General features: G+C 34.6%; 1 protein-coding gene across 28 annotated transcripts; it reads left to right on the top strand.

The window, feature by feature from the left end:
* The first annotated feature begins 55,157 nt into the window (after window positions 1-55,157).
* Window positions 55,158-183,506, top strand: LOC147913319 (uncharacterized). Of its 28 annotated transcripts, none has more exons than XR_015548801.1 (13): window positions 55,168-55,344; window positions 80,676-80,709; window positions 92,700-92,768; window positions 95,831-95,976; window positions 96,898-97,035; window positions 99,908-100,073; window positions 101,127-101,280; window positions 102,239-106,327; window positions 116,630-116,776; window positions 120,140-120,201; window positions 123,205-123,316; window positions 182,451-182,507; window positions 182,987-183,506. XR_015548801.1 is itself a non-coding variant. In XM_087418323.1 (5 exons), exons 1-4 carry the CDS (start codon window positions 55,235-55,237, stop codon window positions 182,467-182,469), a joined length of 303 nt encoding a protein of 100 aa, XP_087274449.1. In that variant the 5' UTR covers window positions 55,164-55,234; the 3' UTR covers window positions 182,470-182,507; window positions 182,998-183,506. The 28 variants fall into 28 exon arrangements, 6 of the variants coding, with proteins under 6 accessions (XP_087274445.1, XP_087274451.1, XP_087274446.1 ...); XR_015548802.1 differs by lacking the exon at window positions 55,168-55,344 and adding an exon at window positions 55,361-55,809; XR_015548799.1 differs by lacking the exon at window positions 55,168-55,344 and adding an exon at window positions 79,292-79,437 and having other exon boundaries at window positions 95,856-95,976.
* The last annotated feature ends 104,852 nt before the right edge of the window (window positions 183,507-288,358 follow it).

Here is a 288,358-nt window from a genome sequence, read left to right as displayed (position 1 = left end):
CTGATCGTGTATTAGATCATAAACAGGCCTCAATAAAATTTCACAATTTATTACTTCAACACAATGGAATTAAACCAACAATCAATAATAAAAGTTAAAGACTGACGTCAGCAAGAAGATAGAATAAGCAAGTCTTACTGAAACTGTTCATGAAAATATTACCGATTGGATAAAATATGTAGTACAATAAAGCAAGATGTCTTGCTAATCAAGTTTGGGATATAAAGATTAAACAAACTTGAAACATTTTTTCTAGAGAAAGGTTTCCCAGAACAGGTAATAGACAAATATATATTGTTAATTTTCAAGTATGAATAATATGCAAATTTACTCAAAATTATTTGAGCCCAGAACTCTTCTTTCTAAAAATAATTATCATTCTATACATTAGTGTCCCATGGAATACAGCCTGGGCCATTTTGTTCTAGAGCTATTATTCCCAGTTGTTTTCTTTGTATTTTTGCAGTCTTGTCATAGGATCTGCACATGATTGGAAGAGAGAGAATAATAGGGAGGGTGTTTCTTAGGTGTCTCAAACCCTGCAAATCTTTTGCGTTTGGGATAGAGGGTGTGAAAATATATTTTTTAAAAATCTCATGATAAACTTATTTATCATAATTTGTTGTGGAACGTTGAGCTACGATTTAATGTAATCTTAGATACTCATAATTTGTATCTTCTACTCAGAGTAAACAGATTGACTTGATCCAAAATAAGTTTTAAATATCTCTGCTATTTAATATATTGGCATGTGTTAAAATACACAGTATTAATATTTAAGATATATATGAGACAAAAATGAATATAGAATAAACATTTTCAAAACTTGCATTTCATCATTGTAAATGAGAAGTGTAATAGGGAGGAATAATTGATACAATTCAAACACAACTGTGAACTCTTTACTGATCTCTTTGCAACAAAATAACCCTATGATCTCATTCTGAAAGTAACCATATGGAACTGACAGGTCAGCTGACTCTTAACATATTTTGAAATTTCCTGGAAGCTTAGTTAATCAGAGGCATGATTTCCAAATTACTCTTATAAGCTGACTGATCAAATCTCATGAGGTTGGAAAGATATTTTGGCAACAGTTTACTTTTAGGTAAATGAAATTGTTGTAGTATTTAAATCTCTGTACAAAATATAAAATGTTAAAATGAATTAAATCTTACCCCATCACTCAAATGTTCTAATTATTTAACTACATTTTTTGTTTGGTTTGTCTTAATACCAACATCTCTAGAAGTATACCACAATTTTCTTTCAGTGGGAAAATTCAATAGCAACTTACCAAAAAACATTGTACTGTCCACTACTCAGTTCAAATGTCACCCCCTTTATCATTCTAGTCTTGTCAGCATGGTCATTTGTTTCTTCCATTGCCCTCAGAATATGCCTGTATATCAAACTGCTATCTGTCTTTTTTTACAAGACTAAGAATTCCTCAATTAGCTTAATATCTAAAGGTATTATGTAATGCATATTTTAGAATATGTCGGAACAAATCCTATTGATTGAACAACATTAACGTTTATCTTCATAGACAATGAGCTTGCCTGAGCTGCTATGCCGTATAACACCACAGAATCTTTTAAACTTAGCTTTAGTTAGTAGACCAAAGACGAAAGGGGAGATTTTGAATACCACAAATTTCACTTCTACTTGTCATATGAGCAGGCCTGCTCCATAAAATGTAGAGAATTCCTACCCTGAAAAAGCAGTTGATTCTAGTCAGGTATGTTTTGGCTGGAATGCTCTCAAAAAATATATCCTTAAGCTATATAAATGCATATTTACTGGAAGGTGGTTAAGGCCATTGGCTCTGGAGCCAGGCTGCCTTATTACAAACTGCTCCACACACAGCAGTTTCCTCATCTGAAAAATGGGGTAATCAGTTTCTCACTCATGGGACTATTACGAGGAATGAGTATTTTCAAACACTCAGAAAAGTTCCTTCTAAAGTTTCTTCTGCCTTTCAGGGGAGAAGCAAACAGCTCCAATTCCTAGATTCCAAGAGGCACTTTCAAAATTGGGATGTGAGGGACTGGCCCCGTGACCTAGCGGTTAAGATCAGCAGGCACTGCTTCAGAGGCCCGGGTTCAGTTCTTGGGTGCGGACATACACCACCTGTCAATGGCCATGCTGTGGTGGTGACCCACATACAAAATAGAGGAAGATTGGCACAGATGCTAGCTCAGGGTGATTCTTCCTCAGCAAAAAATAAAAGAAATTGGGAAGTGAGAGAACAGGCATGGCCATTATTCTCCAGATACAGTTGCGAACTGAAGAGTAGATGTGAGGTAAAAGAAGCATTTTCCAGATGAACCTTTGAGAACCATCCACTTTCTCTTGCAAACTGAGATAGTTGGAGGCAGCATCCCTGAGGTTCTGTGGCCTTGGTGTGAGATTTTGAGGACTGTCCACACCACAGGTGCAGGTTGAGATCCTTGGAGAAAGCTCCCCTGAACTCCACTAGTGCTTTAGACCTCCAACAGTGATCTGAGCCTCTTAGTCTCTATATTAAACCCTTCATATTTGAAATACGTGACTATGTTAATTTACGTATTAACACATGAATTAATAATTTATTAAATGTTTCCCATTGCTTCGGTAGAGTGACATACAATATTTCCTGTAGTGAGATTTAGCATTCATTCATTCATGTAATTTTGAATAAATATCTGATATAATAAATACACAAATTTAGCCAGAAGAGGTGTAAGTCATATGGACTCAGAATGAAGGATGGCATCATGCTTCACTCGTAATCCCTATCCCTGAGAACATGGTGAAGTGTTTTTACTGAAACAGAACAGATATTCTCCCAACTCAACTAAGAACCTCAAGAGAGACAGGCCATGAAAAAGTTATTGAATCCTCTGCAAGTGAATGAAATATCATACCAATTGTGTACTTTCCTTCTGAAAGGGTTAGTTCATGTAATTGGAAAATAATAAAGAAAAGCAACATGCAAATATATTTTAAAAGATCAGGAAAATTACCATTATATGCAAGTGACATAATGAGTGCCTGAAAAATCCAAAAGAATCAACCAGAAACTTATTGGAATTAAGTAGATCGGAAAGGTGCTTATTATAAAATAAATAATCAGTAAGCAATTGATATCTTAAATAATTATAATGAGTTAGAAATTATAATTGAGTAAAGATCTCATTTATGTTGTGTAGTACATTTTTTGTGAGATACAGGTCTCCGACTCCAATGCAGAAGTTAAAATATATACACATATGTAAACATGATTCTATTTACTACTACCCTCTGACTAGCCAATAAAAATTTACCTGACATGATTTGGGTGAATTGGACATATTTCCTCAGGGATTTTATTATTAAACTAAAAACGTTAGAGCTCGTTCACATCACAACATTGAGAAATCAAGGGGCACTGCATTATGTTTACCAATGGTGGTGCCAGAGGCAGCGTCCTGCCCAAGCTGTTCCTATTGCAGAAGGGGATTTCAGAGCTTTCTTTGGTTCCAATCTGTTTTCCAAGGCTGGTTTTCTAGGCTTCCTGCTGACATGTGGAATACAAAACATCTTTCAGAAAAATTTCCTTTCTGTCTAGGTTAGCCAAAGTAGGTTTCTATTGAACATAAGTAAGAGCCCTAACTGATTACCAATGCACACACACACGTTAGAAGTAAATATGTGTGTGTGTATGTATAGTGTACCTTTGCATATATTCCTGCTAAAGATGCGCCTGTCAATTTCTATTCTACAGAGTTTGTTTTAACCAGAATATGCACACATATTAAATATATCTTCCTTGCAATCCTATAACAGAAGTCTCTTGCTCTTGATGAACTGTATTTTCATACCCTGCTAAATCTTTTCAAATATTTCTTTATCATATTTGCATTATTTTTATGAGTGAGATTTGACTATAGTCCTTTTTAAGTAAATTATTTTAAGAAGAAACAAACAATGATTGCATTTTTGTATTATATGAAGTCTATTTTGCAATACTTTGACATTCATACGATGTTTAAATTAGGATTTTTAGTCTATTGTTAGGGAGCAAATGTTTGAAGCATGACTGAACCTTGACAAAATTTCAAAACATATGTTTTTTTCTAAAATAATATTTTATTTATTTCTATATTATGTACTTCTTATATATTTTATGTAGTTCTTACAGTCTTTATGTAGTTCTCATTTTTTGGGGTTTGAAGACAATTTCCAGAACTAATCAATAAAGTGAAGAAGCAAGTTGCAGAAATAATATAAAGTATAATAGCATTTTTTCTGATTGATATAGCACTCACACACATTTGGAGAAACATCTTGAAAATAAACTCCAAATCTTTAGCACTAATTTTGGACAGTAAGGATGGTCACTGAGTATGTTTCAGTGTTTACCTATTGTTAATTACTGGTTTACTGTTGAAATGTGAAAATAAGTAAGTTATAATAATACATGAAAAATGGCATTATTATTGTGTGTGTTCATTGTAATTGCAATCCTAAAAATACTCAGGTTAAAACATTGGACGGTACTAAAACAAAATGCAAACATATATTGTACTAGGTTAAAAGGATTATGGAACTGATTCTTTGTCCAAAGGATTTTAACTAGTTGTATCTAAATATAAACATAATATTAGAAGACATCCTGATATGTGTTGAGCCAATTTTGGATCAAAATATTTTTACAGAGAGTAATTTAACATGATCAGTGTGTCACTGCTATTGTTAAGGAACTGTTTACTTCCTTTGAGTAAGCATGTTATTTCTCTGGGCGCATTTACAAAATATCTCTTGTAAAGAGATCTCGTATAGACATAAAATTACTCAACATGCTCATTCAAACATGTTGGATAGCAGTTAATTCAACACTTTGTAGCATTTATTTGACGCAAGTCTAAATATTATGACTTCAAATTGCAAATATTGATAATAAATGTGCAGAAAATTTTAAATGTATGTTTAAAACATATTTGACTTGATCTTATCAGTACAAGAAATATATTCAGTGACATTTAATCAGTCTTTTGTAAATTATCATATCAGTTTATCAATGACATGTACTTATATAATTCAACTCTTTATGCATGAATGCACTGCATCTCCATGTTATTTGTTCCATACTATTTAAATTCTGTCTTGAAGAGAATTTCAGCACAGTAACTTGCAAATATGTAAGCATAGCTGGAAATCATTTTGGTATCTGTAGAATGTTGACCTGTAACGATGAGTTTTTAAAGCGTTAGTGAACACTCATGCCAAACTTAAATTAGGAATATTTAATCTAAATTTGGAGACAGGGGCAAATCTTTGGACATAACTCTGAAAAATTCGTGTCTTGTCAAATTTTAAATATTTTGTTCAAAAGTAAGTTGCAATTACTTAATTTTTTTCTTGATTATGTAGTTCTCATTCCAACAATGAACTCTCAGCTAATGATGATGCAATGAACTTCTAAATGAGACTTTTCGTAGTAAATAGTTTTCAAATTCTTTTTGCCTTATCTCATTTTCCCTTATTTTTTTAAATTGTTATGTAATCTATACATGGAAAGGAAGATGAATAGTAATGATTTTCTTGCAACATCTCCTAATTTTAATTAAAATAGCCTTGAAATATTCTGAGAAACATCATTTGGCATTCAGTCTGCTCAGCATTCTGGAAGCATTTTATAGCGTGTAATACAATTTTCTTTATATTTGATGTAGAAACTCTACAAAATTTCTCTCTTCTTTCATAAGCATTCTACACTATCCAGCGATGAGGTATGTATTCTGATTTAAATCCACTAAAGGGATGTGAGATTGCTTAATAAATCGTGGAAAATCATGGCAATATTGAAGAACCCACATGGTCCTAAATTTCATCATTTTACCCTAAGTTCTCAACTAGTTTTTCCTTTCATGTGTTGATTAAAAATATCTATGCTACAGGTGCCGGTGTGGTGGCATAGTGGTTAAGTTCAGTGGCCTGGGGTTTGCGGGTTCGGATCCTAGGCGCGGACGTACGCAGTGTTTATCAAGCCATGGTATGGCGGCATCCCACATGTAAAGTGGAGGAAGATGGGCATAGATGTTAGCCCAGGGCCAATCTTCCTCAGCAAAAAGAGGAGGATTGGCAACAGATGTTAGCTCAGGGCTAATCTTCCTCACTAAAAAAAAAAAAAATGTTTAAGCTACATGGCCTGCCAACCATCACTTTGGCAGAGAAAAGCCACTTTATGAAGCAGTCTTGTGTAAATACAGCCTCGAATGTAATATTTCTTGGAAAGGCAGTGTCAAGTAATACTGACACATCCGACTGGTAAAGAAACAACAAACTCCTTTCAAATTCAGACAATTTATTACTTACGTAGACAGTGAAAGCAAGAATAGCACAGGTGTCAACTTCTAATGTCTCTTGTCCCACAGGATGACACTGAAATAAAAGGGTCTGAATGACTGAGACTAGAGTGGCGGGCCACCCTGTGCTGAGGAGCTGATTTCGTGCAGCAGCTCTGCAGTTTGAAAGGCTGCAGTTATGTACTTTAAGGAGGGGAAGGCAGACAGCCTCAGAGCTCTTCAAAACCAGACAGTGATAAGACACTGTCTCATGACAGTAGCCACGATAAACTGGGAGGTAAATGGGAAATGGCCTAGTAGCACCCCTTTCTAAAACCTCCTGTGTTCTTGCACTCCAGGACAATCACAGGGCATTCTGCCGTGACTTAAACCAACTGTCATTAAGCCTTGCCTATGTGGCCTGTATGGATATGGGCAGGGTCATCAGGGGACCATGCAGATCTGTTGCCCTACAAGACAACTAGTATTAACGGTTAAGAACACGCTATTAAGTTTTCTCTAAGTTATATATATGTGGGGACACACACACTTATTAGTGAGAACAACACCCAACATCACATTTAGAGGTAAATGATGAAAGGAAATAATAGTTAGTTAAGTGGCTCTGTGGATTCACATCTTTCTGGAAAATGAAAGAAAATAAACTACTGTTTAAACTTCTCTCAATATTAAAAAGAAGAACAATGCAAAACATCTACCTATTTTTTTTTTAACACCTAGGCTGACTAAAAACTTTGAAAAACAACAGAGAAACAGATTGAGACCTCTTAAAGCCTGACACTTCTCACTCAGAGTTACACATGGTCTGGTCCTGAGAGACTCAAAATATTTTGACCAAGAGATTTAAAAGTGGGCTAAATTATATATAAATTTACTCCGGATTAAATTTTGAGGTTAAAATAAAACCAAAGGCCACCCAATAAAATATCCTGATTCAGAGGATATAAAACCTTTGATAATTCAATGAAAATTTATCCCAGAATTCAAGTGTTAGCAGATTTCATATGTAAGTGTGTCCCTTTCTTTCCATGTGTTAGTTTTTAGTAAATTGATACATATAATGTTATTGAGAGATATTCTCCATCATTGACATCTCTTTGTTGAGTTTCTTCTTTGCTTTAATGTTCTGTTATTCTAACTCCCTCAGCTCACGGTGTGCAAGTTTTTCTATGTTTTTTCTACATTATTTTCACTATCTTGTGTATTATGCTTACGTTACCAAAAAATCTATTGTTATTTCTGCTTTAGAAAATGTGTTCAAACTTAAAGCTATTAGATAGTTTTGTGTGTGTGTGCACGTGTGTGTTTTCTCAATCAATCTCTCTCAGATCAACCTCTCCTTCCTAAATTTCTCTGTCTAATTTATTCAGATTCTGGCTGGTTATGATGACGTCTGTTCTATTTCTTGTTTGTGGTTGTTTTCAATAGAGTAAGCTGATAATTTTGGATTTCTTAGAAATAAAATTGAAAACTTTGTTCCCATTGTATTTCAACTTATTGGTAAACATATCATGAGTTTTGCTATGAGTGGAAGTTGAAATTTAGTTTTTAAAATAAACGGAACGATTTTCCAGTGAACAATATAGTCTGTAACAGTGGAGGGTGTTGTTGGGATTGAAAGTGTTTAACGGTTGGTTGATGTAAGATTGGACCCTAATAGAACATTTTTCCTTGTGTAAGGCATTTGATTAAAGTGTCGATATTTTTCTTTCCTGTCTGCTGTGTTTCTCTTAATAAAGGCAGAGAATTCCAATGGAAAGCACAATAGACAAAGAATAGAGAAACTCTATTCTATATCAGTTCTGCAACTGACTGGCTGTATTTAAATGTGCTGGCTATTTGGACAATTTACTTCTCAATATCTCTATTTGAGAATGTAAAAATGAATAAAATATATTGTAAGATGAAATACTAAAAAGCATAGAGAGTTTTGAGATGGTTGGGATGAAGAAAGAAAAATGTTTTTCTTATAATTGTGTAGCATCTATGAAAGGCTGCCCATCACCATAATATTAAATTTATAGGTGATTATTTTATCTTAAAACTATTCATAACAATCATGAAAGAGTCTTAAATGATTTATTTAATAATAAATAATATCTATTTTCTATGTCACACTATTATAACGTCATATAACAATCTTTCCAGTCTTTAAAATATTGACCGATTAATGAAATATAAGCCACAAGTTTGTAGTGTGAAACACTACAGCAAAGCTCACTTGTCTTTTAATTGTCAGCTTATACCTATCCTTTCAAAGAGTAAGGGTGAAATAAAATTCCATAATTATTTAAGGAGGTGATCACTCTGTTTCTTTTTTTTTTTCTTTTTTGATTTTAGTGAGGAAGATTGGCCCTGAGCTAAAACCTCCTGCCAGTCTTCCTTATTTTGCTTGAGGAAGAGCAGCCCTGAGCTAACATCTGTGCCCATTTTTCTCTACTTTGTATGTGGGACACTGCCACAGCATTGCCTGATGAATGGTGTAGGTCTGTGCCCGGGATCTGAACCCGTGGACCCTGGGCTGCAGAAGCAGAGAGTGCTGAACTTAACAACTGCACCATGGGGCGGGCCCTGCTGTTTATTTTTTAATAAGACAAAATGGGAGAAGGGAGATCAGTGATTACAATGATCGATTTTCATAACCAGCGACTTTTTTCATTATAGTTAGGAATATGTAACTAAAGGTAGATTCTTATATTTTAATTGTCTTTTTACAAGGAAGAAAAGTTTTCTTTTTACTTTAGAGTAAGAGAATTTTTTCTCACAGTATCAACAGTTATGCAATACCATTATATTTGGAATTATTAAACTATTCTAACATTAGTATTTTCTTGTGGTCACAGTAATATACTTAAAATGAGAGTGATGACTGTACTTAAATACAGAATTTTTATACTATCCATGGTGGAAAGCAGCAGGTATAATTATCAGATAACAACAGCCTTGGGTGCTTCAAGGCACACAGCTGCATCTGGCACAGATATTCTCTTCAGTGGGGATATTAGGTTATGATAGCTATTATACTCCAACTGTCTATTATTACTTAAGCTTATTTGTAACCCTAAAAGCTACTACTGAAAAGTCTATGCTATCACAAGCTATAATGTCATTATCTAATGACATATATTTTTTCTTGTTTAATTATATCAAAAGCTATCTAAAGTTATTTTGGAGGAGTCTGTCCCTAGCAAGTAAACTTGAATCTATATAAAATTTTAATTTTAAAATGTTGATTTCTATCATAATGATCTTAAAATCACTAAAAATCATCTAGCATAAAAATAACTAATTAAACAAAAGCAATATTTATTGTACATTATTTTATTGTAGTAAAAATACATAAATAAAAATGTATAAGTAGCAGGCATATAGCTGGATGAAATCTCGAGAATCGAATCATAGCCGTGTAACTGAAACTGATCAAGAAACAGCATATCCCCAGTGTCCTGAAAGTCCTTTTCATATCCCCTTGATGTAACGTCTCACAAAGGGTAACCATTAGCTTGGCTTCTGACATCATAATTTAGCTTTGTTTTTTGTTTTTTTTTTTAAACTTCACATAAATGGCATCATCAATATGCTCTGTTTTTGTATGGCCTCTTTTGTTGAAAATTAAGCTTGTGCAATTCATTCCTTCTATTGACTCTGGTTTTAGTTTCTTCAACGTTGCATATGATCACCTTGTATGAACATACATACTGTGTGCATCAATTCTATGACCGCGTATTGGGAAGGTTTGAGCTCTTATGAACACTGCTGATATGGATAACCTTGTACATGTTTCTTGGTGAACATCTGTGTTCATTTATTTGGGGTATACACCTGTGAGAGGAATTGCTGGAGTACAGGGCATGCATATATTTAATTACAATAGATATAGCCAAATGGTTTTCCAAAGGTGATTTTATCACCTCCCATCAGCAGTGGGTATAAGTTCTGTTGTCTCCACATAATCTCCAAAGCTAGACTATTGCTGCTCTTCTTAATTTAGCTATTCTTGTGGCAAATCTTTTCTTCATTTTTCTATTCAGCTGTTTGTCAATTTCTTTTTTATTTATAAGAGTTCCTTATATATTCTGAAGGTAATAACTTTACATATCATATATTAGGAATATCTTCCCCACTCTTTAGGTTGCCTTTTTATTCCCATAATAGTTTATTTTATAAATAGAAAATTTCAGTCCTAATACAGGATAATTTTTTATTTCCATCACAGAAGGTGTTTCCTTGTTGTTGCTGTTTTGTTCTGTTTGAGAAGTCTTTGTCTCATCCAAGTTCATGTAAAGATTGTCCTCTCTGTGTACTAAAAATGTCCAGATGTCAAATTTTCATTTTAATTAAGTTAAAATATTTTCTAACATCTGTTTTTGGTCTATTTAATAGTTAGCTATATATTATTTATTTCCCAGGCTGTTGAGGATTTGGGTATTTCCTAGTTATCTTTGTTGTTGTTATTTTTAATTTTCTAGTTTAATTCCATGTGATCAAGGTAAAAATTTGAATAGTTTCAGTCTTTTGAAATTTTTGAGGATTGCTTTATGGCCCAGCTGCATAAATTCAACTTTGCAAATATTTCATGTTCAATCAAAAAGAATCAGTTGTGGATGCACAGTTCTATATATTTATAAATTATATCAATTTGATTAGTCATATTATTGATACTTTCTATAACCTTACTGAATATTTAACTGCTTTACTAACAGCTATTGAAAATGGAACAATCAAATCTCCTACTCTATAGTGGATTTTTCTGTTTCTCCTTTTAATTCTTGCTATTTTTGTTTAGGGTATATTGAGGTTAGTTTCTGGTTGCTTACACATTTAGTATTGTGATATCTTCCTATACAATTGTCCCCATTATTGTTATGAAATATCCTTTATTTATATAATTAATTTTGCCTAAAATCTACTTTGCTAATAGTATAGTTTATATAAGCCTTCTTTTGGTTGGTATTTACATATTGCACCTTTATCAATATTTTTACTTTCAAATTTTCAATTTACTTTCAAATTTTATTATATGTGTTATGCCCTTTTGAAAGATTATGTGTTTTTCCCTATTATGACAACCTTAGAAATAAAATATTAAATGCATTGACAGAACCCATATTGATATCTTCAGGTGTGTATCTGCCAAACTACATTTTGTTTTGTAATCTATCCACCTGTTTTATTTATTTTCACTCTTTTTTTAATATTAAATACATATTATGATTATTATATCTCCCTCTATTAACCTCTTAGCAAGCACTCTAGTGTTCCATTTGCCATTTCCTCAATAATGCTGGAATCCTAGAACATATTAATCCTAGTAGAATCTATACCTTGAGTATGGTGATATCTTTTTAGACACAACACTAAAGGCATAATCCATGAAAGAAAGAATTGATAAATTGGGTTTCATCAAAATTAAACTTCTGCTATGTGAAAGAAAATGTCAAGGGAATTATAAGACAAGCCACAGACTAGGAGAAAATATTTGCCAAAGACTCATCTGATAAAGGACTGTTAAACAAAATATACAAAGAACTCTTAAGCTCAACCATAAGAAAACAAACAACCCAATTAAAAATAGGCCAAATACCTTAACAGACATCTCACCAAAGAAGATATGCAGATATCAAATAAACACATGAAAAGACATTCCACATCATATGTTATCAGGAAAATGTAAATTAAAACAACTATGATATATCGCTACTGCACAACTATTAAAATAGCCAAAATACAGAACACTGACAACTCTAAATGCTCACAAGGGTGTGGAGCAACAGGAACTCTCATTCTTTGCTGACAGAAATGAAAAATGGCACAGCTACTTTGAAAGACGGTTTGGCAGTTTCTTACAAAACTAAACATACTCTTACCATAGGATCCAGCAATCAAACTTGTTAGTATTTCTCAAAGGGAGTTGCGGGGCCGGTCCCGTGGCAGAGTGGTTAAGGTTCGGCACGCTCTGCTTCCACAGCGTGGGTTCGCGCGTTTGGACCCCAGACCCACACCACTTGTCAGCCGTGCTGTGGTGGTGACCCACATACAAAATAGAGGAAGACTGGCACCACTGTTAGCTGAGGACAAGTCTTCCTCAAGTAAAAAGAGGAAGACTGGCAACAGATGTTAGCTCAGGGTGAATCTTCCTCAGCAAAAAAAAAAGAAGTCGAAAACTTAGGTGCACACAAAAACCTGTACATACATGTTTCTTGCAGCTTTATTCATAACTGCCAAAACTTAGAAACAACCAAGATGTCCTCCAGTAAGTGAATGTGTAAATAAACTCTGAAATATCCAGACAATGAAATGTTGATCAGTGTTGAGAAGAAATTAGCTGTCAAGCTGTGAAAAGACATGGAGGAAACTTAAATGCATATTATCAAGTTCAAAAAGCCAATCTGAAAAGCCTGTATAATGTATGATTCCAACTCAAGGACATTTTGGAAAAAAACAAAACTGTGGAGACAAAAAGATCAGTATTACTTTTTGTTTAATATTTTGGTTTATAGACAAATATACCAAGGCTTTCACTTGGCTTTTCCTACAGTGAAAACCTGTAGTCCCTAGGTTATTGAGCCAATATGGAGATTCTGAAACTGGCTGTCTATTTTTAAAAATGCATTCAGTAAAGGAGAAATAACCAGAGTCTGAGGATAAGACACACTGGAAAATTGTGAGCCATGTTTGAGACAAAATTCTATTTGTTACCTGAACTCCATAAACCCCAGCTCTAATTAGTTGACAATGGATCAGCACCAATACAGAGGTCATACCTAATAATCCCTAAAATATTCTCAAATTTCCCTTCCTCCAGTGTTTGGTCATCTTGGTAACAATATGCAGAGCACATTGGACATGTGTGGAAGAAGATTTACAGATACACCTGTAGCAATGTTTCAGTTTCCTTTCTAATAGTGATCCAATCCCCTTTCACTCAAAGGGTTTCCGGCTTGAAAATTGGCTTAGGCTTAAAAACAATACGGAAGAGTCTGTGTTTTGGTTTTTGTGTGTGTGTGTGAGAAAGATTGTCCCTGAGCTAACATCTGTGCCAATCTTTTTCTATTTTGTATGTGGGTCACTGCTACAACATGGCTTGATGCGCGGTGTGTAGGCCCAGCCCAGGATCCGAACCTGCGAACCCCGGGCTGCCAAAGTGGAGCATGCAAACTTAACCACTGCACCACTGGGCCAGCCTCTGTGGTTTTTAATTATGGCAACGTTAGTCAACTTTTTGGACTATAAATCTAAATTTTTTCTAGTTGTAGTAATTAAGCAATACTTGTGTAGGTTTCCATCTGTTTCATTTCTAGGAATGCTGGGAAGAATTGTCCACTGTAGTAGATCCTTCTGGCTTCTACTTTTAACACACTTTACTTTCAAGTATTTTTAATCTTATGGATTAGAGTTGTTTTTGTTTATATATAGTCATTTATTTTAAAAATTCATGATGCATATCATTTCATGCTAACTGGATATGTTAATCTATTTATATTGATTTTAATTACTAATATATTTCTAATAATTTCTACCACCTTAATAATTTATATTGGTCATATTACTTCTTTTCCTTTTTTTTAATCCTCAATTATCGCCTTCTCATGGATCTATGTATACAACTGTCCCTTTCGCCTGGCTTGGAATTATATTTTTTATTAATATTTTTTGAAGTTAACATAAGCAATTAAAATATATACGTAATTTAACAATATAAATTTTGATTAATATAATCTCCTACCTAAAAATACAAAAAATAAGAAAACAAGATAGTTTAGATCACACTTTTTCCAAACTAAATTCCCTTAATGTATAGGGATTTAATACATAAAGATTTTTCTCATTTTTCTATAGAGTTGATATTTGTTCAGTTTGGCTCTCAAATTTACCATTTCTTTAGGAATTACTTATTTTTGCATCTCAAACTTTCCTGGGATGATTTTTCTTTTTCCTTAAGCGTCTCAGTTTATCTTAAAAAATGTCTTTATTTTGCCTTTATTCTTGAGAGATATTTTGCAGAGTACAGAATTCTGGGTTTGGAGGTATTTTATTTCTTAAGATATCATTACACTTTTAATGACATTTTGAATATGTCATTCCACTGTCTTCTGGTTTCCAGTGTTGTTATTGAGAATGTAGCCTTCAATCTAATCGTCATTTATTTCTTTTTGTTCCCTCTGGCTGCTTTTAACATATTCTATTTTCCAATGATGTTCTGAACTTTTACTACAGCAAATCTATTTTTACCTATCTATCTTTATTTATTTGTGTCTATTTATGAAAAGCATTCATATGTCTGATGTTTTATGCTTTTATAAAATGTGGAAAACTTTCTGGTATTATATTCTTGAATATTAGCTCATCTGCATTCTCTATATTCTTTTCTACAATTCTTATTAGATGTATAATCTTATACCTTTTTATTTTATTCTTGTGTCTCTTTTTTCTCCTTTACTATACATATCCTTGTTTCTCTGGCATTGGTATAATTTCTCTAGAACTATCTTGAAGTTAATTAATTTTCTCTTTGTTTTTGCTGTCTTCTCTACTTTTTTTTAAAGCAATTTCCTTAATATTTGCTATTGAAGTGCATATGACTTGATATTAAAGCTGCTTTAAAAGAAAAATTTGGAGGGCTGGTCCTGGGGCCTAGGGGTTAAGTTTGGCACACTCCGCTTCAGCAGCCTGTATTCCATTCCCAGGCACGGACCTACACCACTCGCCGGCAGCCGTGCTGTGGCAGTGACTCACATACAAAATAGAAGAGGATTGGCACAGATGTTAGCTCAGGGTGAATCTTCCTCAGCAAAAAAAAGAAGGAAAGTTTGGAGACTCTGACTGGAATATTAAATAAATAACTGAACTGTGTAAGATTTTGTGTCACTGTTGCTGGGGTCTGTTTAAAAGTATTCATTAAATATGTGTCCCCAACATGTTGTTGTTATACCCGTTGATTAACAGTAGTTCTTAAAATAATGGATCCAAACATTTGCTCTTTTTTCTGTTGTATCTTCCTGCTCTCTGTGCAGCTATTTAAATCATTGCTTACTTGCTCAACTATTTAAAAAACAACTTTTCAGAGTATAGATTTTGATGATTACTGGCTCCTTGTGATATCAATTTTATTAGGCCAATTTTTTTTAAGAGGAAGATAATAGTTTTGTGGCCTTGACAGAGAATTTCCCAAACTTATTTGTCAAATTTTTGTTTCACGCAGAATCTTGTAGGACTAATGTTCTATATTATACACATTAGGAAATCTGCTTTTTAGTAGCCTGCAAACTCATGGGTCAAGAGAGCTAATAAACAAACAAGTAAATAAACAAATATAAAGAATCTCAGGTATTTTAGGGTCATGAAGAAAAAATAAGATAAGGGGGTACAGAATGACATTTAAGGCAATTGTATTTATATATGAAAAATATCAATTAACAGGAAAAAAGGGGAATATAAGATGAATTCAAAAAGACAGCTAAGTTAATTACCACATCTTCATTGTTTAAATGTCCTTCTTGATCTCAGTACTTTAGAGTTATCAATCAATTTTCATCACCTTACAATTTTTAAATTGATCTCTTTGTATTTCTAAAATTTCCAATTCCTTTTCTAAAATGTTCATCTCTTTCATTGCTCTCTATGCCAACAGATTAATATTCCAGACTTTATATCATCCACTTATTTGTTCATTTGTACCATCAATTTTTGCTAAACAGTAAAATAGAATGGTTAAAAATACAAGCTCAGAATTCAGAGTTCATTTGTTCAAATCCTGGCTTATTAGCAGTGTGACTGTAAATAAATTAGCTCTTTTTTTTTTCTCTTTCAGTTTCCTTTTCTGTGAAAAGGGAATAATAACACTATATATCTTATGGGATGATTTTGGAAGAGGAATGACAATGGCACATAAAGCACATGGCTTTTATCTAGCACAAATTAATTCCAACTATTAATATGACTAATGGGTGCCAATTTGATGTGTCCAGCCGGCCACTGGATTTTTATCTTAAATTATTTTATTTTTATTTCAACTTGGTCAAATTGTTGACTTCTTTTTATTCATTATAGTTTCCATATACATTTACATTGCTTTATTTTTTGAAGATTCATTTTATACTCTTTTTCTGATAATTTCAAAATTGTAGGTTTCATTCTGCAGTTCTAGTTTGTTTCTTTTTTTCCACTGACTCTCCTAATTGAGCTTTGTTTTTTCCATTTGGTTGGTGTTATTTTTACTCTAGGTCCTGTTGTACTGTAAGAAGTCCTATTGTAAGTCTATTTGTGGCATTTTCTTGAGGTGTTAAAGTCTATTCTTTCACAGAGAATTTACATTTTGCTAGTTAGGTGACAGAACCAAAGGGTAAAGCTTTAAACTATTTTCCCTTTTTTTTTTTTCCCTTGCAGGGGTAGAAGGTGGGGTTGTGAGGGGTATGGGGAGGAATATTTTAGAAAAACAGAAAGTGTGAATTCAAACTCCAAATCAACATGAGCTCAGATTTGTGCTTAGATATTCTCAGAGAAGCTGTTTCTGCCCCATTCAGAACTAAAGCTGAAACCAGGGGAAATGCCACTATTTCTTTAAGTGGGATAGTCCCTCCGCACTCACTTCTGCTGAAGGTGTTATATCTCAGGTGTCCCACTTTTATAGGAAAATCTCACATTTACTTTAGCCTCTATATAACAACCCCAACAACTATTGTTAGCGCACTGCACAAAGGGCACAATCTGCTCGCCGTGAGACAAAAGCCAATTGTCAAGAGGCGAGATGGTGGCAGAGAAAGGGCATTTTATAAAGTGAAAACCTAGCAAATCAGAATATGGGGGGACTAGTGTCCTAAAGAACTATCTTAAGGGGGGCACAGACTCTTACAGCAGTTATATAACTTGGTGAGTTATAGGGGAGGGGGTCAGGAATGTTGACCCTCTGGTGTTACAGACTGGGAGTGTCACACCAGATCTTTCAGTTGTCGTTGATGATGGCTGTCAGCATAGACTCTCTGTCCAGGGGTCATCACATTCCTAAGGAACTCAAAAGAACAAAATTACTGTCTCATCACAGCTGGGAGGTCATAAGATCTACAGAGCAGGTAAATCTCCTGGAGGGTGCATATGCAGCTGGGTTAGTTAGTCAGAGGTCATTCAAAGTTACAGCGTGGTTTCTTTTATACAATATAGCTTCCCTTGTGTTGAGCTGGTATCACTACCATATGCGCTTACCTTGCCATTCACTTTTCCAAATATGTGCAGCCCCACTCACAAAGGGACACATATCTCAGTTATTGAAGCATTGCCTTGATTCTGCTTTGCGGCTTTGAACTGTTATCCAGAATGCTGTATTTCTTTTTATTTTGAACTATTTTCTTAAACCTCCCCCCTCCAGATTTTCCAGCTCCTTTTCTTTTTTCACTTATTTTTTAACAGCTGCATTGAAACATAATTCATGTACCAAAAAATTGACTCATTTAAATTGTACAGTTCCATGGTTCTGGTATATTTACAGAGCGTACATTTGTCACTACAATCTAATTTTAGAATGTTTTCATCACCCCAAAAAGAAATCCCAAGTCCATTATCAGGGACTCCCCATTCCTCCTCACGCCAGCCATAGTAAACCACTAATCAACCTTCTTTCTCTGTACATTTTTCTGTCCCGGACATTTCAATTTAATGGAATCATACAATATGTGGTATTTTGTGACTGGCTTCTTTTAATTAGCATAATTTGGGGGGAGGGTTGTCCATGATTCAATATCTCATTATTTTTATTGCTAAGCAATTTTTCATTATATGGATATACTACAGTTGATAGACATTTATGTTGTTTCATTTTTGGCTCTGATGAATAATGCTGCTAAGAACATTCTATTTTGTATCTAAAATATCGTTGCCTAACCCAAACTCACGAAAAAGAAATCCTTACCTAATTCAAGGTCAGATTTACTACTAAGTTTGCTTCTGAGTTTCCTTCTTTTTAATTTTGTTTTAATTTACTAAGTAACTACTCTGAGGGATCATTGGGCTAAGATCTCTTTCTGTTATAAACTTTTTGTCTATATACTCAGAGGAATCCGGGGAATAGTCAATTAACAAACAAAAATGTTGCAAAAATCAACAGGTTTTTCTAGAAAGAGAATTTTAACTAGTACTCCAAAGTACAAAGTATGCTTCAAGTAATCAGATTTGTACATAGAAAAAAACCCATAGCCATTAAGCACTTAGACTTTTAACAAGATTATTAGTACTTGTAGGTCCTATAATGCAAAAGTATTATATTTCAGAAAATTTGAAAAATTCTGAAATGTTTAATTGAAAAGATCCTTCATCTGACTTTTACTGTTTGATATATATGTAAATGGTGATATTAAATATCAATATTCTTCATAAGTAAGGCAAGTTTATTTTCCCATGAAAGAGGATAAAAATATAAGTTTCTGTGTTCAAGGTTTAAATAAAAATGATGGTTGGACTTGAGTAGTGTTTATCTTACTTTGTTTTACTACCCAGCCATCAAAAAACCAATGCACATTTCCAAATGTTTAGTCTCGGGAATGTCAATGCAGTTAGGGATCTGCTACCTTAAAAGAGAACAGAATCAGATTCGCCTTCTTTTTCTCTGGTTTATATCAGGGAAAGATCAAATCAGACCTAAAGTAGCTCAATTACTACATTGCACATAATCAGCGTATAGCTTAGCTACTTCCAAGATTATTTCTTGCTTAAGTATCAGGTCTACTCAAGCTTTCAATGCAGCAATAGGTTGAACTACAACACCTACTGCCTGTTGCACATAGACATAAAAACTGTAATGCTTTCTCTTCTCTAGATAAAAATTGTATTCTTAACATTTAAAGTGGAGTAACAGAAAACTAGAGCACCATCACATGTGATTTACTACAATTGATTTTCCCACTATTAATATAATACTCAACCTTTATAATTAGTGAATCTTGCAAAATGTTAGATATTAGGTAAATATATTTTGAAAAATAGAAATTATCAGTAGGACATATATTTTGGAATTCTGAGAACTAATCAAGTGTAGTGTCCACATTCACCCTTACAGCATCCAGTATTGTTCTTCTTTTTTACATCTGTCACAATGACACGGCAGATGCACAACTTACTTTAAAAGATTGTTCAGAGTAAGAAAGGTAAAGGAGGGGCCAGCCCGGTGGCACAAGTGGTTAACAGTGCGCGCTCCGCTGCAGTGGCCCGGGGTTCGCCGGTTCGGATCCCGGGCGCGCACCGACACACCACTTGTCAAGCCATGCTGTGGTAGCATCCCATATAAAGTAGAGGAAGATGGAGGAGTGGCAGATGTTAGCTCAGGGCCGATCTTCCTCACAAAAAAAAAAAAAAAGAAGAAAGAAAGGTAAAGGAAATGTATGAACAGATACTTTTGAATACCTAGACTTCTACAATATGTCTGCTTCAATGCAAGACTTTACTGGTGAATGTTAATTGAATTGACTCCAGTGTGTGTGCTGTTAACCCTAAATTATATACCACTTAAAATTCTGCTAATAAATTTTGTGAATATAGATTAATGCTAACTTTTTTGGCAATGGTGATGTTAATTGACATACATTTCCTCAAATACAATTTCCTTACTGATATGAATGTCATTTTTCAAATTTATTCTGGCAAGGAAAAATGTTTGGCAGCTCTTTAGAAGCATCTTCTCTTCTTCAAAAAGAAATTACTTATAGTTTATAAAAAGAAGTAGGAAAGGGAAAATTAATATTGAAAATGTCATTTTTAGCAGGGCAAAAGGGCACGTGGGCAGAATTCCTGAGAGAATGCTATTAGGCAAATATACATAAGTTCTACATGTCTAGTGGTCCGATGAGAATTTCCTTGTATCTTTCATATAATGTCGTGACAAGAAAAATCTTATTAAAATGTCCTATTCTATTCAAATCCATAACATCTGTCATTGAATATAACTCATCTAAGTGTGCTATAAATTTAGTAACTCAAGTTAGCTAGAGAAGCTCCCTCTACATAGAAGGAAATGTTAGAAATGAGATCCCCCAAGAGGAGATGTTTAAATTGTTTAACAAAATTATCCTATAACAAAAAATGCTAAAATAAGTTTCAAGGTGTAAATAATTTTTGCATATTACAGTAGGTGATATGTTCCTATCAGTGGAATTATTGGACCAAAGAGCATACATCTTTTTAAATATGCATACATAACACCAAGTGTACTATAAAAATGTTGTGCCAGTTTGTACTGTTATTCACACAAGGGAGATATTAAAATATTTTACAATTTCTAGAACACAGACTCTGACCAATTGGAACAGATGCTGGTACCAATTAGAACATATGGCAACACTGGTGCATTCTACCTGAATATCAACCCTGCACAAGCAGTACGTGAAAATAAGGAAATCCCCCCTCCACTGTCAAGATGGGATAATATCTAACTTTTCGGTTTGTTGCCAATCCAATCAAGGAAAAATGTTATATCATTGTTCTTTGATTTATGTGTCCTTAATTAGGAATAAGTATGGGTGTATTTTTCAATATAACTTGCTATTTACTTTTAATTCTACCATATTTGCTTCATTTGTCTATTTTCCCTTTTGTATGTTTTATATTTTTTAAATTAGTTTAAGATTTCTGGCAAACTAAGGAACTTCGACTAACGTTCTTCATATATGTTACAAATGTTCTTCATATAAATATATCTATTTTTTAGTTTTTATGGTATCTTTGCCATACCAGATTTTCAAAAATTTTTCTTTGTATTTTACTTAGTCACATTTTAGTGCATTCTTTATTGCTTCTTAGTTTTCTTTTTCACTTAAAATGTCTTTTCAACCCTATGATTAAACATCAACCCAAATATTTTTCTTAGTGCTTATGAATTAATCCATATGGAATTTAAATTGGTGTAAAGATTAAATTAGTGATCCAACGCTTTTAGAAAATATCTCACTATATGTCTCCCATTATCATTTATTGAATAATTCATCTCTTTATCACTAATTTAAAGTATATCTTTATCATTTACTAAATAATAGCTCTATTTATGGACTCATATTTTATTTCTATTCTATTTACCAAATTCCTACAGTGATAATCATGGTACTGAACAATGTCAATGCATTTACTCATTTAATCTATCCTACAATGAAAACAGAAATTATTTAATTTCTTTGCCAATACTGCTCACAACAAATATACTACATAAATTTCAAGATTTCTTTGCAGTTATTTTTGTCCTTAGAATAAATATCCCATTGAGAGTGAACAATCATAGTGCTGTGTTTTAAAGTTACCTAAATTCTTTGTATGTGTCATTATGCTATGAATTTGAAATAGAGTTAGGTTTATTTATTTTTTTCTGTTTTAAAGGTTTGTTGTAAAGTTTTACCTTCATTTTAAATTTATCTTACATTTTAAGAAACATATTTTTGAACATGGATGTCATTAACATATAGTAAGTCAAAATTATCTTCTACCCAATTTTCACCCACCCTCTTAATAAGCATTTTTATTAGTTTCTGATTTATGCTTTCTGTGTCTTGTATTTTTTTTTGCAAAAGTAAGCAAATACATTTAAATATGTTTAACTGCTTTACTGTAGTCTCCACCTTGCTGTTTTTCATCCACATCAACTGATTGTGCTGATATAGATCTTCCTTATTCCTTTTTACTGCTGCACAGAACCCCATTGTGCCAATCTGAACCAAGTGTCCCCTATGCATGGGTGTCTCAGTGTTTTCCAATGTGTTGCCATTACAAATATTGCTGCAATAAATGTGTATTTTTATTTCTTTCAAAAATTTCAAAATCGATCCTTGGAGTCACATCTAGAAATGGGCTCACTGGGTCCAAGGGTCAACGCATATGTAGCCTTGTTGGATGGCACCAAATTTTCCTCTATGAAGGTAGTCCATTTTGCATTCCCTCAAGCAGTGTGTGAGAGAACCTCATTCGTTACAACCTTGCCATCTCAGTTTGTTGTGAACTCTTAAACATTTTCATAACCCACTAGGTAAAAAATTTTATCTTAGTGTAGTTTTATTTTGCATTTTTATTATTATGTGTAAAGTTGTGTTAAAAGCCATCTGTGTGAACTGTTTATATCCTTTATCAATTTTTTACACTTTTCCTCTTGTTTCTGAAAAATTATTTTATATGTTAGGAGGTTTTGTTTTGTTTTTGACTCCTTATATATGGTGTTGCTATTGAGTCATCTGATGCTGATCAGAATTCTGTAAATTTTTAGGTGATTTGTTGTTTTTCTCTGACAGCTTTACAAATGTGTTAATGTTTTTAAATTCAACTAAAATTTGTCTGCTTGTGTGATTTTCTTTATCTCTTCTTTGGCATTTTATGAGCCTTTTAAATGGAAATTTAATCTTTCTTTAATTCTGGATAATTTATCACCAGGTATCTACAAGTACTTCCTCATCTACATTTGTGATATTTTGCCTCCAAAATTCCTACTATCTGGTAGCATTTATTTTATATTATCTTTTTCTCTATCCCCTCCAGCTGCCTTCAAAAGTGTTCCTCTCTCTCGTCTTCCAGTTTACTCATTAACTTGTCAGCAGAATTCGTTCCACCATTTTTCTCATGTCTTTTGTCCTTCACCTCAGTGATTCAATTTCCTTGTTAGTATTTCTATGTCTTCCTTATGCCGTCTTGTTCTTTTTCATATTGCTAGTATCTTTCCTTATTTTCTAGGTATATTTATCCTGCTTATTTTAAATTTTTGGTGCATGTGTTTTAATAATTCTGCGTCTGGTGGTACCCCTTATTCCAGTTTGTTTTCTGTCTTTTGAGGGGTTGTACATTTCAGGCAGGAGTCTGGTTCTAGACTCCTAGGCATGGCAGCTCTCTTTTCTAAGAATATATCGGGAAGATTTGAAGCCAGGGCGACCATTTATGTTGAGTTTAAAGATAAAGGTGTGTTTAAGAAGAAAGATGGGAAGGGATGCCCCAAACAATTCCCCAGGCACCAGACACAGTTGCTCATCTCTTCTTTTTGCAGCCATCTCATGTAGTGCGTCGGGTCCCAACTTCACCTTAAAACTCTCGAGGAGAATAGCTGTCATAGAAAAGGTAGAGGAATGCCTGCCTAGGAGCATCTCCTCAGTCCTGCCGTGTTTTCACCAACCCCGGCCCTGACTTGGGTTGCATACGCCCCTGTCTGGGGAACATCCCTGTCTGTTAGCGCCGGGGCCTGACCTGTTGCCACGCTTTCCCGCCAAACGGAGAAGAGCCAAGAGCAGAACTCTAGAAGCTTTCTCTCGCATGCCTTTTCTCCACTTCCTCATGAGCATGCTGTAGCCATCCAACCCCACACTCACCTGCAGGCGACAGGACTTTCAGTGTCAATGGGAGTTTCTTATTTTTTTTTTTTTTTGTATTGGAATTCAAATTTTTCTCTTGTTTTGTCTTTTCTTTAGGTTGATTTGGGAATAAAAACACGGTAGCTCAGGCTGGTTTATCTTTTTAAGGAAATAGAAACCCCTTCTTATATTTTGCTTCCTGACTAGTTCTCCCTATTTCTGAGAACTTCCTGAATCTTATCTTTTCTTCAAAGGCTTAAATTCCTTCTAAAACTCACCAGCTATATCTGACACCCCCCACATATGTTAGATCCTAAAATAGTGAATTATCTATGGCAGTGATGTCCAAACCTAAGGAATCACTGATACACCCAAGGAAGTTTTAAGTGCAGACCCTCAGATATTAATCCCAGACATATTCAGTCAGAATCTCTGGGGCTGTGGTTCAGAGCCTGTGTATTAAAATTCCTAGGTGTTGCTGGTGATCAGCTCCACTTGGCAACTACTTATCCTAACCATATAATTGAGCAGTTAATTTATCACTCTGGTTCATGCAAGCATATCTTTTTACTGTAAGCTAAATTATTGCCAATTTGACAGAAAGGAATACAAGACACACATACACACATAGACACATACAATCACACACAACATGGATAATATAACACTAACGTGCAGAAAAAAATAGTAACATCATGGATCAAATCTAATACAGAATTGTCTGCTTTGTTTCCTTTTTCTCAACCCTGCACATTCAGTTGTGGGTTTTGCTGATAAAGCACTACAGTCAGAATTCCACACTCTTCATTTCTTCCATTTAGTCCACGGATATTTGGCACTTACTCTATGCCAGGCATTGTTTTAGGCACTAGGATACAACAGTGAATGATGTAAAGGCGTTACTTTCATGGCACATTCTGCGTGGGAAGGGAGATAGGCAACAAACTAACAAGTTAAACTATATGAGGTAGTGGTAAGATCTCTGAGGAAAAATTAACTAGACAGTATAGGGTTGGCTATTTTAGATAGGGCTGTTAAGGGAAGATTTCATAAGGAGGGTGCAGTTTATAAGGAACCCAGAAGAAATGAGGGCTCCACTCATGCATGTAGGTGGCGAAGACCAGGAAGAATGAACGGCCCTACGACTTCTCTTGTCTGATCAAGGAATGGCAGGGAAGCCAGAGCGGCTCACAACAGTGAAAGAAGGAAAAACGTTAGAGGATGTGGTTGCAGAGCCACCTGGTAGCCAGATCAGGTAGACCACGTTATTCCCAACTCCTTTCACGTAGTGACCCACATGGAGAATGCGGCACACTAGGAGAACAGGATAGGCCTGCTTGCAGTCCAGCTGGCGCAGGATCCATCCTGATCCCAGAGAACCTGGAGGGGAGGGTCAGTATCTGAGTGTTTGTGTCACCAATTCCTGACCGCAGGTTGGGAAGCTCTGTTGTTGGTCTTTGTAGCCATGTACAGGTCCAGGAGTTTTGTTCTGATCAGATGGGAAAATACTGGATGGCTTTGTGTTAGGACTTAATTGAAAATTTCTTGGCAATGTTACCAATAATCTCATGGCACCAGAGCATGTATTTTTGGAGATTCTTTCTTCACTTCTCCACATTTCATACTACTATTGACCAAATTTGTATTTTAAAGCTTTCTTCTCCTATGGAACAATCCTCTCTTGCTCCTCTTCTCAGTGTCCATGGCTTGTGACCACTGTGTGTTATGAATTTTTTTTGCTACCCCTTTATTGTTGATGCTCCCCAGGGCTCTGTCTTTGGAGTTCTCTTCTCATACCACACTCTCCCTGAGACACTATATCCAAATATGTGAGTTCAAATACACAGATGCACTAAGGACTTGCTCATTTTTATTTCTGGTTCAGATCTCTCTCTTGAGTTTAAAAAAAAAAAGAAAATTCCGCATAGAAATTTTACTTAATAAAATAGTCACCTTATAATCATTTGGTTCAAGCTAAAATTACAATTCTTTGCAGCAAGGAAAGTGCTCCTCTCTGTGTGTTTCTATTTTTATGAATGGAACCTTTGACTAACAACTTGCCCACACCACAAACTTCTATGACTGTGCCCACTCTTGTATCCTTCACACAAATCAATGACTCTGCTGTCTTATCTACTCAATCTCGAAAGTGTTCCCCATAAATATCCTCTTTTTCTACCTCTATCATCAAGATCCTTTTTATAAAACTGTTGTGAAACCATGGATTCATATAAGAGGAACACTAAGTGTATCAAACTTCATATGTGGAAAGAGAAGGCAAGATTGAGGAGGAGGACAAAAGAGAAAGAGAGAGTGAAACATGAGACATTTCTGTCTCCATTTCACTTGGTGGTGAACAGGAAACAGCACTGGGTGTCTGTTTTTCTTTCAATCCTGGGACCCAAATGCCTCCTACTATGTAAATATTTCTTCACTGAACATCTTCCTAGGCTATGACAAGATGTATTTTGCATACAGTACAGACCCTACAGTAAACTAGCCACAATCATCTGGTACTAAGCAGAAAAATAAACAAATAAACAGAGAAAACCCCTCTCTTCACCAGCACGGAAAGACAACTGGTCTATTGTTAATTAATTTAACTAATCAATCAGTCAATGTTTAACAAGCATGTGATAGCACCAGGCATCATTTTGGGTTCTAGAAATGCAGTAACGATAAACATAGGTAAAATCCTAACTAGAAGAAGCTTTTATTTTGTATTTACAGAGATGACATTTTGGTTTCTAACATGTCATATTCTTAACTAATTTTTCTGGGAAATATTGACTATATGTTATTTATACCTTAGGTTGTAAATTTAGAAGCCAATCCTTTTGTGTAAATGCCTCCACTGTAACCTACTTATGATTCTCCCTGCCCCAGCCTCTAATTGGCTTCACTCTCTCAATCCATTAGTGCTTCAAGTAAATGTCAAAGAGCTATCTTTAACAAATCATACACTGCCTTCCTCATTTTCCCTGGGTCTCTTCATTTATTCTGAAAACAAAATTCAGACTCCTCATTGCTTGCAGGCTTGCTTTAGTTTCCAGCCCTATTTCTCGATTCTCTCTCCTTGTGCCTTTCAAGCTCTAGAATCACAGAAGTGCTCGTAGCCCCCTGACCTCACAGGGATCTTTCAGGATGCGGTATTTTCACATTCCATCTCCTTGCCGGAGATATTCGACATTGCAAGTCTTCCTGACAAAGTACTATCCGGATTTTCACTCGGATATTTTCTTCTCTTCTCTGCTGCCTACCTGGACCCCCACTCTTCCAGGAAGATGTAGAGGCTCCTTCTCTTGGGTTCCCAGACTATTTAGTACACTCCTCCAGTATAATATGCAGTTTTATATTGTAATTCTCGGCATGTTTTCCTCCTCTGTAGGCTATCAGTGTTTTCAAAACAAGACTTTATTTTTTAGACCAGTTTTAAATTCATAGCAAAATTGAACAGAAAGTACAGAGATTTCCCATGTACCCCCTACCCCCACCCATGCATAGCCTCCTCCATTATCAATATCCCCCACAGTGTGGGACATTTGTTACAATTGATAAAACTACCTTGACACATTATTATCACCCAGAGTCCTTAGGTTACATTAGGGTTCACTCCTGGTGTTGTACAGTCTATGGGTTTGGACAAATGTAGAATGATGTGTATCCACCAATATAGTATCATATAGAGTAGTTTCACTGCCCTAAAAATCCTCTGTGCTCCACCTGTTCATCCCTCCCTCTCAACTTCTGCCAACTACTAGTCTTCTCTTGTCTCTATAGTTTCGTATTAGTTTTATTTTGATGACAAATACCTATCTTTTCATTTTTTTATATTCCTGTCGTCAAGATCAATTTCTGGCATATAATAAGATATATATCTACATTGCATAAATGAATAAACATTGTAATATAAAACATATATTTATATATCCATAATATTGATATTGAGGAAAGAACACAGTTTCTCTTTTGATAAGTTAAGGAGTGCAAAATTCACATTGAACCTATGCTTGAGTTTATGTTTAATAGAACAGCTCATAAGAAAGCAGATACAAGAAAGGAAAATATTTTTAAATAAACTGTTAAGGGAGAGAAGTAGAAACAGGATCTAGAGAGAAAAAAGATAGAAGAAGAGTCAGAAGGAAAGAGAAAAAGGGAATACAGGCAGAGAGAAAATGGATTACTTTGGTCAAGGATAAAACTGAATAATTTTACATCTGAACAACCACACCACCACTACTCCCCAAAAGGAGTATGTCTTTCCCTTCTAAAAGCTTTGTGAACTGATAGATTCTCATTGTAACAGATTTATTTTAAGGGTATGGTGGATAACAAAAATGTAGAATGTACTTATTTCTTCATAAGAATATTATTTTAGTATTTTGTATTCAAATAATCTTTCTATTTCTGACATCATTTAGGAGAATTATGTATAATTCTTTCCAATATATCTGATAATTCTGATATAAACAATAATAATTGCTGTTTTGTAAGGTATTATATAGTGCAAAAAACACTTCAGTATAGCGTCTGTACATTAATCCTAATAAGGTTGTTAAAAGCACAATATTAACTCCATTTTACAGACAAAGAAATGGGCACAGAAGATGTTGACTTTCATGAGGTCACCTGGTTGATCAGCAGATGCGCCACACTACAACAGATCATCCCTTTCCTGGGTCAGTACATTTCAGTTCCATGGCATCAACTCTTGTCATAAAATCATCTCCTTCAAACATTTGAACATCTCCTTCCCACTTTGGTTTAAATAAAGTTAGCACCTATGTAAGTCACTTATTCAGAATTTCCCGACACTTGTAACCTGAGAGTGGATTCTCAGAGGAAGGCATTACGTGAATTGGTTGGGTAAAAGCTAACACTCTAAATTGAGAGTAATGTAGGATGCCACATTTAATAAATAAAATGACCACCTCCAAGAAAATTATATTTGAGTTCAAAAGATACTATCTCTGTGAGAACAACATTTAGAGCTAATGAAAATTTTCAAACTATTATGGAAAACATCACTTATTTGGGATATTTATAATTTATTTTCATATGGTTTATTTTTATTTCAAAGTACCATTTTGCTTGAAACAATTTTGTGAAGATAAGAAAGCTCTTCTGAAATAGTACTGTGAGAAACTTTTGCAGAAAGTTTAAAAAAATACAGAAATTTTAATACAGTAATCTCAATTTAAAGGTTTTACATTTTAACACATTTTAGCTCAAATGGAAACGTGGAAGTAAATACTTATAAATGGCTAACTGCACTGATGTTGTAAGGAACATTTAGGGAAATATATTTTGTATTATTTTCAGTTGTTCAGTAGCAGGATGAGGTCAGTGCACTTACAGCTGGTAATTAGAAAGAAGGTTCAAAAACATATTACGCAAATATCACTTTTTCCTTTTTAATTAAATTATACTTGCAGACACAGTAGGTATAGCTACAAAAATTAGTTAATTGTCCTATATATGCAATTTTGTTATTATCTTGGCTTTAATCTTTCATGGTAAAAAATAACTTGGTCAACAATAGTATATTTATACGTATATGAATATATTTTCTTTCCTCTTTTCCTCCCACTCTTTCTATCTCAAATAAAACATTCCCAATCAAGAGCAAAGTAGAAGTTACTACGATGAATGGCATGATTTAACCTCAAATCTCTTCTTTAGGGACAGCGTTTCCCAGAGTGTGATCCTGGGATCATTTGCTTCAAAATCATGTGGGGAATTTGTTATAATTTCAGACTTCTTGAACTTATCACAAATTTGAATCATAATCTCTGGGTTTGGAAGCCAAGTATGCATGTGTTTAGCAAAATCCTGGCTAAAACTTGACAGCCAGCACTAAAACGTATCAATTTAATATCAAGTGACTTGTCTCCAATACTATGTATCTCACCTAGAGAAGAATGCTAACTATAAAAGTAGCTAGAGGGCTGGAGAGTCAAATAGGAATAAATTGATAGTCTTTTGCTTGGCAGAGCAAGAAATGGAAGCCTGGGAATTTCTGTTTCATTTACACAACACTCATGTTAAAATTGCATAAACAAGCAATGCTTATGTGAGAAGGGCACTGTTAGGAGAATTCAGATGACTAGAAAGAGTGTGTTTAGTGAAATCAAAATAGGACTTTAGTGAAGTGGTTTACTTAACTACTCCAAGCCTGTTGCCTCATTGTTAAAATCGCAACAGGAGTGCTATCTGCTTCAAAAGCTGTTGAGAAGTGAAATGATGTGATTGGGGGGGCCTGGTACATAGTATATAGTCTCTCTCAATATAAGTGTATGTGATCTACAATACATGCATATGTGTGTGCAAGTATATTAACATTTTGTAAGTTAATTGCAGTAGGAGTCAAACAGTAGTGACCAACTTTTTCTGGGAGTAAAAGATAACAGTGTGTGTAGGTCAGTTTGTTAAAGAAAACAATCTATTTTTTTCTTTAACAAAATGTAATATTTAACAGTAAGCATTATCCTGTTATTCCCTTCATTATGTATTTACATCCATTTGTCTTAAATTTCAGATAATAAATTACTGGCACGCACAGCAATACCTGATGTGGCTATTGAACCTTTGAAACAGTAAAACTTTGAGAAAAGTTTATTTTGGTTTATTTCACTGACATTTTAAGATTTTTCATCGTTAAATGTGTTTTGTCACATTGTATCCCTTAATATGGTTTTTCTTCAAACAAGATACTTCACAATTAAATGAGGCAAAGACCATCATCAAGACACAAAGAATATCTTTCAGGCAACTTAAATTGGAAACCATGTTTTCCATTGTGTCATTGTGTTACCAAGCCAGATCTGTTTTTGCCCATTCCCTAGGAAGCCAAACACCAAGACCACGAGATTGCAGCAGAGAGAGGGTTTTAATCACAAGACAGCCAAGTGAGGAAATGGGAGAAAGAGTCTCAAATCCACTTCCCTGAAAATAGGGACTCAGGAGTATTTACAGTGTAGGGGGGCAAGGTGGTCTGAAATGTGGAGGTAGATGATGGGAGGGGAGGGGAGGGGAGGTAATTGATGACCTGCACAATCATAGTCAGACTTCATGCCTCTCCATAGGATGCACGTTCACAAAATGGCGGTGTTAGCATGACTTGAGGGTAGAGTTTTTAGCCTCTTGATGTCAAAAAGTTGTTTATCGGACATCTGCATGGGCCCAGTTGATGGGTTGGTGGTCTCAACTGGCCTGAAGTGGACAAGGGGTTCTAATTCCTGAAAAACAGCTCAAACACCATTACCATGGTGACCCAGGCACCAGCGAGATGTTATCAATAGGAACCTAGTGGGAGTCAGAAAGCATATTGCCTAAACAGCACAATTAACAATGGGCGGGTAAACAACTAAAAGCTATAATCAGTAATTTCAAAAACAAAAAAAAACTTTAGTTCCTAGCTATGCAATCATCAATGGCTAACTGTTTGCCAGTTTCAATTGTTCTCTCTTGGCAGCAAGTATAAGAGGAACTGTGTGTGAAGAAGAACCTACTCTTCTTGCCTCCTCTCTATTATTGTCTTTCTTTTCTCTCTCTGGACTGAGACAATTGACATATGCAAATACCTGCTGGAATAGTTATCTATTGCTTTTTTGCCACCTGTCAGATGTGGCCAGATTACACAATTAATATCAGGTGGTGGGAGGAACAGAGCACCTTCATGAATCCGGCATATAAAATGAGTAGTTTTACAGAAATTAAGTCTGGGATTACACAAGGAAGCTGAAAGTTGCCACTAAATGTTGGAGTTTTTCAAATCTCGTGCTTAGAGACTCTTTTATGGTCTCTTTATTCTTTTCACTTAAACCTGATAAATGGCAGACCTACATGGTCCACTACCTGTATGGAGTAGAAATCAAGAAGTTGAGTACAGCTCTCCTAATGTGCTTTTTATTGAATGTTTAATTAAACAGGTTTGCTTGGTTGGAGAGCACAGGGAGCATTTTTTGAACTTCTTAAACCAAAACTTCAGAAATCTTCAGGTATTGTTACTTTTCCCCAAAGTCCCACCTCATCTGCATGATTTTACAATTAGTGACTGTTTTTCTTCCATCATTATTTCCTTCTCATCCTGCATCAAAAAAGACTGCTAAGCAAAAAGCCACTTCAGAGCCTTCCTCCTAGAAAAAGATCATCATGAAACTGAAATTTGGAGGAAGAAAGACTACTTGTTAGCCTCAGAAAGAGGACAGGGAAAGATTTATAAACTCACCTGTTAATATTTTTTTCATTTTCTTAACATTGCCCTTATAGAATAATACCATGAACAGTGTTGTTTGCGTCTTGGTATTTTTTCTTCATTTTTATCCATACCTATATCTATGTCTATTTCTATGTCTATGCCTCTATCTATCTGTCTTCTATCCATCTTGGAGCGAGTTCTTCAGGCAATTCTGGGCTAAGTTGTTTTTCACCCGCATACACCACAGAATATCTGAATTTATTTAAAAATAAAATTTTCTGATGCTATAGGAAAGCTATCAAGGCAGCAAAGATATGCTGGACCAAGACTAGAAGAGAAAAGCAACCCGGAGAAGTTAGCCCCACTGCACTATTCTTCTTGTTGAGAAAAGTAACAGAAGCTGTGATTGAGAGCCTAAAACACTAAACAGAGCTGCCTTCTTCTAGACCGGCCCCCTTACTCCGAGTGCCCCACTTTCTAGGTCTGTAAAAACTGTTGCTCAGCCCTGAGCCATCTCCTCAGAATCCACAAACCACCCTGAGCAAAGGCGTGCCCCTAAACTAGGCTTATATCCCAGGGCATCACCATCCTTTTATTGCAGTAATTTCTGTTTTTAAGCTCTTTGACGTGGATGGCTCTTACATTTGTCCAGATTTTTTGCTTCTTTTCAGCTGGAGGGTGCATCTAGATTATTGAATTACCAATAAACAGAAGTTTCAAAAATAATCTTTTCTCTCTCAACTTCCTTGCTGAAGTTATTTCTTATAGAATCCATGATGTTTCCGTCTGGTTCATGCTAATTATCAGCAGTACTACTAATTGCATTTAAATTTACAAACTTGATAGAGTGAATTACCTTTAATTCCTTCTGCAGGTAAAAGTTCACATTTTAGTTCAATAAAACTGTAAAGATTATATCTGTCTCTCTGGCACCATCACAGGTAGAAAAATTCTTCCTGAAATGGAAGAAAATGCATCTGTCTCCAAATTCACATGCTTTTAACATTTGCACCAATGCTTTTACCAAAACACAAAGGCTAATGACTGACAGTTTGTAATAAATTGGAATTTTTAAAAGAAAGGGTGCGCAAAATTATTTTATAGAATGGGATAAATTTTTCTAGTTAGAGACGTCCTATTTTTATTTAAAAGAAAAGAAACATTTTTTAAATCTGGTACATTTATAGTATTGGACTAACCACTGAACAAAATTAAAATGTCACTATTTCTTGTGATGAGATAGAGAGCTCATTAAATATGGAACAGTGTTGATGTATTGTCATTGACAGTGTATGGTTGAATGTCTAATTTCAAAAAGGGAATTCTAGGCCAGAAACGGTTTTCTTTAGAAGCAAGTGTTATTTTATAGATATGTTTTATATATGTAAAAATAGTAGTACATGCCTATTTTATACTATTTTTATTTAATACGTCAGATTGGAATTGATGTATTGACACTTAAATGTAGTTAAATCATAAACATTGAGGGATGGCATTTGAGGGGCCCAATAAATAATTATGCTCTGTCCTGTGCTCAGGCGCAGGCTGGATTGAGAGAAGGACACAGGAGTCAGGCAGATGTAAATTAACACTTGTTTTATTGATGGCTACAGCCTAGACTTGTCCACTGACTTCATCTCACTTTGAATTTGACTGATACACTCTTCACGGTCATGGGCAGCACGAAGATAGACAACAACTGCAGCCACCGAGGAGCCTGCCCACATACACTTACAGCAGAGAGGAGCCTGCTGTCTTTAAGCACAAGATCCTCAAAAAGGAGAGGATGGGGCTTAATCAAACACGCTCAATCCTTCTCCCAAGTTCACCAACCATACATGTCACTGCCTTCACCGGAGGAGAGATTAAGAGGGTGAGGCAAGAGATCAAAACTATTGCACTAGGGGACCTCCTTATCATTATTATTTTATTATAATTATAATATATAATTAATTTTAATAAGTATATCGTCATTGTACATACGGCGACATGTAACTAGGTGAAAAGGTGCTCCCAGCCAAGAACGTTCTTCCCGTTCCAATAAATCCTGTCGCACTTAAGCCCGCACCCAACAGCTTTTGCCTAAAAAATTCAACTTAATTTTCTCTTCCAAACCGTATCAACCAATTCCTTCTTTAAACTCTTTCGATTAAGCCAAAATACCCTTGTGATTACTTCATAACGGTCACTATCCGTTCCCTCTCAAACTGCTTCCATTTGCTTTGTTCTCCTTCCCTGTTCTCTTGCTCTTTTCTTTGTCTAGATTTCGTTAGCTTACACTCCCTAAGGATATAGATTGAATCTTCCGTGTCTTTTGTTCTTCCTATTTGCGCCAAGTACAAGATTGGATATCCAATATTTTTTTAAGTTAATGTTAAATGAAGAAATCTCCTAGTTGATTTTCTGGGGCACATAAGTAATTTTTAAGAGTCTGTGGGCCTATCTCTCCACTATTATTCCTCAGAGATTATGTAATTGTTGTCTTGTAAGAATAGCCATGTAATACCTTTTTTATTATTAGTGGTGAGTCACCTGGTGTCTGAAAGAGGCGCAGATCGATTTTCAGCTTAGTTATTTTAATCAATACTGTGAACCTTATGAAAAGCTCTGCTTATTGTTACCAAGAGTAAACAAAATTCAGGGTGTTCAACAGTCTATCAGGGACAAACGAAACCAAGCCACAGTCAGAAATGACACAGAAACATGCTGTTGATAAAGAAGTGTGATTTTACGTGTGGGGGTGATTGTCTGTGTGTATATATCCAAACCAATTTTGGTAAGCTTTTGATTGTATACAAATTGTTATTAAACTCTGATATGGCTCAGCAAAAATATTTGTTGAAATTTCGGAAAAATACATTTAAAATACTTTGTGAAGAAGTTACCCTGGGAGAAAATTATAAGCAAATCAAATCATAATAATTTAATGTATTGAGCTTAGAAGAGCAATATTTGTTATAGGTGAATAGACAATTTATTATTTTTCCTAAGCTGAACTATATTTTAAGAAATGTAATTACTCTATACATAAGAATTCAGACTACTACAACATAACAACAGAGGGGAAAAAAAGAAGAAAAATGTACTTATGCTACACTATAACAAGCTTACCGAAGCTTTAAGTGAATATATATTTATAAAATTGCCTCTGACAATTCGCACAATCTGATTATGTGGCAGGATGCTCTGACAAAGGATTTGATTATATGGTGCATTGAGCTGTGGCTAGTAAATAACAACCTTCCTTGTTCATGCTTCTACTTGTTATTGTTGGGAAAGAGACAGAATATTGAGAATTAGTTTGTATCATAAACAAATCAATTACTGATGCAGGACCTAAGATGGCATGATGTTTATGTTATGCCACTAAATTTTATGAATGGATAATAAATTTTTCAAAAGTGGGTGTTAATTTTGATTAGGTCAAGTGTGCTTATGATAACTGGTCCATGTCACGGATTTCTACCATCTGTGCTGAATGATTACACAGGCTTGTAAAGTCATTTCCTAGGTAGAGGTGCAAAAATCACTAACCATGCTTTTGTGTAGCAAGAAGGGGCTAAGACTCTGTATTGAAGTCATGCATAAGAGTTAAAATAAGTGGTAAATTAAATGTTAGGGGAAGAGCTTTATTTGAGGGAGGAGAATTACAGGAAAGGGTACAATATTAAGCTGGAAAAATCATAATTAATTTTAGTGTAATTATTAAAGAATTTAATTTTCTTTAATATTGTATTTTATCTTAAGTAAATAGTTATCCACTTAGCACAAAAATAAATGCTAGGGCAAATCCCAGAGAACTCAGTTATGGGTTTTATACAATAAATAAAGTGTGTGTATAGATACATGTGTGTGTTTGTGTGTATTTCCCAACGATATAAGAAAAATAAGATTAAAAAATATATATGTATATGCTTATATATATGTTCCAAAGAATCAAAAATATTGCTGTAGCCAACAATTAATCTCATAAATACAAAGTATTCACAATGGGAAAAGTGATATTAGTAAATGTGAGTTGTGCATGTAAAATTGTTAAGACTCTATATATTATAAAACAAATTGAGTACAGTTTAAATTTATTTAGTTTCATTCAATTTATTTTTCTACTAGAAGTTTATGAAGTGTAGATGTTTTATTTACATGTGGCACAGTGTCTTACACAAAAAAGGTGTTCAATAAATATTATTTGATTTTACCCACGAAATATATAAATAAATCCATGATAAAACATAGATAAAACTGACATAGATAAAACTAATAATTTATGTACCTTTTAATAACGAAGATTAATATAGTTTCTAACTATCATTATCGTCTGGTTTTTACTGGTCTGGTTGCAGAGACAGATTGTGGTAGAACTGTTAGATGAGCCGTCTGATCCAATCTCATTCTAGTCTGTCATCTGGAACTGCAGGGAAGATGTAAACTACATTTCTTAGACCACCTTGAAGCTTCTTGATGTGCTGGTGGAATCATGGTTCCCATCTGGCAGCTGCAGCACGGTTCTGGAGCCAAGTGGTCTGGAGTACATTTCCTCATTCCCAAATTGAAGCCAAGTTATAGTGTTCCTGAGGGCAGGATTTAAGAAAGTTATTTTCTGTCCCCAGAGTGTGGATAAAATGGTGTAGTCATGTATGCAGCAGTTGATAAAATGGCTGTGTGAGTTATAGTAGCAGTAGCAGCCCTCTTGATGGGCAAGGTCTACGGTGCTGTACAGGAAGGCTTTCATCCAGGCCAAAACTAGAGCCTGCCCATAAAGCCTTCTCAACAATTTTGTAAGCACCTAAATTCCTATATTTAATCAGTTAATGCTTTAAATACCTGAAATTATTTCTATTATCTACATATAAACTTGAATTATTACACAGATTAATTTTCCTGGTAAAACCTTATATGATTTCCTTACCTTAACTTTATTATATATTATGTGACTTAAATTGAACAGGCTGGGATTTTGAAAGTTACTAAAAGTTTAAATGCTAGGGTACTTATTTTGGAGGTTTTTATTAATTAAGATAATAATGCATTTTATCTTTTAACTAATGCATATTTACTCAGTGTGGGTCACCTGATAGACACTGGAGCAGGGGCCGGGGATTTAACAGTAAATTTGAGTGTTCCCGCTCTAAAACGTCACCGTGTACTAGGGAGAAAAGATAGATGAAGACATAAATTAATATATAGTTCAACAATGCAACAGCAAAAATCATGTATGAGGTCAAAAATATGGGTTTTTTTTGACATATCAGGCAGACATTTCTACAGCATAGAGGCCTGCAGGAATTAGTCTTCAAGAGGAAGAATTCCAGCAAGGCTACTGGCTGCATGAAACACGAAGCCATTTTCCTGAAACAACAAACCATGTAGTATTGCTAGAACATAAAATACAAAGAAATGAGAGGCTGAGTAGAGAATAATCAGGCAGTTCCCATCATGAATGACATGGTGCGCTTTGATAGCTATCTCAAGATGACCAAAGGAGAAAGAGTAAACTTTGGCATGATTTAAACCAGGAAAAACATGATCATATGTTAAACTGAATAATTATTTTTCAGCCCTTGTGAGAAGGAAAGGTCAAGGATCTGAGATATCAACTAAGTAGTTGGAGAAATAGTATAGGACAGAAAAAGTGAAAGATGTTTGAAGGTAATTTCCAACTACGTGTTGACTGGTGCAGGAGCTAAAAGAAAAGAATGTGTCTAAGATGGCTATCAAGTTCTGGCTTGAGCAAATATATATGTGTTAATAAGACTGATTAAGATTAAAACCAAAATAAAGAAAATATAGGTGAAAAGTAGATTGGGATTAAAATACGGACACGATAATAAATTCAGTTTTGGATGGGGTCAGTCTGAACTAACATTCCCATGGTTATTTGCGGTATATCATTAGCTATGTGGGCTTTGAATTCACCAGAACTGGAACGTGGAGACATACATGTGTGTCATGGCTCGTCCACCCCTGGACAGTGTTTCCGACAGGCACTGCAGACGATTACCTCTATCAATTCTTCTTACCTAATTACTTCGGTTAAACAATATGCCATCTGATTGATGTTTCATTTTCTATATGTTAATACATTCCATTAGATCACAGCCAAATTTTGCTTGTTAATGATCTTTTCTCTTTTACATGTCATTTTACAAGTCTCTCACTTGGATAACTTTTTTATTGATCTTATACCTCGGAGGGGGAAACTATAGTTCCTATATGGGTCACTAGAACGTGGCTAAATAGTGCTTACTAACCAATTTTTTTGTTGTAAGCCTAAAATTCTATTTTGTAAAGGAATAGTATATTATACATCTTCCTTCTTTTCTCTGACTTCTACACTACTGGAATAAAGCCAAGCTAAAGGTGCTGGCATTATCAATATTGTTTCTCACAAAATATGTTTATAGTTATTTTCCAAAAATGATCACATTTTGGAGATATTTAAGATTAAAAAATAATAGTCAAACGATGTGTGTGTGTCTGTGTCTCCTAGGTGTCTCAAACTTTGCAAACAGTTCCATATTCTAACACATACACATATGCAAGCAAACCCACATAAGTGCACACATGTATATTTGTCAGCTTGGCATAGTTTCAACCTCAATTCAGATTTAACCATTTTGCTGAATGTTCAGTAAATGGAACTTTTAGAGAAGGCTGAGGAAAGAGAACTACGAAATTTTTCTTGTAGTAGTAGAAAATACCTTATACAGTTTAAAACATTCATAATTATTGATACAGGGAGTACCACTTCGCAAGATTTATTATATGGAAACCATTGTAGGTTGAAAGATATTTCTGTTTTATGTGGTTTTTATATCACTACAATATGAAAATTAGAAGTTACATCAAGTTTCCTCAAAAGGAAAACGGTTTAAAAAAAGTACACATTTATACTATGGAATACTACAAAGTTCTTAAAAATAAGATTATAGAAGAGTTAATAATATATGATGTGTTTATGATATGAATAACATGAGAAAATAAAAATACTATTGAAAATCAATTTTTTAATACATTAAATTTTAAATTTCTTGCTAATGAAGTTGTAGGTGATTTTATTTCTACTCCACATATTTTCAAAATAAAATAAAATAATGTTATAAAATCAAAGTGGGATTCTGAAAATTGTTCTTGGGTTCACTAACTTTTGTGCAAGTTCTCATCTCTTTCATTGTATTTTATTATAACAAAAAACAAACAAGCAAATAAATAGTATTGGCAAAATTCCCTTGTTCCACCTTTTACTTGATATGTCGAATCGAAATATATAACTAAAAAGTCTTTTAAAATGTAACACATGACTATCACTTGGCAGAATTAGAAGCATTAATGTTGGTTATAGATCACTACTATGGTTAACTATATCATATAAAGAATATACAAATTCTTCATATAAAGAATCCTGAACTAGTGGTAGATAAACTTAGTTTCAATATCACTTTGTTTATAAGAAGAGTAGCCTTGAGCTAAGAACGTCATGTTGTTGGGAAGATATCAGTTTCCATATGCATAAATTGAGGATAAAAATGTTAGTGCTTATTAATAAATAAATATAAGTGTTTCTTAGAGGGACTCTCTGAAAGTTGGGTAATACTTGATCCTATGTGTTTTGCTTTAGGAAATATTCTTCTCATTTGCAATAAAAGATAAAAGAATATTATCAAACTTTTACTATCAGCTGAAGAGGCCAACCATGTTTTCTAAGTAATTTCCTCATCAAATTAGAAAATAAAGAAAAGTAATAATTTTTTGAGATAATAGTGGAAGTATAGCTATATTTATATACTACTTATTTTATCTCCTGGTATTTTTATGCATATCTAGAAATAATGATATAAAATGAAATTATAGTTACACAAAATTGTTAGTTAAAGAAAATAATTCTCTCTTTGGAATGGGTGACCAGGGCTGCCATTCATGGTGAGGCAAGATGGGTACTATAACCAGCACTGCTCTATGCAGCCATCTTATGAACAACATACAGAGAGGGAACGGTCATAGAGAAGAACACAGACAAATTTAAAAATCACCAGATATTTTTTCCAATAAAACAAAACAAAACACATGCATTTGTTGCTTAATCATCTAAGTGTTTCACAGGAAAAACTCTGGGGTCATGCTACCTATGCATTGTTTTAACAGTCCATTTAACTTTTGACTGCTCTATGTAACTTATAAATTTAATTCTTGAAAATAGACTTTCAATATAGAACAAAAATTTTAAGGGTGTGATTTTCAGATCATCAATCTTGCTCCTGGATATACATGTGAAGTAATTCTCATGATCTACTGGCTAGTAGTCTTTCTGTTGTACCACAGTTTCTCTCTCGCAGCAGTTTTGAGATAGACAGGTAGATAGATAGATAGATAGATATAGATATCTATAGATATATCTATACATGTAAGAAGTCATGTGTATGTGTGAGTGTGTGTACCATATAAGATTTTAACCATTAACACAAAAAAACTAGGCATTTTGAAATAAAGTATATTTTGGGTATCATGTACAAAAAAATGTACAGAACACAAAAATAATATGAGGCCCAAGGCAGGTTAATTGGAGAAGGTTTAAGAATCAGTGAGAACAGTGTCCTTTTCTCAGGAGTGATCTGCTAATGAAATTGCTCTAATATGGTTTTATGTTTCCTTGGTAGGATATGTAATTACTTAATAACCAATTGAGAATACTGATATTAAGATGCTGTTAGATGAACCGAGATGAAGGAGTATGTTTCCCTCTTGCTGTGTCAGTGTATTAATTTTTTAAGCTCAGTTGTTCTTTCTGTAACTTGTTCTTGGTCTCATATTCCATTGCTTCTTACTTTAAATATATAATAGGAGTCATGTTGACGCCTATAAATGAATATCTCCGACAGTGGATAACTTGAGAAACCAAAGGAAGTCACACATATTATAATATAATTTAACATTATATCAAGTAAACCTCTGTGATTCCTTCTACTGAGTCCCATTAAAACAACAGCTTCATCACATTCCTAAACGAAAAGAAAAAATCAAATAATTCTTCAGAAACATTACTTCTAAATATTATTGGTTATATGAGAGATATAATTTACTAGTCTGGTTATTTTTTGAAATATATTATTAGTAGTAGTATTAAGGAGAAAATGAGAAATCTATATAGTGATTACACAGCAAGACAGATATACTGTACTTACATACTACATAACTACCATTCTCGCCAAGAAGAATCTTCAGCAGATATGTAAAATTTTCAGCTTGAATCTCTATTGTGTGACAATTATTCAGCAGAAATTATTTTATGAAGGGAATAATAATTATTTTAAAGGAAATATTTTATGCAAACATTCATCTTAAAATTACAAATATACAAAAATTTGCAAATAATTTTACTTACATGTTTTCTGGCTAAAATTCACAGAGGAACTAATTAAAGTATTCTAATATATTTATAAGTAACAAAATCAAAAACTAAATAATATTTAAATGTTATAGGAATAAATTATTATTGAATACAAAGTGTATTTTTAACATTTATTTTCTTTTTTAGTAAACACATCATATAATTTTCTTTATAAACAAAATGAGATTTCTTGAAGGTGTGTTCTATATGATTGAGAAACTGCTATTTTCAAATGTGATTTTGGTTTTTGTCCCAAAGCAGGAATCGGGATGCATTCAATTGAAGACTACAAAAAAAATCAAAAAAACACCGCATGACTGGTTTTCCCGTGTTGAAATATATTCCAGGTTTGTGACGCTAAGTTTTTCTATGAAAAACTTGCTTCGTCCGGGAGTATTGAGTGAATAGCAAGGAACTGGTAATACAGTCCTGCCCTTAAACAGCTTAGAGATAAGTGGAGGAAATGCAAATTTTAAAGCAAACAAGAGAACACAATAAAATATCATAACTTCTGTAACAGAATAACTCCTGAGTGTTACTCTAAACTAGAGATCTGAAACATGAATAGTTAATGCCAAAGAATAGTAACCATGTAAGGGAATTTAAAGAGTGCAGCTTGGGAAGAAGTTTGCAGGAAGAATAAAGCAGGTGGACAAAGGCCTGGAGGCATGTGAGAACGTGACAGCACAGGAAACTGCAGGTATTTTAGTATGTTACTATGTAACCAGGAGAAGGCAATACTGAGTGATGATAATGGAAAACCAAGCAGAGGTCAGATCATGAAGATATGCACCATTCTCAAGCATTTTCTCTTTTGCTGGGAGAAATTGGGTTCCACTGAAGACTTTTAAGCAAGGGAATAGGGTGTTTGGAAGTGTTTCAGTTTAAAACAGAGATCCACAAACTTTTAAAAAAGGACCAGATAGTAAAATATTTTGGCTTTGCTTGCAATACTGTTTTTGTTAAAACTACTCAATTCTAACACAGTAGCTCAAATGCAGCCATAGATAATATATAAGGATAATATGTAAGGGCATGTAATTTACAAAAATGGCCATATTGGATTTGACCTGTGGGCTGCGGTTTGCCAATTGCTAGTTTAGAAAGATCATGCTGGCCTCAATGAGGATAACGGCTGCTAGCGGGGACACAAACCAAATAAATGTGGTCTGCCATGTAGGGCTTTGGGATTTGGGAATAAAGAATTACATTCCAAAGTTATTTAGGTTGTAAAATACAAAGAACTCAGCAACAGATTGGATGTGAGGGTTAAGGGAGAGACTAAATGCGAGATGACTCCCAAACTGTTGGCATGTCAGGAGTGTAAGGACAGATAGAAGTTAAATTTGTGTGTGTTGAATCTTAGATGCTGCTTTAAGTATGTGGTTTTTAAATGTGCCTCTATCTCAGGAGAAAGTTCTAATCTGGACTTTAGCACCTAAGGGCTTCCTGAAGACATAGAAGTAAGTAAAATTACTCAGTGATGATATGTAGAATGGGAAGAGAATATGGCTTGGGAAAAATATCTTAGAAACACTCACAGTAAAGTTACAGGCCTAGAAAATTGAGTGTGCAAAGAAAATTCAGGAGAAACAGCCAAAGAAAAATGGCAGGTAAACAAAGGTACATTAAGAGTTAAAGAGAGAGATTCCAGCTTCGAGATATAGAGAGCTCAAAGGAGCATCCCTACAATTCTTGAAACAATGACAAAGCTCAACAAACTTCTAATTCACGTATTTATTCAAACTCGTTGTAGAGAAGACGTTACAGAGAAATCCACTGGCCTAAATTCTAAAGAAATGTGGGGCACATGGTGCCTGCAAGGAGAGAGGACTTGGAAACAGACACTTCTCTGAGATTGATGCAACTGGATATGGATAAAAAAAGAGTTCACCTTAAAAAATTGACAAATAAGTGAATACTGAGGGCAGACTGGCAGGACAGTGTGAAAACCCTGGGAACTGCAGAAACTGGGGGAATCTTACAGCTCTTTCTCCATGAACACCACTGGCAGAAAACCCCACTCTCAGAAAATATTGGAAAGAATGCTAAGAAGTGCCCATTGTGGAAGTTGCTGGAAAGGAGAAGAGCAGCTTGTGAGAGGAACATGACAGTTTGCCTAGATACTTCTCTTCTTTTTATACTATGGGTAAAAAGCCTAACCTGTGGGGGAAGGGCAATGAACACCGTGGTCCTAGTGCGTTGGTGAAAACAGGCAGCTGGAGGAAGAGAGCAGGGAGGAAAAACAGTCCCATTGAGCCCACAGCCACATCTGGGGAAGCAGCAGGAAAACCAAGAAGCCCAGACCCTTAAGACCTGGGAACATTATAGGTTCATGTTATTATAAGGTCATTCAGAACAAAGAGACACACAGCCCGCAATCCCTCAACAAGATAACAAAAATGAATAATAAGACAGAAGAAAATTCCTAGGAAAGGGACAGAGGAGAAGAAAGGGTGCACAAAGATATCCTCTCTGACACATAGCACAGAAACCTCAAACTCAGAATTGAGTAGACACGCTCAGGTAAATCAACTCCCATCCTAATTTCACAGTATCTCTATGAGAATTTAAAGTCTGAAGTGCAATACATGTAAAGACAGCAAAAGCACAAAACCTGCATAGATTAGCTCAAACCCCATACTGAAGGTCTAGCAGAAATAAAGGCGTGATCATTTCATGATATAAATATCACTTATCTCAGTCTCTATAATTCTTCATGACATGTCCCATTTTCATTTAAAAAATGGTGAGACATATGAAAATACAATAAGATTTTCCATCTGAATAGTCAAAAATACTCATCAGAACCAAACTCAGATATTATACACATATTGGATTTACCTGTAGGGGTTTTCACATATGTGTCAGTTAATCACATAGCTGTGATTTACATGTAAAAAGCTCTCATGGAAAAGGAGGACTACATGCAAAATCAGATGTGTAATTTTTATAAAGAGATGGAAAGTAAAATCAAATGAAAATTCTAGAAAAAGAAAACACTAACAAAGATATATAATAGAATGCCTTTTCCAGATGTAACAGTAGAGCCAACACAGCCAAGGAATGAATCAGCAGACTAGAAGATAGGTCAATGGAAATTACACCAATTGAAACATAAAGATAAAAATAATTTAAAAAATAAAACAAAATTTCCAAGGCCTTTAGGTCAACATCAAACTTCTAAATTATGTAGAATTAGAAATCAGAAGGAGAAGAAAAAGAGAAGTACAGAGGAGATACTTAAAGAAATAATGGCAGAATTTTTTGCAAAAATAAGAATGACGGATACCAAAGCAGTGAAATAAAAATCACACACAATATCAAAAAATTTTTTAAAACACTAGACGTTTATTCAAACTGCTGATAACAAAGTACAAAGACAATACCTTGAAGGTGACTTGAGAAAAAGGAAACATGACACAGACAAACAAAAATAAAAATTATAGCTGATTATCAGAAAGAGAAATTAAGAAAATAATCCCAATGACAATTGCATCAAAAAGAATAAAATATCTAGGAATAAGTTTAACCAAGGAGGTGGAAGACCTGTACACTTAAAACTACAAGACATCAATGAAAGAAATTGAGGAAGACACAAATAAGTGGAAAGAAATTTTATGCTCATGGATTGGAATAATTAATATTGTTAAAATGTCTATACTACCCAAAGCAATCTACAGATTCAATGCAATCTCTATCAAAATACCAATGGCATTTTTCACAGAACTAGAACAAATAATTCTAAAATTAGTATGGAACAACAAAAGACGTTGAATCGCCAATAGAGAGAAGAACAAAGGTGGAGGTGTCATGCTCCCTGATTTCAAACTATACCACAAAACTACTGTAAACAAAACTGTATGGTACTGGTACAAAAAAAGACACACAGATCAATGGAACAGAATAAAGAGCCCAGAAATAAACTCACGCTTATATGGTCAATTAGTCTATGACAAAGGAGGCAAGAATATACAATGGGGAAAAGACAGTCTCTTCAATAAATGGTGTTGGGAAAACTGGACAGCTACATGAAAAAGAATGAAACTGGACCACTTTCTTACATCATGTACAAAAAAAAAAAAACTCAAAATGGATTAAAGATTTAAATGTAAGACCTGAAACCATAAAACTCCTGGAAGAAAACATAGGCAGTAAGCTCTTTGAAATGGGTCTTAGCAATTTTTTTTTAGATTTGTCTCCTCAGGCAAGAACAAAAAAAGCAAAAATAAACAAATGAAACTACATCAAACTAAAAAGTTTTTGCACAGCGAAGGAAACCATCAACAAAACAAAAAAGCATCCTACTGAATGGGAGAAGATATTTGCAAATGATATATCCAAGAAGGGATTAATAGCGAAAATATATAAAGAACTCATACAACTCAATATCAAAAAAACAAATAACTTGATGAAAAAATGGACAGAGGAACTAAATAGACATTTTTCCAAAGAAGACATACGGATGTCCAACAGACACATGAAAAGACACTCAACATCACTAATTATCAGGGAAATGCAAATCAAAAATCACAATGTGATATCATCTCAACCTGTCAGAATGGTTAGTATCAAAAAGACAACAAATAACAAGTGTTGGCAAGGATGTGAAGACAAAGAAATTCCTGTACACTGTTGGTGGGAATGTAAATTGGCACAGTCACTATGGAAAACAGTATAGAGGTTTCTCAAAAAATTAAAAGTAGAATTAACATACAATCCAGCAATTCCACTTCTGAGTATTTATCCAGAGAGAATGATAACACTAATTCAAAAAGATATATGCACCCCTAGGTTCATTGCAGCATTATTTACAATAGCCAAGCTACGAAAGCAACCTATGCATCCATTGATAGAGGAGTGAATAAAGAAGATATGGTATATATACACAATGAAATATTACTTAGCCTTAAAAAAGAATGAAATCTTGCCATTTGCAACAGCATGGATGGACCTAGAGAATATTATGCTAAGTGAAATACGTTAGACAGAGAAAGACAAATACCATATGATTTCACTTATATGTGGAATCTAAAAAACCAAATGAACAAACAAAACAGAAACAAGCTCATAGATATAAAGAACAAACTAGTGATCACCAGAGGAGAGGGGACATGGGCAAAACAGGTGAAGGGGATTAAGAGGCACAAACTTCCAGTCACACAACAAATAAGTCATGGGGATTTAATGTACAGCATAGGTAATATAGTCAATAATATTCTAATAGCTTCGTATGGTGACAGATGTTGCTAGACTTATCATGGTGAAATTAACATGATATTATATGTCTACTATACTTCAAAAAGAATTAAAAAAATAATTACAGCTGACTCCTTGTAAGAAAACATGCAAGCAAAAAGACAGTGGAATGATATTTTTTAAATGCAGAAAAAAAATAGTGGACCTAAAATTCTACACTCGGAGAAAATATACATCAAATGTGAAGGTTTTCTCAAATGAAACTCGAGGAAACTCACAGCAGGCAGACCCACTTTTTCAAAAATATTAAATACATTTCTTCAGATAGAAGGAATAGGATATTAAATTGAAACTTTGACCCATAAAAAGAAACAAAAGGTTGAGGGAAATTAAAGGTAAAAGGAAATTCAGTTTTAAAACATCTTAATTGTTCTAAAATATTATGGGCTGTCTATATAAGCAATGTATTGTTAATAACGTGTGAAAGTAGATGGTGTAAAAACAATAGACCACAGGATGGGAGAGAAGAAATGGGATTGCAACCCTGCACATGAAGCAGTACAGTATTATTTTATGGAAGATTCTGATTGCTTAAAGATGTATATTGTAAAACCTAGGTAAGCCACTATTTTTTAAAGAGGATATAACTAATAAGTCAAAAGAGGAGATAAAATGGGGCCAGCCCCGTGGCGCAGGCGGTTAAGTGCGCGCGCTCCACTGCGGCGGCCCGGGGTTCGCTGGTTCGAATCCCGGGCGCGCACCGACGCACTGCTTGTCAAGCCATGCTGTGGCGGCGTCCCATATAAAGTGGAGGAAGATGGGCACAGATGTTAGCCCAGAGCCGTCTTCCTCAGCAAAAAAAGAGGAGGATTGGCGGATGTTAGCACAGGGCTGATCTCCTCACAAAAAAAAAAAAAAAGAGGAGATAAAATGAAATCAGATAATATACTGAACTAATTAAATAGAAGGCAGAGAGGAGGAAAAATGAAACAACAGATAAAATAAATAGAAGACTGCTAGTGAGTTGGTAAATGATAATCCAGTGTTAACAATTTCACACACCAGTTAAACAAGATTGTCAGATTGAATAAAATAGCAAGTCCAAATATATATTGCCTACAAGAAAATCACTTTAAATATAAAGATGACATTATCAAATCACATTTCTGACATGACTTGAATTCAGATTTTCTAAAGAATTCCTACAACAATAAGGGAACAAACAAAACAAAAAGTGACCAAGAGTGACAGCAACTGGAACTCTCCTATACTGCTGATGGGAATAAGAAATGTTAGAACAATTTTGGAAATCAGATGGGCAATTTCTTACCTGTTCGTCAATACTCGTAAAATATGACCAAGCAATTTATCTGCTATCCTTCTGCCAGGTATCAGTCCAAAAGATTAGGAAGCTTATATTTACACAAAATCTTTATGTGAGTGTTTTATTTTATGGATAATTATCAAAAATTGGAAAGAATGCGTATGTCCTTCAACTGGAAAATTATTAAATAACTATGATATACCCATAAAAGGAATATTAGTACTTAGCAACTAAAAGGAACCAACAATTGATTCTTGCAAAAATATTAGTGAACCTTAAATGTAGTTTTCTAAGCGAAAGAAGCGAGTCCCCAAAGGTTATGTATTGCGTGATTCCATTGATGGTACATTCTGGGAAGAAATTAGATCAGTGTTTGTTAAGGGTTGTGGGGTTGGGGGGTGCAATTATTTATAAAGGAGTAGCATAGGAGAATATTTGTGATGATGACACTCTTCTGTATGGAATTGTGGTGGTATACTCATGACGCTACATACTTTTCAAATCCATAAAACCATACACAACAAAAAGTGAATTTTACTTTACGTAAATGTTATGGTTACCTTCAGAGTTCAGATGGACCTCACCCAAAATTTAGTTCAGGTGTGGAGACAGGTGACTCCATGCATACATACCAAGAGGGTATGGTAAGTTTTATTACTTTACATCTTTGAGGTCTCTGTGGAGAGCAGGACAGACTTCTTGGGGAGCTTTGACAGGCCTTGAGACAGAAAGGAAAAAACTGCCTGGGTTTTTAACATGGGATGGGACTGGTGTGCGAGTTTCCTCTGTTTGAGGGCAGGCCTTTGCTTGCCTTGGATCTCCTGCTGGTGCCACAGGAGGGAGTACTCTGGCTTTCTTGTCTGCTTTCCCAGATGAGGGGCACAAGGGAAAAAAGAAAGATGCGAGTTAAAAGATGCCAGATATTTGTTTCTCTCAGGGCATCGGTTAGTATTTCTGAAATTATTTTCTTTGATTTTGAGGGATGTGTATGTAAGTAAAGATATTGTAAATGATGAGAGCTTGATTGTACTCTTTTGGAGTCACATACATCAATGTGGACTCATGTGCTAGACAGATGAGCTAGATTAGATAGACAGAGAGAGAGAGAGAAAGTAAATAGATAGATATGTGTGTGTACGTGAGTTACTACAGTACGTACATATGTGAACCGATGTTCCTGTATGTATAGACTGAGAGGAGCTAGAAGCAGTGATGGCCCAGTACCAGTGAATGGATCCAGTGCCTAGATGTTGGCTTCTAAATACATTCTCCAATAAGAGGAAGCAGGGCTCCTTGAGAACTGGTTGATTCCAGAATAAGGAAAAATATAAGATGACCCTGGATCATCTTGTGATGCAAGAAAATAGTGAAGGACTCACACTTTTTTTTATTTTTTAATTTTTTAATTTTTTGTTTATTGCAGTAACATTGGTTTATAACACTGTATAAATTTCAGGTGAACATCATTATATTTCTATTTCTGCATAGACTACATCATGTTCACCACCCAAATACTAATTACAACCCATCACCACACACATGTGCCTACTCATCCCTTTCGCCCTCCTCCCTCCCCCCTTCCCCTCTGGTAACCACCAATCCAATCTCTGTCCCTATGTGTTTGTTTATTGTTGTTGTTATCTACTACTTAATGAAGGAAATCATACGGTATTTGACTTTCTCCCTCTGATTTATTTCACTTTGCATAATACCCTCAACGTCCATCCATGTTGTCACAAATGGCTGGATTTCATCATTTCTTATGGCTGAGTAGTATTCCATTATGTATATATATAACACATCTTCTTTATCCATTCATCCCTTGACGGGCACTTAGGTTGCTTCCGAGTCTTGGCTATTGTGAATAACGCTGCAGTGAACACAGGGGTGCATGAATCTTTATGCATTGGTGTTTTCAAGTTCTTTGGATAAATACCCAGCAGTGGAATAGCTGGATCATATGGTAGTTCTATCCTTGATTTTTTGAGGAATCTCCATACTGTTTTCCGTAGTGGCTGCACCAGTTTGCACTCCCACCAGCAGTATATGAGAGTTCCCTTCTCTCCACATCCTCTCCAACACATGCTGTTTCCTGTCTTGTTAATTATAGCCATTCTGACGGGCGTGAGGTGATATCTCATTGTACTTTTGATTTGCATTTCCCTGATAGTTAATGATTTTGAACATCTTTTCATGTGCCTGTTGGCCATCTGTATATCTTCTTTGGAGAAATGTCTGTTCAGGTCTTTTGCTCATTTTTTAATTGGGTGGTTAGTTTTTTCGTTGTTGAGATGCATCAGTTCTTTGTATATTTTGGAGATGAAGCCCTTATCAGATGTATGGTTTGCAAATATCTTCTCCCAATTGTTAGGTTGTCTTTTCGTTTTGTTGATGGTTTCCTTTGCTTTGCAGAAGCTTTTTAGTTTGATGTAGTCCCATTTGTTTATTTTTTCTATTGTTTCTCTTGCCCGGTCAGACATGGTGCTTGAAAATATTTTGCTAAGACCGATGTCGAAGAGCGTACTGCCTATGTTTTCTTCTAGAAGTTTCATAGTTTCAGGTCTTACATTCAAGTCTTTAATCCATTTGGAGTTAATTTTTGTGTATGGTGTAAGGTAAGGGTCTACTTTCATTTGTTTGCATGTGGCTGTCCGGTTTTCCCAACAGCATTTATTGAAGAGACTTTCTTTTCTCCATTGTATGTTCTTGGCTCCTTTGTCAAAGATTAGCTGTCCATAAATGTGTGGGTTTATTTCTGGGCTTTCGATTCTATTCCATTGATCTGTGTGTCTGTTTTTGTGCCAGTACCATGCTGTTTTGGTTACTATAGCTTTCAAGTATATTTTGAAATCAGAGAGTGTGATACCTCCAGCTTTGTTCTTTTTTCTCAGGATTCCTTTACTTATTCGGGGTCGTTTGTTCTTCCAAATAAATTTTAGGATTCTTTGTTCTATTTCTGTGAAAAATGTTGTTGGAACTTTGATAGGGATTGCATTGAATCTATAGATGGCTTTAGGAAGTATGGACATCTTAAGTATGTTAATTCTTCCAATCCAAGAGCACGGAATATCTTTCCATTTCTTTGTGTCTTCTTCAATTTCTTTCAGAAATGTTTTATAGTTTTCGGTGTACAGATCTTTCACCTCTTTGGTTAAGTTTATTCCTAGGTATTTTATTCTTTTTGTTGCAATTGTAAATGGGATGGTATTCTTAATTTCTCTTTCTGCTACTTCGTTGTTAGTGTACAGAAATGCAACTGATTTTTGTATGTTGATTTTGTATCCTGCAACTTTACCGTATTCGTTTATTACTTCTAAAAGTTTTCTGGTGGATTTTTTGGGGTTTTATATATATAAAATCATGTCATCTGCAAATAGTGACAGTTTCACTTCTTCCTTTCCAATTTGGATCCCTTTTATTTCTTTCTCTTGCCTGATTGCTCTGGCTAGGACTTCCAGTACTAAGTTAAACAGGAGTGGTGAGAGTGGGCATCCTTGTCTGGTTCCTGTTCTTAGAGGGATAGCTTTCTGTTTTTCACCATGGAGGATGATATTAGCTGTGGGTTTCTCATATATGATCTTTACTATGTTGAGGTACTTTCCTTCTATACCCATTTTATTCAGAGTTTTTATCATAAATAGATGCTGTATCTTGTCAAATGCTTTCTCTGCATCTATTGAGATGATCATGTGATTTTTATCCTTCATTTTATTAATGTGGTGTATCACGTTCATTGATTTGTGAATGTTAAACCATCCCTGCATACCTGGAATAAATCCCACTTGATCATGGTGTATAATCTTTTTAATGTATAGTTGTATGCGATTTGCTAGTATTTTGTTGAGGATTTTTGCATCGATGTTCATCAGTGATATTGGCCTGTAATTTTCTTTTTTTTTGTGTTGTCCTTGTCTGGTGTTGGTATCAGGGTAATGTTGGCTTCATAGAATGAGTTAGGGAGCTTCCCCCCCTCCTCAATTTTTTTGAAGAGTTTGAGAAGGATCGGTATTAATTCTTCTTTGAATGTTTGGTAGAATTCACCAGGGAAGCCATCTGATCCTGGACTTTTACTTTTCGGGAGGTTTTTGATTACTGTTTCAATCTCCTTACTGGTGATTGGTCTATTCAAATTCTCTACTTCTTCTTGATCCAGTTTTGGAAGGTTGTATGATTCTAAGAATTTATCCATTTTTTCCAGATAGTCGCATTGGTTGGCATATAGCTTTTCATAGTATTCTCTTATAACCTTTGTATTTCTGAGGTGTCTCTTGTAATTTCTCCTCTTTCATTTCTGATTTTACCTATTTGTGACTTCTCCCTTTTTTTCGTGGTGAGTCCAGCTAAACGTTTGTCAATTTTGTTTATCTTTTCAAAGAACCAGCTCTTGGTTTTATTAATTTTTTCTATTGTTGTTTTGTTCTCTATTTCATTTATTTCTGCTCTGATTTTTATTATTTCCCTTCTTCTACTGATTTTGGGCTTGGTTTGTTCTTTTTTTCCAGTTCCTTTAGGTGCATTGTTAGATTGTTTATTTGAGATTTTTCTTGTTTGTTGAGATAGGTCTGTATTGCTATAAACTTCCCTCTTAGAACCGCTTTTGCTGTATCCCATAAATTCTGGCATGTCGTATTTTCATTTTCATTTGTCTCCAGGTATTTTTTGATTTCTTCTTTGATTTCTTCGTTGACCCAGTCGTTGTTCAGTAGTATTTTGTTTAATCTCCACATATTTGTGGCTTTTCTGAGTTTCTTCCTATAGTTGATTTCTAGTTTCATACTGTTGTGGTCGGAAAAGATGGTTGGTATTATTTCAATCTTCTTAAATTTATGGAGACTTGTTTTGTGGCCTAATATGTGATCAGTCTTGGACAATGTTCCATGTGCATTTGAAAAGAACATGTATTCTTCAGTTTTTGGATGGAATGCTCTGTATATATCTACTAGGTCCATCTGTTCTAGTGTATCATTTAAGGCCAATCTTTCCTTATTGATCTTCTGTTTGGATGATCTATCAGTTTGTGTAAGTGGAGTGTTAAAGTCTCCTACTATTATTGTGTTACTGTCTATTTCTGTTATCATGTCTGTTAATAATTGCTTTATATATTTAGGTGCACCTACGTTGGGTGTGTAGATATTTACAAGTGTTATATCCTCTTGTTGGATTGTTCCCTTGATCATTATGTAATGACCTTGTCTCTTTTTAAAGTTTTTGTTTTAAAGTCTATTTTGTCTGATATGAGTACTGCTACCCCAGCTTTCTTTTCATTGCCATTTGCATGGAGTATCTTTTTCATCCCTTCACTTTCAGTTTGTGAATGTCTTTAGGTCTAAAGTGTGTCTCTTGTATGCAGCATATATATGGGTCTTGTTGTTTTATCCAGTCAGCCACCCTATGCCTTTTAATTGGAGCATTTAGTCCATTGACCTTGAAAGTAGCTATTGATAAGTATGTACTTACTGCCAATTTTTAACTTTTTTTTTCTCAGTGTTTTAGTAGTCCCTCTCTGTTCTTTCCTTCTTCTATACAGAATTGATCGTCTGTTTAGTTTGACCTCTGTCTGACAGCTCTACTCTTTAACTCCCCTCCTCCCTCCTTTTATGTTTTTGATATCATATCTAACCTCATTTTTGTGCATTTGTATCCATTACCCTCTTATCATGGAAATAGATAATTTTTCCCATTTGTGGTCTTCTCCTTTCCCCTTAAATCAGTCCCTATAACATTTCTTGTAGCACTGGTTTCTTGGTGACAAACCCCTTTAATTTTTGCTTGTCTGGGAAATTTTTGATCTCTCCTTCCATTTTGAATGCTAACCTTGCTGGGTAGAGTATTCTTGGCTATAAGTTTTTTCCTTTTAGCACTTTAAATATATCGTGCCACTCTCTTCTAGCCTGTAAGGTTTCTGCTGAGAAGTCAGCTGATAGCCTTTCGGGGCTTTCTTTCTATGTAACTTGTCTTTCTCTTGCGGCTTTTAGATTTCTCTCTTTATCTTTAATTCTGGACATTTTGATTATGATGTGTCTTGCTGTGGGCCCCTTTTTGGTTTATCTTGTTTGGGGCTCTCTGTGTTTCCTGTGCCTGGATGTCTGTTTCCTTCCTTAGGTTAGGGAAGTTTTCATCTATTATTTCTTGAAATAGATTCTCTGCCCCTTTGTCTCGCTCTTCTCCTTCCGGGACACCTATAATGCGGATGCTTGTGCTCTTGATATTGTCCCAGAGGTCCCTTAGACTGCCCTCATTCTTTTTAATTCTTTTCTCTTTTACCTGTTCAGCTTGGGTAATTTCTTCTAGTCTTTCATCCAGCTCACAGATCCGTTCTTCTGTATCCTCTACTCTGCTTTTGAGTCCCTCTAGTGAATTTTTCATTTCCCGTATTGTATTCTTCATTTCTGATTGGTTCTTTTTTATATCTTCCATTTCTTATTGACTTTCTGAGTTCATCTATTCTTCTCCCCACATCTGTGAGCATCCTTAACACTCTTTGTTTGAACTCTCTGTCAGGTAGGTTGCTCATTTGTGTTTCACTTAGTTCCTTTTCTGGGGTTTTGTCCTGTTCCCTTACTTGGAATGTATTCCTTTGCCTCCTCATTTTGCCTCTTTCCCTGTGCTTGTGTCTACATATTAGGTAGGTCAGCTACGTCTCCTGCTCTTGTGTATGTAAGTGATGGCTTAGGAGGCCTGCAGTGTGCGTCCCTCAGTTCTCAATGTTCCAGGGGTGACCCCTATGTGGGCTACGTGTGTCCTTCTCTTGTGGCCTGTTTGCTCTCCCTGTAGGCACCCAGGGAGGCCGAGTTATGCTCCTGGCCTGCTGTTGTAATGCTCAGCTGCTTGTAGTTGTTGTTGGCCCTTCAGTCTCTTTATCAGGTGTGGGGAGCCACAGCACAGTTGGCTGCAAGTTCTAATACCACATTTGTGTTGCAGTATTTCTTTTAAGTGAGTAGGCCCCCAGTGTGGCAGGTTGTTAGGCTCAGGGCCTTACAATTGCTGTAAGCCTCTAGCCTATTATGTCTCTTGTCAGCTCTCTGAGGATTGCAGCTGGGTGGGGCTGGCCTCAGGCACAGGAGCACCCAATTGTTTCAGGCTTTGGAAGGTGTGGCAAACCTCCTATGTGGGTCTTTGAGAAGCACAAGTCTTCTGCAGCTGACAAGCCCTGCCGCCCACAGGTCCACACACACAGTCAACACAGTCCTGCCCCGTGTGTGTGCCTCAACCTCCCAAAGCGGACCCAGTCTCTCCACGGCGGGAGCCCCACACACTCCACCACTGCCCCACACTCTCCACCTGCTCCTTGTGCACACCCCGCCCCACTGAAGTCGGCTCAGTTGCCAGGCTGCAGAGAATCCAGTCACCAATCTATGCAGGCCCACACGTTGCCTGAGGGCTTGTTGTTGGGTGGGGCTAGTCTCTAGGGTGGGCTGCCTGCCCTGGCTGAGCTACATTAAATCGGTGCTCTAGCGGGTGGAGCAGACCCTGGGCTAGCAGGTCTCAGGGAAAACTCCAATGGTGTCTGTGTCAGCACGCCCACAACAGGCCACAACAATGGCCGCCGCCAATGTCCCAGTCCCTGGAGAGGTCTCACCCCTCACAGAGATGCACTCAGGGCCTATCAGGTGAGTCTCTTTTCACCACAGCACTGTGAACCTTTCTTTCTGGTGATTTTAGGTTGCTTTCTGAAACGGGTGCGTTTGTGTGTGGGACCTTTAAGAGCTGGTTTTAATGTCTTTTTGAACCAGCTTTTCTGGGGGTGCTCCCCAATGTTTTAGTAGCAGCACAGTCAGATATTATGCCACTGGTCTCAATTGTGCTGGGTCCACAAAATGCCCACAGCGGGGGCGCTCCCGGCTCAGGGCCCCGCGCCTCCAGGGAGGCTGCGTCCCTGTGCGCTGCTCCCGGCGGCCGTGAAGCTGGCGGCTTGTGAAGGCTGCGTTTTTCCTCTCCGGAAGGGAGTCTCTGCCTCTTCCACCTCAGTTAGGATTGTCCGTTGTTGCAGGAGTTCCTCTCATCCAGTTTTCAGTTCTGTCTCAGGGGTAGTTTTTCCACGAGTAGTTGTAAATTGGCTGTGTCCGCGGGAGGAGGTGAGTTCAGAGTCTGCCTACGCCGCCATCTTGACTTCTCTCCTCTCACACTTTCTTATATTATTATTTGTTGTAAAAAACTTAAAAAGAGGAGAATGTGTTACTGAGCGTGCAAGGGTCAACAGCAGCTCAATGGACAAAACTGATAAGGTCCGTGGATTTTTACTATAAACTTTTGATATTTGCTGGTCAGCATATTTTATTGACGAAAATACCTGGTTCAAAGTATAAATATTGGCTTTGAATTTCAACTCAATCTCCAGATGGATGATATAAAAAAATCATAAAATTCTCTTTATTTCTTTCATTATAAAGGTTTCAAGTATTTCAGTGTTGCTATAAGGGAAAACAAAAAGGAAACCAATCGAAAATATACTTACAGTTATGCTGAGAAGAATTGCAAGGGCATATAAATTGAAACCACTGTCCAAAATAATATGTATGCATTACCGAGTCAGCTGTACACAAAGAAACAGAAAAATGGCTACTAAACTTCTGAATTACCCCTCTCATATCTTCTCCCTTTCCATGGCAGATATATATCTTGGCTGGATATCTACCTGTTCAATTTTATTTCTGATCTTGCTTTTGCATTTACTTTCACATACCATACCCATGTTTTGTCTTGAAGGGTGTTACCAATTTTTCATATTTTTCTGCTCTGCTGTTACCTTCCTCCTGTAGAGGTTATATTGGATATATAAGGCTCTGTCTATCCATCCATCTATCTCTGGTCCTTCAGGTTCTTTATAGTAGAATATCCACAAAACAAACAAAGCTTTTATTATATCAACAAACATTGTTGAGCTTCTGCAAAATCTCAGTATCTATTCTACATGCTAGAAATACAGAAAAGTAAACCAACCAGAGCAAATCCAAAGCCTCACAGAATTTATGCTCTAGTGGGGGGACAGAGAAACTTAACATTAAACAAATAAATACATGAAATAATTTTAGATGGTGATAAAAGTTATGAAAGAAAGTGGTCAGATAATGCTCTAGAGCAGCTAGAGGTGGAGTGGTAAGGAAAGTCCTCTCTAAGTACATGATATTTTGACTAAGACCCAAATGCAGAGCAAGAGAAAGCTACAAGAAGACCTAGAAGAAGAGAGTTACAGGCAGAAGCACATTGCAAACGCAAAACTGAGATGTAGGAACAAGCTTGATGTGTTCAAACACAAGCAAGAAGAATAATGCAAAAATTAAGTTCACTCAATGGAAATTCTTTGGGAGTCTTGTGGGAACCAAGGAAAACTTTAATTATCAAGCATCAGAATTTAAAGAAGCCAGAAAAGATCCAAGGGCGCTTATAGTATAAACATTATGAAATTGTGTGATTTGTTGATTGTTCATATTTCATAACGTATCCATGTTTCATATCTGTCTATATCTAAATCTATATATTGTGATTTTATTCAATATGATGTACCAAATAATATATTAAAGATCAATACATACTATCTGCTGGATGAACTTTTACTATAAACTTAAAAATAAGACAAATGTTTGGCAGCATATTGTTTCATATCATATGAAGGCATTGTTTAACAGGTCTACTCAGCGGTTATTTAAAGGAATAGTCTTTGTTCTGCTTGGTGTTTCCTATTGATAAGATCCTAGATTTAATGAAGTTACAGAATGACTCCTGGTAGAAAAGATAGCCCCAAAGTTTATAGTTCTTTGCCCTGAAGGATATTAACCAGTTTTATATTTAATACAGCAAACTTATTCTAACATTCCTTTATTAACTTTCCATAATTATCCAGATCCTCAAATGTTCTTTGAATAAGCCTTACCACCTTTCTGCTTCCCTCATTAATTAATGAGTCCAATGAAATTGTCAATGCATATTCACTTTATATTTGTATAAGAATCATGTTTTTAACTTTTTGATAATTATATTTTGACAGACATATAAACAGTTTTCCAATCAACATGTAGATGTAATATGATAGATAAGGTACAAAATGCAAATAATATATTTTTTTCAGAATTTTTGCTTTCCTTCCTGCCAAGAATTGCTGCATAAATATATATCTAGGCTTGCCTGTAGCAAACTGTATTGTATTGCTATAATGTAAGACTTCTTGCAAGACAAGGATTACATTTGTGACATATTTATACAAGTGTATAGTTTTGAAGGAGAAAACCACTTGATTTAAAAAAATTTAGTTCTAGTTTGTTATTGCAGTTACATCTTATGTAACTATTCTTATTAATATGGTCTTACAAATAAAAATATTCTTTTCCCATTTGAGTAAAAAAATCAGAACATAACGCTGACTCTTCAAAAATGTATTCCTTTGTGAAAAATTCTAGCATATACAAATTTACTTATGCATCCTCTATAGCAAACTTAGAATTTTCAGTATGTAAATTGTGAGACAACCCAATTATTTTTAACGTGGCTTTTATATTTTTCTCAAGATCTGTATGCAGGAAAATAATGGGTGAGATTGACCACCACCCACACCTCAGTACACATTGATTTTACAGAATTTTAAAAAAGGCACTTATATAATCACGACTCCTCCTCACACACACCACGCCAGCACCTTGCACCCTTTCAGAATTTATTTTGGGGTAGGTACGGGTATACAGGAAAGGAAGGCACTTGTTAGAAAAAAGTCTCATAATTACATTGGCAAAAGGATTCATATACAGACTTGAAGACAGAAGTGTAACACACATTTGAGGTATATACGTTTGAGAAGAGATTTCAAATATAGATTTTGAAAACAGGGAAGATCACCATAAGCAATGTAAACTATAATATACTTGAAAGCAAATTTTGAAAAGTCAGTCTAAATATTTCTTCAGAACAAATGGGAAAATGACATTGAGAACAGTTGCATTTTATATTTTAGAATATGTGATGTAAAATTGAGTCTATTAGGAGAGGGCTGATTTTCCTCACCGTGGGATAATTACAAAAAGAAAAAATAGGTCAGTAATTATTAAAAAAGGGAAAATAAACACATGCAAAATGGAAATTAGAGGCTTTTGCAGTAAAATATTTGGAAATATAAAGGAGGAAAAACCTAAGTAACGTTCACCACACCCATGCATCCTCCCATTCGATCAACACATCTAATGAGGAACTGAGTTGAAATACATGTAAAATGAAAAGTTCTGGCCATATATCATCATGAGTAGACTAATAATGTAACTGTGGTATTAGGGTTGATTAAAGGAATTCAACAAATTTTTTTTTCACCAGCAAAAATACTCTGCATCTCTGGTACCATAGATAAAAGTAGGATTCAGGAAGAGATACTCAATAGTTTCCAGCCAGGTAATTAAAAAAAAAGTAGTAATACACTTTTCAAAGGAGAGTTAGAGATATAAAGGAATGCCTTTTGTATGCATTTTCTCTGAAGCAAATTTAAATGAATTTAACATTATTTCCTTGAGAATCAATAGGAGTCTCAACAAGTGTTCTGTTAAGTCCGGGAAAGTGATTGGTAAGTAGATGCAGTAACTATTAACATGCATAAATTGCCACTGTATTGTAAGATGGCTTCTGAACTACTCTTAATAATGTTTACTCACTACAGTTCTCCTTAGTCTGTCTTCATGATTCAAGTGAATTGTGTACATTTTTTCTTTTTTTGCTGAGGAAGATTGGCCCTGAGCTAACATCTGTGCCCATCTTCCTCTACTTTATATGTGGGATGCTGCCACAGCATGGCTTGATAGGTGGTGAGTAGGTCTGTGCCTGGGATTTGAACCCGCAAACCACGGGCCCCTGCAGCAGAGCGCGCGAACTTAACCTCTACGCCACCAGGCCAGCCTCAGAATTTTTACAGCAGGGACGGAAAAGGGAGACAGTAGTTGATGAATACATTCAAAAAAATAAACATGGAACCAAGCTTGCCTACCACTATCCTGCTGTTTATGCTCCAGGACAGAATAATTTGCCCTATATATTCATGCTTCTCATTAAGAGAAAGGTGGCTTTGGAGATAAAACATTAGTAGCTCTATATTACAGTGGTAAAACATTTGTAGCTCTACTGAATCTTCATTCAGATGTATGAGTCACTCTCTGCTTTTCCAATTCTAAAGAGAACTAGAAGAGAAGATTGGATCTTACTTACAGTATCATCCTAACATGATGGAATTAACTCTAAGTTGGCTTCATTCTGTGATCACATACTTTATAGCACTATCCCCAACATGTGTAGACACATAAGCCCTCTCCTGCACGTTGGAGGAAATTCAGTTTCAGTTCAGTTTCTCATTCATCTCTGTAGGACCAAGGTGGCATTTGAGAAAGGCCATGGGGAGGAGGAACCTATTGCTTATAGATCGTTTCTGAAAAATAAAAACAAAGGAGAATGAAATCTAACTTTTATTGGATTAATAATTTATCTTATTTAGGGATACAGTTTTAATAAATCACATCATATGGCTGGGTCATATGATGACCCAACAAAATGTTATGTTTGATTCAGAATGTTTTAAACATAATATGTAGTCATTATTTAAACTCTAAATTTTATTTGTTGTGTGGATTCTCTCTCTCTCTCTTTTTTTTTTTGTGAGGAAGACCAGCCCTGAGCTAACTTCCAATGCCAATCCTCCTTTTTTCGCTGAAGAAGACTGGCACGGGCTAACATCCATGCCCATCTTCCTCCACTTTATATGAGATGCCGCCACAGCATGGCTTAACAAGCAGTGCGTTGGTGCGCGCCCGGGATACGAACCGGAGAACCCCAGGCCGCCGCAGCGGAGCGTGTGTACTTAACTGCTTGCACCACCGGGCCGGCCCAAAATTCTCTCTTTTTCAAAGGGTAAAAAATTATCTGCAAGAAAAGATTCTAATAAACAGCCTAAACATATTTTAGTTTTTAATCCAAAAGCTCAAGGTAGCTATTCGCCAAAATAACTTGGAGATTTTTCTCTATAAAAATATATTTGATATTTATTTCATTGTGTCTAAAAATCATTGTAAAAGCTCTCAAGGATCTTTACCAGACTTAATTTTTCTTCCCCATGCCCTAAAGCCTAACTGCCCGCACTTAGGGAAAGAGCAATACAAACTCCTTATTGTAGAATACGGGAAAGATTCATTATCTAAAAATTATGTCATGCAAACATGCTATGAAAATACAAGTTGACAAGACGTTCAGATTTATCCTCAATGTAGTAGAATTATCTATGTAATTCTGGTGCAAAAATGATTTCTAGACTACTACACTAAAATAGCAATGTACAAGTAAATGAGGGATCTCCTCACAGCTAACTTCCTGTGGAGCCTCATGGGTGCACACGGACTAGTGTGTGACTTTAACAATTAAGGAAAAATGAATCTCACTGTCTTTTCAAACACTTTATTCAAATAACAGAAATGGTGCCTGGCAGCTTGAAATTGTGTGGTCTCTTTTTAGCTGGTTCAACTGACTCACTCTGATTGAAGGAAATTTCCCCTTGATATTAAGAGTAGGGGCCGCCCTGTGGCCTAGTGGTTAAGTTTGGTGCGTTCCGCTTCAGGGACCAGGTTCAGTTCCTGGGCGTGGACCTACACCACTCGGCGGTAGCCATGCTGTGGTGGCGACCCACATACAAAATAGAGGAAGATTGGCACAGATGTTAGCTCAGGGAGAATCCTACTCAAGCAAAAAGAGGAAGATTGGAAACAGGTGTTAGTTCAGGGCGAATCTTCCTCAGCAAAAAAAAAAAAGAGTAAATTATTCTTTGTTTTGTGCTACCATACTTGACAGCTGTACCCACTGCCATTTTTTAATAGTAGCCATGGCTTCTTGGGGTCAAGAGAGAGACCTCATGACTGGAAGAATCTTCTGGTATTTCATGCATCACACATCATTCAGCATACGCCATGCCATGCTCAGTTTATATCCTGGCTCCAAGAGGAAGACCTTCATACGAAATTTATAGGCTCGCATATTACATATTTCCCATTTTCAATCCAGTAACAACAGAGGCACCAGGAGAGGTTTGCACTGCTTTTTCGTCCATGAGATTTGTTCTCGTGCCTTCATATCCTAAGATTTGCAACACTATCAGTGCCCTCGGCATTTATTATCCAAATATCCTCACTGACATTTTACGTGTCAGTGAGGATTCATAGTTCCCATAAGAGGAATTTGAAAATAAGATTTTCTGAATCAGTGAATTGTGTTAAAACAAACACACACAACCAAATACAAAGAACAACAGAAAAATCTTTAGGCAAAAGTATTTCCACTTGAGAGTGTTCTGTTTTGAGATGTCAGAGTCCTAGCAGAGAATGAGAGAAGTAGAGGATTATACTTTTGTTTGAATAAGAGGACCCTTTATAATTAATATTAATGCTGATAACCTCTGCAACTAAAACATAGAAATACCCCTCAACATTGACCAGCTGGCAAAGTTAGGCAGAAATTATAAGCCATTCTTCCTTCTCAGGCTTCCCTTCTTTCATCCCCACCCAGACCCATCTGTCATACATTTTAATGCATTGGCCCCAGTGCCTTTCCACTTGAAACGTGTCCTCTGGCACTCCATCCAGATCCCGTTGTCTGTACCTACCTTTGCTGACCCAGCAGGCTCACAATTTTCTTGTGATTCCCAGGACACCAGGCCCTACTAAAATATTTCACTTTGGATCTGCCCTCGTCCATACTACCTGTGCTTAATTCTTCAATTCCCTGCTTTCTATACTTCTATTATTTATTTTCCATCCTAAAGAAAAGAGTTCTGTATTTCATTTTGTCAGAATCTATTAATTCCAAACTTGTTTTTCAGTAGTCTGCCACAAGATATTCTCTCTCGGGTTTTCTGAAAACTCTAAGGAGGCATGTGAAGGAAACAGTCCTGGAAAAGGAAAGAGGTGGTTGCTAAGACAGGTGGTGAGACAAATATTGGGGCAGAGGAGGTCTTATGGAAACGTCTGAGAGAGAGTTCTCTACCTAGCCAATAAAAGATACACACATACACCTTTGACTACCTCACAAGAGAAATCTTCGTGCAATTAGGAGTTTGCGAGGAAGCCAACAAAAAAGCAATTTATTCCACGTAAACCGAATTTTATTTATATATATTGATATGTTGGTTCAAGATACCAAAATATACCAAAAGTGAGATTGGCTTCAGTTACCTTTAACAAAAATGAGTGAAGGACCACAAAGAGGCTCCACAATAAAACAGACTGCAAATAACATATTCAAGCACGATTCTTTCATAAGCTTTTAATAGTCAGTGTATGTGATGGTACCTTGTATATTTTATTCTAAATATAACTTTTTGATATCACAATTACTATTAGATTTATCTTGTTACTATAATTTTAAATATTCCTTTTATATTAATTTCAATATTCATCAGATTTCTGTCTTCATTATTCATTAAATAATAAAATGACAGCCTTTAGAGATGAAAACCCGCCTTCATCCAGTGCATGCTGAGAGAGCAAAAGGAAAATGAAAGAGGGCCAGAAAGGGTACAGATGTCGTCTTGACTAGAATGTTAATATGTTAGGCTTCCACATGCTACTTTGTCAGACAGAGGAAAATGGTACTAGTGTTTCAAGAGGTTGCAACATAATATGCCATATACAGCTGGCTGAAGGGAAAAGGGAGGAAAGAATTATGATTAGGAGAGTTTAGACATGAATACAAATTGCCTACTATGGAGAGAGATTGCATTTCTTCTGGTATTTGATTTTAAGTTGGGTAACTTTGGGAATGAATACTAAAGATTGTTTTGGATATTCTTCAGAAAGTCACCACGGTAACAAAACCATGTAACATTGATTATCAACTGCTAATATCTGTTAGCAATAGAAAACCACACAGTGTTCTTTATATGTGCCCAAAATATTAGAAGGCACAGCTAAGTATAGAATAGTGTAATTCATATGAAGAAGGCCGTGGAAGTTTTCACCAGGTGCAAATTGAATTTATTGTTCTTCCAGAGTATCCTCTGTAGCTATGATCTTTAGGATTAGACTACAAAAGTAAATATGCCCAAAGAAATGTTGAGTTTTTCACTTATATTTAATTGAAATGACATTTGAGTTAAATTTCAGATTTAAAATTCAGATTTACTTTTATATAATAAAATTTATATTTAAGTTTATAGTTCAATGGGGTTTAGAGAAGTGTACAGTAATTTAACCACCACCACAATCAAGATACAGATTTTTTGCATCATCCTAGCAAATACTCATCTGCTCCTTTGTGGTCTCTCCTCCCACCACCCCCATCCCTTGGCAACCAATGATTTGCTTTTTGTCCCAATATATATATTTTTCAGAACATTATATAAATTGAAACATACACTATATGGCTTTTGTGTCTCTCTTCTATCACTTAGCATGATGATTTTGAGATTTAGACATGTTCTATATGTCAGTGCTTCATTCTTTTTATGGTCAGTGGTATTTTGTCATATGAGTGTACCACAATTTGTTTATCCATTCACTAGTTGACAGAATTTAGGGTTGTCTCCACTTTGGGACAACTGTGAATAAAGCAGCTAATAAACATTTGTGTACAGATCATTGTGGGAACATATATTTCATTTCTATTAGGTAATTACCTAAAAGTGCATTTGGTGAGTCACATGGTGAGCAAATATTTAACATTGTAGGAAACTATCACACTCTTATATAGGAGCTGTACCATTTTGCATTCTCACTAGAAACAATGCATGAGTTCTCATTGCTCATCATCATCATCACCAGCATTTTGTGATTTCTTCTTCTCTCTTTTCTTTTTTCTCCTCCTCCTCCTCCTTCTCTCTTCTCCTCCTCGCCACTGTAGTAGACGTAAAGCAGCATCTCATTATGGTTGTTATTTGCATGTCACTCAGGAGCGATGATGTTGAACATCTTTTCATATGCTTATCTGCCGCCCATATACATTCTTTTGGTAAAATGTCTTTCGAATAACTTGCCCATTTTTAAATTAGGTTTTCTATCTTATTATTACTCCGTATTGAGTTATTTATATATTCTCAGTAGACAATTTTCAGTTGTCTGAAATAATACACAATCAGTTGGAATCTGTGAAGCTCTGCGATACCTTCAGACTTTCACAATGTTTTGAAAGAACTGCTTCCAAATTAAAGATTAAATCAAGTTTGCTACCCAATCACAAGTGACATACCCCAAGACAGTTCTGCATTTTTCTAGCTTGTGACTCTGGATATTTTCTTAACACTCTTTGTGCCTAATATTATTTGTCTGTGAAGTGTGGAAACAGTTGCACCTATTTCACTAGTCTGTTTTAAGGATGAAATGTGTTAGTGTGCGTAAAAAGTTTAGATGTTGACTGCCACAATCATACTAAATAAATAATAGCATTATTATTAATATCATTATCACAACCTTTAGCACCCATAAGTCCTCATTTAAGAATAGACTTCTTTTGTTGGGGGAGAAGGGAAAAGAGTGGTTGGTAGTGACTAGCAACAGTGCTTTAGTGCAAAAGTACCTGCGTCTCTGATACTAAGCTCTGCCTATTTTCTGCTCTCTTTCTCTAAAGCAATAACTGGGTGTCAATATGCTTTGTTTTCTGTTTTCTTCAAAGGTGCTGCCATTCTATTCATTACTTGTATTTTCCTACCACTGAGATTGGGAAGCAGAAGTAGTCTTCTTCAATTCACCCACCCTCACACTTTTTTGCAGCCCTTATGGCAAGCAAATAAAGCTCCCTTCCAGTAGTGATTTTGTGGCTAATTGGACCAAGCATGATAAGTTACAAAACTAAGACATTTTTAAAAAGTCATGATGCTAGTCTATAACTCGGACTTTCATATTAAGATAATAGGAAGAAAATACTGAAAATTTCAACAATTCACTTATATTTCTGATGGTGGTGTTCACCAAACTCCCTAAACTACACTCAGGGTTGCCCTTTTCACAGACAAACATCCCATTCCTATTAGATAACTTGTGATTCTAACTCCTTTTTTTTATCAAATCATGGTTTAGAAAGCTGGATAAAATAGTGTGTCCTTTACCTAAATAGGCTAGTCTACAGTTCTGAAGTACTATGGACTAGGGATACTCATTTAGTGGAAATTGTTCCTCATAATTGACCAATTCCTTTAAGTGAGTCTTACAAATGGGATTCTCACACCACTAGGCACTAACAGGCCACAGAAAGTCAGAGGCATCTTCTAAAAATAATGAGAATAGGAGCCATTCTGGGGAGAAGAGGAAGGATTTCTGACTTGGGCATGCATCTAGTTGACATTTTGAATCTAAGTCTTTGTCCAACTGTTAGAGGACAATATGCCTTCAGTCTTATATGAAATGTCTTTCTAATAGAATACTCATTTTATGGAAAAGGAACTCAATTGAAGTGTTATCACCTTGCTCTTATCTAGATCATTCTACAAACAGCTTTGAAATTCATTTATGTTCCTAAAGACTTTAGGTACCTTCTGTGGCAACCACTGATGAATTTTCAATCAGAGGAAAATAAGAGGCAAAGGAGATTACACATACATTTTTTCCTTGATATTCTCGCAATGTGTTGAGCAAAAAGGTGTATATGAAGGAGAGACGGAATAGGAAGAGGTAAATAATTGTCAGAAAAATTAGGCATAAAACAGATTAAAAGCAACCTATGAAGAAAGACACTAATTATACTTTTAATTTTCCAAGAGCATTTTTACATAGAAAATTATGTATATTTTATATATATACATATAACAAGGTACATATGGAAAATGTAATTTCAAAAGTCAATGTATTTTTGGTATTTTTCTTAAGGTACTCAATGCTAAATGTTGTCATTTACGTAACAAAGTAGGGAGCAAATATTGCAGTTTTCCTTCAGTCTTATAATAAAGGCAAGCAAGCTTTAGGCTTATTTTCTCCTTTTCTTTCAAGTTCTATAGAAAATTTTACATAAAAAAAAATCTTAGTTACCAGTGAGCCTGATTCCCACCTGCAGAGCATTTAGTGATTTCTTCAATCTATAGAGCAGTAACTCAGGAGCAGAAAACATATTTTTTAGCCTAGTACCAAGTATTCAGAAATATTTACCTCATCCCTACCTATTCATAAAGCTTGAAAGGGGATGCTTTATGTCTTGAAACAGAAGTGCTGAATAATGATTTGTGGGATCAAATACAGCCCTGGATGATCAGCCCACCCTTTTGGACCCCAGGAACACCTGAAAGACATTGGTTATTGTGGTTCAGACACTATTCTACTTAATGTTAAGTGAGAGCTAAACTTCCTTTTCTTTCCTGCAGCCTTTTATAATTTTGTCAGTAATTTGAGCGCTGCTTTCAAAATAGGAGAGATTAAAAGAGTTAGTTATAATGGAAAAAAGAATGCAGTTAATATTTTCAGCGTTTTTAAAGGTAGCACATACTTCAGTTCGTATTGAAATTCTACATTCAGACCTTTACAAAAGTCTTTCAGAATATATTTCATGATGAGTCTACAATGTAAGGTTTAAAAGTATTTATCCATAAAAAAATCTTTTAGTAAAAGTAGCTGTATTTAGCATAATAAGGCACTTAGTATCTATTCACTTTAATGACTCTTGCCTTGTTAGTCCAGTGGCCTCATGGTGCATTTTTCTTAGTTTCCTTCTAAGAATTATTTTAAGGTATGGAAAGCATATAATTCAGAGTAAAGTTAGACATTAGGATCAAAAAGAGCTATAATTATGGTGACAAAACTTTCTGTTTGTTTATTTAGATTAATATGAAATTAATAAATTTCTTCTACACAAAAATTTGAATATTAAAATTATTCTAATATATAGGAATGTAAAAATAAACACAGAAATTTATAGATCTTATTCATGTTGACTTCAGGGAATGCATATAAATTTTAGCGCCGTGAGAAAAATTAAATAAAAACAACTGTCATTTGTGTATACCCAGGAAATGCATCTGTGGTTTTAACTCTAGTAGAAGTAATACTGGGCCAGCCCCAGTGGCCTAGTGGTTAAGTTCTGCGCAATCTGCGTTGGCGGCCTGGGTTCTGTTCCCAGGCGCAGACTTACGCCATTTGTCTGTCAGTGGCCATGCTGTGGTGGCGGCTCACGTACAAAAAGAGGAAGATTGGCAGAGGAAGTTAGCTCAGGGTGACTATTCCTCAGCAAAAAAAAAAGATAGCACAGATCATGTAATACAGCAATCTAATACATAACAGAAATTGTTCTGATTAAGCATCCATAAAAACACTTCCTTAAATTGTCTATAAATTAGGATAAAACAGTGTGTTAAAATCTTAGTTGTAAATAATCTATAAATTTCCAGATCAAATGTCCAATAAATGTGTATAGTATAAAATGCTTGAAAATTTTAATGTGATTTAAAACTTTGAGAATTCTGCTATACTTATCCATTTCTAAAGGAGTCATTCTGTATTTTTGACACAATTTTATCATGAACAGAAGAAAGTGTTCCTGTATTATTTAAGTACACTTTATAAGAAGATAACAAAGAACACCAGGAATGTTAAAATATGGTAATCAAAAATGGTCATCTTTATTTGTGATGTTACATTGTATCTAAAACGTGAATGACACTTTATCCATCTATCTCTCTCTCTCTCTCGCTGTATCTATATATATATAGTAAACAAAATACAAACACACACATATATGCATTCTGATTTTATAGAAAAATAAAGTGATGCTTAGAAAAGTTTTATATCTGTGGTACAGTTAATTACTGGTAAAGAAATCACTGGAATCTAGACCACCATACCTATGATACTATGATCTATAATACGAAAAATATACTTGGTCTTCATTCCTCTTTCTGGAACAGAGCTTCTAAAACCCTAGGAATTTCCTAAGTTAAATTGCTTATTAAATAAGTGAATAAATGAACTCATTGTCACTTCCACTCTACTGTGTATATTTAAATGTTGACCGTATTCTACATTATATGTATGTTATACTTAAGAGTCAAACTATGCATTATTGTTTCAATTGTGGGTTAAATCATTACAAATACATAATTATTTTGGAACAATAGAGAAAACTATGTAATTTATTTTGTTCTTAAACTTGATACTTTGTATTAATGATTTTCTTAATTAGTATTTATCAAAAACACTGCTCATGTAAGCTTAAAGATATTAGAAGCAGAAAACCAATGTTCAAATTAAACACTATTCTTTGAAATTGTGTTATATTCTCTTTCAATTGTGCAAATGCAGATTATGCACTCTGAAAAATTAAACAAAATTTAATCTTGTCTGGCTAAGTAAAAGACTGATAAATGTAGTATGCAGCATCTGTTTTCATGCTCTCACTGCTTATCAAGCAGTATATAAATTTATATATATTTTCTTACAGAGTTATATATGCAAAACCATGCAGGGTAAACTTAATGGGCAATTCAAGTGATTTTTCAATTTTTTTTTTTACTGTAAGTGAATTTCACTTAATGTACTAGGTTTCCTGTAAAAACTAACCTCTACATATATGCAATTCTATTTTTTTCTGAATTATGACAATGATAAGGCCAAGAATTTGGCAAAGCTTAAAGAAAGATTGCTCTATATTGGCCTTAAAAATGCAAATTTCCTTGAAACAAAATGTGCTTGTTTTAGATGAAAAATAAAGCCATGGCATGAGAAATTTAGAATAGATAATGCTATACAAATGGAAGATATTATTAAGCAGTAACACTTTGAGTTACATATTTATTAATGTTGTACCTAAATAAAACCTGTTTGGCAAGGTTATTTACATAGAAAACGTTTACTCTATTTCAAATTCTTCTTGTATTGTACAACAGGCAGTGGATATAATTGTATAGATGATACCCTCTATTGAAACATTCATGGTTCCTATTCTCTCATCATTTTCTTAAGGTCACTTTCTTTATTTCTTTATCATCATATTCTTTGTCCTATAATCCTTTCTATATTCCTGCAGCCAAAAACAACTTAAACTCACCTACTTTCATATTAAGAACAAATTCGTGGTCTTTTCCTGTATACTTCTGATTCAAGCCCATGTTCTATGGCATGCCACATTTCATAACCAAATGTTTGTTTCAAGCAACTAATATAATCACGAAAAAAAGAACTTAATTCCTAAATGAATTTATCCAACTTCCTCAGTAACCTTCTTCCATATTCCAAAACTACAGTAACAGGCTGCCATGATAAATAGTAAAGGAGAAAATGTAATAGCAGTAATAATAATTATAATAAAGTTCATTTAAATTTTCTTTATTGCTGGATTTGTTCCAGGTATGCTGTTTTTATTAACTTATTTGATCTTTACACGTATTATTGGTTAAAATATAATTCCAATTCTGTAGACGCTGTTGTGTAGAGAAAGTGTAGCTCCAAATCTCTTCTCATAGTGTCTGTGCTGTACTGCCCTTTCCATGCAGTGCTCACGGTCTTGTTTTAGTGGTCCATTGGAAGTGAGAGTTAGAGGATGACAGAGTGTGATTGGCATCTATAACTGGGGGGAGAAATGAGAGAAGAGCAGAGAAATAAGACACAGAATGCAAATGGGGAATTCAGTAGACGCTGTATCTATGAAACGATCCAGGTTTCAAGTTTCTCTTTTAATATTTGACTTAAACATATGTTAGCTATTTGTAAAATATTTGGAGAAGTAACTATACCTTTTATAATTTATATAGCATCAGCTTTTTAAAATCACAGAATATGTTAAATGAAATATTCATTTAATAGAATAACATTGATTTGTAAATAATGTCCATTATAGGAATCGCAATCTGAAAAATAAAATACTCTATCAGAAATGAACTAGTTTTCTCTGCAGGTATCTTCTTTTCAATCAGGAGACGAAAACAGAAATTTCCATTCTGCACTGGTACTTTCTTTTCTATCATATTTATTCCTTCCCTACAGGCAGCTGCCCCTTCCTTCCCTCTGGCAAATATATGCAGACACAGGCAGACACACACACACACACACACACACACACACACACACAACCCAAAGTGCAGTTTATTAGGGGTTGCTCACCTCTCTCTCCATTCTTAAATAATTTTAGCCATGCTAAAGTTTTTAGTTATCTCAATTCCTCAAATTAAGTCAAACATGTCTTTGCACGCTCTGGAATACCTATATGGAAATAGTGCAGCGTTGGGGCTGAGAGAACCTAATTCTCATGACTGTCTCCTCATAAATTTACTGAACCCTTGTCACATTGTTTATAATAGACCTGTTGACGTTAGTCTCCCACAGTTGATTGATTAAAAGAAGAGGAATGATGAAATTAAATTTACAAATAGTCAAATTAACATTATATATGGAATGAAAATAGACAGTACATTTTAGTTTATTTGCAGTTTATTAGCTTGCCTAATTTTAACTTTATATAGTTTCCTGAGTTAAGAACCAACCATCCTAGTTATAGCCGATATATCACATTCCACTGTTCTACCTAAAAATTTCACTCTGATATGCCCTTAGTTGAGAGTGCACATGTGAAATATACCAATCCCTAAGAAGCCTGTTCTATGAATCTCTTGAGAGGCAAAGAGTTCTGTGTTGAATTTTCCAGAAATGTTCATAGAGACCCTCTTGGAGAGACCTGGTGTCTATTGTTTATGGTCAGTACACTTACTTGGCACGTTAGCCTAACAAACACAAATATTCTCAGCAGGCTCTTCTCTCATTTGTTTTAACTAGGGATGTAAGGCTGCATTCACAAAAGATGGCAATTGTTTTAATGATGATATGTATTTTGTTCGATAAGCACAAATCAAGTGTTTGGTGATTGACTGTGATAGTTTGCCCTCAAAAAACACATGTAAAATGTTACATTTAAACTCAATGGCTGTTTTATAGCTTGTGAAGTAAAATTGCTATAACTTCAATTCTCTTATTCAACATCTATTGGTTTGGTTTTCTTGAGATTAAGCACAACCTGAGAACGGATAACGTTCCTTATGAGCCTTTGGACTGAAGTATTATAATATCAAAATATGTAGATAAAGTGACTTCTCTTAGTTTGCAAATGTTCATAAAATATTATTTTACACAGCAGTACACACTTGAGACTTTTCATACTTACAAAGGATCAAAAACCCCAATTGATTTTCATTATCAACCCTCAAAAGAAATAAATTAGTGATAAATGTAGTTAATACTAAAAATTACTCGACCTAGCTGATTTTTAAATGAAATCAGAATGTATGTGAAATCTTACCTCCCATTTTTTTCTAGTATATATTTAAAATATGTGTATACTGAAACAATTATCTATGAAATGTTTTAATTAACGTTGCTTCATAGTATTTTGTTTGAAATAATAGTTGTTGGGGGAAAACAGTTAATGTACATTAACAGAATCTAGAGTTTAAACTCTTAATTTTGAAAGTCTCACAGATGATAGATAGTAGCTTATAGAAATGTTGAGAGACATTAAAAGTTAAGGAATTAAAACGCAAATGGGAAAAATGATACAAATCTCAAAATATTAATTTATTTGTTAATAAATTAAAAGACATGAATATAGTGAAATATTTAACTTGAGTCAAGTATATTATTTTATTTTCACAAACCATAGTTATCCTCTTTTGAAATACTATTGATTACAGATTTTTATAATTCAACAATATTATTTACATAGTATGCATATTTCCACAATTCAGGGCACTTTTTGAAATTAATTTTTCTTCACTTTCTCTTTCAGAATCACAAGAAATATATATTAAAAACAACTCAATGCTAATATAACAACAAGGTTACAAATCTAAGCACATACGTCAGAATAGAAAAGTTAGAGTTCTCGTGGTAGCATTATATCATTAGCATTATACAGCCTGCACAATAAAATATGTATTTAGAAACCTAACTGGTAATTTAAAATACCACATGTTATATATATATTAAATGAGGATAAGTTAACATCCCTAGGAGAACCTTAATTTATCTAGTTTTGTATTGACATGTCTTAAATAATGTTTTACTATTAGAAGGTTCCAGTGTAAAGCTGTAGTCTCTCTATACTTGAATTCTTTTGCCCTTTCTCTCTGTGCATGCATTCACTATAAAACTGAGTACGAAGAGTTGAAAATATGTTGAGATGATATGTTTTATACATTACAATATTAGCCTCAGCATTATTTCTAGGCTAATGCTCTACTATTACCATATTTTATGATAATATGATAACTCTACATCTGATAGAAAAACAAATTAGATGGAAAGCCATACCATTAGAGTATCCAGATGCAAAGCTTCCATTCTTGAATTCTAAGTAAAATATTTATGAACTTATTTAAATAATAATGAGATAGAATACACATAGTGTCATTGTTTAAGAATTATGCCACATATGAAATACCAGAGGGACTCCTCATCATGGGAAACCTAGGTTTCCAGCTAAGAACCAGACTCCATGTCGCACAGTTCCATCCTGGTTGTTCAATTGCAAGAGCACATTGAAATAGATCCACCTAACTTCTTTTTTTTTTTTTTTTTAAATTTTTTGTTTATTGCAGTAACATTGGTTTATAACATTGTAAAAATTTCAGGTGTACATCATTGTACTTCTATTTCTGCATAGATTACATCATGTTCACCACCAAAATACTAATTACAACCCATCACCACACACATGTACCCAATTATCCCTTTCACCCTCCTCCCTCCCCCCTTCCCCTCTGGTAACCACCAATCCAATCTCTGTCCCTATGTGTTTGTTTATTGTTGTTATTATCTACTACTTAATGAAGGAAATCATACGGTATTTGACCTTCTCCCTCTGACTTATTTCACTTTGCATCATGCCCTCAATGTCCATCCATGTTGTCACAAATGGCTGGATTTCATCGGTTCTTATGGCTGAGTAGTATTCCATTGTGTATATATACCACAGCTTCTTTATCCATTCGTCCCTTGATGGGCACTTAGGTTGCTTCAAGTCTTGGCTATTGTGAATAACGCTGCAATGAACACAGGGGTGCATGTACCTTTGCAAATTGGTGTTTTCAAATTCTTTGGATAAATACCCAACAGTGGAATAGCTGGATCATATGGTAGTTCTATCCTTGATTTTTTGAGGAATCTCCATACTGTTTTCCATAGTGGCTGCACCAGTTTGCACTCCCACCAGCAGTGTATGAGAGTTCCCTTCTCCCCACAACCTCTCCAACACATGTTGTTTCCTGTCTTGTTAATTATAGCCATTCTGACGGGCGTGAGGTGATATCTCATTGTAGTTTTGATTTGCATTTCCCTGATAGTTAGTGATTTTGAACATCTTTTCATGTGTCTGTTGGCCATCTGTATATCTTCTTTGGAGAAATGTCTGTTCAGGTCTTTTGCCCATTTTTTAATTGGGTTGGTAGATTTTGTTGTTGAGATGCATGAGTTCTTTATATATTTTGGAGATTAAGCCCTTATCAGATGTATGGTTTGCAAATATCTTCTCCCAATTGTTAGGTTGTCTTTTCGTTTTGTTGATGGTTTCCTTTGCTGTGCAGAAGCTTTTGAGTTTGATGTAGTCCCATTTGTTTATTTTTTCTATTGTTTCTCTTGCCCGGTCAGATGTGGTGTTTGAAAAGATGTTGCTAAGACTGATGTCGAAGAGCGTACTGCCTATGTTTTCTTCTAGAACTTTCACAGTTTCAGGTCTTACATTCAAGTCTTTAATCCATTTGGAGTTAATTTTTGTGTATGGTGGAAGGTAAGAGTCTACTTTCATTTTTTTGCATATGGCTATCCAGTTTTCCCAACACCATTTGTTGAAGAGACTTTCTTTTCCCCATTGTATGTTCTTGGCTCCTTTGTCAAAGATTAGCTGTCCATAGATGTGTGGGTTTATTTCTGGGCTTTCGATTCTATTCCATTGATCTCTGTGTCTGTTTTTGTGCCAGTACCATGCTGTTTTGGTTACTATAGCTTTGTAGTATATTTTGAAATCAGGGAGTGTGATACCTCCAGCTTTGTTCTTTTTTCTCAGGATTCCTTTAGCTATTCGGGGTCTTTTGTTGTTCCATATAAATTTTAGGATTCTTTGTTCTATTTCTGTGAAAAATGTTGTTGGAACTTTGATAGGGATTGCATTGAATCTATAGATGGCTTTAGGAAGTATGGACATCTTAACTATGTTAATTCTTCCAATCCAAGAGCACGGAATATCTTTCCATTTCTTTGTGTCTTCTTCAATTTCTTTCAGAAATGTTTTATAGTTTTCGGTGTAGAGATCTTTCACCTCTTTGGTTAAGTTTATTCCTAGGTATTTTATTCTTTTTGTTGCAATTGTAAATGGGATGGTATTCTTAATTTCTGTTTCTGCTACTTCGTTGTTAGTGTACAGAAATGCAACTGATTTTTGTATGTTGATTTTGTATCCTGCAACTTTCCCATATTCGTTTATTACTTCTAAAAGTTTTCTGGTGGATTCTTTAGGGTTTTCTATATATAAAATCATGTCATCTGCAAATAGTGACAGTTTCACTTCTTCCTTTCCAATTTGGATCCCTTTTATTTCTTTCTCTTGCCTGATTGCTCTGGCTAGGACTTCCAGTACTATGTTAAATAGGAGTGGTGACAGTGGGCATCCTTGTCTGGTTCCTGTTCTTAGAGGGATAGCTTTCAGTTTTTCACCGTTGAGGATGATATTAGCTGTGGGTTTCTCATATATGGTCTTTATTATGTTGAGGTACTTTCCTTCTATCCCCATTTTATTCAGAGTTTTTATCATAAATGGATGCTGGATCTTGTCAAATGCTTTCTCTGCATCTATTGAGATGATCATGTGATTTTTGTTCTTCATTTTATTAATGTGGTGTATTACGTTGATTGATTTGCGAATGTTAAACCATCCCTGCATACCTGGAATAAATCCCACTTGATCATGGTGTATAATCTTTTTAACGTATTGTTGTATGCGATTTGCTAGTATTTTGTTGAGGATTTTCGCATCGATGTTCATCAGTGATATTGGCCTGTAATTTTCTTTTTTTGTGTTGTCCTTGTCTGGTTTTGGTATCAGGGTAATGTCAGCTTCGTAGAATGAGTTAGGAGCTTCCCCCTCCTCAATTTTTTGGAAGAGTTTGAGAAGGATAGGTATTAAGTCTTCTTTGAATGTTTGGTAGAATTCACCAGGGAAGCCGTCTGGTCCTGGACTTTTATTTTTGGGGAGGTTTTTAATTACTGTTTCGATCTCCTTACTGGTGATTGGTCTATTCAAATTCTCTACTTCTTCTTGATCCAGTTTTGGAAGGTTGTATGATTCTAAGAATTTATCCATTTCTTCCAGATTGTCGAATTGGTTGGCATATAGTTTTTCATAGTATTCTCTGATAATCTTTTGTATTTCTGAGGTGTCTGTTGTAACCACTCCTCTTTCATTTCTGATTTTACTTATTTGTGCCTTCTCTCTTTTTTTCTTGGTGAGTCTAGCTAAAGGTTTGTCTATTTTGTTGATCTTTTCAAAGAACCAGCTCTTGGTTTTATTAATTTTTCTATTGTTTTTGGTCTCTATTTCATTTATTTCTGCTCTGATTTTTATTATTTCCCTTCTTCTACTGATTTTGGGCTTTGTTTGTTCTTCTTTTTCCAGTTCCTTTAGGTGCATTGTTAGATTGTTTATTTGAGATTTTTCTTGTTTGTTGAGATAGGCCTGTATTGCTATAAACTTCCCTCTTAGAACCGCTTTTGCTGTATCCCATAAATTCTGGCATGTCGTATTTTCATTTTCACTTGTCTCCAGGTATTTTTTGATTTCTTCTTTGATTTCTTCATTAACCCAGTCGTTGTTCAGTAGCATTTTGTTTAATCTCCATGTATTTGTGGCTTTTCTGATTTTCTTCCTATAGTTGATTTCTAGTTTCATACCTTTGTGGTCAGAAAAGATGCTTGGTATTATTTCAATCTTCTTAAATTTATGGAGACTTGTTTTGTGGCCTAATATGTGATCAATCCTGGAGAACGTTCCATGTGCATTTGAAAAGAACGTGTATTCTTCGGTTTTTGGATGGAATGCTCTGTATATATCTACTAGGTCCATCTGTTCTAGTGTGTCGTTTAAGGCCAATGTTTCCTTATTGATCTTCTGTTTGGATGATCTATCCGTTGGTGTAAGTGGAGTGTTAAAGTCCCCTACTATTATTGTGTTACTGTCTATTTCTGTTTTTATGTCTGTTAATAATTGCTTTATATATTTAGGTGCACCTACATTGGAGTGCGTAGATATTTACAAGTGTTATATCCTCTTGTTGGATTGTTCCCTTGATCATTATGTAATGCCCTTCTTTGTCTCGTTTTACAGTTTTTGTTTTAAAGTCTATTTTGTCTGATATGAGTACTGCTACCCCAGCTTTCTTTTCATTGCCATTTGCGTGGAGTATCTTTTTCCATCCCTTCACTTTCAGTTTGTGAGTGTCTTTAGGTCTGAAGTGTGTCTCTTGCATGCAGCATATATATGGGTCTTGTTTTTTTATCCAGTCAGCCACCCTATGCCTTTTAATTGGAGCATTTAGTCCATTGACGTTTAAAGTAGCTATTGATAAGTATGTACTTACTGCCATTTTTTAACTTTTTTTTTTTTTTCCCTCAGTGTTTTAGTCGTCCTTCTCTGTTCCTTACTTCTTCTATACAGAATTGATGGTCACTTTAGTTTGACCTCTGTCTGAAAGCTGTACTCTTTAACTACCCTCCTCCCTCCTTTTATGTTTTTGATATCATATCCAACCTCTTTCTTGTGCATTTGTATCCATTACGTTCTAATCGTGGAAATAGATAATTTTTCCTATTTGTGGTCTTCTCTTTTCCCCTTAAATCAGTCCCTTTAACATTTCTTGTAACACTGGTTTCTTGGTGACAAACTCCTTTAATTTTTGTTTATCTGGGAAAATTTTGATCTCTCCTTCCATTTTGAACGATAACCTTGCTGGGTAGAGTATTCTTGGCTGTAAGTTTTTTCCTTTTAGCACTTTAAATATATCATGCCATTCTCTTCTAGCCTGTAAGGTTTCTGCTGAGAAGTCAGCTGATAGCCTTATGGGGTTTCCTTTGTATGTAACTTGACATTCTCTTGCGGCTTTTAGGATTCTCTCTTTATCTTTAATTCTGGACATTTTGATTATGATGTGTCTTGCTGTGGGCCTCTTTGGGTTTATCTTGTTTGGGGCTCTCTGTGCCTCCTGTACCTGGATGTCTGTTTCCTTCCTTAGGTTAGGGAAGTTTTCATCTATTATTTCTTGAAATAGATTCTCTGCCCCCTTGTCTCGCTCTTCTCCTTCCGGGACACCTATAACACGGATGTTAGTGCGCTTGATGTTGTCCCAGAGGTCCCTTAGACTGTCCTCACTCTTTTTAATTCTTTTCTCTTTTACCTGTTCACCTTGGGTAATTTCTTCTAGTCTTTCTTCCAGCTCACAGATCCGTTCTTCTGTATCCTCTACTCTGCTTTTGAGTCCCTCTAATGAGTTTTTCATTTCCAGTATTGTATTCTTCATTTCTGATTGGTTCTTTTTATATCTTCCATTTCTTTGTTGACATTCTCACTGAGTCCATCTATTCTTCTCCCCAGATCAGTGAGCATCCTTAACACTCTTAGTTTGAACTCTCTGTCGGGTAGGTTGCTCATTTCTGTTTCACTAAGTTCCTTTTCTGGGGTTTTGTCCTGTTCCCTTACTTGGAATGTATTCTTTTGCCTCTTCATTTTGCCTCTTTCCCTGTGCTTGTGTCTACGTATTAGGTAGGTCAGCTACGTCTCCTGCTCTTGGATAGGTGACCTTATGTAAGTGATGGCTTAGGAGGCTTCCAGTGTGCTTCCCTCAGTTCTCAATGTTCCAGGGGTGACCCCTATGTGGGCTACGTGTATCCTTCTGCTGTGGCCTGTTTGCTCTCTCTGTAGGCGCCCAGGGAGGCTGAGTTATGCTCCTGGCCAGCTGTTGTAATGCTCAGCTGCTTGTAGTTGTTGTGGGCCCTTCAGTCTCTTTATCAGCTGTGGGGAGCCCCAGCACAGTTGGCTGCAAGTTCTAATACCACATTTGTGTTGCAGTATTTCTTTTAAGTGAGTAGGCCCCCAGTGTGGCAGGTTGTTAGGCTCAGGGCCTTACAATTGCTGTAAGCCTCTAGCCTATTAGGTCTCTTGTCAGCTCTCTGGGGATTGCAGCTGGGTGGGGCTGGCCTCAGGCACAGGAGCACCCAATTGTTTCAGGTTTTGGAAGGTGGAGCAAACCTCCTATGTGGGTCTTTGAGAAACATAAATCTTCTGTGGCTGAGAAGCCCTGCCGCCCACAGTTCCACACACACAGTCAACACAGTCCTGCCCCGTGTGAGTGCCCCGACCTCCCCAGGTGGACCCAGTCTCTCCATGGCGGGAGCCCCACACACTCTGCCACCGCCCCACACTCTCCACCCGCTCCTTGTGCACACCCTGCCCCGCTCCAGTCAGCTCAGTTGCCAGGCTGCAGAGAATCCAGTCACCAATCTATGCAGGCCCACACGTTGCCTGAGGGCTTGTTGTTGGGTGGGGCCAGTCTCTAGGGTGGGCTGCCTGCCCTAGCTGAGCTGGATTAAATCGGTGCTCTAGCGGGTGGGGCAGACCCTGGGCTAGCAGGTCTCAGGGAGAACTCCAATGGAGTCTGTGTCAGCACGCTCACACCGGGCCACAACAATGGCCGCCGCCAATGTCCCAGTCCCTGGAGAGGTCTCACCCCTCACCGAGATGCACTCAGGGCCTATTAGGTGAGTCTCTTGTCACCGAAGCACTGTGCACCTTTCTTTCTGGTGATTTTAGGATGCTTTCTGGAACGGGTGAGTTTGTGCACGGGCCCTTTAAGAGCCAGTTTTAGTTTCTTTGTGAACCGGGTTTTCTGGGGGTGCTCCCCAATGCTTTAGCAGCAGGCAAAGTCAGATATTATGCTGCTGGTCTCAATTGTGCTGGGTCCACAAAATGCCCACAGCAGGGGCGCTCCCGGCTCAGGGCCCCGCGCCTCCAGGGAGGCTGCTTACCTGTGAGCTGCTCCTGGCTGCCGTGAAGCTGGCGGCTTGTGAAGGCGGCGTTTTCCTCTCCAGAAGGGAGTCTCTGCCTCTTCTACTCCAGTTAGGATTGTCCGTTGTTGCAGGAGTTCCTCTTATCCAGTTTTCAGTTCTGTCTCAGGGGTAATTTTTCCACGAGTAGTTGTAAATTGGCTGTGTCCACGGGAGGAAGTGAGTTCAGAGTCTGCCTACGCCGCCATCTTGACTCCGCCCCTCCCACCTAACTTCTGACTTAAAGTGTTTCTTATACAAAACCTTTTGATATGCCACCTTATATGAAAATGTATATAGAAACATATACATGTGTACCATTATATTTCAATACTTAGGGGATTCTTATAAATCTAATCATAATAAAGTTAACTTATATTGTCATTTCTAACATAAAAGGATTATATGTAAGCTCTCTCCTACATAAATCTGCAAATGTAAACTAAATTAAATTTATAGAGATATATGTATCTTTGGACAGATTTTAATTAGAAAATGTTCTGATTTTTAGGTTCTAAAGATATCTTGAATGCGTGCAGTTGGAGATAATAAAGTCACATTTTCTTGGGCCCAGCCTGGTGGCATAGTGGTTAGGTTCGCATGCTCTGCTTTAGTGGCCCAGGGTTCGTGGGTTCAGATCCCGGGCACGGACCTATACGCTGCTCATCAAGCCATGGTGTTGCAGCATCCCATGTACAAAATAGAGGAAGATTGGTGCAGATGTCAGCTCAGGGACTATCTTACTCACATACACACAAAATAGAATGCATAAAAAAAAAGTCACATTTTCTTTTTCAATGGAATTAGGATTGAAGCTCTCAGATATTTTATTTCTTAGCCAACACCAGTTAAATTGGACATAAATATGCCTACCGTTTTGTGTTCCTTCTTTTCTTCTTCACACTAAATTATCAGGAGCATAAAAAGTTGTATGTTTTCACTTTTTTTGACAGAGTGAATAACAATTTGATTGAAGAAAGCCAAAAGGTAAGATACTCTCTCTTATGTGTCTCAGTTCCATTTACTGGAATACTCAAATACACAAGAGAATTTATTAAACACAGTTGCTGTCTTTGCACATTATTAACGATTCTGAGTGAGGTCAGAAACACAAAAGGATCAATCCAATCCTTAACTTAATTTTATTTGGAAATTGTACAGTCTACTAACAAAAACTTGAGTACGTAAGCAAAAAAACAAACTGGGTTTTTTCTCATTAAAACAGAAACAAATCGGAAGTATAAAGATTTCAGTATCTATGAGGTCTTGATTTAGAGTCAGTAGCGTGTAAATTCCTGAGAAGTTAATTTGTGTCTTATTTAAAATAATACCTAGCATTAGTAAAGTTCCCCATGGCTACTCAGTGAATGCTGTTGTATGGAAATATGTGCTATAAAAGTAATCAAGTATTTCTATAACACTTTGTAAGCTGCCACATAAGTAGATTGAATATTATTATATAATAAGTTGCCCTTGAAAATGCTCTTCAAAATCCAGTAAAGATATTTAGCTCTAATCTGTGTATATAGTTGAATTTCTTAGATATTAAGCGTTGATGCCACCATCACTAATCCTAGGGTACAAAAGTCTTCCATCGCAACCTCTATGGCCAAGCTCCTGTTAAATTGTGTATTAGTTTCTTAATGCTGCTGTAACCAATTACCAGAATCATAGTGGTCTAAAACAACAGAAATTTATTATCTTATAGATCAGGATGTCAGAAGTCTAGGATGAGTCAGCAGGCCTGTGTTCCTTCTGTCTTCTACGGAACAATCTGTTCTCTTGCCTTTTCCAACTGCTAGAGGTTGCCTGCATTTCTTGGCTGGTGGTCCCCTCTATTTTCAAAGCCAGCAGTGTGGCATCATCAGTCTCTCTCTCTTTCTCTCTGACCTCTGCTTCTGTCTGCACACCTCCTACTCTCCATCTACTTTTGTCCTCATATTGCCTTTTCTGCCTCTGACCCTCCTGCTTCCCTCTTATAAGAATTCTTGTGATTACCTGGATAATCCAGGATAATCTTCTCAAGACCCTTAATTTAATCATGTCTGCAAAGCCCTCTTTGCCGTATAAGATAACATATTCACATATAACAGGGATTAGGATGTGGATAACTTTGTGGTGCCATTATTTAGCTTTCAACAGATGGAAAGTGTCAAAAAACAAAAACAAAAAACTGACAGAGTAGGAAAGATAGGTGAATTTGGGTGTCTATTTGATGGGATTCTTCATCTTGGTGACAATATTCTTATTTCTGAATTATAATTTCTACATGACAGAATAAGAAAATATGCACATGGATAAAGTCCATCGACCTTGACAAATATTTTGTAAAGTTAGGTAAGTCTAGGTAGATTGACTGACAGAAAATCATGACATAATATTTCTACTTAAAATATAGACATTATTTTTGGAGTCTTGTAATTTGGGATGTTTCCTAATTGTACTGAGTTACGATTTCCAAACAAAAAACGTAAAATGATGACTCTCATATGGATATAAAATGAACGTATGTTAAAGATCTGAATTAACTCATTGTTAATGAAGAAACCAGACAATCATTATATCCAACTCTAAGGAGAATCAAAGAATCACAAATGTATATGGAGTTAAGGAATGTTCAAATAAAGTACAAATTAAAATGGAACTAGCTTTGTAAACAAGATGGAGGAAGGAAATAAATTGAACCTCCATCAGAGGGAATGCATTTGATATTTATAAACGTGAAATATTTACATTGCTATCAGTTATCTACAATTCACAGAGCTGTAAAAGAGCTCAAATACAATGATTATTGAGAATCAGATAATCTGGATGAGTGTGCTCTAAACAATGAATAGTTTTCCATTGGAGACACATAATAACCTTTTTTTTCCTTATTCCAAATTCTCTTATAAAATTAAATTTAGATTCTCCTCCTTTTGTGGCTTCATGCTCGATACATTGTAGGGATATCCACTTTCCTCACTACTTCTAGTATCATGAAAATTAATACAGAAGCATTATCATTTTTAGGAAAACAACTGCATACTTAACACATAACCGATAACCTCAGCCTCCCTCTGTAGGAAAGAAAATCTGCTTTATAGAATAATTTAATAACTTGACAATTGCTTAAATTACTTTTTCTTTCCAGGCCATAAAATATAGTTTAGTTTTTCTTCTTTAGAGAAGCAAACTATTCTAATGATAACACATTCTGATGATACTCATAATGATAATATTATAATAATAATCATATTTTTCCCTCAAATTCCAGAAGAGAAAAGATGAGAACTGGGAATGGGTCTGTACAGACTTAATAACCTAAGCATGGAGAAAGAGCCTGGAATGTTGTAGTTGGCCAACAAATATGTGTAGAATGGAGGAAATTTCTGGACAATGGAGTTTTATTTTAAGGAATCTACGTCACTTTCACTTCAGATTGTTCAAAAGTAACTCTTTATCATTTTAGAAGGAATAGTAACAACATATTCTATTGTGGACTGACTGTAGTTTGAGTTATAAACAACGTTAGGTGGATTATTAGTTTTCTATTACTACAAAACAAATTTCCACAGATGTAGCAGGTTAAAACAATAGCTGTTTATTAGCTCATCATTCTGTAGGTCAGACATTTGGAAATGGATGGGTTTTCTGCTCAAATTCTCACCAGGCTGAAATCAAGGTGTTGGCCCGCTGCACTCTTCTTTGGACTCAGGTCCTGTTCCAAGCTTATTCAGAATGTTGAAAGAATTCCATTGCTTGCTGGGCCACTGGCTGGGGGTCACTCTCAGTCCTCACTGCCATTTTCAGGTCCTTGGCATGTGGCCTACCCATCATCAAGCAAGCAACGGAGGATTTCTGGTGTGTCAGATCTCCCTGTGTTTCATTTCTTTCACCAGAAAGAACCTAGGATTGACCTGACTAGGTCAATCCGCTGAGGATAATCTCCCTTTCTTAAAGTCAGTTGTGCCATACAACACAACCGTCATCATCATTGCTGTTAAAGATATTTTTGTGCAATGAGCTTTCTCCAAATAAAGTAAGAAATTTAGCAGCAAGAAATCGTTTTTCTGATATTTAAAGAAAAATATACCACTTCAGAAATCGTGATAAGAAAGTATAACATCTTGATTTATTTCCAACCTCAAATTTTAAAAATCTCAATTTGAGTGTATTGAATTGTTTGACAGAATTTTCCACATTGTTCTTAATACCTTATCACTTAGGGATTTTCGTAATTATACTATCTTACCTTTTTCAAGTGTGTGTTTCTGATCCAAGCACATCCTATTACTTATTTTTTTTGCCAGTTTTCTCATGTATAAATGAGAATGCTGAACTGTATATCATAAATATATACATACTGATAACCAAATAAGAGAACATTTGTGCACAATAAGAATCTTGCATTGCTCTTCAAATACTTGTGAATATTTTATTCTGAAATTGGATAGTACATATGAATACTATCTCTGATTATAAGCTTCTGTATTTCTTCATCCCATATCAATCTATTATCAAGGGCATAATTTTGTTACAACTAAAATGTAAATTTCATTGGTAACAGAATGAAAAATATCCACTCTAAAGTAATGTATCACCAATTGGAAAACTATGTCAAGCAGCATAATTTCCAAACCATGATTGCAAAATTATATTCTTGAAGTCTAGGAACAAGTGGATTCTAGTTTCTTTAAGATGTGTAGGAATTATAATTGTAAATGTTAATTTATCCCCAAACTGATTTGAGAATTTGTAAATGAATCACAGGGCTGTTTAAGGAAAGTGACACTGTAATATTGTCATTTACATATTTTTGTTGTTAACTTGAGGAATATAGACATATCTTGACAGGTCTGATATGTTATAATGTAAGATAAGGACACTGATGGAAAACAGGAGGGAATTACCTATCTTCTATACCTTCATTGGAACACCGTTTAAAATCATATCTGTTTTTGCCAACTGCGAGTTGTGTCTCTAGTGCTTAGAAAAAGTCACGTTATATTATCTTTAAATATCAGCCATCTTATGTGATTATAGTCTTTAAATATTTCCTTTTCTTGGGTCGTATAAGCACTTTTGGTTAACATTTCATATTTTGATATAGCTTTATTCTGGCATTTAGTGTGGTTCAAAAATTGTGCAGGTGTCACAACAATAAATTTCTGGAGGCGATTTTTTTTCTTTTCTCTTTTAAGAGTCTAGGTATTGTTAACATCTACGGGAGAAAGAATTATGGTGAAGCATAAAATAGAAGTACAGTTTTTGTTCTTTATAGGTAGCTGGCAGTACTTCTCTTAATTTACCATTGTAATAAAACAGAAATGACAATGCTTTTCCTAAAAAGGGAAAACATATTTTCTAATAGTGGATAGGCCAAAGTGGTAATATTTTTAATCACAAATCCCACTTAAACAGCATGATCCCAGATAAATGTATCAGAGGATGTTACTATGTGAGTTATTGTCTAAGCTCTCAGTAGCCTACTGTAGTGAGAACAGATGGTTTGAGTTTATATCTTTTGTGCTTCTCAGTTATTGATGTGGATTATATGAGGAGATAATTGGCATGGTTTTGCGCATAATTGATATAAAATGCTGTTTAGGATCGTCTCTGATTGGTCAAGTTTCTAGGACATCTGGGACAACAATCTCCTGGATTACACATGGAAAAGATAGAACTTTCAATCATCTGTATGCTAGCAGAAAACTGCTATAATGCTTTATAATTTTTCTGTGCATTTGAAAAAATTAAAATGGGTTTGCTCTTAGGAAAACTGCTTGATTCAGAATTGAGAAGCCCCTAATTAGAAAAAAATATGTCTTTTTCCTTTATTTTTCCCTACACAGGAGGGTAGGGAAATAGGTAGAAATGCAAACCCAATTTAAAGGGAAGAAAAAGAGAGTAACGTATTTTAAAGCCGTATCTGTGGCACTCTGATATTCCTCCTTAAATACCTTTCTTCAACATAGAATATTATGATTTCACATATATCATCATCTGTCTGGAGGCTTGAAAAACACTGGTAGAAATCTGAATAATGATAATCTTCATGACAGCAACCAGAACTGACATGGCGGCACCTATTTAAGTAGGTGAAATGTGTATCTGGTTATCTCTTCTTTTCTATAATGTCCACTATTCCCCTCAATTAATCACCTCAAGTGTTTTCCACACAAAACTCACTGTTATCATCCTATCTTACAATTTCCAAAATTCTATATGACACCCAACTGGGAATTTTGCCTCTATTATTTTTCTTCCTACTTTCAAATACCATGTTAAATTTACTAATAGCAAATAAATAGGATGTTGACAACAGATAGATATTTGACAGATTTTAAATGTGCAGATTTCAGGAAGTTCAAACACACACTTGTACACATACAGATAGATAAATAGATAAATAGATGGATATCTTGATCCCAATGACAAAATTACTTAAAAGGAATGTATTTGTTTAGGTTTGAGAAGCCAGAAATAAATTCAGAAGGAATAATAAGAGTCAATTTATGTTCACTCACATGGCAGACTGACAACTTTCATGTACTGTGATGATCATGATAGTGTAGGTCAATTTTAGTCAAATTTTTAAAATTTTACCATTATAGGTAATATTAGAAAAATATTAGAAAAATATGGCACATAGATGCTCTGGCCAGGTATATTTATAGTTTTTTATTTATTTATTTATTTATTTTCCCCCAAAAGCCCCAGTAGATAGTTGTATGTCATAGTTGCACATCCTTCTAGTTGCTTTATGTGGGACACGGCCTCAGCATGGCTGGAGAAGCGGGGCGTCAGTGCGCGCCCGGGATCCGAACCCTGGCCGCCAGCAGCGGAGCGTGCACACTTAACCGCTAAGCCACGGGGCCGGCCCATATTTATAGTTTTATATCAACCACACTCAACATGTGATGATTATCAGTGTGTCATTTAGGGGCAAGCCACAGAATTCTGCCCTTAAAGCTGTGCTATCCAAATTTCAAACTACATATCAGAAATCATACTATTGACATATGGTATGCTATATTTCTCTCTATTCTTTAGAAGTTTTCTTAAGATTATTATACATTGTCTCTGTCCACTTATTGTTCTACCATTCATAACTCTTCAACTCCTTGCAGTCTGCCTTCAGCCAGAATCTCTACAATGTAATAATCTTAATGTCTAGTATTCAATCAAGAATCAATAGGCATACAAAGAAATAGAAAAAGAGGATCCAAAGTCTGGAAAAAATGTGGTCAGTAGAAACAAACGAAATGACTCTGATGATAGTTTTAGCAGAAAAGAACTTTCTCACATGCATAGGTATAATAAAGCAACAAAAAACATATATTTCTCACTCTTGTGGGTGCTCTTGATTAGACACCTCTACTGAGTAAATCTCCTCGAGGAGGATATCCAGCGATCCAAGGTCATTCTATTTCTTTACTTTGGCACCTTCCCCCAAAATGCGAAAAATGGAGCAGTAAGGACCGTGTGTGAAAATCATATACTGACTTCCTTTCACTTCCATAAAACCCCCGATTGCCCAGAAACCAGTAACATGACCAAATATAACTACAAGTAGGTTAGACAATGTATTTCAGTAAAGTGTCTGGAAGAATAGAGTTAAGCCTATTGAGCATCTAGGTAATTCTTGCCACACTCTCCAACTTCTCCTCCGGCTCCTTCTCCTTTCTTTAAATCTAAAATAAACATTTTCCTTAATTTATGTGCTAAGAATTTTTCTCCTCTTCCTTTACACTCTTTCTCAAAAAGAGCATCCCAACCTATGTCTTTAAAGGGCATGCCTATACAGATAATATATATTTTTAAAAATTATACACTGGATAATTTTGAACAGATCCAGAAGAATAGAGAGTAGTATAATTTACACATTTAAATAAGACAAAATCAATCAAAAGTTCACCAAATCTTGTGCAGATAACTTAACATTTGTATGCATGGATGGGCAAAATTTCTCCCAAATCTGAGCTCTCACTATTCTCTTTTATCTGCTTTTGAGCTCTGTCTGATCTTTTCTCCATTTTCTGTCTGATATGTTCTTCGACCATATGTTCTACTTCTGTACCTGGAAATCTCTCTAGCAACTCAAGCTCACTGTGTTCAGAACTGAACTTAACTCTCCCATAAACCTGTTTCCCGCCCTTTGCTCCATAAACGAGATAATGTCAGATCCCTCTAACTCAAACTCAAAAATATGAGCTTAGATACAATTTCCTTTTCTTCTCCACTCTTAGGACAAAAGTAGAGCCACTATAATGCCAAATTTAACATGATGTCTTAAGACTTCACTATAATTTTTACTTGTGCATATTTTAGAGCATTGATGCTTATAACTCACTCAAAAGTTAGAATCCAGGATTTCTTTGTGAAATCCCAATTGCTTAAATAAACATTGGACAGAACAAATTAATTGTAATTTATATAATACACTTGGATCTGAAGTTTTCAGTTGATTACACATCAGTTAAAATTGAAGGGTGCTGTATGATTGTTAACTCAAAATATAGTGTCATTCTCAAATAACATAATAGTCACATTGAACTCTGTACTCCTTACATGTTATGAAAAGGGAAGTTGACAGTCTGAAGTAGGGCTATAAAAGGATTACCAGAAGGCTGAAGAATTGGAAAATAATGTATAAGGCACCAGAAAAAGCCCATGTTATTTAATGTGGCAAGTAGAAGACTTAGGCATTTGTGACAGTTCTCTTCAAATATCTAAGGGCTGTGATATGCCAAAAAGAATACATTTATTATTTTTTCTAGAAGGGAGAAGTGGAATACACAGGTATGAAATGCTAGGAAATTATTTTTTACTCTGCTCTAAGAAAGAATGTTCCAACAGAGGCTTTCATAAATGGGATGGCAGTTTTATAGTTATTCTTCATCTACCACTGAAATTGTTCCTGGTATGGAGAATGAATTGAATATGTCATTTTAAAAGTACCCTCTAAACTAGAGTTGTATAATGATATGCATCTGTATCAATTTAGTAATTGATAAAATGTATAAGGAAATACATGAAAATAAATAAAAAATACCATTTGCACCAATGAGTAGAAAGACCCTAAGAACTCACATTTCTGAGTGCTTAGAAAGCAACTCTATCTGCAGTGGAGGAGGGATAGAGCAATTAGTGTATATACCGGAGAAATCCAGTACATTGACCCATGTATTCTATTTCTGTAGGAGATGCTGAAGTAATAGTGGGCAGCTAATGTATAAGCTCTTAAGAAGAGAGTTCAAGTTGAATTGTAGTTCAAATCTAGGGCTAACTAAAGGAAATCAGATCCTTAATAGAACAACGTTTACCCTATTTCAAGATATAGTTGAGTGATCTTTACAGGGGAAAAATATTTTAATGCTGTGGGTCTTTATTCGAAATACATGTTATTCTCCATGTGTTTTGTAAATGAGCCTTTATAACAGGAAGGCTTACTATTTCACATTTTATACATGTATAAGAGTGTAGCTTTGGCAATTCTTAGTATTCCACACAAAACTCATTTTAAAGGATGTCTGCTGATGAAAGTATTAATGTGTCCATTTTAAGTAACTTCCTCCAGATAATAATTGTTAGATTAATTGCATAAAATTATCCTAGTACATGTTCTATACTGGCTGAAAAAAGTTAACTAAAACATAACATTTGTTTTTGAATATTTTTAAATTAATGCTTTAAATATTTGAGGAATACATCCAAATTAGATATAAATCTGATATTAGATATAAATAAATTAAAATGAATGCTGTATGTATAGCAAATTCATTAATTATTTGTATACAAATTCAGCACTATTTATATCATTTAATTTCTTTATACAATTTGGCAATATACCGTGCTTTGTATTGGTCAATCATAGATGACAATGTCTTATAAAATTCATTTTCAGTACCTCAGGTACATATATTTTTGGATATAAGATTAAATGAGTCATAGTATAATTGATATTCCCAGCATAGTGCTTAAATAGTTCTTGAAAAGAGATGTTACCCAAATAACTTTGATTTAATAAAAATGTTTTAATTACTGAATATCACGTTCAATTATTGTCATATTCATATATTTTATATTCAAAAATTGTCTTTTTATTTTATCTTTTCTCACCCTATACTTTATCATCAACTTTTTTATTATTTGTATGTAATAATATTCAAAATCATACCACAAATTGTATATATACACAGTTCATGTGTACACTATATGTGTATACGTACATATCCATATATACATATTTGTACACACATAAAATAAATTTAAAGATAATTATTAAAATAAGGGAAAAAGCCATAACCACGTAACTTAATGTTAATACTAGCATTTTCCTTCAGGATAGTATTATCTCCCTGGGACACCAGAGGTGCTTAAGAGATTAAGACATTCAAAAGTATATCAGTTCATCTTAGTGTGAAAAATGACATAGCAAAGCCTGCCTGTATTTTCTATACTGACAGATTTGCTATCAAAATTTAAGGAGGGCCCGCCTGGTGGTGTAGTGGTTAAGTTCGCACACTCTGCTTCGGCTGCCCGGGGTTCACAGGTTTGGATCCTGGGCACAGACCTACACACCGCTCATCAAGCCCTGCTGTGGTGGCATCCCACATACAAAATAGAGGAAGATGGGCACAGATGTTAGCTCATGGCCAATCTCCCCTACCAAAATTTAAAAAAAAGTTAAGCAAAATATCATATACTTTACCTTTCCTCTCTGATAATGTACAACATTTTCAAAATCTTTATTGTTCTCATAATAAATATTTTCCCAACATGCTCATTCCCTCCTATTCAGCTACTCTCATTATTACCTACTATAGTAAACTGGACTTTAAGATATACACCAACATCACACTCATGCCTCAGTCCACCGTTCCTCACTCGTGTCTCTTTCTGAGTCCTGCGGTAAGTTTGTCAAAAGATTATTGTCTCCTGTCACTTTCTCAGCTTCAACTTAAATCCAGACTCTTCCACACTCTAATGTCCTCACTTTGCACATTCTATCCTTCAAGGCTCCCTTTTCTTACATTTACTTCCAGTTGCTGAGGTTACAGAGGACGAGAGAGGCTGCTGACCCTGCTACAGTGTTTAGGAGGATGGTTGAGGGAGCATCTCTCAGACAAAAGCTGAAGTAGCCCTGAAATCAAAGGAATGTGTGGAACCAAGAGTTCAGTAAGGCAATTGAGTTTATAAACTAGAGATTGAAGTATAACCTGGTCTCTCCCCACAGCTACTCATCTCTTTGAGAAAGTCAATACTTTTGTTAAGATACAGCATAAATGTTTTATCTGTCTACCCAGAGGACTATTCTGACCGCCCATACCAGGATTTCTTTCTCTTTTATATGTTACAATAAAACATTGTCTTGTTTACAATACAAGACTGTCTGTATACCACTTATTGTAATTACTAATATGGTAGATTATGAGCTCCATTTGAATAGGAACCCTATATCTCTGACATATGACTATATCTCTAGTCCTTAACATAATGACTGACAAATTACAGAGGTTCAGTGAATATTTATTGAAGAAATGAATAAATAAATATATAAAGAAGCGGGCCTCTAGCAAATATTAAGAGCTGACATTCTGTGCAAGGAAACAGAACCCCAGGGAGGTAAAATCGTGAAGCATAAATGGCGTTTATAGGTCTAAAGGGTTCTGAGTGAATATCTCTGGCTGGCACTGTCGTTCCAGATTGACTTTTATATGCTGCTCATAGCATGCCTTGTAGAAAAGCTATGTTCACAAGGCCAGAACGTGGTACATTCATTCAAAGAATATCACTGAGTATTTATTATGTGGCAGGACATTGCACTATGTGCAAGGATACTGCATCAAACAGGGTACAGAGATCTAGGCAAGGAAACAATCAATAATCAAGATAAGAATTAAAACCGTAATTAGAAATTGTGATAAAAATCAAACAAAATGATAGTATTCCTGAACCTAGACTGCTTAAAACAGTGTCTGGAACAGAGTAGGGCCTCAGTAATTACATGAATGACAAGCAAATAACAGGGGAAGGAGAACATTGTATACAGTATCCAAAGAAGTAGTATTTGATCTTAGATCTAAACGGAAGGGTGAAAAAAGAATAGAAAAAGAAAGAATTGGAGAAATCAAGTTCAAAGGCACTGACATAAGAAATGGCTTAGTATACTTGAAGACCAGAAACAAGGTCAATACAGGTACACTGGGCAAGGGGGGAGGGGGAGTGAAAAGTCCGTGAATACACTCCATTAATACATCCCAAGAAGAGAAAACACTGATGGACATGCAGCAAGGTTGTAAATAGTTCATTTACATTTTAAAAAGGATATCTGTAGCTGTTTTGAATAATGGATTGTAGAGCAGAGTAGATTCAAAAGCAGATTGGAAGCTATTGGCAGTTTTAAGAGATGAAACTATTATGATTTGCTAATGCTGTGGATATGAAGGTCATAAAAAGAAAGATATAAAAATAATGACTCCTGGATATCATTGGTTGAGCAACTGTGAGGCTTAGGTTAATGGAGGAACATACTTTAGTATGTGTGTGTGTCTGTCTGTCTGTCTGTGTCTGTGTGTGTGTTAGCATATGGAATCATCTAAAAAGTTTATGATACCTATGAAATATCCAAGTGGGACTTGCATTATAGGAATCATTTCAATTAATAGTTGATGGTTTTCTTATATGAAAGTTCTTCCGTTCTGAAACTCTTAAATTTGAACTCTAAAATTTTATGTTAGGTTGCTTGGATTATAATTTCCAATAATATTTTTCAAAAGTTATATATGGAATATATAATTCTGGAGGCCTCGGATATCTGAAAATTTCTTCGTGTATTTTAGACGTTCAAGATAACTTAGATGGAAGTAGTATTATAGAACAATATCATTCTCCCCTCAAAACTCAGTTCCACTTTACTCTTTAAATTTTGAAAAATATTTTATTTATATATATGCTTAAATGACAAAAGTAATATGCACTTATTTTAACAGGTTCAAATGTAGAAGGAAATGAAAAGAAAAACGACTGTATTCCTCCCTCCCACTTCCCTCTCTCCAGAGGTATAGACTGTTAACAGTCTTTTCTGTCCTATGTTATATATGCTGTAACTACACTTTTGATTAATTTGATATATTATTGTTTCACATCAAAGGTGTGATTTTTGGGGAAAACCTTCCACTAGGAGAAGGGGGCTCAGAGAACAGATTCACAAAAGTAGGCCCCTGTACTTATTTATTTGGAAGCTCCCTAATATGGCACTTGGGATACTTGAGTTCTTGTAATTGGACGTGAGAACTTTGACAAGTCACCCCACTGCTGGGTCTATTGTCCTAGAGTGGAATCCTAATTACATTTATGCAGCTAGCTGTGAGCCTGCACCCAAATATTTGAAAACATATCGGTCTCAGCTCTCTGACCTTGGATCTATATCTAAGTGACTAGACTAGAGGCTCTAAGCTCCATGCTGTGTCAGAAGTTATAAGCTTTCCTTCCTTCCTTCTTTCTCTCTCCCTCTCTCTTTCTTTCTTTCTCTCTTTCTCTCTCTCTCTCTTTTTCTTTCAACAGCTTTATTGAGATATAATTCAGATACCATGGAATTCACACATTTAAAGTGTACGACACAATGGTTTTTAGTTTATTGACAGATACGTGGAACCATCACCATAGCATACATTGTTACCTTTTGAGATAGTTTTTGTATATGGTGTGAGGTAAGATCTATATGTCTATCTTTATGCCATTGTTACACTGTCTTGATTACAGTTGCTTCGTGGTAAGTTTTGAAAGGGAGAAATGTTAGTCCTACAACCTTGTCCTTCTTTTTTAAGATTCTTTTGGCTAGTGTGGGTCTCTTACAATTCCATATGAAATTTAGAATCAGCTTGTCAATTTTTACAAAGAAATCAGCTGGAATTCTGATAGCAATTGTGTTTAATCTGCATATCGATTTGGGGAGTGCTGCCATCTTAACAATATTAAATCTTCCAATCCATGAACTTGGGATGTTTTTCCATTTACTTAGATCTTCTCTAACTTCTTGAAACAGTGTTTTGTAGTTCTCAGAGTATTGGTTTTGCACCTTTTTGTAAAATTTATTTCTAAGTATTTTATTATTTTATTAACTTCATTTTTGGATAGTTCATTGTAAGTGTGTAAAAATATAATTGCATCGTATTTTGCAATCTTGCTGAACTTCATTTTTAGTTCTATTAGATTTTTAGTGTATTCCTTATGATTTTTTAGATACAAGATTATGTCATCTGAAAATAAACATAGTTTTACTTCCTTTTCTCCAATCTAGAAACCTTTTATTTCTTTTTCCTGCTTACTTGCCCTTCTAGAACCTCCAGTACAATGTTGAATAGAGCTGGTGAAAGTAAACATCTTGTCTTATCACTGATCTTAAGAGGCAAAGCATCAAATATTTCACCGTAAAGTATGATGCTTGCTATGGCTTTCTATAAATGCCTTTTTATCAGGTTGATAAAGTTTTCTTCTATTTTATTTTGTTGAGTGTTTTTATCATGAAAGAGTGTTAAACTTTTCAAATGCTTTTTATGTATCTATCAAGATGATCAAGTAGCTTTTTTTCCTATTGATACGGTATTTTACATTAATTGATTTTCAGATGTTATATCAATTTTGCATTTCTAGGATAAATCCTACTTGCTCATGGTATATAGTTAATTTTATACGTCACTAGATTTGGTATTTGCTGAGAATTTCTGTGTATTAACATTAAAATAATGTTCTTAGGCAGTATTTTGTTGGTCTATGTTTTGTCTAGATTCATAAGAGTTATTGATCTGTAGTTGTCTTTTTTTGGGGTGTCTTTGAATTTAGTATCAGAGTAATACCTACCTCATACAGTGAATTGGGAAGTGTTCCTTCCTCTTCTATGTTTTGGAAGATTTTGAGAATGATTGGTATTAATTCTTCTTTAAATGTTTGGTAGAATTCAGCAGTGAGGTCATCAGGATCTGGGCTTTTATTTATGGGGAGTTTGCTGATTTTTACTTCAGTATCTTCACTTGTTCTAGGTCTATTCAGATTGTCTATTTCTTCTTGAGTCAGTTTCACATATTTGCATCTTTCTAGGAATTTGTCCATTTCATCTAATTTACCTAACTTGTTGGCAAACAATTGATCATAGTAACACTTATTTCTGTAGGTAAGGTCAGTATTAATGTCCCACCTTTCATTTATGAGTCTAGTAATTTAAGTTTTTTCTCTTTTTTTCTTGCTCAGTCTAGCTAAATTTTTGTCGATTTTGTCAATCTTTTCAAAGAACCAGCTTTTGGTTTTGTTAGTTTTCTTTACTGTTTTTCAGTTCTCTACTTCATAAATTTCTGCTCTAATCTTTATTATTTTCTTCCTTCTGCTTACTCTAGGTTTAATTTGCTCTTCTCTATCCAGTGCATTATGGTGGAAGTTTAGGAAGTTTAAGTTATTGATTTCAGATCTTTCTTCATTTTGAATACAGTCATGTGTTGCATAATGACATTTCAATCAACGTCAAACTGCATATACCACGATGGTCCCATAAGATTAGTACCATATAGTCTAGGTGTTTAGTAGGTTATACTATCTAGATTTGTGTAAGTACACTCTGTGATGTTCACACAATGACAAAATTGCCTAACAATGCATTTTTCGTCATTAAGCAATGCATGATTATATAGGCATTTACCTCTGTAAGATTCCCTAAAGTACTGCTGAATCCAATAACTTTTGGTATGATTGCCAACAATCACCAAAAGAGAGGCAAGGAAAGATTCTTTCCTACCATCCTCAGAGGGAGCATGGCCTTGCTGACACCTTGATTTACAACTTCTAGTGTGTAGGAGTCTGAGAGGATAAATGTCTTTCATAAGCCATCAGAGTTTTGAGTAATTTGTGATGGTAACTCTAGGAAACTAATACAAAGTGTCTGCTTATTATTGTTGAATTTCCTATTGAAGAAGGGAGACCTTCATTTCTGTCATTTTTTGTTCTATGTACTTTGATGCTGTTATTTGGTGCATATATACTTAAAATGTTATATCTTCCTCAACTATTGACCCTTTTATTATTATGAATTCTTTCTGTTTTTCTCTAGTAACATTTTTTTTTTGTTTTAAAGTGTATTTTGTCTGATATTTGTATAGCTACTTCAGCTAATTATTATTGGAGTCTACCACTTCTCACCACCATCATGGCCTCCACCATGACCCTCTGTAGGCTCGACACTCTATTCTCAACAAAGCATCCAGAGAGATCATTGTAAATGTAAGTTAGATATTGTTCGTCTTCTGTTCTAAGTCTTTTAATGTCTTGCCCTTTTAACCCAAAGTAAAAATCAATTTCCTTACAATGATCTACAGGATAATTGCCTTGATATCATTTACGTTTCTCATATCCTTTCCATTGTTTTCCTAGTTACTTTGCTCCAGCCCCTTTGTCTCTTTCTGTTACTCAAACACAGCAGGCATGCTTGTGGCATAGGGTCTCTGCTGTAGTTCTCCTCCTGCCTGGAAGACTCTTCTCCCGTTAATCCATACGGCTATGTTTTCATCTCCTGCATATGTCATTTTCTCAATGTGGCCTACCATGAACGCTGCTTCCATTACAATAGTACAACAGATTCTCTTTATGGCTTTACTTACCGGTTTTTAGTAGCACTTTTTCTAATGTACGATATAATTTACTTTCTTAAAAGGTGAATTCTTTACAGCCTGACTCTTCCAGATAGACTGTAAGCCCCACAGTCTATGTGAGTCTTTTTTATTGCTGTATCTCAAGTGCCCAGAGCACTGTCTACACATAGTATACTATACTACACATAGTATATGCTCAATAAATATCAGAGAGAGAGAGAGAGAAGTATATGGACATATAGATATATATATGTTTGCTATTAATAATCTTTATTCTTATGGAAAATTGTAATAGTTGTGCAGAAACAAAACCACATAAAAGAGTAAGAATTTCACAAATATTAAAGAAAATAATAAACAAAGTAAGCTGTAGTAGTTATAGCAGAATTCATGAAAAGCCTATAAAAGTGATAAAGCTTGTTTGTACAAAGCACACTGTGCACACTCAGGAACAAATATTGAAGAATGACACCAGAAGATTCTTATTCATACAAAACCATAATGATTTTCACAGGAACTTTGTTATAGTTATTCTTTTTTTTTTTTTTTTTAGTGAGGAAGATGGTCCCTGAGCTAACATCAGTGCCAATCTCCCTCCATTTTGCATGTGGGATGCCGCCACAGCACGGCTTGATGAGTGATGTGTAGGTCCGCACCCAGGATCTGAACCCATGAACCCCAGGCTGCCAAGGTAGAGCACATGAACTTAACCACTACGTCACCAGGCCAGCCCCTCTAGTTATTCATTTTTAAAATATTCTGTAAATATAGAATTTCATTTTCCCCAATTCTGGAAAATAAATTTCACATCTATCTATCTATCTATCTATCTATCTATCTATCCATCCATCTATCCATCTATCTATCTATCTATCTATCTATCTATCTATCTACCTATCTTTCTATCTATCTATCATCTATCTAGAGAAAGGAAGGTAGCACCTTGATATAGAAGTGAATGGCAGCCCTTTCCAATTGGTACACAACCATGTGGAGTCAGTAGACACATTCTGAGAAATGAATTAATATCCTACCTGTTTTGATTCTCTCCACTTCAAGAATCTTCTTCTTCATGAGGTGAAACTTGGGAATCTCTTATCAGACAGCCTCGATAGTTGACTCTTAACCTAACTTTATTTGATTGGAAGTTAGCAGAGATCTGCATGAGGGTCTGTAATTTGTTTCTCCAAAGGTGCTAGAGTTTAGTTATTTAAAAATTTTCAACATTTTTAGTTATTTGCATTTTATAATTGTTATAGTTGGAAATCGGAGGAAGATGTATCAGACACTGCTAGCTGGATGCCACAAGAGGCCAAAACAAACATTTTTATATAACTGCAATCAACACACATTCTCTTATCTTCTGCTTTTACCCACGTTTGTAGTTAAAAAGTAAAAACCCAGTGAGCACAAAGTGAACTGTTTCAACCAGGCCTGCTGCTATTAGGAGACATTTGAAAGAATCACAAAGGAAGTAGTTGTAATGTAAAGGTCATTGCAAGATTTGAAGAGACACTTTCTGTAGAACTCTGATCAGGAGTTTTTATTTTTACTCAAATGTCAGAAAAATTGATAAAAAGCCTCGCGGTGCAGCAATTCAGAGGGAGAGAAGGGACTTTGAAAGCAGTCATTTTGCTTATTAGAGAACAACTTCATATCTTCATGTTCCTACATACACATGGATCTGTGCACCAATAAATAAAAACAGAAACACCTCATGCTGGAGAAATTCAACTGATGTTCTCTATTCTTTAAAGTCTTAACTTTAAAAAAGAGCAGACTAAGACAGATGCTTCTCTGTAATTAGTATCAATCAGGCCTGACACAGAAAGTGACCCAACCAGCATCGAAGTGGTTTGGATCAATCAGCAGGATCTTTTACTAAGGTAGGACACAGAAAAGGAACAGGAACTCTTACAGTCCCTCTAGCCTCATTTTTAAAATACATTTTTACAGCCTCATATCGTATTCAAGACTTTCTTCAAGGAGCTCTAGTTACTTTTATTGGGTATTTAGACACCAAGGTCTGGGCAATATGTATGCTTTACTGCTGCAGGAAATGCTGGTTCCTGATAGTATCTCTTTGTTTAATCATTTGTTCTATCTTAACGATAGAACAAAATCCTACTTATGTACACAAAATATTTCTAGAATCATTATACTGATGACTATCCCCAAAAAAAACTTAGTAAAAAAGATCATGATTACCTGTCAGATTATTTGTCTAAGAATATACATTTGAATACTGTGCTCACACGTTACTTAAAATAATTCATTTTTGCACATGTGGCTTTGCTGTAATTCAGTATATAGTTAGGTAAATTTTGTACCTTTTCTATTCAATTTTATGTTTTGCTTTTTTTTAATCTTTTTGATTTTTTAAGACTATATATTGTATGCATAGAATCATGTGTCTACCAGCCGAGATCCACACATAATGAACTCTACTGCATAAAAATTAAAAAAAAAAAAAAAAAAGAAAAAGAAAAACAGAGGTTGGAGTGATCCCAGGAAGGAATGCAGATAATGACAAACAAACATAACTGTATCACAAATGTATGACACAACCTCAATACAGAGGGTGAGAAACCAGGAAGTGATTTAAGTAACTTTGGAAAATCAAGTTTGACTGGACACTGTAAAGCCAAAACCATAGGAATTGAACCCAAATACTGTTCCCTAGTTAGTAAATTTGTTTTTCATAAGGTACAAGTTAGCAATTATGAAACTTTTTTTTTTTTTTTTTGGTGAGGAAGAATGTTCCTGAGCTAACATCTGTGTCCATCTCCCTCTATTTTGTATGCGGATGGCTGTCACAGCATAGCTTGATGAGTGGTGTAAGTTCTCGCCCAGGATCTAACCCACGAACCCTGGCAGCCGAAGCAGAGCACAAGAACTCAGCCGCTATGCCACTGGGCTGGCCCCTGAAACTACTTTTTATGTATGCTAGGGTTGATCAAATAAGTAAATATAGTGAAGATAATGGAAGACAGGTTTCTCAGGTTCTTTGTAACTTGAGAGAGAGAAGTTACAAATGAACAAGAGAGGAAGACTACAATGAACCATGCAATGCTAAGTTAGAGCCAGAGATATCAGCAGGAACTCATGTTTAACAGAACTGATTATAGATATGTTTGTACACATGCATTAGTATGCTGGCATAGATTTCTTAGCTCTGTCTCCTAAGAGGACCCTCCAGCAGCTGGGTAAAACTACCCAGTACCTAGAGCTTGGTTTCTAAATACCATTCTCCACGAAAAGGAACCAGAGCACCTTGGAGAAACGGCTGATTCTAAGACTGAGTCAGGGAACATACAATATGATCCTGGAACACACACTCAAGGAGAAGGGTGTCGAGCTCCACCTTCTGGTGTGGGGCAGTCGGGGGAGTTGTGGTGGGGAGTGTCTACATGAATTATTTGGATTTGTCCTTTCTTTTATACCTACCTATTTATTCATTTATTTATTTACATCAGTATAGAGTTGTGGACATTTATTTTATTCTTTGGGTTGTAATATAATACTATCATTGTTTATATATTTTGGTGCTCAAATGATTTCAGACTTGGACATGTACAGCTCCTTCAGATTGGCTGCTGTGCCCTTTGACATGCCCCCATCCTGGGCAGGAACAAGAAAATGATTGGGTCATGGGATCAGAAACATTCTTCTAGCGGAGTCCTCTCCACAGGGAAGCATGAAACCAAGCTACAGATGATTCTCCTTCTGGTATAAAATTATTTTAGGAATAACACTTCAGTGAAAAAAATAACACCTTTTAAAATTATTTTGAATCTAAATCAATTCTAGTTGGTCTTCTTTTTTAATTAGTTAAAGTTAAAACAAATATGTCTGACATTTTACCATAGCATTTGTTGTAGTTTTACTGAAGTACAACACACAAATAAAATCTGTCGATAACGGAAATTTCACCAGGACGAAAACGATGAACATCTGCTGTGATATGAAAAACTTATATTCTAATCAAAATAATTTTACTTCTTAAATAATTCATGGGAAGATACAAGATTAGAGTAAGTGTTTATTGGTTAAACTCCAAATTCCATAAAAGCCAGTTTCTTTTATTTTAAACAAAGTGGATTGGAAAATTTAAATATAGCAATGCCTAGAAAATGGGGCTGCTGGTTATGGTGCTACATATATCCATGAAGTAAAATTTGCCAATAAAATTATATTCCTCTCCACATTATTGGAGTTTGCAATATATCTAGGAAAACTAAATGCTAATTACAGTGTATGGTACTTTTACTAAAGCATGGGCCTTTGACAAACACCCCCAATTATTCTCCTTGGGTGAAACATCTGTTAAATTTGCTATCTAAAAAGAGGTAATATGTTATTTAAAATTGTGTTCCAAAGTATACATGTGATGATTTGACTTTTAACTTTTTAACTGTGAAATATAACGCATATGGTGTAGTCCACTTACTATTAATGAATGGTGTAACAAATTATTAAAAATTGAACAGACTTGAAATCATGATTACATTGTCAATATTCCAGAAGCCCTTAGAATAACCCTTTCCAACTACCTACATTCCTTTAACTTATAGGCATCACTATCATGATGTTTATGGTAATCACACCCTATTTGTTGAGAATGGTACCACCTAAATATACGTATATCATTATACAATAGAGTATAGATTTGCTGTTATTTTACTATATGTACAGGAAATCATCAAATGGGATTGTTTTCTGGTTGCTGTTTCCCAGCATTATGTTGTTTTAATTTATTCATATTCTTGTGCATAACTGTAGATTTTTTTCCGTTGCTGTACGTGGTATTCATTTGTATATAAATGTCAAGAGGAATGGAATAGAATAGAACGGAATGGAAGAGAAGAGTAATAAAAAGGAAAGAAACGACACTGAGTCATTGAGCTTTTCCTTGTTTATGGCCAATAAGAAAAAGGTGAGAACTATTCTGATGCTCATAATAAGACATTACTCCTGAGTATATTTCTAAGAGGGGAAATGTTGAAACAGAGGGGATATAAATCTTGAACCTTGTAGAAACGCCGTTCTGTTTTCTAAGGTAGTTGTTTCAGTGTCCATTCCTATCAACACTTGAAAGTCCCAACTATTCTATATATCTGTCAATAGTTGATACTGTCAATTTTTTGTCCTATATTGTCTCTTTATAATAAAATTGTTATTGTGTTAGTCATTCTAGTGAATTATTGAAACTAAATGGATCATGAGGATCCCAAGTTTATAGCCAATTGGTCAGAAAAGCAAGTGGCCTGGGTACCCCCAAAGTACAACTGGGGTCTGAAGTAAGGGCATTCTTGTTGGAGACTGTGTCCTTTAACATGTAGTGTCTGCTCTAGCTCTGGGTTGTCAGTACCAGAATTGAATTGCAGTGTACCCCAGTTAGATTTTTAACAGAATAATGGGCCCTAAAGACTGGCCAATAGTCTCAGGATCTGACAGGCCACAGCACGTGATTACTATGAACTGCTGCAACTAGATGGAATATAGGAGTGATGGGAGTAGTACATTAATTTTTTTAAATCAATTGCACAAGTTCAAGATGAGAAGGATGTGATTTTTGAATACTTCCAACTTATATCTCTGATAGCCTTGGCTTACTTCTAGGGTCGTTTTCACATACTTTTTTTGAAAGAGTTTTCTAGATGCTTTTCATATCTCATTCTTTCCTCAAGATTCTCCAGTGAGGCTCCTGTCCCAACCCCATTTCAATGTGCATCTGTGTCTGTCTGGTTTCTCCATGTCATGCCTGCTTACAAACAATCAGATTGGTTCTTATGATTAAAACTTTCCAATGGCTCTCATGACCTTAGGAAACATTTAAATCACTGTCTATGACTTAAGATCCTTTATAATTTGGCTTCTTCTTATTTTTCCAGAGTTATCCTTCTATATTCCCTCAAACTGCAATGCTGCTACGTTGAATTTAAGTTCCTGAAGTGACCCATCTTCCCTCTTGTCAAGATAAGTGGTTTTATCTGCACAAAATGTTCTTCACTTACCTATTCCCCTAGATATGAATGCATGAAGTAGCTGAAAAATACTCTAATTTTAATTTAGAGATAGATGACTTTGCTTACTAACTGCCTGAGGGTTATGGAATTTAAATAACCTATACAATTAGGGAATGACCCAGAGACTTCCTATAAGTTTCAATTTTCTGTGATCCTTGATTTCAAGAATACACTGATTTAGTGAATAAATATCTAAAATTTGAAAAACTGTGAGGCAAATTCCAGAGTTCTCTGAAATATATCATAGCTGTAATTTGAATTACTCTTCCAAACAAGTTATGCCAACACTGCTCATGGGCAGTTATCCAGGTGTGTGTGTGTGTATGTGTGTGTCTGTGTGTGTAAAGCGTCTCGTAAATGTCCTCCAGATGGTGTGATGAGTAGAGGGATTTGCTGCCTTTTTTTCTTAGCATTAAAGCCTTGGGTATCCCCACAGCTATGCAAAGGAAGGTATCCCCGTGGCTTTGTGTGAAGTATAAAAGCTTTATTCTTGTTTTGTAGAAGTTTCTTTTAGCATAGCAACATTCAGAGACGAATCTAAAAGCAAAATAACTTTTAAGCTTGGAGTTCTGCTATGAAGATTACTTTCTTTGGTAAAAAGAATCCCAAATAGTGTCTGAAAATAGGTCTCCATGGGCACATTTTATGATTTGAAAGACTTTTTTCCTTTTTCTTAAAAAGCTTGTTTAGAAGCCTAAATAACTAACTTTAGTGAAAGAGAAAAAGAGCTCACCAACTTTGGAAAGTAGGAAAAGTACCTTACATTGCCTGCCTCCCATCCACAGCTCAGCTGCCAGAATGGCAGCCATACTCCCATGATCAAAATCACCTAATTTTCTAAATACCCATTTTTAGGCGTATAACAACAACAAACATTTTCAATACATCAGTTTGTCATGTTAATTTAATACTTTTTGAGGCTTTCTCATTCCATATTTATTCTGAATGTTTTTTTCTCCTTTACTAAAATTGACCCCTCCTATATACCACTTCACATCCTCTTGGTCTCTATCACTTGTCTCTTATTTCAGCCTTTGCATGGGTTCCAATCACCTTTAGGCAGGTGAGTGGAGATGATCACCTCTTCCTCCACCATCTACAAAGGATGATTTTATGATGTGCTTCTTTGAGGATCCCAAAGGAACGAGCACTTGGTTGCCCCCTGGCAAGGACAACTCAGTGAAACATAATTGTCATGGCTCTCCTTTTCCCCCTTTCTCTTCTCCTTCTTTATTCCCTTTCCCCAGGATGATATTCCCCCCAAAATACCCTTACATATATGTTTGTTTCAGGCTCTTATTTCTAGGGAACCAAACTAAAATGTTCGTCATTGCATCTGATAAATCATTACATATTTTAAGGTTTACTTATTAAATAAATTGCAAACCTATCCTCCTCTTCTATACCCAGTGACATGACTTATAACAGAGCTTTTGTTTAGAGCCTCATCATTTCTCAGAGTAGCCTCCCAGTTTTCCCTTTCCCTTTTCCCCAAAACCTTGGCATTACTGTCAATGTTATCTTTCAACAAATGCAAACTCTGCCATACATCCCTTTATTTACTTTACTCCAGTTACTATCTCAGACACTCAGCATGGTATAGAACACCGCTCAGACACCAGTTAATGGCTGCTTCTCTAGGCTAATCCTCTTACATCCATGCCCTGTTTCCCAGCACATAAATATTGTATTTGCATGTAATAAAAACTTCTAGAAAGATACGCATGGGTATTTTCATAAATGGTCCTTTATTTAACTAAGGAGCTAAGTGTTAATCGAGAGACATATGTATACACTTGCAGCATTGGTTTCCATCTCTGTCCACAAGGCCATAGGGACATTACTCCCTGTCTAGTACATTTGTCATCCTCAAAACAGACTCAGGTATTACCTGGTCTCAAAAAATTGCTTTGATGCCTTCACTTGATAGTGAATTTAACCACTCCTTTTTCTGTACTACTTTGTACCTGGTCCTCTATCTGTTATATCACAATTTATTTTTTCCTTTCAGATATTTGTTGAATTTAATTGTGTGTGTTTATCACAAAACATTTCTTTATACTTTTCTTTTTTAGTAAATTATTGTGCCAGCTAATCTTTATAGTTTACTCCAAGTTTACAAGCAGAGGTTAATTTTCCATCTGTCTGCGATCCTTTCTAAGAGGTTCCTTTCTGAATTTGGTAGGGATTTGGATCAAATGACATTTTTTAAGACTTTCATTGTCTTTTGTAATAAAAATTGAAAAGAAATGACAATTAGAGTCCCTTCCAGTCGATTATATTTGACACCTCACTTTAGATTCTCTATGTAAGCAATGATGAGAGGCCAATCATACGTGAAACACTGAGAAAGCATTATAGAGTGCATGAAAGTGGTAATATAAGTAGTGCAAACACTAAATGACTTACTACTTCAGGGGAAGGATGTATTGATTTTTACTGGGGTGTTTGGAAAGGCTTATAAGAGGTGTGGCATGGATTGATTTATTAATGTTGAAGAGTTAGTTCAAAAATCCAAGAGCAGTATCTGCCTAACACGTGACACACCTGTAATACTGAGTACGCTTCAATACATAAAAGATATATACAGTGATAGAAGGGCCAGAGAAATCCAAGTGGAGTACATCAATAAATCAATAACGAGGGTAGCTCAGTGGATTCTTAAGTTCTTAAGTATGATGCATCTATCAAACAAATAACAAGATGAAATAACCTTTTAAATGGTGAAACACTAATTTTATTGGGTGTAACGAGAATCTGATGTTTTCCTACTATTATATTATTATTCAATTTTTTGAAGTTCTGGAAAATGAAACATACAATAAAATTATTTAAAAACTCATAGAAATTTCATAAAAGAAAAATTAAATTATTTACTTTTACTGATGATTTGATTACATTCCAAAATAAAACCCAAATGCTATAATAAAATTAATTTGATTTAAGATATAATGATAAAATATCTTTACATAAGCTGAAAATAAATCATAGCTTGTTTTATTCCAAAAAGTAAATACCTAGAAATTAGAATTTGAAAATCAGATAAAAATCTTAATGAAAGGCATGGAACAATGTTTTTAATTTATTTTAAACAAATGTGAAGAAATTGCATGCAAGTGGAGAAAAATAGAATATAAATACGCAAACTTAATAAAATTATAATAAAAGTGTCAAATTTCTTGAAGTGGATAATTTTTGAAGTTTATGTAGTAATAAATATGTAAGAATTGCCAAGACAATTATTTAAAAAAATGAATATAAGCATAAACAATCTGTGGCAGAACTAATGTGTAGCTACACAATAGTTGACCCCAAATCTCTTCTCCATTGATTAACTTCCAATCTCATGATTAAAAATTGATGAATTTTCTAGCCACCACACTCTTAGGAGTGGTCATGTGACCTAATTTGCCCAATGAGACAGATCTAAGTAACATTGAGGGGTTTTAGGAAGTTATTTCCTCTTTGACTAAAGATATGCCCATAAATAATGTTTGTAAAATTCTTATCTGATAAACAATTTAGGACAGTCACAAAATAAAAATAAAGAGCCAGCCCTGATGGCCTAGTGGTTAAGTTCTGCATGCTCCGCTTTGGCAGCTGGGGCTCAGTTCCTGGGCGTGGAACCACACCACTCATTTGTCAGTAGCCATGCTGTGGGGGCAGCTCACATAGAAGAACTAGAAGGACCTAGAACTAGAATATACAACTATGTACTGGGGCTTTGGGGAGGAAGAAAAAAAACAGAGAGAGAGGAAGATTGGCAACAGATGTTAACTCAGGGTGAATCTTTCCCAGCAAAAAACGAATAAAAAAATAAATAAAAATAAAAAGGTATGCCCAATAATTAAAGTCTCTCCTATTTCTTTCTTCTCCTCACTTTATTCTCCCTTTAGACAAGGTAAAGTGAGCACCTGAGGCATGGAGCTACAGCCACCATCTTGCAATCATGAGGTAATAAGCCTAATGATAAAAATTCCATACATGTAAGCTAGTGAAGTAGAGAGGTAGTAAGTTATGGTCTTGAATAGCATTGTTGAGTCTATAAATCACTTTTTGACCTCATGAATCATGGTTAAAGAATAAATTTCCATTTGTTTATAGCCCCTGTTATTTGCATTTTATGTTATTCCATTTAATACTAATTCAATAAATATTTATGGAGTTTCATCAAATGGTAGAAACATTTCAGGTGAAACTGAAATGTTAGTTAACAAGAAAAAAAAATATTGCTGCCTTCACGGAGCTTAACTTGTTGCAGGAAGAAAAAACATAACTCGTAATTGATGGAGAACCTGCCAACAAAATAATATGGGATAAGGGCGCACTTCCAGCTAAGATGGAAAAACTGGAATTGAATTTGCCCTTCTCCCTGAAACAATTAAAAAAACAGTACAAAATATATGAAACAATAATTATCAGGCATTGGACAGGGCATGGCAGTGGTACTTGAGAGACAGGAAAGAAAAAAGAGAAATGAAAATACATGTTCACCCTAAGATTGGTACATGACTATTCATAGCAGCTTTTTTCTAAAAGCCAAAAACTGGAAAGAAAAAAAAACTTCTCCCTCAGGTGAATACATACACAATTTGTGGTATATCCAAAGAATGGAATGCTAGTTAGCAATAAGAAAGAATTAACTATCCATATACGCAGTAGCCTGGATGAATCTCAAAATAATTACACTGAGTAAAAGAAGCCAGACCAAAAACTAGTATGTACTGACATACTGTACGATCCCATTCATGTATATTTCTAGAAAATGCAAACTAATCAACAGTGATAGAAAGCATATTAATGGTGCCTTGAGAGTAGAAGTCATGGGAGAGACAGAGGAGAGAAGAACATGAAGAAAATTTGGGTGATGGATATATTCATTATCTCAATTGTGGTGATAGTATCATGGATATATATTTACCAATTTTTTCTCAACATTTGTCAAATTACATATTTAAAATATAGCAATTTGTTCTACATCAATTATACCTTAATGAAGCTGTAGAAAATACCATCAAGCCCCAAACACCCACAAGTTCCTCAGAAGATGATGTTTTTCTCTGTGTAAACATTGCCTAACTGCCTTCAGGAGCCTCAAATTCTATTAAAATTTTTTCTTTTCAAATAACAATAGCTAAAAGTTATGATTTTACCATATGCCAGACAGAGTGTAAGGCTCTGCATGCATTGTCTTTGCCTGAAAATTCCACAGTTTAGAACAAAGTTTCTGAATCTAACATCAAATATATATGTAATATATATTTTTATATATTTATGTATAAAATACATATTTATAAATATATGTACAAGTACATCTATCTTTATATTACAAAAATAAACAAATTAATAATTAGAACTGAATTGGGGATCTAGAAAATAAATACGTAAACTTATTAGTTGACAAATTTGAATTTTCTTTTCAGTGGTTAAGAAGAATACTCTTTCATAAACAGCATTTGGTACAACTGGCAGGCTATTCAGAGGATAAAAATGTTGATTTAAATTTAATACCAGATATAAATGTAATTGCTAGGTGAATTATATTAAAGAATAGACATAAATAAATCAATAAAAGTCAAAGTGATTGAGTGCATAGCAAAATGAAGTGAAGATAAAGAATACAATGAAGATTTAGTTGATTTTTTTGAAGTCTACATTTTAAACAAAACAGTCGCTGTTTCTACAATTTATTCAAACCTTTGTTGGCTTCCAAGCATTTAATTTTCTGCTCCAATTATGCAAGTGAAAACACGTAAATCTTGAAACAAAAAACTTGGAAATATTGCTAGCATTGATGGCATTTTCTGGATAATATACATACAAAACCACTCCTTTTAACTTGAATTTTTTCCAACAGTGACATGTAATTTTGAAGAAAAATATATTTATAAAACATGCAATTAAATTCACTTTCAAAACTCACCATGTAAGTTTCCAAATTTGATATTTTTGTTTAACTTCATCTTTTATGTTTTTACTACTCTTCTGTTTTAGGTCATTAACATAGAATAGATGAACTTTTAAAGGAACATATTTATTTTGGTTTCCCAGAACAAGTCAAATGCAATCTGCCAATTTGTTCTGGAAATAGGGCACCCTCGCATCTTTGCACAAATTCCATGTTCCGGTTCTTTTTAAGACATTTTCCAGATGGTGAACCACCTACGCACGGACTAGCGAGAAAAATTTAGTTTTTTTTTAATGGGATACCGTCGCTGTACTTCCGTATTGATTCTGTGCATATTTATGAGCCTCTGACAATGTGCATGAGAGACATGCACCTTTTCTTTCCTTGCAAACTGTGTTTTTATTCATTTCTTTGAGAGCATAAAACCATGTGTTGGCTACAGTTGTATGTCTGACCCAAGCAATCATATGTTTTCGTATGATTTTTTTTTTCTGGGTCTTCCAATAGGTCTAGGTCTTCATTGTCTTTCTCCTAGTTTGTATGAAATAAATAGTATGTAATTTAATTGGATAATGTGGATAATATTAACAAATAAACATACATTTAACATTTTCCCAAGTAACATTTTAATAGAATATAACAGTGGGAAATACAATAAGAGAAGTTTTATAGAAATATGATCACTGCATTATGTTTGTTATTTGGCTTAAACGAAATTGATATCCCACACCATAAATATGGCTGTCATCTCTGAAAACTTATACCAAGTTTGCTCATTTAAGAAACTAAAAGAAGATATAAAATACAAAACCGATCCTTTCTATCTCTGCTATCAGCATTTACTTAGACATAATCACATTATTTACACTATCTTTTTTTTGTACATATAATAATTTTTACTGTTTCATTTTTATCATTAGAATGGAACTTTACTTGGACCATTTAAAGAAAATATTACCGTATAATGAGTCTCCTCTATCAGATTGAAAATGAGGTCTAGCTGATTCCCTGGCCAGATTACCTCCACATAAACAAACAAAACGTCATAGATGGAACTACCTCCCCTTCCCACTACAGGCATGGTCCATTTGTAAATCATAAACATCAGCAGAAATGCCTTTGGTATTCTACATGTACATGTAAATGATTGAGAAAGGAAAGGGAAATGCATTTTATTCATCATAGTGCTATGTGAGTTCTTGAAATGGCCTAGATATTTTGCTGGTTTATTACATTGGCCTGCCCAGATGTTTGATTGGTCTGAATAGATATGCCTGCTGTTATAGCATTATGCAGAAACAATCTTAGCATCTAGGTATATTTGGACATGGTGTATTTTATGAGAAATACGTCATGTAAGTGAAATGGAAAAGCTTTTGTGTCTTATTTTTAGGTTAACCAGTACTGCTTTCACTTAATGTAATTTAAAATATTCTAAAATTATAACTGATTTTATTTCATCAAATTTGCAAAAGAAAGTGGACAATAAAATATATAAGTGACTACAATGGCTATGCAAATACATGTTACAAGATGCACAGTAAATGCAGTTTAAATACTTAGATCACAAATTGTGGTTAAAATATCAAGTTAGTAGCACAGTTTTTGACTCTTCCCACATCTCAAAAAAAAAAAAAAAGAGAGAAAAAAACAGAAAATCTAGGCTAGCAAAAGATAAACTCCCACAGACAACGTCATTCAGGAGACTGGGTGACAGGGTAGGCCACAAAGCCCAGAATGTGAGTGGATAGGGTCAAAGCCAACAAGGGGGCGGGTAGGAGAGAGGACCCACAGGTTTGAGCAGGTGTGAGGGTGATGCAGGAAAGAGAAAGGGGAGCTGCCAAATCCAACAGTCTCTGAAACCCCACGATCCTCTGCAAGCGTGCTCCTTCAAACCGAGAGCACCTCACTGTGCAGAGAATTCTCAGCAGCAGATCTGAGAAAAATGGATGAAACTGGAAGAGGTTCCACAGTCTTCAATTTGTGAGTTATGATGTGTGACTCAAACAATTAGTGAGTTACACGCAAACTAGAGCCCACAAAACTATTTATTAAAAGATGAGCAGGTTGTGGGATACTCTAGGTTCTCAAGGGCCTCCAAAATACCAAATGAAAAAATGTTCCCTCAGAAGGAGAGAATAAACTTTTGAAGAGTGGAGATGGGTAACTGCTACTCAGCAGAGTAGGAACACTTGGAATAAAGATGAACGAAGCTTTAGACAGCAGGGGGAGGCACACGGAGGAGAGAGATCTCAGAACTGTCAGAGTGGCTACAAGGAGAGACCATATTTTTAATATTCGTAGTTACAAAAGAGGAGGTTGCCTTAAATCCAGGGAGCTTTTTCCCATTGTATACCCAGAAACTTCCATCTAAAAGTACAAAAAATGTATCTCATATAAATGTGTGGAACAGAAAAGGACAAAGATCTTGCAGTAAAAAATAATAGAAACAGCCCCAGCCCCATGGCCTAGTGGTTAAGTTTGCTGCCCTCTGCTTTGGTGGCCCAGGTTCGGTTCCCAGGTGCAGAACTACACCACTTGTTGGCGACCATGCTGTGGCAGCGACCTGCATACAAAATAGAGGAAGATTGGCACAGATGTCAGCTCATGGCAAATCTTCCTCATCCAAAAAAAAGAGGAGGATTGGTGACAGATGTTAGCTCAGGGCAAATCTTCTTCAGCAAAAAAAATAAATAAATAAAATAATAATAATAATAATAATAGAAACAAATTAAATTATCTGCAATACAATGAATTCACACCAGAGGAATATGGCCTCTATAAGCCTAGTATTTAAAAATGGCTAAACCACCTAGTACCCAAATCCTCATTTCTAAATATCATTCTTCAGTAAAAAGATCCCTCTTTCCTTAGAGAAATAGCTGTTTATAAGGTCGGGGCGGGTACAACATAAGCTGAAAAATTGTTTTGTGCCAGAAAGTAAGGAAGTACTTAAAGAATGATGGAAAGTTGTCAAAAGGATATAGAAGCCAGCTTGAAGGGTCCCTATTTGTGAATGTGGGACAAAGGGAATAAAAACTCATTTAAAAAATAAGAATCCATGAGCTTACAATATAAATACATAACTGAATACATAAATGGGGAGAAGAGAAATCTCTTCCTCATGGTAGAATGCCAACTCACAAACGCAGAACGAATCAGAATTAGGAATTAGAAAATCACTGTTTGGCAATCATCATAGAAATACTTGCTTTAGACAAGAATCATCAATGTCTTAGAAAGTCAGTGGGTGAATGATAGATGAGAACTATTAACACAAAGTATTTCTGTATAGGATACTTATTTGTTGCAAAGGAAATATTAGTAATTGTACAGTGGAAAAGTCTGGCAGATCCCAACTTATCCAAGTAATTAAAGTTAACATACAACTACACTCTTGCATGGCAAATTTAAAGGAGCTGACCAGTGTTGCATCCTTAGACTGGAATTTCAAAATTCTACCTAAACACTAAAACAGTATATTTCTCCTTAAACCTGGCCTACAGCCCTCATTTTCAATTCCTGTCTGGTTCTTGCAGGCAGGGTATTTCAACCACTAAATATGGGTGTCATTGATCTTTTATTGGAGGTTTTATAGGTACTGAATTAGTAAAATAAGGTATTGGGTAAGTTAATTAGTAATTTATAGCCATTCCAACATCATGTAATCATCTTCTCATCACCTGAAATAGTACAGTGAGAAACATAACCATAACAAACTCTTGGTATTTTATTTATTTTTATATTTTTATAACTCATTTTTATAGTTTATTTATATCAACAATAATTTTATTTCCATTCCTCCAACTATCTTGGAGATTTGAGTTTCATCACATTTATACTTCATAACCAACACTCTGCTCCAAATGATATTAAAAGATACATAGTAGCAGCCCATGGAAAAAAAGAAAAAGAAAGACCTGGGTAACTCATTAAGAGAAGTTAGGATTGTGAGAACTCCCTCTACATACAGACTTAACATGTTCTCAAAAAGGAAGTATACCACCCTAGAGGGAGTTTTGGTTGTCAGGACAGTGGGGTATGGGTATTACTGGTCTTTAGTGAGCAACCAGCGAGGCCAGATTTCCTGCAGTGCCATGTCCATTGTAATGAAGAATTATCTTCTGTTCAGCCGAGCTTGTGAATGCCCTAAACATCTTAGAGCAGTGTTTTTCTAATGTTACCCTGTTTATACATCACCTGAAGAATTTGTTAAATTGCAAGTTCTGGCCAGCTCTCAGCTGAGACCTATATGTTGCTGGTCCTCAGCTGCCTTTTGAGTCACAAGTCCTAGGAGTCACTAATGTCCATCAACACCTTTTTATAAATTTGTGAGCTAAGACACTAGTTTTAATTTGATGTAAACACAAACTATTTTTGGCATGATTCTTATATACTCTGAATTTTCCGGGAATGCAAATAACTGACAAATGGAAGAAAAGCTGTACTTTGCTCAGACATTACCAAAGACTGTATCATTTGGAAACATTACATCACAAACAGCAATGCTCCTACTGATGTTTTTAATAAAACGCACTATACTAGTCTGGATGGTAGCTGCCACAACAATTTTTTATCTAAGTGCAAGCCTTGACTACTTCGTTAGGTCTAATAGCTAATTGTACCTACAAATTTGTGTGTTAAAATTCTCATCGTTTTATAACAAATTCCTTTTATTTTTCTTTGTCTTATAATTATGTGATTATATTGATATTTTTAAACTGTGTGTGCATGTACATTATATTATCTATAAATTTTACTTCATAATAGGAAACAGGATATTAACAAGTATGTTCATTAAAAAGTGGGGCATTGACTTTCACATGGTTGAAATCCACTGTCTAATACAGAGGATTTTTGTTGTTTGGTTCTGTTTTGTTTTGTCTCTTTAACTCTTTAAAGGACTGGATTTAAAATACAATAAGCCTATCAACTGTGATTTTAATCACATAATGAAGAGTAATTTTATTGTATATAACCAGAGTACCCTCTAAATTCCCCACCAATTAGTATGGAAATATCTTCCCCTATCCTCTTTTACTGAAAGGAACAGGAGTATCAGCATTACCTGGGAGTTTTTTTAGAAATGCAGGATCTCGGGCTCCACCCAGATCTGCTCTGTCCTAGTCTAAATTTTATCGAGATCTCCAGGTAGTTTGTATGCAGATTAACATTTGAGAAGCACTGCCCTACTCTACTGAAGCTCAACCTACCTGCCTCCTGGGAGCAGCAGCAAGCCTGGTACCCTCTTGTGTACCAGAATCTGCAAAGCCTTTGAAGTTCAGCCAGGTATCTTCTGCATCTTGGCATGTCCCATTATTTCCTGAATGGGAAAGAAGTCTGTGGTATGGATGGTCTTCTCTTTTATTTTGGGCATGTTGGAGACCATGGTCTCTGTAAGAGAGGAAATTGGGAGAGGGTAGGGGCAATAATAGGGTTGCAGGCAAGGCTCTCAGGTGGGCCTAAAATGTCACATCAAAATGCAGTGATGGGGACTGGGAGGAGGCAGCCAGCTGCCCTTGCCCTGCTCGTTACCATCACGTCTCCAGGCAACAACAGACACGGAGGTTGATAGGAGACCCAGAATCATGTTTCCTTTCTCTCTTGCAGGAGATTCTCTCTCATAATTGAACAACAACTTTTTTTCCATCTAAAAATTTGAAATGCGGAGTTTGAGTAAATCTTTTCTTCCCCCATTTCCCCTCTCCAGGTCCCTAAAGAGGACTCTAAACCCTGTATCACCAGGTCTAAGTAAATCTAATTGCAATAATCCCTAATCACAAAGGGTCTTTAACTGAACTAGCAATCCCTCCCTTATCCTGTACTTGCCTTCGCAGTAAATCAATCTTTCTTAATACCTAAGATGTGGAAATTTCTCATCACACTAAATAATGGAAAACTTTACCTTATACACAATAAAACAAAACAAACAAGAAAGCACTAACTTCAATGATTTTAGGATGCTTTCCCATGTCACTTTATTATAAGGGGGGGAAATATGGGGAAGAGGCTGTCAGCGAGTTTAAGGTAATTTTCTTGTGTGATCCTTGTGAAGAAGATGAGGAGAAGTGATCTGGGGCAGTCTGCTAAAGAGTTAGATATAGGAGAATGTCGAGGAGAAAAGGATGGGTGCTACCTGCAAAGTTTGAAGTTATTGACTGATTCGGGACTGCATCAGAAACAAGGATTCCGGACTCTCCATCAAATACTCTTCCTGGAATGTAGGTTTAATGTCCTTTATACCAACTTGAATGTCAACCTGAAATCTCTTGATTATCCTCAATAGCACCTGGATAGGAGAGAGGAAAAGCTAATGGACAGAAAAATATTATTTGTTCATTTTTCTTTTCCAAAATTCATTTGAGGAAAGCTTTCCATGATTTCTGATGATGGATTTCTGATCATTTTCTGTTTTGTCACCCTGTTTGTTTATTTTGTTTCATTTCTATTTCTGTGTTTTACTTTGCTACTCTAAATCTCTCCTATTTAAAACTTTAGAAATAAACGGGGTTTAGATAGACTTCTTAAATAATCATTTAACTCAAATCTCACTCAAAATGTTATGTGTATTGGCAGTTCACAGCCGTTAGTCAAACATGGCTCACCCACGTAGCTTGCTGACTGTAACATACATGTGGTTCCGACTACACACCTAGCAGTACAATTTGTTCACAATGAGCTGACACTCTGGTCACCTAGAATCACTCTATCAAGTAGTTAAAACACAGATGATTAAATTGCCTTACTACAACTGTGAAAGATGTTCTGGAATCGTTCACTATGAACAAATATAAAGGGGAAAGTACACAGCCTCCTAGAGTTTTAGGTCCCTATTGCTGAAAACTGGAGAGTCATTGTATAACCTCAGAGAAAACTTATAGGTATCAGAAATCTTTTTCAGTATCCCCTAGAGTTTGTGAGCCCCTCCACCTTCCTAGGCCACCTGGACTCGGACACCCTCAAGCTGACCCTTAAACCTCCCAGTGACAATCCTCTGAAAGATACATCTTTTTGCTTCCTTAAAGATACATCTTTTTTAGAATCTGCTCTATTTCACCTAGTCAATCCTTGTTTATGTTTTGGTTAATGTCCTGTGTGTCATGAACACTCAGGGAAATAATAGAAAATTCAGCCATATTCAAAGGTATGCAGCCATGTCCGACCTTAAGGGAGCACATAGACTTGGTCAGAGCAATCAGATTCTCCCCGTCACAGACCAGGTTCTTCCCTGAGTGCATTAGCCTGTTTGTCCTTGGGATACCTTTTTACCCTCTTGTAGACCTATAATTCATCAGAGAGCTGGGGATAGAAAACGGTCCTCCCTATTCCCAGCAGAGCATTCTTGCCACTGGATTATATTGACTCCTTATACACATTAGCCATGTCACCTGCACACTGAAACAGATCAGTATTTTTGATTGAGTTTGACATTTTGAAATTTAACTACAATAGCTTACCCTATAAACAGGAAGCGACTGTAAAACAGATGTTCTTATTTAGAGAACATGTTACCAAAAGAGCAAAACACTAAATTTGTCCTTGCTGTAACTGTGTCATTTAAACCAAGAGGAAAAAGTCAGAGTCCTAAGACTGAAGAAACCCTGATAGGGAAATTATGCCATCCTTCAATGTTACAAGATGTCACCTGGAGAAAGACTGTGATTTAAGGTTCAACACTGTTCCCATGTGATATGAATACCAATTTCCAATTTCTGGTTTACAGTTACCAAGTGAAAATCTTCCAGGATGTATGGAAGTAAAGATTTGTGGGTGATTTTAAATAAAATTAGAGAAAAGACTCCTCCTTAAACTCTGGAAACCAGTGACTATGTTTTAAAATTTTGTGAAAATTAGTTCTGTGCGTTCATTAATCATGAGCTTTTGTCTATGAAAGCAAATGATTTTTTGTTTGTTTAAAAAAAGACAAATTTAGCATGAAGATAATCAATTCTGAAGTAAAAATTTATCAATTTATCTTGAATGTATGCATCGAATAAATTTTAAGAATGATTGAAAATTGCTTATGTGGTTTTTAGGAGGATAAAATGAGTGTTATCAAGCACTTCAGCATGAAATCATACTTATGACTCCTCTGTGATGCCTTCAGAGGTAACAAACCCTCATCCATAGCCCCTCAGGAAGGATGAGTGTGGGGACCATATTTGTGCCTAATGGATTAGTTCACCTGGTCACAGCTGGTGGGCCCATGGTGGACAGCAGACTCAAGTTGAGGCGAGGTATTCGAATGAGTACATGACATATTTAGTCAGTTATATATCAAAAGCCAAATAGGATATGTATGTGATTTTTTGTTGTTGTTTTATTTTTTGTATGCTTTTTTTTTAAAGACAGAGGCAAGAATGCCTTTTGGAGAAGCCAAAATGACACATGACTAACTGGAGTTGAGATCAGATAGTACTAATCTGTTGAGAGAGGAGAAGGAACCAAACTCTGAAGGAGATGCTGTTATGAGAGACTCTATAGCTCTGATGGAGGTAATACAGACTTAGTTCTTGCCTTTCAAAAATCAGTCCCAGTGTGATTTGTCTGTACTTAATTTCCAGTTCCTAAATGATGTGGCATCTGCTAATTTCTTCCTTGACAGAAAAGGTAAAAAATAAAAATGTACTCTGTTACTTAAGCCAACTTGACTGGGATACTGTTCATGGTGTAATGACTATATTATTCCAAATTTTCTTGAATCAACCAAACTCAGATATGTATTTCTACAACTGAATTTAATTTTTGACTTCAACCTGCCCATGGCAGAGAATTTAATCTAGATACTTTTGGGCTTTCCATTAAATGGTCTTCTCTGGATATAGAAATTAATGACAGTCTAGTTCAGAAACTTCATTTTAGGTATTCCCTATTATTCTTGTCATTAATGTCATAGAGATAAGTATGGACCTACCAAGGTAACCTCCATAAGAATCTACTTATGGAATTGGACACATGCCAGTGGTGGGCATTAGATGGACCGGAGATCCACCATATTTCTGAATAAGATGGTTCTGGGCTGGCATTCACCACTGATTTTCTCATCACTTTGGAAGGAAAATGTCTTATGGTGGCTCATACCAATGATTCATTCTAATTTGCTGGGTGCAAACTTTGATTTCCCTGGTGTATTTCACTGCGTATTTTATCTACTTTGAGGTCGTGACGTCATGATGCATTTCTCTGATTTCTTTGAAACACGGGATGATGAAACAGACTTTAATTATTACTAGCTTCTAAGTTCAACAGTAAACATTAGACTTCTTTTTCAAGCACTTGAGAAACACAGAAATCATAAGGAAACAGATTACCAGAGGCCACCTCTCCTATCTAGCTGCACCATAACCTACTTGGCTATTCTCAGACAGTGAAATGAAAATTTTCAAATATAGTTCCTCAGTCAAAATTCTCATTTCTCAGATAATCCCTAAAATTCGGCAATCTCATCTCATAATATTTTATTGGTTACACTTGCAGTATCAGAATGGAGTCTTTGATACCAAGGAACTGGTTCTTTTATTCTTCCTGTATTTATTTCTAGAGAAAATATCAGGAAACCATTAAGCATCAGTTAAGTAATTGAAAAGATAAGTGGCATCATGAAACCAATATTGAGTTCTATACAAGAGTATAGAATTGTAAGAAAACAATACGTCAGTTCTGACTTTTATAAAGGTGTATATATAAGCAACCCCAATGGTCAGCCACCCATCTCTGGCAATAACCAAAGGAGAGAAGGATTTTTTTTTTTTTTGAGAAAAAACATATTGAAAATAAGAGATAGAGTAAGGATAATGAGAGGAGACTAGAAACAGCAACTGTTATCATTTATGTTGGGATAATATTTATAAGAATAAAATGTGAGCCAGAGTTTTGGTTGTCCTTCACACTTCTTATCTGTTTCCATAGATTGCAATAATGATCAAAGCACAGCCACAATGGATAGTGATAGCCATTTAGTGAAATAAATCAAAGCAATACGTCATCATCTCTGCTTGGTTTTCCGCCCTTATTCGCAAGATATAAATTGCCTGAACATGTCACGGTCTTTTTCGCTCCACCTCACTCATTCACCTCTCCAACCTCTTACGGACATTCCAGGTTCCAAGATTATTAGAGGAAGCTTAAGGCCAATAGTTCAAAACAAGTAATTTTCATCTATTAGGAAAGAGGAAATGGATGAAATAGAAAATGTTTGTTTTGCACCTTTGTATTCTTTTCTCTGACTGATTATTTGTGATAACTATGTAACCTAAGCACAGTAAGGGACTTAAGAAAGGATCACAAGACATTCTACACCCGTAATTCATCTCATGAAAGATGCATGATGTATATATTGCCGGTATCTGAAAGCATTCCAGAAATTTGAAGCATCTCAGATGGAAGAAGCATAAACATTATTAAAATTAAGTAATGTAACTTGTAATGGTAAACCAATAATTTATTGGTATGTCTATTAGTCCTTCCTGCAAATATGTTTCTGTATTCAAGGTTAAATAGATTGTATCTCTAAAATGCTACAGAAATACCCAATAATGGAAGAAGGCATCCTTTGTCAAATGATGTTGCAGAAGAAGTCATCTGAACTACAAAATAATACAAATGTGTTTTATTAACATTTTAATAATGTGATAAAATACAAGATTTTTAAATGATAATTTATAGAATATTTTAATTTTAAAGAGCCTTTACCTTCAGAGTCTTCTGAGTGAAAATACTTTACTAATAACCAGAAGATTAAAATTTGGGGGGATGGCCTGGTGGCACAAGCAGTTAAGAGCGCAGCTGTGGTGGCCCGGGGTTCCGCAGTTCGGATCAGGGGCACACACCGACACACCGCTTGGCAGGCCATGCTGTGGTGGCGTCCCACATAAAGTGGAGGAAGATGGGCACAGATGTTAGCCCAGGGCCAGTCTTCCTCAGCAAAAGAGAGGAGGATTGCCAGATGTTAGCGCAGGGCTGATCTTCCTCGCAAAAAATAAATAAATAAATAAATTTTGACTTATAAGCACTAACACCGGAAGAATAAAATTTACCGTAAAATTAATTAAAAATAGTTAAGAGAGTATGTGGGAACAGAGACATAACATAATAAATCATACATAGCCACCTTCAAACCCTTTGAAAATCAGTTTTAACAGATTACTCCCCAAGAATATTATTCAAGATTGGTCATCATTTTGGTAGTCCATTCTCTTCTTTTAACAGAAATTATGAAAGTTCTAGAACTTGCTGAGAGAATTTTAGTATGTAGTGACTGATTCCAACAATGTTGAACCAATTACAAATGTGGTGAATTTCTGTTCTTGTTCTTCATAGGGGTAGAGAAAAGAAACTGAATGACTTCAGGAATAAAATAGCCTGAACCTTCTATTGTTCACATTAAATTCCTTTTAGTGCATCACCCAGAGCTGATATAATTCTTCTGTTATTATATACAGATTGGGGAAGAAAATACTGCTGCCTGGTAACTCTGGGCAAAGTCTGAATCTGGTCAGGGTAAAGTGGATTTAATAAATCCCAGTCCACTTAGAAGTTTCAAATCTTTAAAATCCTGCGTGAACTTACTTCCACATCTTAGCTGGTTTCCTTTTATTAACTTTGGAAGAAGGAGCAGATAACATGCTAACTTCTTTCCCAATTTCCTTCTCTGGCTTCTTTGCATTTGGTATGCTCCCCAGAGACCTCTGGGAAGGATGCTGACTGTCATTTACTTTCGCATATCCTCTCTCTGTGGAGGCTGTTCTTGGGAAAGTCTAATTTTTTGTCATTACTTCCTTCAAGAAAATCCTTTCTAATTCCCTTCTTTCTTCTTTCAGCTAGATCTTTTTTGAGATTATCTTCTTTTTATTCCACAGCTCCCATCAAAGAGCAACCAGTACCAAAGATAGTTCCATTGAGTGTCTGGCTCAAAATACAGGTATCTTTTTTGTTGTCATGATATTCATAATTCCAAAATCAACTATACTGTTTTTCCAAAGCTGAACTAGGATTCATGTGATACTCGGTGACATTTATTCAGCAGACAAGAAAATAGTCCATGTTTTCTTGTAAGCTTCGGGTTAAATGTGCAGTTCAGTCAGCACACCAAAAAATTTTGAAATGTACGTCAGCCCAAGACTTGTCCCTGAGGAAAACAACCAACCAACCAACCGACCAACAACAATAACAACAGCAAAATACTACCATTTGGAAAAAAATTGTATTGATAGATAGATAGATAGATAGATGGATGTAGATGAAGATACACATACTTATACGTACATATATTATCCCAACCATGTTTATTATATTAAATATTCTTTCCAAATATGTAAGAAATTTAGGGATTAGTGTTTCCCCTTCATTTCAGTTTTAGAGTCAGTTTTGTGAGGAAAATCATCATCTATAATGACAGCAAGCTCAACATATTTGCCATTCTAAAAAGTGTTTCAGCTTCAATGGCCGTATTAAAAATAACATGGTATACTACCTCTAGGCAATATATATATTAATATAATAATAAAAAACAATTTTCCTGGAATTCAATAGAGATAGGGAATTTTTTTTCTCATTAAAAAACAGCTTGGCATTAAATTCTTTCCTAAATCAGACCAAATACCTCTTCTAATATTTGCATAGTCGAATGGAACCGATTTTCGAGGCTTCAATGCCTATTCAATAGAAGTTTCCTGACCTTATCTCTCACTTTTACCACTAAAACCTTTCCTTTAAATGGGCCCCATACAAGATTCTCATTTATTTTTAATGAAAAGATTGTAGACCTATGACAGCTCTAATCTACCCCTGAGCACTTCTGTTGATCTTGAACTCCAATTCTTCCTTTAGTCTCTCCATTTTCAGTCCTGCAATAGCATAGTAAACGATCGTTGAAAAAAACCTGAAGAATGGCATTAGATGTTTTAATATAACCACTTGAGAATCAGCCAGAACTTGTGATGTCTCAGCCATTGTAATCATGATCTTTTAGATCAAGGAAAGGAGACAAAAATAACCTCTGGGTGTTTTTAATAAGTTCCATATCTGTACATTTATTTTTCCACATTACAAACATAAATAGCCTTCCAAATCTCATCTAGACTGAAACCTTTCTAAGTGTTTTGATTAAAAAGTAACTAATGGATATACACTAATTTTAAGAGTAGCTATAATTAGGTAATATTTAACAAAAATGATAGAGCATTTTCTAGGCTTGGTCAAACAAAATTTAATAGCCATAACTGAACTGTCCATACTTCTAGCTTAGGTTATTGACTATGTTTAATGGGGAAGTAGAAATCTATTCCTCCAAAACTTTCCAGAATCAAAAACTTTCTTTCTTTTATTTTCATTCTGACATTCTAAAAAAAAAAAAAAAAAAGGGAGTATCAAGAGAGTTTTAGGTTTTCTGAAAAAGAAAAGAGATATTTCCTCTTTCTCACAGACATACATACACTTTCTCACTTTTTTCTCTCTCTCACTCTCTTTTCTTCTTTCCCTCTCTCTCTCACACACACACGCACACACACAATGGCAGTGATATCTTCTGGGCATCTGGAATGATACCTCCCTTGCCACTTGAAGTTAGGCATGGCTATAAAACTTCCTTTGGTCAATGAATAGTAAGCAAAAATAACGTCATGTCTAAACAAAAACAATTAACTGCTGGTGTTGCATATGAAAATTTCTCTTTCTTCTGAAATTCCAAATAGTAGTACTTTTATCAGTTTGAGTCTCAGACAAAGCAACTATCACAATTTCTGCAATGTTTTAGGATAGTCCTAAAAAGCTGACATTTATTGGGTTGTAATGGTTTTCTTAGCAAGTGAGCAATTACGGTTGTACACAGGCTTCATTAATTCGCTTATTCATTTATTTGGGAAATGGAATATTAGTTATATTTCAAGTAAGGCTCTAAAATTAAGAGGCTGTAGAAGTGAAATTTGCTTTTCAAGGATAATACTAGTTTTAGTTTCAGTCCTATCTCATATTATCTGCATCCATCTGCTAACTTAAGAGAATTCCGTGGCCAATGGGGTGAAATATCTCCAGGGTAGAAAATAAATGCAGATACACCTGTGAGCCACTGAGGAAAAGTCCTTTATCATATTGTTTAAAAAGAAAATGAGATGAGAGGGTACTACTATTGTGATGGATAAGGGATGAAAAGCATAGAGCTAGAGACCTTAACCGTTGGGTTTGCCCTGGACTATGGGATTTCCCTGGATACAGGGAGTGCTGGAGCTGGGAAAGTTCTAGGCAAACTGGAACCGTTGCTCACTTTGAATGGAGGACTAAGTGCTGGAGCTTTGGTTCCCAACATTCAGCATGTTTCAGAAGCAACTGGAGAGCTTCTTAAAACACAGATTGCTGGGTGTGAATGACAGAATTCTACAATGGCCCCCGAGATGCCTGGTCCCGGGTCTACATACACCTTCTCCAACTGATTCAATTCAAACACTAATTTAGTTGCTGCTGAGAAGGGATTATGGCAGAGGTCATCGAAGTCTCAAGCCAGTTGACTTGAGACTACCTAATTTTAAATCTGGGTCTACAGGTCAGAGACACAGCAAGTGAGAAATTAGAAGCATAGAAGGTTATGGTGCACTGTTCTGGCTTAAAGAGGAAAAGGGCCCCATAGCAAGGCATGAGGGTAGCCACTTGGAGCTGAGAGCAGCACTCAGCTGACAACCAGCAATGACATGGGACTGCAGTCTTATAACTGCAAGGAACTGAATTCCCCCAACAACTAGAATGAACTCAGGAGTAGATTCCTGTCTAGAGCTTCCAGACAAGATCTCAGCTCAGCCAACAATTTGATTTCAGCTTTGTGATACCCTGAGCAGAAAATTCAGTCAGCCTTGATGGATTTTGACCTACAGATCTGTGAGCTAATAAATGGGTGTTGTTTTAAGTTGCTACATTTTTGGTGATTTGTTTCCAGGTGCTGCTGCTACTGCTGCTCATCCACAGTTTGGGAACAGCTGTACTGGAGTAAGAGCTGGGCTTTGGGCCATGAGTGACACGAATAAGCAAGATGAAGAATTGACAAGTGGGTGAGTTCTGCTGTGTGGCAATTCCTGCTGATCCACTCGGTTGGCAATATGGTTAGAGAGGAATAAAATGAAAATTAATAGTGTAAGGTTGTTTCAGGCCTTGATGTTTCTGTTGGAGACACACAGTTGTCACATCAGAACTAAGACAACAGTTTCTTGGTTCTAATTTCATTGTTACTATTATTATCATCATTACCATCAAGAAAACACCCAGTTTGCGATGAGAGTGACATAGATTGCTCGTTGGACTGACAGTTATTCCGTTTGTCACACGGTGGCATGTAGAAGAGAAATACGAAAAAGATCAATTTTGGAATGTTTAGATAATTACACATCTGGACTTTGAGTGAATCTTCCTTTTAATTTTTATTATGGAAATATTAAAACATATGCCAAAATTGAGAGAATAACATAATGAAATCCCATGTATTTATTAACCACAGATAACAACATAATGAGCTCCCATGCACTTATGAACTACATCAACAAGCCTTAACAATGAACAACAAATGGCCAATCTTGCTTCATCCACGTCCCTATCCAATTTCCTCATGCCCCAGTGATTATTGTGAAGCTACTCCATGTATCATATTATTTAATCATTAAGTAGTTCAGTATCTATCAGTAATAACATCTTTTTAAAATATAACCAGAATATTATTACATCTAATAAAAATGAAAATAATTACTCAGCTTCCTCAAACAGAAGGTTATTGATTTTTTTTTAAATTCATATCCAGATATATGAGTTGCGATTAGCATATGGGTCCCTTTATCTTTCCTGGAAAGAATCACTTTTTAGGGACAATTGGGTTCCGGCTTGGGAAAATCTAAAGAAATTCATTTGATCCAGAACACTTAAAGTTGCTAAAACATAATTTGAAGTCACTTTACACTGTAAGGGAGGTTTACCTGATGTTAAACCAATAGAAAAGAGGCTGTGAAGATTCTTTACAATTTATCTTCCCAGTTTTCTCGTGCCCAATTATTGCATGTGCGTATGTGACAGATGAATATTTTAATTACAAATCGGCTTTCTTTTCATCACTGAGGTTATGCTTACCCAGAGGATCTTTTATTTTTCCTGAGATTTTGACAGGGTTGTATACGTGAGTTTGAGAGCCAGAGCTGAGAAGAAGTAAACTGCTCCACATAATCAACGAAGAACTCAGACCACAAATGAAAAGTTTTGGAGGGAATGTGAGAGACAAGATTGGAAAGGAGAGATTTTGCACCAAAAAGTTGAACAGAAACCTATATAAGTTCCAGTCTGTCACCCTCTAATGCCGTTCAAATCTGCAGTTGTTTCTGGAATCAGAGATAGAAAAATGGTGTAATTGCATTTCTTAAAACCAGTTAAGGGCTGAATATCACATCTTTGATACTGAAGGAAAAAAAAAAAACAGGCAAAATTTGTGAAGGTAAAGAATCTGTAGTCAAAGGAAAGCATTGACATCCAATCATACCTCTAGTCTCATATGGCTTTTTAGTCTTCCTATTAATACTTGGGTTTATTTAGAATGATAACAATCCACTAACTTTCCTATATTTGCTATGAAATAATTAAGTGATGTTTGTGTTTTGATTTCATTTTGATGGCAGACATTAGAGCACATATTTGAAGCTGTGAGCAGTATCTCCGTCCCTAAAATTTCTAAGTATCACATTCTACTTGATGTTTGCACAAAGCAGTCAATTGTCTTTGAATTTACAGATCTCCATAGCTCAAAGAGCAGCACGTAGATTTGAACCCGTTGTGACTAAATGGGATTTGGGACTATATCCCTTAGAGAGAGGGTGAGTGTGATCTGCGTTAGTGCAAAAAAATGAAACAGTTACTTGGTGAACAGAAGGGCAGGGTGTGAGAGAGCATGGCTGGACGTTTACATGGCCTTACTTCTTGGACACGCCACTCTACATCTGATTTTTCATCCTCTTTTTCATATGTCTTTATGACTAAATGCTGGCCAGTGGATTACGGGTAAACGGTGTCTTCCACTTTTAGTTAAAATGCCTTCTTCCTCCACACATACAAACAAAGTAAAATAAAAAATGTCCATACAGTCGTCTATCCATCTCGTCCTGGTCAGTTGACTGGTGATAACACCAAGAGTCACCTTGGAAACTATGTGAGGATGGCAGCTCCCCGCCCACTTAGGTTTCTGACTGGGCATGTGAAAAGAACCTGCCCCCTCCACGTCTCCCAGCAGCCTCCCCAGCACACACTGGATTGGACTTATCTGAGCCAGAAAGACTTTTCTTATGTTAATTCACTGAGATTTGGGGGTTTATCTATTACAACAACTAGCATCATTTATGTATATATATGTATATATTTTATTTTTTGTGAGGAAGATTAGCCCTGAGCTAACATCCTTTGCCAATCCTCCTCTTTTTGCTGAGGAAGAGTGGCCCTGGGCTAACATCCATGTCCATCTTCCTCTACTTTATATGTGGGACGCCTGTCACAGCATGGTTTGATAAGCGTACGTAAGTCCCTGCCTGGGATCTGAACCTGCGAACCCCAGGCTGCTAAAGTGGAGCAGGCGAACTTAACCACTCCGCCACCGAGCCAGCCCCACAACCAACGTCATTTTAATTAATAGAGTAACTTTCAATTAAATCCCAAATTTAACTTGTCACTTTGATAGAACAACTCAACAAAAATATATAATCCCCCAAAGACCAAGTAACATCCTTCTAAAAAAGATTTTACTTTTGTGCATTTCAGTCCCTTTTATACTTAAAATGTATATACATTTCTCAAACTACAAATGCTGCTGTCTTTCCTACTGATCTGACCTGGGGATCACACTTCTGCTAGCCACTCCTCCTAGCTGCCTACATCAATGTATTTACCCTGGGGCAACTTTCCTATAACTGCTCTTGGGTCTAAAAGAATAATTTATATTTTTCCTGCTTTGAAAATGATAACCCGGATTAACTCATTTCAGTTTCTCACATTTTCTATGAATCACTAAGGAAGTGGCTAAAAACAATCTATATATCTAAATAAACTGTATTAACATTTTCAAAAAATTTTCTTATAGAATACTTTATTTGATATGCACATAAAAACCCATGTCAGAGGCGAGGCGGTTGCTCTTAGCCCCACTTTACTAGTAAGTACAAGTTGAGTCGTAGGTCATCCAGCTGGCGTGTGGTTCATTCTGGGCTTCAGAGCCCTACTTCGTGACACTTTTAAACTCAACAAAGTGCTATCAAGTTTTAACCTAGCACAACAAATCACTGCTTGCTTTTTTTAAAAAGCTTTGGTCCTGAGGTCAGAGAAAGTATACTATGCTCTGTCTATTCTTCAGCACCTATCACATTTTCTCAAATGTCACAGGACCCAATTAAAAAATAAAGTTTAGGGGCCTGCCTTGTGACATAGTGGTTAAGTTCATGTGCTCTTCTTCAGCGCCCAGGGTTGCCTGGGTTGGATACTGGGCACAGACCTACGCACCACTCATCAAGCCATGCTGAGGCTGGGTCCCACATAGAGCAGCTAGAAGGGTGTACAACTATGACTTACAACTATCTTCTGGGGCTTTGGGGAGAAAAAGGGAAAAAAAAAAGGAGGAAGATTGGCAACAGATGTTAGCTCAGGACCAATCTTCCCCACAAAGATAATAATAGATGTCAACTTAAAAAAAAAAGTGCACTCATTAAAAAAAATAAGTTTATTGGATAATTGTTTCCAAGCTTCATCGCCATTATTCATTCATTTATGTGTTTTTCTGTGAGGAAAAACACATGAATTGTTACCTTCCTAACCATTCACAGCTCTCTTCTCTCTTGGGAGTTTATTTCCACATACAACGCCTATTAAATAAAATTTCCTATCTGTATTACCAGATACTTAGAAACAATATTAAAGGAGAGGAGTTACACTTCCACATGGTTTGTGTAATTGTGGATCTGTAACCTTTGAAGAAAACTTGGAAGAATAATGTAGAAAATTTTCTTACACATGCTTACTCACTGCAAATATCTACAAAGTAAACAAACTAATATCAGCCTTTATCAATATTATGGAAAGACATGCACACTCTCATTAGATGGCTTGTTATTTCTCCCAGTTTCATCACTCACTGAATATTTGTTGTTGATTATATCTTATAAATACTTAAATGTACTTTGTGTATCTTGTGTCTGGGTTTATGTGTTTAGGGGGAGAGGGAATAAAACTACCAGCCCTACAGGATTACTTAAAGGATTAAATGAGAAACACCTGGGAAAAGGATCGTACAAAGAACGCAATGATCTAATGTATTACTGCTGTTGAATAGTTTTCAGATACACAGAGAAAAGCGTTTTAGTTAAATTTTCAGAATCATTAAAAGCGGAAAGAGAAAACAATAACAAATAATGATATCATAGTTAGAAGATTGGGTTAAGGAAGCCACATTGGAGGAGAAGGGGTTAGTAGGGAATCCTCTGCTCATGCCCATCCAAGGATTTATTTTAACAATCTGGTACAATGACTGCTTGAGTTATTGGATCAAGCCTTGGGGAAGCCAGAGCTTGGAAGCTTTTAGCCCACTTGAAATAAGTCTTTCCAGAGGAACCTTGTAGCCAGGGATATATCCGTATGCCAGGGAACGTCATTTAAAAGCCACTCTACCCAGAATCGGAGAAAGTATTCTCAGGCGAAACAGATGCTTCCAGGGTGTGCAGTAGTTGACCCACTCCCCTCTTCAGTCACTCCTAACCTACAGCCTGAGAGGATACTGCTGTCTGCAGATCCCCTTTCTCATTTCTTTAGTCTCATAACCCGGAGGCATCTGGAATTCTCTCGCTTACTTCTCACCCCAGCCCTTCTCACCCCAGCCCTGTGAGTCCTATATCATTATCTTCCTCTTTCAGATAGGGAAATTGGGTTTAAAGTTTTAGCAGCTTTCGAGAAAAAATAGCAAAGCTAGTAGTGGGAGGAGGTGAATTTGAATCGAGTTGTGTGTGACCTCCGGGCTTTTTTCTTCACTGCCTGCTTTTTCTCAACAACATCACATAGAAACACTTTCCAGAGAAGGAAACTGAAACTTGGAGGGATTAGGTGACTCTTCGAAGTTGTCATGGCTGTGCCAGGCTTATCAGGTCAAGGACCTTTCTCTTCAGTGTCTAAACCCAAAGCTCTTTCCACTATACCACTCTCTTTCTTTTAAATTGTCATTTTAACGAGAAAAAAAAGGCGGAACTGTGTGAGGTGATACATGATAACTAAACTTATTGTGGTAATCATTTCACAAAATGTACATATATCAAATCATTGTGTTAGACACCTTAAATACAATGTTATCTGTTAATATGTTGTCAATTATATCAATAAAACTAGAGAAAATTTTTAAAAATTTTACGATTGTCATTTTACATCAGGCTAACACGAGAACTGGTAACCTTCACAGTGACTTTTAGCTTATTTATTATTGTAAACACTGGAAATACTGGATCTAAGCCATAGGTATAATATAAGCCTCCAAAAATATTCTGAACCACCTCCATGAATGAGATTTTTGGTTTGAAGTTTAAAAAAAAATCTGCAATATTATTCATATAATTTTGTATCCAAAACACAGGAAACCTCATAAATTTGATCCTTTTGGATTTGTTTTATAAGTCAAAGAGCCAGTTAGAGGAGATGCATATAATAGAGTACTCCTGTCATATTTTTCTAATGACTTTTCATGTGAACAAACTGTGTATTCATTCTCTGTGCTGTTTAAAATAGTAGCAAGAAAATATTTCTAGTTTGATCTTATGGCAATGTTCCAGAACATGGGCCCATTCCTGAGTAGCCATATGGCAGTGGGACTGCCATCTGCTTCTCCTGATATTCCTTTTCCTGGCAAACCTTGGACCCATATGTGTTCTTTCTGTCTCATCTGTGTACATCACTAGGAAAGGCAAAACCAGTATCTACACTTTGCCCTGGAAACAACTTTTTATGATTACTCTGACTGTGAAGATCATTTTCTTTTCTATTTACCTTCTTCTTCCTCTAGTTTTTATGCACCTGCCTTCTTCTAATAGAAGCAGGAACAATTTGATTTCGGGACTATGTGAAAGCTGTCAGGCAAGCTGTCAGGTTTGAGGCATCATAATCACCTCAAAGGACTGATGGCCTGTGCTTCGTGGATTTGAAACTTCAACACGCAGGAGATAAAATGATCCATCCTTTTACATGTTGACAAGATAGCAATTTGGTGTCAATGTAGAGAGTCACGTATTCAGACAATAAGGCAACACAGAATCTATAACAGGCCTCATATATCCGGCAATAACCACTTTGAAGAATGTCTAAAATATTTCCTAAGGACTGTTTAGAATAATTTTAAGCAACTATGTCAATTTCCTGGGTGACACATTCTTATGCTTTAGTGAAAATATGGTAATGGCCCATTTCCCAATCTGCTCCTTAATGTTTGCCTTCAAACTAAATAATTATATTTATATTATTGAAATATTTAGATGCATGTATGCATGCCTCTTTTTTTATATTAGTGCATTTCAATTCAACTTGAAATCTGTTTTTTGTGCATATACTTTTTTTAAAACTTAAAAATATCTCTCTCATATGAAACAGTACATATGAAAAAAATCGCTACCATATTGGGAATAATTAAGTGAAGGAGTATAACTCTTTCAGGAAACTCAGTGTTTACATAAAAGAAAGACCTGACCCATAGCCTCGCTATGTGTAGATCTATACTAGATAGAATTAATGTTTTAACAATCATGATTGTGAGTGACATTGTATTCACAAAGGAGATTTTTCCAGAACACAAAGCCCATCTTTTTGGTCTCTGCAACTCTCCCCAACCCCTAATGTAAGTAGTCATTGTACTAGAGAAAGGAGCACATATTCCTTGGCAAGAGCCTCATGTTTCTCCCTATTGTGTTGTTAACTGCTCTTCCTACTGGAGGAGCTTTGAAAAACTAACGACCAAAAAATGTGTAACTTTCTAAGTAAGACAGATTCTAAATATGAGAGAACAGTAATTTGAAGCTTCTGCAATTAGGAAGACTTAAGGCAATGGGATTACATATTTTAAAGTATGGCTCATCAGAAAGATGCCTGTTTAAAAGAAAGTGAGTGGGTAGGGATAGAAATAGGAAGTTACAAGGACAGAGGCCTAAATTTACATTTCATGTTCTTCCAAAGAAGTGAAATGTATGTCTAAGAATAAAAAAAGAGGGATAGGAATATGTACAGTGTTTTCAAACAACTAAAAATACTAGTTTATTCTGTTTAGCTTTGCCAGAAACAATTATGGAAACCTCCAAATAAATGTGTATTTTACTATTTTATTTGATTTTATTCTGGGCTTTTCTAAATTCAGGCTTCCTATATGCCATCAGGTGAGAAAATTGTATTGGTGATGCTGTGTTATAGAAAGCACTAGGGTGATATGAGAAGTAAGTCTCTAAGATCATAATTTCACTAGAAAACTCTGTGATGTTTAGGTTTTATAGATAGACATAAGCTAAACTCCTATTTTTAAAAAGCTGATTTACTAAACTCCTCTCAGTAAAAATGATTTCCATAATAAATTCCTATTGTCCAATGAAATTTTTGGAAAAAAATGCAAATGTTACTTAGTAAAGGAAACAGGTTAGAATACAGGTAACATGCTAGCAGACTAGAGGGTATGAGAAGGTGGAGGGCACAGAAAATCATTTCAGCTGCCACGACCTCAAAGCCCACGAAACTTGACCACCATTCAGGATGCAACAAAACTCCAGAGGTCACGGTAGTACATGATCTTACTAGATGGTTGCAGAAGCCACAACTACCTATGATCCCCCTGTAGCTCCAATGAAGGATTCAATATGAATTAGACCAAGGAAATAGAACGCAGAGGCACGTGTCTGTGGCTCAGCAAAGAATAAGCTCATAAGGTATCAAATTAAGAGTCCTGAGTGTGGACGCAGAGCACCCAAAGCCTAACGTCATAAAGGCCGCAGGTCACAGCTCAGAGTCCTCTCCTTGTTCCTTCCTGGCGCATCTTGGAGAACATAAGAAGTAGAGGAACTGCAGCTGTCTCTCATTAGGCCTCCTAATGGAAGCCTTTGTTCTGCTCGTTTGTTCCAGTGATGCGAAGTAAATGCAACGTTGAATCTTGTTGGAGAGAAATTCTAGCTAATCTTTGAAGCTTGACTATCCTTTTGTGTTCTGGCCCAGCTCAATGATCCAAGAAGGTTTAAAGCACCTGCCCATGACCGCTCTTTATTGAGAAGTGGCCTGAGTACTTTCATACACACAATCACTATGCTTTTATCAACCTAGTCACAATGGAGTGGATCACATGTTTGAAGAATGCAGACTTATGCATGGAAACCATGCAGCCACTTTTCTCAGAAGGGAACTGTGGCCAGCAGGCATTTTAGGAGAATTTATAGCTACTACAAAAGGTGCTTTTACATATCACAATTTAATATAAAATCTCTGTTTTCAAAATCCTTAGTTTTCTGACTGCAATCAGCTAGAGGGCCATCCTTAAGAAACTGGAACCAAAAGGCTGGTTAAGAATCGTCTATTCAATGAAAGTAGTGTTATTCATCTTAGGTACCCTCTCTCTCATTCTGTTCATCTGAAGCAAACCTTCTCTTTACCAGGTCTTTTCTTCCCCTACTAGTAAAGCCCAGAAGTGTGGGCTTTCTCTCCATTTATTTCTTCCTAAACTGTAATCAGCAGATTGAGGATATACACACTGCATATACATTTAGGAAATATTTAAGTAAATCAAAACTTTCTTTCCAGGTGAGTTTCAGTGACCAGTGCAATTCATTTGATATTTTAAATAAAATATACTTGTGGTTTAGATTTAGACCTACACATAGGGAGTAGGGCACAAAAATCTTTCTTTATCCAAGTAAAGCAAATAAAAACATTATCACATGGAAAATTCTCTCACATATCTACACTCGTTTTTCTGTTCCATCCCCACCCACAAAGACACACATGTGTGACCCCTGAGAGGTTTTCTATTTCTTTGGGGTCTAGTTCCTTCTGAATCCTTCATTGGAACTACAGGAGCACCACAGGTAGCTGTGTCCTACTTCAACCATATACTAATATCATGCCGTACGGTGACCACTGGAATTTTGTTGCATCCTAAACAAATCATACTGTCAGGGAAAACCTAAAGACATCTGAGGATCATGAATCTTTAGTACAGTCACCCTTCCAATAGAAGCAATCTGCCCTAGTTTACCCGTCAAATTGCTAGTAACTGTCTTGCCCACACCACTCTTCCACTATTCCTGGCAGAACTACAAGAGGGAGAATGATAATTTCCTTCTATAGAATCTAACTCATTTGTTAGTGGACACCTGTTGTTTTCATTTGCCCATCATCCATTCTTTTTTCTCTTTAACAGCTCCTTGATTTTCCTATGATTCAATAGGGACTGTGGCCATTTTGTGCCTCCAGATATATCAAGTTACTCAGGTCTATTTGATGAGATAACACATCGTTCTGACGAAAATGATTAATTAAGGGGTGGGGTCAAATCAAGCCAATCGGAGCCATTAAACATCTCCTGGCATTCTTGGACAAGAATAATTTTTTCCCCCAGTATGGTTGTAAAGCTGATAGAATATTACTTGGAGTTGCTGGCTGTCTTCTTTGCCGTTGACTGTGGAGAGTCTGAAATACAGAGAAAGCATAACGGAGAGGCACTGTTTGCACACACGAATTTGGTCATGTTTTAAGGCAGCTCTACATATAAGGTTGTCTTAAATCATCTCTACATATGGGTTGCTATTATTGTGCTAATATAGTCTCTTTGTAATTTAAATCAGCTGAGTTGGATGTTTAGCTAATACCATTCTTACTTTCAGCAACTAAATATCAACACAGTCTGCAAGCCCGAATATTACTACAAAATCATACATTTCTATTGCCTGTGAGGTTTAAATGACCCTAATTGCCTATGTGCTTTTTCATGTGCTGTTTTCAGTATGAAATGGGGATTATGAAGTGGATATCTTTAGAAATGTCAAAAAGATGATCTAGATGACACTGTCTACCTACTTCATCTCCTATTAGAGAATAATAAAATAAATAACAATTGTTTTTGTGGTTGTCTGTCAAGCATAACAGATTGTATGAGATATGAGGGTCAATATGAAACATCAACTGGATAGCTATTTGGAATTTGGATTGCATAACCTTAATACATTGTTTCAGAGCATATATGATGCACTATGGAGGGATTCTTACTATGCGTATACACATTGGAATTATTACGATTGGCTTTTTTTTTTTTTTTTTTTTTGGTGAGGAGGATTGTCCCTGAGCTAACATCTGCTGCCAATCTTCCTCTTTTTGCTTGAGGAAGATTGTCCCTGAGCTGATATCCGTGCCAGTCTTCCTCTATTCTATATGTGGGATGCCACCACAGCATGGCTTGATGAGTGGTATGTAGGTCTGCGCCCGGGATCCAAACTCAAGAACCCCAGGCCACCGAAGTAGAACACACAAACTTAATGCTATGCCACCAGGCCGGCCCCAAAATTGACCTTTTTTGAAGTGCCAAATGTGAAAATCTTAATAAAATATATTTACCTCATTCTCACTTACATATCCTTGGTGTTTTTTACCAAAAAAAAAAAACAAATTTCCTTGCTGACTATGAAAAATACCTATTGAAGTTGTTGTGTATCAGTTATCCATTACTTTTATTGCTGAGTACTATTCCACTACATGGATATACCAGAATTTTTTATCTATTCACCTGTTGAGGGGACTTTGAATTATTTCCAGTTTTCGTCTGTTGCAAATTAAGCTATGTACAATTTTGTATAAATTTTTGTACGAATATATGCTTTCTTTTCTGCTGAGTAAATAGCAAAGAGTGAAATAGCTGGACCCTATGGTAGATAAATGTTTAATTTTTTTTAAATAAACTGCAAAATTGTTTTTCAAAATGAGGATACCATTTTATACTCTCAAAGGGAGAACATGATAGTGCCACTTCTTCCACATACTTACCAACACATGGTGTGTTCAGTGTTTTGAATTTTAGCCATTCTAATAAACGTGCAATGATATATGCTTGGGTGTTAATTTGTGTTTCTCTAGTGATTCATGATGTTGAACATTCATCCATTTGCTGCTATGTTATTTTTCCTGAGGAAGTTTCTGTTCAAATATTTTTACCAAGTTGTTTGTTTTCTTATTATTGAATTTTGAGAGTTCTTTATATATTCTGTATGCAAGTTTTGTTATAAGGTATATGACTTATTAATGCTTTCTCCCAGTCTGTGGCTTGTCTTTTCTTTCTCTTAATGCTATCTTTCGAAGAGCAGAAATTTTTAATTGTGATGAAGTCCAATTTATCAATTTGTTATTTATGGATTGTGCCTTGGTTTCATCCATCAAAATAATTATGCTGATTGGAAAAGCCAAAATAAACGATATATACTATACAACTTCATATATATAACTCTAGATTGTTAAAACTCTATAGTGACACACAGTGGACCAGTGAGTGCCTGGTGGGTAGAATTACAAAAGGAAAACAAAGAAACTTTGAGAGCATGAATAAGATCACTATCTTGATTGTGGCGATGATTTTTAGGGTATATTTGTGACAAAAGTTGTCAAATTGTAAGTTTAAATATATGCAGTAGATTTTATGTCAATTTTACCTCAATAAATGTTGTAAACATATACATGATATGACAACATAAGTGAATATTCATCTGCTAGAAGCACAAATCAACTTAAATAAAACATGATTTATTTTTCTTATGATCATTGCCACTTGAATAGCTCTTGAATGGTTTTGTGAAGTTCTAATTCTTAAATTAGGAAAAAAAACTGGCACTCAGTGTTCATCAAAGAAGGATTCAAAGGGTAATGAGACATATGGATACGTCAGTTTGTAGTTTCCAATGATATGGTCGTCTAGCTTTTTTTTCCTATTTAACTGCAGAGACAGAACTGACCATATCTGCTGGTAATAATCACAGTTACAATATGCCATTACTGAATCCCCTCATTTTCCCCCAGGTGACTTTATTATTACACTGAATTACTGTTAAATTCTGTTTCTGTAGCTTACACTCCAGCTAGAATGTAGATGATTTTCCACAAGACTAGCCTTGGAATAACTCCTGGTCATAGTGTTCTGACAGTCTATTTAGGGAAAGAAAGAAGGTAGAGGAAAAAAATCAGTAAGTGAAGGCCAGAATATATGGCAGTGAAAACTATAATTAATTTTCTTTTATTTAGAAAAGGAAATAGTGACAATACAATCAAAATGTGCTTAGTTCCAAGATAATTTGACTTAAAAAAGATTATCACTTCTTTAACAACTAATGTGGTTGCCTTGGGCCTATAAAAGGAAAAACCATGGACAATAATGGCCTATAAATCCCAGCCCCACCACTTGCTAGTTGAGAAATTTCAAGCAAGTCATTTAACTGTATCAGATTCCTAACTTAATCTATTTATTGAAAAATTAAAGAGAAAATGTTGGTTCTTCTTTTCTTCTACCAGGCTTAAAGCTATCAATTATCTACTTACTGTGAAATGAAATTAAAAAAAAAATTACAAGCCATCTAAAAGCAATACCTAAAAGCATACTATTTAGGGGTAAGACAAATTATAGTTAAGACTTGAAACAAAGTTTAGAACAGTGATGAGGACACATATTTATTGAAAATTGGTAGATGTAAGAAAAAAAGACTCCTCTAGGTTTTACTATAACAAGCACCAATCCTATCCTTCATAACTAAACAAGGATCACAAAAGTATTGCTTTTTGTGCAGATTTTCTCTGTGCTCTTTTACCCAATAGCCCTTTCAGGTCACTAATATATCTATGTCAGTCAGATGTATCTTCAATTCTTACCACGCCCTTCAGGTTTCACATTCAAATACTATCCTATTCTTGCCTGAAACTATTCTTCACTGAGAAATCAGCTTTTCTCAGGCCTGGTTCGACTTCCTGTGTGATATCATATGCATTACAGATAATTTCATACACATACAATCCCTCCATGCAAATGAGTGTTTTTAAATTGTGGTAAAAAACATGTAACAGTAAATTTACCACCTTAACCATTTTTAAGTGAACAGTTCAGTAGTGTTAAGTATATTTGCATTGTTGTACAACAGATCTCCAGAACTTTTTTTGCAAAATTGAAGCTCTATACCCATTAAGCAACAACTTCCCATTTCCCTCTTTTCCAAGCCCCTGGCAACCACCATTCTACTTTCTGTTTCTATGAGTTTGACTACTTTAGATCTCTCATATGAGTGGAATCATATGGTATCAACTTTTTGTGATTGGCATATTTCACTTAACATGATCTCCTTAAGGTTCATCCATGTTGTAGCATGTGACAGGACTTCCTTCTTTTCTAAGACTGAATAACATTTCATTGTATGTATATCCCACATTTTCTTGTATCCATTCATCTGTCTATGGATATTTGCCTTGCTTCCTGTTTCAGCTATTGTGAATAATGCTTCAATGAACAGAAGCGTGCAAATATCTCTTCAAGATCGTACTTTCAATTCTTTTGGATACAGACCCAGAGGTGAGGCTGTAGATGAGAGAGCAATTCTATTTTGAATTTTTTGAGGAATCACCATACTGTTTTCCATAGCAGCTATACCATTTATATCCCCACCAACAGTGCACAAGAGTTCCAATGTCTCTACATCCTTGCCAACACTTGTTATTTTTTGAGTTTTGTGGGTTTTTGTGTTTTTTTTAGCAGTGGCCATCCTAATGAGTGTGAGATAATATTGTAGTTTTGATTTGTATTTTTCTAATGATTAGTGATGTTGACTTTCATTTAATGTGCTTGTTGACCAATTGCATATCTTTTGGGAGAAATATCTAAGTTCTTACCAATTTTTTAATTGGATTATTTGTTTTCTTGTTGAGTTGTACGAGTTCTTTTTATATTTTTGATCTTAATTCCTTATCAGATATGTGATTTGCAAACATCTTCTCCCATTCTGCAGGCTGCCTTTGTACTCTGTTGATTGTCTCCTTTGATGCACAGAAGTTCTTGAGTTTCTTTGTAGTCCTATTTGTATATTTTTTCTTTTGTTGCCTGCACTTTTTCCAAGAAATCATTACTAACTTAAATGTCATGAAAATTTTCCGTTTTCTTCTAGGAGTTTTATAGTTTTAGGTCTTACATTTAGGCCTTTAATCCAGTTTGAGTTAATTTTTTTATATGGTGTAAGGTAAGTATCCAACTTACTCTTTTGAATGCAGATATATAGTCTTTCCAACATCATTTGTTAAAGAGACTGTTCTTTTTCCACTGTGTGGTCTTGGCATCCTTGTTAAAGATCATTTGACCAGATACCTGAGGGTTTATTTCCAGGCTCTCTGTTCTTTCTCATTGCTGTACATGTCTGTCTTTATGCCGCTCTCACTCTACTTTAATTACTATAGCTTTGTAACATGTTTTGAAATCAAGAAGTGTGAGGTCTCCAACTTTGTTCTTCCCTTTGAAGATTATTTTGACCGTTCAGAGTCCTTTGAGATTCCATAGGAATTTTAGGATTTTTTTTCTATTTCTGCAAAGAATGCCATTGGCATTTTGATAGGGTTACATTGAATCTTTGCATTGCTTTGGGTAGTATGGACATTTTAATAATGCTATGTCTTCCAATCCATGAACATGGAATGTTTTTCCATTTATTTGTGTCTTTAATTTCTTTTAGCAATGTTTTATAGTTCTCAGTGTACAAGTCTTTTGCCTTCTTGGTTATGTTTGTTAAAGAATATTTTATTATTTTGATGCTATTGTAAATAGTATTGTTTTATTAATTTTATGTTTGGATTGCTCATTGTTAGTGTATATAAACACAACTGATGTATTGAGTGTTGATTTTGTATCCTGCAATTTTGCTTAATTTGTCCATTATTTCTAACAAATTTTTTGTGGAATCTTTATTGCTTTTTACATATAAGATCATGACATATGCAAATAAAGATAAGTTTACTCCTTCCTTTCCAATTTGGATGCTTTGTATTTCTTTTTCTAGCCTAGTTTCTCCAGCTAGGAATTCCAACTACGTTGAATAGAAGTGGCAAAAGCAGACAGCCTTGCTTTGTTCCTGGTTTTAGAAGAAAATATTTCAGTCTTTCACTGTTGGGGGTGATGTTTGCTATGGGTTTTGTATGTATGGTTTTTATTATATTGAGAGTTTCCTTCTGTTCCTAGTTTGTTAAGTATTTTTATCATGAAAAGGTGCTGAAGTTGTCAAATGCTTTTACTGCATCAATTGAGATCATGCGATTATGTTCTTCAATCTTTTAATGTGCTATATTACATTGATTGATTTTTTGTATGTTGAAACATACTTGCATTAAAAGAATAAGCACCAAAGTGATGGTGTATAATCTTTGCAATGTACTGTTGAATACAGTTTGCTAGTATTTTGTTGAGGATTTTTTTTTTCATCAATATTCATCAGGGATATGGATCTGTATTTTTCTTGTAGTATCTTTGTCTGGCTTTGTTATCAGGGTAATGCTGGATTCATAGAATAAATTTGGACGTATTTCCTCCAATTTCCTTCAATTTTTTTGAAGAGTTTGAAGATGATTGGTGTTAATTCTTCTTTAAATGTTTGGTAGAATTCTTCAGTGAAATCATCTGGTCCTGGAATTTTCTTTATTGGGAGGTTTTGACTATGGCTTCAATATCCATACCAGTTATAGGTCTGTTCATATTTTTTTATTTCTTCATAATTTAACCTTGGTACGTTGTGTGTTTCCAGGAATATATCCGTTTCTTCTAGTTTATCCAATTTGTTGGTGTATAAAGATTCATAGTATTCTCATAATCCTTTTTATCTCTGTGATGTCGAGTAATGTCCCATCTTTCATTTGTGATTTTAGTTATTTGACTTTTCTTTCTTTTTTTTTTAGGTTAATCTACCTAAGAGTTTGTCAATTTTGTTGATCTTTTCAAAAGCCAAATCCTAGTTTCATTGATTTTTTTCTGTTGTTGTTCTGTTCTCTATTTTGTTGATCTCTGCTCTAGTCTATATTATTTCCTTCCTTTTGCCAATTTTGGGCTTAATATTGGGCTTAATTTGTTCATTTTATAATTCCATGAGGTGTAAAGTTAGGTTATTTATTTGAGATCTTTCTTCTTTTTTAATGTAAGTATTTACTGCCATAAACTTCCATCTTAGTACTGGATTTGCTGCATCTCATAAATTTGGTGTGTTGTTTTCATTTTCATTTATTTCCATACATTTTCTAATTAACCTTGTCAATTCTTCTTTGATCATTTGTTGTTTAAGAGTATGTTGTTTAATTTTCAACATATTTGTGGATTTTCCAGTTTTTCATCTGTTACAGATTTTTAGTTTCTTTCTGTTGTGGTTGGAAAACATACTCTATGATTTTAGTCTTCCCAATTTTTTTAAGGATGTTTTTATGGCCTATCCTGTGGTCTATCCTGGAGAAAGTTCCATGTGTACTTCGGAAGACCATGTATTCTGTTCTTGTTGGGTGGAGTATTCTGTATATGTCTATTAGGTCAATTGATCTATAGTGTTGTTCAAGTTCTCTGTTTCCTTATTGATCTTCTATCTTGATGTTCTATCCATTATTGAAGTTGAGGTATTGAAGAATTCTATTATTACTGTGTTGCTGTCTGTTTCTTCCTTCAGTTCTGTCAATGTTTGCTTCATATATTTGAAAGCTCTCATGTTAGGTGTGTATACATATTTATAATTGTTATATATTCCTAATAAATAGACCCTTTTATCATTACATAATGTCCTTCTTTGTGTCATGTGACAGTTTCTGACAAAGTCTATTTTGTCTAAGTATGGCTACCTTTGTTCCAGTTTCGTTACCATTTGCCTGGAATTTCTTTCTCCATCCCTTTGCTTTTAACCTGTGTGTGTCCTTAGATTGAAAACAAGTCTCTTGTCAGAAGCATATAGTTGGATCTTGGTATATTTGTTTTTTAACCATTCAGTCAATCTTTGTCTTTTCAGGGGTGTTTAATCCATCTACATTTAAAGTAATAATAGGAAAAGAGTTGCCATATTGTTAATTCTTTTCTGCGTGTCTTATAGATATTTTATCTCCTTTCCTCTTTTACTGACTTCCTTTTTGTTTTGTTGATTTTTTTGTATAGCCCTGCTTTGATTCCCTTCTTATTTCCTTTTGTGTGTCTTCAACAGGTATTTTCTTTGTTTACCGTGGGGATTATATAAAGTTATAACAATTTATTTTAAAAGATATATATTTCAAACTGATAACAATTTAACTTAAATTGCATACAAAATTTAAGTTAATTTACATCTCTACCCCACAACTTTATGTTATTGATGCCATATATTACATCTTTTTATACTGTATATCCATTAACATAGTTATATTTATTTTTATACTTTTGTCTTTTAAATCTATATCATATTTAACAGCGCTTTATTTATTATTATAATCACAGAAGTGTAACATTACAATACCACAAAGTTCTTTGTCTATATATTTACCTTTACCAGAGAGTTTTATATTTTTGTATGGTTTCCTATTATCGTCTAGCATCCTTTCATTTTAATTTGAAGGAATCCCTTCAGTATTTCTTGTAGGGCATGTTTAGTGGTGATGAACTCCCTCAGCTTTTTTTTTCTGTGAAAGTCTTAATTTCTCTTTCATTTTTGAAAGACAGTGTTTGAAAGACTGTCTTTGTATTTGAAAGAAAGTATTTTGAAAGACTATATTTGCCAGATATAGTATTATTTGTTGTCAGTTTTCTTTTAAGTACATTGAATATATCATCTCACTCCCTTCTGGTCTGCAAGATTTCTTCTGAGAAATCTGCTGATATTCTTAACTGGTTTTTGGAGTTTTAACAAAGGCAATGTTGTCTGTATATTGTTGTTAAATTGGTGTTTCCCTGGAGGAACAAGGCCCAGAGCTTTCTATTCTGCCATCTTGCTGATATCACTCAAATGTGTTTTAAAAATAATGATTTTATTCATACATTGTACTATTTTGTTACACTCTTTTCTGTAAAACATACTGAGCCTTTTGTCAGTTAGCTTGCTATAAAGAAAGGAGAACTCATTATACATATTCCAATGGAAAAGGATTTAATCTAAGAATCAGGTTATTACAAGTTACCGGATTTTTTTAATCACCTGTCTGAGTGATCTGGAGTCAGGTGGCCACAGCTAGATTAGTGAGTTCTAAAAGACATCTTCATAGCAGAGGTGAGAAATATTTTTCCACCTCCACTATCACTACAACTGCTTCTCTGAATTTCAAAAGCTGGTGACTCAGCACTGCAATACTGAAACTGGCCCGTTATAATATGCCATGTCTTCAAAATTAAGAGGATATTTTTACTCTCTTGTACTTCCCAAATGTCATTGTTTCCAACTGAAATAATTCACTCACAGAATCTTAGCTATAAGAGACTCTTGAAATTTTCATTTGTACCTTTCCACCTCCACCATTCACAAATAGGCACCAACTCAAGTGAGAATAGAGACTGAGTGCCAACAGACCACTAATACCACAGACCATCCTTTGGGTTAGTCAGTATCGAAATATATCCTTCTGCTTGTAAAGTCAAAACTAACGTGCTTATAGCAAAATAATGAAAAATTCCTCTTACATACAAAATTTTGCTTCTCTTCTTCCCAAAAGGAAACATTTGATGACCAATAGTCATTCTTTTCTCTGGGACATATTCATTTCTCCTCTAGTTTAGTCATAATCCTATCTTGAATTAAATCTCAAGTAATTAAATATAAAATTGACTAGCCAAAAAGTCAACTTAAAATAGAGGAGAATGTTCTGTGTTCTACTTATACCTAAGATGTAGAAAACTTCAAAGCTGCTCCAACTTAACAAGAAGAAAAAGCTGGTTAAACTAAAAAAATAAAGCCAAACGAAAACAACTTTTTTTGAACCCATCACAAAGTTGAAGTCACAGGGCAACTAAATAGCGTAAGGTTGACAGGGCAAGCCAATTCAAAATGGCTGGATGAGAGCATGTGCACACCCATGGCAGGAAATATGCAGTGATGCTGGGAACATATCAGCTGCTAAGAAGAATTCATTGAAACCTTTTAGCATATTGCTAAAAGCAGGGCAGTTTAGAATCCCTAAAAGCCACAGAGGTGAGTGCAGTTTGTACCCACTCACAAGCTGTTTTTCACAGATCTCCACTAGAATTCATGACAATAAGATACGTATGAAGATACCTAAAAGTTATATTGATTTTAGTTTTATTACCAAAGAGCTTTGGCATGAATAACATTCACATCATTTTATGGACACTCTACCTGAAATGTAGACTTAATGACTTATAATACATTTCATTTCTAAAACCAATTCATTTGTTCTCTGTGCCAAATATATAATTAAGAAATGTTTACTGTGAGCACAAGTAAAATTTAGGAGGCCCATTGTTTGCTGAATGGTGGAGTGATTAACTCTGCAAATCATGTTCCATCCTAAGCATTCCAAAGCTGACAAGCTTAAGCATGAAAAGCCCATTCTATGTGTATAAACATAAACCAGGTAGACCATATCAAATTTAATTACACTCTATTTTACCTTTGAATGGAGTTGCAAAGAAAACAATATAAACTATTGTTATAGTTACTTATTTATTTGCTTTGGAATGTTTTGACCAGCATCAAACATCTTCAGGTAATTAAATTTATCAAGGGTTCTATATGAAAATGAGAAATTAAGATAATTTAATGAGTTCAATATGCAATTAACCTCAGAAGCATTACCTAAGCTTTCGATGCTGCCCCAGAGTATATTCAAAAACATTTTAATTCACTATTTTATGTTTAATATATCTTTCAGCTTAAATTAGAGATCAAAATTTAGCATTTAGGCCTATAATCTTTATATGTTCTGGGTCTGTATTTAATACTACTGACAAAAACTAATCATATTAATTCACAAATGGCTTAAAAGATCAAAATGTGCAAAACCCCACTTGAGTTTAGTTAAATGATGTATAGCTTTTCTGGGAATAGGGATGTTGTATTAAAAGGAAAAGAAATCCAAATGATATCAATTATAAAGATGAAAGTATAAACCAAAATGTTTGTGGAATGTTTCATATGTAATCTCCATGACAACAAGCCCTCATAGGTTTTGTTCATGATAGCATCTCCAAATGTTTGTATGGAAGTTTCTCAATAATTATTTTGTAATGAAATGGTAATGAAGAAAGAATATAAATATTTATAGCCATGCCAAAAATTTTTTCTGCCTTATGAGATATGCCATTTCTGCTTTGAGAGGAAAGGAAAGGAAATAGAAAAAAACAAAACCACGTACTGAAGACCCAATATGTCTCTTTGCAAATATTTCTTTCATTTGGTATTCACATCAACATTGTGTGGAACTCTTTGTCTTGAGTTTCCAGGAAAGTGAGGCAAATAGTACTGAAACAATGTAACCAAGATTGTACAGTTAGAAAAATAATTAGCCTGAATGTATTTGCCAAGGGAAGTTGTTCAATTCTCTCTTAGAACTTAAATCAAGGCTACATTCACAGAACTAGCAAGCAATAGGGCGTAGGCAGTATGGTCATTCTAGCTGTTCCAATTATCCACAGCTGTCATTTCATTAAGTATATAACCACCTATTAATAAGCAAATTACTCAAAACTTTAAGAATATGTATTTAATTTTATTTGTATTGTATTAATCTTGAAGAGTTTACTTTACTTGCAGGGACTATGGTCTTTGTTCCCAACTGCCTGTGATTCTTATGTTCTTGACACAATCACCCAACGCAATTTCCTGAGAAATTAAAACCATGGGATACTCCAGCCAAATGCATTCACTTAATTCCCAGCAAAGACTTCTGATGGGAATTTTTTCCCTTCTCTGTACATAAAGAGGAGAGATAACAGCAACATATCACGAAAACTGAAGATTCGCTTGTAACCTATTCTCTCTCTTTCTTTCCCATCTGGGTACCAATATGATTCCTCTAAATGCTGCAGAGTAAAAGAAACCTCCCAGTTAGATGAAAATAGCCCCTTCTCAAGCTTTTTCTCTTAAAATTTCTTCAATTCTTTTCGGAAAACTACCGCTCTGTAGTACAAAGAAGATACATCGTTCTTCTCATGACCATGAGACAAAGATTATTCTCTTGTCAGTGTTTACTCATCCATCATGTTCTTGATAGGACACTGGGCCTCAGACTGAAAATGTGGAGTCTTTTTTTATCATCCTATGTCGTGCAGTACAAATGTTGCTCTGTGTGTACTCCTCCAGGAAGATTATATCCTCTTTGCTCATAATCCTTGAAATTAAGGACCAATGTGCTGAATCATTTTATCCATTCCTAATAACAGTCTATAAGGTAAGCATAGTACGTGTAGGGAATTTTACCTTGATATTAAAGATGTAAATCTGAGACTCTCTCATTTCAATATATAATCCTAAGAATTTCATTTCATCAAAAAGGGACATCACCAGAATGATGAAAAATAAAGGTGTTCTATCCTTTGGTAGCATTTTAGGAATAACTGATGACTTTAATGACAGATCTAAATAAAGGAGAAAAGTTCCCCTATAGGAAAGTGATACAGCAAAGTGACCATATTGGCCCATTTCAAAAATATAATAACTGCTGCTCTGGCCCATTTTACACATATATTTCTTGCTTTTTAAAAATCATTATGTTAATAATAATAATAATCACTAAAATACTAAGGACTTACTCTTTCCAAGGCTCTGGACATAGAGCTTCAAGTTCATTATTACATTTAATCCTTAGAATAATCACTTTCATTATGCATTATAATTCCCATTTTATAGCCAAAGAAACTGAAGAAGAAGAACAACAAAAAAGTCATATAACTTGTTTAACATAACAGATTGAGTAAATGTTAGAGTTAGTCAAGATTCCTTTTTTCCCATTGATTCTCTATTAACCACTCTTGTATGTGTGCTGCCAGTGAGATTACTTTCAATGTGATGAAGATACATATAAGACCTGAGTACAGTTATTTAAAACTTCTGAATCTTAAATATGAGAAACAGTCTACTGAAAATATTTCTTAAATAAAATATAACATTATCAGTATTTATATTAATTTTAAATATCAAATCCCTCTATAAAAGTGATGCCAACTATTTAAAATGTAGATAACAAACTGATACACAAATATATTTTCACATTACACCTATCTATACAATTCTTTAATTGGTAAATTCTATCATCCTAATATATAACACTTTCTTCTCTTGAAAGAAAGAATAGCAAAGTCATTTTTTTGTCTCTGCTTAATGGTATTTTCTTTCCTCAAAGCCCCCGAATGCATGTTTGTATATCCTGGTTATCAGTGCTTCTAGTTCTTCTATGTGAGCTGCCTTCACAGCAGGGCAACTGACAGATGGGTGGTGTGGGTCCACAACTGGAAAGCGAACCCAGGCTGCCGAAGCAGTGAGAGCGCTGAACTTTAAACCACTAGACCATCAGGGCTGGCTCTGCTTAATGGTGTTTTTAATAATATCATCGCTATGCATATAATGGGACATGATTAAAATTAGCTTAGATTATAATACAATTATCTCATATTTTCTGTCTAATAAATTGTTTTGTAAGATTATTTGTAAACTTAAAATGAATTGATCTGTTTCATTCATCTATATTTAAATTTATTAAATACTATAAATCTATTATTAAAATATATATAATAGAAATAAACATATAAATATGTGTGAAATATAAATATATTAAAAATAAAAATAAAAATATAATATATTTATAGTATCATAAGTATATTATTGAATTTATAATGAATTAGAAATTTTTACAATATAATTTCAGGTCATAGCTTTATCTAATCATCCCTAGTTATTTTTTTTCTTCAAAGCGTAGAAACATGGGAAATTAAATTTTAGATATTTTGATAGGAGATTCAAAATATGAAGCCTATTGTAGAATTTATCATTTATTTCATATATTGCCAAGACAAGAATAGTAACTTCTGAAGACAAAATAAAAGAAGTTGGGCATTCTCCCATGTATTTTTCTTGTGAAATAGCCAACTCTCTAAACAGTTACTGCAAACAATATAGTTCAGAGCATTTATCTTCATATCAATATTGCATAAGTAAACAATTACAAACATGAAAACTTATAAATTGTTATTAATAAAGCTGCCTCAAAGAAGAAAATCTTAACTTTTGTTTGACCTGATTTCTAATTGTTTCATAGGATTACTAATTTTTTTAATTTTAATTTCTTTTATATTTCATCATTTGAAGAGATAATGGATACAGCGAAAGCAGAGAGAGATATGGTTGACTAGTTAACTTTCAACAACAACAAAGCATATTTATGAGCCTAAGTTGATAATTTTTTATATTCTACGAATGTTTTTACAAAAAGTCTTTTTGAGGAGCTCAGATGATCCAGAGATATTTCAGAAGCTCTCAGTTAAACGACCATAGAAATCATTTACTTTGTTTATTTGTTCTTATCTTTTATCTGGATTCAAACACAAATCATAATAGAAGGGAGCATATAGCACTTTTTAAATAATGCTCAAATAAAGGAGAAAAACTTATAATTATTCCATGTGTTCATATAACAAGGGGGTTATATGAAAGGTTTTATAATATTCCCAGAATAATAAAATAGAGCACAGATGTCTCATCTGCATCATAAAAACACCTGACTAGAATTTAAGATTCCTGTTGTGTGGAAAGTTGGTCATATGCTGTTTAATTTCCTTCTGGAATATTTTTAAATTGGTTGAGAAATATATATATTTAAAGCTCTAGAGAAAAATAGAAATATTTATTAAAAATGAAAGAAATGTCAAGGAACTGCCCCATATTTTCGTAAAATAAATTAACATAAAATTCAAAATATTTTCCTTTTAAATATGCAATCCTCAATTTGACTTCTAATGATTTTTAAAAGTGATCCATAAATCGAAATATACCTAAAAATATGTTTACTTTAGCAAAAGTATCAAATCAGTTATGAGCCTTTATACAAAATGAAATTTGTAGGCAGAAATTCCTTTGGGATCTGTTGTTCTCTATGTGCAATCCTAGTCATATGTATTAGTGGTGAGAGAATCGATTTAAGGTTTTGAGAGTAATCCATGTATAGCATTTTGTTGTGTTAAGGTACACATATTTAACCCAGCTAAGACTGTTTAAAGTCTTCACTAATTTTCTGGCCATCAATGGATAGAATTATCTTCCATGACGTAGTATAAATATGTTATAGCTTATCTGCCCACAATGTTTTCATCTTTCAGTTAACAAATACACAATTTTTCTTGGGGAATTAATACACCCCCAATGGATGTGGTTTTTGTGGGCTACCAGTCATAGTATCACACAAAAAAGTTCAAAATTGATGGACCTATGATCCATACTAGGTCAATTCAGTCCTAGATCCCATGAATATACAAACCCAGGGACTGAAGATAATTTGAGCTGAGTTGGCTAACGGCAAACTTTAGTAAGAGGGTTTTTAAGCTTGTTGAGATTCCTGGATCTGCCTTAGCTTTTCCTTGGACTTGATCCTGTGTTTCACTGTTTCATAATTAGTATGGGCTAATCAGAATCCTTCAAATGAATGCACTTTTCTTGCTTTAATTAGTTATAACTGGTTTCTATTGTTTTAACCAAATTATGTGATGCATTTTGTCAATATAGAAAAATCCTTCTGAGTCTGATAAACCCAAACCTATTATTCTTTCTTATTTACTTTCATTTCACAGATAGTTAAGAAATCAATGCCTTCAAAATTTTGTTTCATTTGGCCTGAGTAAGTGCAACCTTAAGTAGAGAGAGAGAGAAAGAGAGAGAAAGAGAACACTCTAGAATTGATTGGATGTGGTAAATGCGGGCTTCTAAGAAGCCTGTAAAAGAGAACATAGTAAAATTAAATTGGCAAAAACTGGTTGTGGCACGAGTTTGTATTTAAGGCAGCGATGACTGGTGAGAAAGGCATAATCATCTCGTTCTACACGATTGCTGCAGATTTCTCTCTAGTTATTGTACAACTGTTCTTTGTGCTTCTACCAGAGATGACACCTAGTCTTATTTACAATGGGTTGGATAACACCATTCACAATTTGAAGCTATAGACAGAATGACCTATGGAACATATAAACTACCTGTATCCAAGCCCCCCTGCCCCTCCCTGCCACCTCCTTCAATACTTTGACGCAATCACACTTCTCTTAATCCTTAGTTCAATGGTGTGCATTTGTGGGGATATGTAGATTTGCCTGTGACAGTCCTGGTTTTATGCTATTGTTTTGGTTTAACTATTAATGGTACTATTATTAAAAGTGTCCAGATGTGGATGAGAAATTATGTGCTCATCTTACTATCGGACAGTTAACAACGAGGTAAAGAGGTTAATGGAAATTTTTTGGGAAGAATGAGGAGCATAGCAGAGTTTACTATTAGAATTACTCACACTGCAAATAAAGATCCCCAAGCAAAGAAAAGTAAATTAAAGTTGTAGTTAAAATGTTTAGCTTCAAACGTACATTTTTGAACGTGTATTCTGAGTGAAAGTATAAACTGAATAATATTCACATGAGCAATTGGAGATGTTTCACATATAGCATTGAAAAGAAAACACCGTGTGTGTGTGTGTGTGTGTGCGCGTCACAGAAAGGTAACTGGAATAATCATTAAATAGGTTCTGGACAAAAACCTGAACTTTTATCTCCTTATGCTGCTGCCCATTCAGTGATCTTATATGTCAGTACCCAGGACTTTTGCAGCTTGATTGACAAAAAAAAAGTAATAGCATTATGTGTGCATGCATAGAGATAATTCCTCAGCTACTGAGCTGAGATACAAAAGATACTGTCCCACTATTTATTTTAGAGTTGCACTTTTAATTAACGTGAGGATTTTGAATTATTTTTGACATGCTTCTTTACAAGAAGTATCACATATAAATAATTCTAGATAGGTTTTCTTGTTCTCATAAAAAACAACCACAGCATAAGAAAGCACATCATATAAATTTGCTTAGTCATGCATAGCTGGAATCAAGCAGTGCTGGGTTTACACTTAACGTCATATCTTAGCTTAGTAATATCACCATGCCGCTGGCATTTTATGGGGAATAATTACAGGAATACAATGTACCTGTCTTTCTCCCACAATTTATGCATTTTTAAAAAATTAAATACCTTAAAAGAGGTACATCTTACTTGTTTAATTATTTGAAAATAAAATGTTAAGTATATTTATTTTCTCCTTTTATTGCTATTATTTGCTTGTATTTACTCTATGACTTGCTACTGAGAAAGTTTACAAAACTCCTGAATTTAAAAACAAACACTTGAATATTTAAAATTTCTTCTGCGAATTTTCTAAATTTTTCCAATATAATTTGGGCACTTACAGCTGACTTTTAGCATAGATAAATATCTGGTTTCCACAAATGACCTGAGAACCCTTGTAGATGTGACCATCTTATGAAAATGTATTGATGTTTCCTCACAAATCTCAGGGAGGTAGAATGAAAATAAAATATATTTTAAAACAATATAAGTAGGCATAAATGTAGAGAAAAAAACTAAGATAGGAACAAGCAAACAAAAAAAGCAAAGAATGGAACTACAAGTTCCATATTAGAGGAAAATTCTCTACTAGCTGGGGGTAGTCAGTAAATTTGCTTCTGCGTTTCGAACGATAAATATGGAGGAACACATCTGGTACCGTCATCCTCCCCCCGCCCCTGACACACCTACACCCACACAGGTTCTAGTCTACTATTATCTCAAGAATTGTTCTGATTAATTTTCTAGATTGAAGATTCTAAAAGAGTGAAGTGTGCTACTTTATTTCCTGTAACTCTCTTTTCATTTTAGAGTTAGAACTATGGATTAAGAAGTGCTGGGCAACCTAAAGGTTTTAGGGTTAATATTACTAAGGATATTGTTATTTAAAGTGGATTTCTTTATTTACCTCAAGAAGGATCAGAATTTCATGTGTATTGTTGGGCGTTTATACCATCTGGTCTTAGTTTTATTATTGGTTTAAAAAAAATGGGTAATTTTTTTACAATACTGGGTTTGTTTTTATGTTTTAATTTTGACATAATTTCAAACTTAGAGGCAAATGGCATGAGCAGCACAAAGAACTCCCAGATATTCCTCGCTCAGATTTCGCAAATATTGACCTATTATTACGTTTATTCTATTCTTTGTCTTTTTATATTTGTTTGTTTATTTATAAACACACAGTTCCTTAATTGCAAGTTGATGATATCCCCTTACTCTTCAGTACATCAATAGGTATTTCTTAAAAAGAGGACTTTTTAATATTACAGTAGTAAAATTATCAAAATCAGGAAATGTATGTTAACATAATACTATTATGCAATCTACCGACTTTAGTCAAACTTCACCAATAACCTAATGATATTCTTTACAGCAAAAGAAATCAAACATCACACGTTACATTTACCATGGATCATAGGTCTCTTTAATCTGGCAAACTTGCAGAGTAATTCTGTGTATCTCATGATGACGTTTTCCAGGGGTGCAGGCAGTTGTTTTGTAGATCACCTCTCAATTTGTGTAATGCTGCCACATGATTAGATTCAGGTCATGCCCTTTGGGTGGGAATAGCACAGAAGTGATCCTGCATCCTCAGTGGTTTGTAACTGTACGTGGATGCTGTTGACCACTCCTGTTACTACCCATGCTAACTTTGATCACTTGGTTAAGGTGGTGTCTACCAGCTTTCTCCACTGTGACTTAACTATTTTACCCTTTTCTTAAGAGTTAATAGTTATTGTGAGGAGGTATGTTAAGACAAAGAAAATATCTTATTAGTCTTCAAATGTCTACCCATCAGCTTCACATCCATTGTTGTTTCTTGCCTAAATCTATTATTGTGATGTAAAATTCCATGTGTGCTTGCAAATTCTGGACTTTCTATTTTATTGCAAAGGTCTATCTTTATATTCATGTGCGCATATCACACTGTTTTAATTATAGAGGCTTCAGAGTATGTTTTATTATCTGATATTTGGAGTCATCTCACATAGATGTTTTTGCTTGTGTATGTGTATGTGTGGTGTGGTGTGTTTCCCTGCTATTCTTAAATATTGAGATTTCCATATGAAGTTTTACATCAAATTTTCTAGTTCCAGTAAAATATATGTTAGTGTTTATATTGGGATTACATTTAACTTATGAATTAATTTAGGAAGATCTGAGTTCTTTATTATATTGAATTATTGTATCTAAGAACAAGAAATGTCTTTCTACTTGTTCAGGTCTACTTTAATGTCATTCAGAAGTGCTTTAAAATTTTACTCATATAGTAAAATTTTGCATATTTTCTGTTAAATTTACTCTTAGTTTCTTATCTTCTTTTCCGTTATTTTGAATAGTTTTTTCCCCTCATTATATCTACTATTATTTATGTATATGGAGACTATGGATTTCCTGTTAGCTACTAAGAAAGCTTGTAAAACCCTTGAATTAAAAATCACAATCTTGATGAGTCAGCCCTCATGGCCTAGTGGTTAAAGTTCAGCTCGCTCTGCTTCAGAGGCCAGGTTTGGTTCCTGGGTGCAGAACCACACACCCACCTGTCAGTTGCCATGCTGTGGCAGTGCTTCACGTAGAAGAACTAGAAGGACTTAGAACTAGGATATGCAACCATACACTGGGGCTTTGGAGAGGAAAAATTTAAAAAATAGAGGAAGATTGGCAACAGATGTTAGCTCAGGGTGAATGTTTCCCAGCAAAAAAACAAAAATACAATCTTGAATGTTTAGTTTGTCCATTGAATTTTCTAGTTTTATTCAGTATTGTTTGGGCATTTACAGCTAATTTAACATATAAAAATGTTTAGTTTTCACAAACTTTCTATCTGTTTAAAGAACATTTGTAGACATGACTATTTCAGACTATTTTCTGAAAATGTGTATATTTTGTCCTTATTTTCCCTCATAAATTGCCAGGAGATAGAGGGAATGTAGCACATTCATTTTTGTGATGTTATAGCTGAATTCAGGGGTGGCCTGGCAGCTCCATTATGCATGGTTATCCTCTCCTGAGAGCCTCCTCTGTGTTGATGTATCTTGGTGGGGAGTTCACCTCCACATCTTGACCTCTTGACTGACTTTATTGAATTCTTTTACTCTTTGAGTTAATTTTATCATTGTTTATCTGGGATTTTCCAGATATCTGATTGTATCATAGAGATTGTTTTATTTCTTGTCTTTTAATTCTTATTCTAGTTGGTTTTCCTACTTAATTGAATAATAGTGGAGACATTGGACACCTTGCCTTGTTTCTGATATTAGTGGAAATGCCGCTGTTTTCCCCAAAAAGAAAGCTAGTGTATTTAGGAATAAGAGACATATGCATGTAAGCATATAATCATCATAGGAAAGATATCTTTTAGTTCCCATTCTCTGATTTTTTTTTTTTAGTTAGACATGAGTATTGAAGTTCATCAAAAGCTTTTTCTACATCTATGGAGATATTTATATGATTTTTTTCCCTTAAGTGTTAATATAGTGTGTTACATTAATGCAGTTACATTATATAAACAGACTTCCTAATGCTGAAGCAACTTTGAATTCCTGGACTAATTTTTACTTGAGCTTCATGTATCATTTTTTTACTGTGATATTTATAGAGACTATTCTCTCACATTATATATGGAATTTTTGTCACGGTATTTGTAAGTGTTACTAGTCTAAAATTTTTCTTTTTCTTTTTTTTGTACTGTCTTTATCTGGTTTAGTTATCAATATTATATTTAGGAACAACTTAGATACATTGATAATACCTGGCCTTGGAGGTTTGGTAGATTCCTTTGTGATACCATCTTGCCCTTTTGCTTTTTCCTGGCGTAGTTTTAATAACTTTCTTAATATCTCTAAGGAAAATTTATGAGGTGAAGTTTTCTATCTTTAATGTGGTTAATTTTGGAAAACTGTATTTCCCTAGGAAATTCTCGAATTCCTCTAGGTTTTCCTATTTATTTGCAAAAAGGTCTCATAACTTTTATAAAATTTACTTTGTTTGAATGTTTATTTTCCCTTCAGAAATTTTTATTATGTTTTTGTGTATTTTCTCTTTTTTCTTTAATTAAAATTTTTAGCAATATGTCTATTTGTTAATCAGGATCTATGCACATACCCGATGAAAAGGACCAACAATCATCCAAATTTCTTGAATTTTAAGATGGATGAAGTAAATAGCTGGGCATTTGAGAATGTTTTCCTTGGAGAAGAAGTGAGCCTTTCATATGTCTGGGGAAGGGCATACACACATCTTTTGGTCACCAAAGTGATGCACTGAGTTAGCAATTGATAGCTGTGTTAAAATATTCATTTATTGTTTCTCTCCATCTATAGTCTTCCATAGAAATGGGAGAGTCACCGGTTAAATCAGCGTATCATCACATAAAAGAAAAACTACATTTCTAAGCTCCCTTGCAGCAAAATTTAGCTATTGGTTAATGATGAGTAATACATGCAAATTCTAGGAGATGCCCGCAAGGAAGGGAATAAGTTTTTAGGTCTTTTCTCCTTTGCTTTCTATCTTAATGTTGACTAGATTTTGGATGTTGTGTCTAGAGCAGCCATTTTAGACCCTGAAGATGATCTTGTGGATGGAGTTTACGCACAGGGATCAACTAAAGATAAAGGATATCTGGTTCTCTGATGCAATACATACTACAGCATGTGTGGAGAAATAAATGCATGTCATCCTTTTGTTTGGGGATATTTTGAACTTTAATAAGTGGAATCGTAGTGGATACTGTTTTGAATCTTCTTTCTTTTGCTTGACAATATGCTTGTTCAAGGTATACATTTTGTGGAATATAACAATACTTTGCTCATTTTTGTTACTTATATCCTAGTCTATTGGATGAATTCCCCAAAATTTCTTTAGGTATTATACTATTGATGAGCATTTGATCTGTTTCTACTTTGCAGTTAATGCTGCTATGAAGATTTTCTTGTATTTCTCTTTTGGTAACTGTGTGTGTATGTGTGTGTGCACTCAACTGATTGATATATATTTATATACATAATATTTATATTATATATATACACACACATACAGGAGTACAATTGCTGAGTGATAGGGTATAATTATGCAAAGTAAAGGCGGTTTTCATAAATATATTGCCTATTTCAATACTCTTGTGAAATTCATATTAGTACTTTTGCCCATTTTTTTCCTATTATTTATCTTCCATTTTCTTACTGATTTGAAGCTTCTACCATATACTCTGGATATGAGCCTTTTGTTGGTTGCATGCATTTCAAATAATTTTCCACTTTTTGGCTTGATTTTTTCCCCACGTTAATGGTAATTTTAATGAGTTGAAGTTCATCGTTTTAACGTAATCCAAATTATCAATCTGTTCCTTAATGGATAGTGTTTTGGTGTGTTTACCAAAAAAAAAAAATTATATAATGCAAATTTTTGTAAGCTTCCACAAGCTTTACTTTTAACTTTTACTTTTGAATCTGCCTTCCAACTGAGATGGCCTTTTGGGAAATGTTGTGATATCAGGGGTATGATATGGTGTGTGGTAAGGATTATGATATTTTTTAATACCATACGGATATTCAATTGACCCAGGACAATTTCTTGAAGAATCCACCCTTTCTTACTCAAGTGTCCATAAATATGTTGACTTGTTTTGAGGTGTTCTCTGTTGTTCGGTTTGTCAAGGTAATTGTCTATTTTTCCAGTACTATATTATTTTATATATTTCTGTTATATAAAACTATATTGTTTATATTAAAACTACTACTCTAACTTTAAGTTTGACTGATGCTAAATGGTTTAAAATTCTCACCATTTTCTTTTTTTTTCAATATTTTCTTGACTCATCTCGGGCCTTTTATTTCCTGAGAATTTTAGATACAGTTTGATCTTCTTAATCTGTTGTGTAGAATTTGAGTCATTAACATTTCAAACACTGTATCCATCCTATTCACACTCTCCTCTTCTTTTAGGATTCTAATCACACGTATATGAGAGCCTCTTTCTGCCCCATCTGATATTTGTGCTTTTTTTCTTTATGTTTCTATTTTCTTTTAGTGCTTTTACCGTATCTAATTTGTTGTTAAGCTCAACTATTTACTTCTTAATTTCAGCTATTGTTTATCGCTCTAGGCCGTGAAAACCCTGTGAATAGAAGCGGAGCACTGTCTGATACAGCGCCGGAAAGTGAGAAGATGGAGCAAACAGACTGGGCAGGGTTCTCCTCTGCTATCCACAGGGTCGCTAGGAGTCAGAATCCACTCAAGGGCACTAACAACAACGTTGTATTCCCACAGTCATTTTATGTGCCTTTGTTTTTTAATGACAGTCCCTGTACATGAAAAATTCTAAATAATTTGAAACTATTGGTGATGTTATTTTTCCACTTGAAAGGATTAACTTTAGCCTCTGCTGAGCAGTTTGCACGGGATAGTTATCTTAATCCAATCAGATATTGAGTTTATTTGAAGCTTGGTTTCATTTTTTTTAAGCCTTATTTATTTATAGCTTGCTCTTACTCTTACGCTAGAGCCTTTGAATCTTCAAGGGAAAACCTGGAGTATTTACACTGGTCCCTTTTCTGTAGTGGCCCCTTAAACCTAACTTTTTACTTACAGTGCTCTGAACCTCGTAAATGTGCTGTTCTCATAGCAATTGCTTCCAAACCGACAGAAGTCTTTTTTTTTAAAATTTTTTGTTTATTGTAGTAACATTACTTTATAACATTGTATAAATTTCAGGGGTACATCATCATACTTCTATTTCTGCATAGATTACATCATGTTCACCACCCAAATACTAATTACAACCCATCACCACACACATGTGCCGAATTATCCCTTTCACCCTCCTCCTTCCCCCTTCCCCTCTGGTAACCACCAATCCAATCTCTGTCTCTATGTGTTTGTTTATTGTTGTTACTATCTACTACTTAATGAAGGAAATCATACGGTATTTGACCTTCTCCCTCTGACTTATTTCACTTTGCACGATACCCTCAATGTCCATCCATGTTGTCACAAATGGCTGGATTTCATCATTTCTTATGGCTGAGTAGTATTCCATTGTGTACATATACCACATCTTCTTTATCCATTCGTCCCTTGATGGGCACTTAGGTTGCTTCCAAATGTTGAACTCTTATCTCTTAGCTTTCATTCTTATTAGCATCCTGCCCCCACAAGTCCATGATAATTCTCCAATGCTTCCAAACAAATTTATTTTATTTTTTATTTCCACTTTTTAAGTTGCTCTTATACGGAAGACTAACCTGAAACAATCTAGTCCGCCATTTCTGAAAGTGAAATTTGAATCTACAATCATCTATAAGCCAGTGTTATTTGGGGTTTTCTTTACTTGAAGATGAGCATAATTCCAGATAGTGCCAGTCGGATAATAGAGAAAGTTATCAAGCAAATTATTTGACAAACAAATGTTTGGCAAAATTATTATAATGTTGAGAAACAATATTGATTTGTCTCTGTTAGAGACTCAAATCCTTCTCTTTGCACACTAGGTACTATGTGACCTGCTATGCATATATAAACTGGGTGTTATATCCAGAAGCACTTCATTATCACTTGGAATTAGACTGTAGCAGATCCTGAAAGCATACTTCCTATGGATCTTATTCTTCCCATGTGAGGAGTTACAGGTCACTAGTAAATTTATAAATAATTGTTTAAAATGAGTCTTTTTTACAGACAGTTATGTACTATATGTCAACCCATTGACATTTGCAGTATTACTGCTGAGCCCAGGGGTGTCTTTGAAGCTCAGTAATGCATGAGCATTGTATCATTGCTCAGGACTTCACGTATTATATCACACTGACCAGTGTTCCTGCAAGGAGAAATGGCCTGCTGTATAGTAACCCATGATTTCACCAGTTTGTTCAGGGAATTGGAAGGGATAGGATAATATAGGATTTATGGTAAAATAATTTGTGATAGAGAAGTTTTGAAGTACTTATATGCCAAATGAATTCTCACCAAAATACCTCAGTGCAGAGGTGCCTCTAATAATCTTGTGAGCAACCTGTGCACAACAATCACACCAGTGCTTGCTTAATGGCCCCACCAATGGTGGCCATAGTGGCAGAGAATAAAAACTATACGTGGACTCAAATTCCAGGTCTTCCTCTCACTGGGGCTGAACTGACTACCATTAGCACTGAATTCGCAGCTTGGTATAGCCCCGTGAGGTGAGGCATATTGCTCAAATTAGACCCCTGCTAATCATGAAGATTGCCGCAATTTATTCACACTGATTTAAACATTTATTATGCATATGGAGTTTTCTTCCTCACCTAGCATAAATTTTATGACACCATCGTTGTACTTAATACTTACTTGCCAATACATTATAGCATACAACCTTGCTTCTGTATAAGAAACATTTTACATTTACAGATCTTACCACACTTCCCATTGCCCAGAAGCAGCTAGCCTTGTAGTATTTACAGACTAGCCTATTGAAGACATAGGTATGGCGCTAGCTAGGATAGAATACCCTACAATGTGAATGTGCTCTTCTACAGAATGTGATGTATTTTCTGAACTAATAAAAATGAATGGTTCTTTTTTTCTCATAAATAGGAGAGAAGAGTTAAGACATGAAGGGGTGAATATAAATACCCTCCCCACAGTTATTATCCTTAGAAAAATGACTGGAAATGTTTCCTTCCTATGGCTAAAATTTTAGCCTCTGTTTAAAAATCATAGTACTTATGAAAGAAATGTTTTCATCAATACTGTCATTGATTTGGAAATGACCTGACCATTTAAGTTTCCTTGAACCACTTGTTGAGGCAAAAAAAGTGGTTCCTATGTTGTCTCATGTGGTTGATTTTAGTGATCAGGAGGAATACAGTTGCTAGCCCTCTAAGGGAAAAGTATATTTGAGAAAATATATTGTAATTATAAATAATTGTAATTATTGTAATTACTTCCATGATCAGAAAAAAAATGGAAAACTAAAGCAAATTTGACAATTAGGGCCACTGAAGCCACAGATTCTTTGAGATTGAAGGTCTAGTTCACTCTGACAGTTAAAATAAACAAAAAACAGATAACTGAGGTTCCTACTGGGTTGTCAAAGGACCCTGATTCAGGTAGTTAACATCAATAACGCCTTGTAACCAACTTCATAAATTTGAACAATGATCACCAACCACACTTTCTTCCTTGATGTGAAGCGTATTTGTTTATATATGAGTCCCTTTTTCTTCCTTTTTCTCCTGTCTCATTACTTTATTATTTAATATATATTGTGTTGATGATATTTAACTTTAAGCTTCAGGATAAAGAACGTAAATGTGGTGTTATAGCTACAGGAGAGGGACGATGGGCAGCACCCAGAGGTCCCTGACTTCCAGCTGGACACTGTTGGGTACACTCACACTGGGTAAACAATGGGCAGACTGTAGTGGACATTTGTCATTTGTTATTGCCTGAAACCCATCCTTCCCAAAATACAATCCAGGAAATTCATTTTCCCAGCACTCCTTATAGATAAAATGCAGGCAAGTAACTGATGTTCTTCCAATGAAATGCACTTTCAAGGGCCTTTGAATTGGCTATAAACAGCATGAATGAAAGAGGCTTTGAGGAATATCAGCTTTTACTTTCGTATTAGAAAGAGGCCCCCAGATCTGTTTTAACACGATCCTTGTTAGGTGTTTGTTAGTGTTGACTCTGTGAATTACCTACTGTCTTTTAGTGATTTTTTTAAAATAAGTAGTCAGAATGGATTCTGTTATTTGTAAGAACCCTGAGCAATAGTAGATTAATGGTTACTTTCTTCTTGAAATTTTTCTCTCCCCTACCTCACTTAACTGCAGACGTGGTGATAATTGAGAACAGTTTTCAGATGACAAAAGTTTGTGAGTAATACTTTCTAAGTCTTTAAAAATATTGCTTAACGGGGCCCACCCTGTGGCGCAAGCAGTTAAGTGCGCGCGCTCTGCTGCGGTGGCCCGGGGTTCGCCGGTTTGGATCCCGGGCGCGCACTAACGCACTGCTTGGCAAGCCATGCTGTGGCGGCGTCCCATATAAAGTGGAGGAAGATGGGCACGGATGTTAGCCCAGGGCCAGTCTTCCTCAGCACAAAAAAAGAGGAGGATTGGCAGATGCTAGCACAGGGCTGATCTCCTCACAAAAAATATATATATATATATTGCTTAACATATAAAGAAAGCATATACCAATACAACTATCAAATCCTGGATTTTGCTATTACTTTGTCTCATTAAAAATAATAAATACTCTCAAATAACTGGAATCAATTTAAATATATTAAATATATATATTTAAATACACACATACATATATGTGTATATATACGCGGTTAAAAGAAAGGAAGGAGGAGAAAATAGTTTCTAGTCATCCCATCTAGGAATGAATCAGTGGGAAAGCATTCTTCTGAAGTATGTAATTTAATTTTATACACAATCTAAACCTTATTCTTACTCATTGTTTTTTCCCCGCATGTGAGTTTATGTTACTTTTACAGTATAACTTACTGTTTATACCTTTCTTAATTATAACATTTTTATAACTTTTTTTAAGAAGGATCAAATTAAAGTTTCTTCATTAAAACAAAGAAAGAAAACATAACTTTAAAAGTGACTGTCATTTTTTGTGTGTATGAGGAAGATTGGCCCTGAGCTAACATCTGTTGCCAATCTTCCTCTTTTTACTGAGGAAGATTGGTTATGAGCTAACAACTGTGCGCATCTTCCTCTATTTTGTATGTGGGATACTGCCACAGAATGGCTTGATGAGCAGTGCGCAGGTCTGTGCCCGGGATCCAAACCTGCATACCCCTGGCCGCCAAAGTGCAGCACGCAAACTCAACCACTATGCCACTGGGCTGTCCCCCATATTGTCATTTTTTAATAGAAATGAAATGTTAGAGTTGGATATTATCTTTATTTTCATTCAATTTAGAAGATGCCAAAACCTGTTTTCTGGTTTTAAGTACAGTGTCTTTTAAATTGTTTTTCTCCTTTGCTTACAGAAAGTTTATGTACAGTGCCATTTCTTATACCATATATACGTTGGCTTATTATCTCAATGGAAAAAAAAGAACTATTGAAATGAATAATTCTTATTCTTCATATAGAAATTTTTTCCTATGTTTTCATAGTATATTAGTTCCTCCAGAATTAAAATAATGCTACAGAAAAGATATACTGCTTAGTGTTTAAATTGGGAACCGTGTATTCTTTATTTTATATATGAACTTGCCTTCTACTTACGGTTACTTATTCTATACTGCAATAGGATAACCTTTCTTAAATGTATTGTGATACAAAAAAGTAAAAAATATGTCATTCTCATATCTACCCTTAACTGGTAGCTATATTTATATAATCAATAAAATAGCATTAACTCATCATCAGGATGTGGTTAATGATGTATGCCAGAACTTTTTCTCCCAAATTTTGTTCTTAACCATTCTTTCTTTCTCTATGTTTCATATTTTTTATTTTTTTTCTCTATAAACATTGTTTTAATTTTTACTTTTTTACTCTTTTGGATTTTTTTGAAGTTTTCAAATTTTTAAAGGCATTTTGATTATTTTCCCCTCAAAATCTTAACCTACTTAAAACTGCAAATACCTTAAAGGTAAGCTTATTTATCTTTAGAACACCATCTTCTTGTATATTTGATAAATTAATGTTTGTTAATGAATTAATTAATCTGGATAATTTTCAAAAACCTTGTTGGCAAATATTGTGGTATATTGTAAATTTGTTGGAATACCTCTATTTCTTAATAGAAATTCCTGGAGCACAAGAACATAAGTGTAAGTTCCATGTAATCAGGATTTATAAATCCCATTAATTTCTCTTTTTATTGTACAATGGCTGGCTGCAATATTTCTCACATAAATTTGTTGACCAATAATTGTTTAATTACCTATTAATTGTGAATATATATTGAAACAAATATATTTTTCAAACACTAATATCTCAATCTCTTAGATTGTCTCTCAAATATTTTGAGTGAAGTGCCTTTAACAGCAAAAAAGATAAAACAATATTCCTTGTGCCGTATTCAGGTCTATTCCATTTGAAAAATTCTCATGAACACTCAATCTATTTTAAAAATGTAAATAGATTTTGATTTCTATTTCTTAATATATCTATCTGTTTCATTCATGTGAAAAAAACATATTTTCCTAATTTGTGAAATAGAAACAATCAGCCTTTCTAGTAAGCCATACATACCATCGCTGAGCCAGATCCACTGCGGGGGCTTGCTCGTGAAGCCCCTGACTCCCCTCCCCACCCATTACCTACCCTTGAATAGATAGAAAACAAACTCTTCCTTTCTTTTCCAATGTTTTTGGAGTACTTTTGTACAAGCTGTGTTGGTATTTGGTACTATTCTTTTTTAAACGTGTTTATCCAATTTGCTATGTATATGTACTATGTATAACTTAACTTTGGAGGTATGAATCTGAGTATGATTATAATAAATGCCTGTCTGTACTTTTGATGCAAATTAGAATGCTATTCATTTCCAATCTTGTTTATCTTTTATAATTAGAGTTTTTTTTTATTTCATTCCAAATAACTTAAAATATTTACTTGGATTTTGGATTAAATTAGTCGACCAATAACTAGGATCCTTGTTCATTAAACAAGATATATTTTGTTATTATAGGGTAGATTCCTTCCTCTCTTCAAATGTTGTGAACATCTTAACTTTTTCTTGAGTGGGAGAGTGGGTGGTATTTGTTGTGAGAGAGAGAGAGAGAAGGTTTTATTTTCAGAAGTTGGGTCATATTATCTTAATACTCATTTGTCTCCCAATAGCACAAAATACATCAAAATGTGATTCAGGCACTAATTACATTTTGTTTTTGAAATTCTACATCTCTAGATTGTAAGTTCACTTAAATAAATACATTTCTCTATATTTATAAACTAATTGAGGAAAGGAGAGAGACTGAATTTCTAGAGTCTACCACAGTATCAGAAATCTTATAGTCCTATAATAAATGTTTTTTATAAACTGAAGGAATAAATTTATTTCTGTGGAGTTGTAAACTCATTCATGTGACCATTTGCCTTTGCAGAGAAAATTTAGATGTTTTAGATCTTTAACTTATCTAGTCTTCCTAAGAGTTCATTCATTTGGTCACTTGACAAATATTTATTTATTGAGTGCTTAATAAATATTTATTTATATATGCCAGACATTTCTATTCTATAGCAGTGAAAGGTAATAAATGAGATAAATAATAGAGAAATGTGAGTATTTTAGACTGAGATAAGTACTAAAGACAAAATGAATTTGGAGAAAGTAAGTGTTGAAGAAGGGAATCTTCATGTAGAGTGTCCAGAAAAACCCCTCACTGTTATTTAAATTACACCCTAGGGGAAATAAGTGAATGAGCCATATGCCTATCGGGAGCCGAGAATTCTAGGCAGACTTAGGCCAAGAGCAGAGACCCTGTGGGGAAAGTATGCTTAGAAAGTTCAAGAAAGACTGAGAGCCATGAGGCTGGAACAATGTAGGGAATAGGAATAAAGTCAACTAGGTAACAGGGTTACCACATCTTGTGAGGCCTTTTAGTTCATTGCAAAGAATTTGACATTTACTCAGAATAATATGAGAAGCTGCTAGAAGGGTTTGAACAGAAAAGTGGCCTGATCTGATTTAGATTTTTTTTCCAGCTTTATTGAGGTGTATGTGACAGATAAAAATTATATAAATTTAAGATGTACACATTGCTTTGATATCCATATACATTGTGAAATGATTACCACAAACAAGTTAACATATTCATTACTACACATGATTATGATTTTTTTATGTGCGATGAGAACACTTCAGATCAACTCTCTTAGCAAATTTCCATTATGCAGTACAGTATTAACTATAGTCACCATGCTGTACGTTAGATCTCCAGAACTTATTCATCCTGCATAACCGAAACTTTGTACCCTCTGACCAACATCTCCCCATTTCCCCCAGCCCCCAGCCCCTGGCAACCACCATTCTACTCTCTGTGTTTATGAGTTTGACTTTTTTAGATTCCGCATATAAATGAGATCATGCAATATTTGTCTTTTGGTATCTGGCTTCTGATTTAAATTTAGCAAGGTCATTCTAACTTCTGTGTTGAAAATAGGTTGGAGGAAGGCAAAGGGTGGAAACAACAGTTAAGCCGCTAGTGCAATGCTTCAGGCGAGAGATGGGTGGAGATAGAGGAGGTAGTGAGAAAGGGCCAGATTCACTCTCCTGTGCTCCAATTTACATGTGTTGTCCCCAGTCCCTAATGCATCAACATTCCACTCATCCTGCTTGTAGGGCATCACTGCCTTTTCTCATGCTCTTCACACAAGAAATATTCTACTGCTTCTCTAACAAAAACTAGCAATTAAGGCCCTTCTAAAAAACAAACTCCTCCACAATAGCTCTCTGGATTCCTCCCAAACCTACTCCCTCCATGGTACTATTTGTTCTGTCAAGTATTGACTTCCAGGCGCTAACCTGCAAGATTCCCAGGAGAATTAAATTATGTCTAATCTTTACAAAAGCCCTTCAAAGAAGAAACGATCCCTCTTTCCCCTGCATAATGAAATCTAAGACACAGAGGGTTTCAGTGATGCTTCGTAAACTGCCCAATTGATAACGTACAGCACTAGATCTAAAGCCAATTCTATTTTGTTTCAAAGCTCAAAAATTTTTCACCTTGTCACGTAGCCACCTGATGTGCAATTTATATCTTCATATGTAATAACAGCAGCAGCGACAACTCCTGTTAATATACCTAACATTACTCAATGCAGGAGCTTTGTCGCTCACCCTGGAATTTCTCCCAATTGACCATAATATAGAATTAAAGATTTCTATTATTATAAATTTCTCCTTTCGAAAAGGAGCTAACATTGATGTATATTTTGATAACTTTTTAGTAGTTTATTTTCCTCCTAAAGAACCTAAGTTGTTTCATTCAATTCCAGAATTGCAGCTATGTGTTCATCTCTACTATAGTTTTGTTTTTTTCCTTAGATTTTAATTTAGCTGTTTTAATAATATAAAGTAATTTGAAATGTCTGATAGAGATAAGTTGATTTAACTCAATTAAAAATTACTAACTTAGGGGCTGGCCCGGTGGCGCAAGCGATTAAGTGCGCGCGCTCCGCTGCGGCGGCCCGGGGTTCGCTGGTTCGGATCCCGGGCGCGCACCGATGCACTGCTTGGCAAGCCATACTGTGGCGGCGTCCCATATAAAGTGGAGGAAGATGGGCACAGATGTTAGCCCAGGGCCGTCTTCCTCAGCAAAAAAAAGAGGAGGATTGGCGGATGTTAGCACAGGGCTGATCTCCTCACAAAAAAAAAAAAAAAAAAAAAAAAAATTACTAACTTAGCCCATTCTCCACTGCTTAAATTAGGATTTCAATTAGGATCTGTGATCAGCATTTGATTTGAGGATTTGATTGTATAGGAACATAAATTCATATCAATTGTATATCGTATTTTGAAAGTTTTATGGTTAGTACCTAAATCACTATTATGATATCACTATAATATAATTATAATGGTGACTATTATTACTATTGTGAGATTTTTAAATTAAAGATTCTAGGGATTCTAATTATAAGATACAAATTTTTTTTCACATTTTTCACAATTTCACTAATTGAGATATATGTGAGGTTTGATGAAATATAATTAGGCAGATATTAGAATTGAACCTTTCAAAGTGAGAAAAGATAAGAATACATTTTTCTAGAAGAATCCCTACTAAAGGCACTTCTTGTGCTGGAAAAGTATTAAATAATTTTGGGGAAATGCTAAAAGCCACCCAGGTTTTACTCTAGTTACCGTGCTTTAAAATATTGTGTTCCAAAGAGCATTTTCAATATTTTTTCCCTGCAAGTATATGTTAACAGAGAACATTTTAAAAATGTATAATAAAATAGAAGTATCTTTGAGATGCATATTAATATTTTATTTCTAATCTTATCGAATAATTAAGTTTAAAATGAATGTCTCCTTAAGATCCTCAGATTTATGGAACATATGTATAAGGAATTTATCATTAAAAGGGCAATTTTAGTTGGTCATGCCATTTCTTTCACCTATCTGTCCAAAATTTCATTAACGTTCTTGGCATTGAGAAAATCTTATACAAAGTTCTGAATAACTGAAAAAGGTTTATATTCCTTAAATATTTTTAAATTTTAAATGAAGCCGTAGAAGAGACCTTATTAGGTTTTCCTCTATTTTGCTTTTATCTAAACTTTCAATCAGCTTGAGTTTAAAATATTTGACTTATTATTGCTGCAGTTGTCTTATAGTGATAATTATTAAAACAATATCAACCTTACCGACTAAATAATAAACTCTTTTTTCCTTTACAAGTGTGACACTTCTAAGTTTGAGACCTAACAATTAATAGTCAAAAGGCCAACTGTCATCATTTTTATAACACTAATTGGTGTAGTAAACACTGATGTCTGGAAAATATAGTCCCTCGGTTTTAATATTTTTCTCTGACCAATCTGCCTGTTTATTGCAATCCTCACAAATCATCAAATCGATATGTATTTAAGTGTTTTCTACGTGCTATGCGAAAGGCACTTTAGAGAGTATAAGGAGAAATGGAAAAATACTGCACAATTTATCCCACATTCTTTTTTGAAATGAATTGAGCAAGAGAGTGGAGTGTAGGCCAAAGAGAAATGTGTACATTTTTTATAAAGTATACATTAAATAGAAAGAAAATATGTTTCCAAAAGAGTACATGACAAAAGTCATAGTTAAAAAGTAAAATGAAAACAAAAGAAATTTTAGTGCAAAGGGATGGATGTAACACATACTATAAATGTCCTAAATCTGTGATGCATGATGGACTATTTCTGTATGATCAACACAAAATCATTAAACATGATCAGTTATAGACTTCATTGTTTAAAATATAGCAATTTCTCAGTAAATCAAAAGAAAAAATGTTTCCCTTGATTCTTATATATATAAAAAAACCTTGTAGTTAGGCCTTCATGCAGGAGCATCTTAGTGATTTAGGGAATATGGCCTCTGATGTACTCCAACCATTAAAATCACAGACATTTTCATATGGCTGTCTGTTCAAGCGTAGGTGCTCTTTGCTGTGTTTGTTTATTTGTTTAAGGAGTTATGTTTTAAAAATTACCTCCTCATTCTATCCCCCCTGGATTACCCTGAAAACTACTACTCTACTTGTCTTCGTGAATTTGACTATTCTGAGTAATTCACGTAAGTGGATTGCATAATGTATGTCCTTTTGTGTCTGCCTTATTTTACTTAACTAATGTTTTCAAGATTTGTCCACGTTATAGCATGTACCAGAATTTCATTTCTTTTTAAGGCTGAATAATATTCCACTGTATGTATGTACTACATTTGGTTTATCTATTCATCCAACGATGGGCATTTGGGTTGTTCCTACCTTTGGCCTAGTGTGAATATTGGTGCTGTGAACATTGTACAAACATCTATTCGAGTCCCTGCTTTCAATTCTTTGAGGTATATACATACAAGTGGAATTTTTGGATAATATGGTAACTTTATGTTTTATTTTTTGAGGAGCTGTCATATGTTTTCCACAAAGGCTGCACCATTTTACATTCCTACTAGCAATGCATGAGTGTTAAGTGTTCCAATTTCTCTATATCCTCACTAACACTTGTAATTTCTTTATTATATTTTATATAATATATATTATATATATGTATTTATAATGGTCATCCTAATGGGTGTGAAGTAGAATCTCATTGTCGTTTGATTTGCACTTCTCTAATGATTAGTGACATTGAACATCTTTTCATGAACTATTTGTATATCTTCTTGGCAGAAATGTCTATTTAAGTCCTTGGTCCATTTTTTTAATCAAGATTTATTTTAAGAGCAGTTTTAGGTTTACAACAAAGTTGAGCAGAAGGTACAGAGATTTCCCATATATCCTCATTGCCCCCACAGATGCATAGCCTCCCCCATTATCAACATCACCCACCAGAGTGGTACAGTTGTTACAATTGACGAACCTACATTGACACATCATATTCACCAAACTCCATGGTTTGCCTTAGAGTACATTCTTGATGTGGTATATTCTATAGGTTTGGTCAAATGTGTAAAGGCATATATCAATCATTATAATATCATACAAAATATTTTTACTGCCCTAAAAATCCTCTGTGTTCTGCCTATCCATCTCTGTACCCCCCCAATCCCTCACATCCACAGATCTTTTTATCATCTCTATAGTTTTGCCTTTCCAGAATGTGATATAGTTGCAATCATACATTATGTAGCCTTTTCTCATTGGCTTCTTTCACTTAGCAATATGCATTTAAGTTTCCTTCAGATCTTTTCAAGACTTGATAGCTCCTTCCTTTTTAGTGCTGAATAATATTCCATTGTCTGAATGTACCACAGTTTGTTTGTTCATTCACCGACTGAGGACATCTTGATTCCTTCTAAGTTTTGGCAATTGTGAATAAAACTGCTATAAACCTCCATGTGCAGCTTTTGTATAGACATAATTTGGGTAAATACCAAGGAGCATGATTGCTGGATCATATGACAAGACCATGTTTAGTTTTGTAAGAAATTTCCAAACAGTCTTCCAAACTTGCTGTACCATTTTGCATTCCTATCAGCCATGAATGACAGTTCCTACTCCTGTGCATCCTGGACAGCATTTGGTATTGTCAGTGTTCTGGATTTTGTCCATTCTAATAGATGTGTAGTGGTATCTCACGGTTGTTTTAATTTACATTTCCCTGACAACATAAGATACAAAATATCTTTTCATACGCTTATTTGCCATTTGTGTATCTTCTTTGGTGAGGTGTCTGTTAAGGTCATTGGCTATTTTTAAAAGAAAATTATTTGTTTTCTTATTGTTGAGTTTTAAGAGTTCTTTGTATATTTTGGATAACACTAGTTTATCAGATGTTTCTTTTACAAATATTTTCTCCCAGCCTGTGGCTTATCTTGTAATTTTCTGGGTATTGTCTTTCACAGAGCAGAGTCTTTAATTTTAATGAAGTTCAGCTTATCAATTATTTCTTTCATGGATCATGTCTTTAGTGTTGTATCTGAAAAGGCATCACCATACCGAAGGTCATCTAGATTTTCTCCTCTATTATCTTCTAGTAGTTTTATAGTTTTGTATTTTACTTTTAGGCCTATGATTCATTTTGAATTAATTTTTGTGAAGAGTGTAAGGTTTGTGTCTGGATTCATTTTTTCACATGTAGATGTCTAATTGTTCCAGCATCATTTTTTGAAGAGATTATCCTTGGCCCATTTTTTTAAATCAAGTTGTTAGTTTGTTGTTGTATTGTAGGAGTTAGTTAATATATTCTGGATGTTAACCCCTTACTAGATATAGGATTTGCAAATATTTTCTCTCATTCTTTGGGTTGCCTTTTCACTCTCTTGATAGTGTCCTTTGATGCACAAAAGTTTTCAATTTTAATGAAGTCCTTATCTATTTTTTTGTTTATTATCAACTTATCTATTTTTTTGTTTATTTCCTGTGCTTTTGGTAACATATCCAAGAAACTATTGACAAATGCAATGACATGAAGCTTTTCCCCTATGTTTTCTTGTATGAGTTTTATAGTTTTAGCTCTTCTGTTTAGATCTGGATCCATTTTCAGTTAAGTTTTGTGTATGATGTAAGGTAAGAGTTCAACTTCATTCTTTTGCATGGAGATATCCAGTTTCCCAACACCAAATGTTGAAGAGACTCTTCTTTCTCCACTGACTGATCTTGGCACTGTTGTCAAACATTGTTTGACCATGTATGTGAGGCTTTATTTCTGGGCTCCCTATCCTCTGCCACAGTCTATATGTCTCTCTTTTTGCCAGTACTACATTGTTTTGATTATCGTAGCTTTGTAGTAAGTTTTAAAATCGGGAAATGTGAGACCAACAACTTTATTTTTCTTTTCCAAGATTGTTTTGGCTATTTGGAGTTCCTTGAGATTTCATATGAATTTATAACGTGTATAATTGTCAAAATTTATCAACTTGTACATTTTAAAATTGCTTAGGGGGCGTGCCCCACGGCCTAGTGGTTAAGTTTGGTGTGCTCCGCTTCTGCAGCCCAGGTTCAGTTCTCAGGTGTGGACCTATACCACTTGTTGGCAGCCATGCTGTGGCAGTGACCCACATACAAAATAGAGGAAGACTGGCACAGATGTTAGCTCAGGGCAAATCTCAAGCAAAAAGAGGAACATTGGGAACAGATGTTAGTGCAGGGTGAATCTTCTTTAGCCAAAAAAAAAAAAAAAACAAAGCTTAATTTATTAAGAATTGTTTATCATATATTCTATATGACTGTTACCTGTGCATCTGAGAAGAATGCATGTTCTGCCATAGTTTGGTGGGGCATTCTATAGACTTATGCTATGTGTAGCTTATTTAGAGTGTTATTCAAGTCTTTTATTTCCTTAGTGATGTTCTGTCTAGTTGTTCTATCAATTATTAAAAGCGGTGTATTTATGCCCGTAATTATTATTGTTGAATTGTCTACCTCTCCCTTTAAAACTGTTAGTTTTTACTTCATGTATTTTGGTGTTCCATTTTTAGGTGCATGCATGTTTATAATTGCTAAATTTTGATGATAGATTAACCCATTTATCATTATGAGATGTCCTTCTGTATCTTTAATAACATTTTGTTTGATTTATAGTTTATTTTGCATAACATTAACATAGCCATTACAGTTCTTTTATGACTGCATTGTGCATCATATGTTTCTTCCATTCTTTTACTTTCAACTTGTTTATCCTGTAGACATTATAGATTTGGATGTGCATTTTCCAATAGATAAATGTTGCCTTTTTTTTTTTAAATCATTCAATCCACTCACTTTTAATATTATTATTGATATGGTTATCTTAACATCTCCTATTTTGCTTTTAGTTTACTACACATTGTTTGTTTGTTTCTCTGTTACTCTTTTAGTACCCTATTTTTTATTTAGTGTCTGTTTTCTACTGTAACATTTTAATTCTTTAAGTGTTTTTAGATTTATTTTTTGAAATATTTTAGCTTTAGCTCTATTGCTTACTATATATATCTTAGCTTATCAAAGTCAACCCAGATTTATAATAACATGGTTTCAGGGATATATAGATACTTTTCTACTACACAGCTCTGTTCCATCCTTCTCTTTCATGTAGTATTATTGTTATACACATTGAGCTTACTTATGTTACAAACCCAACATACACTATGTTTATTACTTTATAATATCTTATGCCTTCTGAAGATGGTAAGAGAAAAAAGGAGAGAAAGTATTTATAATGTTTTTATGTTAACCTTATTTACCATTTCTGATTCTCTTCATTTTTCCGGTAGATTCACATTTCCTTATTCCCGTACAGCTTGGTTCCCACTTTTGTGCTGTTATTGTCAGATATATTATATTTCTATATGTTATAAGCTCCAAAATATAATTATATATGTATTGTTTTTATGGGATTATTTTCTAAAAATCACTTGAGGAAAGAGGAAATATGAAAACGTATATCTTTATGTCAAAATAGCAGTTTAAAAAAAAACAAAGTCCCTGACACCTGGCAGACACCTAATAAACACATTAAAGTCCTAATGGGAAACAAAATTAAGACAAATCTACAACCAAAGTGGACAATTTTTAATATATATTCTCTTGTTAAATGAAAAATTAAACAGACAAAATGTAAGAGTGCATAAGATTTCAACAACATAATTTTAAAATGTTGACCTAATGAGAAAATATAAAGTACTGGCCCCCAAAACTTTAGATTGTATATTTTTTTCAAACAGACAGAGAACATTTATGGAAACTGATTACATGGTGGGCCAAAAAGAAAGCCTCCACAAATTTTAAAGCGTTAAAATATAGTACATAATCTCATATTGCTGTAACATTAATCTAGAAATCAATAACAAAAAGAAAATAAAAATATGTCTAAATGTTTTAAATTAAGAAACAAAATGCCAGGCTGGCCTGGTGGCGTAGCAGTTAAGTTCATGCCTTCTGCTGCGGCAGCCCGGGGTGCACAGGTTTGGATTGTGGGCGCAGACTTACTCACCACTCATCAAGCCATGCTGAGGTGGCGTCCCACATACAGCCAGTAGAAGGATGCACAACTATGACACACAACTATCTACTGGGGCTTTGGGGAGAAAAAAGGAGAAAGACTGGCAACAGATGTTAGCTCAGGGCCAAACTTCCTCAAAAAAAAAAAAAAAATGCTTTAAAAAAAAAAAAGAAAGAAAATGCCTAAGTAGAACATGGGTCAAGAAAAATGGTGATATAGATTAAAAAATTTTTTTGAACTAAACACAAATGAAAATACTAACATCAAAATCAGAGGGGGATATATGACTAATTCTGTATTTAAAGATAAATTTAAGGCTTAAATATTTTCGAAAGAAGAAATATAAAAATCAATGATCTAATCATCCACCTCCAGAAATTAGAAAAATAAAGCCAGTCAAACCCGAAGACCATTGACAGGAGAAAATAATAAAGGTAAGGTAAAATGTTAAGAGTGTCAAAACAGACATGTAATAAAGCAGATCATCAAAGTCAAACATTTTCTGATGGTTATTGCCAATGCCACAAACCTACCTTTCCCCAAATCATGAGGGTATTCTCCTATATTGTCTTATCTTTCACACTGAGACCACAAGCACCTAGAATTAATTTTTCTACATCATCTGAAGATGCGGATAAGATTAATATTCTGCAATATGGAAAACAAACAATTACTCAAATACCATTTATTCTATTAATTTGGTGTTCTTTTTTATGGGTTATTTTTTTTAATTTCACAACTTGAGTTTTGAGAACCAGCACTTCAAGGACATGCTTTCTAGAATTCTACTACCTTACACTAACCCATTGTTCTGACACCAAAAACCAATGATTTCTAGAATGTAACTTAGAAATATTTCCAGTTGTATGTTATTTTTATCTGCTTTCTTCTCTTTATATATATTAATATACATATAATTAATATATATACATATCTATACATATATATGTAACAGATTGTTTAAAGTTATAAGTAAGTGGGCTATGTCTTATTAAAGTGTAATCTTGCTGGTTCCTATAAATCCTAGAAGAAGAACAATACACTGCAAGTTGACTTTTTTTTCAGCTTAGTGTTGTTTTTCTAGAACAAACTATAAAACTCACTTTAAACCAAGATTTTGATCATAATGTAAAAGATGTTGTCAATGCACCTTTTTTACCTCCCTTAAAAAGATCAAACTAACAAATAAAATTGTGCAAATCATAAGGAATTGATATGGCAAAATTTTCGATGATATGGAATTATGTAAATTTGGCTAACTTTATTTTTTTTTCTGTCACAAAACATACCTTCATGTAGAGCTCTAAGAACTTTACTATGCAAAAGTAGTAGGCTCCCATTTTTATAGATACTGCTGTTCATCTTAGATTTTTCCTACTTGAATTATTGAAGGGTAATTCAATGCACTCAAAAATACTTTATTTTCTTTATGAGATCTCTGATGTCTCCTAATCCAATTCAGGTAGGTTTCAGAATCATTTATTGCTAGTTACTCTTTTATTTCAAGATTTAGTAGTTTATTTTTCTCTTATAGCAGTAACCTTTCTGCCTATTGATTTCCAGGACAAGAAAATGTATAATTATAGCTACCTGGCCTGGTAAAATGCCATTTTGACAAAAACTGTGCATTAATTTTATGTGGATCCTTCAAAAAAATGAAACTCAGCTTGTTTTGGATAATCCACATTAACGTGAAATGCCCAAGTATGGATCAAAATAATAAAATTAATCCAAAGATGACTGTAAGTCAAACCTAATATGTAACATCTGTCATCATCACTGATATTTACAGTAATTACTTCCAGACTTCAAGGTTTGTGCTGCAGTGTTAATGGAAATTTTATTTGAGCAACTGAATTACTAAGGTCTGTTATGATTATAAGTAATAAAAATCCACCGAAACTAGCTTACGCAACAAAAAAGGGGGGCATTTATTATATGTATAGTACTTTTGTTTATAAGTAAAAAAATACAAATTCTGGCTTAAATGTAGAGGAATGATGATTATAAGTTTATAGAGTTGGTTCGTGGAATGCAAAGGCAGGGATGGATCCAGAACTCAGATATAGACTAAAATTAAGGACTGATGTGCTTCAGAGTAGTGCTTTTCAAATTTTATTGTGCATACAAATTACCAGGAAGTCTGGTTAAATTGCTTCCCTTTCTGTAAGTCTGCCTAGGACCTAGAGTCTACGTTTCCAATGAGCTTCCAATTGATACTCTCTGCAGTTCACAGTCCGAACAGTATGTAGCAAAGGTCTAGAAACCAAGGAATTCTCTTGCTTTTTCCTACCATCTAGACTTCAGTTTAGATCATTACTTCAATCTTTTCTCCCCTTGAACACTGATTTTCTGTTATTTAGAGAAGGCAATTCATATGAAACCAATTTTCTTCTATCTCAAGACTTTGGGATATTGAACAATAAAACATAGAGTTTGGGGATAATTGGAGCTGAAATAAATAGACGATGATTCCAATAGGCTAGAAAGACCACGAAGCCTAGGTATAGATTTTCTAACTTTGAGGAAGTTTAGACCTTATATCAATCAACTATGTTCAGGTACCTAATGACATGTGGTACAGACATGGCTGTTAAAGGACCATCCTTATAATGTGGGAATAGTTCTCAGAAAAGCAATAATTATCCAGAGCTGAGCAATTTCTTTTTTTTTTATTAAAATATAATTGACATACAATATCCCATGTTTCACGTGTATATCATAGTGATTCGATCTTTATATACATTACGAAACGATCACTATGATTTCTAGCCATCATGTAATGTTATTACAATGCTTTGACTATTTTCCCTCTGCTGTACATTACATCCCATGACTGATTTATTTTGTAACTGGTGGGTTATACCTCTTAATCTCCTTCACCTATTTCACCGACCCCCTAACTCTTCCCCCCTCTAGTAACCACTAGTTTGTTTCCAGTATGTATGAGTCTGTGTCTGTTTTGTTTTTTTGGTTAATTTGTTTTGTTTTTTATATTCCACATGTAAGTGAAAGCATACAGTATTTGTTTTTCTCCTTCTGACTTATTTCTCTGGGTATTTATCTGAAGAAAATGAAAGCACTAATTTGAAGAGATATATACAACCTTATGTTCACTGCTGCATTCTTTACAATAGCCAAGATACAGAAGCAGCCTAAGCATCCATCACTAGATGGATGGATAAAGAAGATGTGGTATATATATACAATGGAATATTACTAGGCTATAAAAAGGAATGAAATCTTGCCATTTGCAACGAAATGGATAGAACTAGAGTCCATTATGCTAAGTGAGCAGTTTCTTTAGGTATTACCTATTAGTTTCTAATAGGTAAATTCTATTTACCTATTAAAATGTACAAAACTTAAAAACTGACCATACCAAGTTTTGGTGAGGATGTGAATGAAATAGAACGCTCAGGCATTGCTGCTGGGAACGTAAGATGATACAACCACTTAAGAAAACCATTTGGCAGGTTTGGTTTTTTTAAAGTTAAATATACATCTATCAAATGACTCATCTATTCTATTCCCAGATGTTTGACCAAGAGATACAGAATCATATATCCATACAAAGACTTATACACATATATTCATAGAAGCTTTATTTGTGATAGCCAAAAACTAGAAAAAATTCAAATGCCCATCAACAGATGAACAGATAATCGATATTAAATCAGGATTTAAAAAAAGAGTGAGCTGAGACAAAGATTCAAAATAAGAAGAGTACATTCTGTATGATTCAAGTAATATAAAATTCTAGAAAATGCAAACTCACTGTAGAAAGCAAATTGGTGACTGTCTGGGCACATGAGGGGGCAGGGTGATAGGAACAAGGGCAACTTTTGTTGGAGATCTAAATGTTCATTATTCATATTGTATTGATAGTTTCACAGGTATAGGCATTTGTTAAAACATATCAAAGTTCCATATATGGCATGTCCATTGTATCACAATAAAGTGTTTAAAAATAAAAAGATACCCACAGTAGGCACAACATAGTGAAACTACAAAGCCCTGCCAGATGAAATAGAAAGAAAATCTTAAAATCATCCAGGGAAAAAAGATTGTAGTTAAAAGAGCCATAGTTGGGGTTAGTAGTTGATTTTGAAATATCAACATTGAAAGGAAGAAGATAGAGGAGTATTATCTTCTACTGGCTGGCAGGGGTGGGGGAGAACTAGGTAGAATTCTATAACCAGCTTTTTTTTTTTTTTTTTTTTTGCTGAGGAAGATTAGCCCTGAGCTAACATCTGGGCCAATCCTCCTCCACTTGATATGTGAGTCACTGCCACAGCATGGCTGACAAGTGGTGTAGGTCCACGCCCAGGATCCAAACCCAGGAACCTGGGCTGCCAAAGTGGAGTGTGTCAAACTTAGCCATTATGTCACAGGGCCAGCCCCACCAGCATTTTTTTTAAAACAAGGAAATTAACAAATGGAAAGAGCAGAAGGAACTTTTGGAAGTAGGAAAGTGCTCTCACATAGGAAGTTTCATATATAGGACAGAAAGAAGACTAATAAAGTTGGAGATATAAAATAAATCTAAATGTATGTTGAGTACCTTAAACAATGGAATAATAATGTATCACAGGGATTAAATGAATAGAATTAAAATCCATTATACAAATTTCAGAAGAGATAAATGACATCACAATGTTCTAAAGCCCAGGGTGAGAGTGAAAATATAAAAAGTGGGTGAAAAGTTCTAATAGGGAAAATTGGAAAATAATCCAAGTATTTATCATTAAAAGAATGGATCAGAAAATCTCAGTAAATCCAAAACTGCATAGCAATTAAAATAAATAAAGTAGAGGGGCCGGCCCAGTGGTGTAGTTGTTACGTTCATGCATTCTGCTTTGGCAGCCTACGGTTTGCAGGTTTGGATCCTGGGCATGAACCTATGCACCACTTCTCAAGCCATGCTGTGGCAGCGTCCCACATATAAAGTAGAGGAAGACGGGCACGGATGTTAGCCCAGGGCCAATCTTCCTCAGCAAAAAAAGGAGGATTGGCAATGATATTAGCTCAGGGCTGATCTTCCTCACAAAATAAATAAATAAATAACATAGATCATATAGGCTGGCATATATAACTGAAGTAAATAAAGTCAGACAAGAAAAGAAAGTTACAAAGACTATATACTGTTATATGGGTCATATATAAGTGGTATTTCACATAAGACTATATAGGCTCCATTGAAAAGGATGACAAGCTTAAGAAATATAATTCAGCAAGGGGAATCGAATGACGGAGAAAATGGTTTTTGCTATCTATTCAATATTTCAGTTTTTGTAAACGAAAGACTGAGATAAATTTGGCTAAAAATTAATATAGTGGATGTCTATCATATTCTCTACTTTTAAACTTGAACTATAACACTTTAAAAAATTTAAATGAAATAATAGTTTTACCATTGATAGTGTTAGATTATTACTATTTTTAGAATTGAAAGATTTAATTGAGGTAATTGATTTTGGAGAAAAAAATGATTATTTTGGTGATGGGCATGTTGAAGTATATTGCAACGAAGATACAACAATTAAAATGTAACAATAGCCTTCAAACAATCGATAAAGACAATGTTTTAGGAATTAGTAATTATACCTTAACTACTAAAGCCATGAAGAAAAACAAGCTCTAGGATATTTAAGTTTGTAGAGAAAGCTTGGGAGCAAGAGCGAAGGTCACAGAAAGAGTTTTAAAAAAATATTTAGACAATCATGATAGCATTGAGCAGTATTCTTAAAGCATTTGATACAGAACACCACTTCTAAGAGTTTTAACAGCAGGTTACAGAGTCAAAGTAATGTAAAGAATGCAGATGCTGAATTTTTTCTCTTGGAAGTTGGCACGGTGCATTACTAATATGAAAGATTCTGAGAAACCACAAGAGAAAGAACTGTTCAATTTTTTGCGTCCCAGCCCACACTAATTTGATCACCAGAGATTTTTTTTTTTAACCAAGCTTTTCATAAAACACTGTAGTTACCTTGGAAAACTCATTTGTAAGATGAACATTTCAAGAGAGTGTCAAATTATGCAGATGTCAAAATGATTATGGATTAAGGGAAACCATCAGATATGGCGATTGGGAATTCACTGGTGTTTTATAAAACAGAAGCTTTAGAAAGTGGGATTGGAAGATACTGCGGGGTTATAAAGGAGAAAGTAGGATATAGTAACAGTAGGTGTGGAAAACTCAGTTAAAAGGAGAAGCAAAGTTTATAACATGAAGGAGAGAAGGGGGAAAGTGCACTAGACAGTTTTGTCAATCTTGATTTAACATCTGTAATTTCAACTATGCTATAGCTATGGATCTAAAATGGGATATATTCTTAAGCACAAATTTAAATTTCATAGTCACCATACCTTGAGGAAGATGAAATGAAAGAAAAGAAAAAGTGTCCTTACAGCACTGTCTCTCAAAATGTGATTTTGGGACCACCAGCTTTGAAATTACCCAAGGCATGGGGACAAGTAAACTGCCTTGTAGAGAAGTACCCCGGGCGAGAAAAACTTCCTTCTGGTTCATCACATTCATTTGTCTCAGTCTGGATCTGTCCTCAGATGCCTGCTTAACCTTTGTACCTCTAAACATTTGGAGCAACCAATTCCTTAAATCATTAAAACTCTTTAGCCTTTTATCTTCCTGGACTTGAGGTTCATCAGAGCTATCATGATAACTTGTTCTTTTCCTGATTCATTGACTATGATAAGAAAAACTTAGTGTCCCTTACAGTGAGTTTTTTCAGAGAAGCTAGGTAATTAATGTAATGTGGAATTGTCACTATTAAACACACTTTAACTAGGATACTGGTTTTTTATATAGAATTACATATTCCTTAAAGATGGGTATCAGCTGGGAATTACTACATTGCACTCAGAGGCCACAGAGAAAACGTAGATGAAGTCACTCTTCCGGTGACACGCTTGGTCATGTTGCTTTTTAAGGTAACCAGCTCTGGCCACGCACTGGAGAAGTTCTGGGGAAGAGAGGCAAGTTATCTACGTGTATAGAAATGTCTCTCTGCCCCTGCCCTTTAATGGTGCTTCAGAAAATCAGTCCGCTCAAGTAAGGTCTGAATCAGGTTGCATTATATGCTTCTTTAACTTGACGATGGTTTTCATTCTTCATAGAAAAGTTTCCCTTTCTGTTCAGAAACTTTTATTTAAGTTAGAATATAGTTTTTATTCTGTTGATTTCTTCCTATGTAATTTAATCAGTTGTGCTGCTTGCATTTTAATCACTTTAAGATTTTCTGATAGTAATCATGTGATCTTAATTTTGAATATACATGGGAAATGTGTGATTGTTCTAAAATACTGACTCCTGAATTATTGAAAATCAAGATGACGCTGTTTCCTTGTATCAATATCAAAATATATATTCGTTTCAAACTGTACTCAAAACATTATATCCTTACATATATGTCTGTATGTACATAAATATGGTCTTATTTGTGATTTATTACCAGCAAAAGAGAAGAAATAAGTGCAAGAGAATCAATAAATCAGTTTTATTTTTGTCAGTGTAGGAAGTAACTTTCTTTTGGTTTCTGCAAAAAGTGAATAAATATAGTTTAAAATGATTAACCCTGTGACCATATGACTTTACTGTGATATTTGAAGAAATTATTTCAGATAACCTTTCGAAATAAAATATTATATAAGGTTACATAGAAAGCAAAGCCTAAAAATATTTGGAGGAAGTGAAATTAGGAAAATTCATTAGCACTTTTTAAAATTATAATAAATCTATAATACCTTTTCACACAAATCCTTTGCCAACAAATCTTATTTCTAGTTCTATCCACTCTATTTTCTTGGGATTCATTTGCTATTATTGTTTTAATTTTAAGAAAATGTTGTTAAATATTATATAAATTGTAGACGGAGTTAAGAGAAACATGTAATGTTTCTGTACTTTTATTTAATTAGTCAGAAAATACATGTGGCCCATTTTAAGAGCAATGTTTGTTCCAAGTTAACATCTATCAATGAGGAAAATAACTAAATATAGCTTTTCCCATCACTCTCTATAACAGATCTGCAAATGACGGACAAATGCACCCAGAGGTTTTATGTGGACTGGGAGTGTCTCTCTGTTCCATGTTAGTTTTATTATTTTATTCTTTGTTAAAAGGTAAAGCAATAGCTGGTAATTTTCCAATGCTATCTTTTAATAGTCAAACACATTTTCAATAACTGAAAGTTTAATTCATTTAATGAAATTGAGAATATTTATCCTTAATTCCTGGACAAATGAGGTTTTTCAACACTGACGACAACGCTGTAGATTGGATGAAATATTAAAATTGGTCCTATGGTGCAGGCTAATTTTCCCTTGCACTTGGGGTACCAAATCCCTTGCACTTGCTTAAACACTTACAACACCTATTGTCTTAGTTTGGACTGCTATAATAGAATGCATCTTGGGTGAGGCCGTGGCTTGCAGATAGCGGTTTCCTTTTGTGTCTTCACATGGCAGAGAGAGGGAGAGCAAGCTCTCTGTTGTCTGTTTATAAGGGCACTAATCCCGTGCTGAGGACCCCACCCCCATGACCTCATCTAAACCTAGTATCTCCCAAAGACCTCGCTTTCTAATACCATCACATAGGGAAGTTAGGGCTTCAACATATGAATTTGGGAGGAATGTAAACATTCAGTCTGTAACACCTTATAAATATTATTTATAAAATAACCACAATATTTTCACTCTCTTCTGCTACTCTTCTTCTGATGTTGTGTTCAAATTTACTCCCTTCATTGAACATGCAATTATTCTGCATCTTCAACTTCATTCCATATTACATAAGAAAAAACCGGAGAGAAGAATGAGTATATTTTCAGTTCCCAGAAAGATTATACAATTAATCTTTAATTTTAAAATAAATTTTATTCTGTTCTTTCTCTCTTTTTTTTTTTTTGTGAGGAGGACCAGCCCTGAGCTAACATCTGTGCTAATCCTCCTCTTTTTGCTGAGGAAGACCAGCTCTGAGCTAACATCTATTGCCAATCCTCCTCCTTTATTTTCCCCAAAGCCCCAGTAGATAGTTGTATGTCATAGTTGCACATTCTTCTAGTTGCTGTATGTGGGACGCGGCCTCAGCATGGCCGGAGAAGCAGTGGGTCAGTGCACGCCCGGGATCCAAACCCGGGCTGCCAGCAGCGGAGCGCGCGCACTCAACCGCCAAGCCATAGGGCTGGCCCTGTCTCTCATTTTTATGATTTTTCTGCCATTTAAATTCTTAGGAAATTTGAGAGTCAGAGGAATACAAATTCTAAAAATACACAATTTTATTGTGTAAACAGGATTAACAACTGATAACCACAAGTCTTTTTTAATAAAAAAGTAAAATGAATATAAAATATTATGATATATATAATTGTATAGCTTTAATTAATATTTCTTTCCCATTATTATTCTTCATAGTATTTTTAGAGTTTATTCTTTAGAGATATGGCCTCATAACTGTATGGCTTTCAGTATCTCCTGGTCATCAGTGTAGAACAAAGTATTCATGTTTCAGTCCTTCAATAATGAGATGTCAGCCTGTAATCCTTGCTGCTGAAGGGATTGTCAGAAATGATTGAATCCTGGTGATATGACTTCAATGTCATTTAAAGCTTGCCCTCAGAAGAGAGTACACACTATCTCAGAAGCTCCTCTTAGCTTTTTGTTGTTGTTGCACAATATCATGCATGCACATCATGTATCTGCATAATTCAAAGTAAAAAATGCATGTAAGTTATGCATATGCATAATTCAAACTGAAAATTAACTCAGCAATCATCATATACACATAGAACATTTATTAAGCACTATTTATTTTGAACAATTATTATAAAGATATAGAGATATTATCTTAATTTTTATTTATTAAAGTCAAGAATGAATTGTTGGGGCTGCTAATTTTCAGTTGCTCTATGGCAGATGTGTTTGCCTGATAGGATTTTTGTTTGCTTAGTTGCTTAAATGTCATGCCTTTGATGATGTTAAAACAAATAAAAATATCCACCTAATGGTTTTATATCCATGAGAGTTTCCTTTGCCATTGTAAGTTTGCAAAGCGGAGAGGTTTTGTATGAGTCAATGTTCCATCAGAGAAGCAGAACCAGCAGAATATATCTATGAAGAGACTTATTGCAAGGAATTGGTTTACAAAATCGTGTTGGCTGGCTGAGCAAGTTGAACTTTATAGGACAGGCCGTCAGGAAGGGCAGCCTGGAGCTGCCAGGCAAGAGTTACAGCTGAAGACTATAGCCAAATTCTTTTTTAGAGAAATCTCAATTCTTGCTCATAAAGCTTTTAACTTGACTGAATCAAGCCCACTCAGATTATTTAGGATCATCTCCTTTACTTAAAGTCAACTCAGTATGACTTTAATCATAGCTACAAAATATCTTCACAGCAACACCTAGAATAGTGTTGGATTGAATAATTTGGGGACTATAGTCTAATAAGTTGACACAGAAAATTCACGATTACAGGTTATTTCCTGTTTTTATAGGATTAACATTCACTTGATACACGAATGACGAAGCTGTAAGCACTTAACTCTCTTAATTCATATCACTGGCGATACCATAAGATCCTAAAAGTTTACTTTTTTTATGTATTCAGGGTCTATATTATGGTCAGATATATTTTGGTACTACTTATAAATTTCAAGATCTTAGGGCTGCTAGATGCTTAAAGTTTTAACCTATCTTATACATCATATTTTTGCCAGGATCTACCTATGATGGTACAAAAAAACTTAACTGTGCTTATGACCATATAATAAAAACAAATTCAAATCTACTTATATCATGGACAATACTCCAAATTTAACTCATTCTTTCTGTATTAGTCATGTACAAAGATTAAACATATAAATAATAAATAAAGATGGGTAAGTGCATATAAAAACAATTTTATGGCCTAAATAGATATGACACAGTATAAATGTACAAAATTAATCTTTCACTTAAAATCTTCATGATTTATCAGGTTAGTGGACAACCACTAAGATATAGGACTTTCGGCTTGGGAACTTCAGGACAAAAGGTAGGAAACCTGACACCAGGTACCTTATGCTTCAACTTTTTCTGTTTATTTTCCTTAAAAATATATTTTTATTTTACAAATCTCCTAATATATTTCTAAATCCCTCTATTCCTTTTCTTTGTATTCTGTATTCTTTTTCTATTGTGGCATAAATTATTACAAATTTTGCCACGTAAAGTAATCTAACCATTGGAGTGATAGCCTGTCATAGTCCTTCCCACACTCAAGGGGAGGAGATTATACAAGGGTATGAATCATCTTAGAAATCTGCCTCCGGCATATCCTAAAATAAAATTTCCCCAAAATATATTGAAAATAATAGACTGACAAAGTAATACAGATAAATTTGTTTTATAGCTTACTTGTTTTAGGTCTTTTTGTTTGTGAGTGGTTTAAATAAGAATCAGAAAGGCCAAAATGTAAAAGATGTAATCAACTATTAATAATCCTATTTTATTTTCCATTTCTTCAACTCTGAGTGAATATACAGGCTTCCAGAGGAGACTAAAAAACAATCATTAAGGGCTGACCTCGTGGCGTCGTCGTGAAGTTCATGCACTCCACTTTGGCAGCGTGGGATTCGCCGGTTCGGATCCTAGGCACAGATCTACTCACAGCTCATCAAGACATACTGAGGTGGCGTCCCACATAGAGCAACTAGAAGGATGTACAACTATGACATACAACTATCTACTGGGGCTTTGGGGAGAAATAAAAAGGAAAAAAGGGGAAGATTGGAACAGATGTTGGCTCGGGGCCAATCTTCCTCAAAAAAATAAAAAGAAATCAAGCAGAAGCAGTTTCATTGCAAGAGAAATATTACCTCTATTAAAAAATACATAAATATAAATATTTTACACATACACACACGAGTGTGAAAAATATATATGTGTCTAAAATATACATAAATAAAATATGTGTGTATATATATATAAAACATGTGCATGTATATTTAAATACATATATTCAATTAAGAAATAAAACATTATATTACTGAGAGTTGTCCTCCAATGACAATTGAATAGATGAGAGGATATGATTTTAAAGTAGATTTTAAAATTTGTAAGTGATCTATCATTTTTGAATAATTATATAGAGGTAAATTAGGAATATTATAATTCTTTATTACACTCCAAATTTAACCTTTAAAAATAAATCATAGATACTCCTTTGTAGATTTGAAGTCCTTTGAGGAGGGGTTATGCTTCATTTATACACTGTACCATTTTATTGTTGCCATTCAATAATTATGTATTGTTGAAATTTTTAATGTATTTATGCTTTCTTTATGGTTCTAAGATGCAGCATATTGTCACGTGGAATAAATATATTTTAGTTAATGGATGGGTCAAGTTGCACTTCATGTATACCCATCCCCTCTGAAGCGCTCAGTTCACTTTGCACAGTGTGCGATATTAGCTGCTTTGATACACTTGATGTTGACCTGAGTCAAAAAAAGCTCATTCCACAAAATACTTATAATAATGCAAAGGAGGTATATGCGCTAGTAGAAACAAGCAATATATATTATGAAATATTTCGATAGGAAATCAGATTCTGTCACTGTTGAATCTATGAACTCACATTTTAATGAGAGAGGGATTTAAAATAGTTGTAGAATACTGAGTGACACATTAACAGCAAACATAATGATTATTAATGATTTGTTTTTTTGACTGTATACAAAATTAAGATCACACTTGAGTAATTCACTGTAAAAAATTGGTGGAAAATTAACCTTTAATTAAAAAAAACTATAGTTTTTTTAAAAAATGAAATTATCTAGCAATGCTGAAAAGCAGATCATTTGCTTATAATGAAATAATTACTGTTTCAAAATATTTGGCTATATTAAAAATAATTTGGTAGCTATGATCATTTTTAAGATAAGAAGTACAAAGATATAAAAGTAGCAAAATAAACATTACCATACATAAGTAAGAATTAGCAAAATAGAATATTGGCAACAATATAATTAGATCTTAAAAACGTAAAGGTGAAATTTTTATAATGGTATTAATGGGTTGTCATTACTCATTAGCCTGGGTTTAGCCAAGAGTTGAATATCACATAATAAAAACTGTGCCTTGCAAAATAATATGACATTGAAACACTGGATAAGCCTGAAAAGTAAACCTTTGGGAAATGATCTAATGGAAATAATTATAAAATATGTAATAGGATAAAAGTTCAACCATGTAAATATTGATGGCAATTATCTAGGAATTAAATGCACGGTTAAGACTGTAAGTGCCACATGAGAATTAAATACGTCAAAAGAAATAGTGTTTGGAAATACAATGGGAGACCATTCCACAAATTGGTGCATTATCATAAATGAATCATTATATAAGCGTTTTGATTTGCTAGTCTAAGAGTAGTTTATGCAGTTCACTGGAATAAGAAATGATGCTATTCTCTATGGGGAATTCATAAAACAAATATAAAATTATAAAGCAGAAGCTTCTAGAAGTATAGCTTCTAGAGCTAAGGTTTAATTTAGAAACATAAATATAAAATTGAAAAAAATTTAGAACAATCTTCTATATTATATTATAAGGACAACTACATAATGCTACTTACTGTGAAAATCTGAAATTAGTATGCTCTGCAAAGGAGCGATATCATTACATTTTAAATGTGTAGTTTCAACCAAAAGCACATCTCAATTTTAAAACCATGTTATTTTAAAGTTGTGCGAAGTAACAAAATGTAACAGAATCATCAGCAGATTTGTTTTCATTTTCATTAAAGTAAAAACAGTCGCATTGTTCACGTGATTATAATTACCATAAAGATATAAATGTAGCATATATCTCATTGAATCAGTTGATTTTATTCATAATGTTTATTTTTATTAATAGAGAGTCATCATTGAAAAAATATGGAAGAAAGTATTTGAGGGCAGCATAAGTTCACAACATTTTAGGGAAATAATACTCTAAATGATGTAAAATATTCTCCTTGTCCTGAAAATATGCCTTATTCTGAATTTAATACCGTATTAATATTTTTCTTCAAAAACATGCATATGTTTTTAAATAAGTGTTTTTGTTAATGTCAATATAAATGAACAATAAATACTTTTCAAAAGATGGTAGAAACAAAAAAAAAGGGAAAACATTAAGAATACATAGTAATTCAGAGTAGTCATGGGGGAAAACCACACCTTTGAAAATGCAATATAAATGGAGCAAACGGTAAGGGGAAAGAGAGAAAATATTTGAGAGATCTATTCAAGCTCAGTTTTTCTTCCTATGTAATTTTCATCAACTGATTTTCTTCCAATTTTATATAGCTTGCAAACTCTGTATTAAAGACTAAAACACAACTAAACATCACTGACAACAACAAAAGTAGCAGGGATGGTTACGCTAATATAGTGCTGCGGAGGAAAATGCATTTGACATTTTAAAATGCGATAAAAAGCAAAATTCATCTCTAATCCTCACTGAATTTAGGCTTATTTGAGCTTAACAAAAACTTGGCATACTTTAGCAAAAAAAAAGGAATTAGTACTAGGTTCATATAACTGGTAAAATGAAAATTAAAGTAAAACAAGAAATGAAGACATAAATACCATTCTTTGTAACGCACTAGTGATTATTTCCTTAATTGCATAAATAACTTTAAGCTGAATCCAGTACAAGATGCTTTCTGGCACAGTGTCAATTTTCAGTTTGCTTTCAAGTCTTAATTAGATACATACTTTTCTATGCAATTTCTCTTTGAACAATTGAGACATTTCTAGGCTCTAACATGCTTGTTAGAGTGCAATTAAATCTACTGTTTATCTTTTGTTTTGTTTGCAACAATGCTTTTATGTCAGGTGATATCGAATGCCAGTATGTGATCACCAATGTTTTTCATTTTGCAGTTATTAAAGATTTTTTATTTATTCATTTTTTTCCCCCCAAAGCCCCAGCAGATAGTTGTATGTCATAGGTTCACGTCCTTCCAGTTGCTGTACGTGGGACTCGGCCCCGCGCTGGACGGAGAAGTGGTGCCTTGGGGCGCGCCCGGGATCCGAACCCAGGCCGCCAGCATCAGAGCGCACGCACTTAACCGCCAAGCCACAGAGCCGGCCCTGCAGTTATTGAATAAGAAAATTGGGGGGAAATTTACTTCCATATACATGATTTGTTTTATTTTATTGTAAGTTTTTGCTATATAAGGAGGATTTTTTTTTTTTTAATTTCTTTCCACTCAGTAGCTCAAAATACTAGTTGGAGGAACTACGGATTGTATTCAGAGGAGAAAGATGTGTGAGATACTGAAATGATGGGGTGGAAGATGATGATGATGACGATGATGATGATGATGATGATGATGATGATGATGATGATGATGATAGCTAACCTTTACTGGCATCTATCTATATGCCAGGAACTGAGTGAAACAATTTACAGTAGTCCCCCCTTATCCGGAGTTTCACCTTCCAGGGTTTCAGTTACTCACAGTCCAAAAATATTAAATGAAAAATTCCAGAAATAAACAATTAGTAAGTTTTAAATTAAGCGCCATTCTGAGTAGTGTGATGAAATCTGCATTCCCACTCCATCTTGCCAGGGACCTGACTCCTCCCTTTGTCCATCAGATCCATGCTGCATCCTCTACCCGCACAGTTGTCACTTAGTAGCCATCTTGGTTATCAGATCGACTCCTAGCGTGGCAGTGCTTGTGTTCAAGTCACTCTTATTTTACCTAATAATGACCCCAAAAGTAGTGCTGGCAATTCAGATATGCCCAACAGAAGTAGTAAAGTGCTTCCTTTAAGTGAAAAGGTGAAAGTTCTTGACTTAATAAGGAAAGAAAAAAAATTCTATGCTGAAATTGCTAAGATCTACTGTAACTTTTATTACAGTACATTGTTATTATTATTCTATTTTATTACTAGTTACTGTTATTAATCTCTTACTGTGCCTAATGTATAAATTAAACTTGATTATAGGTATGTATGCATAGGAAAATCACAGTATATACAGGGGTTGGCATCCACTGGGGGTCTTGGACCACATCCCCTGCGGATAAAAGGGGGACTACTATACATAAAATTACCTAGTTGAATCCTCACAACAATCCTGTGAAGTACACACAATTGTTTTCAACTTTCAGATGCACTCCAAGGATTAGCGAGGAAAATAGGACCAAGTTCATACAGTGAGTAAATAATAAAAGCAATAATCAATTGTACCTAATCAATACAACATTCACACAAGTAATTATGTAATTGCAATTACAATGTCTGATGCACAATGAATAAAATGCACCAATATAATAACATGCAGATAAGAGAAGAACCCACAAGAAAGGGATGTTAGGCTGATGTCCAAAGAACAAACAGTAGTCCCTGGTCACTAGACTATTTTATAGCACTATCTTGAGCACTATTTTAACGTCTTTCAGAAAATTAGGAGCATAAAAATATGGGGAAAATATTTTGATATGCTGCATTTCGTATCTTGAAGATGAAATAATTTAACAGGGTATACCATGTGAAAGGAAATTGATAGGAGAAGAACATAAGAAAATATTCTACATTATATTGAAGAGTCTGGAGTAAGATGGTGTATAGTATATTTGGGGCATTATTTAAAAAGCCGATATTACTAGAACGTAAAAATCATGGGCAATAGTATAGCAAAATGAGATTAGAGGAGCAGGAACCAGACTATGCAGAGCCTGGTATTACATGTTAACATTTTAATCCTTGCTCTTTTTTCTGGAAGAATGTCAAGCTGCCAAAGGGTTTTAAGCAAGTGGGGTATGACATAATCACAGATGTGTTTTGAGGAAGATTACTGTGGTTGCAACGTATGTGGGAAATTAGATAAGGAAACTGAGTGCCCAAGTAAGAGGGAATAAAAGGTTGGACTAGACTGGAGGTATCGAAGTGGAGAGAAGTTCACCATAAAATTGACAGGTGTAGCAAATGCTTCCGGTGCCCTGCCTGAATCCGTTCAGTCTACCTTGGAGGTCACCTGTACCAAAGATGCTGAGGGCTCCATGTCCCTATGATTCAGGATGTTCTCTTGCCGTTCATTGGAGTATGCTCTGTCCCTTTGTGAAGCAGATAGGAAGAGCTGGAGGGTTGATGTTCCGGGAGCAATCCTCACCCAATGACAGATGAAAGGAAGCTGGTGGATAAATACCCAGATTCTTCCTCCCTCGGAGAGGAGAGGGAATTTGGTGGTGTGCATTGTGCAGTCCCTCAGAGGTTCCCCAGAGGGACTGAGCCCCAGCAATAATCTCCCCGGTAATACATCTATCAGGAGCTTTTCTCCCTTCTCTGTGTCACCTCTCCCTCCCTCCCTCAGCTTCCTAGGATCTCTTCCCAAATAAAATACCCTCACTTCCAATTCCTGGCTTTAGGAACACCTTTGCTTAGAAACAGAGCAAAGACTACAGGACTCGGTGATTTACTGACTATGGCAGAGTAGGATAAAAGGAAAAGTTGGTGATGACACCAGTTTTCTGCCCATTAGAGCAGGACGAATGTTGAAGCCATTTCCTAAATAGAGATCATCAGAGAAGGACTGAGTTTTTGGAGGGAGCCCAGGAGATCCATGTTTTAACCTTTTGTGCTTGATTTCCTGTAGAAACATCCAATAGCAACATCGAGGAGGCAAATTTTTTGCAGAAATATGGCTCAGAGCTATATGAATTTGAAAATCATTGGTATATATGTGGTGATAGGCTTGTGGATGAAATTGCCTGGGCAGAGAGCACATAGTAACATGAGGATCTCGAAAGCAGCCACAGGAAGCCTCACATCTAAGAGCCAGTTGGAAGAGAATGAACTTACAGAGAAGATAGAGAAGAAGCAGAGTAAGTGACACATGAAGAAAATGAGGAGACTGTGATGACGCAGAAACAAGAAAGGAGTACCTCTTCCCATGTTGTGAATCTTCCTGTATATATAGAGTTTGGTGGCCGTGTAAAGGATTGTGCACTGGGGCAATTGTCTGATTTCAGCTTTCTCCCAAATTTAGAGTTTGCTAGTTTACTACTGTTTTTAACAGTTCCGTGTAAAGCAAGTACATCACTACCACATTCCTGTATTTTATTCATCCTAATGCATAGTCCAACAGTGCTTTTAGTCTCCATCTATGAAGAGGCAGGACCCTATTTTAAAATACAATGTCCTTCTATTTCTATAAAAGAAATAATTACAGAGCAATCACCAGCAGGAATGCTTGAGTTCTTTTTGGTGAAGAATTACAGAAGAACTACAAAACTAAAAACTTTTACTGTTAATGTTTCAGTAATCGAATTTCCATTTGCTTCTCCAAAGGGACGCTTCGTAGGGGAAGGGCTAATGACACTGACCTCCAACACCTGCAGTTATGTTCATTTACTCTGCATCACTTGACCAGTAAAGAGTGTGACTAATAATACTATGCATACCTAAGCTTATTAGCTTATTGGTCCATCACTGCTATTTGGGGCACATAAATGTTTTATTACTAATATCTGTTAAATATTAAGAAATTTTATTCAGAGTCAGTGATAAGATCTGAGAAACGGTTGTATCATATGTGAATACTCAGAACTCAGACGATGATCTCATGACTGGAAATCATCCAGGATATTGGATCAGATAACTAAAAGAAAAAGGCATACTTTTTACAAGCCGTCTGGTATATTATATTGCATTATACTGCAATATATTGGAAAGTATGGCTTGAATTTTCCTTTGATCTGAAACTACTTTGGAATTACTCTTTATTATTCAAACTTCCATCAATTGCCATCCTCAGGGAATTTATTAACCCTACATTCTGATTCTAAGTCTTTCTTAACAGTTCTTAAGCTGATGTTTCAAGTCTATCAACATTTTTTAAATGGAACCAATCGATGTGCAAAATCTGTGGGAAATTTCACAGTCATTTTCCTTCTAGTTCTCAATGTATAAAGGCCCTTCCAGTCAGGTTTGTGTCTTTGCGATCTCATGAATGCGCATTTGTATTTTTTGATGAACATATTTAGATCCTTTCCTCCAATTGAAAATTCTTTGATTACTCCTTTTGTTTGTCCAAATCATAACCAATTTTCAAGGATGGGCTAATTTTCAAGTCTTCCACGGCCTCTTCAACTAGTGGAGCCAACAGTTTTAATGATAGTCATATGTTGAGTTGACTGCTATATAATATATATGTTTATTTTGCTGTTTCTTCTGTATTTTTTAACTCTTCAACAAGATTACAAACTCCTTGAGAACAGATGTTTCCTATATATTCACACCAGTTTACCACACTGATGGGTTAATCATCAGTCGGGTTAGATTGAATTTAATTTGCTGTGCTCATTCTCTTTGAGATTTAAGTCCAGATACTTAAGTTCTCTACGTCTACATTTACTCATGTCTGAAATAGAGATGGTAATAATACCTACCAACAAAGGAATTTGTGAAGAAGAACTTAGGTAATTGACACAATAAAATTAGTAAAGTGCAAATACATCTATTTTCTCAATAAATGTCATTGGTAATTATGAGATGCAGACAAGTACAATAAACTGATCCTCTTGCTTATTGTAAAATTCAAAAATCATATTGTTCAACATAAATTTGTAATTTTAGGAAAGAAACATTTTAATATTCTTTCCATAGCATACTTCTACATAAGAAATATATATTTAAAAGATTTCATGTTCAGAATTCTCATACCACTATTGTTATGCTGTACTAACCAGGAAAGTCACCCGTGGCTTTGTAAATAAAGGACATTCAGTAAATATGCCCATGGTTATGAGAATATGTATTTTTTCATAATAAAAAATTACCTATTACAATTAACACCAAACGTTTGATAAATGTAGAAGAGAATCTAATTATGTAAATGAGTGATAGAATATTTCTACAGTACACATATATATACTTTAATTTATTAAGTTATTTTGAAAGCTTCAGGAAAGTGATAAATGCTAGTAATTAAAGGAATAAAGCTTGATTAATAAAGAAATAGGATCTATAAAGAAAAACAGCATCATTCTCTTATATATTATCTCCAATTAATTTCACAGAAGCTTAAAGATCTGTCATTATCATACTTCACAAAACATTGAAATAAATATATTCAACAGCATTCACATGTTACACTAGAAAGGCATCTAACTGAATTTTAATTTTATGGTATTAGAAGGAGTTTGATTAATATTTCCGATCAAAGTTGAGCCAATTTATAGCTAAATTAGCTTGTTCTCCGAATGATTCCTAAGGGTTACACATTTGCTTGACTTAAAGATGAATATTCTAAAATGAGGTAAGAGTATTCATTTCTACAATGCTATTTAGCACCAGAAGATTTAGTATAAATAAACTATTCAGTTCTGGCTAACATGTTTTTATTTAAGTATCACAAAATAAATCATGGTGCATAATTATGGTAGCAGAATAGGCACAATTATTTTGTTTATACTTGTTTGTTTCATTTTTGTTTTTGCTTAATTACTTAGTTTGCTTTTGATTTTTGTCTAAATGTAAATACTAAGTAAAAGAGGGTATATTGGAATGTGAGAGACAGGACAGTGTGGTTTAGCTGTCTGTGTGCAATTGCATAGTGGTTACTAACCAGACTGTTTTGGATCACTCATTTTCCTTGATCTGTAGTTAATAAGCCCAAGATTAAATACCTCCTCGTACATGGTAGAATTATGTCTCTATACTAACTTTCCTAATTTTAAGAACACTGTTCTTTCCACAAACATAATAAAGACAATTAATATGCTTACATAGGTCCATACTAGGAATACAGATTGTGAGTTATTTATTAAAATAAGGTTATATTGCATAGAGCTCAATTTCCTGGGACTGTCACCAACTAGGTGTCTGGAGAAACTCGAGGGTGGGTTTGGAAGAAATTAACTGTTTGTCCAAGTTGTTTTTTTTCCTTTTGTATGTTAAGGAGATGTAACCACCAGCCATCCTGAAACTGACCAAGCCTTGCCACAAGAGCAACACCCATGACCTTTGCCTTATTTTTAATGCAACGATCTCTTCAGGAGGAGCTTAGGCCTCATTATGTGGAAGCATTTTCTCCAATTGAGCCTGTGCAAGCAAATACCTGCTTCTCTCTTTTGAATATTCATTTCCCAACCAAAAAAAAATTCCTGCTTCCCTTTGTTTGGGGAAGCCATGACTTTGGAAATGATTCCTCATGGCCTCCTATTTGCTGCAAATACACTTCACTTTGTGATACAACTTCCACTGGTGTACAGTCTTATTTAACCCACCAGGAGGCAAGCCCACTTGGCTCAGTAACAATACTACCAATATTCTTACCAAAGTTCTTCTGTTACGTGAGTATGATTATTAGTACTGGGTGGTGGTGAAGTTTGCACAACAAAATGAACGTACTCAATGCCACTGAACAGTACACTTAAAAATGGTTAAGATGATAAATTTTATGTTATGTATATTTTATTACAATAAAAAATATTACTACAGGCCAGCCCTGATGGCCTAGTGGTTAAAGTCAGGTGCTCTCACTACTTTGGCAGCCCGAGTTCATTTCCTGGGTGCAGAACCACACACCAGTCTGTCAGTTGCCATGCTGTGGCAGCAGCTCATATAGATGAACCAGAAAGACTTAAAACTAGGATATACAACCAAGCACTGGGGCTTTGGGAAGGAAAAAGAAGATTGGCAACAGATGTTAATTCAGGGTGAATCTTTCCCTGAAAAAAAAATTACTACTATATCTAATGATTTCATATTCTATGCCTGGTGCCTTTCATTAAATCATTTGCAAATGTTAAATATTCTGCATATTTAAAATTAGATATTATTTGTTACATTGTGTTATGACATGTGCAAAGTTCAATGGAAAACTAAGAAAACTTGTTAAATCTACTAATCCGTATATTTCAGATAAAAGCAAATATTGGAGGGGCTTAATGTTAGATGTATGCATTTGATTTTCTGTAGTTTTGGACATCTTTTTTTATATAATTTCTGTGTTTTTCCCATCCTATTTGGCCGTAATCTTAGCTCTTTTAAATGCTAAAGTAGAAAAAATCAAAGTAATTGATAATATAAAAGCATGATGTTGACATCTTTATAAGATCACTGTTCAAGATCTCCAATTAATAGGCATATTCCAATATAGACTGTTATCCTGTTCATATAGACAGCATTTGGCTGTTTTCCATTATTCAAAGGTATTTCCTTTGGAAAAATTATTCTTCATGAAAGTGATATCTCACCATGAACTAGGAAATCTCATTTCGGGGATGTCTATATAATGGGTTAACAATTAACAGACCAAATTAGGAGAAATTCCTGATATTTTTTTATTGGCATCCTGTTTAGCTAATAGGATGAACACACTCAGATCATATAAGGATCAGATAAGCAATCACTCATACCACCCCCAAGCCCTGAAAGAATCTTAGATGATAAAACCTTTCAACTTGACAACAAGGCAATTAGTGTTTTCTGTCATTATGTATAATAAAGTAGCATTTCTCTCTCTTTTTTTTTTTACTCTCTCTCAACACATCTCTTTCTATCTTTTATTTCTTCTTAGATGCAGCTCAATTTATTTCATGTTAAACTATTTATTTTATATAGTGTAAAATTATTTGGGAACTCTTCTAATATATATACCACTGAGAGAGTATGAAATAGCAGAATGCCTGGAAACACAATATTTGATGCACTGAGAAATCAGAAGAGTTGATAAGATGTGCTAAGACTTAACTGTGCATAGGGTTAAATTTTTATCTCCTTGGGTTATACTCCATCACCATTCTAAAACACCAACCTCTAGTTAAACAGGGAAGTCAACTGTACTGAGACAGGGCCTGAGGAGGGGCAAGGAAAGAACTACATTCTTATATGTCACTCACTGTCAGGAGAATGAATAGCCAAGCCACAGACTGGGAGAAAATGTTTGCAAAGGACACATCTGATAAAGGACTCTTACCAAATATATACAAATAACTCTTAAAACTCAATCATAAGAAAACAAACAGGGCCGGCCCTGTGGCTTGGTGGTTAAGTGCGCGCGCTGCAATGCTGGTGGCCCGGGTTCGGATCCCGGGTGCGCATCGAGGCACCACTTCTCCCTCCATCCTGAGGCCGAGTCCCACATACAGCAACTAGAAGGATGTGCAGCTATGACATACAACTATCTACTGGGGCTTTGGGGAGAAAAAATAAAATAAATAAAATCTTTAAAAAAAAAAAAAAAAAAGAAAACAAACAATATCGTTAAAAAATGAGCAAAAGACATTAAGAGATGTCTCACCAAAGAAGATATACAGACAGCAAATAAGCATATGAGAAGATGCTCCACATCATATGTCATTAGGGAATTGCAAATTAAAACAATAATGAGATACCACCGCACACCTATCAGGATGGCCAAAATCCAGAACACTGACACCACCAATTGCTGGCAAAGATGTAGTCACAGGAAGTCTCATTCATTGCTGTTAAGAGTGCAAACTCTTATGTGTAGCCACATTGGAAGGCAGTTTGGCAGACAGTTTGTAAAAACACCGAACATATTCTTACAAACGTTCCCCTAATGTGCGCTTTGGTATTTACCCAAAGAAGTTGAAAACTTACGGTCACAAAAAACCTGCACATGGATGTTTATACCAGCTTTATTCATAATTGCCAAAACTTGGAAACAACCAAGATCTCCTCCAGTTGGTGAATGGATAAATAAACAGTGGTATTCCAGACAATGGAATATTATTTAGCTCTAAAAAGAAATGAGCTACCAAGCCGTGAAAAGACACGGAGGAAACTTAAATGTTCATTACTAAGTGAAAGCAGGCAATCTGAAATGGCTGCATACTGTATAATTTCAACTATATGACATTCTGGAAAAGGCAAAACTATGGGTACAGCAGTTGCCAGCAGTAACTGGGACGGGTAAGTGGATGGAGAACAAAGGGTTTTTAGGGCAGTGACACTACTCTATGTGATACTATAATGATGAGTACATGTCATTATATGTTTTTCTAAACCCATAGAATGTACAAAACCAAGTGTGAACTGGAATATAAACTATGGACATTGAGTGATAATGATGCGTCAATGAAGGTTTATCAGTTGTAACAAATGTAGCACTCTGGTGGGGGATGTTGATAATGGCACAAGTTATACATGTGTGGGGTCAGGAGGTATATGAGAAATCGCCGTACTTTCTGCTCAATTTTGCTGTGAATTTAACATTGCTATAAAAAATAAAGTCTATTAAAAAACTATATCATATCTAGTTTATCTGAAGCATTTTACATTATTTAAATTATTTTGATTGATTTTATTGCCATTGCTTTGGAAAAAAATTATTAATTTAAGGGAAAAATTTTGATTTAAGTATTTAATCAGCATTATATTTTGTAGCATTGTGAAAGATATGCAGGCTTTAGAATCACATAGACCTGTATTTGAGGCTTTTGGTGCCATGCAATTTTTAGGACAATGTGCAAATGATTTAACCTTTGTGCCCATCAGTTTACTCCCATATAATATGCAGATAAATAATGCTCCTCAGGGGGCCGGCCCCGTGGCTTAGCGGTTGAGTGCGTGCGCTCCGCTCCGCTACTGGCGGCCCAGGTTCGGATCCCGGGGGTGCACTGATGCACCGCTTATCCGGCCATGCTGATGCGGCGTCCCATATACAGTGACTAGAAGGATATGCAACTATGACATACAACTATCTACTGGGGCTTTGGGGAGAAAAAGGGAAAAAAAGGAGGAGGATTGACAATAGATGTTAGCTCAGGGCCGGTCTTCCTCAGCAAAAATGGGAGGATTGGCATGGATATTAGCTCAGGGCTGATCTTCCTCACACACACACAAAAAAGGCGTGCCTATCTTTAAAAAAAAAAAAAAATGCTCCTCCTAGTTGTGAGGTGAATACAGTGAGATGAAAAGGCAGCCAACGTAGAGGCTGGCTCAAAATAGGCATTAATAAATATTAATTACCTGCTAACTTTGTCTCCAGAATCTACTAACTAGGCAGTGAAACTTTCTCATTTCAAATTTTATTTTGACATTTGGATTTCTTAATCTTTACTCCTAGTTGGAAAGTTAGCAGAACTATAGAGTTATCAATAAAATGAAAACCTTTACCCAGCACAGCTGGAGGGTGGAGTATGTACTTCAATAATTCTTTTACCAAAATTAATTAAAAGTTATGTCATTTACACAGTGAAAATTTTTAACCAATGATATTTCGGCAACTTACTGATTGAAATGTCAATTACATTTTTATTTTTCAATAGAATATTCTGAAGGGGGTTTTATACAAATATAAAATTATGAGTCTCTGAGGGTTTTTCAGAATAAGTTGAGAGGTAAAACTAAATCCTCCACATGTACAAGACTTTAAGAATCCACTGAGAATTGGACAATGATAGATATTTTTGAACTAATGTTGGATTAGAAGTGTAAAAAGAGAGAGGAGGTTGTGAAAAATAGTGTCCGTCTTAAAGAGCCTGGTAACTGTTCAAGGAATAAAAACAAGGTGAAACTCAAGTTACTTTTCAATCTCTAAGATAAATGAGTAAATCCTCCAAATCTACTGAATAACAAAGCAGAAAGTGCCAAACGTTCCTGAGAAATTAAATGTAAAAGAGTTAGCTAGGTAACTTCTAGAATGCCTAGGCTACACTTCCTCACATGGATTTAGTTGTCTTGTAGATGACTAGTTTCTTATTTAGCCACGTTCTATTAAATATCTAGATTATGGCTGGCCTTTTCCTAGAAGGCTCTTACATACTTCATTTCACTTAATTCTTTCACACGTATGTAATTAAAGATGTTTGTATAATTGTGATATTGAATATTTCAAAGTGGCTTCCAAAATTTTTTGGTGTTATTCCTGAAAACTATAGGTAAGTAAATTTTGGATATAGTCATTTAGTTTAATTGCCTTCAAAAGTCACACTTTGACTCAGTTTCAGTACAGTGTGCACAACTGAATACTTCATTACTTTAGAAATTTTTGATCATTTAAAATCACTATTAATATATGTAATTAAGATTTTAGAAATATTTCTCTATAGAAAAATAACATGAAAAGTATTAGAAATAGTACATAAAAATTTGATAGCAGATTTACTACTTAATTTATATAAGTTAAAACCAAGTGGAATATCTGGGGCCTGAAAACAAGAAATGGTAACGCTTTTGTATCGTTTTGTTAAATGTTCTGTTTCTTCATATTTGAATTTGATTACCAATGTTAATGTTGAAAATATGAATTTTTGTCTTATAGTAGTTATATGGCCATGAAAGCCTTAAATGATTTACTTTAAAAAACAGAAAGTGTATATCTTCTTCTCAAACATAACTCAATTTCAAATTTCTGTTAAAACACTTTTTCGGTGGGTAATTTTAAAACATCTCTAATTTTCAGTTCACTATCTGCCAACTTTACCCTTTCTGAACTCATAACTTTTATGAATGTTGAAAACTTCATTTCCCACTGTGGGTATATTATTTCCTGCATATTCACTTATTGCCATTTTATTTCTGTCAGAAAAATCCACAGTCTCTACATCAATTTCTACTTGCTCATTACCTTAGCATTCTAACAAATAAAATATGTAATGCATAATTGACATTGTTTTCATTATTACCATTTAATGTAAAAACAATAAAAATTTAGCACTGTCTAAGTTTCTTACAATCAAGTAGAGAGAGAGAAAGAATAACTCTGTTAGAGGAAAGTGGGAGCCTGGACGAAGGAACATCTGAATGTCCCTACATAACAGTTGACAGAAGAGAATAGGATAGAAGATGTGTGGGAACTCGACATACAAAGAAGTAGAGAACAGTATTCCAATTATGTAAAAGAGTGTATTTAAAGGACTAGAAGCACAGAGTACTAAGGCATGTTGGGGAAACAGCAAACTTCAGTGCAGCTGGAATGGAGGGAAAAAGGTTGAATATTGGGCCTATGAGCATTATGATGTCAAGAAGAGTTTGTATGCCATATTCAGGCATTTACACTCATTCTGATATCAAGGGGAAACTATGTGGAATTGAAGAATGACCTTATGAGAATATCTTCTTACAAAGCTCACATAGGTGATGACCCCAAACTCTTCAAAGCTTGGGGGGAGAGGCAGGTGAGAATAGAAATCGGATTATAAAGTTAACGTAAAAGCTCAGAAAAAAAAATACATCCAGGGCCGGCCCCGTGGCTTAGTGGTTAAGTGCGCGTGCTCTGCTGCTGGCGGCCCGGGTTCGGATCCCGGGCGAGCACAGAGGCACCACTTGTCCGGCCATGCTGAGGTGGGGTCCCACATACAGCAACTACTAGAAGGATGTGCAACTATGACATGCAACTATCTACTGGGGTTTTGGGGAGAAAAAGGTGGAGGATTGGCAATAGATGTTAGCTCAGAGCCGGTCTTCCTCAGGAAAAAGAGGAGGATTGGCATGGATGTTAGCTCAGGGCTGATCTTCCTCACAAAAAAAAATAAATAAATAAAAAGTATATCTGATATGCGGGAGAGAGAGAAGAATAAAACGTAAACTATAGTTTGGTGTAGGATCGACAAGTGTTGATAATTACTTGCATATGATTGGGAACGTGAATGTGAGAAAATCTAGGAATGTACATCACAGATCTGAGCAGCTCAGTGGCTCTCGTGGATATTACCAGAGACAGGAATTCTGGTAAAGAAGAGCTTTGATGGAAAGGTGATGAGTGTTACTCTTTTAGACGTGTTGGAATAGAGGATCCTGTGGGAAGCCCAAAAGGAGATATCCAAAGGTTTAGGGGTGAGATATGGATTCAGAAATGGTCACTATATATCTGGTAATTAAACTTTTGAATATTTATGGGATAATTTAAATGGAATCTGAAGTATCAGAAGTTGAAAAGACCAAGAAAGTTGCATTAGGGGTAGTTGGAGGGAGAACACGTCCTACTTAAAGGGTAAGCAAAAAGAGAACCCATGAAGAAAATCGAAAATGGATATCCAGGGAGTTATAAAAGAACCATAATAGAATAATGTCAATTTGTTATGTTTCTTAACCTTTATAACAATTACATTCTTCTTGATGACTAAGATCATTAGTCTAATAACTATAATTAGTTATAATTATACAAAATGGGAATGTAATTTAATGTGTTTTCTATTTACTGTTCTCAGTAGATCTCATTAATAATGTTTATGATCAAAGTATTTATCTCCATCTTTAGACCATCTCTAAGGTCTTTCCAGCTACGAACCTAGGATGCATGTGAACTCAAGCTATATTTAGAATCATAGATAGATATCTGGAAATGCAAGTGACATGCACAGAACTTAACACATAATAGTTGCTGAAAAGCTCCAAGGGACTTTTTTTAGCCTAATATTCATTTTATAGATAAGTGAATCAAAGCCAAGAAATGGTAATTCAGAGTTCAAAAGGATATCTAATGTCAGAGCTAGGACTAAAACAGAGAGGCCCTTATTTCCTATTTCATCATCTCTACGTTTTTTCTCGCAATTTTACCACACTCCTCTTAGGCAATTAGGAATATTTACAAATTAATATGTCTTAAGTGATGCCAATAAAACTATTGAATGAAACCCAGCTTTTAATTACATCATAAGTTTACATTAAGCCCAACATTCCAGTTATTTTTTTTTCATTCACTTAATAAGCTGTGTTGGCATTTCATAAACATAAATGACTCTGATCTTCTCAAGTAATGTGACAGTCTCCATAATCATCAATAAATTGCAGTCTGAGTGCTTTCTTAAGCACTCTCTTAAGTGCTTAATTGATGAGATACTACTATTGCAAAATACACGGGCTTTATGTTCCCATTTCTCCTGTTTGTATTTCCTGTGTATCTATATCTTCAAGTGCACTGACAAAACCAACTTTAGGATCATACAGGAATGAGGCGGTGGGAGACCCAGGACATGAAAAATTCACTAAGCTCACGCCATCTAGGACCACTTGCCAGTCTGCCATCTATTTGTTCACATGAGTGCCTTAGTTAACATGCAGGCTCATTGTGCATTTTCCATTTTCTATATTATTTTCCAAGCGTATTACAGTTTGTATTTTGGTTACATGGTTCTTTATAAATTAGATAGTATAATATCTGAATACTACGGATTGCTAGAAGCACCTAATAAAACTCTGCAAATACTTGTTTTCCACCCTCCTTGTTTGAGTTACTACTTTTATGACACAAGATGATAAGAGCTACATCAATCTCAAAGGATAATGTTTGTTTAAAAATCATGCTTGTGATTTTAATTGTTTTTATAATATAGAAATTATCTAAAATGATACAGTATTATATATATTATTAATTGTTATATTCTTTTAAATACTAAATATATAATAATATTCTATACAATATTATTACTAATTATATACAATATTATTATTAATAATATTATAATATAGACATTATCTAAAATATTTGCAGTATAAGCTACTCTTCAAATATATTAGAAAGTAGAGAACATATATTTTGCAGCACTTTTAAATCTCTTGATCCTTAAAACAATATTTGTAGCCAATAATTATGGATAGAGTAAAATGAACATAAATATATAAATGCAAGTCATGTTAGCAATTGTAAATAATATAATGGGAAACAGACACTTTTCACTCTAGTATTTTTATAAATAGTTTAATAAAAGAAAAGTTTTTGTAAAAATGTATTTCTGAGATCTTCTAACTATTTTATTAAAATATTTTCTAAAGGTACAATTTGGATTTGAAAAAATAAGTTAACTGTAAAAGTGCATGCAAACATATGGAGATTTACAAAGAAGTCGTAAAATTGGACAGATCATTCTGCTTGAAAATTTCTTTGTTACACAGAAAAAATTCACACTGAATTCAAATCTATTTACTTGAGAGAATTCTTTGATTCTTGAGAGAATCAAAACAAGAGGCATTAGTTTTATACTTAAAGCTGACAGTATTTTTATAAACTTTTATGTATTTTTAAAAACTTGTATGTTATAAACTGCATTTTTATGTTTATTCTGATGAAGTTCACAAATGTCCAAATACTTAAATGTATTTTCTAGCAAAAATACGTGATAAAAAAAGAGTATTGTGTAGGAGTCCTCTGAAGTCTGTTGCTTTAAACGTGAGATATGTAATACCATCATGTGACATACAAGCCAGACTAAGCCAACTTTAAAATCAAAGGGAAAAAAATGTCACCCTTAAAGTGCCTCTATGCTGCAAAGTCTCTAAGAAGCTTTGGGCTTTCATGATTTTACATGACCTTTTAGATGGCAAAAGAAAGCAAATGTGAATATTGAAAAGTAATACAATATCTTATTTTCTGTTGATTCTAATAATCCCTAAAATAAGACAGCTAATAAATTCTGGAATATTTCAGGTTGTAAATCAAGTTTGTTTTCCACTGTTTTCATCTAACTTGTTTGAGTGGTAGCTATCGAGGAAAAAAATGAGGAAAAATGACACAAATTGATATTAAAAACAGTGCAACTCAGAAAAGGATTAGATAAGGGCTATAAATCCAAATGCCATTGAAATCACATCCTTTTATCTTTATTATCCTTTGAAATCCAGATCATAGATAATACCTGTGAAAAATTTGATGAATCTATTATTCATGTTTTTCTAATTACCTAGTATTCATGCTTGTAAATTTGCTATATTTATCACCAAGGAAGGACTGCTTCTGATACTCTCAAGAAAAAAAATTACTCCAAGAATCAGACCTGCTGAATTTTTTAATTTTTTGTGATTTAGTTATGCTTATAAATAAATTCATCTTCTGTCCACATGTAGCATGTGCTTTCAAAAGTAATAATTTTGGGATGAAAACATTCTCCAACCACCAGAAAAATACTTACTGTCATTTAAACAGGAAGGTGATTTGGTAATGAAAAATTTCTCACTACATATCAGAAAGTATATTTAGAAATAAATATTTTACCAATTTGACTTACTTTCTATGTTCAAAAGCTAAGCCACACAATCAGACAGGTTGATCTACTTAATATGCTCACTTGATGGTATTTATACAGAGTCTGTGAACTTATGCATCAGAGCTCATCTCAGAGCATAGGAAATTTGAGATTTGTGGGTATTTTTGCATTTTCCTCTTCAAAGTTTAAATTAAATCTCTCATATTATACAGTAATCACATCTTAACTGAGAGAACAATCTCAAAACCACCCTTACAGCGACAGAGGTAGAGATGTTTGTAGGCAAAGATTAACTTGTTTTCCAGGCTGTCAGAGCATCAGCCCACCTCATTCAGGAAGAGCTGCAAAAGGGTTTCCCTGGCCTCTAATTAAGGTGACAATGACGTATTAAGCAAATGACTTTAGCTTAACTCCTTTTTGGGGGAGTCCAGAAGAATGCTTAAACCAGTCGTTTCTGGGCTTATAAATCACAACAAGATCTACATGATGTAGAGTCTTTCTAAACAAGGTTACTGTATAATCTTTTGAAGTGGTAGAAACCTCAAAATCTCTCTATAGTGCAGATGTTATACTAACAGAGGAAATGATCTGACTAGCTATTGAGTTTATATGAACATTCCTTGAATTGTGTTCATTTTGAGCCTGTATCAAGGAAGTTGACCCACTCAGAGAGTAGTACCAACACATTTTCTTATTAATCCAAGGCTAGCTATTATCATGGAAAAGAAAGTCTAATGATTCCTGTTAAACATGACACAAAATGATACTTTTAGACTTTTTCTTGCCTTCTGAAATCCAGAATATTTTTAGATTGTGACTATAACTACCTTATACAGCAATGATAAAACAATGAGATTTATTCTGCAACTGCATAGGAAAATGTATCATTATATTAGAATTATAAATTATAAAAAATTAAGAAAGGAAATAAGGGAAAGACAGAGGGAGGAAGGAAAGAATGGAGGAGGGAAGGAAGGAAATTATTAGAAAAAATAATTCAGGGCATCTCAAAAAAATAGTAGAAGAAAGAATTCACTGTTATAATGTTTTGGCCAATGTCATCTAGATAAATTAACATTTTATGTATGTACATATTTTTGCAATGATAAAAAATAGTTTTAATTACACGAAAATAAGACTTATTTTGGGCACATAAAATAATGAAATTAGAGAATCACAGTGACTCAAAATCCAGAAGCAATGAAAGGTAGAAAAACTATAAATTTTGCTACATGAAATTTAAAGAGTTTATATGGAAAAAAAAAAACACATGAAGGAGTCAAAGGTAAATTACACACAGGGGCATTTTTGGTAGTATCCTTAAAATATAAAAGTTCTTTAAAAATTTCAAAAAATCCAAGAATCTTATAGAAAAAAATAGCAAAAGTTATAAATAAATAGTTCATAGAAAAAAGAAGGCCCTTATAAATATGTGTTTGTGATAAGTTAACATTAACTATAAAACAAAAAAAATGTGATGATAAAAATGGCAGCTGGACTCGACTGAGCACTTACTACGTACCAGGCAATTTAGCACCTTGTAGGAACTGTCTTTTGTATTTCCCAACCTTACAGGTCAGTATTATTAGCATTTGTATTTAACAGAAGAGAAAATTATGGTTCTGAGTGTGTTAATGACTGAATGTGTTCTTCCAAAATTCATATATTGAAACCCTATCCACCATGTGAAGGTGTTAGGAGGTGGGGCATTTGGGAGGTAATTAGGATTAGAGGAGGTCATGAGGGTGGAGCTTCATGATGCGCTTGGTGCCCCTATGAGCCATGAGAGAGCTTACCTCCCCTCTCTGCTCTCTACCAGGTGAGGCTACAAGAAGTCAGCTGTCTGCCATCTGGAAGAGAGCTCTTCCCAGAGCCACATTGGCACCCTGAACTCAGGCTTCCAGCCTCCAGAAGCGTGAGAAATAATTCTCTGTTGTTTAGAAGCCACCCAGTTTATGGTATTTTTTTTTTTATAGCAGCCTGAACCTACTAAGACAGAGATATTAAGGATCTTGCAAGCTTGACAGCATGAACAAGATTTAGAATACAGAGTCCCTTTGTATTTGAATTGTTCAAAAGGCCCTCGTACGGGAAAGGTAGACATTCTTTTCCTTATCCCTCCCCCTAAGAACAGCTACGCTACCTGGATATTATATATAAATCAAACACAAGCAGACTCCAAAAGGTGGAGAGAAGAAGGCAAACTGACCAGGTAGCCAGGGTCTCAAGGAGTGACATGGTGGTGACTTCCTCGGGTTTTCTTTTGACTACATATATCACAGAATTTGTGTTGAAGAAATCAGCCGACCAGTAAAAGCCAATGGGTGCAAAAAAACAAAAAACCAAGTAAAGAAATCTCCTTTTTTTAGCCAAAGGACCAGGCTTGAAGCACAGAAAGTATTTATACAATAACAACTCTATTCCAGCCACACACCACAAAAAAAAACCCTGCCAACCCTCTTCCCATCCCTCTTCCACCAAGGGCAGAAGAGAGTCTAGTGGAGAGTCTAGATTTCCACCCTTGTCCTGCTGAAATGAGATGCTCCTATCCCCCCCCCCCCAGGTGGTATAAGAGAAGGTGGAGTGGGGAGTGAAAATCATATCTTCGCCAGGTGATAATGAGCCGTGCCTCCCTTGTCCCAAAGCGTTATTACCAGGCGGTGGGAGAACTCCAAGCTTCGATAATGGTCATCTATTAGCCTTAAAAAAAAAAAAAAAAAACTTTTAATAAATGCTAGTCTTGAATCTTATCGATCTCTCTTGATGAAATGTATTTAAATACGGAAGTCAAAACAATTAACCCATATTTAGTAATTATACCTAAGGATTCTATTGTGTTGTACACGAACTTTTAAAAATCTCATTTCAAAAATCAAGACGTTACATACATTAGATGGTTATATTGAGAATATATATACACACACATATATACATATATATGTTTACAAGATTAATGCACATAATTGTATTAAATATATGTGAACAGGTACTTGTGGCTTTGGGTAAATTTTCACGTGACAGCATCATGCACAGATTTAAAAACCGCTATATATCAAACATCTCTAATGGAGGAAAACATGATGTACTTTGTAAAAACTATTTTCATTATTCAAAAAAGGCTCCTGTAATGATGAAGAAACTAATGGGGAAGATGAAGGTTAAGTGATTCAGTAAGAGTTTTTTCATAAATTGTAATAATGGATAAAAGAAGTATGACAAACAATATATTGTAGCTACTATTATACGATAATTATTGCTAGTTTTTTGTCCTCAAGTATGTTTTCCTAGAAGGTAGTATCTTTATGCCCCCAATTATACCTTATTCATATTTCCATTTATAATTTATATAGTGAGAGCCTAATAACTGTGTTTTTAATGAGTGGACTAATACATTTTTTATTGAAAAAAGTGCCATTTGATACATTTTTTAAAAAAACGTGGAAAGTATTATTCTCTTCTAATATAAAAATGAGTATATAGACACTACACATATCAGCATTTTTAACGATTTTATTAAATACACAAAAGTAGCATCCTTCTGGTAATATATTGGCAAAATGTACTTCTCGACTTCCCCACGTCCTTGTGTTAACTCTGTGAGGTAAATAAGAAGCCAATACTCTTTCTATTATCATAAAAGAGAAAGTGCCATTTGATCTTCATGAGAAAGCACAACCAATCTTTTTCACTCTAAGGGAAGCCCCAAAGCCGTGAGCGCTGGCACCTGCTGCAGGCTGGCTGAGCAGAGTGCTGGCACCGAGGGGGTGTGCGGGAAGCAGACAGCCCTGCTCCCGGAAGTTGCCCTGGGCACCCTTCTCTGCCCTGATCTTCTCCAAGGGGGACCGTGATGTTCCCTGAGAGGGGCCAGCAACTGGGGACCGAAATCTACCCCAAATAGGAATCACTTAGGGCTTTGCAGTAGGCACCAGAATGGGGAAAGGAGGGACAGAAGGGCATAAAGGACCAAGTGACCCTCATCACAGTTCTAGAGGGGAGTGGATAGTACCTACCTATGTGGTGTGAGGTGGAAAGATCTTTGGGACAGACTAAAGGAAACCCAAACTCCAGTATCAGTCTCTGACCTCTGGGTCTCAGCTTCTTCATCTACACGATCAAAAGTCTGAGTCAAGCCATCTCAGAGGTCCCTTCTTGCTCTGGGCCTCTGAGAAACTGTGGTTACTGTCAATCAAAACACTACCTACCATTTGTTAGGTCCATCACTGAGTGATGCAGAGTACTTTCACTTGTCTTCTTTCATTTAAGCCTCACAACAATGCTGTGAGGTGGTACTATTACTGTCCTCCCATCTTTTAGGAATGAGCAAGGTCACACAGCTAGCGAGGGAAACAGCCAGCATTCAAACCTATATCTGTCTGAATCTCAGACGCATGCTTTTTTATTTTTATTTTTTGGTTACTATATTTACATATTTACTTTTTAAAATAATTATTGAGGTGAAATTTATATAACATAAAAGTAACCATTTCAGAGTGAGCAGTTCAGTGGCGTTTAGTATATTCACAACATTGTACAGCCACCACTTTTATCTAGTTACAAAATGTCTCTGTCCTTCCAAAGTAAAACCCTATTTCTCCCCATTTCTCCTCCTCTCTGCTCCTGGAAACCAACAATCTGTATTCTGTTTGATGGAATTAAGTATTCTGAATATCTAGATTTCATATAGTTGGAATCATGCATTATGTGTGGTTTAAAAAAAATAATTGAATGAATAAAGTCAGGTTTTTAGAATTTTTTAAACCTTAAATAATTTTGACACTGTGCCTAAGGACAGAGCCAGAGGCCTTTGGGAATATGTGGAATTTCTCAGATCCCTACAAAGCAAAGCAAAGAAGTTTTCTTCAGATACGTTTATTCTATTTTATCAGAAAGGAGAACCTGGAAGTCTTATTTTGCAACTGCAGTCTAAGATTTTCACATTTCTCATTATTTATGTTGTTTTTGTCTTTGCCTTTTGAATTTGCTTTTTGGAAAAAGTTCTCAGATTTCCACAATTACTGATATAGATTTCTACAAAATCAAATCTGCTCTTCTCTGACTCCAATTACTGATATAAATGTCTACAAAATAAAATCTGCTCTTCTCTGTTCTTTAAGTTTTTAAGCTGCTAATATGATGCTCTTTTTATATAGGCACATTTACTCTATGTGGGTTCCTGCTATCATTTCATGAAAGCCGTAATATTTTGCCTCTATCAGATACTAAATAATTTTCTAAGATAATTTTCATTTATTGTATTTGCAAAAGTTCAGTGAATTCAGATAATACATTTTTTGCTACAATAATCTAAATGCAACAAATAAAAGGATAAACCAATTTTAGCAGAATTTACTTGCAACACATAATTAATATATATTTTATCACTCATTTTAGTATATTAAATAAGATTATTTATTACACATATAAATTATTAATGTTCCCATATAAATTATTATCAGAAATATTATTTTTATCCAAATTGATGTAAATATTTGCATAATAAAGTGAGAATCTTGAAGACACTGTATCATCAGTATGCAACCTATATATGAAGTGATAGAAGCTTACACATGGTTTTTAATAACAGATTTTATAACAGTGTTTTAACATAATTGGTTATCTGTCTTTTTAACTTATTATAAAGTTATTCCAAGACCTGTCCAATATCAAAGTAAATAATCCTGTCAAAATCAATGATCTCTATTTTCTTAACAAATATAATCTTGCTTCAAATTTTAGCTTAAGAATTTAACCTATATACAAGTTTTCTTTTCAACTTTTCTGTTTGTCACCAATACATAATTTATTTGGATCCAACTAAATGAATAAAATTACCTTTATATTGATGAAGAAAATTTCAATTCATAATTTATTTAGCAGTAAATTTAAGTTGATGTAAACTGAATTGAATTTTGTAGAGTACTGTAAAATAAATAAACATAAGATTTTATAAATGCTCAAATTATTTTCAGAACATCAAAGCTATCTGTTCATACAATAAATAGGATTTGTGATGGTTATTATAAATGCAGCCCTTCTCACTAAAGTGCACTGTTTAAGATACAAAAACATAGCAAAACTGAGAGTGTACAGTTTTGTAATGAATACAGGACTTCACTAAGAACCAGGAGATAATTCAGTTCAATTAAAAAATCACTTTGACTGTAACCATCAACTCAAATTAATCAGATAGTCACACAGCTTTGGTTTCACAATGAGTATCTGTTAAAATAGACATTGAAAAAAAAGTCTGATACTTCTCTTTTAATCTTTAATCCTACTATTTTATGTGGGGGGAACAAATATGCAGGATCTCACTTTCACATGCCTTGAGGGTTGATTGAGAATAGAACTGTTAAAAAAAAGAGGTAGGGGGGAGAGAAGTGATGGTGAAAGGGAGAATGCTCTGACAATTGCATTCAATTAATTAAAAAACAATATAAACAAAAACAACAAACAAACAAACAAATCAGTCTGAGGGCCAGATCCCAGTAGCTTTTCATGTCTATATGTGATGAAAGGGTAAAAATAGATCTCAAGACTAGAAGATAAATGACCAGCAATTAAGTTAAACTAATTGATTTTGATGTCACTACGAAGCATTTTGTTACTATGTTATGAAACATTTTACTTAAAAGATCATTAAGGAAATATCATTGTTTAATGATTCTAGGGTCATTGACCATGTATTTTAGTAAATACAGAGTATCAGCATAAAAAGTAGAAAGAAAATTGGTAATATTGTGGAGAATCTTCATGCCGCCACTGACTAAAGCATAGAATTTCATGTGACATGGCTCTGCCTTGGACCATTTGCAAGGGAAATAATTTACTAGGGGGAAGACATTATAGCTAAATCACATATTTAATAAGACTCATTGATATTATTAATGTAGAAATACTTAAATATCAGGAGAATAAAGAAGTCTCAATCCTCTGCTGATTTGAAACATTGCAATAAAACAAAACTTAAAGGCACTTTTACTCCTCAAAAATTCCCAGTGTTTAATATAGAGAAACTCAGTTATAACAAAAATGAGCATTGTGGTCCAGAATCAGCTTACAGGCTTCATTTAATCAACACATTTGTTGGCAGCCTGTGTTGAGGAAGTCGTTAGCAGGGAAAAGAACAAACAAACAACAAAGAAAGATGGAGCCATCTGAAGCATCAAAGTGAGGCCATTGCTTCTTTTGAAAGGGCAGGCTGCCATTTTAAAATTCAAATGAATGACCTTTTCCAACATATTGGAAACAGAAATACATAAATAAACAAGGAAAACTAGGAATAGTTTTATGATTCTAATTATGAAAAGAAAAAACTTAGATCTCGGCCATAAAGAAGTTTAAAAAATTTTATAAGGATTGAAATCTTATACGGAGTGGTCTTTGAAAATAGTGTAATGGATGTGGAAGCCAACAAAAAATGAAATGTAGAAAATCTCCAGTGGTCTAGAAATTAAACCATAGACTTTCCATAACCCAGGAGTTAAAGAATAAATGACAATGTATATTAGAAAATGTTTTGAAGAAAATGATATATTAAAGGAAGGATATATTAAAATTATGTAATACAGATAATATAGTGTTCATAAGAAAATTCTTGATCTTAAGTGCATCTTTTAGCAGTGAAGGAAGACTGAACGTCCAAGAGCTCACCTCCCATCTCAAGAGTCTAGAAAAATAGCAGAAAATCAACAAAGAAAGTAGAAGGGAGGAAATAATAAGGGAAAGATCAGAAATTAATGAAATAGTTACAATAGAACAAAGCAACAAAATGTTGATTCTTTGAGAAGATTAATAAGATTTATAAATTCCCAATGACAAGATTAATAAGATTCATAAACTCTCAGAAAAACTTATCATGAAAAAAATTAACTTATAGTATCATAACAAAATAATGAAGTGAAATGAGACAAAGTGAATTAAAAGGATGAATTGCTACATACTGTACAGACTGTATAAAAAAGATAATAAGTTGATATAAAGACCCACTTTAAGTCAATAAATTTGTCATTTGAATGCAATGGAGGAAATCTAAAAAATTCAATTTACCAATACTGACACACAAACAAAATATGAAATCTGAAGTGTCAGATATGTTTTAAAGAAATCGATGCTGTTAATATCTAATAAATTTCCCACAAAGGTATTTAAAAATGAAAAGTATCAGTTTTACATAAAATCTTCAAAAAAAACTGGAAGTCACTTTCTCAAGTATTTTATGAGGCTGTCTTTACCATGGTACAGCCCAATAGCAGGAACATTACAAGAAATTGAAATTGCCAACCAATCTCTCTTGTGAATATAAATATACATATCTTAAACAAAATATAAGTGGGGTTTATTCCAGAAACACAACATTGATTTAATATTTGAAAAGTGACTAGTATAATGCACCCACCACATTAATGGAAAAGTGAGAAATATCATATGATCATTTCAATGGATACAGAAAAATAATGATAAAACTTGACATGCATTCATGATAAAGACTCTTCACAGACCAATAATAGAATGAAACTTTCTTAATGTTATAAATAATTGGTACAAAAATCTATAGTATACATCATATTAAATGATGAAATATTAAAATATTTCTCTGTCAGATCAGAAAATAATCAAGAATATCTATTATCACTATTCCTTTCAATACTGTACCGGAGATCCAAGACAGTGAAATAAGGCAAGAAAAACAATTGTTTCAATTTATAAAAACTGGAAAGAAATAAACTGTCATTATTTGCAAATACCAGAACTGTATCATTAGAAAATCTAAAAAACCTACTGACAAATATTAAATATCAATAATGAATTTAGCAAGGTTTGTGGATAAAATCTCAATTGACATACAAATCAATTTTATTTCTATTTCTCAAAAATAATTAGAAAATTAATTTGTTAAAAAAGATACCATTATTTTCAATATCTTCAAAACACATTAAATACCTAGGTATATCTCATAAAGTTTATACAAGAATCTGAAAAACCACAAAACAATTTTGAGAGAAACTTAAAAGGACCTATGGGAGATATATCATGTTTATATGTTTTAATGCTATAAAAATATCAGACTTTTCTAAACCAACTCATATTTTCAATGAAATTTCAATTTAAATCCCACCTACTTTTTGGGAGGAGCAGATGATTGACAGCTAGTTTCTAAAATTTACATGAAAAACTCATAGTAATTGCAAATACAGATTGTTAAGTTTCAAGATGCCACAATCTCAAATACCTTGCTGTGTAACTAAAATAAGAGTATGATACATTTTCTCAATCCTCATCATTGTTTCATAATTTGTACTCAAATGAGAACAGTTGTTATCTTTACGCTCTATGAGAAAAGGGATTCTAATAATTTTTTTTTCAGAATTTCGGGATTTTAAAAATCCTTTCCCGCTGCAAGGTCAATAAATACTATGCCGTTAATAATGATGTTTCTGTTAAAGTAGGATTAATTTTGGGTGATGTAGGCTCACAACCCATACTATGCATTTGAATCAACAGAGAAGCTTTTTAAAAATAATAATGCCCATACTCCCATTGTCTAGAGTTTGACTTAATGGATTTAGGCTCAGGTCTAAACAAAATGGCAATAATCATCAAGTTGGTAGTAAAAATGCTTCAACAAATACCTCTACAAAAATATTCTAATATATACAAAAGTAGAGATAATAGTATACTATAACTTCACCAGTCAAATCAATTCATGGCCAATTTATGGCCAATTATGTGACACTTGTACACCCATTCACTTCTCCCTTTTGATTATTTTGAAGCAAAACAAGACATTACATATATATTTTCCTATGTATGTATTTAGTGTGTATTTTAGTATGTATCATCTAAAAGATAAACTTTAAAAATCATAACTATAATACTGTTATCATACCTTAAATGATTAACAATAATTCTTTAATGTCTTCATATATCCAGCCAGTGATTATATTTTCCTTGTTTCTCTCTATTTTTAAAAATTTTAAAGTCTAGACAATTGAGCTCCATGGATTCAATTGGTCATTTGTCCCAGATGCCTGGGTGCCATCTCTGTTTCCTCCCTTTGTCCAAGCATAATTTTTAATAGCATTCACGTTTACTCTCAGAGTGTACTATTTGAATGACTAATTATATAGTTATTCTTCTCTTAATTATCATGCAATCTATAGATTCTGTTTTTTCTCTTTATTTTCCCCTTAGAATGTATTTTTGTGGAAGAAAGCGGGTTGGCTATCCTATAGATTTTTTGCAATCTGTATTTTGCCAATTGCATCCTTATTGTTTTGTTGAACATGTTATTTTGTCCCCTGCACTTGCTGTAAATTGGTTGTCAGATATAGAGGGATGGTTAGATTCAGGTTTGATTTTGGGGGCAGGAATATTTCCTGGATAGTATTCCATACTTCCAACAGGAAAAGCTTATCTTTTCTCTTGTGATGCTTGCAGGCATTAATGATCATTCTCCAGATTTCATTAGAGGTTAAAAATGGTGAACTTCTGTCATTCCTCCTTTAATTTTTTTGTGAAATATTTCTTTAAAAAGAAATGTCCCCAGTAAACATTTAGATTCTCTGAGGTGTCATTGGTATAGGAAATGCAGGATATATGCTTGATGTTTCTCTTTATTTGCTAGCTTGCAAAATGTTGAGTTGCTTCCTTAGCAACTACAAAAGTGACAATTACCAACTCCCGGATTTAAAATATTTGTTTTGTTTCAATTCATTACAGTTGTTATACTTTTGGAAGCTCAAGTTTTCTCATCTTTTGCCAATGGGTAATTCCCCTTGCTGTCTCCTTGTACTTTCAACAGAAACACTTATATTCCAACTTGGGGAGATATTCCATGCTCATTTTAAACATATTCTGCCCCAGACGTGATATAGGCCAATTACTCTACAGAAATCTAATTCTAGTTTTGGGGGAGGTGGGGTAGAGGGGTGCAGAGAGAGGCAATGGCATTTAGAGAATACTATCTAGGTGTTTGAGGTGTTCATTGCTATGGGGTTAGTCTTTTCGGGAGACAGAGACAGGAACTAGGTTTGTTTCATGAAAGATTATTTATTTTTTGTTATGTGGAACACCACCACAGCATGGCTTGATAAGTGGTGCATAGGTTTGCACCTGGGATCTGAACCCACAAAACCCCGGGCCACCGAAGCGGAGCACGCAAACTTATCAATATGCCACCAGGCCCTTACTTTTTTATATATAAGATATTTACATGGTTCAAAATCAAATGTACTGAACAAGATAAGCCTAAGGAAGTTCAGTTTCTATCCTGGTAACCTCCATACTGTGCACTTCAATCCCCTCCCTCATATGTAACCATTTTTTAAAAATAGTCTGGTTCACTTTTTAATTTATACATAAATTCAACATATACATATATATATATAAATTAACAAGTACCTGTATATATATATACATATATATATTCCCCATTCTTAAATAAGTAGTGGCCTATTAGCCAATCCTCCTCTTTTTTTACTGAGGAAGACTGGCCTTGGGCTAACATCCCTGCCCATCTTCCTCTACTTTATATGGGACACTACCGTAGCATGGCTTGACAAGCGCTGCGTTGGATGCGAGCCCAGGATCCGAACCTTCGAACCCCAGGCCGCCGCAGTGGAGTGCGCACACTTAACCACTATGCCACCAGGCCGGCCCCTATGCCTTTTTAATTATAACTATCTTGAAGATAATTTCATTGATTGTATAAAAAATTTACCTCCCTCCTCTTCAGAGTTGCCTAGTATCCCGTTATATGATTGTACCATGGTTTATTGAACATGCCCAATTGATAAATATTTGTAGTTTTCTTGGTCTTCTGTTGAAGTAACAAGGAATAACCTTATGTATACTAATGATTCTGATTGAAAGGCAACTTAAAGCTACTTTGAGCAAAAAAGATGCCAGTACTTACACAGAGATTTTGTACTAACTCTATGAGGATTCTTTCCCTCTGTTGATAGACTATATTTGGATTATTTTTATTGCATTGAGCTAGGACTCTCTTGACATGCTGAGTCAAGAGACCACTTTAATTACTCTACATATTAAATGCTTTGTCAAATACTATCATTACTCACACTTTGTCCAGTCCTCTGAATGAAGGAAGCCACATCTGATCCCTGTAATGACACTGAAGCCTGGGACTTTCGCTGTTGAATACTGGATACCTGGTGGGTTTTGTCTAAAGCCAACACCCCACTGGGAATACCACATGGTATTTATAATCCCTTTAATTACTTTCTGCAAAAGAGAAATTATGGGCTAATTATGAAATCCAGTCACAAATTACTCTCACATTCTTTAGATACAAAGAAAAAATGTCATTTTTGGTTTGTTCCTAATTTATAAGTGAAGAAAATATATACAAATTGAGAGAAATTGAGTTATTTTCAAACAAAGTGACTTTATAAGCAGGGCTTTACAGATATTTTTTTACTACTCTAACAAGATACATCTGGGCTATGTTTTTATAATGGGACGCCAGAATTTAGCAAATCTTAAGAACAATGGTTACGGTGTAATAGTCACCTTTCTTTCTGCAGAGAGAAACAACTTCACGTGGTCTAGTTAAGTTCTCGGGACAGATTTGAAGACTTTTCTGAGAGTTGTACATAATGACAAGAAAAATAGAATGGGTTTTGAGTGCAAACTTCAATAACTTTGTATATTAAAAGGTCTCAACTGATTCAGCCTTTTCAGAAGTCCCGACTGGAAAAAATTTAACAGAGCTTTCGTATTAGGGGGGTTAGATCTACATGTTTATATATACTTGAAAAAGTATACATTGGTTTATGATTTTATTTTCATTCATTTGGGTCACATTGAATATTTATTGTATGAAATTAATTTCTAGTAACAGTATTTTAATATATATCATTCATTATACAGGAAATATAATTTTAATTACAACTACTATGACTGTGAGTTTTTTGACCATTTCCTAGAAAACAGTCTGGAAATTATACTCTAGCAATAGTCTTATGAACCATATTTTATCATCTTTAATGTTATTAATAATACTGTTTATTTCATCAAAAAGCATCTTTTAGTGGAGAAAAGTTAAGAAATTTTTTTCTATTCAGAAGTATTTTGAGTAACTAGATTTTTATCTTATGAATGCAATAATTTGTGTAAGTAATACTTTCCCCTTTTCTCCCTTTTAAGTTTTGACTATTAAAAGATATAAAAACAAAATTGTGGACCCAATCTAGCTATGTTTGTATAATTCACGTTTCTGAACATTTTTATGCACTCATCGTTTTACTTTTATGTTTTTTATAAGATATAATTTGTGTTATCTGATTAACTAATATATTAACCTACTTTTTATTACTAAAGGACATATATTATTACCATCATGTCATTATTATTAATAATGGCAAGAATAATAACCATACTTCATTTCTAATATCACTCTGCATCCACGAGGTCAAAAAACTGATCAACTCTTTTTAAAAGTTGATACATTCAAAAATAGTTTAACTTGTGACTAGCTATTTAACAGAATCAAAGCTTCTTCTTCATTAGAAATTTACATAAAATAAAAAACACATTTTCTCTTTTATTTATTGAAGTCTTTCAGCATTTGTAATCAAAGTGTCTCTTTTTTTTGGAGGTTGTCAGCAGCAAAAGATAAATTAGTGGTTAGATGATGACTTCATAACCTGCAATTATGCACATAAATAAGTTAGAACAAAATGAAGTAGTATCAATCTTAACACACATTATAAAATTGAGAGAACCATTAGTGGAATGACAGTCAATTAGTTTGTTGAGAACCAGAGGTGTTAGGTTTACCGAGAAGTACTTTAGAAATGGTGACTATACAATGAAATGCTAAATGCCTCCCCTACCCCTACAAGTATATCTCATGCTTTCTTTAACCACAAAACAATTGAAAGAAACTTTGGATCCAACCGGCAGTTGCAATAAGAGACAATTAATGATCCATAAAAGGGGATCAATCTTCATATGTAGCTTACCTCACTTATTTTTTCAGAACAATAGCCCAGATTGAACAAATTAAAGTAGTACAAAGCACTACAAGAAAATGTTCCGTATATACAGACCCCAAAACCTTGCAGGAACAAGAAAACCAATCTAATATTAAGAAGGCCTTTAAACTCCAGAAAAAGAATGCTATCCTTTTCCATGATTTGCCTAAATTAATAAAGATTATACTACATTATTCTCAGCAATTTATCTATTTGGTTATTGAGAGGACCAAGGGATTGATAGAGTAGCTTATAAATTATCTCACATTTTCTTATTCACCTTAACAGTTCAGATTTGTAGATATAGTAATATAATATACTTCTGAATTTCATGATATATTTTACTGACACACAATGAATACTTAATAATAAACGTGGATCTAATTGTCTAGTATGAGACTTAAAAGAAAAAAAAATGAAAGTAAATGTCTATTTTTACATGATTTTTATAGGATTTCTCTTCTTAATATTACAAGAGCTTCTAGATATTTCCACACATTTTACTCTTTGTGTTTCTCTCTTGGTATCTCTCTCATTGGCTATTCCCCTCCCCAGAATTACATATGTGTGTTTTGGGATTTATTAGGTGACATATCATCAGTGTGTTTCTTCAGCAGTCAGTTAATATCTGCTTCTTGCGCCCATGATGATTATGACTTTCTATGTATTTTAAATTAAAATGTAATTAAACTTGATTTGCATTTCCCTGATAGTTAATGATGTTGAACATCTTTTCATGTGCCTGTTGGCCATCTGTATATCTTCTTTGTAGAAATGTCTGTTCAGGTCTTTTGCCCATTTTGTAATTGGGTTGGTAGTTTTTTTGTTGTTGAGATGCATGAGTTGTTCATATATTTTGGAGATTAACCCCTTATCAGATGTATGGTTTGCAAACATCTTCTCCCAATTGTTAGGTTGTCTTTTCATTTTGTTGATGGTTTCCTTTGCTGTGCAGAAGGTTTTTAGTTTGATGTAGTCCCATTTGTTTGTTTTTTCTATTGTTTCTCTCGCCCGGTCAGACATGGTGCTTGAAAATATGTTGCTAAGACCGATGTTGAAGAGCACACTGCCTATGTTTTCTTCTAGAAGTTTCATAGTTTCAGGTCTTACATTCAAGTCTTTAATCCATTTGGAGTTAATTTTTGTGTATGGTGTAAGGTAAGGGTCTATTTTACTTTTTTTGCATGTGGCTATCCAGTTTTCCCAACACCATTTGTTGAAGAGACTTTCTTTTCTCCATTGTACATTCTTGGCTCCTTTGTCGAAGATTAGCTGTCCATAGATGTGTGGGTTTATTTCTGGGCTTTCAATTCTATTCCATTGATCTGTGTGTCTGTTTTTGTGCCAGTACCATGCTGTTTTGGTTACTATAGCTTTGTAGTATATTTTGAAATCAGGGAGTGTAATACCTCCAGCTATGTTGTGACAACATGGATGGACATTGAAGGTATTATGCAAAGTGAAATAAGCCAGAGGGAGAAGGTCAAATACCGTATGATTTCCCTCATTAAGTAGTAGATAACAACAACAACAAACAAACACATAGAGACAGAGATTGGATTGGTGGTTACCAGAGGGGAAGGGGGGAGGAAGGAGGGCGAAAGAGATAATTCAGCACATGTGTGTGGTGATGGGTTGTAATTAGTATTTGGGTGGTGAACATGATGTAATCTATGCAGAAATAGAAGTATAATGATGTACATCTGAAATTTATACAATGTTATAAACCAATGTTACTGCAATAAACAAAAAATAAAAAAAAGATGCATCATTTTTCTTATGACAAATGCAAAGTGCAATTATAATCAGAATATAATAGCAACAATATGTTTATACAGATGTTAAAGTAAATTTCAACATTCATTCCAAAAAAAAAAAAAATGTAATTAAATCCTACAGCTTTCTGATTCTTGTAGCCAGTTTGGGAAAGGATAAAAAGACAATTATTTTTGGTATATCTCTTCATTTCATTCCAATACGATTCTTCAGAAATAATACAGCAAAGAACAGAATGTGTATTAGTCAGGGTTCTCCAGAGAAACAGAACCAATAAGATATATATATAGAAAGGGATGTATTATGAGGGATTGGCTCATGGGAATGCGGAGTCTCAGAAGTCCCGCAATATGCCATCTGCAAGCTGGAGGCCCGGGAAATGCAGTGGTGTAGGTCCAACCTCAACCCAAAGGCCTGAGAGCCGGGAGAGCCAATGGTGTAAATCCCAGTCTGAGTCCAAAGAACCAGGAACGCTGATGTCCCAGGAAGGAGAAGATGATTGTCCCAGCTCAACAGAGAGCAAATTCGTCCTCTGCTGCCCTTTTGTTCTGTTCAGGCTCTCAATGGACTGAGAGATGCCCAACCACATTGATGAGGGTGATGTTCTTTACTCAGGCCACCAATTCAAATGTTAATCTCTTCTGGAAACATCCTCATAGACATACCCAGAATAATATTTTACCAGCTATCTGGACCTCCTTTAATCCAGTCAAGTTACACATAAAGGTAACCATCACAGTGAGTTTTCTGAAAAGTTTGCCCTCTTATTGAATATAAAAGACCTATTTATTTTACAGGCACTCTATGTTTACAGCTGATGAACTTCGACTAAAGACTAATAAATGGTCATTAAACAGAAAAAAATAGACTTTTTTTTTAACACCTGTGCCAATCTTCCTCTGTTTTTTACGTGGGATGCTGCCACAGCATCACTTGATGAGGGGTGTGTATGTCCATGCCTGGCATCTGAACCCGAGAACCCTGCGCCGCCAAAGTGGAGCATGCGAACTTAACCACTACCCTGCCAGGTCAGCTCCAAAATAAGACTTTTGACTAAAAGAATTTGAAATCTAGATGAGTATCCTTTGACTTCTTTTAAGTAATTTTGAGCCATCTCCTTCTGATTTCTCTTAAACTATCAAAATTTCATCAAATCATAGACATGGAATCTGTTTCAATTTTAATCACCTACCTATTAAATTGTCACTAACATCTAGTATAGACAAGCTCTGGCACAAGAGGCCTTTGTAAACATAGCCCTTCTTGCCTTTGGACTCCCAGACAGGATTCATTAACCCTATGGAGGCAGCTGGGATGAGATTTCAGAATCAACCTACAGAATAATACTGAGTGTGAGCTGCATGTATTATTCAGTATTGCCAATGCCTCTTTTTCACCACCTGACCGTGGTGGAGATGGCTACCCACCTCTGCGGTTGTGTAGTAGAATTTTTGCAGAAATGCACTGTCCTTATAGGCACTATAGTCCCTAGCCCCTCTCCCACAGAGATGTGACCATGTGACTAGGTTTCACCAATGGAAAGTTGAATTGGTATGTGTCACTGTGTCACTTGCCATGGAATTTTATGAAGCACATTACTTTATATGTTTTTCTTTTCTGTAACCATTAGCTGAATACAAGGAATCCAAAGCTCTAAAAAATGGTGTGGATACAAAAAGAGGTTCTTGGATTTCAACATCAAAACATGAATGAAAGCCACAAACATTGGATGTTACACGTGTTTGAGAAATAAGGGCTTATTGCCCCTGATGTTTCAGTAATTATTAGTTCTTAAGGCAGCTATATCACTCTAACTAATATATTTACATCATGCTTAGTTACTTCTATATCTCTGTTTACCGAAGAAAGCAAGCAGAGGAAAGAAAATATTTCCTACTGAGTAAAGATAATATTTATTGGTATTGATATCATCTAGGTTGACTATTCCCCATTGTCTTTGGGGTCAGGTTTCCATTAGAATATTTTCAAATTTTTTTGCTACCATGTAGAAAAACAATTGATTTTTATATATTTACCTTATATCCTGTGGTCTTCCTAAAGATATTTAGTAATTCTATTGTCTTAAAAAAAGTCCCTTAGAGTTTTCTATTTACCTGATCATATAATCTACAATAACAATATTTTTATTTCTTCCTTTGCATCTCCGTGTCTTTTTATTTATTTATTAATTTTTGACTTATCGCGCTGGTCACTACCTTGAGTATGATATTGAACAGAAATGCTAAGAGTAGGCATCCTTGCCTCTTCCCAGTCCTATGAGGAGAGCTTGTAATCTTTCACCAGTAAGTATAATGTTTGCTGTAAATTTTCCACAGATACCTTTGGCTGGGTTTAGGAAATACTCTTGTGTTTCTACTTTTCTAAGCTTTTTTTTTTCTTTTTTAATCACAAACAAGTTTAAATTGTATCAAATAGTCTTTCTGCATCTATTGAGATTATCTTATAGTTTTCTCCTTTATTCTGTTAATGTGGATAATTACATTTGTTAATTTTTCAAATGTTAAATTGGTGTTCAATTCCTGGGATAATTCTCACTTGGCAATGATGTATTATCCTTCTTATGTATTTTTGTTTGGTTTTCTAGTATGGTTTTAAGAGTTTTTCATTTATATTTATTGGGGTTACTGTTCAGCAGTTTTCACTTCTTATGATGATTTTACTTTGTTTTGGTAGCAGACCAACGTTGGCATTATAAAATGAGTTGGGAAGTGTTTGATCTTTGCTGTTTTTCTGAAAGAGCTTGTATAGGATTATTATTTCTTCCTTATATGTTTGATAGACTTCATGAAATCATCTGCGTGTGAAATTTTTGGAGAAGAGCTCTTATCTGCAAAGTCAATGTCTTTAATAGATATAAGGGTATTATTTGTTTTTTTCTGTTTATTTCTTAGTCAATATGAGTTACGTGTTTTTTGAAGACATTTTTGTCCATTTTATCTAAGTTGTTGAATTTATAGACAGAATGTGTCTCACATCGTGCCTTTATTGAGCTTTTAAAATCTCCCTCTTCTACATACTTTGTTTCAAGTATTACAATACTTGTGATTTTTAACTTCCCTCCTTTCTTCTTTTAAGTCATGATAGAAATCCATCAGTATTAATGTTTTATTTTTAAAAAACCTTGCCCTTAATTGAAATGAATTTTTCTTTTTGTTCTGAGTTCCAATTTCTTTTATTTATACTTTTATCTTTTTTCTCATCCTTTCCTTTCTTCAGGTTTAATTGTTCTTCTTTTTCAGTCTTCCTAAAGTAGATGTTTACACTATTAATATTAAACATTTAATGTTCTCTAATATAAGCATTTGAAGCCATAAATTTTCCTTTGAGTACATCACACACATTTTGATATGTTAGCTTTCAATTTTACGCACCTCAAAAAATATATTTTATATCCCTTGTGATTTCTTCTTTGACCACTGGCTTATGTAGAAGTATGTGAGCTTGGAGCTCACTCACACTCTCTCACTTTCCCCTACAGGAGAAAATGTGGGCTAAGAAACTCTCTTAGCACTGAGCTGTGCCACCTTGAAGTGGGATGATGTGGGTAGAGTCAAACTATTCCTCTTACCCTCTTCAGTGCATCCGAACTCATATTTCTTTTGCTCCAAAGGTATGTTAGAACTTGTCTTCTGGAAACCTGAATTTCCACAAAGGCTCTCTTTTCCATGGGTGATTGCCTAAATCAGTGTTCTCGAGGGTTTCCCATAGGAAACCGGGAGCTGGAGCTGGTTCACGGGCCACAGCTGGGACCAAAGTCTGTCTGCCTATTACTCAATGCTCAGGTGAGCAAGACTACCCCCCAGGTCCCTTGGTGCTGGATCCCACAGCTCCCCCAAAGGCACTTTTGTCCATGGGTGGATGCCAAATTATTGTTGTTGAGGTGGGAATACAACAAGGGACATCTTAATCAGCCATGTTGCTGACATCACTCCCTTCTCAGCTTTCTGAAATGATTAATGTTTATTTACAAAGGAGTCTTTATTTGCATGGTCCCTGATGGTTCTTTACCAGGTCCACTTTCCAACCAGAAGGAAGGGGTGAAGCCTCTTTACTCCTAAAGTGGATCACTGGTAGGCAATACCTACTTGGGTCTTGTTCAATGTGACAATCTCTGTACTTTAATTGAAATATTTAGCACATTTAAATTTCCATCATTATCAAACCATCATTATGGTTGTGTTGAAATCCATTGACTGCCATTTGTCTTAAGTTTTCTGTCTGTTTCTTCTTTTTGTTTCTTTTAGATCTTTTTTGCCTTCTTTTGAAGGAATTTTATTAACTTTAAAGTATATTTTTTTATCCCTTGTGATTTTGCCTTTTGAAGGTAAGAAAAGATCTATTTTCTATTGACCATATTTTATATCTACTTCTATTGATTATATTTTAGAATTCCATTTTATATACTGTTTTGGCTTATTGCTTATATTTTTTTGTTAATATTTTTCAACAGCTGTTCTAGCATTTAAAATGTGCGTATTCTACCTTTCAAGAATATTGTCACCTCATATTCAACATAAGCCCCTTATATTTATATGCTTTCCTTCCCCCCACCAGCCCTATGCACAACTGCTTTCATACATTTTACTTCTACATGAATTACGAATCCCAAAATACATTGTTACTATTTTTGCTTTAGTCAATTATATTTTAAAAATTAAAACAAAAAAAAATCTGCTTCAATACTTACTCACATATTTGCCATTTTTGTCTTTCTTCATTTTTTTCTGTAGATCCAAATATCCGTCTGGTATCATTTTCCTTCTGCTTATATTTCTTATATTGCAAACCTGTTGGTGACACATTTTATTGACTGTTTTTTTTTCTTTGCAAACCATAAGATATACTTTATTTATTTATTTTTATTGCTGTAACATTGGCTTATTGGCTTATATATTTCAGGTGTACATCATTATACTTCTATTTGTGCACAGATTACATCATGTTCACCACCCAAATGCTAATTCTAATCCATCACCACACACATGTGCCTAATCATCCCTTTTGCCCGCCTCCCTCCTCCCTTCCCCTCTGGTAACCATCCAATCTCTGTCTATATGTGTTTGTTTATGTTGTTTTTATCTTCTACTTATGAGTGAGATCATACTGTATTTGACCTTCTCTCTCTGACTTATTTCATTTAGCATAATACCTTCAATGTCCATCCATGTTGTTACAAATAGCTGGATTTCACCGTTTCTTATGGCTGAGCAGGATTCCATGGTGTATAGATACCACATCTTCATACATTTGTCCCTTGATGGGCACTTACATTGCTTCCAAGTCTTGGCTATTGTGAATAATGCTGCAATGAACACAGGGGTGCATGTATTTTTATGCACTGGTGTTCTCTTTCTTTTTTTTTTTTAAAGATTTTTATTTATTTATTTTTCCCCCCAAAGCCCCAGTAGATTGTTGTATGTCATAGCTGCACATCTTTCTATTTGCTGTATGTGGGATGTGGCCTCAGCATGGCCGGAGAAGCGGTACATCGGTGTGTGCCCGGGATCCGAACCTGGGCCACCAGCAGTGAGCGGAGCACGCGCACTTAACCGCTAAGCCACGGGGCCGGCCCAGCACTGGTGTTTTCATGTCCTTGGATAAATAGCCAACAGTGGAATAGCTGGATCGTATGGTAGTTCTTTTTTTTTTTTTTTTTTAATTTTTTGTTTATTGCAGTAACATTGGTTTATAACATTGTATAAATTTCAGGTGTACATCATTATACTTCTATTTCTGCATAGATTACATCATGTTCACCACCCAAATACTAATTACAACCCATCACCACACACATGTCCTGAATTATCCCTTTCACCCTCCTCCCTCCCCCCTTCCCCTCTGGTAACCACCAATCCAATCTCTGTTTCTATGGGTTTGTTTATTGTTGTTATTATCTACTACTTAATGAAGGAAATCATACAGTATTTGACCTTCTCCCTCTGACTTATTTCACTTTGCATAATATCCTCAATGTCCGTCCATGTTGTCACAAATTCATCTTTTCTATCCTTAATTTTTTGAGGAATCTCCATACTGTTTTCCACAGTGGCTGAACCAGTTTGCGCTCCCACCAGCAGTGTATGAGAGTTCCCTTCTCTCCACATCCTCTCCAACACTTGTTTCCTGTGTTGTTTATTATAGCCATTCTGATGGATGTGAGGTGATATCTCATTGTAGTTTTGATTTGCATTTCCCTGATAGTTAATGATGTTGAACATCTTTTCATGTGCCTGTTGACCATCTGTATATCTTCTTTGGAGAAATGTCATTTGTCTGAAAAAATTTTTTATTTTGCCTGGATATTTTCACTGGGTATATAGTTCTTAGTTGGCAGGTTTTTCTAGTTGTTGTTTTTTTTGTTCTTTTACTTCTTTAAAGTTATCAGTACATTTTCTTCTGGCTTGCATAGTTTCAGATAAGAAGTCTACCCTAAATCCTATCCTTGTTGTTGTGTGTCTATCAGTCATTTTATTCTGACTGTACATAGTATTTTCTCTTTATCACTGGTGTTTGGCAATTTCTTTATGATGATCTTTGATGTGGTTTGTTTATGCATATAGATATGTTTATGTCTGTTTACATTGTTTGGAATTAGTTGAACTTCTTGAATTTGTGGGGTTTAGTTTTCATCAAATTTGGAATGTTTAAACCACTTTCAGATATATTTTTTGGATGATTCTCCTTTTTGGATTTCAGTCTCATTTATGATAAACCATTTGATATTTTCTGACATGTATCTGAAGATCTGTTTATTAATTTCAGTCACATTTCTCTCTTTGCTTCATTTTCGATAAATTCTATTGTTATGTGTTCGAGTTCACTAATCTTTTATTCTCTAGTGTCTTATATGTTGTTAATCCCACATAGTGAATTTTTCATTTCAGATATTGTATTTTCCAACTTTTTGAGTAGAAGTTGTTATATAAAACAACTATTTATATATATATAAACAAAATATATTTTCCAACTTTTTGAGTAGAAGTTGTTATATATATATATATATGTAGAACTCTAATAAACTTATGTGCTTATATATCTGTCTCTCTCCATTGTTATATATATATATAACAACTTCTACTCAAAAAGTTGGAAAATACATGTTTTTACTCTCTTTACATTGTTTTGTCTACCTCTTTTTTTGCAGTCTTTCTATATTTTGAAAATATTTGTCTTATACATTCCAAAACCATAGAGAGAGAGAGAGGATAGACAGACAGACAGGTAGATAGATAGATAGATAGAGAGAGAGAGAGATAGATAGATATAAATAGATATACACAGGCAGGAAGCTTGGGCAAGACTAGAACTCACTTCTTGGTTTCTCTTCTTTCAGTGATCATAACTCTGCTTTTCCTGCTGCTGAATGTCAGAAAAGAGTGTTTCTTCTATTTTGTTTAATTTTGTAATTTTTAAAATGTTGTTACATATTTTATGCTTTAATAAATGTTCACTTCAAGTATCTACTTGAAGTTAAATTAAAATAATAGTTAAGTGAAATATAGGCAATTTTAGGTTGTATAATTTCTGCATTGAAAACAAAATAATGGCACACTAATTATACCTAATTTATTAAATAATATTAATAGTATTGAAATTTTTTAACCTAATGTTTTGCCTAATTCAGAGTAAAAAATAAAAATAATTAGTTAAAAATTTAAATAGCCCACACTCATTAAATTTGGGAAGACGAGGATTCATCATCTCCACCATGCTGATAGCTATTTTTAGAACTAGGTTCTCCAGAGGAGTAGGAGCACTTCCTTCCTTTATGAGCTAGAGCTAACCTAATGCTACAGAAGTTTGCTTTCTTGTTTGTTTCCAACTAATAGCTTCACTCTTACTTCTTAAGAGTAGCAGCAAATGAAAGAACAAAGATCATTAAGTGAATAATTTATGATCCAGTATTATGACCTCTAAAAATTAAGAATGGAACACATATTCTTGAATTCCTATTTATAAAAGCCAGAGTTAAATTTTCTGAATTATCTATTGATAAGTCCATTAATGATTTTATTTCTAAGAAATTACATAGATTTTTTTTCCAAATAGATTAATGTGGAGAACATAATAAATTTTGAAATATATCATCATGAATAACCATGTAAACCAAATGACATTTGATGCCTCATAATATCAGTTATTATAACAGCCATTTATGATTTGTTGTTTAATAAATAATTTAATAAATGACTATTATTATACTAGCAGTGATATTACGAGGCATCAAATATTTCCTAGTATATATTCGCTAGTTCTTTATTTAGCTATAACACGTTCCATTCATTATAGATTTATCAACAAAATATTGTAGACACCTTTGAAATAATTTTGTTTTCTGAACTTATGTTTTGCTTACAGGCTGTGAAATAGCAGTAGTTCACTACTCACGAATACTCTTCAAACACGTGTATAGTTGTCTATCCTATGAATCAACATTGCCATTTTCAATGGCTTTTGGTTAGAAAAATGTCAGTTTATTTCCAAATCTATAAATTCTACCTTTGAAAGTCACTACAAAAACTAATATATTATTCCACAAATCTTATTTGTTTCCCAATATAGATTTTATACAAGCAGCCTTTGGAGCTCTCTATTTTACAATGATTATTATGAGTGTGATAAATTTTTTGATCTAGGAGGTGTTGAAGCGTTCTGTGTGTCCAATTTCTTACTAGTCAAAGAAATAAATCAAAAGGTTATAACACAAAATTTGTTCTAGAGGTTTAGTAACATGAAAAAAATAAACACTTGTAGATTTTTTTACATAAACTCTGCTATTCATGCCTCAGTCTATTTTTTAAACTCCTCCTTTCACAGAGAATGTATCCTATAAATGTATTTGCTCTAGGCTTGCCTATTGAAAATCCAATAAACCTTAAACTTTAGGTTTTTTTTATTCTCTTTACGTTATTTTGACTACCTCTTTCTTTGCAGTCTATCTTTCCACGCTTTGAATAGATTTGTCTCATAACATTCCAACACTCTAATGAACTTATTTGCTTACGTATCTGTCTCTCTCCATTGGAGAACATATCTTAGAGATCTATGTATCTTATTTATCACTTTGTTCCAATTATCTTGCCTAGTACCTGGAACAGTATAGTCACCAAAGAAATGCTTGTTAAATTAAGGCCTTTCATACAGAAATAGCCAATGGAAAAGCTGGCTTCTGGTACTGATATTTCCAGATGTGCACAAAATTTGATAGTCTGCCTGTAAATATCTCTGGAATTGGCTTTCTCCCGTGTTATTAGCTTTTCCCTAAGGCAGTTCCACTCTTTGTTTTGGCAGGGCAACCACCAAAAGCTGCAGGTAAAAGTCCTACTAGCTCAGCTTCTTTAGCAGGGAGACATTTCATTTCCCAAAAGTTTCCACTAAAGCCTTGGAATGGACCCTTTGAGTAGTCTTGTTTTGCTTCTGTGTCCGTATCTGTAGTAAACCAGGTGGCGTTAGCTGAAAGGGAACTAGACAGCCTGGCCAAGCCTTCATCAATGCGTGTCACCAGCACTATGTGGTCGGGTGGTGGCGAGGTTAGCCCCACCTCAAATGCCAGTTGGGAAGAGGAAATAAGGGGTCCTGGAAAGAAAAAAACCAGATGACCACTGCAGTATCGTAAAGCTTTGGAAAACAGCCTGAAATAGCATGAAAAACTCATATTTCTCTATAGTCCAACTATAATTAACTTAAATAATACTAACATTAGCTTAATAACTTGTCTTCTATTAACTGACAACCATTTGCCATTCATTTTTATTCTTTGAAAATTTGTAGTCGCCCTCAAAAGCACCTGTTACTATATATGTTATTTCATTCAATTTATTTTTTTCATTTTGCCAAATTGAGTTATAAAAAGGTGTTGATATTTTGGACATGTGATAGAGAGTTAAAAATGCATATGTGGTTAAAGAGGACCATTATAATATAGTGGAAAATTTATGCTCAAGAGTTCCATTAAGAAAAATAAAAGGTTGGGCCGGCCCGGTGGCTTAGCAGTTAAGTGCACGCGCTCCGCTGCTGGCGGCCCGGGTTCGGATCCCGGGCGTGCACCGACGCACCGCTTCTCCGGCCATGCTGAGGCCGTGTCCCACATACAGCAACTAGAAGGATGTGCAGCTATGACATACAACTATCCGCTGGGGCTTTGGGGGAAAAAATAAATAAATAAAAATCTTTAAAAAAAAAAAAAAAAAAAAAAAAGAAAAATAAAAGGTAGACAAAAATGTTTCTTTCTCTTTGATATAAATACATACACATCTATACATAGAAAGAGAGCGAAAAGGAGAAGATGTTGAGAGAGTAAAAGATATATACATGAAAATGTATTTTGTTTTATTTCCGAGTAGGCATGTAAAAATGCAAAATAAGCAAACTTCTTATAGAATTCCTGGGCTAAAATAAAAATACACATAAATATTACAATCACATTATTCTAAATGGACAAAATTGTTACAAGTGAATTATAAAAATGTAGGGACAAAAAAAAACACAGAAGAATTTTAATTCAATTAAGAAGGACCGCTGTATTCGTTGCAACTTAAGAGGCTATGTTCAAGACACATCAAACCGAAATAAGGAAGTATAAAATAATAAAGTATAATATAATGAAATTCAAATCAATCAATCAACAATTGATTTATTTAAAACCAGAAAAACAGTAGAAGTGACTTTTTTTTTTTTTGATGAGGAAGATTGGGCCTGAGCTAACATCTGTTACCAATCTTCCCCTTTTTGCTTGAGGAAGATTGTCATCGAACTAACATCTGTGGCAATCTTCCTCTATTTTTTATGTAGGACACCACCACAGTATGGCTTGATGAGTGGTGTGTAGGTCCCCGCGTGGGATCTGAACCCACAAACCCCCCAACTGCCAAAGCAGAATGCATGAACTTAACCACTATGCCACCAGATCAGCCCCAGAATTGACATTTTAAGGCTTGAAATTTTTGCCTTTAGGCCATATAGTCTATCTTTGAGTCCACAGAAATGAGTTGATTTAACAAATGTTTTTAATGTATAAAGATATTGACTCACAAAATTGAGCACTATTCTATCTCCATTGAAATGTTTTCTGACCTGACACCCATAAATGTCCTTTTCCCCAAAAATGTTTAATTTAGAATGGCTTTGCATTTATCCCCACTTAAAGACACACATTAACACATTTGTTGTGAAACTTAGCATCTCTCAACATTTTTCCATCAATAAATTGTGAAACTCTCTACCTCTGTACTATCCAAACACATGTCCATCGTAGCACTCATCACTTCATTAACAATGATTGCTTACATGTTTCTCTCCTCTTCGTGCTACAAATTCTTTGGAGCACAAGTTGTTTTTCATTATTTTTTCCTGCCTGGTGCCTTGAACATAGGAAGTGCTTTATTTGTATCCGTTGAATTAATGAATGAATGCATGTGTGTTGGGAAGGGGGAAGGAGGAGACGGGGGAGGGTAGAGAGAGAGTTCTGGCACAGATGTACTTGCACATAAGTAGGTGTGACCAAACATATGAGTTGGCAGGTGGAAATAATGGTTTGTTTACTCAAGATCATACCCTTAAATTCAAGATGTACTTTTCTTCTTTGGGTATTGTTAGGTCTCTGTTATAACCTTAATAAATCATCAAGAACCCCTTAAGTCCCATCTAAATTGTCATTTTTTCCCTTTCTAAGGATTAAAAAAAAAATGATGCCTTAATTGTGAAGTATTCTGTTGTGATTTGTGTCTGTCATATTAACTCTAAATAAGCAATAAACTAAAGTCAAATTTTTGCTGATTAGCAATAAGTGAATTTTACAAATGTTATCATAATTGGACTTTGTTGAAGTTGCTGGAATGAATTTAAATCAGAGACAAAGAGCGTTTTATTGATCAGTGTCTCCTTTCTTGCTAAGCGAATCACTCATTTGTCTCTTGAAACCGCACAACGCTCCAATAAATATTCAAGGAAGACTTAGTGGTAGGTTATTTCATAAACAAGAAGGCATAGACAAGGCTTGATATTCTACCTGTCTTTGGCAGGAAGTTTAATGTACAACTTGAAATGTATGGAAAGACCTTGCCAAAGGCTACAGATACAAATGATTGCCTATGTGGAGAAATTCTTTTTAATCAGTAGATTATACAACAAGATGGTAAAATTCTTGCTTGCTCAGCGGTTTGACAAAGCATTCCTGTATGTTATTCTATTTGCAAATAGTAAAAGTGTCTTTCTGACTTCCCCCTGACGCTTGCCTCATTTATTTTAATCTCTGTAATTCTATGGAAAATGCATCCTTCACTAAAATAGATTAAATTGCAAATCTCTTAAGTGTTTTTTTTTTCCCCAATTGAAGAGAATAATAGATATGGAGACAGCAGAATTCTAGTTTCAGTTCTTATAGCTTATTTTAAAATGTTGGATTCCAAAACATCACATCCCCTTATAATTTTTTTAGTAAAATATTTGAATTGAATATGGACAGAAAAAAGAATGTTTATAATTAACATACATACACATACACACGATATTTCATCTCTGAAAGATTCTGTTAGGAATTGATTGTGATATTATCCTGTCTAGCTTAAGTGTATTAGCTTCATTTAACCAGGAAACTACTTCTAAAATATTCAGGAATTTTGTGATATAAACACATGTCTTCTACTTTGCACACAGGTGTTTTTTTTGTTCAGAAGAAAAATAAAGTTGTGTGACTAATGCCAGTTTTAATAATCAAATGTTTCGTTTAGCAAATTTTTTATAGGATTCAATAAATTTTTTCATTAACTATGAAATTGACTCATGATCTTTCAATCATGTCACTAGACTTTCAGATAGCCTTCACAATTTCACAAATAGTAAAACATAGGTGATATATTAATATCTGATATGATTTTCCGGCAGTGCTGATTTAACTTGGCATAGAGAGTGGAAACAAAAATTATTTTCCATGTAGCTCTTGTACTTGTTCTTCAGTTTCAATGCACTCTAAATTTTATTAGGGTCAATTTTGTTAGCCCTGGAGTTAAGAAAAATAAAAGAAAGAAGATAAATTACAACGAATGCAACTCACAGAATATTTGGGTGAGAAAACATAGGAGCAAGAAAGAAAAATAAATGAAATCAACGTTTTTTCCCAGAAGAAGAAGCAGTTGACAAGAGAAATATAAGTTTAAAAAATCAACATAAAAGGGGGTACAAAATCAAACAAAGTATATCAAAAACACATTTTCATATGACATGATTAAGCACTAGAAATTAACCATAGCTAATATCTCAGTTGAAATTATCTTTTTTACCCAAATCCTTGTGTCCATTTTTTCTGTTCTGTATCCATAAAATATCAGACTAGAAAACATTAAATTCAAATATTTGAACTGTGTCTGTGCTAATGGTACTTTTTCCTTTTGCATTTCAAATATCTGCACACATAAAATAATACTAATGAGCATAAAAAAAGAAAAACTTTGGCCAAAACTTTTATATTTCTACAATCAAAGCATCCTTTGACACAGTCTGGCTAAGACGTCTCAAGCCTGTGCATCTTAACATCTTCCCCATCTGGCTTGTTTTGGAATAGGCTGTGTCCATTTCATTTAAATTGAAAGGTAAGCAATAGCTGGTTGTTTCATGTTCAAAGCACCAAGCAACACTATCAAGAGATCTCCACTTAAATCTTTTAGGACGTTGTGGACTCTACAGAGCACTGGTGGATACTGGGGTATTCAACATGGCTGTGGGAATCAGGGGTAATCTGAGAAGTATTGCCTTAGACAGTACTCTTTAGAATCAAAATCTGAAGAGTTAGAGGTGTTAATCAGGGATGGCTAAGGAGCAGGATTAGCTTTAGAGGAGAGAATGATATGTATTAAGGCTGTAAGAGGCGAGCAAATATGGGGCATGTAGAAGGTGAATACTATCCCGGAGCGGCTGGGGGAGCTGGTTTGTAGAAATCCCAGAGAGAGGCCAGGGGTGAGGCTAGAGCAGTAGGCAAGCTACAAATAGTGCAGGGCTTTGTAGACCTCAGTCTTTGAAGCTACGGGAATCTACTAGAGAGATTTAAAGATAACAGCAACGTGATAACAGATGTCATATTTTAGGATATGAACTGCAGTATAGAAAATGCACTGAGGTTGGGATTAAAATGGAATAAGAGAGACCAGAAAAGAGTCTATCATATTTATCCAGATGAGAGAGTGTGATAGCTTAGAATAAGGCAGTAGCAGAAGACAGAATGGAGAAATGTTAAAGAGATAATATTGACAGAACAATTTGGTCCTCTACAGCTACTGATATTTGCTGATTGAAGTGTGCTTGAACTTCTAATCACTTCGTATCTTAAAGACTTATTCTTATCAGCTCATATTAAAACAGCAAAATAGAATCAATGCACATTTCATTCTTTAGTCTTTGGTTAAGCGAGGATCTCTACTTGTTCTGAACACTGAGACGTTGCTTCCAGTTTTCAGATCTGAGTTGGTATTGAATCCTTTCTTTTTCTTGCTTTGATTAGAAGTTTTATAGACTTCGACTCAGTTCCCTAATTTGCCCCTCCTTTATGACACAGATGTCTGAACACCAAACCTGCAGACTATTCCCAAACAAATGAAACCAAGTACTTTAATTGTTCATAAAGCAGGTTTAGAGCTAGAGTTATTCACTTGTGTTAAAGCCATAACTGGTAAAGAAATTGTCTCGCTACTGAGGAAGAATGTTGATAAAGTTATTAAGAGACCCTACTGTGCTTCCAGATTGTAATATCACAGAATAGAGATTACTGGATTTTTTAGTTTCTCCACACAGGACACTGTGTTGCCAGCAGAACAGTGCGCTTTAAGAAAGAAGTGGCTCTACACCAAAAGGAATCTGTATAATTTATAACGATTATTACATTCCACTTTCACAGCAAACCTATGAAGAGGTTTTGATATTTTATTCACATTTGAAAACCAGGGTAACTGGGTCACAGGAAATTTAAATAATATTTTTGCTGTCATGGAGTTAATTGGATAGTAAAAGAGGAAGACGTTGAAGAAAGCTACTTGGCATAAGGTAATAAAGCCATTACATTTTCATAAAGAGATCTCTACACCTGCCTCAAGAATCCGTATCAATGCTACAGAATGATCTAAGAGTCATAATTGCCTTATGTTATACATGCTCTTCTACCTCAAGTCCTGCTTCAATTATCACTTTTCTATGCTTCTTATTAGTTGACATAAAAATTATGTAGTTCTCTTTTAAAATTCATGTACATATTTAATAAATACATAATTCATGTTCATTGTAGAACAATCAAAAAATGCATATAACAAAAAAGACAAAAGCCACCCCTAATTTCAGTACCCCAGAATAACCCTGTGGAGTATATTTTGCCTAATACTTTTACATATATACATGTAAACGTTTAGTGTTTTTTTTTTTTTTTTAAATAGGATCTTTTAATAGATACTAATTTCTAGTGTTTTGTTTTCTTCCAACAATATATTGTGAACTTTATTTAGGTAGCAAGATGTATTTATTTACATGATTATTTAATAGCTGTGTGGTTCACCCACATAAATTCTGACGATATATTAATATTTACGTTAGGTGAGTTCTTTGTCAGTAACATATTATTTTACCACATAAACTTCAAAAAATGCCAAACTGAAAGGAGACGTAGAGAAACATGTTTGGAAGAGTAACGCAATCAAGACTGGCCACGCCACCTCAGACTCGAATACCCAATACTTGAATTCAATAACAACTGTCAATCATGCCCAGTAGGCTAACACTTCTTTTTTTTTTTTTGTGAGGAAGATCAGCCCTGAGCTAACACCCATGCCAATCCTCCTCTTTTTCCTGAGGAAGACAGGTTCTGAGCTAACATTTATTGCCAATCCTCCTCCATTTTTTTTCCCCCAAAGCCCCAGTAGATGGTTGTATGTCATAGCTGCACACCCCTCCAGCTGCTGCACGTGGGACGCGGCCTCAGCATGGCCGGAGAAGTGGTGCGTCGGTGTGCGCCCGGGATCCAAACCCGGGCTGCCAGCAGCGGAGCGCACGCACCCAACCGCTAAGCCACGGGGCCGGCCCTAGGCTAACACTTCTAACAAATAAATTTTTCCTTTCATATTTTACTAGTTGGGGAAGATTTCATTTTCTTCCTGCATTGAATAAATTCATACACATTCTTCCAGACCAATTTCAAATGTCAGTTTCTATGGCCCAACTTTTTCAGCTTCTCCTAGGGGATTAGTTATTCCTCTCTCTATACATTTCAACAAATAAATTATAGGCATTAATTATAGACTGTATCATCCTATCATGTTAATTTCTTCCACAAGGCTTCTTGCTCTTTTACTGCATTCTCAACACTTCTACAATATTCAGCATAGAGCAACAATGTGTTTATGAAGGCCAACTATGTTCTGTCATTGGCAGGGCAGATATTCAGCCATTGCGCACCAATCTGCTTGTCTAAATTGTTACAAAATTAAAATACTTTCATTCCCTAAGGTAAACTGCAAGTTTTCTAAGCGCATAAATGTTCCACTTTCTTCTCTCTAAGAATTCTTTGGGAACTCCAGAACTTCCACTTGATCCAGGCATGAATGGTTAATAATGGTACAGCACAAAGGTCTGTGGGAACTATCTGCTCTAGCACATGCTATACCATGTTCTCATGGTCCTGTGACTCTTCAAGCTGATAAATTTTTAATAACAGTGCTTCTCAGAGATATGTCACATTACATTTCCTAGTAGACAGGTTATCATATAGAGCAACTTGGACATATTCCCCATATTAGAGCTTTGGGAAGATACATCCAGTGAGGTTTGTTGTGGTGGTGGTGGTGGTTTTGCTTAGACATTTTTTTTTTCCTACATTTTAGGAAAACTCACAAAATGTTTTTTAAAAAGGCACCTTTTTCTCTGTCCAAGTCAATTACTGAACTGTAATCGCCTGTAAAATTTTGCCCACTGAATACTGAGCAAAACTTGCAAAGATTACCTAATCTTCTGTTGGGTAGTTTCTATTAAGTGAACACATGGAGTACAAGATATGCTGGCTTCCTTGCTCCTTTTGAACCCCTGGGCTGAACTGAGTAGTGCAGGAGCAACAGGTGACTTTTGAGATAGGGAAGCAGCAGGTTTATGGGGAGATAAGAACCATCTTAGAGCACTAGACTCCTTTGAGATCTTTTTCTGTTTAGACTTCAGATTTCTAAAATTTTAGTCTTCGTTAACATAACACAAGCTGTCACTATTGCTTTTAATTAGTCCTTGACATTGGACATAATTTTGAGAATTAGTTATATATAAACCACTAATTTACCTAATCATACAAAAAAGTTCAACCATATTGCAGGCTAGTTTTAGTTCATTGGTGTTTTTATAACTCCGTTACAGCTATTTTGGTACACAATGCATCTTTTTTAAACAGCTTTACTGAGGTATAATTGACATACAAAGAACTGCGCATTTAATGTGTACAGTTCGATGAGTTTGGGCATATGTCAACACCAGTGATACCATCACGACGATCAAGGGAATAGACGCATCCAGCACCTCCCAAAGTGTCCCTGAATCCTTTTGGGTTTTTTGGTCTTGTTTTGTTATTTGTTTTTTAATATAGTGACTTTTAAAACAGTGAAATACAGGTATGTTTTCAATGTGATAAATTTTTATCATTAATAAATTTGAAATCTCAATCATCTATGTATTTCATACCTACATAGAGAGCTTTATTGCATCTTGATCAGAATGAGACATGGTGCAATATTTTGGAATGCACTGTAATCTTATTTCCTTTTTAAAAAAAATTCTCTGAAGATATTTTCTTATAATTCACTTACCCAAATTTGCTAATCAAGTTAAACATCGTTTTCATATTTATTCATAATTTGTATTTTCCCAGATTTAGTTTGGCTCCATCTATTACTTCTAGAGGACTTTGAGTGGAGGGAGAAGAGAGATGGAAAATAAAATGAGATTTTAAAATGCGATAAGAGGAACAGAGTGGGGAGAACAGGAGGAGTGGACAGTAACTCGAATTCTCCCACCTTCCTTTGAACTTGGCTAACTTTCTTCCCCCAGGGTAGATTCTATCCCTACCCTCTATTCAATTCTTTTAGGGCCAGATTCATTATTTTAGAGCTTGACTCCTTTCAACTCCAAGTTGATTTATTTTGACCAGGATCACATTGCCAAGTAATCCTTCCTCGAAGGACTCCAATGGACGAAGGGTTATTCTGGAAGGTGGCGCTTTCCCAGGTGGAGCATTTGATCATGGAATATTGATGAAATGATAATTTTATCTCACTTTAAAATAAAATATCACTGTGAATACTGTCTCTCATCATTATTGGTAGCAAATCTTGGAAAATAGAATGTTGTATTTTGCTCATATATTGCAATTACTACTTTATTCCTTGCAAAATATCTTTAATTCCTGGTAATGGACATTCACAAATTATTTTACATCCACAAATATTAAATGTTCAGAATCATCTAAGAGAGAGACAATATGGCTGCCAAGAATATTCAAATCTCTAGAAAATGATACATAAAAGTAGTGAGTATGAATCTGTAGGTTCTCCTGTAGTGCACATAAAATACCAGTCTGCTTTGCAGAATCAGGCTCACCAATTTTCTAAGCAGCAACTTCGTTCTCCCGAGAAAGCTGTACTGACCATGGAACATGTGCATATCAGTATAAATTAATGATATTATATCTTTTCACTTTGTGAAGAAGTCATTATTTGCATTTCAACTATTAAACACTAACTTTCTAAAGGCAAGGTGAAAATCCTACCAATTTAGTGTACAATTTGTACATAGTAGTTACACAAATTATTTTGAATGGATAAGCTGGTTTCCTCAATCAAATTACCTAGGGATTCTCTCCCAAAACCCACATTCATTACTATGGATAAATAAGATTTTGTCATTAAAAATCCTAATTGGGCATTAAAAGGAAATAGTGACACATTTTTTTTCTCTGTGATCATACCCAATAATTTCTTTTTGAAATATAATATTTTATCTGAAAATTTGTGAGAGAGGAGAATTTCAACCATAAAAAAGTCATTTTTATCATCTAGAGTTTTTAGAAGAAAAAAAGAAAGAAATTATAATTGATATTTGAATTTCCTGATGATTTTTTTTCCTTAAATGTTTCTATTTTACAGTTTAAGAATAAGCTTCAAAATATTTGATAGCTGGATTACAACTATTCAAAGGCTTTGTTACAAAAATACATCTTGGAGGAAGCCATATTTTAAGTCTGTTGTTAACAGCTCCCAACATTTCAATAGCTGTCTTCTGGCTATTCAATCTGAGATTGAAAATCTACAGAGTTATTTCATTTACTTTTGTGTAATACAGTCTCATAAGCTTCCATTTTCAGTGCCCATTTGTATATGATATTTTCCTTTCTTTTTTGTTTAATGAAGTATTTTTACAAGCTGCATTTTGCATTTTATTTTAATGACAAAAAAACTGTCAAACTTTGTTTTTAATTTGCTCTCAAAAATATTCAAATCAGAAGTTGCATTTACCAGTTTACTGTGTTGGTAATAATCAGCAGAATGAAATGGTAAATACAAGGAAATGCATCTTTTATGGTTGGATAAACCCATCAATAGGAACAAAAAAAGGCTGTCTCTCTTCTTTTAATAAGCTTGAGAAAATATCTGCCTTACTAGAAGCAATATACTTCACCAACCATGGAAGAATTTATTGCCATTGTCATGATTTAGTTACTTGAAAAATGGCTTTTACCAGCTTGCAAGTTACTTATTGTTATTATTAAAGAAAGTTTTTCTTTATGGAAGCCAATGGACTGCAGTATATAGTAATTTTATACAGTAGAGGTTCTAAAACTAGCACTTTCCTAAGTATTTCTGCAGTGCTTAAATATCATCAACATAAAGCCAGTTAAGAGAACTGATGACTTATAAAAATCCTCTTAATATATGCAGCATGGAAAACGACTGAGAATTAGAAATCTAGACATATGACTCTTTTGTCATTGTCAAAGTTGAATCAAAAGTAGAGCTAATTGCATAATGGAAATGGAGAAGAAACTTTATTCAGACCGTGGCAAAAAGATAATTTAAGAGAATATAGTTATATTATAAGAAGAATGTGACAGATTTAACTCAAAAGAATTCCTTTAACCTCCTGTTCAAGTGTAAATATTTTATTGACACTAATTCAAGGGTTATGAGTTTAATAAACTGGATATTCATATGATAAAATTATATATGTTACCACACAGGCAAAGATAATTATCAACATGTTAGGTACATTTCAATGTATGGGTGGGTTACAAAGTCAGAGAAGACTTGTAGAAGATGTGACATATAACTACATCTGAAGAACAGTCTTTGGATGATTGGACAGGAAAATATGGGAAATACTAAATATGGTAATGGACATGAAGCATTACTTGACATATTAAATAATCATTACATTTTGGAGGCCTATTGACAAGAAAGACAAGGGTACAGTTTAAGGAAGTAGTAATATAAATATGAATCATTGGGCACTTGACTTTACTTAAATACTTATTAATGTAGGAAATAGTACAATAGTACATTATCTTTGGGAAAGGAACAACATAATAGCCCATCCCAAAACCTACTGGCTTCAAAAAGCCATTTTTGTTTGTTCACAGTTCTATGACCCAGTAATTTAAGTTGGGCTCAGCTTCTGTGTTTTCTTCTTTTTAAGTTTGCCTGGGGTCGTTCATGTGGCTGTAGTCATGGCTCTACTGATCGATGTAAGGGCACAAGCTGAGTCTGTTTCTGCTCCTTGTGGTCCCATCCTCCCGGGGCTTCAGCTGAGATTATCACAAGGCAGCACTGTACTGAAGAGAGCAGTGAACTGGGGCGTGGCAGTTCTGAAATCCAGCCAGGCACATGGTGCCTGATCCACCTACTCTAAGGAGAGGAAACATTCCTTAAGAAGATGAAGTTCTTATCCTTAGATATGGTTCTTTAATTCATGGTTTCCCTTAGTTCTTGGCAAGTCATCTTGGTCTTTGCTTTGAACTCTGAAGTATTTTTTCATATTTATAAAAAACAACCTGTATTTATTTAAAGCTAAACAGCTTTCTCAGGCAATTTCCAGCTCATAGAAGCTTGAGGATCCAAAATCTTCTTTCCATTTTAAACTTTCTTGGTTCCTTTTAGCCCAATTTGTATACTTTGAGGGCTTTCTATGTATTGGATTATAAGTCATTCCATTAGGCAAAAGTCAGACTAAGAATTCTTTTGGAGACTGGCCTCCCTTACTTTGGGTGGTGTGTCTGGATGCTGTAAAGCAACATGCTTATTAGTATTCTCAGGAACCTTTCACCTAGTTGAAAATGTCTACTTGACACCACCTTAAATCTTTCTGAAGTCTTGATTAAAACTTCATACCCACACCCAGCTTTTGATCTTTCCAAAGAAACCATTTCTTACTTTGAAAATGTCTTGCATCTTGGAGTGTCTAGAAATAAGAACAGTGTTATTTTCCAAACTAACAAATACTTGTTAGCTTGGAAAAGACTCTCCGTACTTCCTTTCTATTCTATTGGACAACTGAAAAATTTTTTTTTCAGTCCATCACTCATAGTACTTTATAGGAAATAGAAGCACCCATTGACACATTCCACATTGTGTCTATGGATTTCCTTAGCTGGGTTCTATCTGCTAAGTTACCACAAATGACTGTTTTGCTAATTGTTCACTAATACATAACACAAATTATCCTTTCTCCAAACTTCAACAGTCTCTTTGCCAGTCCTCATCAACAATTTAGAGGCTATACTATCCTTGGCCAATGGAATCCATTTGCCACCAATCCCAAAACCAGTGTAACAAATTGTAGATTTTTGTCATGGCAACACTCACATCTAAGCACCAGTTTCTGTATCACTTATCTATTTCTGAGTGCAAACCACACCAATTCTAGTCATTTACAACAATAGCCATTTGCTCATGATGGTGTGGGATAGCCATTTGTCCTGGGCACATGTGGGTTATCCTTTTGGTGGTTTTAGTATGGATCATCCATGCAGCTGCGTTGAGATGGTGGCTCATAATGAGGCTAATTGGTGTAGAAGGCTATGGTTGGGTCAGTCTGTGTCTGCTCCATATGATTTCATGCTCCAGCAAGCTAGTCTGAGCTTCTTCACATGATAGCCCTATGCTCCAAGACAGCAAAAGCAGAAGCTGCAAAGTTTCTTGATGTATAAACTTGAAAGTTGCAAAACATCACTTCTGCTACATTCTATCATCAAAAATAAGTCACAATATCAGCCGGGATTCAAGCACCGGGGAATAGAGCCTTAATTTGAGGAGTGGTAAAATCCTATTGCAAAATAGCTGCATGCAAGGAGGAGAGAAATTATTGAAAACATCTTTGCAAATAATCTACCATGAGAAGTAGTTTTTTTAAAAAATGAGCAATGTTAGGATATATGAAATTGGGAGAGAACAGGCTAGAGACATTCATGTCAGTTAGAAATGAATGTGATAATTCAGGTGAAATAAAAACAGAAGCTGAACTAGGGTAGTGAGAACTTGAAAGAGAATGACAGGTTGGATGGTAAATACATGTTAAAGAAAAAAATAAGAGAATTAATTCATTGACTTGACAATGGAGGGATATGACAAATTTCAAGAATCAGAAAATGCTTGAATATTGATGCCAATAAGGCAAATTTCAATTTAGTAAGTTTTAAGTGAAGATTATGAAATCGATCTAGAAGATGAAGAGTTTGAGGTATATAAAATTCCACTGATATTGATTAAGAACTAGATGGTTCCTTCTTTTTAACATCTCTTCAGAACACACAGATAAATAAGAAAAGAAACTCTCTTAAAATCAGAGTAATTGATAAACATAGTAAATGCACCATGATGGGATAACACGGATAAATGGGTACAGAATCAGTAAAAATATATTACATATTTGAAGAATGTTAAGTAACTAATTATAGGTAGAATATAAATTTTACTGGCATTGTAGTATATCTGAATGTGAAAAAGTTACACATTCTAAGTTGAGAACGGCATTTTGTACAATTGAAGGTTGTTAGAAAATTCTTAAAGACAAAAAGTTGAGATCCATGAGACTTAAAGTTTTAAAGTGGGTGTGTATTTTGTAGACTGAAAGAGAGGTCCATAATAGTACTATACATCCATAAGTAGAATACGTGCACTAGAGGGCTAGCAAACTTTTACATATTTCATGAAGAAAAAGAAAGCAATTCAGTATTTAGCAACTAATTAGTAATTCTAGATACTATATACGTGCCTTCATTATGGCTTGCATAACCCTACACTACCACCGTTTTTAAAGCACTATCATTTTTTTTCAAGAAGAGGAAGCAGAGAATGAATAATTGACATTAGCTTGTTTAGTCCAGTCAGAATCAGAGCGGAAATTAGAATCTAAGTGTGTTCAACTAAATAGTCCATGTTATATCTACTAAATCAAGTTGGCATAGTTTCCTGACTCAGCTCCATGGCCACCCTCTTAATTTTATAAAATGTAATAATGGGAAAAGGATATTTGGATGTTTGTCACCATAGTCTCTATATTAAATATTCAAAAAGAATTAGGTGCTGCAAAGGTAGAGAGAAAAAAATCTACTGAAATGTGTATTATTAAGAGTGAAGATTAGCTTCCAGTTTAAGGCCAAAACAATATTTGGGCACACATACTTGGAATATATCTTGGATGACTTTTGAATTATTATTTTATCTAAAAACTTTATAAAGTATTTGTAAGAAGATTCTCTCCCCATCCTGGCCTACCCCATCCCAGCCTCACTCCACAAGGTTTCACAATAAACTTCAACCAGTGGCAAAGAAAACAAAACAAAACAATAAAACAAAAAACAATTCCCATTATAGCACCAACTTCTGGTAGGGAGGTAAACATTAAATGTTGTCTTATTAATAAATTGAAAAATCAAATTGAAATTGCTTATCAAATAGACAAAAAAGATTTATAAGAAATCCAGAGAAAAACAACACATTATTTATTGGAAAAAAGCCAATTTGAATGACAATGAATTTCTTGTCAAAAACCAGGGAAGTCAGAAAGAAGTGGTACAGCATTTTTCAAGTGCTGAAGGAAAAATAAATATAAATCTGGAATCCTAAAGCCAGGGAAAATATCAGTTACGTATGATGGTTAGTGAAGACATTCTCAGATGAAGGAAAATTAAGACAATTTGTCACCAGCAGATCTATCCTAAAGAATGACTAAAAGAAGTTCTCCAAACAGAAAGGAAATAATTTTAAAAAGAAATTTTGATACTTTAAGAAGAAAGAAAGAACATAGTAAGCAAAAATATAGAAATATACGTCAGGCTTTCATTCTCCCCTTGAGTTTTTTAATTATGTTTGACAGTTGAAGGAAAAATTATAAAACTGTCCAATAGGTTTCTAAATGTATGTAGAAGAAAGTTTTAAAGTAATTATACTATAAATGAAAAAGAGTAAAGGAACTTAAGAGGAGGAAAAGTTTCTACATTTCATTCAAACTGGTGAAATGAGAACACTAGTGGACTGTGATAAGTTATATAGATATAATGTAATGTTTAGAGCAAGTAGTAAAAAAGTTATACAAAGAACTATAATCAAACACACTATAGATAAATAGAAGTGAGATTTAAAAATGTTCAAGTAACCCACAGACAGGCGGGAAAAAGAGAGAAAAATGAAAGGCAAAAAGAACAAATAAAAAGCAAACTAAAATGGCAGACTTAAGCTCTAACAAATCAATACTTACCTTATTACTAGTCAGTGATTGGCAGAGTGGATCAGTCAATATGCCTTCACTATATGCTTTGTCCAAGAAACTCACTTCAAATACAATGATATAAGCAAGTTTAAAGTAAAAGAATGGAAAAAGATACATCACAAAAAATTTTATATAAGAAAGACAGAAGTGGCTATATTAAGATTAAATAAACCTCAATTTAAATAATATTAGATAGACCTCAGAGCAAAGAAATTTACCAGACTAAGTGAGGGGCATTAAACAATTATAAGGGGTTAACACAAGAAGAAGACATCTTAGTCCTAAACGTGTATGTACTAAACAAAAGAACTAGAAAATATGTGAAGCAGAAACTGATAGACTTAAAAGGAGAAACAGACAAATCTACATTTATGGTTGGAAATCACAACACCTACCTCTCAACAATTGATTGAACAGCTAGACAGAAAATCAACAAAAATATGGAAGAACTCAATAACATCATCAGCCAATAGTATCTAATCAAGATGTATAGTGCACTTCACCCAAATACAGTAGAACAAACATTCTTTCAAGTGCCAAACAAATATATCAAGATAGAGATATTCTGAACAATAAAGCAAGCTCCAACACATTTAACAGAAATGAAATCATGCAGAGTATGTTCTTCGACTATAATGAAATCAAACTAGAAATCAGTAACAAAAAGATAACAAGAAAATCTCCAAACACTTAGAAACTAAACCACACATTTCTTAATAATCCATAAGTCAAACAGGAAGGTTCAGGGAAATAAAAAATACATTGAACTGAATGAAAATGGCAGATATTAAAATTTGTGGAATACAACTAAAGCATTGCCGAGATAGAGGAAAATTATTAGCGCTAAATTTGTATATTATCAAAGAGGAAAAGTGTCAAATCAATCATCTGTGTTCCCATTAAAAGAACTTAGAAAAAGAAGAAGAAAATAAACACAAAGCAAGAAGAAGAAAAGAAGCAAAAAAGATCGGAGCAAAAAACAATGAAACATATAACAGAAAAAGAGGAGAAGATACATGAAACAAAAAACTGATTCTTTGTAAAGACCAATATATTTGCAAACCCTTTGGAAGACTGACAAATTTTTTTTAAAAAAAGAGAGAGAGAGGGGCCAGCCTGGTGGCAAAGTGGCTAAGTTTGTGCACTCCACTTCTGGCAGCCCAGGGTTTGCAGGTTCGGATCCCGGGCATGGACCTACACACCGCTCATCAAGTCACGCTGTGGCAGGCATCCCACAAAAAGTAGAGGAAGGTGGGCATGGATGTTAACCCAGGGCCAATCTTCCTCAGCATAAAAGAGGAGGATTGGCAACAGGTGTTAGCTCGGGGGTAATCTTCCTCATACAAAAAATAAATAAACATAAAAAATAAAAAAGAGAATGAGAAAAAACAAAATTACAAATAGAAAGGAAACAAAGGTTATCACTACAGATCCTGTAGACATCAAAAGGATAATTGCTACATATTACATACAATTTTAGAAACATAAAATTAACAACTTGATGAAATGGACCAAATCTTTGAAAAATGAAAACTACTACAACTCACCCAATATGCAATAAATAATTGGCATAGCCTTATAATTATAAACTACAAACAAGTTGTGTTTATTTCTGTGATGCAAACCCGGTTCAATGTTTGAAAATGAATCAATGTAATCCACCATATTAACAGACTAAAGAAGAAAAGTGCTGCATGATCATATCAATTGATGCAGAAAGAAATCATTTGCTACAATTTAACACCCTCTCATGATAAATATAAAACACAAAAACTCTCAGTGAAACGGAAATAGAAGAGAACCTCTTCATTCTGATAAGGAACATATACAAGAAACCTACAGCTAACATCATACTTAGTAGTAAAAGACTGATTAGTTTCCCCTAAGAGAGGGAACAAGGCAAAGAAGTTCCCTATCACCACTTATTAAAAGTAGTGTTGGAAGTTCCAGCCAGTGGAATAAGAAAAAACAAATAAATGCATTGTATCAGGAAAGGAGGGAATGAAACTTTCCCTACTTGTAGAGAACATGACTGGCTACATAAAAAATGCCAAGCAATCTACCAAAAAAAAAAAAAAAAAAAAGAATTCTAGAACTAATAAATGAGTCAGCATGGTTGTAGGATACAAGATAAACAAAAAACATACAAGTATCAGTTTTATTTCTATATCTAACAATGAATATGTGGACAATAAAATTAAAAATACCATTTACAATCTCTTCCAAAAAAAATGAAGGAAACTACTAAAACACTGATGAAGGAAAGCAAAGAAGATCTATATGAATGGATGGGCATACCATGTTCAACAACCAAAATACTTAACATAGTAAAGATGTCAGTTCTTCCCAAATCTAATAAAGGTTTAATATAATTCCTATCAAAATCTTGGTAATATTTTTTGTAGATATATACAAGATGATTCTAAAATTCATATTGAAAAGAACAAGAATAGTTCAACAGTTTTGAAAAAGAATAATGTAGTGGGAGAAATCAATCTACCTGATTTAAAGATTTATTATATAGGTACAGTGGTCATGACTGTGTAGTATTAGCAGAAGAATAACACATAGATCAATGGAACAGAATAGAGAGCCACAAATAGACCCAAACAAATATTCTCAAATAATTTTGGCAAAAGTGCAAAGGCAATTCAATGGAAGAACGCACCATCTTTTCAGCAAATGGTGCTGGAGCAATTGAACAGCCATAGATATAAATAAATGAATAAACAAACAAACAAATAAAAAGAACCTTGACCTAAGTCTCATGCCTTATATAAAAAATGGATCACAGACTTAAGAGTAAAATGTAAAACCATATAACTTTTAGAAAAGAAAAATAACTTAGGATAAAATCTTCAGAGTCTACAGCTAAGCAGAATTCTTAGACTTGATACTGAACGCACTACCCATAAAAGGAAAAATTGATAAATTGGACTTCAATAAATTTAAAAATTTTACTTCTGTGAATACTCTATTAGGATGAAAAGGTAAGCTGTAGTTTGGCAAGGAAATATTTGCAAACCATATATCTGACAAATGACTAGTATGTAGAAAATACACAGAACACTCAAGTCTTAACAGTAAAAATAATACACAATCCAATTTCAATATGGTCAAAAAATATGGAGGAGATTTCGCTGAAGGGGATATAGAGATAGCAAATAAACACATGAAAAGATGTTCATCCATCAGAGAAATGTAAATCAAAACCACAATGAGATATCACTGTACACCTATCAGGATGGATAGAATAAAAAAAAAAATGACAACATCAAATGCTGTCAAGGATGTGTAGAAACTGGATCACTCATGTCTTGCTGGTGGGAATGTAAAATGCTATAGATACTCCAGAAAATAATCTGGCAGTTTCTTATAAAACTATACATACAACTACCAAATGACCCAGAAATTGCATTTCCAGGCATCTGACCTAGAGAAATGAAGACTTAAGTTCATATAAAAACTTGTACACTAAAGTTTGTAGCAGGTTTATTCATGATAGCCAAAATGTGGAAACAATGCTGATTTCCTTCAGTGGAGAATGGCTAAAGTAACTATGGTAATCCATACCATGGAATACTACTCAGCAATAAAAAGGAATGGGCTCTTGATACATAGAACAACCTGGATGAATCTCCAGAGAATTCTGTTGAGGGAAAAATACAATCCCAGAAGGTTACATACTGTATGATACCATTTATATGGAATTCTTGAAATTAAAAAATTATAGAAATGGATAACAGATTAGTGGTTGCCAGTAGTTAAGGAGAGGGTGGGGTTGGGAAAGCAGTGGGTGTGGCTATGGAAAATATGAAGGATTCTTGTTGTGGCAAAATATTCTGTATCTTGACTGTATGAAAGTCAATATCCTGGTTGTAGTATAATTTTACAAGACGTTACCTTTGGAAGGAATCTTAGTAAAGGATACATGTAATCTCTCTGTGTCATTTCTTACAACTGCATGAGAACCTGTAATTATTTTAAAATAAAAAGTTAATTTAAGAAACAGATAATGGGTAACATTGGTAAACAATGACCTGTCTACCACCCAGCAAATACATATCTTAATATATATCTTTTTTTTTTTTTTTGTGAGGAAGATCAGCCCTGAGCTAACATCCGTGCTAATCCTCCTCTTTTTGCTGAGGAAGACCGGCTCTGAGCTAACATCTATTGCCAATCCTCCTCCTTTTTTTTTTTCTCCCCAAAGCCCCAGTAGATAGTTGTATGTCGTAGCTGCACATCCTTCTAGTTGCTGTATGTGGGACACGGCCTCAGCATGGCCGGACAAGCAGTGCGTCGGTACGTGCCCAGGATCCGAACCTGGGCCGCCAGCGGAGGAGCATAAGCACTTAACTGCTAAGCCACGGGGCCGGCTCTTAATATATATCTTTAGCAGCTATGTAGCTGAACTGAACATGTTGAACAATTATTGAAAGTTACATTTACACTCCAGCAAATTCTAAAATTTTAGGGATTTAAATTTTAGCCATGCTAGTGTGAAAATTGTGCTGAGTTGAACAGTACCAGAAGACATGCAGAAAATAAGTCCTATAAATAAGAAGTGCCTCGGAGAATACCTCAGGAACATGAAGGCTCACATTCACAGGACAAGCAGCTGCCAGGTGACTACCCCCCATCACTCAGTCCTTCAGGCCTGGAATTCTTGGCCTGGAAAATTGTTATCAACCCTGAAGAGCAGGGGAGGGTACAGAAGGAGTGGGTTGGATACACCAAACACAGTCCTTCTAGGTTTACACTGAAAGTGGTCAGGAACACGCCCTAGCAGGCACAACACTATTGACGGGTAGAATAAATAATAAGGAATTTCCTAATGAGGCAGTGTAGGAAGTATGAATTTTTAAGTTGTATATTCCACTTCATTAAAAAGAAGTGTTTTCATTTTCCTATTTCTGCATAACAAATTACCACAAATGTAGTAGCTTAAAACAACACACATTTATGATCTCCGTGCTCTGTAGTTCAGAAGTCAGATTGGCTCAGCTGACTTCTCTGTTTTGTTTCACAAGGCCTACATCAAGCTGTTCACCAGCTGGGTGCTTATCAGGAGGCTCTGGGAAGAATCAGATTCTAAGCCTTTAGGTCGTTGGCAGAATCCACTACCTTTCAGTTGTCGGACTGAGGTCGCTGTTTCCTTATTGGCTTTCAGGGGGCAAGTGACCACTTTCACCTCCTAGAAGACCATCTCTGATCCTTATACATTGAGCCCTGCAACGGTCCGTTGAATTCTTCTCAACTTGGTATCTCTTTGACTACCCCTTCAACTAAATCTCTCTTAAACTAGCTTAAGAAAGTTCTCTGTGTTTAACGGCTCATGTGAGTTGAGGGGGCCCACCCACATAATCCAGGATAACCTACTTCAAGGCCATAATCATAACTTCATCTATGTCTCCTTGTGGTGTAAAGTAACATGTTCACAAGTTTCAGGGATTATGGCGTGGGCATCTCTAGGGGAAGAGGGCCATTATTCTGCTTATTGCAGAAGCCTTTATATAGTTATTGTAGAAAAACATTTAATGTTAAGTACAGAGCTGATTGGAGTTCTGGTTATGCAACATGCAAGCTACAAGGCCATTGGGATGTTCATTTATCCTCTTTAAGCCTCAGTTTCCTCATCCACAAAATAAAGATGAAAATACCTAATTCATGAGATTACTGTAAGAATGAGTGTCATAATTTACAGTACATCCAAAAAATGAGAGGAAAGGAAAATCCTTTAAAATATTTTTAGGAACATTTTCATATCCAAAGATATTAGGGTTTAAAGAACCATGAAAAATGAAGGCAAACATTTTCAACCACTATCCACATAAAGGATTAATTTTTGATAATAAAGAGTCAACACAAATTGGTGAATGAAAAACACTGAAGACATGAATAGATCTATGGGCATAGGTTACAAGCAGATAATTTTCTCTAGATCTGAATGTAATGACTAGCATAAATACAGAAAAACAGTCAACCTCACAAAAGTAATTAAATAAATGCAAATTAAGAGAAAATCCAATTTGTTAAACTAATGAAATGAAGGAAGATTAGAAAGTTGATCTGAAAATCCACAGATATATTAGAAAAACATTTATTATTGTCATTTATCTGATGAAATGGACATACAAATGCTTGTGATAAATCTGTAACAACCTTATTCTCAAAATGAATTTGACAACCTTTATAAGAAGCCCACAAATGCCTATACCCTTTAGCATAATAAGTGTTCTTCCAGGAATCTTAATGAAATAACTTAATTGTAGCAGAGCTTTACAAGTAAATATATTAATCACAGTGCTATTTATAATATTAAGAAGAGCTAATATACATTGAGTATTTAGTATGGGCAAGGCTCTACTATAAAACCTTTGTATGTTGTGGTAAAGAGAGTAATGCTCATCAAACAACTCACGTGCTTCCTCATGTTTTCCAGCCTTCACATCATTTAAGCGGGCACCATGTGATTGCTCTGGTCAGTAGACTGTGAAAGGGTCTGACGTCTGTTGTTTGTGAGTAGAGGCAGTTACCAACCATTGTCCTTTTTCCACTCTTCCTGTGTTCTGCTAAGAGGACCTTAGAAGCCACAGGAACACATGGCTTGTGATAACTGAGAAGCACTACAAAATGAAGATAGCCTGGTTTCCTGAGGTAACAGACAGAAGAAATTTCCAGAGATGCATGCCAGATTCGATGTGAATGAGAAATACACTTTCTTTCCACCAGCCACTGTAATTTGGGTTGATCCATTATTCCAGCATAACCTTGCCAGACCAATACAGTACATTAACTCACACGATCCATTAGAAAACCCTAACAGGTAGGTATGATGATTTCTTCATGCTACATTTGAGGAAATTAAGATATGTGTGGTTAGGAAAAGATGATCAATGTCACCCAAATAGTGGAGAAATCATATCCAAGGAACTGGCTTTAAAGACAGTCTTCTTAATTACTATTATTGAAAATAATTCAAGTTCAATAGATAAAGGAATCGATACATAATCAATGTCCATTCCATATGGTGGAATCTTACGCAACTATTAGAATAGAGTCTCTAATTTGCTTTTGATAAATTTTGAAAAAAAAATAAAGCTAGAAATCTAATTTAATTGAAAAGACAGATGTACACCATATAAAAATTTTGTAAACTATGACTAAAATTAAAGTTCCAGGTCTAGTAAAAAAAGTATATACTAATATAAATTGAAATCCCTCCTGCTACAAAAACCTAGAAAAGAAGGATAGTACAGCACCAATATTGTTTTGAATGCATTGCTGACCTTGCAAGAAGGTAAAATCATCAACCACCAGAAATAAAGAGGGAACTGTTAACTAGCAAAGTGGGGCCATAACCAGGTACTGTCACTGCCGTGTAGATGTGATTAGTCACCGAGAGACTTTGAGTGTTAATGCCCCATAAGGAGAAGTGATGAGGACACGGGTCTCCGAGTCAAGGAGTATGGGCTGAGAGATGCCTCCAGAACCAGGAATTTTAAAGGAGCAAATCTTGCTGGACCAGTAACAACAATCATCATGTGGCACAGGGAGAATAAACGTCTTTCTCTGCCTCAAATCTGACCAACAAAAAAGCTAAATAGGGGCCGGCCAGTTGGTGCAGGCGGTTAAGTGAGCACGCTCTGCTGCGGGGCCCGGAGTTTGCAGGTTCGGATCCCTGTGCGCACCAAGGCACCGGTTGGTAAGCCATGCTATGGCGGTGTCCCATATAAAGTAGAGAAAGATGGGCATGGACGTTAGCTCAGGGTCACTCTTCCTCAAGAAAAAAGGGGAGGATTGGCATCAGATGTTAACTCAGGGCTAGTCCTCCTCACACACACACACACACACACACACACACAAAGCTAAATATATGAAAGCTTCAACTTGCACTTCACATGGAAATTGGTTAGAAATTTTACCATATTTGTGTGTCGAAAAATCTCAAGGTGCAAAAATCACACAAGGTAAAACAGGTTGATGAAACGCCTGTAGCTACAAAGAAACAAAGGCAAAGGCTTTGGAGGGATGCTTCCGACAAACAGGAGGGGAGAGATTCTCACAGGAAAAACTACAAGGACGATAACTGTGTATTATGCAAATTTCAGGCTACGCATCAAAGAAATTACAAATCACATGTGGGAATGAACTTCCGTGAGCAAGAATCAGCAGACATAATAAGCAGCAAGATTTGACCAAAAAGCACTTATGATGATAATATGTTTTACATTTTTATAAAATTTAAGGCCAAGACACTATGAGGAAAGAACAGATAGCTTTGAAAAATGGAATGAATTGCACAAACAGAATAAAATAGACACTGAAGAGAAAAGAAAACTCAAATAAATCAGCTAAACAGCAGAGGAAACACATTTAATGAGAGAGATAGTGAGTTTGTAGAGAGAGAGGGAAATAGCTAAGAATTCAGCATAATGATTGAGATGTAGAAAAGAGGAAGACGGTTCAATATGTCTTACTGGATGTCCAGACATATAGACAAAAGAGTTGGACAAGAACATATTAAGATAATGGCTAATTTTTCTCTAGTATGATGGAGTAACTAATTTCTCAGATTCAACAAGCTCAATACCCCCTTAGCAAGAAAAGAAAAGAAAAATAACAAACCAAACAGCTAGATAAAATATAGTAGCATTATAAAATACCAAAGAAAAAATTAAAAGTTTAAAGCAGTATAATTCCACTGACAGCAGACTTTTTAATAAGAAATGCTGAGGAAATTCTGGGGTAAAACATCTCTTAACATAGAATTCTATAAACCCATCTGAGCTAAAATTCAAGTGAAAGTCTTAAAAAATGAAAAAAAAAAGACTTAGAGAATTTGCCATTAACAGAACCTCATCAGAGAACTAATTAAAATGTACTTCAGATACACGGAAACTGCACCCAGGAAAAAAAGATTGAATTCAAGAAGCAATTGTGAGAAAAGAAAGAGATATATTTGAGGGCAGATCTAATAAGCAGAGACTATATAAACACCACCTCCATATAAATAGGGACTCATTTAGAGGGGCATAAAAACAAAATGATTATAAAGTGCTATAGAAAAGGCACAGGAAAGCAGTGGGGACAGGGTAATAGATGTCTGAGCTTGCAAAAGCCTTTGTAGCATTTAAGGAGTCTAGAGATATTATCAGCAATGGATTTTGTTATTAAGCCAATTATCACTTAGGAACAGGATACTGAGTGGGACAGCACTGGGGGGAGTCTGCACTTCAAGCGTTTGTCATGGCAAGCAGCAACGTTTCCGGTGGGTAAAATCAGCCATGGAAGAAGATGCCAGCTTGGCCTACTCGTGGCTTCCCAACAGGAGAGTGCTGAGGCAGGAGCTGTTCCCGGATACTCCCCCTCCCCCAACACGGGAAGGGCGCATGCGTGGGCACCGCATCGGTCACAGAGAGCACTGCTAATGGGAGAGGAAAGTGTCCTGTGACCTTCCCATAAAACTCTGCCCTGACGGAGGACATTCTAGTTAAAGAGACTGCAAACACTCTGGAGAAGGAGTTAGAAGATAGAGAAGAAGAAGGTCGAGAAAGAGCTACCAAGTGTAATCAACCCCCTCTCCCATCACGCGTGACTCAGACAGGTGAGTGGAGAATGAATGGATTTGACACGAGATCAAAGATTTAATTTAGAGTGGCCGAATCTTTAACACTTGAAAGTGAATAGTAACTCTCGGAAAGACATAACTGAAATTCATAAGAAAAGTATGGGTTCTGCCCAAGATAACATCTCAGTTGAGGAGGGGGCTTGCTACATGATGTATTTGATGAATCAATGGGAGAAACTTGCATAATGTGTACAAGGAGACATGTTCAGGGGTCTAGAGTCTCCATAAAATGGAATACTTTAAGAGTTAAATGTATGCAAATTAAAAAATAATGTTTAACATTGTAAATTTAAAAAATATTATTTAGGGTGGGCCTGTGGCTTAGCGGTTAAGTGCACGTGCTCCACCACTGGCGGCCCAGGTTCGGATCCCGCGCGCACCAACGCACTGCTTCTCCGGCCATGCTGAAGCCTCGTCACACATACAGCAACTAGAAGGATGTGCAACTATGTCATACAACTATCTACTGGGGCTTTGGGGAGAAAAAAGGAAAAAAAAGAAAATAGAAGGAGGATTGGCAATAGATGTTGGCTCAGGGCTGGTCTTCCTCAGCAAAAAGAGGAGGACTGGCATGGATGTTAGCTCAGGGCTGATCTTCCTCACACACACACACACAAAAAAGATACTTAGCAAATTAGTGGTTTGCAAAAGGATACATGCGGAATGATATTAATATAAAAGCTTAAACACAAAAATGCATACACAAACACATAAAATCTTATGTAATTCTTGGTAATGTGGGGAAAATATATTAGTTTGCCTAATATGAAATCAACTTGAAAATTTAACTGTATTATCTTTTTTCAGTATTTTGTTAATATTAACAAAAAGTATTAATAATTTAATATACACATCTTTGCAGTATAAAGTGTATTAAAATTCTTGGTAGTGGCTTAAGTATAGTTCTGTCTAATGATATTAGAAAATTTCTTAATTCTGCCTACAACATGAGATGGGTTTTGAAGTCTAATGCATTTTTAATAGAGCAGTGCATCCATCTGTGGCCCATTCCTTTACGCATAAAAGGAGATGGCAATTGTCATATGCCATTGATTTAAGTATTTATCAATGAAGTCAATGAAATTTCCCTAAAGCATTACTTATTTACCCTTAACATTATTAAAATCAATGTCATATGTATTTATAATCTTTTTATCCAATGGAACTTGTTGATAATAAAACCCACTGATACAAATCACATAAGATCTAAAGAGGTATTTTAAAATGCTATACTTTTGAGATAAATTATCAAGCTTGATACCCTTCTAAGTTTAATACTTTCTAAAGTTTAAATTATCAAAGCTTTTAGATGGTAATTTCTTTTACTTCTATATTGTGGAGATTGATTTTTATTCTTACTTTCAACCTTAAAATGAGCTTCCATCATTGAGGTAACTTAATACATGGAATAGTGTCCTTTGTATTTTAATGGTAATATAGAATCATAAATATTTAAAATTCGAAGAGAATGAAAAACCTATTCCAATTATCTTATGTTCAGTTGAATGGATCCAAGAAGGAAAGTTGATGAAATTACCGCAGAAAATTAACTAGTGTTTTCCTCATAATAGCAGTCTTTATTTCTTATACTGATGTATCTGTAAGAAGTGAAGATTCTGGAAGCCAACATAAACAATGTAATTTTAGGATAGGTTTAGGTGACTACCTTTATCGAAGGTCACGCTTCCCTGAAAATTTGAAGGCCTGAAATTCTGAAGTTCATAAATTTCAAGATTCATTTACTCTTGACAATATGCCACCTCTTAGTTCAAAGGAAAAAAATACATATACATTTAAGCGGTAAGGAATAAAACTCAATAGAGTATTTAACTTTATATAGCTCTTTAAAATGAAAAATTTTTATGACTTAAGTGCAAGCTAGTAAAAAAAACCATAAATTAATTTTTCTTTACCATGGACTTGGAGCTTTAAATGAAAGTTGAAAGTGGTCATAAAATGTTCTATTGGTTTCATACTTTCCAAAGAACTAAAGAGAAAAAAATATTGATGATAATGTATGAATCCAATGGTGGGCTTCACCTGGCTGACTGGGGAGGAAGCAATAGGTGAATATTAAGACAATGTCTAAAGGATAGCAATAAATCCTTTGACAGTAATATAATCCAGAAAATCACTTTTCTTATTTTTATTAAAATTATAAATTTGATTCATGTTTTCACTGAATTGACAGCTTGTCTATATTTTGTTGTCTGTTTGTGCTGTTTGATTTCCACCTAAATATTATATTATGGAAGATCCTACCTGCAGATTTTGGAAACAAGTAGTTTGATTGCAAGTGGTCTTATGAGACCATGTGTGAAAAAACTCAACTTTTCCTACATAAATTTATCCCTCTGGATTGAATGCTGAGTAAAATAGGTCTAACGTATTATTTTGGCATTAATTCCAGTCACACAATTTGGTCTCATGTAAAATATAATCTCTTCTTTCCTCTCTCCTTCTTTTTATGTCTATCATCCCCTCAGCCTACTAATGCTTCTTCCACAAAAAACAAAATCCTGAGATGACTGGTATAGAGAAAATGATTGATCTCATACAATTTTGAGTCCAAATACCCTAAAATTTTGTCTATCTTTTGACTCCAAAATTTTACTTCTAGAAAATTAGAATAAGGACACAATCATGGAGGTAGGTAAGATTTTTTTTCAAAGTTCTTTATTATATTTTTAATCTAGGGAATTGTCATCGATCAATAAGGAACTATCTAAACAAATTGTAATAAATCCAGAGAATGGAATTCAATGACTTTGCAACCATTAAAAATATCCTACAAGAATATCTACCAACATGGAAAGATATGAATGCTATTTTTTAAACTGGTAATAGTTAAAATGATTACATACAACAAAGATGCCCTTCAATAGGTGAATGGATAAACAAAGAAGGGCAGTGGAATACTACTCAGCAATGAAAGGATCAAACCATTCATTCATACAAGAATGAATCTTAATTATGCTTTGCTAAGTGAAGGAAGCAAGAACCAAAGGGTTATGTATTATATAATTCCATTTATATGACAATTTGGAAAAGGCAAGGCATGATAAAATGGAAATATGCTTGTGTGCTGGCACTTGTCCTCATGTATTCCTTTTTGCCACGTCAAGAACATGCCTAGTCACTAGTTCTAGGAGGATTCAGTCATAGAAAGACCTTTGTACCTTTTTTAGCTGGATCCAAATTCAGCTTTGTACAGTCTTCGTTTGAACCCCAGCTACCCATAGATGTAAAACTGAGAAATAAATGCTCGCATGACATTGACATGACGTGCCTGACAATAAAATTTGTGGTGGTTTGTTTTAGAGCGTTATTGTGGTAATATCAAGACGATAAAATTTGACTACATAAAAAATATGGTTAAATGGCAAAATAAAATATATTAAAAACAAATAAGAAATTAGAATATATTTGTGGCAAATATAATATATGATGGAGTTTTATCTGTAATATACGAAGAGTGCCTATGCGTGGAATGTAATCATTAAAATCATCAAAATGGACAAAGAATATAAATAGTTCATAAAGAAGACATATAAAATGAGAACACGTTACAATATTTTTAGTGCTTTAAAGGTAGATTTAGCAAATAAGGAGAAACCATTTTTCATATATTTAATGACTATTTTATTCTATTTGTAGAATGAGGCTCTTAGGAATATGAATCAGTACAAAGGTCTCTAATAATGCTTCATGATATGGATGATATTTTACACCCAGTAATTACTCTTCAAGCAATAAATCTGAAGTACCTGTTCATCTATAAAGAAAAATACATTTTATACATGCAGTACAAATAGTCTAAATTTGTACAAACTTATACAAAATTTTATAAATATACATATTTTTACTTAAGTATAAACACTACAAGTAGATGTTCAATATGTCTTATTTATAGCAACAACAACAAAAATCTTATATATCCAAATAAGATGACTGGTTATTAACAGATGCTACATTTATACATCTATTAAATGATTAGTTAAAATTTTATATATAATATATATGAAATATATATATGAAGTTCTGAGGTATATATAATATAAATTTAATTGAAAAAGACAGGTTGCAAATACACACAAATATATTCATACAAACATATTTACACATAAGATATGGGTATATTTTAAATGACAAGTATTTTTAAAATATCAACTATTTTTAAATGACATCTATACACAGAAAAAAGACTAGAATGGATTGTGTCAGAATGTAAAATTTTCAGTCATCGGTTATCAAATTTTGTACTGTATGCTCTTAAATGTTATTGAGGATCCTGAAAAACTTTTATTTACGTTGAATGTAATTGCTCATATTTATTGTATTATAAATTTAAACTGATAGCTTTTTAAAACAAAAGAATACACAGACACTTCCAATGATCTGTCAGAGCACTGACATAATGTGTACTGCAGCATCTGTAACAGAGTTCTCAGGAAAGAATGAGTGAACTAGGCAAATATAGTTTTGGTATCGTTCTGAAAACAGTTTCCATCTAACTGGCCCCCTGAAAGGATCTTGGGGACCCCCCGGGCATTCTTGGACCATGTTTTTTGTATTGACGGTTTAGGAACTGTCATTAGCATGAATTTAATTTTTATTCGTACATTTTTGTCATTTGAAGATAACTTTACATTTTAATCATATATGCATTATTTTGAAATCAGAAAAATTGAACTTACTATTATAGTAACAAAAGTCACTAGAAAAGCAGACTCCAGTCTTATCTTTCTCATCTTCTGCATATGATGCTAGAATACTTTTTTTTTATGTCTCTATTCCTTCCCTTCCTTTGTCCTTCCTTTCTCCCTCCTGCCCTTTGACCATCCAATCTTTTCTTCTTTCTCTTTTTTTTATACAAACCAAATTGAGTACGACACGCTATTTTATTTATTTATTTATTTATTTATTTATTTATTTTTGAGGAAGACTGGCCCTGAACGAAACCTCATTGCGAATCTTCCTCTTTTTCTTTTTTCTCCCCAAAGCCCCAGTACATAGTTGTATATCCTAGTTCTAGGTCCTTCTAATTCTTCTATGTGGGATGCTACCTCATCATGGCTTGATGAGCGGTGAGTAGGTCCGTGCCCAGGATCTGAACCAGCAAACCCTGGGCCACTGAAGCAGAATGCACAAACTTAGCCACTATGCCACCAGGCAGGCCCCTACACGCTGTATTTATTGCCAAATATTTAGAAGAAAATGACCAATTGGCTATCTCTAGAAGCTCATAATTTAAGGAAAAATAACCAGTCAGTCCTGTGATTTTCTTGCATGCAACTCCCACCCTAGATGATCCAGATTTGGAGTTTTTCCCCATACATTCTCTAGATTGTCTAAAGCCTCATCTTTCCAAGTATTTTCTCAATCTGTAAGGCCCAGCTCAAGCCCTATGCCATGAAGGAGAATTCTCTAAGATTTGTAGCACACAAGCTTTGCCCCTTCCACAAGTCGGTGTGAGATCTTCAGTCATTGCATTTGTGTTTCTTTTCTCTTTCCAGATACATTTAAAGGAATTAAAGACAGCACATGTGTATTATAGTTGATTGTCTTCCCACTATGCTTGTTTCTCAATATTTACTTGATGCTCACTAAAGAACAGTTGGCTTATTAATTGCTTTTGTATCTGATAATTTAGAAAAAAATTATCATACATTGATAAATGATACTGTTAGACACTCATACTGACTGGCAAGAAATAAAAACTTTTATCGTCTTTCAAATGGAAATAAAGTATCTTGAATAAAATTTTTATTAGCATATAAAGCACAAATTGGTGTTAAGGTAGATGCAATCTCAAAGGTTATTCAAATATGATTTTCACTAAGAGGTGTGATTATAAATTATAATGTATAAGAAGGTATGTGGGAAATTTTATAAATTGAGCCTAGAAATGTCTTCAGCAGTTGTGTCTTCTTTGTCAAGTGCAGAAGTCCTTCTTATAATTTTAAAACAAAATATTATAGCATTTACTCATAATACTGATAGCTGCATCCACTGATTTCTTTCAGAATTATATTATTAATATACTTTCATGTAATTAACAGGCCAATGTTGCTATAAGGGCCAGAATAAATTCTTATATTTACAATTTGGAATATTGTCATTTTCTTATAAAAACTACATGTTTTAGTTGCATAATTTTTAAATTATAGCGAACCATTTAAATGTAAGACTAAAGAGTAAGACTCATCTATAATGTTTTTTGAGATTACTACTGTTGAAATTTTATTTCATTTTATTCATATATGTGTAAATTTATCTATATATCTCATGTCTATCTGCTCTATCTATATATAACTACATAAATATGTGTATATATAGAGAGAAAGTTGTGACATACTTTGAATGTTTTTACATAACGTTTGCGACATAACGTGGCAAACTTTTTACAATTTGACTAACAAAATTATATATATATATATTTTGTGATAATTTGGTCTCCTTTTTTTATTTTACTTGGACGTTTCCAATTTTTTACTTGATCATTCGTGATTTTTCCTTTGTTCCTTTGTGAATTTTTCGCTCAAGCCTTTTGCCATGTTACTGATAAGGACATATAATGGAATTTTTATTGACTAGTGTGAACTATATTTTGCACCTTCACCAGTGGTCATGAGTTTGAATTGGCAAATGGCTTATATCTATAATATGTCCTTCTATGTCTGTGAAGAATTTGCCTGGAATATAAACCCAGGAGCAGAATCACTGGATCAAAAGATGTGCAGGTATTTAATTGGGCTAACTGGTGCCAAATACATTTATATTTGTAAGTAAGACTTCTATAGTGTATATGTCTGTGTGTGGGTCGAAGTAGAAATATGTATGTATGTGTGTGTGCAGTTGTGAGTTTCAACATTAGTTTCTGATGAAATTTTATCCTTTATTGTATTGTGGATTAGTTAATATAACATAAAAGAAACCTCAGGTAAAACCATCTGGTCTAAATTCAGGAATGTAATTGACGATTTTTGCAAAAGTCTTCGGCATCTTTGAGACTGTGAAATGTAGGGATTTATAGTAATGTAGTATAACCTTGACTTAAAAATTGTCCTACTATATCCATAATTATCTGTCTCTCCATTCATATTCTAAAATATTGAATTTCTTTTAGTTTTAATTAATTAAAATTTCCCAATGTTTTTGTATTTAATAATTATTTTCTTTTTTATTTATTATTTCCAGTGTTTTCTATTTTGTTTCTTTATTACTGTTGTCATTTTGATAAATTTCTTTTGGCTTGCTCTGTTTGTTTAAGGTGCTTTATTAACAACTTGAGATATAGTTGAGCTTATTTATTTTCATAATTTTGTGTTAAAGGCCACTATTTCACAGGAAAGGCCATCAATATATTTCTAAGATTAAAAGTTCAAATATATATTATTTCATGTTTATTAATTGCATGATTGGTTTTATTGTTATATTATTTTTTTCTGTCAGAGAAATGTTAAATTATTCACCATAATTACGTACAGGTTTACCCAGAGGACTCCTGGTTTATTTCTGTTTTCCCAGGTATAATTATTAATAATGATACTTCCATTCTCAAAATATCAATTTGGATTAGAAATTATGTGTTCATTCTAACAAAAATAACTTCTATTAATCTATTCTGTTATTTTAAGATTTGCTTTATGTATAGTGATGCTATAATATGAAAAATAATAATAAAGATAAAAATAGCTAAACTTTAATCAAGAACTAATTACGTGCTAGGCATTCTTCCTTACACTTTCCATGCATGAAGTAATTTAATACTGAAGGCCACCCTGTGAGGGGGTATTAGCCTCATTATTCGGATAACAGAAGTGAGGCATAGAGAATTAAATAAGTTGTCCTGGGTTGAAAAGATAATAATTAGCATGTTTTCTGATTTAATTACATATTTTATAATCATTATGTAGTTAATTTTATCTCAATCTGAGAGATTTTTGCTTTAAAATGGATTAGGTTAAATCATTGAAATACATATTTTAAAATATGTTTACTTTTGTTCCACAAAATGGCAGAATAGGAGACTCCAAGCCCTTGTTGCCCCTTGGAGACATCAAACAAATCAAAAATTGGCTAAAATAACCTTACAGGAACTCTGGATAAGACAGCTACACCAACCAAGTGAACACTCAATTAAGAAAGAGCCGCATTCTAATGGTATGAAATTTTGTGATGTTTTCACCTTCCCTTGCCGTACCCCCTCAGCAGTGCAACAGAGTCTTTGTCTGAGGATGTGGCAGTCCAGTTCCCAGTTCTCTTCCTTGAAGTGGGGGGAGAGAGATGACCAGAAGCCCTAGTCTCTGTTTCACCTACCTTGGATCTCAGGTGGGGAATGCAGTGGGCTCTTCTTGGGAAAGCTGCGGTGGGGGGACTAACACCCATAGACACCTGGAGCAAGAGATTACTGGTAGAGACATACAATAGACCATTAAAAGCCCCGAGAAACTAGGGTGAGAGTCTTGAAAATTAAGACATCTAAAGCAGCCATATAGAAGGGAGAATTAAAAAAGCCACACTCAGACCCAGGCAAGACACATGCTCAGGAAAGACCTAAGAAGACCTTATTATCAAATGTAATCACCATGCTGTACATTAGATCCCCAGAACTTATTCATCCTGCATAACTGAAACTTTGTACCCTCTGACCAACATCTCCCCATTTCCCCCACCTCTCAGCTCCTGGTAAACACTGTTGTACTCTCTGTTTCTATGAGTTTGGCTTTTTCATATTCCATGTATAAGTGATATCAAACCGTATTTGTCTTTCTCTGTCTGACTTACCTAGCATAATGCCTTCAAATTCTATCCATTTTGTCGCAAATGGTAGGATTTCCTTCTTTCTCATGGCTGAATAATATTCTGTTATGTATATATGATATATATATGTGATCATATATATGTTAGATATGTATATAGATAGACAGATGTACACACTACATCTTCTTTATCCATTCATCCATCGAAAGACACCAAGTTGTTTCCATATCTTGACTATTGTGACTAATGCTGCAGTGAACATGGGAGTACAGATTTCTCTTTGAGATCCTATTTTCATTTCCTTTGGTTATATACCCAGAAATGAGATTGTTAGATCATATGGTAGCTCTATTTTTAATTTTTTGAGAAACCCCCTTATTGTTTTTCATAGTGGCTGCACCAGTTTACATTCCCACCAACAGTGACAAGGTTGCCTTTTCTCCACATCCTTGCCAGGACTTGTTATCTCTTTTCATTTTTTTTTTTGTGTGTGTGTGAGGAAGATCAGCCTTGAGCTAACATCCATGCCAATCCTCCTCTTTTTGCTGAGGAAGACTGACCCTAAGCTAACATCTATTGCCAACCCTCCTCCTTTTTTTCCCTTTTTCTCCCCAAAGCCCCAGTGGATGGTTGTATGTCATAGTTGCACATCCTTCTAGTTGCTGTATGTGGGACGCGGCCTCAGCATAGCCGGACAAGCGGTGCCTCGGTGCATGCCCAGGATCCGAACCCGGGCCGCCAGTAGTGGAGAGCACGCACTTAACCTCTAAGCCACGGGGCCGGCCCCTCTTGTCATTTTGATAATAGCCACTCTAAAAGGTGTGAGGTGATATCTCATTGTGGTTTTGGTTTGCATTTCTTTGAAGATTATTGATGTTGAGCACCTTTTTATGTACCTGTTGGCCATTTGTATGTCTTCTTTGGAAAAACATCTATTCAGATCCTCTGCACATTTTTAAATTGGGTTGTTTGGGGTTTTTTGCTATTGAGTGTGTGAGTTCTTTATATATTTTCGATATTAATCCCTTGTCAGATATAGAGTGGCAAATATTTTCCCCCATTCTGTAGATTACCTTTCATGTTGTTGATGGTTTCTTTTGCTGTGCAGAAGCTTTTTAGTTTGATGACAGTTTTGACAAGCTCATGCATTACATTGGCATAAATAAGAGGAAACTTTTTTATAATCCAAAGTTGAGTTTAAAACTAAACATAATATTCTGAAAAGTTTTTTAAATTATTGTTTCTTTCCTCAGACTGTATGTTCCTGCAATATGCATATTTGTGTCTTGCAAACTCAAAATCTTCAATTTATAATTTTCATTGTTTTTTTCTTTGAAACTTTAAAAAAATTATCTCTCAATGAATACATGAAAAGCAATAAGAAAAATTAAAATATTGAGGTATATAAGGAAGCCATTTGGTTTAAAACTAATGCAGCCTGACCTTGTTTTTCAGAAAGGCCTGACATGGCCTTTCAAGCATGCATAGTAAACCTGCTTTAAAGTTTTACAATGTCCCAAAGCAAAGAATGATGCTATTAAAGATACGGATGTATGCCTCCCCCCATATCAGCATTTCTTTAAAGGTAAACATTTCTTTCCAGAAACTAAGGGTCAAACTGACCTACTGTGTACATCTTGCGACCACCGACCTGCTGTGATAGCAAAACGTATTGTGACTGCAGTAAAAAGAGATCTTCCTGTGATATTTGATGTATGTTCCTTGTTCCAAGATGGTATGTAACCACGCTGTACACCTCCCTTCTTTAGAGAGCTCCCTTCCTTGGTGAAGGCATTCTCCCAGGCTATATGGTCCTCAGATAGGCTCATATAATAAACTCACCCCAATTTTGATTTATAGATTGATTACTTGTGTCAACTTTCTCATACAAATCTTATTTTCTAAAATACTTTCTTTCAAATATCAAGAGAAAATAATTACTCTTATTTAACCAAATGTATTCTGTAGTTTCTGTACATTTAAGAGGATTATACATTTAAAGATTTCAATTAAAATAAATTATGAAAGACATACTTACATAATTTAATGGAACTGATACTCACTTCTAATTTTGAGGTTACCTGGAAAATAAAGATGCATATTACTGACTAAGAAATTTTTGAACCATTCTTATATTAAACACTGTGAGAAATAAGAAAATATTTACTACATTGTTCCTGATCTCAAGTAGTGTACTGCATAGTTCGTCAAATAGTACTAAAATTCTTGAAGAAAAAGCAAAAAAAAATTATTATCACTTATAATGCTTGCCAACATGATAAACACTCTTTTGTGGACTGCTGCCTTGGGTAATAAATAGTTAAGAGGAAGAAACTGTTCAATTTTACACCAAAATTATAACATTTTTGCGAGGAAATATAGTAACTAATATTTACTTAATCCTTACTATCTTCTAAGCACTAGCTCTGGGCACTGTCACACCAGTTCATACCCTCTGAAGTTGTTCTTACTGAGTTCATTTTTCTCATGTATTAGAGCTGAGAGGGCTTAAATAAACTGCTTATATTCTTTCAGCTATTTGTTTGAACAGAGCTCTGACTCCACACTTGAAGATCTTTTCACTGGACCATTATAACTTGGGCACCTTTGTAAGGACATTAAAAAGCACAAAATATTAGCAGGACATAAAATGAGGGAAAAAACTCACATGTACACACACATAATACACACACACAAATAATTGACTTTGAAATACAATTTTATTTGAGTTATTTAAAAATAATGCTAGAGAAAGAAAGAAATGAAGAGTGGTATGGTCACAAAAGACTTTTATAAATGTCCCGTCCATCTATGATCTGTGAAAATAGAAAATTCCTCAAGATAAGCAATACAATTTGTTTGTAATCTAAAGAAACTGCCCTCCAAGATTGCTCTGTCAGACACCTCCTTATTGTCTTAAGATTTGCAATATAGGCAAAGACTATAAAACTCTATTTACTTTGAAAAGCAAAAATATTTCAGTCGAGCAGTGCACATAACTCTTGCTTCAAATTCAACCTAAGTCATCTCAATGGGACTTGGCAGACAAAACAATGTTAATATTCTCAATTGTTGCCTTGCGATGTCTGCTTTCTCATAACTATAGAACTCATCCATCTTGTTGCATAAGAATGCCTTTATGGATTTTATAATGCATGGATGGATTATTAACATAATTTTCAGTGGTAATGGTTGGTGAGTTTTAACATAGTAAGCAATAAAAAAATAAGAAAATAAGCAAATGGTATTCATTCATATTGAGACATTGAAGAATAACAAGGTTCTAGTATTGAGGACTGGATAAAGACCAGTGACTGTAATAGAAAGAGACACCGTATCTCACTACTCCCTTCTATTTTGCTGCAAAAACAAAGTACATTTTACTGAATGACAGTGGCAATTGCTATATCAGTGCCTTCATACTGTGGAGTTCAAAGACCTAAATGATTATATTAAACACAGTTACATGTAATCCTTTCAAACATTGTCGTTGAAAGGTTCTGAAAATAATTGATTTACATTTCAAGAAAATGTATAAATAACGAGTGCAGATTTTACACCAAAGGTGTACTTGTACACATATATCAAAATCTCCCAAAGAATATGCTAAAATTTTCTTTCATCTGCTACTAATTATTTAGGATACTTTTCAATAGCAATTGTTGGTTACTCAAAGATCACCCTGCCAACCATACAATTGTCACAAGGTGCACTCTAAGCAAAGCACATTCTTTCTTCTAGAAATTGATATTTTTTTCCCGAGGAAGATTGGCCCAGAGCTAGCATCTGTTGCCAATCTACCTCTTTTTCTTTTTTTCTCCCCAAAGCCCCAGTACATAGTTGTATATTCTAGTTGTAGGTCCTTCTAGTTCTTCTGTATGGGACACTGCCTCAGCATGGCTTGATGAATGGTGAGTAGGTCCAGGCCCAGGATCTGAACTGGTGAACCCTGGGCCGCCAAAGTGGAATGTGCAAACTTAACTGGTATGCCACCCGGCCGGCCCTGGAAATTGATATCTTAATGTAGATACTAATGTCAATGAACACATTAAGGAAATTTAAACAGTAAAATTAGACATTAAATTAATAAACAGAAAGCTTGTTGGAGATAGATATAAAGACAAAATTTGAGTCTGGACAAAAAAATGGCATGATGGAATAGTGGAAATATAAGAGCAATAATGAAGTTATTGCACTCCTCTGTGTCCAAGAAACACTGTTTTAATGATATATGAACGTGCTCACAAAAGATGGTTAAATGATAAATTATTAAACATATTATAATTTCAAAGGTAAATTTATGGAGTAAAGATTAGCATGCAAAGTTTCAAAATATACATTGTTCATATCTACATGGCATGGACAGGCATGATTATTCTTTATTCATACTTCTACAAATTTTTCAGATTTTCCCTTTGACACTTTTATTTTATAATAATAATAATATTGATGTATTAGAAATAAATTTTATCTTCACTGTTTACCATGTAGGCTTTGAAATATGCTAACAGAAAATTAAAAGTGAATATACAAACAATGTGTATCACAAAAATAGAATTCTTGTACTTTGGTGATTTCTTTTAGTTATGGTGTATTTCTATATTGCTTATGATCATTAGAAATCGTTAACTCTCCTTTTTACTTGACGTTATATATAAAGATATATACATATATGTACACATACTTGTATATGCTTTCTGAACCTATAATCAAATGTGAATAGGGACATTTCAAATTTTTTAAACTTTTAATCTTTGGAAAAATTTGTGTATTCATTTTTAAAGGGAGTGGTTTATAAAACGAACTTCAAGATTGTCATGGAAATTTGAACAAAATTGATAAAATCAGAATGTACACACTACTAGGAAATACAAGTTATTTTTTCATTTCTTTAATTTGATTATGACTCATTACTGTAGAATTTTGTTCTGGGCTGACTCATAAAACCTCAATCAGTAGTGATTAACAGGCCAATGTGACTTCCATTTTCCCTTAATTTTATATCCATATAGATACATGAATGATTTGCTGGAGGCTGATTAATGTTTAAAACTCACTGGTGGTGTTTCTAAAAATATAATAATGTAATATTTTAATAGGTTATTCACTAATGATTACATAGAAAGTATTAAAAACAGGAAAAGTAAACACTGGGCATCCAAGATCAATAGAAAACTTGAGATGCTGAGTAAACTAAAAGACTTACGGTGACCAGACTGGTGGTACTGAAGAGAAAGTTTGCTTCTTTCATATTTTGATCTAGATGAACTTCATTTATTCACTGAAGGATAAAATATTAACCTATGATTATGTGAGATAAATTGTATATGTATTTCTTCCACATGAATGGAGAAAATGATCCTTTGTGAATCACTTGAGTTTCTAGAGAAAAACTGACTTTTCCTTGAAGGTATAATATGGGCTTATATCTTATAATCAAAGACAATTTACACTATGGTTAAATAACATGTAAATCCAGACATCAAGCTTATAATAATTACATTTTAATTCATAAGATTATTGATGATATCCCAACTGTAAAATTTCCATTTGATACCATATGAGTGTGTGCACATATATGTACATGTACAGAGATGTGGAATTTATTGTGTATATGATTTTTTATAGGCAATAATAATGTTAATTAGGTGTTCACTCAGATTTAGAGAGACGCAAATCATTTTAGAAACATAAAAAACTGAAAATGCTTGGCCAACATGACTCAAAGGGCATTTAGACTTTTTCTTCCTTCTGTTGGTGTAGTACCATTTTTACTGCATAAGGGAAGAGGATCATAATTTGGCCTCTAGTTTTTATAAAATAAAAGCTTAAATCTATCATCCTGGTAAATACCTTCAGATTGTCTTCAAGCAAGGAACTTTCAAAGCTGGAGACACCACTTTACATTTTATTCACTTCATGCCAACTGAATCTGGTAATATCTCTTGTTATTTGAGATTAAGAGCCCTTGAATACTCCCAAAAGGCTGGAATTCAAACATCCAAGCATGACTTTAGATGCATATTTACATACATACTTATTTGAATTCAACCAAGTTTTCCTTTCTTAGATACATGCAAAGAAATGTTGTTTCCCATTTTTCCCCCTGTATTTATTTATAGTTTTTTAAAAAACATATATTAGGCTTTTCTCACAAGAGTGACTCATTGAGTACTATAGAAAAGATCTGAGTTGTAAAAGATGAAGGTGAGGAAAATATAACCACTAAATATTTGTCATCCGGTTACACAGGATGGAGACTGATTTATTTTTCAGGTTGATATAATTGAATTTTACTTTTTGCCTACACATTTAAATTACTCCTATTATTTCAGGCCAATGTTGTTTTAATACACAATATGAATGTAACAACTGAAAACTATTTTAAAAATCCAATAGCAAAGTCCATATCTAGTAAAATGGCAGATAAGATATCCTGAATGATGCTATAAAGAACACAAATAAAAACATTTTGCACAATTAAATAAATATCTTTTTTAAAATTGCATTAACAAACTTCAAAAAAGCTGTAGTCAATTTGGTAAAAGCATGAGAGATTTAGCAAAACACTGGACACCAATATTACCCTCAGAACAAAGACGGAACATTGGAGTTCAATTTTCACAGCCTAGCCTAGGAATTATCCATGGTGACTAATTTTGACTAATTAAATAGTATATCTTTGCCAGAAATCTGGCATTAAAATGGCATTATTGGGCCGGCCCCGTGGCTTGGTGGTTAGGTGTGCGCGCTCCGCTGCTGGCGACCCGGGTTCGGATCCCGGGCTCGCACCGACGCGCTGCTTCTCCGGCCATGCTGAGGCCGCGTCCCACATACAGCAACTAGAGGATGTGCAACTATGACACACAGCTATCTACTGGGGCTTTGGGGGAAAAAAATAAATAAATAAAATCTTTAAAATGGCATTATTTCCAGTAATAGTGAACTAGAAATAAGCCCAAGTAAAGATAAGGAAAATGGAAGATCTCAAATTTTGATGCAAGTTGGGAAAAAAGTCATCTCTAAAAATGTGTAGCACAGGGCTATTGAGAAACATGCAAGATGAGTGTATCAGTAGTTTGTTCCTTTTTAATGCTGAGTGGCAGTCATGGTGTGGATGAAACAGACTGTTTACCCATTCATTCTCTAAGTTGTTTCTATTTTTTGGCTTTTAAAGTTAAAATTGCTATGAACATTTGGGTACAGGTTTCTATGTCAACATTTTTTCATTTCTCTAGAATAAATATGCAGGATTCTGATTTCTGATTTGTTTGTAAGTGTATGTTTAGTTTTTTATGAAACTGTCAAACTATTGCAGAGTTGCTGTCCCATTTACATTCCTGACAACAGTGTGTGAAAGATCCAGTTGCTCTTATCCTCGTCAGCACTTTTGTCAGTATTTAGTATTGCAGCCGTTCTAGAAGGTGTATAGTAATACCTCATTGTAACTCTAAGTAGTAGATCCGTAATGGCTAGTGATGTTGAGCGTCGTCTTTGTGTGCTTCCTTGTCATCATAGGTTTTCTTTAAGTGTCAAAGTTTTTTGCATATTTCCTAATTTAGTTGTTTTCTTACTGTTTCATTTCTAGAGTTCTTGATGTATTCTGGTTACAAGTCCTTTATCAGATGTGAAACTTGCAAATATCCCATCCCATCTCATCTGATTGATGTCCCTTATCAAAAATCTCTGAGTCAAAGAGTAGCAAGCATAACAAGTAATCACTCAGAAGGTCTAGGTAAAACCATTTGGGTATACTTTTCAAGAGTTTAGAAAGAGAATGATATGACTGGCAGATGAATAATTTTGCAAATCAGTTGAATTCCAATTTGTCGCTTTTAACAAATCTGAAGAAAGATTTGATCATCTAGATACATAATATAGCACTAAGATAATTCTAATTTTTGGTAGACAACACTGTGTGAATTTCGTCTCATAACTTAGAAACACTTGAAAAGTTTGGTAATGTCGCTGTAACAAAACACCTTCCATTTCCGTTGATTTTCTTTGGGATACACGGTTTTCTCATCATTTTCATTCATAAAAATATAGTATAGGAATAGAACTGATGCTGAACCCAGTCTAATTCTAGCCCCAAATAATACTCCTTGATAAATACATGAACTATTTGATTAAAAAGTTGTATGTAGATAGATATGAGACATTTTCAATATAACTTTCATTTTATGCTTAAAGTTTTTTTCTTATTTGCAATACATTTTTATTATTTTGACCAACTCTGTACTAAAATAATTGAAGTCTTAACTCAATCCTGAAGAAATTTTTTAATAGTCACAGGCTTATGGCCATATGAATTAAACATATAGTTCAATATGCATATATTATTTTACAGATAAAAATTATGATATGATGATTAATAGAAGACTTTCCAACTTAAAACATACAATATATTAGGGTAATCCTCTATGAGAAATGTGTAATGAAAATATGAGTTAAGAAGAAAAAGTGACATGGTCAAAATTTTGACTGTTAAAAACAAGTTTGTGTATTTTTTTTCGTTATAGATAAATGTGAGTTATCAAATTGCTTTGGTATTTAGATTCCAATGGGTCCATTTCAAAAAGAAATGTAACAATAATATTTTAAATGTCAATATTTATAACAATATAATGAAGATTATATTATTCATCTATTATGATCCTATTAAGAAGCCCATTATATAAAAAATGTAGATATCATCATAAAATATGTGATCATTAATCAAAGGCAAGGACTGCCATCTATTAATGTCTTTCCTCCCAGCACAAGGAATACCTAATATTCATATTTCTAATATTCTAATATTTCTAATATTCAACATCTAATATGCAGATATTTAATATTCATATTTTTGCTATTTAATACAATTTGATTACTTCAACTTCCTAGTTTCTCGAAGTCCAGATAAAACTAAATTAATATCATTCTTTAGGAAAATACATGATGTATTTTATCAAACTACTTTATTTTTAATTGTAAATTAAATTACTTCAGTTTTGCTACACTACATTATCCACATATGCACCTTCATGGAAAAAGTGATTTGAATACTTTTATATAATAAAATTTTATATAGATCCTTTTATCAGAAATAAAACTTGGTTCATGAAACATTTCAAGATGAATAAAAACCACAAAAATCACGTATTTTCAAAGGAAAGGACAAATAAAATGATCTCAAATTAAAATTAGTGAAAAATGTAGTATATTAATCTCCAGTGATTTAAAGAAACACACACTTAAAAATGGTAGATTTTTGGTATTATGACCTGTTTTATTTTACCCCCTCTGAGAAAATTAACCGTTCTGAATGAACATATAGAACAACCAAGGACACACAATATATTGTTTTGTACACTAGCAGTTTTATTCTTAATTTTCCAAAATATTTCTCCCATCAATACTTTGATTGTCCGAGAGGATATTAAGCTACAACCCATCCAATGCTTTTCTAAAAGAAAAATAAAACTAACAAAAGACAAACCAACTCCAGCAAAATTGCACTATTGAATGAGAAGAACAAGGGTTGTGTTTATTCATTTCACTCTTCTATTCTAGAGGAGACAAGTGGTTTGTTTCTGTCCCTGGAGAAAGCTCTTGGTATGAGCTTTGAAACGTCAAGTATAATTAAGACAAAGTGTTCTTTTTAGCCCAACAAAAGAAATATATCTTTCAAAATAACTGTTTCTTGAAGTTAGAGAACACAAATAGTCTATCTCAGTTGAAACAGCTCACAGTTTAAATCAGTTGTCACCTTCTGCGTGGCTCCAACTTGGTACATCATTTAGCTGGGTGCCCTGTCACTGCCCAGCATGGCTGGGTTGTACCAGTGGGTACAATCACAGCACATTTACATGGTTCTGGCTATTCAAACAAAGCGAACCCAAATGCCACCTGCCATGACGTGTAAACAATATGAATTTGTTTGTGACAGCATCAACTTAGGTTAAAACAGTAAATCCAGGAGTAGTTGGGACAAAATGTGTAATAAAAAAAGTAGACTAAAGGCAGTTTAGCATTTCACTGAAATTTCTCATTTAGCTGTCATGGGTACATACTACATTTTAGACATTTGAGATCTCATTTCTTCAGAGAGCAGCTATGTAGCACATTTTTATAGAAAATATACAATTCTTTGTGATTTCATGGATAGCTTCTCAAAACAACATGTATATTAAGGTAACACAAACATACATGTAAACCACATTATAGGAGATTTTTCAAGGAATATGTGTATGCTCGGTGCCTGGCAGAATACAAATATGTTATCAAAAATGTTTTTTAAATTAAAATTTCCTAAGCATCTTTTTTTCAAAGAGAAAACAAATGAGTGTGTTTTTATGAATAAAAATTTTACTGTTTTCATTATTTTTTCCTTATGAATAATTAAGGAGAATCCCCAATAGGTGGTTGAATGACCATAGTCTTAGGTTCAGAAATCCCAGAGTTCCCATATAGAACTAACAGGCTATATGCTCTCATCAAATGATAAATGACCACATCATCAAAATTATTACCTTATGAGGTGCCGTGGGCTTTATGATTAAGTACCAGATTTCATTCAATATAATTCCCATCTAATTCTGTCAAATGGGTGTTCTTGACATTCCATAGCCTGGAAGATACTTTTGAAACTTTGGAGGACACTATTGAAGGAAGGTATACAGCTGGCCTACCTTCAGCTTCATTGTGCAGCTTTGAGAATTCTGTGCCTTTTCTCATACTCTTGCTTCTACTCTGTATGGTGTTTTCTAAATCTCTTCCTGGACATGCTCATCGTTCCCTCAAGGCTAACATCAATTATAACCTCAAAGCAGAGTATTCTCTAATACTTAGACAGTATTAATAACCCCTACTACTTTGTTTCCAAGACACACTGCTGTTGTATTTGTTATAGTCTTTATTCCGTTGAATTATGGTAGGTTAAGTATGTGCCTAAATTCTAAGACAACTGTCAGTTTTTCAATGGCAAAGGACATATTTATTTTTAATTCACTTGTTCCTGATAATAAATAAGAATCGATAAAATATTTGAAGTGAATTTAATTCAGTTTAAATACCATGCTCACCATTGTTTTAAGTCCATATTTTCATAAGTATAAAAGTTAGAGAAGATCATCCATATTGCCTTATGACCTTGCTTATATGTCTTCAAGACTCATGTCCACATCTCACGAGTAAACAGTGTGAGCAGGACAGATTTGATGATAGGCGCAGAAATAATGCCAAGAAGGCTAATGATTAGAGAAAGAGAGAAATTTTACCAAAAATGCAATATATTATGAATTTGATCCCCTTCTTGACAGAGGAATGCATAGAAAGACTTCTTTGTAGAGCCCCCCAAAAGTTACCAGCCTTCTTATCATAATTTGAAACTTTTTAGAGAACTGTAATGCATGAAAATAAGTCCCAAGAGCAGTGAAGACAGAGGGACTTCTATTTTTTTAACAGAGAAACTGAGCCTCAAGGAGGTTGCACGTTCCCTTCTCCACCATTATGTGACTCATCATTCTCATGCCTGTACTCATAATATTACATGACTTCAGGACCATGGATAGATATAAGAAGTACACATTCTAACTGACACATTGGCTAATCATTTATTTGGCCACATATATACCAAAGAGTATGTATTTGTTTTGTTTTGTCTCATTTCATCTTTGTAACAATTTTATGAAATGTATTTGCAGATGATAAAACTGAGGCTTATAGAATTTAAGACAGCCAGCCTGGTGGAGTAGCGGTTAAGTTCGTACGCTCTGCTTCAGCAGCCCGGGGTTCGCAGGTTGGGATCCCGGGCACGCACCGACACACCGCTTGTCAAGCCATGCTGTGGCGGTGTCCTGTATAAAGTAGAGGAAGATGGGCACAGATGTTAGCTCAGGGCTGGTCTTCCTCACCAAAAAAAAAAAAAAGAAAATTTAAACCAGCATTTAGACTTGATCTCAAGTCTATGTGATTTGAAAGCCTGTGTGTTTAAAACTACTTTTACTCCTTTCTTAAAGGAAAGCTCTTGATGACTATTCTACATTGACTGTGGTGCTCAAAATGTGTTTTGACCAGTGTGTTTAAAAAAAATGCCTCTCTGCCTTCAAAACATATATTTATAAGTGTAGATTATTTAAAAGCGGCCAAGTTTTCCAATGGAGATAATATGTGGACCTATAATATAAAGAAGAGAGAATCAGCTAAAATGAATAATGTCAGAATATTTCAAAAGTAAGATAACTGACGAACATTAAAATATGCCCAGTGAAAGTAATCATGTGATCAGATGTGATCTGTGTCCCCTGGGTCTGACATGTGATCATAATTCCATATGATAAGGGCCATGTGAGGAGTCTGGCTCCCGGTTAAACTCCTATATGTGATTTTTCTGGCCGTAGACAGGCAATTACAAAGGCTTTACCTGACGGCCTCATGGAGGAAAGCTGTGCTTCCACGCCAGACGCCGTGAACAGCCAGTGCACTGCAGTTTCTGATCTCTGAAGGGAGTTGCAGTCAAGGACTCAGCGCCCCCTGGCGGGTGATGCTCTCTCCCATATTCTACATACATATTCTCCCAGCCCTGATGCCTTCGTCCCTGGGTCTCTTTATCTGAGGCCTTGGGCAGAGGTCTTCTTCAGTCTGCTGTGCTGAGATCTCCTGATGGGAAGGAGGGGAAATTCTTAGAGATACTTTTGTCCACTCTGACTCAGTACCCGGTACTTTTCCTCTCCTACCCTTCCCTCTCATGCTCTCCTCCACCCCAAAGTTGATAAAACTTCCAGGGCCTTGGTTCAGGGCTCCCTCAGCAGTAAGATGACCCTCACATCAGTGTTTATCTGCCCGACCCTCCCCTACTGTGCCCTTCCATTGGGGAAAATACAAGAGGGGGAGTCGGGCTCCAGTTTTAACCTGTTGCTTATCCCGTTGTAGTAAGTGACTGAAGGCTTAACTCTTTCATTTTTGGCTTGTTGCTGTTAATGGGCTCCACCACACCTGAGAGCTCAGCGCTTGCTCTCCCTGCTCATTTGAGCTCCCAGGCCACGTAATAAAGTGTCTGAGTCCATTTTTTGATGTTTGACGTCTGACAGCTTTTAAGCCTCACTCCTCTCGCCTTCTGCCTGACATCTGGTCAAGCTGATGAGAAGCCCAGATGTTCACTCATTTGGTGCCAGCGAGAGATTCAAAGCACACAAACCTCCCTCTGTGTGTGGAAACCATCGCCCCAGCCCCACCCCTAGCCACAGTTAAAATCATTTTCTCACTCTTTCAAGCTGTTTTAGGACTTTTTTGGGGAAAGTGGCCCTGTTCTCTCTAGAAAGTCTCATTATATAAGGGATAAAATTATTCATCCTCTTTTGAGGTGTCTGTGTGTATTTGTAATTATCAGTCTTGTTATCTAAATCAAATTTGGGCTGGGGGTGCCTGCTCTTTTTGAAGAGTGGCTGCAGCAACAGACTATAATAGGGAGAATGAATGATGAAATTGGTCAACATTACTAGGTTCAGTCTAGAGATTCAGGGACAGACATTTGAAACACACTTTAAAAGTATAATAAAAGGAATTGCTGAGTATTTTGAAGTGTATGGGTTTGTTGAGGACAAAAAGGAGGGAAAGATGAAACCCAAAATTCTGGCTTGGATAACTTGCTGGTGGGTGGTTCCCATATGTGAGATATGAAATATTTTGGATGATTTGATGTAAGAGATTTGTGGGGCATAGAGTTAGATTGTCTAATATGCAGCTGAAGGATCTGAAGCTCTGAGGAGGGAGCTGGGCTAGAGATATAGACTCCACGGTGTAGAGGATATAAGTAGTCATTTAAATTAAAAGAGAGAAAGACCATGCAGAGAGTGAAAATAAAGGGCTCTGAAGAAAGAACTATGAAGAACACTAACACCAAAGATATTGAGATTGAAGAGTCAGAGTGGTTAAAGGAAACTAAGTAATTTGATCTCAGGTAAACTAAGAGATGTTGTTATGGATTTAATCGTGTTCCCTCAAAGTTCATATGTTGAAGCCCTAACCCCCAAAGTGACTGTATTTGGAGATAGGGCTTCTATTGTTGTTAGTGTTGTGGAGTTGATTCTGACTCCTAGCGACCCTGTGTACAGCGGAGAGGAACCCTGCCTGGTCTTTCTGCGCCATCCTCTCACCTTCCAGTGCTCTATCAGACAATGCCCTGCTGTTATTCATAGGGTTTTCATGGCCAATTTTTTCCAAAGTGGGTGGTCATGTTCTTCTTCCTAGTCTGTCTAGTTTGGAAGCTTCACTGAAACCTGTCCACCATGAGTGACCCTGCAGGTATTTGAAATATGGTGGCATAGCTTTCAGTATCACGGCAACACGCTGCCTCAGTATCACAACAACAGATGGGTGGTGTGTTTCCCTGACCTGGAAACAGACCAGGGTTGCAGGGGTGAGACTGCTGAATCTTAACCACTAGACCACCATGGCTGGCTTGATTAGGCCGTTAAGGAGGTAACTAAGGTTAAATGAGGTCACAAGGGTAGGGTCCTAATCCAATAGGACTGCTGTCCTTATAAGAAGTGACACCAGAGTGCTCTGTGTGCATGCAGAAGGCAGCCATCTGCAAGCCAGTAAGGGAGATGTCATCAGAAATCAAGCTTCCTGGCACCTTGATCTCCAGCTTCCAGCTTTCAGAACTGAAAGAAAATAAATGTCTATCATTTAAGTGGAGGAGGAGCTTGATAAGAAAAAACATGTACCATAGAAAAGTCAGGTAAAGTGCGAATCAAAATATCCATTTGCTTAAAAAAGAAGTATTTACTATGTAACCTAGGAAGAAGCACTTACAGGGCATGGGGTGGAAGTGGAAGTCATATTAGCATGGGAAGAAGAGTGAATGGAAGGGAAGACACTATGTGACATAGACAGAAATAAGGCTCGAGGCAATGGGGGAGAGAGTTGATGGAAGGCTTCTATTTAATGTGACGAGCATACTTAAATGCTAATGAGAATTAGCCCCACAGAACAGAAAATTTGAGAATATCTATAAGAGAATGCCTGATCAACAGAAAGCAGCTCGGATGAGGGAGTAATTTGCATTGTTTTTATATGGTTTTGAAGACGGACCCAACCTCAGCTCATAGGTTTTCTGAAAGCTGACCTTAGAGTCTGGGTTCTAGAGTAAGATCTAAATGATCTATAGGGATGATTTGAAAATTTAGCCCTATTTAAGCCTTCACCCTTTTGTCTTGTATCTGTAAGTATATGGTAAAGCATTCAACAGTGCCACTTAAAACTTTATCATTATTTCCCCATAACTTAAAATTGTTCCAGATAAGAACAGATCAAAATGCAAGTTTGGTACCTAAGGATCAGAGATTGTATACTTGTGAGAATATTGAAAATAGAAGAATCCTAGAGACTTCAGGTCAAATAGCTATCATTTTATTGCAGATTACCTGAAAAGTTAGTTACTTAACACTACAACAATTATTTATTTTGTGTAAATTCTGCAATTTGGGCAGTGCTTGGTAGGGACAACTAACCTCTTCCTCAACGGGCACCAGCTAGGTTGGCTCAAGTATGAAGTGGAAACTCCACTCTTACGATAGCTCATTCACATGACTGGCAAGTTGATGATGACTATCAACTGGAAGTTCAGGGGAGGTGGTGAGCCAAGGTCCTTAAATTTCTCTCCACATGGGCATCTTTATGATCAGCTGGAACACCCTCAAGGTATCGTGGCTGGGATTCAAGAATAAGCATCAAAAATGACCGAATTGGAATCTGCCAATTTATTAAGGATTGGTCCTGTACACTGTACAGCATAATTTCCACTGTATTCTACTGATCAAAGAGTTAAGAGTTCATATCCAAGGGGTGTTGAATAGACCTCATCTTTTAATGGGAAGAGTGTCCAAGAATTTTGTAAGCATGTTTTCGTACTGCCACAATTCACAAAAGCCAGTGCGAAGGCTTAAATAACTTGTCATTCTAACTCTGTTATTGAAAATATCACATTGGAAAAAATAATATTTTCTAAAAGAACGTTTAAAATAAATATTAAATTGAAGGGAGAAATATACATTTGCTGTTAATAATGTAAGCATTCATGTGTATGTTTGTATAAATATGTGTATATATATGTTTGTGTGTGAATCCATTTATTTTTTTTAAAATATATTTTTATTGCATGTTGGAATGTTTAGTGGATTGTATTTTACCCTTAATTACTAATTTAAGAAGATGTTAAGAGTGCTAGAGTATGAATAATAAACAAGTACTGTTTCTCCAGTTGCCAATCATTTGCATTTTGATGTCCATGCATAAATATAAAATATACTATTAAAAAAAACAATTTGAACTAGGATATCCTTGATGAGCTATTGGATTATCTTTATCAAAATCCAAAGGCAAGTTTGATTGTCACTGACATTAAAATGCAAATAATTTGGTAAAATAAGGTATATATATATGTAAAATAAGTACAAATATTTCTTCTTTTTCTTCGTTTTCTTCTTTGACAATGAATAGTGAAAAAGAATTTTTAATGGAATCAGTCTTTAAGGGCTAACCTAGGTCTTTCAGTTAACTCTTTAACAAATGGGCAAGTTGCCATTTATTCTGTCATTCTAATTAATGGAGATTTATAAACTGCAATGGAAGTAAGGAGCTGGAACTGCGAACAATAATCTATTGAAACTGCTCAAAAATGAGATTAAACATGATCAATACATAACATTTTAAAAAGTCCTTCGTTTTGATGTTTCTTATGCTATATGTACACTTTTATCTATAGAATAGCGGGTCTATAATACAAATATTTGCAGCAAAATATGGTTTTAGCAAATAGAGCAACAAGAACTTTAAGACATGTAAACAATTTAGGGTGTGATGTGGATTACCAAGGTATCGAGGGCAACAATACTACCCTCCTGGGTACTTATTAGAAAAGCATTCATCTAAATATGACTTTTTACGGAAACCAGTATCCCTCACTGCCTCTTCCCATCAGAAGTATTATTAGGAAACATATACTGTTATACATTTCTTATGATTGGTTTTTATAGACTTTTGGAAGCCAATTTAGCAACACATCGTTTTAACTTGAGATGCCATTTCTAGAAATGTATCCAGAGGAAATAATTTGAAAAGCATGTGTGTAGAATTAACCACATAGATATTCAATATTTATTATAATGAAAATTTAGAAACGCGTTGCAAGTCCCAAAATTGTGAACCAATTGAATATATTATATCACATCTGTATGAAGAAATACTACAGAGACATTAAAAATAATGATATTAGGAAATATTAATGGAAGATAGATATTCAATGAAATATATTTAACAATATATGAATGAATGAAAATTGCATACAATCATGGGCCACATAACAACATTTCGGTCACCGATGGACCACAAATATGATGGTGGTCCTGTAAGATTGGTACCATATAGTCTAGGTGTGTAGTGTGCTATTCCATCTATGTTTGTGTAAGTACACTCTATGATGTTCACACAATGATGAGATCACTTAGCAACACGTTTCTCAGAACTTATCTCTGTCGTTAAGGGACTTATGACTGTATTACAATGCTGTCTCTTTAGTAATATCTCACTTTGGTTTTAATATATTTATAAAAATAAATGATACATCAAGATGATAACAGTAATTTTCTCTGCATGGTGTGATTTAAGGAACTGATATATATTCCCCAAATTTTCTCTAGTTAACATATGTTAAATTATATCAGGAAAAAGAATGTCTAAAATATGAATATTATTACGGTCTGCAAAATTTTATTTCCACACATATCAAACCATTTTATTGTATTGTGATATGTCTTTTTTTATTATTATTTTTATTTGGAATCAAGTAGTGAATACAGGAACGTATTTATTTAAAAATTTGCTCTCTAAAATCTTATGTATTTTTTTCTCACCTATCCATTCTCTTTTCTACATTATATGGTAATAAACAGTCTACTTTTCACATTTTGACTGTGTCTTTAAAAGGATAGCAGCCACAGCTTGTGCCTTCCATCCTTTTATACCAATAATGCGAGGATTACATGAAGTATTCATAGTGGATCCTTGAATAGCATAAGAAAGCCATTCTTCTCTCCTTAGAGTTACAACTTTTAATGATTATTTAAATGTGGAATTTATTGTATCAAAATTAAAGTTGGAATGCTTTTCAAACTTTTGTTAATACCTTCTCTGTTTGAAGTTCTTTTAATTATTTAATTTAATTATATGTATCAATATATTCCTTTACCTCTCTCCTGAGGCCTCTTCCTCAAGCAAGTCAAGCTTACAGCTTCCACATCTAAATTCAATGTCTTCATCCTCATAACCTTTCTAAACATCATTCACATTCTATATTGCTAGTGAAATTAACATAATACTGTTATTTCCAACTGGATGTCAGTTAATCTCGCTGGATCTCGTTTTTCTCATTATAAAATTATATGGTTCATTTTGATTAATTTCTGTCCTTGTGTAGTTTATTACAAGTCTGATACAGGAAATGTACAAAATATACCTGAACATTTTGTCATGTAAAGCAAAGAAAGTATCAAAAATTACTAGGGGGCCTGGGCCAGTGACATAGTAGTTACATTCTCGTGCTCCACTTTGGCAGCCCTGTGTTGGCAGGTGTGGAACCCTGGGCATGGACCAATGCACTGCTTGTCAAGCCATGCTGTGGCAGCGTAACATATAAAGTAGAGGAAGATGGGCACAGATGTTAGCCCAGGGCTGATCTTCCTCACACACAAAAAAATTACTAAGGTAGGATCAAAAGGACACAGGTACCAACTCTGAAGAAGCTCCCTCTTGCCAGAGACAAGAAAACTTGAACATCACTAAGGAAAGTTACAGCAATGAATTGAGTTCATAAATTTGCTAAAATAATTCTAAAAAATCACCTTTGGTGGATGTTAGGGAATGAACTCATTCCAAAAGTGGAATTGCTGGATCATATGGTAGTTCTATTTTTAATTTGTTGGGGAACCGCCATACTGTTTTCCATAGTGGCTGCACCAATTCCCACCTACAGTGCACAAGGGTTCCCTTTTCTCCACATCCCCACCAACACTTGTCATCTCTTATCTTTTTGATGATAGCCATTCTAACAGGTGTGAGGTGATATCTCATTGTGGTTTTGATTTGCATCTCCCTGGTGGTCAGTGATGTTGAACACCTTTTCTTGTGCCCGTTGGCCATTTGTATGTCTTCTTCGGAAAAATAGCTATTCATTTCCTCTGCTTTTTTTTTTTTTAATTGAATTGTTTGGTTTTTTGCCATTAAGTTTCTTGAGTTCCTTATACATTTTGGATATTAACTCCTTCACAAATATATGACTTGCAAATATTTTTCCCATTCTGTAGGTTGCCTTTTTATTTTGTTAATTGTTTCTTTGCTATACAGAAGCTTTTTAGTTCAATGTAGTCCCACTTGTTAATTTTTGCTTTTGTTGCTTGTGCTTGTAGTTTCATATCCAAAAAATTGTTGCTGAGACCAGTGTCAAAAAGCTTTCCCCTAGGCTTTTTTCTAGGAGTTTTATTGTTACGGTTCTTATGTTTACATCATTAGTCCATTTCCAGTTATTTTTTGTTAGTAGTATAAAATAGAGATCCATGTGGTTATCCACTTTTCCCAGCACCATTCTTTGAAGAGACTATCCTTTCCCCATTAAGTATTCTTGGCTACCTTGTCAAATATTAGTTGATTATATATGCAAGTGTTTATTTCTGGGCTTTCCATTCTATTCCATTGGTCTATGTGTCTCTTTTTATGTCAGTACCATACTGCTTAGATTTCTGTAGCTTTGTAGTGTAGTTTGAAATCAGAAAGTGTGATGCCTCCAGCTTTGTTCTTCGTTCTCAAAACTGCTTTGGCTATTTGGGGTCTTTTGTGATTCCATACATATTTTAGGATTGTTTTTCTGTTTATGTGAAAAATGCCATTGGAATTTTGATAGGGATTGCATTGAACCTATAGATGGCTTTGAGTTTTATGAACATTTTAATGATATTAATTCTTCTAATCCACGAACATGAATATCTTTCCCTTTATTTGTGTCTTCTTCAATTTCTTTCTCGGGAGACCCAGGAAACTTTGTTCCTTATAAGTTGCCACAAATCCCTTTCTAAAATTAGAAATTTATTCAACTCATCAGCCTGAGTTTGGTCATGTGTTCATTTCTGAGCCAATCTCTGAGGTTAGGGGAATGCTATTGAATTACTGACTTGGGCTAAGAATTTTTTTGTTTTTTTATTTTTGTGAGAATGAATAGTCCTGAGCTAACATCCAATGCCAATCCTCCTGTTTTTTTCTGAAGAAGATTGGCCCTGGGCTAACATCCGTGCCCATTTTCCTCTGCTTTATATGGGATGCCGCCACAGCATGGCTTGACAAGCAGTGCATCAGTGCGCACCCGGGTTCCGAACCTGTGAACCCCAGCCTGCCGAAGCAGAGCACACACACTTAACTGCTACACCACTGGGCTGGCCCCTGGGCTAAGAGTTTTTGACCCAATCTTTGTCAGCTTAGAACACACAGAACCAAACCTTGGACCTGGGAAAACCAATCTCTTCTCAAGCACATGTACTCTGTACTTGTGAAAGGTAAATGTCCAAACAAAAATCTGGAAGTACTTTGTAAAGCAAAGAAGGTGACTAGATTCTGGGTGGGTATGGCAGGCACTAGTAGTTGCCCATAACAGATGGTCTCCTTTCTCAGTTGAAGTATCCTAATTCTGTTCAGGTCAGAAAATTTCCCAGCTAAAAATACTTGACATCCAGACACTCTTGAAGCTATAAGTGTTAATATGTCCTGGATCTGTCAATGACTTGTTGGCAGAGGTCCTAGTGGAAAGTTTATATTCCTAATAAAAAGATAAAACCCATGAGGAGAAACAATTGGCTTCTTCAGCATTCTTTATTCTGGGAACTGGGAATCATTTCTGGAGGTATTGCAACTATCTTTTGACCATAAAGACAAACAAATTAAGAAATGGTGGAGCAAAACTCTGGCTTCTTGATGAGCTCATTGAGCAAGTGCACAGACCTTGGAATGTCAACATTCAGGCTTCTCAGTAAAGAGATAAATGAACCATATCTGTATAAGTGGGGAGAACACCTGTTCCTACATAAGCATTCCATCCAGTGTAGCAAAGTACTGTTAATGAGGTTAAAAAACATTTGGTAGATCTCCACTTTGTGCTTCCTACTCATGCTGTGGTCTCCCTTAATAGTATGTGAGACAGAGGCAGAGTAAATCGAGTTCTTTCTTTAAGCAGATGGTTACATTTAAAAAACCAGTAATAGCCTATCTTTCTTTCCCTCTTGGTCCTTTACAGAGGCAACAAACTAATGTCTCGCTTTCAAGGACAGTACACAGGGGAATTACTGACTTGGAAATATTATTTGAACACTAGCAGCTAGGCACAGCTAATTCCTTCTGACATGGCAGTGGGAAAGATGGGTGATGCTGTTGCTCTTGGCAGCCATTTGCTGTGTCAGCCAGATGTGCCAGGGCTGTGCTGAAGACTAAATGATGAAGGAAGGCCCCAGACTTCTAGGCAGTAGAGAGAGTGATAAATGTATGAAATAATGGGAGCAGAAAACAGAGGCTGACATTCCTGGTATAAGAGGATATAGGTCAGGGGAGGGCATATTTTTTCTATAAAGGACCAGCTAGCAAATATTTTAGCCTTTGGGAGTCAAGAGGCAAGATCAAAAATATTATGTGGGCATTTATATACCAAGAGAAAAAATATATTTCCACAAAATTATTATTGACAAAGTTCAAAATATAATAATACAAAATGACTATAATTTTTTTATTGTTATACAAGTCTGTAATGAGAAGAATAGAATCTATGCATGGACATTCAAATTTGAATTTTATATAATTTTTGTGACAAAAATATTATTATTTTAAATTTTTTTCAACCATTTAGCAATATGAAAATCATTTTTATCTCATAGGCTGTACATTCTTGCTATGGTGGTTTGTCATTTATTGAATTGTTTAAATCTACTATGTATATTCTTGTTTGGAAAAGATTATTTAATTTTACACTACATTTTTGGAAGCAAGGAGCTCAAAAAGACAAAAGCACATGTTTTAATCAAAAGTTAAGTAGTGATAACACTGACTTCTTGAAAACCAGAAGACAAAAATCAACTGAATAATTAAAAATTAGGATCTAGTTCAAAAATTAGTAATTTACTTTAGGAAACTATCCCCAAAACAAATAACTTAACATTCTATGCTGTGAAGCATAACTGTTCTTCTAAATTAATTTCACGTTTTAAAAAATTTTAAGTTTTCTTGTGCATGTATGAAAAGTTAATGTAGCTCTCGGACCCATTTACTGAAAAAGAACTGCACAAACAATCAAATACCAAGGTGTGACCATATGCTTCAAATTTAAAAAAATAATGTTTCCAATAATACCCTTTTTAAATACAATTCATGGAATTAAAGTAAAACTTTTGGAAGTTTATTCTATCAAAGTAAAACATCTGACAATGTGAATGCTATTATTATATATTCAGTTAAAGAGGTGTTTCCTTCTGCAGTGATACTGCAGATTAAAAAAATTAGATTGAACAAGCATCATGATAAGAGTGATGTTCTTTATAAACAAGTTAAGTGTACTGAAGGGGAACAAAATTTACCACCTTAAAATGTGTCTCTTTAACTTGAGGATTATTTTAGGCTGATTATTTTTAAGGAACAAACAACTCAGAAAGTTTTTCTTGTTACTTCCCCTTAACTGCCTGAAAGAATTTAGATAAATGGCCCACAACAAGAACAGACTTATCTACCAGAGATGTCTGCACAGATTATGGCCTAAGTGTGGTGGATGGGACTGGGCAGGGTCTGGACATCAGAGTCCTCTCCACATCCCATTGTCTCTGCAAGGCATGGCAAACATTTGTTTACCAAACATTTGTTTTCCCATCTCCATGTGAATTGTCTTCCTCCCCTTTGAAGCCCCAAACTACTACCCCCAACATCCTCTTTTTCTTTAGCTGAAGATGGTATTTAAGGTGGTGGCTTTGACCATTTTGATGAGTTTTTCAGTTTTCCTTGGTCTCTGCCGTGTATACATGTTATTAAACTTTGTTTAATTTTCTCCTATTAATCTGTCTCCTGTCAATTTAGTTCTTAGGTGAGCCAGAAGAAGCTAGAAAGGTAGAGGAAAATATCTTCTTCACCTGCAGTCCTAAAAGGGCATTAGATTATTTTTTGTCATGGTTGTTGAATGATTTTTAGCCTTTCATTCAGAAATAATTATAGAGTCACAGAAAGTTGCAAAAAAAATGTATAGAGAGATGTCTCATGAACCCTCAGACCTTACCCAATGTTAACATCTTGCATAACTATGGAACAATATTGAAATTGATATCAACAATATCAAAATCAGGAAACTCACATTGATACAATCAACAGAGCTTATTCAGATTTCCACAGTTACACATGCACTCATTTGTGTCTGTGTGTGTGTGTCTGTGTGTGTGTCTGTGTGTGTGTGTGTGTGTGTGTGTGTAGCTATATGCAATATTATCACTTCAGTGGTTTCTTGTAGTCACCACCACAATCAAGATATTTTCCTGGACCCTCCTGGTACTCCCTGATAGCCAAACTCACCCATCACCCCATCTGTAACCTCTGATAACCCTTCTGACAGGTGTGTAGTGATATCACATTGTGGTCTTAATTTGAATTTCCCTAATGGCTAATGATGTTTAACATATTTGTCATCATATGTACTCTTTGATAAAGTGTCTATGTAAGTCTTGGGCTCATTTTTACTATTGTGTTTTGAGAGTTTTTTCATATCCTAAATACAAGTCCTTTATGAGATATGTAGTTCTCAAATATTTTCTTGCAGTGTGTAATTTGAGTTTTTAATCTTAACAGTCTTTCACAGAGCAAGTGTTTTTTAATTCTTTAATTTTAATAAGATACTACATATCAATTTTTCTTTCTATGGGTCAAAATTTTGGTACCAAGAAATCTTGGTCTAGTGCTAGGCTCTGAAAATTCTCTCCTTTTTACTTTTATTCTTGAAATTGTTATGTTTTTTGGTTTTACATTTAAGTCAATGGAGTGGGCCATTTTGAGTTTTGTTAGGTCTTTTTGGTTCTTTTTTTTATTTCTTCTGCCTATAGGTGTCCAATTGCTCCAGCATCATTTGTTGAAAAGACATGCCTCCTCCATTAAATTGTTTTTCCTCCTTTGTTAACAATTAATTTTACATATTTGTGTGGGTCTATTTCTGGTTGTCCATCTGTTCCATCCATCTTTATGTCCGTCTCTCAGCCAGTGCCACAGTGTATTTATCACTATAGCATTGTATTTATTAGTGTACTATTACTATACAGTACTACCACTATATAATCTCTCTTAATTTTTTGGAATAGCAATTCCTCTCACTTTATTCTTCTTTTCCAAAATTGTTTGGCTATTCTAAGTCCTTTCCCTTTCTATATAAATTTTGGAATAAGGATAGCAGATTTTTTTCTCATAAGTCCACTAAATCATGGTTGTATTTTATTAAAAATAGTTTAGAAGTCTTTTATCAGAGCATTCAGTCAGTCAAATACCCAAAATATCAGCCTTTGAATATACCAGCAGTTTGAAGTTTTTCAAAACGTGACTTGGAAATAGAAAGACATTGAAGCATATTCCTGTAAAACCAGGGAAGACACTATAGAAATTACATGATGAGAACTCAAAAGGTGTACAAGATTTGATGTTGAAATTTTGAAATTGCAATTCGTAGTGTTGAAATGTGAGAAGAATCTTTTGATGACAACATGTGTTTAATGGAAAAATGTATCATATACTGGAATGGAATAAAATTAAAAAATCCCACAATTTTGCAGCATCTAAATTTAGTGAAACATTCAAAATAATCATATATTTTTTATTTGATGAGTATTTCCATAAACATATTTGTCAAATACAGGTGATTGGAATTAAAACATCATAGAACCTGAGAAATGCTATAGGTTAGAATCTATTCACCATTTAATATTAAATATTAGAATTTAAAATGGCTTTCATTTAGGAGAATCAATTTGCAGTTTTCTGTAAATGGAATGTTTTCTCAAATAAAAATATTTGGAGTTAAAAAGATAAGTCATTTAAGTGTCCAAATTTCAAAATAGTAACAATAAAACAAAACTTTGAAAGAGATTGTAGCCAATATCACAAAGAAAGTAAAAGATAAGACCATATATAAAAAACACATTCTTAGAAAAATACCAAAAATATAATATAAAAACTTGTAAAGTAAGTGAATATGTATCCCAAATTATCATTCAACTTATATAATTTTAATGTTAATTAATATAAAGTTTAATTTTTAATATGTATAATTACATATTAATTTTAGTTTAGAATTAACTTTAATTTTAAAAATCAATATAAGGCTAATTATGAATCAAATAATTATTTCAAATATATATATACATATATTGTATTCAAAATTGCTATAGGAAGATTATCAGTTATTTACAACTAAGCACATTTTTCCTAATAGTCTTGACACCTAAGAAATACCTACTATAATTCAGTTGCTATATATCAATTATTTTCACCAGAAATTCATAAATCTTCATACACTAGTCTTTGAAGGTCAGGAATTTAGCACCATTGTTAAGATTGCTAGCACACAAAGATGGGATTCTCCTACCCAATGCACATAAAAAGCCAAATATTATTTCATCAGCTTTTGAGAAAAGAAAACAGCTTTATTGTGAAATCAATCTGCAAGGAGACAGGAGATATAAGCTCTCAGATCTGTCTCCCCTATTCAGGATTTAGGGTGAAATTTAAGAGCTTAGGGAGAGCAGGCTGGTATGTGAAAATGCTAGTGGGGCAGGTTTTGATTAGAGGGCTTTAAACATTTATGGTGAGGTGTGGAGGGGGCTTTAACTCTAGACCTTCCTAGAAAACAGACTCCTTGCTTCTGAAAAAAGTCCAAATTTCAAGTGTCCCAGTCCTTTGATTCCATAGGGGGTAAAATCTTTGGTTCTGGGGTCATTTCAGGTCAAGATTTTCTTCTCTGCACATGCTCTGGCTATGTGACTTTGCAAATTTTTTGGCTTGCCCCTGAAAAACCTTCTTTTGATAAGATGGGGTCAATTTGAACTGGTCCTAGAGGGCCCGTGGTTACAAGATTTTAGTTTCTGAAGCCAAAAAGCTTACTTTACTACTCTTTACTACTACTAATTTACTAACTGCTCTATTCCTCAACTTACCCATAGGGAAAAAGAGGTTAGGAAGGCTACCTACCCGATAAGACTCTTTTGAAAATGTTGAGAAAATGCCTCTAAAGCATTTCATTTACCTTGGTGATAAGCACATAGTGAGTCTTACTTATTATTATTTTTACTGGGAGGGTCCTGTTTAAGATGGATTAAGTTCAAATGTGCTTGACAGAGCATCTACCAAGTCGTCATTTAAGTAATTATAAAGATGATCAAAAAAGATGAAAACTTAATGAGTTATTTAAAAGTTTAACTGAAAAACCATATAATGCCAGATTTTTTAGAGATTATCACACTCTATAATGTAGATGAACTTAATTTCTACTGTAGGGGAGGAAAAATAATTTTACCTCTACTCTTCTAAGTTCTTGACTGAAACCCCCTCCCCCAATAATAAAAGACAGACTCACAGGAGAAAAGCAAATAGAAGTTTAATAACACATGTACCTTCTGTATACGTGGGAGAGATTCAGGAAAGCTGAATAACTCCCCGAAATGACCCAAGCCACCACCTAAAATACCATCTCCAGCTAAAGACAGAAGAAGATGTTTGAGGGGTGAGGAGCCAGGTATGGGATGCTATTGGGAAAGGCACAGTAACCAAGGATTAGATTGTTACACAGATTTAGGTCCATGCATTCTCCATTTATAAGAGTTTCTAGTCATTTAGTCATCCTTCTCTTCCTGGTAAAAAGAGGGAGATACCCTTACAAATGGAAATTTCTATTGTAATGT

Source organism: Ceratotherium simum, chromosome 28 (assembly GCF_057802395.1).
Source record: "Ceratotherium simum simum isolate JZ-2026a chromosome 28, ASM5780239v1, whole genome shotgun sequence".
In the NCBI taxonomy this organism is placed as follows: Eukaryota; Metazoa; Chordata; class Mammalia; order Perissodactyla; family Rhinocerotidae; genus Ceratotherium; species Ceratotherium simum.
Note: the sequence above shows the minus strand (reverse complement) of the source record. Positions and strands in the feature narration are given on the sequence as shown.

Coding starts and splice junctions, on each gene's coding strand:
- LOC147913319 (XM_087418319.1), top strand. CDS start 55,235: ATGGTGTCTGTGTCAGCACGCCCACAACAGGCCACAACAATGGCCGCC. Junction 120,202..123,204: donor GTGTCTGGCTCAAAATACAG/GTATCTTTTTTG, acceptor ATTTGTTTCCAG/GTGCTGCTGCTACTGCTGCT. Junction 123,317..179,502: donor GATGAAGAATTGACAAGTGG/GTGAGTTCTGCT, acceptor TCTCTATAACAG/ATCTGCAAATGACGGACAAA.